Source organism: Cupressus sempervirens, chromosome 5, assembly GCF_028749045.1.
Source record: "Cupressus sempervirens isolate cs-2001-9-10 chromosome 5, ASM2874904v1, whole genome shotgun sequence".
Taxonomy (NCBI): domain Eukaryota; kingdom Viridiplantae; phylum Streptophyta; class Pinopsida; order Cupressales; family Cupressaceae; genus Cupressus; species Cupressus sempervirens.
The window spans coordinates 880,192,436-880,480,793 of NC_143122.1; the positions used below are offsets into that span (position 1 = coordinate 880,192,436).

The 288,358-nt window shown below is 34.9% G+C and overlaps 1 protein-coding gene and 1 pseudogene across 6 annotated transcripts; both read right to left on the reverse strand.

The window, feature by feature from the left end:
* Positions 1-40,370: 40,370 nt before the first annotated feature.
* On the reverse strand, positions 40,371-105,851 carry LOC149558746 (uncharacterized). 6 transcript variants are annotated; one of them, XM_089832839.1, is made up of 5 exons: positions 105,131-105,851; positions 92,515-92,644; positions 41,463-41,542; positions 41,284-41,357; positions 40,371-41,101 (listed from the first exon to the last, which is right to left on the reverse strand). In XM_089832839.1, exon 5 carries the CDS (start codon positions 41,052-41,054, stop codon positions 40,503-40,505), a length of 552 nt encoding a protein of 183 aa, XP_089688965.1. In that variant the 5' UTR covers positions 41,055-41,101; positions 41,284-41,357; positions 41,463-41,542; positions 92,515-92,644; positions 105,131-105,851; the 3' UTR covers positions 40,371-40,502. The 6 variants fall into 6 exon arrangements, with proteins under 6 accessions (XP_089688965.1, XP_089688964.1, XP_089688963.1 ...); XM_089832838.1 differs by lacking the exon at positions 92,515-92,644 and having other exon boundaries at positions 105,131-105,423; positions 105,630-105,709; XM_089832837.1 differs by lacking the exon at positions 92,515-92,644 and having other exon boundaries at positions 105,131-105,672.
* LOC149558747 (PH, RCC1 and FYVE domains-containing protein 1-like) lies at positions 89,259-172,265 on the reverse strand (annotated as a pseudogene).
* Between the last annotated feature and the right edge of the window lie 116,093 nt (positions 172,266-288,358).

Consider the following 288,358-nt stretch of genomic DNA (forward strand, 5'->3'; position numbering starts at 1 on the left):
TCTAGGAGTTTCGAGACATCAAGCTTCAGAAAATTTCTTTTTCTCACTTTTGGGCTGACTGTTTTGAATTTTAGAATGGTAGACTCTTAAATTACATTTATTCTAGGTCCATTTCTAGGGGTTAAGGTTAATTGGGATTTAATGCTCCCATGTTGGCCTTCTCTAGGAGTTTGTGCCCTAGATCTCTATACAAGGAAGCCTCCTCTCATTTTTCTCTAAGATGCATTATTATATCGAGAAAACTATTACCTTTCTACATCCATTATTCTATGAAGTGAAGATCTACTAGCATTCAAGCATTCAAGTGTTCAAGCATCCAAGTCATCAAGGAGGTCCATTGTTAGCCATTGAAGGAGTCAATCTCTATGGAGCCCTCTTGTTGAAAATTTCTCCATCCACATTCATCTAAGCCTCTTCCTATGCAAAGATCCATTCAAGATTGGTGTTGAAGATCTAATGTCATTGATTTGAGACATCCTACATACATTTCTACATTGATTTAGAGCATCCTTAATTGTGGATTCAAGGATTTGAATCCTCCACAAGGATTTCAGTATAAGCAAGGTGAATAGTTCCATTTACTTTGTTTATACATATTGCAATTTCAGTTGCATTTCAAGGTTTATTCCAAACTGGGGTTTGACCAAGGCAAACCACCTATCCAAACAAACAATTTTTTTTATTGCAGATACAGGTGTGGAACAATGAATTGAAGAGAAAATTTGGATATCCTTTTTGTTGAACTTGTGGGATTTACGAATAGAAAATTTTTCGGAGCAGTGTAGGTCAAGGTCAACTTTTTGGGGTACAATTATGCCCTAGGGTAAAGATTGTTGCTTGTTATCAAGGTCAAGGTCGACCTCCCTTCAAAAGAACAAAAGTTTTATGGGTTTTCTCTGTCTCAACATTTCTAGTCCAAAATAGGTTGCAAAGATCCCCAAAACTATATACAGAGACCAAAAATCAAAATTTTCCATATTTATCCTACTTCAAGGTTAGTATTTTTCTTTTATCTATTTCAAAATTTAAGCACATACTTTTCAAAATAGGAAGACCATAGGACCTCCTTTTTCCTTATTCTTCATTACATGATCCATTTGTGCATTGATCATTTTCTTGCACTTAATCAATTTGGATCATTCCTATTGGAAATTAGGGTTGAGGATAGGACCTATTTTCTTTATATTCATAAACAAGGAAGATAACATCTGGATTGTGAGGATAGTTGAAGAGATAGTGAATATCTAGATATTATTTGATTCTTTCCAACCTGAATTTGAAGAATTAAGGAAGATGGGAAAGAATATCATGACTAAGGAGAAACAAATCCTTAATTTTGATTGGCCAAATGATTCAATTTATAGTAAATGGATGACAAAATATGTCTCAATAGCATAATCTTCATAGGTAGCGGTAGAGGACAAGTCACAAGGCATGGACACAACTAATGAGAAGCAACAGTCAGTTGAGAAAAGAGTTTAGCAAGAAGAGAAAGATGTTCAGTTAACAAATGAGGAAATAGAAAGGGTGGTCCCACAACCTACAGAAGAAATGACAGAAGAAGAGAAACAAAAATTTTTTGCTAAACATGAAAAGAACAAAACTGAAGAAGCCCCTATCCCACTAGAGAACACTAGCAACTAGGATACACAGAAGCAAATGATTATCAAAAAGAAAAGAAAGTAATTATTAAAATAGGATACCTTACCTTTTTGGTTCATCCACTATGGGTATGCCTACATAACAAATCATGAAACTACTTTCAAAGCATGTAGATTATGCCACATGTACCTAAATCAGTTCTCCTGTGGGTTCTTGAAAATGACTTTTTGTCTCAAATGTAACCATGTTTGTTAAAGGACGAGTGTCCTTTTTCCTCTAAGTCTGAAGCTTGTTACAACTCACCCTATATAAGTGAGTTCCCAAGGCTAGAGAAGGGACGAGTTTTTATTTTTGAATGAATGTATACTTTCATATTTTGGAGTCAGTTCATAGTTGTATAGTTGTATTGTTTCATAAATTCCATGAATGGAAATTCAAAGTTATTGAATGAGTTTGTTTGAATTTTTTCTTACTATAAAAATTGATACCGAATTGTATATTTTCAAAGAAGATAATAAACAAGCATTTACTAGCTACTTACCGAATCTAGATCTTGTATCTTCTTGTGTTGCTTTTGATTTTTTGGAATTTGATGATAATGTCTACTAAATTTCAGTTATAATTCACTTTGAATTATATCTTAGTTCATATTTTGTTGATAATCTAATTGATTATGTAAATGCTTAATATGAATTTGTGATAATTAAAAGTTGTCTAAAGAAGATCATGATAAGAATGAGATTTTAGATTGAGTATTGTTCTCCTTTTCACACAGTGATAGGATAGATCTGGTTTTATGTGTCAAAGTTCTATAAGTAATAGCCCAATGGATAAGGCACTAGTCATATCTAGAATTGGTAGGATCTGAATTGATTATACAGTGCAAAATTAATCAATCAAATCTTTAAATTTTGTTCTTAAAAAATTGAGAAGTATAGTCTACACTTGATTTAAGGAGTTGTAGGGTTTTGAAGAATTAGCTATCTTGCATTCCTTTTTCAGCCCTTAAATTAGAAGAGTTATAGGCATTCATCTGTTATTATGGAATTCATCTCAAGAAAGGATAAATATGTAGAAGACTTATGAATTCCAAGGTACACCTGTCTGAATCCTACAGAATTTGAAGGGAAGAAAACTAAGAATAGTCTTAATAGTTGGCCCTTTTAATTTGCCTTTAGAATATGGTTTTTGCTATTTCCTAGGTACTTTGTGCAACTTCAAATGGTAGTTAAAATTGTAAGAATTTGGTATAGCTCTGATACCATGTAAGAATTTTCCTAAAGGAAAAATTCACCTAGGAACTAAGAACTCAAACACAAGCACAACTGTAGACCAAAAATGGATATGATCAATTAATCAGAGTATGTCCTAATACATTTCTCTATTCAGTATATGATGTGCAAACACACTAGGAGTGCCTATATATAAAAGCCTCTCAGGAAGTACCTAGAATGTCTCTAGAAAGAACTAGGAGATAAGATAAGCATCATGACAACTAAGCACATGCCTTATCCATCATTATTGATGAGTGGATAAGAATGACAAGGTTGTAGACACCATGTGCTTAATTAGTGTGCTAACTCCTATGTTGTAGACATGACAACTCACAAGAGTACACATACTCCTAGGTGGCTAATAAATAAATAATAAAAAATATGCATTAACCTAAGTAAACTTAAATAAGTGTAAATAGTGAATAATTATTTACACCAACACCCCCCCTTAAGTGCAACTTAGGGGAATGCCCTTAAGCTTATGAAAACTAGGATGAAGTGCATGATGGATCCCAGCTACAAGGCCATGTCAGGTACCCATGTACATAATGAAGATGAAATCTCTCATAAAGTAGAGAAAGAGAAAAAACCTCATGGGAAAAACCCTCTCCCAAAAAGAGAGATGAAAAGGGATGTATGGATGGATGAAGTAATCAAGATCCCCTATTATGACATACAGATCAAGTATATACAAGAGAAAAAGGGAGAAGGACAAAAGCCCCTAAGAGGAAAAAGTCTCCCCCAAAAGGAGAAGAAGAAAAGGTAGTGTGTCGATCAGTGAGAAATGCTTTGACATAGAAGTCGATCCATGACCTTTGAAAGGCAAGCGTACAAAGGAGATGTGTTCACTGTATGGAGAAGGAATCTCTATGATGAATGGTATCTCTAAAACTTGTTCAAGTGTCCTTGTGTCAATGTTGATGATGGCTTCCTCCAAAACTGTTGAGAAGAAGTGCAGATCGAACAACGAGTGATGTAGAACCTATTTCAAGGAATCAACAGTCTTCTCAAATGACAAAGAGACCTCCAACAATTTCTGTACATAACTATCCACAATCATGCCAACCTATGAAGATTGATAATGTAGAGAATGGACTTGAGGGTCAAAGTGGGCCCTCGCAATAGCTATAAAAGGATCATCCTCAGTAAAGAGAAGCATTAGATCATCAAAGAAGTCTTCCAAATCTATTGTGTGTGACTTCACGAATAGAGCTGAAATGTCTAAGAAGAAGTCATCACCTAGAAGACAAAGTGTACCCTATAGTGCTGAAGTACATGAATCTATCACTGCAACAAAAGAATTATTTGCCTCAAAGAGAAGAAAAATATCGTCAAGGATGTCTCCCACATCTTCAATGTGAGACTCCATGAATAGGCCTACAAGGGTAGAAAGGAAGTCATCACATGAAGGTAGAGTATCTAGAGGTGTAATCTCATCTGAGGAGGAGTCAGCTACAACTAGAGGTATGATATCTTCTAGGAATGAAGGAATGTTTAAATCTCCATACTTCTCCCAAAGATACATCTAAAGATCATATGGAGACAATATCTTGGCAACCAACTTATAATAATCAGAAGAAGAGAGACTGGTTGTTCTTCAGTGTTAGAGATCAAGTCATTGGAACATAAATAAGGAAATACTTCCTTATGCTCTCTTCTAAGATGATCAAGGAGTGTATCACTCCATGTGTGATAGTTTCTTTTTGTCAACCTAGGTCTAATGCCATGCTGACATGTAAAATAATACTCCTCTTCCATGATGGACTAATCAATGTAACCTCCAAAGAATCAAAGAACCCGCCTCCCTAATGTATGATTTAAGCACTTGATAGCCACTTGTCAATTTAGGGCCTATTTCTGAAAGTAGCATTTTTGTCTATAGAACCTATAATCTGATTGCAGATCTAGAAAGTAGACAAAATAATATGCACTTTCAAACAAAATGGAACCTGATTTGGAGTCCAAATGAGCCTGTACTAAGAATTTTAAGTGGCAAAAATTGAGAGTTGCGAGTTGCAAAAAAAATTAGGAACAGAGATCTCAAACCACCTGCATGAATGTGTATATCACGAAATCCTACCCCAAATCAAAAAGAATTGCTCACAAAAAGGAGTCGGTATGAGAGAGATATTGTTGTTTGAAAATTGTTGCTATTGTTATTTTTTCTAAATCGCCACCGCACCTCCAAAAATCAAATGGCTCTAGATTTTGCCTCAGATGTCCAATTTGTATGAAACAAAATTTGATTTGAGGGTTTTTGGACCTTCTAAATGTGATACAGATATATGATTTGCACTAGCAAGCTCCAATCTTCACCTGTAAAAAATCTCTCCTATGGCCCTATGGCCAAAAAATATCCAAAAAATAATGCAGATCCAAAAAAAATAGCAAAGATGCAGATGAAGAAAATGTACATCTAAAAATTAAATGTACAAATTTGGAATGATCATACCCAAATTGCAAATCAAGTCTTCAGGTGCTAGTTTGTTAAAAAAATTGCCTCACAATCAACTTTGGCCTAAGATAGGCAACTTTATAGTCAATCTTTATCGAATCAACATTCTGAACACAATGGCAAGGTCAAATCTAACTCTAGATGCTCCCAATTTCTATGATACTCCAAATTTGGGTCAAGGTGTTGAAGCAAGAAGATGGTCTTGAATGGCTATGTGAAGAGAAAATCTCCAAGCTTCGATACCATGTAAAAAATTGGTATAGCTCTGATACCATGTAAGAATTTGCCTAAGGGAAAAATTCACCCAAGAACTAAGAACTCAAACACAAGCATAATTGTAGACCAAAAATGGATATGATCAATTAATCAAAGTATGTCCTAATACATTTCTTTGTTCAGTATATGATGTGCAAACGCACTAGGAGTGCCTGTATGTAAAGGCCTCTCAGGAAGCACCTAGAATGTCTCTAGAAAGAACTAGGAGATAAGATAAGCTTCATGACAACTAAGCACATGCCTTATCCATCAATTTAGATGAGTGGATAAGAATGGCAAGGTTGTAGACACCATGTGCTTAATTAGTGAGCTAACTCATGTTGTAGACATGACAACTCACAAGAGTACGCATACTCCTAGGTGGCTAATAAATAAATAATAATAAATATTCATTAACCTAAGTAAACTTAAGTAAGTGTAAATAGTGAATAATTATTTACACCAACAAAAATGTTGTCAAATCAGGAGCCAACATAAACCATGGAGTTTTAGGTTGTGAGAGATTTTTGATAGGCAAAAAAGCTCAAATTGGTTCACTTGGCACCCATGTCCTCTTGTTCCAAGTTAAAACCTTGAGTATTTTAGAGGCTCTTTATTGCATTCACTTTTTTTCAATTTTGAATACCTTCAGACCAGGGTGCATAACACATATATCTGGCACCTTTTTTCCCTATATCAAATATAGGTTCTTCTCTCTATCTCTCTTATAAGATTGGCTTGCTATGCATTTTATAGGAGTGTAAATTATGTAGTTATTAAAATTTATATTTCAAGAGAACATAGTCTCAAGTGCTTAATTATCTCAGGACTATAGTTGAGTCTATTCATGCTCCAGTGTTATGCAAGCAAAAAATATGCATCTTAGTTTGCTTTCATAGGCCTAGGGTTGCATTTCCTTCCATGCCAATGATGTAAATAAATATATATAGCCATTTTAAATATAATCCTTTCATTTTAAGATGTATAAACTTCTTTTAAAATTGGTATTAATATATATATTTAAAATGTGTACCCATTTATATATAGAATGAGTAAGCATTTACTTTAAAATGGGCAATTTTCAACTAAGCATTTACTTTAAAATGGGCACTTTTCAACCATTTCAAATGGGTGGCATTTTAGATTCAAGACCATGATTTTAAACAACTATCAATTGTATATGAAATGGACACTCAAACCTATTGATGTTTTTCTACTCAAACACTTCCACTAGAAATAGATTCATGTGTAGCTTTTACCGCCTATAGAATATTAAATTATTTAAGATAGTCAATTTTTTTAAATCATGTAGTAGTTCTTTACTCCTAAATATAATGCAAAAAGATGAAACTTTAGTCTTAAAGATTTTGCTAGATTCTATGAAAGAAACAACAAAACTTTAGTCTTGACTTGAATAATTTATAAATTTTGTTTGGTAAGTTAGCATTCCAATTACTTTATTTGAACAACCAACTAGAGAAATTGATTCCTTTGAAATTGGGTGTTCGTGCTAGTGCTCAAAAATAGTATAGTCAAGAAACTCTCTACAACTTGTATACTACAAAATATGTAATAGGAGTGCCTCATTAGGATTATCATTGTCATATTTCTACATAAATATTAAACCATGTTCATCATCAATATAAGTTAGTTTTATTACCACCTTATGCATTGTGGACTTGTTTGAGGAATTCAAAAGCTAAGTGCATCTTATTTTAAATGTATTATTAGCTTATTTTGGATGTTTTTATAACTTCATTGACAAGTTTAAAGATCTTCAAAATGTTCTAGGGTGTTAATTCTTTATTGGGTCCTATAATTGATAGAGAATAAAATAAATAGAAATATAAATTAAGATATTTCTATAAAACACAATAGAATAGTGTGAAAGAGGAGAGAAAGAGTCACTATACAATTGAAGCACAAACCCTTCGTCGCCACTAAAACCCACACACTTCTTATAGAAAATTAATAATTGGAAAGTTTAATTCATAATTTTACATAAAGATGTTCAATTTATGTGAAATGGGGTAAAAGGGAAAATCCAATGTGAGCAAGCTTCTTAGAGCTACTATCCAAATCTAGACTTGCAAAGTGAATGTGATATTACATTAGGTTCCATGGTATACAACTCAAAGGAATTTGCAAATAAATCAATTTTTATGGACACTTTTAAACAATAACAATTCTTACAAAAAAATCTACTAACTCAAAATAATATGAAAAATTGTTAAGCTTCCACTACAACACATCCACACTATTAGTTTTATTTAGTTGATTGCCTATAGCACACTTCCAAGCGTAATTAGATCTTTCTGCCTTTAGCTTATTGTATTTTGATATGTGTTATAAATTTATTTGTTCACTTCTCTATGCTACCCATGTAAAACTAGTTTGATCTTAAATATATATTCTTTGGAAGCACTAGCAACTTTCTCAAATTTGACCAAGATTAAATGTGTGGACATAAATTATGCATCGATCATAAATTCTCAAATAATTTTGCATATGTAAAATGCCTTCCTAGGATTAGTTCATCAAAATAACAACACAATTACAAATATTTGCAATAAAATATATCAAATTGAATTGAAATGAAGACAATAAGCATCATATGGATCCCTATCTAAAAAGATAAAGTAATGCTCTCACATTTGCATTCAATGGTGGCACTTCTAGAATGAGAATATAAAGATCTATGATGCAATTATCCCTAGTCTAACTCAAATGTGAAAGAAGTCACTATTGAAATGTAATTTCCCCCTCAAATGAAATGTAAAGGTGTAATAGAGGATTTTAGAAATTGTTGGATTACCGAATAGGGTTAGGTTCTAGAAGGCGTTTATGTTTAGATAATTCTAGAAAAGACTATTTGTCTTATGTCGGCTAACTTAGATGTTTTTGGAAACAATCAAACACCTCTATAAAAGAGGCTCAATGTAATGTTTTTTTTTGGATCAGGCAATGAAATGAGTTTATAATTTCTATAAGTGTCTGTAGTGTGTATTTTGTATTTATTGTGGATCCAATCCATCCTCCCCCATCAATTTGGTATCAGAGCTGGTTGAGCAGAATTGTTGATTGTGATAAAAGAGGAAGTGATATTTTGGTGTAACTAGGTTGTGAAGTTCATATGGTGAAGATAATATCTACTGAAATAGAGAAGTGTTTGATTGTTGTCTAGCTAATGAGTTAGATCATGTGGAAGTTGTGAGTAGGAAAGTTTTCAATTCATATTTCATTGAAAAGAAAAAGGAATGTACTGTGTACCATTGATATTAGTTTTGAGCAAGGAATCAAGGCATCACAGCTGAAGAATTGGTGGTGCGAAGAAATTTGTTTAGAGAAGAGAAATGTTATTATAAAAATATAGAAGAAGTATTAAAAAAAATTGATTGCCCTCATGGAAAGAAAGAGAGAATTTTATTGGAGGCACCAGTTTGCAAAGGATTTTAATTGTTTCCATGAAAGAGACTATTGTTGTAAAGAAGGCATTGAAGTGTTTGCATAATGCATTGAGTCTATGAAAAGAGATCACAGTCACAGTGGTTGTCATAGAGGAGTGTCGATATGAATCATGATGAGGCAAAATTATCAGTGGATCCTATGAAAGGAGGATATTGCTGGCAGCCAATTGCTCACAAAATGTTTGTAGAAATTAAAGGCCGCAACCTTGGAAGACACTATTCATGCATTAACAGATATGAAGATTATTGGAAAATGACGTTTTGGAATCAAGCAAAAGAAAGGATTTGAATAGTCAATAATGATAAGAAAAAGGAAAAGAAATGCAAGAGAAAAGGGAATTCAAAAGCCCGAACATTATGATCAAAGGTTTCAAAGATTGCAGGCTTGGATGTGGACATGAGAAATAGGCAAAAGAAAATAATAATCATGGCACATTGGAATATGTATGTAACAATATTTGAGGTTGAAATTAGGGGGGAGTGTTGGAATGTAATTTCCCCCGCAAATGAATTGTAAAGGTGTAATAGAGGATTCTAGAAATTGTTGGATTACCGAATAGGATTAAGTTCTAGAAGGCATTTATGTTTAGATAATTCTAGAAAATTATATTTGTCTTATGTGAGCTAATTTAGATGTTTCCATAAACAATCAAAGACCTCTATAAAAGAGGCACAATGTAATGTTTTTTTGGATCAGGTAATAAAATGAGTTTATAATTTCTATAAATGCCTGTAGTGTGTATTTTCTATTTATTGTGGGTCCAATCCATCCTCCTCCATCAGTCACTCATGTGTGCTTTGTTATGGCCAAATTACTCAAATGGCTCAAAATGCTTATGAAATCTTAGAACAAATTCACTAGAGTAATGATGCACAAAGATAATGGATGGATTACTCTAGAAATTGTTACTATTTATAGATTGTTCCAATAGGTAGGGTTAGAGTAGGTTGGATTAAGTTAACCTTGTTGAGTAAATTCCATTTAAATGGTTTCAAATGGGGGAACAATGTGACAAATTAAGATATAAGGATTTAAAATGCTAATGTGTGATTGAGATTGAAAGCCTTAATGATCCATGTGAGTCCCTTTAACCCACTCTCATTGGTCCATTTAATTTTTTCCATGTGACATGTTCAAAGAATTTAGGGATTTGATTTAATTATTTTAATTGATTTAATTTAGCAAATGCACCAAGTGAATGTGTTAGAATGAGGATTAAATGTTTAAGTGAACTATATAGTTAATTAAAATCAGTTACAAAATTACTTAATTCTTCTGATTTGTTTTAATCATGTTTTCTTTGATAATCAATTAATCTAACTTTTGATCCCAATGATGTGTTTAATTTTATTTGATCAAGTTTTGATTCATACTTGCTAGTTTTATGGTGTCTATAAATGTCGCTCTTTGAACTGAGCATTGGTTCAGAGCATGTCTAATTGCCCGATTGATTGATACCTTATTTAGATTTGATGACTATTATTGGTGTCTGATTCTCGAATTCATTGATTTAATGATAAAATTCCCATATAACTCATGATTGATTCATTCATTCGATCAACATCCCTAGTGATGATTTTAAAATTTTACGCCTAATGTTCCTATTTCAAAAAAATGTCCTAATTAACTTGATTCTAATATTTTTTATTGTTGTATGGATGGTATGCCCCCTCATAAATGAAATTGCAATGATTAGTGATGACAGTCATTCAATTAAGTGGCCTTGGCCAAACTTTATTAGAATGAATGCCCAAACAATAACTATAATGGGGGGAAGGCCCCTAAATAGATTATTGGGCCATGTTAATAATAGTTGGGGGAATGGTGGGGTCTTGGGTCTAGTAGTTATCAGGTCGAGCTACCCAATAGGGCTGCCTTTCTTTCAAATAGAGAAAAAAATTATGTTTCAATTTTATTTATGATATGATGTTTGAAAACATTTTCAATTTCAATCACTTGTTTGATATGATGATAGAAAAATTGGTAGGTTAAAATGCCCCTATTTGATAAAGTTTGAATTAATGGGGGTCTAGGGTAAATAAATGTCATAAAAACACTCCTTTAGGGTAAAAAGGATGTTAAAGTAGGTCGAAACCCACTTTTACAATGTCATTTTCACACACATTCCTTCAAATTTTCATTTTTGAGATTTGATCCTCTAGCTACCTAATTTTTATTTCTGATAAAAAAAAAACTTATAGAGGAATTTTGATTGTGCTATTGATTATTGGAGTACCATATGTTGCGCAAATGGTATAGATAGTACCTTTCTCAAAAAATAGGCCCAAATAAATTTACTCGAGAATTCAATGTATCTAATTTGACATTTTGGATAGGCAATTGTAAGGTTCTTGGGCCTTCTTGACATAAGTGCCTAGATGTTTTAGTAACCCCAAATTTTGCCTCGTTTAGTGTGCCCTTAGTAAAATTGGTGCAAAATGTCTAGCCAAATTTGGACAAAACAACAATTGATCTTAGGATTTGGGCACATTGTGAACTCTTTGGCGATGTTTGTTTAACAAAATTGGCCCAAAATGTCTAGTCAAATTTTGACAAAATAACAATTGATCTTGGGATTTGGGCACATTATGAACTCTTTGGCAATGTTTTTTTTAGTGCAAAGTGCCCAAAAATATGTGCTTACCTCGAAATTCATACCACACAAGACCCTCAAATCCTCAACTTCTCAAAAAACTATAAAATGACAAGCAATCTTGGAGTTTCATAACATTGCGAATAGTACAATTGAGAGGTTCGTGAAACTCCAAAAATGCAAAATAAAAAATCAAACTCACACTTAAAAGTAAATCTGGAGAAAACATCATTGATAAAATAAACCTCAAATCTTGATAAGAGATTTACTAAATTGACACTCTAATATCATGTTGAATTATAGAGCTATGATACCATGTTGAACTTATGGAGTCATTTTAAAGTTTGCAACACAAACACCTCTATAATCAAATAGCAAAACAAAAATACCTTCCACAAGGAGGGAAATAAGAAAATAATTGTTATATTTTTCAAATGGAAAATATTAGAAAATTGCAAGATTGTGATTACAGAATGTTACAATAGATACAATGTACTACTTTATAAATAAATGTGTCTCTAAAAATAGAGAGAATAACTAAAAGGATATAAAATATGCAAAATAATACATAATATACAAAATAGAGCTGAAAATGCACATTAAATACCAAGTAAAGTGAACTAAATTAAATTAGGCTCAACTAAGTGATCTTAAACTAAACATGTATGTGCAAACATGTGGTCAAATAGCATGAAAAAAATTCTTTGAATATGTGCACAATTAATTAATGCAAATTTGATTATGTATTAATAAATTTGACCCTTGAATTGCTAATAATTAAAATCTAAATTTAGTCATCATTGCCACCCATTTCTCTATACAAATGTCACCTATCTAAGAATGCATTTGTGATTTATTACGAATTACTAGAATTTATCAAAAATTTATCATCTTAGATTATTTGAGCAATTAGAAAGTAACTATTATTAGAACACTGCAACATTTACTTAAACAACCTCTAAGACATTTGCATTACTTATCTTTGTCTATTAATCCTCTAAACAACCATTAAGCCAATTATTTGGGTGAGGGGAGGTGAGGAGGTGAGTTTTGACCTAAAACTTATACCGTAGTGATTTGGTAATCCTCTAAATGATTTTTTTGATATTTTTTAATCTCATATATTAAAAACATCTAATAACTTCAATGAGCCGTAGGGGCAAACTACACAAATTGCAACATTAGTCAAGTGACCCATAAGAAAATCTAGGTTCACAAGATGATCTCAAACTGAAAAACTCCACCTAGACAAAGACTAGGTAAAATTAGAAGAACTTGGGAAGAAAGTAGAGCTACTTCTACTCCCAAGAACAATAGATTTCCAACGTGACATCAATTTCAATCTTCTTCATTGTGTTTGGAGCTAAGTTCATCTATCCATTAAATGTATTCTCCAATTTTATTCTATTTTCACTACTTCAACTAAAAATTAATCTGCATTAATTTATATTTTTATATATTTGTGTGTACATCTCATTATGTTAGCCTAGATTGATAAAAGAACAATTTTATTTTTACACTTAAATTACCGGTTTTTTAAAACTCTTTTTGATACCCTTATTTATTTAAATCCATGTTTTATGCTTAGTTGAAAAGGGAACTAGAGATAATAAAAATGAAATGTATCACAAATATTTTTTTGCAATATTTAGCAACAACCTAATAGAAAAGATACTAACAATGAAATATATTACAAATGTTTTTTTAACAATATTTGATATCAATCTAATAGAAAATATGATTTGTTTAAAGAACTAATTGATATAAATGTGGGCTTATTTCTTACTTTCATGCTTGGCATTTTATCATAAACCCAAAAAAAAAACATAGTTGATGTGGATATAGGTTCCTTTCTTCCTTGCTTGCTTGTTTTCTTTCTTTCTTTCTTTACATTTTGTTAAAAAAATATACTTATGATGGGAAAAAAATTTTAAAAAATAATAAATAATTGTCACTGGTTAATTTGATATATAAGACCCATATTTGTGCCCACAAGGATATTCATTTCATATTCACGTTATCTATTGCTCTACATGATGTAGATGCCACTACCATTTTAAAATCACACACACAAAACCCTTAATTATTAGACTCATTTATGAATAATTAATTTGTTTACAAATTTTAAGTAAATAGCATTAACAACTATTATATAACAAAAGAAAATTAGTAAATGTAAATTTCAGCTTTTTACTCATCCAAATTCTCATTCCTAAGACCAAACTCCCACCCCCTTCCACCATCTTCCCTTATCCTAACAATACATATTTATGGAATGATATTACTTATCTAATAATGCCCCAAGGGATAATTCAGCGCTTGTTGGTGCAATTTCTTTCATCATATCCATCCTACCATAGTCTAAGCAACACTTCATCTCTCTTCAAACTTTTCTCAACATATAACTAAATGAGATAACTGTTTAAGAATGTCAACATCTCTATAATCATTTTGAATGATTCTCAAATTTACTAAATTTGAAAAAAGGGCATGTAGTGTAAGTGTATAATGGTGAAGCCATGGAATAGGCACCTAGATGGTGTCAAGTTTGATTCTTTGTTAAAAAATATGTTTACTAAAGATTCTGGCTTGGGCTAACTTCATATCTAGAATTAGTGCCTGGATGCTCATCATGAGTCATCACAATTTTTGGAAGAGTCACATAGTTCTTCCTTTCATATTATTGGTTTGTTGGTTTCTTATATTCTTTGATAGTTTGTGTTGTAAGGCTAGCTGTGATTCTGGTGTTTTTAGTAGTCACACTGACTTTTTACTTCTATACTTAAATAGACTATTTAGTTTCTATTGTTATTTTTTAATAAAAAATAATCAAGGCACAAGCTTTTAGATTAGACAAACCCTTATACCATGAGAGGTCTATTCCTTTTCGTGGAATGAATGGAGAAATCTACTTTTTGTAATGAACTAGTTTTAAAAAATAATGTGATTTTTTAGAAACTTTGATCCTTAATTATCAATTTAAGATCAAACATTGATCAGTTTCATGAAGAACATTAACAATTGATAAGTAGGAGATAGTTTGCACAGCAAGTCAAATTGTGATATTGTTATCAAGATTTAACTCTATAGTTAAATGAGTGCTTCACCTCTATGAGCATCACCTAGACCAATGAGTGCTAAATGTTACATTTATTCTCATGAGAGATGGATTCGTGTTGAATCTTACTAATGAAAATGGGTCAATGAGTTTGACTAAAAAACTACACGCAATTAAATCCTAATAGCAATATCACAATTTGACTTATTGTGGAAACTATCTCCTACTTATCAATTGATGAGCTTAAGGCACTTTCTAATGAATGCTTCATGAGGCACATATCTTGGTGAAGGTTTTGCAAATGGGGTTACAAGAAGAATGGATTTAACCATGGAGGAAACTTCATAGTTAAGTGTGCTTGAGCTAGAGTAGTACTGGGATGGGTGACCTCCCAAGAAGTCTCAGTGCTTCACCTTTGTGAGCATCACCTAGATCTAATATGTCTTAAGTGTTTCATTCATTTTCATGTGAAATGGGTTTGTGTAAACCAATACTCATGAAATATAGGTCAATGAGTTTGACTCAAAAACTACATAGTTGAATCTTGATAGCAATATCACAATTTGACTTACCTTGGAAAACATCGCATACTTATCAATTAATGAGCTTAAGGGGCTTCCTAATGAATGGTTCATAAGTCACAACATTTGGTGAAGGTTTTGCAACTGGAGTTGCAAGCAGAGTGGGTTTAACCATGGAGGGAACTTCATAGTTAAGCGCGCTCGAACTAGAGTAGTACTAGGATGGGTGACCTCCCAAGAAGTCTCAGTGCTTCAACTCTATGGGCATCACCTAGATCCAATGAGTGCTAGGTGTTCCATTTAGTCTCATGAGAGATATATTTGTGTTGAATCACTACTCATGAAGCATGGGTCAATGAGTTTGACTCAAAAACTACACAGTTAAATCCTGATAGCAATATCACAAGATTAACCATGTTGTTAAGTTTATAGGATCGCTACAAATGTATTAGTAGTGCATGTTCAGTATATATTTTTCAAAGGCAACAACCTCTCTAATATTTATATTTTGGATGAGGCATGATGAGACATGGAGAGACATGTCCCACCCTACATGGGACATGTCTCTTCATATATATTATCTCATAGGATTATCCAACTGAAGCTACCAAACATCAACACTCCCTTTGAGCTACGAAGGATGAACACAAGATATAATATTACCTCAATGTAAAATTGGGAATGGCAAGTTTTAAGGATATCTTTGATCAGAAGATATCCACAATTAAGATATCAAATCATGGTATTAAGAGTAATAGCCTCAAAATATCAAGTCAAATGATATTCACCAAATACACAAAAATGTCCATAGAGAATGCATCCTCAATAATACTTACAATAGAAACATTCAAGGTCTATTTAAGGAACTTAATCTATTAGAGTAAATAATTAATTAATTATTAATTATTTATTCTATTACTTAAGCTTACTTAGGTAAATGCATGTAGTTAATAGTTTTAGTGATGAGTTGTTGACAACACAGGAGTTTGTTCCCTTCTAGCATGTTCCACTTTTTTGTGGAAGAGTGTTTAGTTGTCAACCTTATCTTCTACCACCTTCCAGCTCATTCTACAAGCTTCCTTGAGGCCTTTATAAGTGGTCTTTCTCTCATTGTAAATTCATTCATTCACATAGCAATTTCATTTTCCTATTGTGAAATATTTTCTCTTGCCTTGTTTTGCTTCAAGCTCTTGCTCCTTCGATTTTTCTTCAGCAAGCTATTTGCATGCAGGTGATCTTGGCACACTGTGAAGTTGGATTTCATCAACTTCTACATGGTATCAGAGCCTCCCTGCTACTTCTTGGTTGAAGGATTTTTGAAGCCGTGATTTTTTCTTCAATCGGGAGGAAGAGCATTTTTTCAGTATTTGGAGGAAAATGAGAAAGGGGGTTTGACATAACAGATCTATCATTTTTTAGATTTTTTTCTTTATTTTTTTGGAGGTGCGACGGCGGCAGTTTAGAAAAACTAACTGCAGAGGTGATTTTTAAATAGCAATATCTCCCTCATATGGACTCATTTTTTCGAGCAATTTTTTTTTGTTTTGTGGTAGAATTTTGTGATTTACACATTGGTGCAGGTGGTTTGACATCTCTATTCTTGAATTTTTTTGCAACTCACAAATCTTGATTTTTTCCACTTTAAATGCTTTGTACGGGCTCATCTGGACACATAATCAGGTTCCATTTTTTCTGAAAGTGCATTTTTTTTTGTCTACTTTCCAAATCTGCAATTAGATTATAGGTTTTTTGGATAGAAATATTACTTTCAAAAATAGGCCCTAAATTGGCTATTGTAGTCACACTAATTATAGAGTGCCCAAATCATACATTAGGGGGGGTTAATTGATCTCTTTTGCATTTTGGGGGAGCATTTTCTTTTCTATAATTTACTTCAAAATAAGACCTTTATGCTTCTATCTTCTTCTCTCTCAATGGCGGATCCATCTACAACCCGTCTCATGCCACACAACTATCACACCTAGAAGGCACAAATGACTAGGCTTCTAATGTCAAGGGGCTTATGGTCATATCTGGATGAGAATCAACCTATTCTTACACGCCCTTTTGAGGTTCTTCGACATAGGAATAAAATGAATGAGGCCATGGGATTGATTGCACTAAATATTTTAGATAGTCTACTATTTCACTTGGATGGTTTGACCACTCCAAGGGCTTATTGGCTCAAATTTCAAACTTTTTTTGGCATAGTGAATGAGTTCTGGGCACTTCATCTTGATGCAAAGTTGACTTCTTTGACCCCTGACAACTTTCCCCCCATTGAGGACTTCTTGATGAAATTCAAATCTTTGTGTACACTTTTGCAGGGATGTGGGAAAAACAAGACAGATGATGAGTGTATCTTTTTGATACTCTCAAAGTTGAGAGGCCAATATAATATCTTCTATGGATGCCTTGGGTGACAGACATAGGATGCCTTCATTTGAGATATTTTGTGATCATTTAACTCGTGAACAATCCAAGATCAATCAGATGGATTCACTTTCAAGTTCACAGTCACAGGCATTGCTTGTCAAGGATACATAGGAGCAAAAGTCGAAGCAGATATCAAATCCCTTTTCTACTAGTTCATCATCTACTAAGAAGAAGGAGAAAAAGAAGACTGAGACTCCTACATGTTCCTATTGTTGGAAAGTATCTCATGATGAGTCACATTGTTTTCAGAAGAGATTTGATGGCAATAAGAAACAAATTGCAAATTTGCAAGCTCTTCTTCAGAAGAACATTGTTTCTTCTCCATCATCTTCTACCTCGCAAGGGTCTGCCTTTTAGTCTTCTTCCACATCTTTGACATCTACACTAGATCTTGGAAAGGGTCATGCATTATAGGATTCTATTTCATCTCCTTCACAGGTTCCTTGGATACTAGATTTAGGTGCTTCTCATCATATGACATCTTCTCAAGGTGTCTTCTCTACTCTTGAGGCTTCTCGTATTCCTCATATTCCCATGGGGAATAACACTTCCCTACCAGTCTACAGGAAAGGTTCAGTTCACATCCAGGATGGTATATTCAATGATGTATTCTATGTTCCATCTTTGTCTGCCAACCTTCTCTCGATTTCTTAGATTACACGCAATGGATCGAGGAAGATAGTTGAGTTCACAACAGATTCAGTCTTCATTCGAGATCATGCAATAAGAGGTCTTATTGCTATAGGGGTAGTTGATCCTTCCACCCATCTCTACACCTTCTCACACCTTGGTCCACCATCTCCATTATCGAAGAAAACTTCTTCTCTTTTGTAGGAGCATCATGTGGTGCAGTCAAGATACTTGAACCTTTGTATTGTTCTTGAGATTCCTATTTTGACTTCCACACCACATCTAGTTGAGGTCTTTTCTCTTCAGTAGGATTCTTCTTCTGCTCTGCCTGATCCTCCAACTCCATTCATGAAGCCTCCAAGTGCACCTGTTGCGGATTCTATAGAGGACATTCATGACAATGTCATCACACCTACCTTGGGGATTCCCTTTCAGGATCCTCATATTTTCTCCTTTGAGCATCGGCTAGGCCTTCCAATTTTCCCTCTCATTCAAGGGTTCCCTTGTTTTGTTCGCTTGTTTACTCCGCATTGGAGTTTCATTGGTTTGATTCTTTCTCTAGGGGCTCCATTATTTTGGGGGGGCTTTGGCGTCTTTTCTATCTCTCATGGGGGGCTTAGTTGTACTTATGGTTTTGAGAGAGTCTCTTAAAATATTTTTGGTGAAAATTCTCCTTGGGGGGTCTTGTTGAGGCCTTCCTTCCTTCCTTCCTTCATTTTTGTCTGCATGTTTGTACTTACCTCTTTTTGGAGGAGGGTTTTTCCCATAAGGTTTTCCCTCTTTCCCCATTTTCAGAGGTTGCATCTCTTGCATTGTACATGGGTACCTAACATGGCCTTGTTGTCGGGACCCATCCTGCATTTTCTCTTAGTTTTGTGAGCTTAATGCATTCCCCTAAGTTGTACTTAAGGGGGGGTGTTAGAGTAAATAATTATTTATTTATTTATTATTTATTCTATTACTTAAACTTACTTAGGTAAATGCATGTAGTTAATAGTTGTACTGATGAGTTGTTGACAACACGAGAGTTTGTTCCCTTCTAGCATGTTCCACCTTTTTGTGGAAGAGTGCTTTGTTGTCAACCTTATCTCCTACCACCTTCTAGCTCGTTCTACAAGCTTCCTTGAGGCCTTTATAAGTGGTCTCTCTCTCATTGTAAATTTATTCATTCACATAGAAATTTCATTTTCCTATTGTGAAATATTTTCTCTTGACTTGTTTTGCTTCAAGCTCTTGCTCCTTCAATTTTTGTTCAGCAAGTTATTTGCATGCAGGTGATCTCGACACACTGTGAAGTTGGCTTTCATCAACTTCTACATAATCCACCATGCAAGATATAATCTATCATGATCTATCTCAACATCATAAGATGTCCATCACAATAGAAAGCCCTAGTTTGAACTTAATACACCATGCAAGCTATCATCTATCATGATCTCTTTAGACATCATAAGATGTCCATCACAATAGAAGGTCATGGTCTATTTAAGGATCTTAATCCACCATGCAAGTTACCATCTATCATGATATGTTTAACATCATAAGATGTCCATCACAATAGAAGGCAATGGTTTGTTTGAGGAAATTAATCCAACATGCAAGTTATCATCTATCATGATTTTCTTAGACATCATAAGATGTACATCATAGTAGATGGTCATGATATATTTAAGGAATTTAATCCACCATGCAAGTTATAATCTATCATGATCTTCTTTGACAACATAAGATGTCCATCATAATAGAAGATTGAGTTATTGAATATCATCACCTTTCAATAACTTCTACATATACAAGTGATAATCATTTGGAAGTCACTTCCTCATGATGTACATAGGGGGTGGGCCCATAAAAATCATGTAGTCACACACATAGATTTTTGGATTCAAAGTATTGATCTTTTGAGCTCCTCATCAAATGTTTCCTATAAAGTGTTAGACTCCCTCTAAATCAATCCTCCTTTTCTAGCAAGAAAAATCTTGGAGAGAAAGAAAATATCAAGGCATAGCCCTTATAGTACGTATTGAAATAATAATAAAAATAAGAAAGACTAATATAATACTCAAGAATAATAAATTTATGCATAGTAATATTAGATAATTCCAATATAATATAGATAAATATCTAATTTAAATACATACTTTGAACATATATGCATATATTCAATCTATAAGATATACATACACACACTTTAATCTATATTTTTAACATATTATTTCTTTATTAATAACTACATTATATTTGCAAGAATAAATATCTAATTAACTAGTAACATCCTAATTAATATTATATCTATAAAAAGAAAATTATAATTCTATCTATGTCTAATGTGGTATACCTTCAAATGATGTGCCCACTTACCTTTACCCTATGGTGATGTGGGCCCTTTATTGATCTGTAAGTGTTGAATTCATTTTAATTACCCCTCCTTACACCTTGCTTGACATGTGGCTCAAAGTGGAGTATGGTGTTGGGGTTATTATCTCCATGTTGGCTAATTATGTGACCACTTGCAATACCCAATCTACAACTTACCCAATGTCATGGGCCCTTGGTGGTTGACTACCCGATTTCCAAACCTCTAACTCAGTGATATGGCCCTTCATTGGTATTTGTGTGCTTCCTTTTCAAATCCAATTCACAATCTTCTTAAGTGTCCCAGACACTTTAACATATGGAAACTAATGTATTATTCATGTTTTATAAACCCTACTATTCACAATAGCAATAAAATAACTAGTAAATCTTTGGTGTTATATGGATATGAATCAATTTAAATTCAAAAGACCAAAAGAAAGACATCCATATTTCTCATCAAAATTCACAAATCTTGGCAAAACTTCAGTGATGTTGACTAAAGCAAAAAAATACATAGCTCCATCCAGCTTCAAAGTGTTAGTCTAGTTTTTTATTTCCTAGTGGGTTATTTATTTTTCCCTATGTTGCTAGGTTTTTTCTACACTTTTAATAATCTTACTTAGGTTAATAAAGCATGTTTTATTTAGTAAGTGGTTGCGAGGTGTCACCTTCCTACATGTGAGCATCCATTAGCTATCTTAGGAAGATACTTTGTTATCTTTAGTTTGATAAATGGTTGCTCATTGTTCGGTGTTGCCACCTCCTCCCTCTTCCTGGTCTATATAAGCATGCTACCTAGCTTATATTTGTAATTGATTTCTTTTGCATCCTCTTAATGTTATTTTGCTTTTAGCATTTGCATTACTCTCTTGGATATGTTGCTATTTTGATTTTGTATCATTTGCATTCATAGTTTAGATATCTATTCTTTGCACTAGTTTTATGGGTTATCAATCTTTTCAAATTCTAACATGGTATCAGAGCTTTTCTATGTGCAAGAGTAGATTTTAGTTTCCTTTTTTGAGAGATTCGGGGGGGGGGGGCTAATAAATCTTATTGTGAGTTTCTGAAAAATTCAATATGCTCTTCTCTTGCATCTTTGGATGATCTTAAGAATCAGAAAAGATTGACAAAAATAATTTTAATCTCTGGGCTTTCAATCTCAAATCTGACAACCAACTTGTATATTTGGTGTTTTCAATCAATATTGCAGGTTCTAGCATGCCATTTATTGACTTAAGTAGTTGATTCAACCTTTGCATGTCATCTTTTGGTTGTTGAGGTCATTTCTTGGTTGTTGGAGCCATTTTTTGTTGTTAAAGGCATCTAATTTACACTATAGCTACATCTTATGTATATCAACAAGAAAAATGCTTTCTAGGTTTTGTTTGCAGCACTGAAAAAATATCTGGGTATCTTTTAATTTTTGCATGCAATCTGTATATTTTGTAGAATCAAGCACAGAAAGCTACAGTCATACCCCTCTCTATTGGCAGTCGTAGATTTGAACGCAGTTTTCAAATGCCTCGTTCTTGCTCATAGGGACTCTAATTTCAATGATTCTTGTTATGATCTTGGTTTTTTTTGTGCTCTATCCACTAGTGCAGTTATTTTTTAATTTTCATGCATAAACTTTTCAAAAATTGTAAATTCTTGGTCGTGATTTTGCATAGTTCTCATTTTGAAAACTTTAGAGGATCATAACTTTCTCATACAACCTCGAATCGAGGAAAATCTTTTTCTGAAAGTGCATGTTTTTTAGTAGATCGCAGTGGTATTATTTGTTTCCTTGAGTATTGTGCCTACCAAATCATTTTTCTTTTTTTCTTTTTTTTTGGGGGGGGGGGGGGGGGGGGGGCATTGTCGTGCCTGGGTTCTCTTCTTTTTAGCATTTCTTCATCATGGATCAAACAAATATGCCCATCCTAACTCCATACAATTACTTTGAGTGGAAATCATGCATGACAATTCACTTAAAGAAATTTGGATTAAATAGGATAACTATGGGACTTGAAACTGAACCTATTAATGATGAAGACAAGCCTAAGTGGTTTAACAAATGTGATGAGGCATATGGAACATTGTGTTTGTCTATTTCTCCTGACTTGCTATTTCACATTGAGTCTTTGGATACACCAAATAAAGTATGGACAAAGCTAGAGACACTATTTGGCACACAAGATTCAATGAGGGGTCATATGTTAGAAAATAAATTAATTAGTTTAAGTCCAGAAAATTTCAACACAATCCAAGATCTCTTCACCAAATTAAAATCACTAAGACTGCAATTAAAACAATGTGGAATTGAAAAGAAAGATGAACAACTGATTCTTAGTATTCTCTCTAAGCTAAGTTCAGAATATTTTGTGTTTGTCTCTACCTTCTATGCTACTAAGGGTGCACTTGGTACTCAATTCACCATGCCATCTTTAGATGGTTTTGTTGTCAATCTCACTCGAGAACAAGACAAGCTAATCCAGATGGGTACTCTTAGGTCCTCTAAGTCACATGCCTTGGCTACCAACCAAGACACAAAAAAACAAAAAGGACAAAGTAGTAATAACAATAGTAAGGATAAGAAACAAAAGAATAGCAAGGAAAAGAAGGATCAGATGTTGGTTGCTTCAAAAGCAACTATTGATACCCCATCTTCCAAGGTGATAAGCTTAAGAAAGAAAAGGTCCAATGTGCCTATTGTAAAAGACTCGGTCATGATGAACATAAATGTTTGAAGAAATAAATTGATCACTTTGACACACATTCTTGAGAAGAATAATATCAATGTTCCTAAGTCTATCAAACAAATTTCTGATGAAGGGTCTAACAAGGAAAAAGAAAATAGAAAGGGGAAAGGAAAGAGAAAGGCCCTTGTTGCAGTTGCTTCCTCACCATCCACTTGGGTTCTTGATTCAACTACTTTGCACCACATGGCTTCATATAAGGAAGAACTTGCATCCTTCGAGCCGTGTACTATGCCTTCTATTTTGATGGGTGATGACACTCCTATTGAGATGTGTGGGAGAGGCTATGTTGATGTGGGGGATGGTACATTCCATGATATTCTTTGTGTACCCTCATTATCAACTAATCTCCTATCGGTATACCAGATCACTCACACAAGTTCAGGAAAGCTGGTTGAGCTCACTCCTAATTCAATGGAGATACGTGAGTTGCATATTGATTCTACAGTTATAGTTGGGAGAGCAGATCATCAATCACGAGTCTATCTTTTTTCTCACTTTGTACCTGATCCTCCTTCGACTATTTTGCTCACTCACTCTAATGATGTAAGTAAATTATGGCATGAGCGGTTTGGCCATCTTAACTTTTGCTACTTGCATCATCTTAACTAGCAGAGAATGGTCATAGGGTTGCCTTCAATTCAGTTCTCGGGTAGTGTTTGCCAAGGTTGCATTCTTGGTAAGCATCCTAAAGAAAAGTTTGACAAAAGTAAGTCATAGAGAGCTTCACAGATACTAGAGTTAGTTCACAATGATTTGGCTGGTCCATTTCAGAATCCTTCTTTTAGTAGGGCCTAATATGTCCTCACATTCATTGATGACTTTCTCAATATACTTGTGTTTACTTCTCAAATAGAATTCAGAAGGACTTCAAAACTTTTGTAGAGAAACAATCTAGGAAAGCCATCAAAGTTTTGTGCACAGACAATCGTGGTGAGTATGTCAACCATCGGTTTGAAAGATTTTGTACTTTAGACGAGATTGATTTACAACATTCAATTCCATATGATCCTCAGCAGAACAGTGTTGCAAAACGGAAGAATAGATCCTTGAAGAAATAGAAAACTATATGATTCACTCTAGATCTCTTGCACCACAGTATTGGGCAGAGGCCATTAACTGTTCTTATTATATCAAGAATCGTGTTCCTCACTAAGCCTTGAAGGGAATTACTCCTTTTGAAGCTTGGAGCAGTTAGAAACCATCGGTTAAGCACTTTCAATTTTTTGGCTCTTTTGCATGGGCCCACATTCTTGCAGAGAAATGCAAGGCCTTAGATCTGCAGAGCAGACCTTGCATATTTGTAGGTTATCCTAAAGGTGTGAAGGGTTATCAGTTGTTTCACCCTACTACACATATGAGTTGTTCATGAGAGAAGTGTTCAGTTTGAGGAGGGATCTTCAAGCTCACTTTCTATCACTTCTCCAACTCCTTCTACCTTGACATTGGAGTCACTTGGAATACATGACAGATCTTCTGATGAGTCAGATTCACCTGAGCAGTCTTCTACCTCCATTTCCAATGCAGAGAGTGATTCAAAGAACTCACCTCCTTCCTATCCTAGTCATCATTCAAAGGTTAATGATTCACCTTCAGATTCTCCATCTTCTAGTCCACTTTGGGTTAGACAAACCTTGCAATCTACAGATGATTGGGTTGGGGATCCATCAGACACCAAGTGGACTCATTCACAATTCCAGGGTGCTCCATATGTCTTCATTGCTACTACCTCAGATCCACAGTCCTTTCATGAGGCTTTTGGTATTCTTGGGTGGGATACAGCTATGCAGGAAGAGTATAGTTCCTTGATGAGGAACCACACTTGGGATCTTGTCCCTCTTCCTAAGGGAAGAAAACTTGTTCAATGTAAGTGCATCTATTGGACCAAATTTGCAGTAGATGGGTCTGTTGAAAAGCACAAGGCTCGCTTGGTCGCTAAAAGATTATCCCAAGTTCTTGGGATTGACTACTATTGGTGTAAATAAGTATTCACTATTTACACTTACTTAAGTTTACTTAGGTTAATGCATTATTTTAATATTTATTTATTAGTCACCTAGGAGTATGTGCACTCTTGTGAGTTGTCATGTTGACAACACAAGAGTTTGCACCTCTTTTATGCACATGGTATCTACAACATAGGAGTTAGCACACTAATTAAGCACATGGTGTCTACAACATCTCCACTTGAGATACACCTTGTCATTCTTATCCTTTCATCTAGAATGATGGATAAGATGTGTGCTTAGTTTTCATGCTTATCTTATCTGATGGTTCTTTCTAGAGACATTCTAGGTGCTTCCTGAGAGGCCTTTATATACAGGCTCTCCTAGTGTGTACAATCATCACTTATAATATAGAGTAATGTATGCGAACATACTCTGATATATTGATCATAAGTATTCACTATTTATTTATTAGTCATACTACTATTGGTGTAAATAAGTATTCACTATTTACACTTACTTAAGTTTACTTAGGTTAATGCATTATTTTAATATTTATTTATTAGTCACCTAGGAGTATGTGCACTCTTGTGAGTTGTCATGTTGACAACACAAGAGTTTGCACCTCTTTTATGCACATGGTATCTACAACATAGGAGTTAGCACACTAATTAAGCACATGGTGTCTACAACATCTCCACTTGAGATACACCTTGTCATTCTTATCCTTTCATCTAGAATTATGGATAAGATGTGTGCTTAGTTTTCATGCTTATCTTATCTGATGGTTCTTTCTAGAGACATTCTAGGTGCTTCCTGAGAGGCCTTTATATACAGGCTCTCCTAGTGTGTACAATCATCACTTATAATATAGAGTAATGTATGCGAACATACTCTGATATATTGATCATACTCTTTTTGGTTTATAGTTGTGCTTGTGTTTGAGTTCTTCGATCTTGGGTGAATCTTTCCCTAAGAAAAATTCTTACATGGTATCAGAGATTGGAGAATTTCTCTTCACATAGCCATTTGAGAGCATCTTCTTGCTTCAGCACCTTGGCCTGAATCTAGAGTATCCTAATCATTGGGAGTGTCTAGAGTTAGAACAGACCTCACCATTGCGTCCAAAATGTCAATTTGGTGCAAATTGACTATAAAGTTGCCTACCCTATGCCAAAGTTGATCATGGAGTGGCCCAAAAAAAATTTGAAGATCGACACCTAGAGGCCCCAATCTGCAAGTTCGGGTATGGTCATTTTTAGATCTGCAATTTAATTTTTTAGATCTGATTTTAATTTCTCTGTATTTTCGTCACAACTTTATTGCAAATTTTTGGAAGTTTTTTTTTTTTCCCAGTCACACTAGTAGAGAAAAAAAAAATCATAGGTACCAGGTTGTCAAACCTCAGCCCTACGTAGAGGAATATTCTAATTGGCGGGCATATTCCTAATCGATGGGCATCATATTTTTGGTAGTGGCAATTACATCTGACGATATCGGCAATTAAATCTAGGCTACATAATCTCCGATGGTCGGATAACCTTTCCACTCCAACGTGCCCCTTCCAACCGTCGACCTTGTTTGTTTAAAAGTTGTGGGTATACTCTTTTATAAACTTCGGTAAGTGTATTTCCCATGAATGTGGTATTTTATTTGAAAAGTTCAATGCCTGAAAAATTAATCCAGCCCCCACAGATCGTGCATCTTGCCAGTAAAGTATATTCCCAGTGCCCGTTGTTTAATCCGACAATCACAAGAATAGTCTAGGGATGTAAAATTACCTATGGCATCAGCTGTTAAATGCAACAAGAAATCTAGGACCACAACCCTCCACTGTATAAATACTTCGGCGCACACATAACCATTTTGGTGTCATCTTCAATTTTTTTGCAATGTTTTGAGGTTTCCAATCATGACACTAGTCTACCACGTGGACCCCTTAATAGGTACCACATGGCACTCTGATCTCCTGCTCAACAGTGCAGTGAACCTCGGACATGCAACATTTTCTACAGTACTGAGGACCAATTTTTCAACAGCTAACATGGACTGAGGACCCTACCACGTCTGCACACCCATCCAATCAGCGCATATGTGGACTGCCTTACTATCAGGGCTCAGACATGTCATCATCTAACTCAGACCTAACATGTCATCTGCCACTTGGACCCTCCATATTGCCACGTGTCATTTGTACATATGGCTCCATATGCTTAGTCAGCATTTTTATACTGCCACGTCAGTAGAGGGGATTTTTTTGACTGATGTCAAGTAGACACGATGTTAAATTTGATGGTCATTTAACCATTATTTCTAGGGATTTTTGAACTGCTGTGATAGTTGTTTGACCATCAAATTTAATCTCGCAATTTTCCTTCCAGACCCCTCTCCAGATTTATTTTTTATTTGGTAGCCCGACTTTGAGAAGCCATAACTCGGACACCTAGACTCCAAATCAGGTGTGATTTTTTTTTTTGGGGTAAAATTTCTTGAACTTTTTAGTGGTGGTGTTCTTTTCTAGTTTTGGTGCAAGGATTTGTTAGAAATTATATCTTTTGGCAACTATATTTGTCCAATCTTGCATTTTGCAACTTGAAACGCTTTGTGCAGGCTTATCTGGACTCCTTTTCAGGTTTCTTTTTTTGAAAGTGCATTATTTTTCATCTACTTTCAAAATCTACATTCAGATAATAGGTTGTGTGGATAGAAATATCACTTTCAGCATTAGGACCTTTTTTGCATTACTTTCAGAATTGTTGTATATCTCAGCTACAGTGATTAGTTTCATATTTAGGCCTCAAAAGGTAGTTGTAACCAGCAAAATCAGAAGTCCATCTTGTACATTTTGACAAGTGGCCTATTGTGCATGCACCATCAATAAAGCATCGAATCATTCATTTGGGGGGGTCCTTTGATTCTTTAGGGGTTCATTGATTGATCTCACGGAGACTTGTCAAATATGTTAGTCTGGTATTAGACCACAATTGACAACAAGGAACTATCACAAATGGAGTGCTTTGATACTTGATCATCTAAGAGACTATCAAAAATTACTTCCTTATCTCTATTCATTGCCACCACATTTTAATTGGACACATCTTGTGCACCTTCGTTTCTTTCTATATAACAATATGAGTAAGGAATCTTTTGTTCCTCTTAGAATGGCAATTTTTCCTCATGATATTTGGATGTCTATTTGGGAAGCATATAGAGATCCATGTGTTCCTCCATCTCCAGAGGACATTCTACATCCAGTCACTCTAGCTATGGTTTTTTCAACTCCAGATGCAACCACACCTCTAGATGCTCCTATTGATCATGTTTCAGCCACAGATGCTTCAGATTTAGTGCAATGGGACACTTCACATCTTCCTACTTTACCTTCATTGGATGACTTCCTTCCTACCATCGCAAGACTATTCATGGACTCTCACATTGAAGATGTGAGAGACATCCTTGATGATATTCGTCTTCTCTTTGAGGCAATTTCTTTGTCCTTTATTGCAGTGACAGATTCATGTACTTCACAGTAGGGTACACTTTGTCTTCCAGGTGATGACTTCTTGCCAGACATTTCAAGTTTGTTCATGGAGTCACACATAGTAGATTTGGAGGACTTCTTTGATGATCTATTGCTTATCTTTGTTGAGGATGATCCTTCTACAGATCTTGTGATGGCCCACTCTGACCCTCATATCCATTCTCTACATGATCGATCTTTCTAGCTTGATGTGATTGTGGATCCTTATGTACAACAATTTTCGGAGGTCTCTTTATCATTTGAGGAGACTGTTGGTTCTTTGAAACAGGTTCTACAGCAATCCTTTCTAGATCTATACTTCTCAGAAGTTTTTGAAGGAGTCATCATCAATATCGACACAAGGACACTTGAGAAGGTTTGAGAGACACTATTCATCATAGAGATTCTTTCTACATATAGGGGAAGCATCTCACAGGTACCCTTGCCATTGGTTCTTCCAAAGGGGAGGAACATCATTCAACGGTCATGGATCAGCTTCTACATTGGAGCATTTCTCACTGGTTGACACCCTACTTTTAAAGGGGGGGACTACCTTGTCTCCTTCTTCTTCTTTTTGGGGGCGACTTTTTCCTCTTAAGGGATTTTATCCTTCTCATTCTCTCTTGTATATATTTGATGTATGTCATAATGGAGAGGGGGGAGGGGTCTTGATTACTCCATCCATCTATGTATCTTGTTTTCATCTCTCTTTTTGGAGGAGGGTTTTTCCTATGAGGTTTTTCGTCTTTCTCCACTTTATGAGAGATTACATATCATTATGTACATGGGTACCTAACATGGCCTAGTAGTCGGGACCCATTCTGCATTTCATCCTAGCTTCTCATAAGCTTAAGTGCATTCTCCTAAGTTTCACTTAAGGGGGGGTGTTGGTGTAAATAAGTATTCACTATTTACACTTACTTAAGTTTACTTAGGTTAATGCATTATTTTAATATTTATTTATTAGTCACTTAACAGTATGCACACTCTTGTGAGTTGTCATGTTGACAACATAGGAGTTCGCACCTCTTTTATGCACATGGTGTCTACAACACAAGAGTTAGCACACTAATTAAGCTCATGGTGTCTACAACATCTCTACTTGAGATACACCTTGTCATTCTTATCCTTTCATCTAGAATGATGGATTGTCATGCTTATCTTATCTCCTAGTTCTTTTTAGAGACATTATAGGTGCTTCTTGAGAGGCCTTTATATACAAACTCTTCTAGTGTGTACAATCATCACATACAATACAAAGCAATGTATGAGGACATACTCTGATATATTGGTCATACTCTTTTTGGTCTACAGTTGTGCTTGTGTTCGAGTTCTTTGATCTTGGGTGAATCTTTCTCTAAGGAAAATTCTTGCATGGTATTAGAGCAATACCAAATTCTTACTACTCTAAGACTTTTGCACCAATTGCCCGAATGAGTTCCATTCGACTTGTTCTTGCCATTGTTGCAGCTAATCATTAGGAAGTACATCAAACGGATGTGAAGAGTGATTTTCTTCACGGTGACCTTTATGAGGACATCTACATGGAGTACCCACAGGGTTTCCTTCAGGATTCTTCACTTGTGTGCCATCTTTAGAAGTCTCTTTATGGCCTCAAATAGGCTCCTCGGACTTAGTATGCCAAGATGGACTCCTTCCTTCTATCAGTTGGGTTCACTCGGTGCCATTCTAATTCTAATGTCTACATTCTACAACAAAGTGATTCACTCCTATTTTTGGTTTTGTATGTTAATGACTTGTTGACCACAGGAAGTTCTTCACCCACCATTAAGGCTATCAAAGTTGACATTCAGGACAATTTTTTGATGACTGACTTGGGCTTGTTGCATTACTTTCTCAGGATTGAGATCTTTCAGTCTCCTTATGGGATCACCATCACATAGTCCAAGTGTGCTCTAGATTTACTCTTGAGGTTTCATATGGCTGACTGTAAGCCTGCTCTAACTCCCTTCTTTTCTGGAGTCAAACTTGAGGCTCAGTGTTCTTCTCCACCTATTGATGGCACCTAGTATCACCAACTTGTTGGGAGTCTCATTTATCTGACTCATATGAGACCTGACATCTCATATGTTGTAGGCATGGTCTCTCGATTCATGCAAGAGTCTCATGAGCTACACTAGAAAGTAGCCAAGTGGATCCTTCACTACATTCAAGGTTCTCACAATTATGGGATTCACTATTCAGTAGGTATTGAGCTTGATTTGATGGGATACACAGATTTAGATTGGGCGGGTGATTCTCAAGATCGCAAGTCTACTTCAGGTTACAACTTCTCACTTGTTTCATGTCCTGTTTGTTGGTCGTGCAAAAAGCAATCTGATATTGCTCTATCTTCTACTAAGGTTGAGTATCGAGGGGCTGTGAATGCTGCCACTAAGGCCATTTGGCTTCAACATCTTCTCACTGAGTTTGGCATCTAGATCAGACTGCCACCAGTCATATTTTGTGACAACCAGAGTGTCATTCAAATCTCACGAAATTTGGTCCATCATCAACAGACCAAACACAGAGAGATCCACATGCACTACATATGGGAGCTCATCCATGGCCATGGCATCAACCTTCGCTATTGTCTGACTTCTGAGAAAGTTGTTGATATCTTCACCAAACCCTTCACGGAGAGCAAGTTCTTTCATTTGCAAGCTTTGTTGGGGGTGTGGGATGCTTCATCTTTTAAGGGGGCCTCTTCCTCTCACTCGAAGTCCTAACTTTTTGGGGAGTCTCTTTTCTCTCTCTTTTAGGGGACTTTTATATACATGGGTAGCTCATCAAGCCTGACTTGTCAGGACCCATTTCTACATCCACCTAAGCTTCGCTTATGGGTGGTGTTAATGGATTTTTTTTATTTGCTAGTGGGTTATTTATTTGTTTCCCTATATTGCTAAGTTTTTCCTACACTTTTAATAATATTTCTTAGATTAATAAAGCATGTCTTATTTAGTAAGTGGTTGTGAGGTGTCACCTTCCTACATGTGAGCATCCATTAGCTATGTTAGGAAGATACTTTGCTATTTTTAGTTCGATAGATAGTTGTTGCTCATTGGTCGGTGTTGCCACCTCCTCCCTCTTCCTAGTCTATATAAATATACTACCTAGCTTGTATTTGTAATCGATTTCTTTTGCATCCTCTTAATGTTATATTGCTTCTAGCATTTGCATTACTCTCTTGGAGATTAACTCTATATTACTATTCTGATTTTGTATCATTTGCATTCATAGTTTAGATATCTATTCTTTGCACTAGCTTTTTAGGTTATCAATCTTTTCAGATTCTAACACAAAGACACATTGGCAATGTGTATGTTTTTACTATAATAATACCATCATCCACATCTTCGCAAAAACTCAATTCAATCTATATTTCACCATTGCAACTTGATAATAGGCTTCGTGTTCAAATAAACAGATCATGTTTAGTAGTTAAATGATTTGGATTAAAGTATATAATCTACAACAACTTTGATTGTTTTTGCATCATTGGCATTCTCCTTTCAATGGAAGATGTTGTCTTGGACAATTACTCCCAAGCGAGTGGGCTCCTAAGCACCCAGAGCCATATCTATCTCCAATGAATCACATGCATGGAACTTGGTAAAATTCAATCGTTCATCTCAAACACATTAGCATGGCTACATAAAGATTCCTGATTCCTTATATATATGAAACCTCATAGGCAGACAAGAGAACCTACTCTACTACCATGTTAAGTTTATAGGATCATTGCAAATGTATTAGTAGCACCACCTATTTTATATGTGTTTTTCAAAGGCAGCAATCTCTCTAATATTTAAACTGTGGATGAGGCATGGAGAGACATGTCCTTATATGGAACATCTCTTCATTAACATGCACTCATTATATATAAGCTTATCTAACTAAAGCTACCAAACATCAACACATACAATAATTTCCATCACAAACAAGTGACACAAAATGAATCACACTCAAAAGTGTCCCCAATCAATAACAGAAACTATGATGAATAACTTGAGGTTACAACCAAATTCTTACAAAAGACAAGAAATGTCAAGAAGGTTCTAGAATAGAGTTTTTTGATGAGTAACAATTTAACAAAAATACACATGGTTATGATGGAAGCTTGCTTAGCATCATGGTACAAATTGAATTGGCTAGACCAATGACTTAAGATACTTTAACAGATTGTTACTTCATGTTTTTTTTTCAAAATTATGAAACAATCAATGAACAAGCTTTTGATTAGATAAATAGTAAACTATGATAACACAAGTTACATGATTTTCCTGGATTGAATAAAGATATTTTTCTAGTAATGAACTAACTCTAGCAAAGAGTGATTCTTTAGGAAACTTTGACACTTAACTATCAACCCACAATTCAATTATGATCAGTTCTTATGAAGAGATTAATCCAACTGTAACACCTCACTTGGAAACCCAAAAGAAATAAACCTAATATGTTACAAATTTTACTGAACTATTTTTTAAAAAAATTTTAAAATATCAAAGTAACAATAATGCAGAAGTAATATATACATACGCATCAAGAACACATAATCAATTACAAATACAGTTTCAATTCCTTACGAGTTCTTTCATGTTGAGTCACATTTAATAAAGTTTTATTAATAAGTTTAAATCTCAATTACAATGTCCATAGCCATAAAATGAGCAAACACATGCATAGTCATATAAGTGTATGCATAAGTACAACTAATAATATGAAAGCACATCTAATGAATAACATCCACTGCACATGTCACAGAGTGTGTGAAAATAGATACAAGTACATCAATATACAATAAAATATCTCGTAGGATCTCAAAAGACATGATACATAGATACATCAAATGAATAGAAATCTTCAAGATAAGAGGAAGAATGATAATGGTACCACTGCATCAAGGAGCATCCAACATCTGTCAATATGAGGGGGACCCAAATAGTAAGAATACACTACCTCCCAACCGCGTGGTCACCTAATCAAGATCCCACTCTCGTCATGCAAGAGAGATAATGTACGATCCACACATAGGTAATCAAATCATAAAATAATCCTAGGTAAGGAATCTTGATAGTCAAAACTACTTCAAGGGTAATACAAACTACTCAAGAAGAAGAGATAATTAAAATCGAAACGACACTCATTCCAACACTAACTTCTAATACCAAGTCAACATACAAATAACAAGACCAAAAATATACAACCACCTCGAAATCAATGTCAAGTGTCACAAGCACAATGACCAATAGATAACAATTGTCATCAATAAAAGTAAACTACCAATCACTAACTCCAACAATAAAAACACTACCAATGAATAACTAATCATTCATTAAAAAAAGTCAACTATCAACAATAAATGGCATTCAATCAATGAGTAACAACTCACAATAAATGCACCATCAAAAGTAATATCCAACCAGTACACTATTAGAGGCAAATATTTTTAAAAATCATGAAGGAGACTCAGGCTACATACTATGGAGTGTCATCATATGAGTCAACTCTAAGGTTACCCTGACAATCTTTTAAGACCTCGGCTCCCTAATGACTCTATGTGGAACCAAAATACCCTCTCGTGAAGATGAGAAAACTAGTCATATCTCTCAAGGTATCATCTTCATCTCATCCTTAGTCTATACAAGCACTCAAGGCATAGACGAAGAAAAATCTCTAACTTATCTTTTTAATGTATTTCAAGGAAAGGGCTAGGCAAGATATGTTAATTATTATGTTATTACTTGTTACACAACTTATGATGAGTTACCCTGGCAACTACTTTGGGCTCTCGCCCCCATTGCAAGCCACTCTCATAGACATGCACCTAGACTACCTTCCCAAAAATCACAAATCACAATAGTGTCTCATACCACAAGAGTAATAGTGATCGAATTCGGTTCCTTAACAGGCAACCCAAAAAATAGCATTAGTTCTCGAAACCCAAGTTCTCATAAATGGTCAATAGCATAAAGCTTATAAAATATAATTTTCAATTCAAATCATAAAGTTCATCATGACATCCGATTAAATAATCATAAAAAAAAAAATCTCATAAACACCTCTAGTGCACATCCTAACTTGGCCAACTAAACAACCCACAAAAAAAAATTATCAAGAAAATAAACATCACAAAACTATAAATAGAATATTAGAGAACATATAATTTTCAGCCACATGATTTAATTCCGCAAATTTCTCTTATTTAGTTTGGGTCATAAAGATGTGTTTAGAAATAAAGTAAGAATATACATGTTAATATAAATTGTTATGTTAATATACTTATTTAAAACAATACGTATTTAAATATCCAATCTTTTTGCGCATATAAAATATCATGCAATATTATTATATTATTAATTTAAATAATCTTAAATCATAAATGATTTAATTAATAACATAAATGTATATTATTAGATTACATACTAATATCAATTTCTTTTTTAAAATATTAATTTGACTTCTATTTAAGTCTAATATTAATATTTACTTTTCTTTAATTCATAATGCAATTAAAGATAAAATTATTAATTTCATTTAATTATTCATAATATCTCTCATAAAGTCAAATAGTTATTAACTAAATTATTACAAAGTGAATTCTAACACAACTCTTAAAATTTAATAAAATTATAAATATTTATTTACTAACTTGTCTCGTGCATTAATAATTATAAAATCATGTATATGCAACTAAGAGTTTAATTAGACTTAAATAATCACTAATACTAACATTCACTTTATAACTAAATGAATAATATTTATTTAATTTTAGAAATCAATAAATTATTATTATTAATAAATAAATAAATTTGAAAATTAAATTATATAAAATAAAAATGCACATGCAATTAGTATTTTCGCATGTCTTTGATCTCTCAAATCATGCAACCATACTATACTTAGTTTTTTTCTATTTTTAGCATATTTGTTTTCACATGCATTTAACCATAATACACTTAACTTTCTATTTTTAGCATATTTGTTTTCACATGCATGTAACCTTACTATATTTAACTTTCTATTTTTAAGATATTTATTTTCACATGCATGTATACGTTTAGTTACAATGTGTTTTCCTCTCAATTAATCTTTTCCTTTCCAAATAAATATTGCAATTAAATTATTTTAGATGCAAGAAGAATATTCATCTATATTTAGAAAATTCATGATAATCACATAGTTCTAATGACAAATTTAAAGTTGATACCATAACTATTCAATTTATTGTTTTTTTCCAATTTTCAATAATCAAAATTTTCATTATATTAGAAAAGGGTTTATAAAAATATAGTCACAATAATTTTCTACAATTTTTCTATAATTTTCCTTAAGTTTTTTTGATTAATAAGTTTTCATTTTTCAAAACCTACAACATAATTCTTTATTCAACAATCAATACAGTAAATTAATAAGCAATATGCAAACACCTAGGAAGACACGAAGTAAATAGATCTTTCAATCAAATTCTACAATGGATTTTTCAAATCCCTCAAAACCACAGCGAAAATCTGAGACAATCTGTGAATGCATACAAATCCAAACTCTCTGAAACTTTCAACAATTCTTTTAATCCAATTTTGAATTTTCACTCCCAAAATCACAGCTAAACTTTGAAACAATCTATGAATGCATGCAAATCCAAACTCTTTGAAACTCTCAGCAATTCTTTTAATTCAAATCTAAATTTTACTCTCCAAACCCTGTATAATTACAAAATGAGCTCTAGATCTCTAATAAAGAGTTCTCCCCTAAATTGGAGCTCTAATTGTGCAATCACGAGAGGGAACTCACTGATTAATTATTGTTTATTACTTTATTACCTTTTACCTTTTCATGCACAACTCTTTTAAATATTTAATTACAAAATATCTTAATTTAAATAATTAGTTCTCTCTTTAATTAATTTTCAAATCATTTTTAATAATATATTTATTAATTTAATTAATAACATTATTTAGAGTTTATTATTAAAATAAAACTCCTAAATAATTATCTTTAAATTAAATAAATATAACTAGGCCACAATTAGAACTATTCTTTATCTTTAAATTTCATTCTTTTATATTTTATTTTCCTCCAATTTATTAATTAGTGCAAACACTAATTAAAGCATAGTTTATTATTTAAATTAATAATAATAATCAAAGCTTGTCGTTTAAATGCAACTCTAATTTAATTATTATTAAATAAATAATTATAATAAAGTAATATTAAATCTTTAATATTTTAATTATCTTTTTATCCTTATTAAATTAAACTTTTAAATTAAATCTTTTAAACTAGAGTACATATTTAATTAATTTATAATTAATTAAATATCATCATATTCTAATTTATGTTTAACCAATTTTCTAAATTTAGACTTTTAAATTAAGACTTGAATTAAAGCACATATTTAATTAGTTTTTTGTATTAATTAAATATTATAATGCTTTAATATATATATTTTTAATCAAATAATATTTAATTATATGATTATCTCAAATATTATAATTAAATCATTTACCAAATAAATCACATAGTAAAATTCACATAAAAGCAACATTACCAAAATAGACCGAAACTCAAAATCAAACAACACAAATAGAGATAAACTCACATGATTTTAAAATGGTGCAAAGTCAAATCTCCCAATGTGGCGATGGTGGATGGAGGCGCCGCTCAGCTTCACCCCGTGGCGGCTCTGGCTGGTCCCCGACTCCTGCTGGTGCTTGACGAACGCTTTCTGAAAAATGGCCTCGCCTGGATCTAGTGATTTCTCCTTCGGGGCCATAGATAAAAGATTCGGAGGCTACCACTGATCCTCTTGTTGCTGCTACTGATGATGGTTGGACTGCTCTCAAACCGGCCCCCAATCCCAAAGATGATTTGGGGCTTTCATGATCGTGATGAACCACCACCCTCGACTGGCACTACTTTGGCCGCCTGAGATTGCTTTATATGTTTTTTCTTTATGAATTGTATCTAATTCCGCCTGCAGCCATGTGAACTTATTCGAGGGGTGATCTTGTATCTCTCGGCCTTTTTTTGTGAATTGTAATCTTAGTATATCATTTATTAATAGAAAATGACTATTCACCAAATAAAATAATGCATGTCCTTCTCAAGAAAAGTAATTAGGCTATGGTTGAGACTGGACCTGAACATCATTTCCCTATTCTTACCATTGAGTTATTGTGATAAGGCGTGCTCATCCTGGTAATTCAAGGAAGTCAATGTCCGGCACCAACATTATGCATAAAAGACGAGCATGTACATGTATATAAATATATTTAAACTAAACAAGCAATAACAGGGAGTGGTACATCGTGTAGATCCCAACTAGCAGGTGACTACGACTGCCCCCCTTATCCATATCAAACACGACAAATAGAAAGATAAAATAGACACACGCACTATACACATGCAAGTATAGGGTAAGTACTATAATAATTATAAGTCGAGCATCAAATGCTCTGATAAAATAATGCATCTTTACAAATATGAAGTAATCATCATTAAAGCATCATATGACTTTGCTATAAAAAAAAATTCACTACGAATCATTAAAGCATCATTAATGCACCAGTAACCATAATCATTAAATAACACATAAAATATAATCAACTAAGTAATCATCGTTGATATATCTCTAGTCCAAGTTATGAAATAATATCATTAAAACTAACACATCCATGAAATAGGCATAAAAGAGTTTAGTAAATATAATGAAAAAACAAACTATGGGTGGGCACTGCACCAACAATAAATTCCATCAAAAATCTTTGACCCAAACTTAACCTTTCTAAAAAAACACCAATCAACAAATGAAAGTATGATCAATAACTTGAGGTTAACATATTGTTATAAAAGACAAAAATATTTACGAAGTAAGAAAAAAGAAACTTCTGATGAACAATATGCAACAATTTACTAAAATGTACTAATATGCATCATGGTACAAACTAAATCAGTTAAGCCATTAATACTCAATCAAGATGAACAAATACAAATCTTAATAAAGACGAAAAGAGTATCCTTCTCATCACATAAAATATTAAAAAGGTATAAGACGTATCGAAGTACTGCATAAGTAAAAACTACTAAATATTTTATGATCAAGTAAAACAGAATTTCATTCATTGGGAATCACATCACTGGCAAGTGGATCTTAGGCACCCATTTTAACATTGTCAATATGATAGTATCTGTTCCTTGTGGCCAACAATAACAAGGCCACCACTTCCCAGTGTGAAGAATTTCTACCACTGACAACCTGAAGTCCTACTTGCAATTGAAAGATAAAACAAGAGTTGGTTTCCTGCTACCCCAAACTCCTCTTCCATTACTTAACTAGATCAATATCAAACTCTCCAATGCTCTAGCACTGCCTTGTCATCCAAGCATAATCCAGTGGCTGGCCTATATGCGATGTTTTTGTGAGCTATTAAAAATCAAGAGGTTTAGCTTTGTTGCTGTTTTTTTATCTAGTTTTCTTTACTTGCTAACAATTATTGCCAAACAGATGCTAATATTCCCAAGCATTTTTCTTCTTTTAACATCACATTAGTTCTTTTTATCAAAATCACAAGAACTCGTTCCCCAGTTGTGGAAAGCCCAAATATAACTTGGCATCTCAAAATGAGGCTTCTATGAAAGTGAAGTCAGTGATAATCCATCTACAACAGGTCATAGAGAAATGTCTGCACAATGCTTTATCCTAGCCCCCCAAAAAAAATGTCTTTGAATGTTCAGTAATGTGCTTGGGCTCAAACTGAATTAGAGTGGATCTAGAAGAGAACTATTAAATGATAGGAGACAAGATACTTTACAAGCTAAATAAAGGATACTTTGCAGGGGAAAATATAAGAAATGAAAGTGCTTACAGAAGTTGGCTGAGGTCTAAAAGATGGGATTTCAAAGAATATCAATCAAATTTAGAAAATGCTGATTCCTAATTCTGCATCTGATCACCATGTGTTTTCCCATATTTCTAAAACATGCTGTGATTGGGTCTGATCCTGAATATTTTCTAAGCAAGCATTTTCCAAATTAAGATTTAAATGCATCAGCATATGTTTCACAACCATGTCCTCTTCAGACATGCTTCAAAAGATTCACCAAGCCTGCACTGCGATAAAATTGAGAAACTAGAAGGACTTTTTTCAATACCCAAGCATACTAAACTCACATAAAGACTCAAGGGGTTAGATTGTTGAGAACAGACGCATCAAATTGTATACAAAGTCTGAAACTATTTTCTGACAAAATATTGACATGTACTCTCACACTAATAATGCCACTTTGATCTTTCCTTCTCATCAATGAAATCAATGGGAGGAAATCATTCCACTTCAAGAAACTTTGATTTCAGAATGCATGCAAGTATTAAAGGCACCAAAGAATTCTGTACCCCTAAACAGTTAAACATCCACAAACTGAAAAGAGATGAATTAATTCACAGAAAATGAAGGGATGTCTACAACACAAAAGAAGCAGAACCACAGGCTTCAAACTAAGTACAAACAATCTATGCAAACCATCAACTTGTTAACATTTCAAACCTGGAGGTATTTCCTGAAATTTCAATGTTTGAATACACAAGATGTCTGTCATTAAAAGGGAATCCCCTGGACCTTAAATAAGTTCATATATACATTTAGTTATAATTCGAAGTTGTTTCCTAAAGGAAAAGAGAAAAGTTCCCTTACAGGAGAGAACTCAACCAGACCAATATCAAAAATATGTCCACTTATGGGCAGTTTCAAATCACGTAGGACATTAAAAGCTTCAGCCATGCGATTCCTTGGGACATCTTGTGCAACAGTGCAATGAGGAACCCAGCTATCTGGCCTGTACATATCACTTACTTCAATCCCTTCTCTTTTCAACAGCTCACAGAGTTCACTGTGAAATGTAAGTATAGAGATTGATGGAGTCGGTGTCAAAAATAAGACATTCTCCTCTGTTGAGAAACTCCCCACTGCAGAAAGTGTCAATGCCAAAGGTTCTTGCTTGGCTGCAAAATTCTTTATGACATTCTGTAGTTTTGAAGGGTCTAAAATAGGGCTTGAAAACAGTGTGATGTGAGGACGAGCTTCAATTTCAATTAATTGAGTGCTGATTTGTCTTCTAGCCAAAACATTCCATGCTTTGAGCACCTGATTCTCAAGTGCTGGATCAAAATAAAGCTCAATTGCAAAGCCTTGAGACATTTTTTATCCCAGAACACGTGAAAGGTAATCGATAGCCCTCACCAAATCTGCATTTAGAAATTTGCACTCATTGCTCAGTAAACAAAACCAATTACATACCCAATTACTGAAACTGAAAGCAATATCCTCATTCCTTCCCTTGAGTAAACTCTCAACTTTCAGTAAGTTTACACCTTCAATTTACTACACAATTCAACAAACAAAGCAGACCCTAATCAAAACAACCAACCTCAAACATTGAAATGATGCCACGGAACTCAAATACTTCCAATTTTAGCTTTACAAAGACGGAAGATTTTGCAACTAGCAAGAAGAAAAATGTCAAGTGAGGATTTGAGCCAATACCGGAAGACATATTCATAACAAACTATACTGGAGTCTCAATTTGGGGAAAAATCATGTATTTACCTTGTCCAGATTCCAACTGCAAAGAAAGAATAGCCAAAAACCCTCTTCAATTCTATATTCTCCAATCCAAAATGTGAAATCTGTAAGTCAAATCAGGAAGTGAAATTCCACTATATGAGAATGTTGACACATAAAATTCAAATTGAAAGTGAATATACTTTAACAAAACCAACCAAATATGTCCGTTAAGAAAAACAAATTTCGTATAAGAATAGATTTTCATATCAGAAAAAAAATTAACAAACAGAAATACAAAATGTCCTCAGAAAACTGAAACGAGAGCATAAACTTCAAATTTCACTTAATTTTAAGAAAGGACACAGTTTAAAGCTGTCCCAGCTTTTTATATTTTAGCAAAAGAAAATTTGAAAAGAAGCATGGCTTGAACAACCAATGGTACACAGCACATAAGTAGTCTGATGACGGAGAAAATACCCAGTGGCCTGAGTCCCAGTAAAACAGATGAGTTTGGGTGCAAGTCCTGGGTGAACTTTTACAGAACAGTACTGATCAAAAGTGTAATAAAGACCAAAAAATATAAACATTTTTATACATACTCTCAGTACATAGCACTAATTTGTCTTAAACAAAATAGCACATCTTTTTTTGAAGGAGATAGTCAAGAAAATATTAGAGAAATGGTGTCTATCTCAATCAGACATAAGATTTGAAATTTGATTTAACATGTGCACCATGCCTATTTAGTGCAATGTAAGCACCAAAAAATAGTAGTAAAATACAGAACAGAAAAGTAGATAAAAGTCTGCCTGGATAAACAATGAATTAGAGATGGGTACAGAAAACATCTTCAAGGATTCAACAAACACCACCCACACTCCTAAGAATCGCATTCCTGCTCCTACTGATGCAGCCCCCTCTGGTCATGACAATCCTTCATTGACTGCTACTCCTCCTTTGCCGAACTTCAGCTAACAATACACAGCTTTTTCAGCACTCTAGCCCTTGTGCTGACAGCTGTCCAAATAGAGCCTCTTTAGCAGCTCCTTGTGGTGGGGATTCTAAGGACAGTATTGCCTGGACAGTTGTCCGATGGTGCAGAAAAAGTAGTTCCTCAAACTCACATTTCTCCACGTGGTGAGTGAGCTGCCCTCCCTCTCTTGAGGAGGGCTAATAGCCTTTCTGCTAGTGTGCTGTTTATGTTCTGCCAGCACCTTTACTGTTAGCGTGTTGTTTGTGTTCCGTAGATGGCCTCTACTTGTAAAAGCCAGTGCCCCTGCTAATGTGCTGTCATTTTCTCTAACACCTTCAAGCTGTGATTGTGTAAGGCTCAGCCCCCCTTGTTAGACTGCTGATTTTAATAAAAAACAAACAAAACCCCCACACACAGAAAGTAGGTTGCAGTTTTCATAAAACATGCGTTTGTAGTGGAGAACCCCCTTACCTAACAAATTAAAAAAAATCTTACTGCATACATTAAACTTACATGGCTTTCAATATAGGCCATCTAAGTTTACTTGGTTGACAGATTGTAACTATGACTAGTTTCATATAAATTACCAAAGCTAAAAGAGTCTTTCTAAAGGAAGAAACCTTGAGTAAGAGAGCTCTAGCTGAGGATGTTGAAGAGTCGGTCTCCACTACAGCCAACTCAACGTTCTCATAGATATGTGTGCTGAGTGTCTAGCTAAGTGCCATTAAATATAACATCGACCATTATTTTTGTCAACTTAAAACTTTCAAAGTGTGAAGTCTGGTTATACATGTTATTAAGTAGAAAGAGGAAGCAACATAAAAGAGCTCAAAGGGACTATAAAGAAATCCCCTGCAACTAATGCAGGGGGCAGATAGTTGAGACAGAAACCCCCAATAAACACCATGGGACAAGCCTACCAACCCCTTTATTCTTTTCCAAAATTCTGAAAAATAACAAGAAATTGAAATGGACATTCAAAGCCTAATCCAAATCTGCTATATGAAAACAAACTCTGCCATGAGAACCATGAAGATGATGACTGGTGCAAGAGATAAAGATTTGTAGCATGGATGACTATCAAGAGTATGAAATAAGTACCCCAGTGGACAAAGAAGCCATTCCCCACAAAACAATAAAGAATGGCAGAAAACCAGTAGGACTGAGAGGTCTTCAAAGTCGAGGAAAACAACTATAAGAAGTTTTGAAAACATGACAAAAAAAATCGAAGGAACAAGAGGCCTTTGATTCAAGGAAAGTAGCAAAGCGGCAAGGAATGCTGAGTAGCATGCTCAACCAGGTAGGGACCTGCTAGTGTCTGTCCCCTCTCCAAACCCTGCAATATTAAAAAATGTATATAGCACAAACCCCTCATACAAGATACCAATCCCAGCTCAGTTCCTATACTGAAACAGCACAGATACCTTTGATTTTCCATGCCATTACTGAGCACATACCAAATTCATCTGAGGTTTTCAATGCCCCACCTTGAGACATACCCAGGTTGGGCACCCGTTGAAACAGCACAGATACCTTTGATTTTCCATGCCCTTACTGAGCACATACTAAATTCATCTGAAGTTTTCAATACCCAACCTTGAGACATACCCAGGTTGGGCACCCCATTGAAACAGCACAGATACCTTTGATTTTCCATGTCCTTACTGAGCACATACCAAATTCATCTGAGGTTTTCAATGCCCCACCTTGAGACATACCCAGGTTGGGCACCCCGTTTCTTGTTCAAATGTGCGAAAGACTTAAGATGAATCCAGAAAACTAAATGAAGAAAAATAACATTCGATAAAAATAATTTTATAAAGAAAAAGTTAAAACAAACAAAAAAGTAAAAATAAAACCATTGAATCATCAATTTTATCAGTCGTGTTCTGTGGTTATTTTTGTTTGTTCTATGAATATTATCTTAAATACATTTAGAGGCACGAATTATTATATTTTTAGTATATACTGTATAGTATCCTATGTTTTTAGTATTTAACATGCTATGCTACATACTACAGACATACCAAATGCACTTAATCAAATAATTTGGTGAATCACCTTATCTGAGAACCATAACAAGACCAGCAACTTTACTTGAAAAGGAAGATGATTCCCTGAAAAGGAAATCATTTTCTTTAGTTTCCTAGTTGAAACCCCTGTGAAGAAATTCTGAATTTTGACTTAATACATGGATTAATAATGAGATTAAACATTACTCTCTGTAAGGTGATAATTGTGCAGTTATTTAAATTTGGTTATAAATTTGAATATAATGAGAATAGTGATAGAGGAGGCTTTTGGACCTTTGGTTTTAAGGGTAGTTTTCACTCAAAGCTATACTTGGAAATCTGGTACAGAGATTAACATGGTTGATGTTTACAGTCACCAAATGTGGGTAGATGTCACCATTGTCCCCCTATGATTTTGAAATGTTCTCCCAGAACTCTTCAGAACCCCAGGTTATGTCTTGAAAGTGGATTCTCCCACTACACCCTTTCCCTATATGAATTATTGACTCTCTTGGTATATCTTGAAGTCCGTGTCCCAGAAGCCATAAACATTGTGAAAATGAAAATATTTTGTGTACATGTTTTACTTAAGTTGGGAGAGTTGCCTAACTGTTGTATTCTTTGGTAAGCAAGCTGGCATGACTAAGCATGATAAGGAAATTTTGACAAAAAAAGGCAAATGCACTGCTGAATTTGAATAACTTCATAAATGGTTTTACGAAGCTATGGAACTTCCGTACATACCAATTGTGCATTGATAAGCTACAAAGTCTTGTAAATGAGAGCAGAAGCATTGTATCCAGGAAAGCTTAAGGCCAAATGCTCACAACACAACCAATCCCATATTGATGAGATGTCACCACTGAAGTAGGCACTTCTACATAGGACAAAAATGTGTTTTCTACCATTGAGCCCTATTCAGATATTAGATCATGAAGAGCAAAGCTGGTGTTTGAACTAAAGTTGGGAAAGGCTGATGCCTTGGAACCCAAAAAGATCAGAATAACACATGCTATAATCACAATAAGGGAACATCTGTCAGCTAAGATGACTTCTTGGATGACTTCTACAAAAGTCAACAAAGATAGGCTACTTTGAAAGCTACCAAATGTCACGACCCTTATTATGAACCGGCCTAAATTTTATAATAACATTATTGAATTTATGTTCATCTGATTGTGGAAACTCAATTGCCATGATGGTTGGCCCTAGATTTCTGTTATGACATTTTTGCATATTTGCTTTATCTAGTTAGTTAACTATCACAATGTTTTTGACGAATGTGATTATTAATGTAGTTATGGGTGGATTTTTGCATCTGCATATAAAGCTTATATGGTCTAATTTTATTAAAAATTATATGATGAGTGATTAACCTATTATAGATTTTATTTAAAAACAAACCAACTTTATTCTTGTCATTGGATTGTAATGGGACAAGCTCCCCCACTTTTGCTCAAAAAAGTATCACCAGAAAAAAGAGTCTAACCATTCGAGTACACTGTGAGTGAGAATTCTGCACACATGAAAATGGATTGTCATTATTGGAGTTTTCGTATTGCATTAAACAATGTAAATAATATTATCCCATTTACTAATTATTTATCAAAATTAAATAAGAAATCCAAATTAATATAATTATATAAGTTGATTTTTTTTAAATTATTGTACTACCAATAAAGAAATAAGCAATCAAAATTATTATTAAATAATATTATATTAATATTTATTCTCCATAAAAGAGAAATGGATTTAAAGTTCAAAAAAGGAAAAAGGATTATTTCTAGCACTATCTTAATTAAATGTCATGCATTAGAAAAGGCATTGCATTAAAAGGAATCAAGTGTTTTTCTTTTAAGGGGAAAAAAAGTAGTGGTGAAATTTGGAGGGATAGATATCACATTAGAAATAATATTCATCAAGGAAACCTTACTAAAGCCTCTTGATTACCGTGTGTCAAAAAAGGGGCGAAAAGAAAAAGAAACAGCAGCAGCTATAAACTTTGGGAAAACCCTCATTTCCCACATAGCAAAGTTAAGAGAGGGATGGTATTAAAAAAAAAAAAAGCGAAAGATATATAATTATCAAAACAACCAGAAAAAGAGCAGAAGAAAAAAAAATTGCTGCACATTCCATTTTCAGAGGTATGTGAGTCCAGTTTTAAGCCTCCAATTCATTTGATAAAGTAAAAAATCTGTGGAAGGGAAAGTCAAGTTATTGGCTGTTGTAAAGAAATATTTAATTACAACTGGAAACAATAATAGTAATCGTATGAGTTCTCCACTCTTAAAATACTAGTCACTCTCAAATTTCCATTTTATACAAATGCATATCTTTGATATGGTACCGATTTTTATACCAACCATACAAGTGTCTTAAAAAGTTTGAATGCTAGTATCATAAAACTTTTCTTGCCACTAATTATAAGCAGATAATAGTTGCTTTGAATTAAAATATATAGGCTGATACGTTGTATGTAGCTTTTAAATTGAATAAATAAGCTAAATATTCCAGCCTGAATTAAACACTATCTGAATACAAGATATGTACAGTGTGTTCAAAATGAGTGACCACATGATAAATTGTTACTTATAGCTGGACTCATTTAATACTTGAAAATTAAATAATGAACTTTACAAGAATATATAAATGATGGTCATGAGCTTTCACATAGCATTATACAGTAGCCATAGCAGAGTTCAGAAAATTCATGAATCATGACCAACATTATGTCCTGTAATTTATGCATTCACAGTAACACTATGTTCGGTAACTGATGCATTCATTAAAGGCACTATGTCCTGTAATTTATGAACATACAAGCACTATGTGCCGTCATTTACACATTCATTACCAGCATTATGTCTTGTAATTTATGCATTCATTACAAATTATGCACTCGTGACCAGTATCGTATCCTATAAAATGTGTAATCATGACCAGCAATCTATGCAAATCTTGACCGGCATTATAATCTATAACCTATAAAATGAAATTTATACGACAAATCGTTTATAAATATTATTGTTGGTCACCTTTAATTACACCAAAGTGTAACTTTTCTACCAATGGCTATGGATTCACCATTGTTGCTTAAATAAGAAGGATAACTTGTTTAGACTATTGAACAATAAAAATAAAAATCTGAGTAATAACAATAAAATGAGAAGGGTCTTAATTCCCTAGACTCTTGGGCTAATCCATAAGGTCTTGCATAATGATAGTCTTGGCTAACCATAATCTATATCCAGGGCATGTGTTAAAAAGTGCTATGTGACTACCAAGTTGGACTTAAGGGAACAAATAAAAAATACAAATGAATGCATTCTTCAAAACAGTTAATTCAAGAAATTAGAGAGAAGGTTGTTTGAATTAAATTGAGTCACTTAATGGTTGAAGGGGCATGTGCATAGATATTTGTGCTAGGAAGCATTAATAGGTTGCATGTGTCAGTTATTGCATGGTTGAATAAATTTCACACGTTGCCCACGAATTTCTAGAATCCTCTTGATGGGTCAGACTGCTCTGATGCAACAGCATTAAAAAGCCTGTGGCTTTGTGATAGGGTGGAATTCATTCTGATGACTCTCTCTCTCTCATGGAGAAAGAAAGGAAGAGGTTTGGTATACAATGTTAGGTTTGATTGATGTCTTACCGATTTAAAGAGTAGATGACTCTTATTTTGTAATCAAGTTCTTCTCAGTATTCAAGCTCTAATTTGGTATGAATAAAAACATGTAATTAAATTGTTTGGAATGTTGCCCATCTGATTATTTGAAGTTACGTAAATGCATATGTGAGGAAAAAAATTGACATGATGTATTACCTGTGTAACACAAGTACTAGGGTACATGGGGACAAGTTTCCAAGACGGGGAAAAAAGGGCTTCAACTTGGAGACTGCAGGGGATGGCGACTAGGGGGGGTCAGGTACTATAATATACTATACATATAGTACTTGAAATGCTAGTTATGAAACATTGAAGTCTGATTTTGAACATGGAATATCAAATTACCAATTACTACTAAAATTCAAATTATCGGCAAATAGGAGATTATAATTTATATTATATCAAAAATATCATAAAGATGATCACAATGAGCAGCATGATATCAAAACAAGGACAAAATCATGTCAATTGTAGTGAAGTGAGGCTTCTAATCATCCCCCAAGGCAAGCTCCTTACCACTGGAACTACCAGACTCCTCATGGTCAAGATACCCCAAAGGAACACTAACCAGCACCACATCTCTAGCTGCTGCAGTCTCATCCTCATAAATTTCTGGTGGCTCCTCTTGCTCTGCATCCCATCATGTTGTTTGGCTCTCCTTATATACACGTGTCTTACAGTCCATGATACGCAAAGCATTGTGTAGAGCCACTAGCTTCTCTGCCACCCTAGAGGAAAGTTTGTTCTTCTTAAGAGAGTGAACGAAGCTATAAGTAGACCTGTTCCTCTTTGCAGCTATAAAAACAGAAACATAAGATAGAAGACGAATGGCTAGTGTGGTAATATTTGACCTCTAAACCACGGCAATTCCACCCTAATATAAAAGTGGAAACTGAAAAAAAAAGTTAACTCGCTTTTTTGTCATTTTGATATTGTCTGGTGATGGGGGACTACAGAAGTCCCCGGGACAGTCGAGGGACAGTGAGAAGACAGGACAGGGACGTCCCCAGCCCAAGAACTGGGGGGTTGGGGCACACCCACATTACACTGCGTATTATTCCTGTTGAATAAGTGAACTACTGGCCGGATATTTTACTTATATGTTTTGTGGATAAAAAATTGATATGATGTTACAGCCAGTTTGACCTTAAAATAAATTTCAACAGAAGAATAATCATACTGATACCTAAGGCGGATCAGAAACATGTAATTAAGAATTTGAGGCAAGATGCACTTCTAGATGTTTCTTACAAAATGCTTGCCAATGCCGAAGACAATAAGATAAACACTTCCTTTCAAAATGCGAGCCTAAACTGGTTTTGTATAAAGCAGATATGCACTGGTTAATCTAATTACCAATTCAGACAGGATAGAAGCATATGTCAAGAGGTTTATATGGCATTAATTTATTTCAAAATAAGACAATTTTAGATGGAGATTCGTTAAAATTATACTCAATACTTTAGGGCTTGAGATGATAAAAGATACTTCTGCTCAAATTGAGACAAATGGGAGCATTTCCAAATCATGAGCAAAGAAGATCCAAAAGGGTAGGTTGTCTGATTTCCCCTTCACTCTGTCTTAGCTGCTGACTCTATCCATTCTCTTAGGAATGGATAGCAAGTTTGGGCCTTCAGTAAGGGGACTGGTGATACTAAATGAGGGCAGCCCTTGGATGTACAGTCTGTAGATGAAGTCTCATCATTTCCAATTTCCATAGGGGAAGGGGATTCACTACCTAATGGCTATATATTGCGTCTTCTATGAAAGGGGTTTAAAAATCACAGAAAAAATTAACATAAATCATTATACTGCTTGCTGACAAGGGACGGAGATATAATTACAAAATGAATGTGGTTAAAACTGGAGGAGGTTCCATGCAGCAGGTCAATGGAAGAGTGCAGTATAAACCCGAAAAACTTGTGGTTCACCCTTTTTCAATTGGATTTTCAGTAGAGGCATCAAATATTTAAACCAGTCTTCACTGTGCAATTTTTTTTCCATCCACCAGGTGTTAACCAATCGGTTCTTCAACCACCACTTCCACCTTGACCTGGCATTAACCTGATGGCATAACATAACAATGAACACAACCCCATGTCAACCAGAACAAGCACAAAGCAGTTATTTTATTTACTATAGCAGTAAGCAATCGCTTGATGTAGTAAAAATAGGAAATGACCAAACCCCAAGCTGGATGCAGGGCAGAGGTCTGCAATCAAAACAGGGATTGAAAAAACTGATAATTTCCTTTCTTACCTCTTCCAGATCCATGAATGTTTTTTTCCCTTGTCAATAACTCCATGGGGACTATGATACCGATAAGAGATGGACCCCTAATCCTCCAATATTTATTAAGTGCCACTCAGGGAAGGGCTTCTTAAAGGCCATCGAGCAGACAAACAAACAACTTTTATTAACAAGGTGTTCTATGCAATAGAATATTTTTAACTGAAGCAAACAGAATTTAAAAAATAGCGATCATTCAGGCCATAATCTTGATGGTAAGAAGGATTCAAGCATTCTCAAGACATGATCTTCATGGAAGTAGGAAATTCATTGGGGCAAACAATTTTTAGAAAAAGATATCATTCAGACATGATCTTTATGGTAGGCAGGATTCAGGGAGTCTCGGGGCATAATCTTGATGGGAGCATGATTCAAGGTTTCTCAAGGAGTGATTTTGATTGCAGGCAGGATTCGAGGATTCCAGGATTCTTCTCAAATTCATAAATACCACCCCACTTCACAATGTAGGCACACATTCTCCATCCTTCCAAGATTGTCACCTCAAGATTGCAAGATCCAAACTGATTCCTCAATTCATGGATAGGCATGACATAATGAGCATCCCTTCTAAAGTTCATAGATAATCCATTCTCTTTGTTTATTTCTGAACAAAAGTTATGTTTGGCTTTCAGTTCAAAGAAAATGACATTTTTATTTCCACCATTGGCAGCTACCCATGAAGTATATCATGAATGATGTTTGTCACTTCATATATCAGTTCTTTTACTTCCTTTATGAAGCTAATTTTTCTGCTTTATCTTGCAATGCAACAATTTTACAGTATTATCATGGAAAAATAACTACATTTTGTCCTTGCTAAGCTATCTGGACATTTTGACATTTTGCCAGTTGACGTCAGTTTTCTTTGTATTGGGTGCTAGTCTTTGAACTTATTCCAGTACTCATTCAAAAGAATGACTGAATCGTTCAACTTTCAACCCCTTTGCTCCTAGGGCCAAGTAAGTTTCTGATATATTGAAACCCTTGAACCTCCCTTTGCAAAACATCAATAGCTGAAATAATCCCACAGTAGACATGATATGGTTCATAATCTCATTTGCCACAATTTTCTTTTGAATTTGTACATAGAAATTGTTAACTATGGAAAAGAAACCAAAAATGCCGGTTTAAGTTCATATAGTAACAACAGGTAATTGGATGCAATAATGAATTCTGGAAGTATTTTGAGTTGATGTTTGTAGCTGTGGGAGATATCCAGATTACTTGCATGGTGCTCTTTCATATACACATGTTTGGAAATCTGAAGCAACATGCGACATGCAAAGAGACTCCCATTTGGTAAATGAAGAGACTTTAGGTTATGAAATGAAGGGTCTCTCAATTCAAGATATATATGATTGTGTGATGAGTGTAGTATTCAATTAGAAGCATTGTACTTAGACCTCTATTATTTGATAAAAGATATATTTTTGGCATGGCTGGGTTTTTTCCCTCAAGTTGGAGGGTTTTCCCAGGTTAAGTTGTTGCCTTTCCATGTCTTAGTGTTCTTTATTTTGTTTATCTTTATTTCTAGGCAAAAAATTAACATGGTACCAGAGCGGGTTAAATAACAGCAAATAAGGAAGTTCCTCTTGTTCATTAGTTCATGTATCTGTTGCAAATTGCATGAGTATTTCAGAGGCAATTTGTATACGTTGAAATTGTAGCTTCAATACAAATCATATTTACATGAAATGATTGCCGAGAGTTCTCTGAGATTCTTCTGCTTTGTTGGACTATAATAGTCAAGATGGGTTATTATTTCTTGTTCCTGTTTATTCACCTGATTGTGAGCTGCTTCTTCAGCAGTCAAGATATTCTCTGCACCGTTCTGATCGAGTCTCTGCATTTAACTCTTGTCATGTTTGGTTGGAGTTTCAGTTTGGCGTTGTGTTTTATTCAAGCTGCAGCTGTTCATTGTCCATCATAGACCTACTGTTAACCTTTATTATGGTCATTCTGTATTTATTGTCCTTGGACTATTTGTGTCTTGCTTTCTATGAGTGCTATGGTTGTGCGGTGGCATCTCCATATTTGCCTTTCTTTCATTGTCAAAGGCAGTTAGTGTTGTATCTTTATTTGTTCGGCCTTCTTTGATGAAGTTTCTTTGCTGCTATTGTGAGCACATACAAAGAGGCATGATCGACTATTGGCACTCTGTGGCTGCATGTATTATTGTAACAATGAACATCTTAGTTACATTGTGTGTGTGTGTGTGTGTATAGAGAGATTTATTGAAATAAAGATTTTGTATTGGCTTCTTCATCATTACCATGGGTCATTTTTGTGGCATTCACTATGGAGCTTGAGGCTCAAGTGACTCAATTGAAGGCTTTGTTGCTCAAGGGGTTCAAGTATCACCTGGAGGGTGTTATTCTTTGACACCAATAAAAAGTTAAGTATTTTATGATTATACCTTTGAATACTTATCATGAATTTATGTAGTCAATCCATGCAATAACATAGAGAATAGTGAATCGAGTATGCTTCTAGTATTTACTACTAAGTTGTGCGTACAGGCACAGGTACAGGAACGTTGGTACGATACATTGGTACGACATTTTTTGGGAAGAAGATTGGGTACAATTGGGTACGTCCATAAAGAAAACATAAAAAATTATAACTACATAAATATTTGCATGCTTGAAAGTAGAACGAGATTAAAATTTAGAATAGCACAAATCATCCATCCTAAACAAACTCAAAACTGCCATTAATATTAAAAATCCAAAATACAATAATACTAGTTTGCTATCAATTTGTCAAAACATGAATTTTTGATAGCTTATTCAATTCATTGTTCATTGGTTCAACATTAAAATAACACACTAATTACTAATCACGCATCAATGATATGGGCATCATATAAGATCATCAACATCATCAGTGACATTAGATGATGTAAGTAGATTAGAATCACATGCAACCCCACTGCTACTTGCATTAGGAGGATGGTGGCTACCAAACTACACATCCAATAAAGATTGTGTGGCAGCTGAAAAATCCAAATCAGTTAGCTCTAGATCTACATCCCAAAACTTTATGCCCCCTTGTACTCATTCTATCTATGAATAAGAAGGCACAAGTCGAAATGCACATAAACTAGTTCTTATGCCTTACTTGCAGCCAATCGATTGCATTTCACTAAGTGAATAAAGGAGTATGTACTCCAATTTTGCTCAGATGAGGAGGAACTAGCAACCTATTGAAACAAAGTGAGGGGCATAAAAAATGTCATTCAAATTTTGAAATTAATAATTTTTGTTATTTTTACAAATAGTAAACAATATAAATTTAGAGAGTGCAATAAAAATGGAAAAACCTACTTGTGATAAAAGTTTGATTGCAAGTGTTTGGAGGTGTGGTGAAGTTCAATAAAGTACCACCAAGCATGAGCATCCTTCATGATGTCACAGAGTGCATAAGCACTTTGACCATTGGAAGCTACAAAATCAGCAAACTCACTTGTAACTATATTCTCCATTTCACGATCGAGGAAGAGCTTTGTAAGTGTTTTCCTGTACTCTTCACTAACTTCTGCATCTCTGTATGGTGGTACCCTTGATCGCATGGCAAGAATTTCATCAGTACAAAATTTGGGAGTCAATGCAAATGCAAGAAGATGAAGTGGGGTGGTCATTTAATTCCATCACTCAACACAAATTGTTTGCACCTCTTTGAAGAAAGTTTATTCAGGGTCTTGCTCCTTTTCATTGATGACATGTTTCATTTTCTCAAGCATTGAGTCCATTCCATCGTATATCTCTCCCAAACATTGATGATCCATGTCGGTATAAAGGATCATACTCATGATGGGCTCAATGAAACTATGAAGATATTCCACTCGTTCCCACCAAGTGTCATCCAAGATCATTCGTTTTACATTTGTAGCCCTTTCAGTACTAAATTGCCTCCATAGTGACCAGCTTTGACTAATAACCATACTAGCAAGTGACTCTCGCACCTTCAAAAGTCTCCTCAGTACAATTGTGTTGGATGCAAATCGAGTCTCAACAACCTATTCAAAAATAAATAAATAAAATTGAAATACAAAGAAGTACTCAAGTTTAAAAACTAAATTCATAATTATTAAAGTGAAATACAAAATTCAAAACCTAAGAACTAAAGTATTTCAATTGCCTTTAGCAACTTCAATTGCGAAAATGATCTGAAAATGGCCTGTGACATGTGATGGTTTGTGATGAACATTTGGATCTCTTCAACTTAGATTTCTTTGATCCAATTTATTTTCCTACCCAACTTTTGTAGCATAAGATTGAGAGAGTGCACTGCACAAGGTGTCCAAACAATGTGTTCAAACCATGTCTCAATCAACATGCCTGCAGCTTTACAGTTCTTTGCTTTGTCTATTATTACTTGGACAGCATTTTAAGGGCCCACATCTTGAATGCATTGTATAAGGATGCTAGCAATAAATTGTGCATCCTTCACCTACACTTCACAATCCACAGCTTTAAGAAACAATGCCACTTTAGGGAACATTGCAATCACGTTGATTAATGGACGATTTTTGGCATCCTTCCACCCATCAGAAATAATTGACACCCTGTTTGTTTCCATGAATTCCTAATAGAAGCCAATGCAGTGTCTATGCTTTTTACCTCCTTTGCTAGTACGGTACTACACATCTTCTCATATCTTGGCCCCATGTACCCTTTAGGAGCCTCATTTACTTTTCTCAACATATCTTGCCAATATGGTGATCATACAACATTAAAAGACAAACCATTTGCATATAAACATCTTGCAAACTTGGATCTACAATCTCCCTAGCATCACTCTTAAATGCACTCTCTAATGGCCCCTTGCTTCTCTTCACATTAATAGGTTATTCTTCAGTTCTAGCCAAAAATGAGTGGCTCTCTACCACAACATCTAGAAAGTCACTATGAGATGGGGGAGGCTTACTTAATCTCTTCCCTTTCTTTAAAGAATGGTTTGTGCCACGAGAAGCTCTTGCATCTACTTCCTCTTGCTCTCTAATATAGTCTGCTATTTGTTGAGGTAGTAATCCATTACCATCCACTCCTGGACATGCTTTGATCTCCTGTTCGGGAATTGCACAAAGATGGGCTTTCACACCACCATATGAGCTTTTGTACCTCACATTACAAAAATTGCATATCCAAACAAATGATCCACCCCCTTTTACTTGTTCTATCATCTGGACATACTTCCATAAAGGTGAATTTGGATCGGTTTTGAAGGTGAGAGAGCTAACATTAGTTGTCATTGTCCTATTACCAACAAATTCAAAAATCAATTATTAAATAATAAAGGTCAAATATTTCATCAACTATAAAGAATTTAATTTAAAAAATTATAAATATAAATTTATATGTTATATCTAAATAGCAAATTTATATAATTATTATTTATTATTTATATAATACTTCTATTATTGATTATTTAATTAATACAATTATATACAATATACTAATTCAATTTATTTTTTTTTTAACTAGATATTAGAATTAATTTATATCTTTATATATTATAAATTTAACATTGTTAAATTCAAATATATGAATATAAATAAATTTTAGAATATTTTTAGTAATTTAATAATATGAATATTTTTAACTTAATTTTTCCTATATGAAAACATTTGAGTTTTAAAATACATTAATACTAAGTCTAACCTTAGAAGTTTAGAAATATTAAATATACAATAAATGTTTGTACACTTCTAAATAGAAATAATAAAAATAATATTAATCAATGTTTATATCCGTAAAGAAATATCAAATATACAGAAGTTTTATTAAATTTATTAATAAATAAATAATCTAAATTTTTAATAAACATTTTAATAAATAAATAATCTGAAGTTTTAATAAAAATATTAATAAATAAATAAACTCAAATTTTTAAATTAATAAACATATTAATAATAATAAATTAATGTCATTAGAAGCTACTAATCTAATATTTGAAGAAATATTCAAGCAACACAAATGCAAACGCAAATTTGGAAGAGTGAATTTCATGCCTCGTTAACCCTGCATCTGCAAAAATCTGGGTCGTTCATTCTCCAACCTCCACCGGTTGTTCTTCCTTTTGCTTACAAGGTTTGCCTTTGCCTATCCTCTATAGAAATGTCTCCTCCGCCTATTGTTTGCAAGGTATATTTTAGTGGCCAATATTCGCAAATTGGCTAATTTTAGAAATTTTTGGCTAGTAATTTGGCTAATAATTTAAGATTTGATACAACTTAAATTGCCATAGTTTTATAAAGTTCAATTCTAGAATATTTAAAATCGCTCAAAATTATATTTTATTGAAAAATTTAAACTTAAATATTCACCACAATATTTGATACATGATTAGATTTGAGTCACCTAAATATTATATATTATTGGAGAAATTAAATTGAATTGACCAATAATTATTATAATTATTAGTTACTTTAAGGATATATCGCCAATATTTAGTTTTCACTATTGATTTGAAGTATATGTAACGATCCTCATAATATTCCATGAGGTAAAAAAAAATGTTCAATTTTGATTTTTAATATTCCATGGTGATTAATGAACTTCCTATTATTATTGAGATTCGTCAATATTTTATACAGAAAATTTATTATTCGAAAATAATCACCAATATTAATCATATTTAGGATAAAAAATTGAGAGATTCGCCAATAGAAATAATTTTATTTTTTCAAAATAATGGAAAATTCGCCAATATTTTATATCTTTTTTTGGAGGCAGCTTTCTTAAAGTTTACCCTAGTTGTTTGTCCTGTGCGGAAACGTCTACAAATGCTCACAGTGTTGTGTCAAACAAGAACTTTAGCCTTTTTATTCTTGCAAATCGTGCATATGAAATAGAAGGTTTCCTTCTGGTTTTTCGCAGCAAACAAAATGGGGAAAAAATTCCTAAAATCACGCAATCCACAAAACTTAAAAATCATTCCCAAAAACGTGAAAAATCTCTCAAATACGTTTTAGGAATTTCCCATAAAGTTAGATTTGATCAAATTTGGCAGCAAATTATTAAAAACGTTTCAAAGAAGAGAAAAACGAATCAAGTGCGAATCAGAAGGGTATTTTAATCGTACCCGAATCCAGTACGTTTCATACCTGGAAACAATAGGGTATAGGTGCTGAATCTGCAACTTAGATTTACTAATCTATCTAAAATGCTTATAGGACATATCAAGAAGCATAAGGATGACAAGAGTTTGCATTCAAAGGGAGTTCAATTCTAAAATTCAAGGCAAATCAAAGGGATAATGCATTGAAGATGAAGTTGGGACTGAAAATATTTATTACATAAGGGAAAGCTTGATGAGCTAAAGAGGAAGGACTTCTTTAGGCTCAATAAGATTCAAAGGAAGCTTGTGTGGCAAATGAAGAGTGGAAAATCCTTTGTAGAGGATCAGCAAGCTTCTGTAGTAGTGTGACTGCAAAAGGTTCTTGTTTGGTTAAGCATTGAAGTCCTTTGAAATTTATTGTTAGAATTTAGCTGTGAGAATGCATCCCCTTGCTATGAGGGGGTCCAACATTCAGTTGTTCTTATTGTGTACTATAATGAGTTCTCTGTGAGGGAAAAGTTCAAGGTGCAATCACTTGTTAATGAGTTATTCTTTGTGAGGGAGAAGTTCAAGGTGCAATCCCTTGTTAATGATTTCTTAGAGAGAGAGAGGTTTGAGGTGCAATCCCTTGTTAATGAGTTCTTTTATGTGAGGGAGAATTTCAAGGTGCAATCCCTTGTTAATGAGTTCCTCTCCATGACGGCAAAGTTTGAGCTCCAACCCCTAGTTAATGCATTCTTCTCTACGAGAGAAGTTTGAGGTGAAAGACCTCATTCCACCCTCTACGAATAGGTATGGTGGATCTACCCTCGACGAGTAGTCCTGGTGGAGATGCATTCTTCTCTAGGAGGTCTGAGGTGAAAGCCCTCATTTCACCCTCTGCAAGTAGGCATGGTGAAAGTACTGTAAGACTCCATGACTTGGTTTTTTGTTTCTTCACCCCCTCGGAGTAGTCATGGTGAATATCATGTTGAGAAAATCTATGATAAAGCTTTGTTGTTGACACACATGGGTGTAGCCATTGTATTTGTCAAGATGTCATGAAATCTACAAATGTTATCTCCTCTGCTAAGGAGTATTGGTGTTTGTAGCTGCAGGAGATATCATAATTACTCGCATAGTGCTCTTTCATATACACACGTTTGGAAATATGACGAGACATGCGAAATGTGAAGAGACATGCATTTGAAAATATGAAGAGACTCCCATTTGGTAAATGAAGAGACTTTCGGCTATGATACCAAGAGTCTCTCAATTCAAGATATATATGATTGTTTTGTGCGAAGAGTATCACATTCAGTTAGAAGCATTCTTCTCATACCTCTATTATTTAATAAAAGATATATGTTTTTGATGTGGTTGAGTTTTTCCCCTCAAGTTGGAGGGTTTTCCCCACATAAACTATTGTGTCTTAGTGTTCTTTATTTTGTTTGTTGTTGTTTATCTTTTTTTTTGGGTAAAACATTAACATTTTGGCTAGTAAAGATGATAGCATGCAATGATGCCCTTCCTGTATGTAACAACCCAATTTTCTAAAGATTTAAAACCTTAATATAACCTTTCTTTTAACGAATAGAAATAAGCTAGCTACCCATTCACATAAAAGGATTATAACATAAATTAACTGATTAATTGTCATTTCATGAGAAGATCTTAACTACCAACTGAAAGATTTAACTATCTTGATATGCTAGAAAAAATGATCAAAATAAGTTAACTAATTATTTTATACATGATAAGTAAAATAAATCTAATTGCAAATTCCAACTATCATTTCATAAGAAAATAGGAAAGTAACTACATATGATATGTATATAGCTGAACTGAAATAAGATGCTACTGAAGGGAATAACAAAATACTATCAAGGTTTAAATCACACCATGTCAAGAAATACAAATTGATCTGCTCTGTGCAAGTTTAGGCATTTGGAGGAGAGGAAAAGCATTGACAGACGCTTAACCTACCAACCACAAACCTATTGTAATCCCCACTCATTCTCTACTGAGAATGGCCCAGCTCTGCACGAGATAGGCACATGTACACCATCTCGTCCTGCCCCCTGAGCATCATGGTGTTAGAGTTGTCAACTACATAGTCGGCTAGACTGCAAGTACCTCCCAACAAACTATCCATCCAATTATGAGTTATCCTGACCTCTAGTGATCATAGCAGCATTATTCACCACGAAACCTACCTTGGCCAAGGATTTTCAAAGGACAATATGTGACCGATCACCCACTCCACTTGATAAACCAATCTAATAACCATTTCCCACTATGAGCTGACTAGCTTTACTAAATTTGATTATTCAGAATTCTTCATATTTTTTATGCAACTTTCTAACTTGCAGGTTTATCAAGTTGTACATATCACATGGACCACACCACTCATTTCAGCCATTCATGGTTATCCTCGATGATCTCTGGTGTATCCTTCCTATGAACTTGCTTTATAAATATTCAGTTATGTAGGGTAAATTCTTGATGTAATCATATTTCATAGAAAGACAAAGAAAGAAAAGACTATTTACAGTCTTCCATAATCTTAGGGATGTATGCATTAACATCACTATATTTTGGAGTATAGATGGCATATTACACCAATTTCTTTGACATAGACAAATAAGTTATCAAAAATAAAACATTGTATAACAGGGGCCTTTATCAGCCTAAGGTGCTCTTGGCAGGATTGGTATAACATTCCCAATCCAATTCGTATGACATAACAAAAGAAATAAGCATGGTCCAATTGGACTGTTTGATGAAGTTATGACTATAATCTTTTGTCTGTTATCAAGGAAGTAACATAAATCAATTCAAGAATAAGAAACTACCTAATACAAGGGCTTTGGAATGTAGATCACCTGATTAAGTCGTTAATTGGCATTACAATTCTGCGTTTTTGCTAGCTGATAATGTATATTCCAAGGAATCATACTATTGCAGATTGGTAATAATAATTAATAAGTTGAGAAAGAACGAGCATGATCAACTGCGACAGAAAGATATATAGAAGGATGATCAGCCAACGTAGGTAAGAAATGGCAAAAAGTGGAGTGACATTTGCATGAAGAAAATAGAGTGGCGGAGACGTGTATGAAGGTCGCAATCTTGGTTGATGGCCATGTAATTTTTGGAAGAAATATGGAACGCCAAAAATAAAAAGATTTACAAAAGGCCGATGGACTTTTTCCTGAATAAGTATTAATTTTTTAACTCAGACCTTAAATTTTCCACCCATGCTATGATATAAATAATACTCATAATACTTACATGCATTTCTACGTAATACTTTGTCACTATATATAATAATATATGTGTGAGTACATGTATATATATGTTTGTGTGTGTGTGTGTACATTATATTAAGAATATATACTTGTACATATAACATATACATACATACATACATATATATATATGTGTGTGTGTGTGTGTGTGTGTGTGTGTGTGTGTGTGTGTGTGTTATATGTACAATATACATAAATACTATGAGTATTATCTATATAATACATCTGGCAACAAGCAATGCAAAACATCCAGATTCCAATTTAACATAATAATCTTATTTATTTTATTATTTATATCTTTATAATTTAGATGACCTAGTCAGCTCATAGTGAACACTAAGTAATATTTAGTCTACCCTAGTTTGTTTAGACGAATACCTGACAGAGTCAATGGCAAGTTGGTGCTTGCACCCTATTCCCTCTCAGTTAATGCTTTTCCCCCTTCGTCGTTGTTGCCCACATTTTACTTTGGCCTTTTATAAGGTTTTACTTAACACGAGACCTTCAAACAAGTCTTGAACTTTGAACTTGAACCGGTCAAGTTCATAGTTCAAAGTTCAAAAGTCATCTCTTAATTCATGTCGGGCCTTGCTGCCTTGTTTTATTTTGCTATGAACCTGAACCTTGAACTTGAACCACTGAACCGCTTGGTTCAAGGTTCAAACTTCAGTGGTTCATGGTCGCATGTTTTGTGTGTTCGGCATAAAGCCTTGTGGTAGCTAGCGGACCTCAGCACTCTTGACTTGAATGTGATCGAACTTTGTATCTTGTGTCTTACCAATTCAAGTTCAAGGTTGAAATAAAGTACGTTTCTATTAAAGTTGAGTCAGGTCTTTGAGCGCCATGTCCCAATATCAATGGCGAATAGAACTTGAACTCTGAACAAATTATTTCATGGTTCAAGAGTTCAAAATTCATAAGCTTACAGCTGGCTGCCCATAAACATGTGGCGTATGGGAACGCTTAATTACTCCTGATAAAGGCAAAATGACATGTATTAAATAATTATTGCAAAAGGTGGCGACGAAAGAAGATTCGGTACGTGCGAAGGTAAATTCCCTCGTTAAAGATTATGACACCCTGCCAAATAAGTACTTCCACTATCATTCATCGTGCATGTTGCGCAGACCCGAGCTGCCATAATATTATGAGAAAGTAAGCTTACTGTGTTTGCTAGAGTCGAAAGCGGGTAGCAAAGTAGTGTCCTTGTCAAGGGATTTTTGTAAGTTGAACATGGTGAGTCTGCATCTCTTACCCAAATCCTCTATTTTTATTTTTCTTACAGCAATTTAGGAACTTGTCTGGTTTCTTTTTTGTACCCTATTTAGTTACACAAAATTAAGACCTAAATATTTCCACGGCTACCCCGCATCCCAAGTTGCCAAAGGAAGAGAAACCAGGACCCTTGATGACTTTTTACCAGAATTGGGGAATATTACTCTAGTTGACAAAGAAATTGAAAGGATAGTGTCTAGATTGAAGAAATTCAACCAAGGTCCAAAGCTTTAAAAAAATTTGCAAGTGGCCTAGTTCAAGCTGGTGGGTTTCCTGAAGTCGCTCCTTGCCTTGAACTGGTTCTAGAATGTAGGGATAAGTATGATGCCACTGAGAGGTGTACCAAAGATCAATGCAATGAGGTTTTGGTATATCTAAACTGCATCACTGTAATGGGAACTTTAAGGATTCCGTCCAGAGAAGTGTATTAGGACTGGACAATAAGCCAATCATATTCCCAATTTACTACCAATTTTAAAGACTTTAACCGTACCATTGCTAAGAATTGGTTAATAAAGCCACAGTGGTTCCCATTTACCACGGCCCCTAACCAAAGAGCACATGATTCCAGAAATCAAAGAGATTATCATTTTCTTGAAGAGGACAAAAAGGAAAGAACATTCCTTTATGTAGGAAAATTGGGTGTATTTCTTCATCCAAACTATTCTTGACAAGAGTAAGTACACTGACTGGGCGAAGATTATTGCAGACAGGATGCATAAGGAACTCTCATAGGCATCTAGAACTGTCGGTTTTTACATGTCATCTTATTTGTTTTACATCCTAGCTTGTTGCAGACAGTGGGAAAGCTTACCCCACCAAGTTTGGGTTGATAACATGGCTATATATGATTATTATCCATTGCTGCAAAAAAAAAAAAAACCCTGAAGATTTCTGAAGGGTACGGGTTACATTTCTAGCTAGACTGGTGTTTGAATTGCAAGGGAAGGAGAACAAACGATTGTTTGAAGAAGTTGTTCACTTAATTACAATTTATGGCAGTTTCTTTGTGCAATTTCCTAAATTCACGTACCTGCGGGTTGGCGGATTTTAAAGGAAACCATTGAAGCTACCCAGGTACTGTGTCTAGACAAGTATGTGCTAATTGAGATATGTCACCAAGTTGCAAAGGTGGACAAAAATTGTGAAGTCAGGAGAGGCTTCAGGTTCATCTTCCCTATTGAGTTCGATCATTATTATTGCTGGAATATTCAAGATGCTTTCAAGCTGGATGATGAGCTAAACATATGAATCTGAAACCCCACTCTTCCTGGCCTAAATTTGATAGTAAGGGCTTCGCCCATTCTCAATTTGAACTTGGACCTTCGTTTGTCCACGAGCCCCATGTGAAAGATTACTAGGCAGATCACGAACATGATTTTGAGATAAGAAAGAGGTTGTTGTCCCGATTCACTGTGAAACAAATTATAGAGTTCAAACTTCTAATGAAAGTTTCTGGAATTGAGGAAGCTGAGAATGAGGAAGTGTTAGATCCAAAGTTTGTAGAACAAGTTGAAGCCTTTCCCATACCCAAGTTGGATTGGGATAAGCCAAAGGAAGATGATCTTCATACAAGAACTCTCTTTGTCATTGACAAAACCAAGGAATGGCTAAAAGGGAAAACACAATTGAAATCGAAAAGAACAGAACAACTCCCACAAATAGCTTCAACTAGTTCTAGTTCAGCATTGTCTCCCCCTCGTACTAATGAAACTACACCATTGGTAATCAAGAACCTGAACCCAAAGTCAAACCCCCTATGAACGAGCCAGTTCAGGTTTAGATTCAAACTTCGAAGCAGGTCACCCATTCGCAGAGCCATAAGAAGAAAGTTCATGAGGAGCTTATAGTAGATCTAGACGAAGAACAGGGTGAAGGTGCACTAGTAGCAGAATCCACTGCAGAAGGCCTTATGGAAACCATGGATTAGGGGAACAAGCAAGCAATTGATGGCACTAATGCCTAAACACACTAGTTGTAGGAAACCTTTCAGGGCCCCAAACGCCTCAAACTTAGGGAAACCCCTTTGCACCAAATTTGTTTGATCTATCTATCAGCAAAAAGAAGAGCATAGTGCCTGTGTCTATCCCAGTACAAGATATGGTCAGCAAGTGCCTAGGTAAGACACCAAAGAGCAAGATGCCGAAAGTAGAGGCCATGCTTAATTTAGATGAGAAAACTGGACATTAGGTGGCAAATATATATAAGCCAACAGCCAAGATGAAATTCTGCCACACGATTAAATAGGGAGTTAAGTGACTAATGGCCAGTAGGATGTTTTCTTGCTTTAGTTAGTTGTTTTTAAAAACTTATGTTAAGACTGATGGTAGTTTTCCGACTCCGTAAGGAGTTAGTTTTAAAAACTGAATTTTGGTTGCCCTTCGTAGCCATTTCGATATGTTTGTATGACTTTGAGAGGGTCAGCTCTCTGTTGATATGGAAAAACTTTCATTTAATGTTATTGCTTTGGATTTACTGAAGTTATATACATACGATGCAATAGATATATGGAATCTTAAGGTATTATATGTGAATCTTGGCTGCTAAATCTTGTGGTTTATTGATGCATGCTGTTCATTTTCTTGAGGAGATGGATGTTGTGTGAAGCTGGTTCTCTTTTTCATCATATGGTGTTCTTGCATCCAAAGTAACAAAGAGGCCTCATTTGAATTACTCAATCTTAATTGTTTCATTATAGTAATTAGTCATCTGGCTTCTTATTATCGTGAGATTCAAATTGATCTTTAATCTGCACATTCTTTTCATAGTTATGAGCTGAATGCTATCACCTTATACTTTCTGGTCAAAAGTATTCTCATTGATTATTCTTTTTAAATAAGAGTTAATTGCAAAATCTTTCGAGTTAGGAAGCTGCACCTGATAAATGCAGAGAGTTCGCTAACAGAGAAACTCATTTGTTGGTTTTCATAATTTTTCCTCATATCGGGAATAATGTCAAGAATTAATTGGAAATACTCAAAGGAAAAAACTGTTCACTAACAGTCGCGCACCTACAAGGAAAAATAACATGGTGAAAGTACACTACCAAAACATTCCAATGCAGTTAATATAATCATAACAAATAACCATATTAACCAACCATTTCCAATTTACATGAACTCGTAACGAGTAACCAATTTAACTAGCCATTTCCAATACACATGAAATCTCAACGGCTATATAGAACATTTTAGTTTCAAACAAAATATGGGATGTAACAGTTTGTGCCTGCAACTGCCGGATTACAGACCAACAGGAATCATTTCAACCACCATAAATTTGATTTCATCTATATATCTTCTCAATCTTAGGCTAAGTCACATATGAAGGTAGTAGAAGGTAGATAATTGGAATGCATAGGTACTTGCCATGGTAGAGAATTGCTTTTGCCCACTCTGTAACCAAGAAATTGAGAAACAAAGAGGCAATCATGCTATATCAGATGCTATATGCATGCAGTCACAACTTGTGACTCTTTCAAAGAGAGACAATTATGCAGGATTGTGGCTCTCTCAAAAGGTGGTAACTATGAAAGGTTGTGACCATTGCAAAGGTGCAAACATGATGAAGAGGTGTGACTCTCCCTCACATTGGAAGAAGATATAAAGGAGAGAAGGGGGAGATCAATGTGGCAATAATATATTTAATATTATTCTCAAAGACAATAATGAAAAATGGCGACTCAATCCTTATGAAAGGTGGTGACCCTTCCACCAATAAAGTATAAAGGAGGATTTATTCGAAGCATTGAAAATGATACATTGTGTTGTGACTCAAGGGACAAATTATTAGTACTCAATCAGCAGCCGGTACCCAATACAAGGCAGATCAAAATATTCAACACGCATTGGATGGCGAGAGGTTAGAGGGGATCAGCATGAACCAAAATCTCACTTAATCAATCAATTATCCTGAATATTTGCTGCATAACACATCCAGCATGTAATGAACAAAAATATAAACATATAATTACCCAGATTTTTATACATGGAAAACCCAAATTGGGAAAAACTATGGTTAGCACTTGCCCACAAAGATAAATCACCAATAAATATAGCCGGCTTTGTACTTGCAACCAGAGGTCCACTGCCCACAGAGTATAGATAGGAGCTCACTACGCTGGACTTGCAACAGAGGCTCACTGCCAAAGTAGTAGAATACAGAAAAGAACTAGTCTATCCAAGGCTCACGTCCTAGGGAAAGATACAACTCTCCACGAAAGGTAAAAAGAAATTATCATGATGATAAAGTTGTCCTGCACAACTCTCTCAACCTTAGCAACACATTGTTTTGCCATTTCTTCTCTACCACAGTCACAAAACAGCAGCAATCTCACAAACTGAACTCTGCTCTTTTGGAACTCTTCTTATAGATCTTCACCTGCTCTCACACAACTCACTCACATTTAGCCAAAGAGCATATTGTACTTATATACAAGGTAGATCATTGGAATTACAAGGTCATCCATGCCAAAAGAAAACTAAAAGCAGATTACAAATTGGCCATGTCAACAAAACATTACACAACTCACTCACATTTAGCCAAAGAGCATATTGTACTTATATACAAGGTAGATCATTGGAATTACAAGGTCATCCATGCCAAAAGAAAATTAAAAGCAGATTACAAATTGGCCATGTCAACAAAAAATTACAATAAAGTTCATGCCAAGAGCATCAGGACAAAAACATAGATCATACATAACATGATAACATTAAATAAAATAGAGGTCACACATAACATGAACCCATCTGGATAACAGATAAACATTAAATAAAATTTAGGTCACAAATAACATGAACCCATCTGATAAGAGATAATTTAATGCAATCTTCTAACCAAAACAATGAAGAACGATCCACTCCAGGAGAATTAGGGGACCAAGAACACATTACACATAACCCAAAACCAGATCCACAAAAATCAAAACAACTTGCATAGTCATTTCAAACATGTAGCATCACACTACCCAAAGAACCACATCATTTGCCAGCTATATTCAAACCTCCACACACTGTGGTGAGATCCAATCTCCATGTTAAATACCATAGCACTTATCAGTTGCCCATGTCAGAAACCATCACAATGCATTTCCAGACCAGAACACAAGTTGAACATAACTACACCCTTGGTAATACCGTTTCCAGATCAGTAGGAAACACCACAACCAAGACCAAAACCTGGATACAATACAAATCACATCTTCAACCTTGATTTCCAGAGTGGAAACCATTCGGAAAACACAACTGTCAACTTAAACTGTATATCTTTGTCACTGAACCACGACTTCTGAACCAGAGAATATAACACAGAAGAACCGACAATCATCATACTCACAATCTGCAGAATACATGCATGTCTTCCGCAGTTCTCTAGCAATAGCATGCTCACCACACAACCTTACTTCTTCCAAACCAACTTCCTTCTTTATGACCTACCTGGACCACCAGATATACCTGAACATGCCTTCAGCAGATGCCTCCACACAACAGTGTTTGAGAAAACAGAGCAAACACCTCCAGACCACAATGTTTGACATCAATGACAACCAGACAATAACAACCAAACAGACATATATTTCCAACATAAAGCATAAGCAGAACATCCAACAATAAATGCATGCAGCAGTCCCTTGAATCACAAAATATAACAATTAGAACCATAAAAGAATACATCTTAAAGAATCATTGAGGAAGAATCAGGCACAGCAATCAGCAACAAGAAGCAGTCTCAGAAATTAGGACCATCATACCCAATTACAGTCACCAGATCAAAAGAAATTACAAGAATTAAATAATAAGATAATATCCAAATTGGGCATAGGAAAACGACGACCCCTGGGTATTTAAAAATTGTTATTACCAGCATCTAGTAATCTAAAAATTCCTCTTATGGCATTAATATTGCCTATACAAAATTTGTGAATCAATTTGTTTTTATATATGTTTATGACTAGATATAAAATGCATATGACATGAGTCTATTTGTAAACTCTCGTCGTGTATAGAGCGAAGGAGGTGTAATGAAAGGGAGAATCATTTGCCATCTAGGCGGGATACCAGGAGTGGATGTCCATGTTGCCTACCACCAGGGCCAAGAGGACCAAAGCTCCGCTTTTGGGCTTAGATAGAAGAATCAAAGAACCTCCATTACAATTTCCTCTCTCACTCTATAATGATGGTTATTAATCTTAGGAGATGAAGCATGGATAGGGAAAGCAGTTTCAAGCACCCCACTAAGTAGGTACCTCGGGTGAGTGTCCATGTTGCCTGCCACACTCTTGAGCTTAGTGTGAGATGGCTTCAAGTAGACCTATCATGCTTCCTCTCCCACACCCTAAAGTGTTTCAAATGATGATATAGGCATTGTATGAATATCATGTGTTATGGACTAACCCTAAAAATATAAGTGTGTGTTTCTAATTTTAAGATTGCAGAATTCAAATCTAAGATTGCACTCTTTGAAGAGATATTTTACTTGGCACGATGTAACCCTAACCCTAACCCTAGTTTGTTACAATTGTGATGATAGGGAAAATTCTAAGGGGCTAATTAGGTAGGGGACATCACACTACTACGTTCTAGAAACAACAAAATGATAATTCTTCATTTTGTCCATATGTTTGCTCAGATTTACAGGCAGTACAAGAAAATCTTTCCTGGTTTTAACATCATTTTTCTTAAACAATGAAAAGAACATTATTTATAGAACTACTTCCCACTTCATCCCCTCCAAACAGCAATAAATGGTGCATATAAGTAGTACAATGGCTCAAGACTAAATCTGCAGCAAAAAGATACCATAACACACAATTTCGTTAAACTCATCTAAGGATGCACCTGCTAACATACTCTTTACCATTTCATTTTGTTATATCTAGTAGCAAAAACACAATATGATAAATGGAAGAGTCTGGAAAGATTTGTTCTATTCAATATTGATTTGCAATGTGTGTTATTATGAGATGTAAGATTTTGTTAAGAAATTGTAATCTGCAGGTTTGAGTCATTCAAATGTTACACTTTTTTCAGTATAATATTCTGTATGGTACCAAAATTTTCTGTTTTATCAAAACTATTAATAGAAACACAGAAATAGCTATTGATAAGGTATATTTGATACAACACTGAGACACACAAGTTATCCAAGTTATCCAAGTTATTAAGCTCCGTCCTCTTTTCTTGACAAGTGAAACCCAAGAGTCACTACCAGATGAAAGCACAGACACAGTGGGACCAGGGCATCACACCGAAGCATCACAGTGGGACCAGGGCAGCAGACACAATACCAGACAAGGTTCAGATCCTAGGTAGGCCCGTTTCCAAGGGTAAAACGAAGTCTGGGGCCCAGCCCACAGCAAGATAGTGGCAGGCCTTAAGCCAGGGGTTTCAAGGTGCACTGTCCGGTTTTGTTTTATATATTTGCTCTTGTTAGCTTTTGTTTCGCCCTTCTTTCTTTTGATCAATGGAAAAACAAATTGAGGATACACAAATGAGAAAACAAACGGTGGATATGCAAACCATGGAAAAACAAACCATCTCATTGGTAAAAAACGGTCAAGAAATTATGGTACACTTTGAAACTAACCATTTAGGGCAAATCAAAATGGCATCACTTGGCAAGACAGGAAAATATATCTGGGTCAATGTTAAACAGTTCAAGGGCATTTTAAAACGTAGACTTGCTCGTATGAAAGGGTCACATGAAAAGCAAAAACACGGGCAGAGATTGCATAAACAAGTCAAAATGTGCCCTCCTCCACACTTAAGTGGTGACAGTCATCTGTATGGTAGCAATAACTTCGGTGAGTCTGTCAGTTACAGCCCTACCTCCACACCTCTCGCTTGGTGCCCAGATCTTTATGTGCAAGAACTTTTGAGGGCCAAGAGGAGGTTGGAGCTCCTAGAGGCTAAGGAGCAAGAAAATTACCGCAATATACAAGTGCTAATCGCAGCAAATAAAACTCTTGCAGACAATAACAACACTTTAAAAGCTCAAATCTCAACGCTGCAAGAAACACTTTTAGCCGGGAAGCTTGAATGGCAGAATATGAAGGATGAATGGAAAAGCCTGAATGTGACATTGGAAACAAACAAGGTCACAGCAAATACCGAGTCATCTCATAATAAGGGGAAAACGATTCTTCACACTAGTTCGCCAGGAAAGGCAGATGGTGAAGAGAAGAGGAAGAGTTTTGCAAAAGTCACCAAAACTTGGGACAAAAACAGCAAACACCCTGATATGGCAAGAGAAGAGGCAAAGATTCGTGTAAACACGCAAGACAAAGAGGTCAAGGAAAGGCAGCTTAGGGCATCCAATATAATTATCAAGGGGATAAAAGACTATGGGGAAGGCGAACATACCATTGACCTAATGAGGGATTTCCTACAAGATGTGTTGTTGTGGCAAGGACAAATCTGCCAAGCTTGGAGGGTTGGCAAACCACACACTGAGAGAAATAGGCCAATCAAGGTAGTCATGCTCAGCATTAGCGACAAACAAAATCTACTTAACAAAAAACAGCTCTTGTGGGGTTCTCGCTTCGTTTTAGAGGAGGATTTAACTATGAGACAGCAAGTAGAAAGAAGGATGGAAATGGAAAAAATCAGAACAGCTAGAAATGAAGGCAAAAGAGCTTGGATGTTCAAGGGAAAAGCAGTTATTGCTCATTTTGGCCACCGCTACAATGAAGGGCAGCAAGAAGGCAACAAAGGTGCAACAACAAACACCTTAATAGGCAGCGATACAACAAGATCCATAATCACACCTAGCGATAATAACTCAACTTTGAGTCTTTTGCATCAAAATAAATAGCAATCAAGCTTAACCCAGGCGTCCTTAAGTTTAGTTTGTTGGAATTGCAGAGGTTATCCGTGGAGACGTGGGCCTGGGTTAGGGCCTATTGCGGAAGGCAAAGACATTATTTGTCTCATAGAGACACATGGGCATGAGGGATGTAAGACCCCATTGTTTGAAGGCTACTGGAAGATGGCAGTGTGGAATGAGGCAGCGGGAAATGGTAAAGGTCATGGAGGTATAATGGTTCTAGTAAAAGAAAGAGAAGGTCGTGTCATTCAGTTGGAAAAGACTGATTCTAATAAACAATTTATATGGCTCAAAATCGTGGAAAATAACACTCTTCTCAGGATTGCAGCTTGTTACTTTGCTCCACAAGTATCTAAAATTTATAAAAAGTGTGGTTCAGATCACAATGACTCTTATGCTACGTTAAAGAAAGATGTTGCTGTTTTTTCACAACGTGGGGATGTCCTTCTTTTTGGAGATTTCAATGCTAGGACAGCAAATTGGCAAGCAAGTATTTTCAGCTCTGAAGTAAATGATAACCCTATTTGGCTCACAGAAGAGAGAAATCATCAATGGGATAGAATATCCGAAGATGCTAAAGGCTGCAATCATTTTGGGGAAGAATTGATCACTTTGTGTGGCACATTTGATCTAATAATCTGTAATGGTTTGGCTAGATGGGCTAAGTCGGGCAATTTCACTTGCAACACATACAACGGGGCAAGTGTGGTAGATTATGTAATTTGTTCGCAGCATTTGTATAACAATATTGAAGAAGTTGAAATTGGAGAGCACATTTGGGATCTCAAATCAGATCATAGACCGCTGTACGTAAATTTGTATTGGGCAAAGGATAGGCGGATTGGGGCAAAAATCCAAGGCCCTCAACACCCACCTTCTCAGGGCAGAATTTTGTTAACTTCAGAAAATAGTAACACTTTCAGGGCTACTCTTGAGGAACTTTGTATGGGACACCCTATGTATAAGCATGGTGTTAACAGTCATGATTTATCAAATCTGATTCACGAGGCTCTTTCAAAATGCAAGAGCAAAAAATAGAAAATCTGAAACTAATTGTTTTCCAGCCAATGCATGGTTTGATAAGGAATGCAAGAGGGCTAGGAGAAATCTATGGGAGTCAAATAAAACTAACCTTGACATTAAGACCTACAAACAGATCCTAAAGAAGAAAAAAATCGAATTTATGTCCACAAGGAGAGAGGAGCTAATTTTCTTGGGCAGAAATAACCCCAAACGTTTTTGGAAAGAACTCCAACCAAGGAGGAAGCAAACTGAAAATAATATTACTGCCACCCAATGGTTTGATTATGCTAAGAAACTTTATGAACAAGAGGGTGGAGTGGGACAGCCACCTTTGGTCAATGATACCACAAATATTTTTACTATGCAAGAGATAGAGACAGGGATTAAGAAGTTGGGTGGAGGCAAAGCAAAAGACCTTGTTGCGCTTCAAGCTGAATATTTGAAGTGGGGTATGAAAACTCTTGCACCGCACAGCACTGAAATCTTCAACAAAATCTGCCAGGAAGGGTTTCCGAAAGATTGGACAATCAGCCTTGCAATACCACTTTTTAAGAGTGGTGATGTTAACAATCCCTCCAACTTGGCAGTATGATAGAAACTAGGATCAGCAAATGGGCAGAAGAAAATCATAAACGTGCTAAAGGGCAAGCTGGTTTTAGGCCAAAGCACTCGACAGTGGATCACTGTGTCACTCTGAGACACATTATTGAAAAAGAGTGGGAGAAAAAGGAAGAGGTTTTTTGTTGCTTTGTTGACTTCAAAAAGGCTTTTGATACCGTTCCGAGAGACAAGCTTTGGTTGAGGATGGAAGAATTGGGGATTCCTAGGCATCTCAGAGCTGCTGCTCATAGGATGTACGAAGAGGTGAAAGTCAAAATTAGAACTCCAGATGGCATTTCAGAATGTTTTAGGAGCGATATCGGGGTCAAACAGGGCTGCCCTTTATCCCCTACTTTATTTGGTTTATATATTGACAAACTGGAAGAGTGGTTAAACACGCAAGAGCGTGAAGGCATTCAGCTAGGGGAATTTGTTATAAAGCTACTCCTATATGCGGACGACCTCATTTTAATTGCCAAATCTGCTTGTGGTTTGCAAGACCATCTATCTTCTCTTGAGCGCTTTTGTAGAATGGTGGGGATGCAGGTCAATATCAGCAAAACCAAGGTTATGATTTTCTCTAATAATAAAAAACAGCATCAACATGAATTTTATTACAATGGAAGTGTTCTCGAAGAAGTTGCGGAATATAAATACCTTGGCATCGATTTCAACAAAAAACTAAGCTGGTCTAGCTACAGGTATAAAAGGACATTAGGTGGATGGAAGGCTTTCTACGCTCTTCAGAATAGGTGCCGTGAAGCGGAGTTGTGGGATTGGAAAACTATTCAAACCTTGTTTGGTCTTCTTGTGCTGCCAGTTGTTCTTTATGGGTGTGAATTATGGGCCAGCAGCACTACTATAGCACAATGGAAACAAATCGAAGGAATCCAAAAGCGCTTGATTACAAGCAAGTTTAAAATTAAAAGCATTGTTCCATATGACATCATGCTAAGTGAAATGGGGGCTGCGCCTATCGAGGCACTTGCTATGGTTCGCCTTTTAAGCTATCTAAAAAGAATCGAAAAAATGGAAGAGGATAGATGGCCGAAAGTTGTCTTTAGGGACACACTATGTAAGCGAAAAAGAACATGGATGCAACAAAACATCAAGTGGATGAGTAAATGGAATATTCATTTCAATATGTACCCCACAAATAATAAAGAAATAAAGGTCTTTGTTATGGAGAAATTCTACAAGAGAAATTGGGGAAGCGAGATTGGGAGAAAGAAACTATATTATATAAATGAGTTCAACCCCACTTGTGATCAACTCGAAAAAGCGTACATAGGAGCCAACATTTCTTGGAGAGCTAAAATTCTTATTGCTCAGCTGAGAACCAACTCTCACCAACTTCGTTGTGAGACCGGGCGTTGGAAGAGGCCAAAGGAGGCTTGGGAAGAGAGAATTTACAGATTTTGCAATTCTGGGAAAGTGGAAACTGAACAGCACTTTATTCTAGAATGTGAGGCCTACAAGGATAGCAGGGATAAGTTTGCGGATACTATATGTGACAGTTCTTGGCATAACCTGTTCAACGAAGAGTACATTGAGCAATTGGGGGGGCTCATCATTAGTCTACACAAGAGGCGAACAGCGCTACTTAAGTCTGCTTGAGTTGTCTTGCTGTCCCATAGGCTATTTTTAGCCTCGTGGACGTTAAAATTTTATCTATCTATCTATCTATGATCACAGGTCACTAGTGACTTCGTCAAAGTTCCAAAACAACCTAGTATCTTTCTAATTGAACACTGTTTCATTTGAAAAATATGTTGGAAAAAAAGGCTGTGGCCATGTGCAAAATATAAGATTTGAATTATTGATTTAGTGCAATCCAGAGCTCACAACAGCTTTTTGTCATATGATTTGTCTGCTTTCGAGCATTTTCCAAATATAAGCGCATCATGCAAAGATATGAATTCACTGTTCAGTCAACACAAATGGATCTCCCAAACCTTATCCAAACCACCAAAATTATTAGAAATTTGCAATGGTTTCAAAAAAATACTGCCACTAGCCAAAAGCTTTCAAGGCTTTACCAACAAACCTAGTTTGTATACCAACTTGGGTTAACAAGCGTATCAGAACAAATATTTACAAGCAATTCATCCACACTACTTGAGTTAACCTACACAGGGGTCTTCACCCAAAGATGGTGTTCTATGATGAGAAACTTTTTGGAGCTGATGGATGGACTCATTGTTCATCCTTCCTGCTTATCCCACCACTAGGCACATTCCCTCCAGATTCCCCTTGCTTCCTTCAGGGTGGGGTTCTCATCACCTAAGCATCAAGACTGATCATCAAATAGCCAGAGAGAGCAGGAAATGTCAGTTATACAGGATGGGAGAGACTGAGACTGAGGACAATTTCATTTTCCGCTGCCCTATATAATATAAAATCAGAGGGAGATTCTACTTGTCTTTTCAAAGGAGTTCGGTCCCTCTTCACATTTTTCACATTCACGGACCAGAGGTGCCTTGCTCTTTATATTCAAGAGGTCATTAGGCTTTGGGACTTCTCACTTCAGTATCAACACCACGACACTATACAGTCCTGTCAGCTCATCATCTCTTTCTTCTTCAAGATTCACTCAGCGCATGGCACCAATCACCATCTTGGTTCCCTCTCTAGCCATCATTGGCTTGTGGTTTCTAGGAGGAGTTCTCTTCAGCAGCAGATCTCGTCCACCTCCAGAAAGCGTAAGAAGCACTCTGAGCTTCCTGCTAGTTCTACAGATTAGCCTTCTAACTTGAGGTTCTTCAGTAGGGGTTGGTTCTCTCGATATGGGACCCCTCCCCTCTTCCTCTCTCTTTCTCTCGTTCATTTGTTTGTTTTTTTTACTCGTATAGTTTTGCTTCTTTTCTTCGGGCATCATTTGGTGTCCCTGCTGTGGGCTGGCCCCATCTTATTTTCAGCAGCCCCTTGGACCCACTTTGTGGTCTTTTGTTGGATATTAATAAAACTATTTTATCTTATCTTACCTAATAGCGATGGCAGTCAAATATTGATAATAATACAAAGAAAATGTTAAATCTGTAACTTGATTAGGCATACTCATCTGATATAGCATTATAAGTAGAGGACCAAGTCTAAGTTGCATTATTCCTTCTTCAAAGATCGGCGTCTATCTTTAGGAGGTTGTATTTGTATTAACTAACAACATTGTTTGTGTTTTAATTAATATGTAATTATCCTTAGAAAGTTGCCGACTTCTAGAGGATTAGGCAAATGACTTTTGGAAGAGACATGTCCTTTCTAAGGACATGTCCCTTGACTCCTATACCTATAGAGGGTAAGGATGAAATCTAAGAGCACACAAAATCAATACAAGTCTGTTCCTTAGTCATTACTACCTTCATACGAATTGCAGAAGTAAAAGACAGAGTTCTGATTTACATTTCTAATCCAGTTAAAGGAAATAATCTGAAGTTACTCACAGCAAGTTATACGAAGATAGAGAAGGAAGAAACAAATCTATCTTCAGTCCAAAGAATTTGAAGAAACTTTACATGGTATCAAAGCTCTGGTAGTTGAACCTAGGCTCTGTAAAATTCAGTAATCAGACTTCATATATATCTAGCAACTATCTCCTATCTTCAATGGCATACACAATCAAACCTGAGGACAGGTTTGATGGGAAAGAACACTTTGATGCCTAGAAAGTCAGAATCATGATGATTCTTGAAGAGAATGATGTAAAGCAATTTGTTGATAGAGCATCCAAACAACCTCCAGTTGAACCTCATAAATCTATCTGGAGTAAAGGAAATAGAAAAGCCATTGAAATCATATTAGATGGAGTAAAAAATGATATCGTACCCATGCTTACAAAACATCAAACTGTATTTGATGTGATGAAAGCATTACGAAATGCATATGAGGTCAACAATGCAACTAGGGTTCTCGTACTGAAAAGGCAACTAAATCACATTCAGATAAAGAAAAGAGAATCAATGAATTCTTACTTCCTAAGAGTTGTCAGCATTAGAGAGGGTTCTCGTACTGAAAAGGCAACTAAATCACATTCAGATAAAGAAAGGAGAATCAATGAATTCTTACTTCCTAAGAGTTGTCAGCATTAGAGATGAAGTGTCAAATATAGGAACCATTATTAGTGACACAGAATCAACACTAATAGCTATAGATGGATTACCAAATTCATGAGAGACTTTTGCAGAAGGAATAAGTGCCAGAGATAATCTTCCTGACTTCAACATACTTAAGAACGATTGTCTTCAAGAAGAATCCAGAAAACTAAAGAAAGGAGTGAAACTAAAAACAGAAGATGATGAACTTCATGTTCTTAATGCAAAATCCTATAAGGGCAAGAAGAAGCATTTCAAGAAGAAAAAGGGAAATCAAAAGAATGGAAAACCCAAGAAAGATTTATCCAAAATAAAATGTTTCAAATGTGAAAAGTTTGGACACTACAAATCTAACTGTCCTAAGAATTCTAAACAAGCAAATTGTACAAATGCTACTAGAGAAGAAGATACCTATGATCCTGAGAATCGTGTATTTTTGGACACTACAAATCTAACTGTCCTAAGAATTCTAAACAAGCAAATTGTACAAATGCTACTAGAGAAGAAGATACCTATGATCCTAAGAATCGTGTATTGTACTCATCACTATCAAATGAAATTTCATGTAAAGCATCGGTAATTGATAGTGGATCTTCTAGACATATAACGGGATACAAAGAAGCACTAAACTCTTTATCAGAAAAGGTTAATGGCAAAGTCACCATTGGTGATAATTCAGCACATTCTATCGAAGGAGTTGGAAATTGCACCTTGAAGCTAAAATCTAGGAATTATCTCGGAATTTTCTTCTTCTCAAAGGTGTACTCTACATACCAAGAATTAAAAGAAATTTAATCTCAGTTACAGCACTAGAAGATGATGGGCATAATGTTGCTTTCGTGGACGGCAAAGTAATAACTTGGGCAAAGAACTCCTCAATCAAGAAAGCGAAGTTGATTGGTCAGAGAAAAGGATATTTGTATGAATTGAATACAGAATCTAGTGGACCTATTCAAGCCTTAATTCATGAAGCTGTAGACATAAATGAAATATGGCACAAAAGATTAAGGCATCTAAATTTCAAAACCTTATCAACTATGGAAAAGATGGTTATTGGGTTACCTGAACTAAATAAAGACCACTCAAGCATATGCAAAAGGCGTGCTCTGGGTAAGAACAGCAGAAGTCCATTTCATGATAGCACTAAAAAAACAAATAATGTATTAGAATTAAGTTATTAACTCACTCAAATTTATGTGGACCTATGTTTGTTCCTTCTCTTGGAGGATTCTAGTATTATATTTTGTTCATAGATGACTCCTCTAGGAAAACATGGATTTACTTCTTAAAATACAAAAAATCAAAAGAAATCCTAAAGAGATTTAAAGAATTCAAAACATTAACTGAAAACTTTTCAGGACATAAAATTAGAACCCTTAGAACTGATAACGGAGGGGAATATACCTCAGACTTGTTTAAAAAGGTTTTGTAAAGAATCAAGGATTAAGAGGGAGTACACCGTTCCTTATAATCCAGAACAAAAGGGGGTAGCAGAAAGAAAGAATAGAACAATTATAGAAGCTACTAGAGCTATGGTTTTTGATCAAAATCTAGAATATTATCTTTGGGCAAAAGCCTCTTGTACTGTCATCTATATTCAAATAGAAGCCCACATTCTTACCTTAGAGATAAAACTCCTGAAGAAGTATTTACTAAGGTCAAACCTAATATAAGTCCTCTTAGGATTTTTGGGTCTCCTATATATTTCCATGTTCCAAAAGAAAAAAGAACCAAGTTAAAACCCTCTGGGAGGAAAGGCATTTTTGTAGGGTATAGCAAAACATCTAAGGCATATAGGATTTTCATATCTGGACAGAAAAGTATTGAACTTAGTAGGGATGTAATTTTTGAAGAAGATCTTGCATTCAAAAGAGTCATGAGTTCTGAAGAACCTTCTCCTTTATCTAGTTCTGAAAGAAATAGTGAATCTGGGTCCCAGAGGGAGAACTTAGAAATTGAAGATGAAATTCAAAATCTGAATCTTGAAGAAACTCAAAATTCAATGAAAAGACCACTATGGGCCATTAAAATAGTCGAGGCAACTCAAGACTTTGTTGCACCTTAAGAAACAGTCAGAGAGAGCAAAAGACCTAAACGATTCTCTAGTTATACAGCAAACATGAGTGATTTATCCAAAACAGAACCAACCAATCCTTCTGATGCTATTAAACATACAGCTTGGAAAGAAGCTATGACAGAAGAATACCAATCTATTATGAAAAATGATGTTTGGGAAATTGTTCCAAGACCTAAAGGGAAATTTGTTGTTTCTTCCAAGTGGATATTTAAAATAAAGCATGTTGTTGATGGTAGCATTGAGAAGTATAAAGCTAGATTTGTAGCCAAAGGATTTTCTCAGAAAGAAGGGATTGATTATGAAGAAACTTTTGCTCCTGTTGCCAAGTATACCTCCGTAAAAGCAGTCTTAACAATTGTCGCATCGAAGGGATGGAAAGTACATCAGATGGATGTAAAAACAGCATTTCTAAAAGGAAAGATTACAAAAGAAGTATATCTGGAGCAACTTGAAGGATTTGAAACTCATGATCCTAACATTTTTGTTTGCAGGCTCAAGAAAGTTCTATCGGCTTGAACAGGCTCCAAGGGCTTGGTATGAAAGAATTGATAAGTATCTCACCGGCTTAGGATTCTCAAAAAATGAAGCCAATCCAAATTTATATTATAAAAGAGATAAAGATGATATGGTAATTCGAATATTGTATGTTGATGATTTATTAATAATAGGTGATGATCATCTCTAATTAGAGAATTTGAGATAAAAGATTTGGGACTCCTCATTACTTTCTAGGATTGGAAGTACAGCAAAATTCTGACAGTATCATACTTAATCAAGGGAAGTATACATCAGACATTTTGAAGAGATTCGGAATGTGGAATTGCAAATCTATGTCTTCTCCAATGGAGACTAATCTACATAAACTTAAAGAAGCAACTGCAGAATCACCTTCCATAGATTCTACTCTACAAATGATTGGGGTCCCTTATGTACTTAGTAAATACAAGACTTGATATTTGCTATGTTGTTAATGCCTCAAGTCAGTTTATGTGTGAGCCAAAGGAGATTCATCTACTTGCAGTTAAACACATTATGAGATACAAGGCACTCTTAATTTTGGACTCAAATATGAGAAAGTTGGCTTAGACTTACATGGATTCATTGATTCAGGTTGGGGTGGAAGTGTTAAAGACAGGAAAAGTACTTCAGGATGTTGTTTCAGTTTAGGATCAGCAATGATATCTTGGATATGCAAAAACAGTCTTCAATAGCTCAAAGCTCCACAAAAGCCGAATACATTGCAGTTGCAATGGCCGCTCGAGAAGTAGTCTATCTAAGGAAGTTACTTATGGGATTATTTGGGCAAGCCATGAATCCTACGATTATTCATTGTGATAATCAGAGTTCCATCAAGCTTTCAATGAATCCAATTTTTCATGACAGTCCAAGCCTATTGAAATTCCTTACCATTATGTAAGAGATAGGTGGACAGGAATTCTGAAAAATTAGAATACATTTGCACTACAAATCAGACAGCAGACATACTAACCAAACCTCTATCTAGAGTGAAGATAGAACATTTTAGGAGAAGAATTGGTATGGTTGAGTTGTAATCCATTTGTACTCTTTAAAATTATTAATAAAATAATTTTATTTTGTCAGGCTATTGACTATTATGGGCTCTAGCATTTGTATGCATTATTTAAGAGGTGACGACCTCTGAGATAATGAACACTTGTATAAAAGACATTATGAGAGATGACGATCTCTTAGATAATGTGCTAAACAGTAGAGTTCTACTATAAGATCTAGATGAGTTTAAGATCATATTGTGATGTTGACATTGCTATGTCAATGAGTCACAATTTGGATAAAGGAAGAATTTTACTATTCTCTAGGTTTATCCTATATTCTAGTAGATCTTAAACTCAGGATCATGTTATGATATAGAAATACCAGTATCTATGAGTCACAACTTGGATAAATGAAGAAATTATATTACTCTTCAGATGTATCCTGTACATTGTATTCTTTGCAATACTGTTGTCACTAGTAGCAGTGATTTGTCATACAACAAGTTTAGTAATGACATTGTATCATGTGTATTGTATCATGTGTTCTATGATACCACGTGCTAAAAGGATTCAGATAGATATAGAGTATCAATTCTTGCTTGTTCATCTTTATTGATGTTGCTAGTTATGATATCTCTCAGTATGATTATCTAGTTAAGAGGGAGTGTTAAATCTGTAACTTGATTAAGCATACTGATCTGATAACAGATCGATCAGATCTGATATAGCATGATAAGTAGAGGACCAACTCTAAGTTGCATTATTCCTTCTTCAAAGATTGGCACCTATCTTTAGGAGGTTGTATTTGTATTAACTAACAACATTGTTTGTGTTATAATTAATATGTAATTACCCTTAGAAAGTCACCGACTTCTAGAGGATTAGGCAAATGACTTTTGGAAGAGAAGTGTCCTTTCTAAAGACATGTACCTTGACTCCTATACTTATAGAGGGTAAGGATGAAGTCTAAGAGCACATAAAATCAATACAAGTCTGCTACTTAGTCATTACTACCTTCATACGAATTGCAGGAGTAAATGACAGAGTTCTGATTTACATTTCTAATCTAGTTAAAGGAAATAATCTGAAGTTACTCATAGCAAGTTATAAGAAGATAGAGAAGGAAGAATCAAATCTATATTCAGTACAAAGAATTTGCAGAAACTTTATAAAAAGAACAAGAATATTTTATAAGAATGCATTTCACTGTTGATTTCTGTCAAATAGTCTGTGGGCCTTGCTGAGGCTTCCTTTTTGCTTATGTATCTCATAGGGCAGCCACAGAAGGTAAAAAATTCTAATAATGTTTACTGTACCAACAAAGGAAACGTAGTTATACTTAATAACTATAATTTGTATCAACCGCTGCCATGCATAAAACTTTTGTGAGCATATCCCCTTTACATAGTGTTAGTGAACAGATTTGTCTTCGTACTAATGATTCTTTATTGACCCTATCTCCCTCTTTATATTGAAGACAGAAAAGATCACAACAGTTGGGCAGGTTCAGTAACTACCTCCCCTCCGAGTTCTTATGAGGTACAGCTCCCCCGTTGGATATTCAATCAATCTTTAAACTAAACACAATCTTGTTTTTAACTTAATAACAATTAAAGGCAACATAACTCATTTTTAGGCAACATAACTCATTTTTAGACGAGCAGTCATTGAAAAAATGCCAAATAATCAAGAAAACACAAAGTTCTTCCTGTGTTTGAACATTCATAGATTTCTCAAAAGATAACAGTGATATTTGAATCAGATATTTATTGATTAACAAGTATCAGAATCAACCAAAGAGTTCAAAGAAACTTTCTTCAGTTAAATCTTAAACACACAGTTCCTAATTAATCTTATGATTCATTCATTTTTGCAATGATTCTCAGTTCAATCGCAAAAGATCTGTCACATAACAGATAATTGTTTCTATTATCACCGTCAAAAAGATAGCATTTGGCTATATACTAACAAAGAGCACAAAAAACCATCATGTTTTCTTTTCTTTATCTTCTAACCCCTTATCAGTCTTTCAGATTTACCTTAAATAGTTTATGTCAGAGAGGGTCTCCCTAAAAACCCAAACCTCTCGACAGTTAACAAAAGCTGTTATTAAAACAGAAAAGTTCAATATGGGACACATCCCCTGAGTAAAAAAGTATTTAAAACACATTATAAAGAGACCCATTAAGCCGGTGAACCATGAGCTTCATTCCCAACTTGTTCTTCGTCACCACCTGCATCTTGCACCAGCTTCCACCCACAGTAGACCCCCACGAACTCGTGAAGCACACTTGAATTGGCAGTCCTTAGGCTCAGAAATTGCGCCTTCCACATATCACAATCCCATTTCATTGTGTTGAGTTGTCCTATATATTCTGGCAAGTGATCCATACAAAGGGTCAACATAGACTCAATTTGCACTACCTTTGTAAAATCTGCAGGAGTGAGGTTGACTATTTCTTCGGTCATTTTTCGGTCTCAAAACATTTGACAAAGGTTCAATATCAGAATTCCCTACATCAAATTGGATCGCGTTGTTTGGGGCTTACTATTTGCATATCTTTAGTAAACTCGGTATACATGTGTTTGATTTCAATTACAATACTTTGAGCATTGGTGATAGCAAACCTACAGATTGAGCATTTCCAGGTCATGTTTCTCTTTATCACATACAGTATACCAGTCTACCATCTTGAAAGGATGCTTAGCCAAAAACATTTCTAGACCATATTGTTCCGCATTGGATATCTGTATTACTATGGCTCGGGCTGCCCATTACCTTCCTCTGTTTCCCAGGCGGGTATTTGTGCTCGTATCTCATTTAGTAAAGCATCGACCTCATTGAAGACAGCTGCACATTGCTGGAGAAATTCTTTAGCTTTTTAGATTATACCATCTATCCATTCATCTACAGCAGCCACCACAACTTTGCCTCGTTGAACTTGGTTCAACAACTTTTTACTGTCCGGTGAAGTTGGGTCAAAGCTTTGGGTGCTTGTGTGCCAGGGGTAAAACGCCAGAACTATCCAGGGAATCAATATACTCAGCCATCCTATCACTTACTTGCTTCAAGGCGTTCTTTCCCCTTGCATCTTTCTGGGATTGAATTAGCATATGCTGAGTGGACTCACTCAACCAGTGCTCCTTGGTTTCTCTGTTTAATACTCCAAGACCTACCCTTGTGATCTCAAAATCTCTGACATTCAAATCAGTAGAAGTACCTTTGGTCTTATACAAGGCAACTTCTACTGTTACCTCCCTTGTTTCGATATCTGTTATTAAGTAGGCAGAGTTTTTTATTCTTTTAGGTTTTGGGGCCTTATCAGTATATTTCTTTGCCATATCCCTTGCAGCTACAGAGAGCGGAACCAAACTTTTTCTTGTTAACAGAATTAGTCAACCAATTCAATATCGTTGACGAAGGTTCGGCCCTTGCTGGATCTTTTATGGGTGTACTCAATGAATCCAAAACCTATGAAATGTTATCCAAAGTGGCCTAAACTTGTTGTTCGTTATCCATTGAACATTAACTTTGCTCTTGATCTACATCAAGATCTATTTCAGTTTGTTCATGTGCCACCATATGACTTTGTTACTTGAACCTTGACTTGGACCTAGTCCTGTGAACCACAGGGTGGTTTTGAACCGGTTCAGCAACAACTACCTTCGAACCCTTTTTGTTACCTACAGAATCAATGGAAAAGATTGTATTACAATTGGAGGAAGGGGATTCTTGGATTGTATCTTGAGTTTGAGACTGAGATGTTCCTTCTTTCCTCTTATGTTGAACCCAAGCTTTGGTGTATTCAATAACAACATTGGTTCTTTGCATTATATCATCCATTTCAGATTCAGACCAATCAGTAGGAGGTATGGAGTGATCTTGCTACTGGAGGTATTCAGGTTCAACGACTTCTAAACCATCCTCTTGTACTCCCTTTAGATTTAGTTTCAACTTGAAGGCCAGATCATGTGACAACACCATCCTGGAACAACTTCTCCTTTGAACTTCTCTTTCGTTCAAGTAATCTTCCCAATAATCCTCTAAGTGGGGTATAGATGAGAAAAGATCTCCCACTTCTAAGACTCTCCTGGCAAATCATTTATTGTCAAACCCTTGTCTAGCTTGATAGAATTTGAAATCAAAAGCACCCAAATGAGTTCCAATATTTATAGCATCCTCTAGATTTTTGCATGAAAGATTGTCGATTCTCACTTGAAACAAACTATCCTTTTTATCTTCAAGTAAAAACTTTATTGTTACCACTGCCAGCTGATGACAGACCTCGGCTAGAATGAGACAATTCAAAGCAAATCTAGGCAACCTTAAAGGTTCTTCATCAAATCCTCCCACCGTAAGTATGTAAACTTGGGGAATAGACCACCATACACTTGTATGAATTGCAAAGCCTCTAGAGAGACCCTTTCTTCCCCTTTACCTGCAAGTTCAAAACACAGTTTACCTAGGACAACATCATGAACCTTTCTGTAATTAGTCAACACTTGGCTCTTCTGTAGGTAAGGACAATAGTTATATATGAAGACTTCATCATTCCAAGGTTCATGTGGGTGAGATTTTGAGTGCAAGCCAAACAATAGATGAGGTACGAAGACATAAAGAAATCTTTCTTTATGGTTTGTGTTAGCTTCAATTAATCCCTCATAGAACCTGCTATAATTTTAGCCCAATCCAAATATTGTTTTCCATCCATAATAATATCAATAAAGTGATACATCCAATCTTCAAAAAGGTATACTTCAAGTGAACCTTTGATTTTGTGCAAGTGAACCTTTGATTTTGTGCAACATGACCACTAAATCATAAATGCGAGTCTTCATATGATCTTTACTTTAACCCTTTAGAAGTCATGAACCTCCCTATAGAATTTTTCAGTCCAATGATGGGCTATGACAGAACGATTCATTTCAAAATTCTCATTGAACTTGGCATAGGATTGGGTAGGGGTAAAATCAGCAAAAGTTTCATGCAGTATCTTGAACACGGAGGTGATGGTGTCTCAATCTACCGAAAGAAAAATGCTTTCGTCGTTTCTCCTAATGCATCGAGACCTAATGTCATAGTGGTTAACACATTCTTGAACTAGTTGAAACTAGTTTAGGGCTGATAACGGCTTGAGGGAAAGCCATGACTTGTAATATCCCACAATCCATGATTTCCCTTATGAATTCAGCTTTCACATTTGACTGAATTTTATCACAAACCTCATCTATGTGGACCCCCCTTAAATCTGTATCAATTAACAAGGGAATCTTGCAATCCATACTACCATGGTTACCAAAGAAATGCAAGGAAGATTTCATTTTTCCCAATTCTTGAAGAAAATCACAATATCCAACTAAGCCCAAAGAATAATTTATTGAGAACTGAAAACTTGAAGAAACGTCAGAAAATTACCTTTGAACCTGCAGAAGTAATTATTCTGATCCTTGTGAATCCTCTATCTTGTGTATCTCCACAACTAATATTCAAAATGAAAATGAACTCACCATTAAGGACGAGTCCGTTTAAAGGATGTGAATAATTAATTAACACGGAGGATGATATTTTGATAATTTTTACATGTCTGGGAATCTTGTACAACAAGACTCTTCGCAGTAATTGCCATAAATGAGCATCCTTTCATCCCTACAACCTTTTACTTCATCATGATTAACTTGCCACGTGTTAGCCTCCTCATTTTCTTGAGCCTTGTTTTGCGGAAGCTTTCCATTTGATGATTTCAAATAAAATGAACTTCATCATAATCGCCCTTTTTATCGTTAATCCATGCACCATCTTTACTCTGCTTACATCATTTGGAGGTACGCAAGGTCCACTTTCACACTCACGATGTTCAGCCTCATTCAGCTTTAACACTTGTTTGTACTGAGTCTTACTTACTCGTCTTTCCAGAGAATGCTCTTGAAGTGCGAAACCAGTTTGAACCAGGTACAAAGTGGTTCAAAAGTTCAAAAGGTTTGATAGTTCAGAAAGTTCACAAGTTCAAAGCTTTAATTAAATGAACAAGTTCCGACTAACATCAAACAAAAAGAAAGATCTAGCTTTAAGACAACTTGCATGCTATGTACTTAGGTAAATTTTGGGCTAAAGGGAAAATCAAACCAAAGGTTCCAAAGGAAACGGAAACCAAAATAAAAGCGACTCTCTGAAAAATACATGAACTAACACATAGCTATAGCAAATGCAGCTAAACATGACTAGAAACATAGGAATTGCATCTGATTTGTTCTATGATCCATTTTTTATAAATATAATTATAATCATCTGATTATAATAGAACAAGAATACCGTCCAAATGCCAAGTGCAAGTAAATGGAAGAGCTTGGCCGAAATCAGACTTGGATTTAGTGTTTCTATGCATATTTGTAAATTATTTTCTTAAGTTTGACAATTTCATTACTCACTACATATTATACATTGTATTGTGCTTTCCATCTTCATTCATCATCTTATTCAAAATTTTAATCTTTCATTGCTTTCCCATCTTCATCTTCATCCAAGTGTTATTATGACTCAAGAAATATTGCAGAGAAGCTCAAAGCACTTTGTGCGGTTTGCTTCATGCAACTAGTTTTGGAAGATCATTGACCCTTTAGGTAAAAAGCTGTAGAATTGAAATACTACTCAAGTTCACAAAATCATATTAATGACATGTACATCGAGCAAAACATAGAATGTACCTTAATACCACAACACCAACTAGTCAGGAAATGATTTATTTTATTCATACCAAAATATTGTGTGTACATTGACAATATTCCAAGTACTTATAGAAGAGTTGGTTGGTTGGGAAAACCAACTGATGCATTCCTCACCTCCTAACTACGCAGCCCGCTTAAGCTTTAACAAGCGCTAAGTACAATAGTACTTTATTCTCTACTACATCTATCCCCCCCCCCCCCAAAAAAAAGTTGTCTGGTTGTTAAACACAATGAAACAAAAAAAATTGATTTTAGGAAGATGGTTGAGAAGACATCCCTGTACTCGGAGCTCCTCGGAGCCATTGCAGGTCATGTTCAGTTGTCTTTGTTTTGCCCGAACACCTTGTAGTACCCTTAAGGCATCCATCTTCTTTGCCTCTATTGTGGTGATCTTGTTTTCCAAGTCATTTTTCTCTATTCTCCAAGCCTCCTCCATGGCAACTTTCTCTGCCTTCCGTTGATCTTGAAGAGTTTGCCTTTCCAACTCCCATTCCTTAGCCAATCTTTTCCCATGCTGGAGTCCCAAGAATGTCCCCCGAAAGGCAACTTCCATAGCTACAAGGGATTTTATGAGAGGCGGCAAGTGTTCCTACCCACAGGGAATGATAGATCTTTTTGTCCATGTAGCGACCATGTCCTCTTGCGCATATCCACTCTGTTGTAACAGTTCCTCGTCTATATGGCAGCCCATCTACATAAATGCGGCCAATGCTTCTGTTGCTGTTATGACAACTTCTATATTCTGAGACCTAGCCTATTGCATGAGCTCCCTGGTAGAATGCTCCATGGCATGCAACTCAGTGGAAGAGACAGTATCAGGGACTCCCCTCGCTCGCTCTTCCTTGAGGTTTAAAGTCTAGAGTTTGGCCTCCTTGTATTCTACTTCTTTCTCAAAGATGTGTGCAGGTGTTTGTTAAGGGTTGTCGCACCTTCCTTGTACTCCATATACCCCTCCGAGTATCTTTCTTCTGACTCAGATTCTTGGATTTGCAACATATTACATTTTGTGTGGAAAACTTCATAGTCTGCCATCTGCCAGTGGAATAATCCATTAAGGGAACTTGTTTCGTTTTCTGAGTATTCCCCCAACCTAAGTACTCCTTCCTCGTCTAGTTTCATCCCTTCATAGTCTTCCCCTTCCAAGTCTGATGCCATGTCCTGACTTATTGACTGGTTTTTTAGGTCTATGATGTACTTTCTTCCTTCTGATTCAATAGATAGTGTTTTGTTTCCAATTATAGGTGGCTTTTGCTGTAACCAACCATCCTCTTCCTAATAAAGCATCGTACCCTTTCTTCTCTAAAGTAATAACCACAAAATTAAGGAAAAATTGTTGCGTACCGACTATGACTTTTTGTCCCATCAGGGTCCCTATAGTCTTGATTCCATGTTGGTCCGCTCCCACTAGTTGAAATGTAGGTGGCCAGAGTGTGGGTTTTCCTATTGCCTTCCATGTTTCTTCAGATAAGACATTTACGTCGAAACCTCCATCAACAATAGTATTTGAAAGCTTGCACCCTAATATCTCCATTTCTACTACGGCTAGTGTTCTCCCCGTTCCTATAATGAATTTTATGTTCGTGCTTCTCCTTCCTTCTCTTTCTTAGAAGTTGCCCCTCTTAGGCTTGCCCTCTATGTTAATGCTACCTACAACTGGGGTAACGTTTCAAATAAATCAATGATTTTCACAGGGATGGTTTCCAGCACTTGCCTCATAATATTCAGTATACCCCCATCCGAAGTAGGTTTATCTGGCCTTGTCTTCCCTTCCTCTCCCATGTTATCTTGAATATCCTTCTTTGCTTCCTGAAATCTTTCCTTCTCCGTAGCAGCATCTGGATAGGCTAGTTTTTTGGCTTGCATCCTCATGACAGCAAGGATTTCATTTTCTGGTTCTTCAATGTCTAACATATTTACCCCCTTCTATTTGGGGCAATTCACATCTTCATGATTGCCTAGCCCACACCATTTACACAACATTCCTCCATTCTATCCTCCTCCATTCTAGCAATCTCGTGCAAAATGTCCCCATTCATTGCACCTCCTACATTGGATCATAGGTCTCCCCTTAGAATCATACTGGATTGCTCGCTGAGGTGTGTTGTTGTTGCTGCTATTGTCATTGCTTCCTCTTTTATTGTTTCTATATCCTCCTGGTGAGGCTTTCATATTTGTATTCTTTGGAGGGGTGGAGGGTGGTGTAGATTGCTCTCCTTGGGTGAAGAATACTTGAGCGCTCTGTGTTTTTAAATTGTAGGGACAATCTTTAATTGCATGTCCCAATACCTGACAAATCTCGCAAAATGCTTTCTTTGGACATGCTCCTTTTGTATGGCCTCCTTTTTCACAGTTGGTGCACCAAAGCTCCCTTTCTACTTTTTTTATCTTCCTTACTCCCTATTACTTCCTTCATTAATCACCTCGGGTCTTTTCTCAAGGCTTGGATGGTTTTAAATTCATCTTCACTTTCTTCTGAACTTTCACTCGCACTTCCATGCCTTCTTGCCTTGGAAGTTTTGCTCTCACTTTCTATGTCCATTGCACTAGTGCATGCATCCCCAAAGGTTGATGGTGGGACTATTTTCATCTTTTTCCTGAGGGACAGTGTTAATCCTTCAATGAACCATCTTTTCTTTAGTCCAACCGCAAGCTTGTTGTCAAGTTTTCCTATCAGCTCTTTTAGCCTTCTACTGTAGGCTTTAACGGATTCACTCTTCCCTTGCCTTGTGTTATAAATCTTTGTTACTATTTCATCATCATCCCTTAGGAATCTAAATTCTTCCTCAAAGGCTATGCAGATACTATTCCATGTGTTTTTCTTCCCTGCCTCCAAATCGGTATACCAATCAATGGCTATACCCCTTAGTGTGGCAGGGAATGCTTTTAGCCACTTGCTTGCATCATTTTCCCCGTTAGCTTGCCATATGGTTAGGCATGTTTTACAATAGCAAGCAGGGTCCTCTGAACCGTCCCTTGTAAACCTAGGCAATTTTTGTTTATCTATTGCCATTATGTTGGCCTTTTTCTGTCGTAGTGGAATACCCCCTCCCGAAGGAACACTTCCTCCTGATGGAATACTCCTTCCCGATGGAACACTTCCTCCAGATGGAACACTCCCTCTTAATGGAACACTTCCTCCTGGCTGCAAATTCCCTCTCAACGAACTTGATTCTTGGTTACTGGAGGTATCCTCTTCTCCAAGACTTTGCTCCTGTCACAGTTCTCTCTGTGCAGGTGTCTCTAGGTTTCTGCACCCTAACTTCCTTCCTAGTGTCTCTGAGATGGTGAAATTGGCTATTCCTTCCCTCTTGGATTCTGGTGGGATCCCCTTGTCCTCCCCTTAAGTTAGAACGTCTCTCCTCCTGCTATTGGAGACGTAGTGTCCTCAAGGCGACGTCCTCCTCAGTTTTTTCCCCCTCGTAGCCGCCTCGAATATTTGTTTGGAATCAGGGGCATGAATCAGTTTAGTGTTTGTTTCCCTTTTTGGGATTCTCACGTTCCTTCAAGTCACATTCCCTTGTCCTCCTTTCAGCAAACTATTGATGTACTTATTGTCTCCTTCGTTCCCTTTCTGTCTCGGCTCTTTCTTCCTCCACACGTAACAAGTTGCGTGCCAACAGGTAAGGAATCTATCCCAATATATCGTACACCGCTAGTGGCACCGAAAGTTCGTTATATACCGTACTGTCAAGAATTGTTCTCTCACGGGGCTTCCCTTTGTACGTACTGATCAACCGCAACTTCACAGGCCGTCACCAAATCGCATGTCAACTGATCTTCCCTGGTTATTTCCTCCTCTTCTCCATCACTATTTGTTACTTGTATATGTGGTAGAAAGGGTCTTCCCATTACTCCATCTTGTCTTGCCAATGACCTCCAAGTTCGGACTTAGGCAACAGCACCAAAAATGTAGAATGGAAATACTACTCAAGTTCACAAAATCATACCAATGACATGTACATAGAGCAAAACATAGAATGTACTTTAATACCACAACCCCAACTCGCGAGGAAATGATGTATTTTATACATAACAAAACGTCATGAGTACATTGACAATATTCCAAGTACATATAGAAGGGTCGGTTGGTTGGGAAAACCAACCATCGCATTCCCTCACCTCCTAACTACCCAGCCCGCTTAAGCTTTAACAAGCGCTAAGTACAATAGTACATTATTCTCTACTACAAAAGCTCCAGCAAATCCATCTCCACTTGGAGTTGTCTCACTCTACTGGCACAGTTTTAACGTCTTTGATAAACTATTTTTGCTCCAGATTAAAGTTCACATTCCTAACTTTCTGTTGAAACATGAGGATTTTTCTGTAATGGGAAATCACAATGTCAGTAACATCATCTATAGTAACATTCAGATTTTCATGAATTATCTGTTGTCAATGTGTTGCACTTTCTGGTTCTCTTCTCTTCCTTCAAGGGCAGTCATGGCACTTGTTTTTGGCAGATTTGCCACCTCTTGGGAAATCTTCGTTCCACTCTTCTTAGACATGCCTTGCTCATGTTTGGATTCAGATTCTTCCAAATTTTAAGTCACTATCACTAAGAAGCATCGCTTCCTGTCTTCTCCCATTCACAGCTTTCTTCCTGTTCACAGCAATTTCTCATTTTGCACTTATTTATTTTCATTTCCTTCATCGGGAACAGTTTCCATTTAATCAACAGTGCTGTCTGACAAATCAATTTAAAAGTCTAATGATGAGCATGCTTTTGATCATTTTGAGGAGGTTCTCTCTCCATTGAGTTGAAACACCTTCGATGGTCAACTCTTCCTATGGTTATGATACTCAACAACTATGACTGGCAAAGAACCTTAGATTATTGAGCAATTTCTCAGAGAATTTTAAAAGAAAGATGTTCTGTCTGTCCTATGAACAAACCTAAATGTTCTGTTATAACCTAACATTGTACAATCTATCTTGCAGGCTAACATATAATGATTGTTTATTTTGTAGAGGTTACTTCAACTGATGAAGGTTAGGGAACTTGTAGAACTTGCCAATCGAAACTTGATGCTTATTTGAGGAAAAATAAAATTCAAAACATACATAATTTCGGGAAAAAAGCAAATTTGTAAATGCAAAAGATCAGGTCATGCTCATTTGTGTAACTATAGACAATCAAATTGTGAAGTACATCATAGCATTTAGTCCTTGAATCTTGCTAGTGTCTAGAATTTTATGTTTCTAAAATTAGAGTTATGAAGTTTGTTTCTTTTTAATAAAGTTGGTTTAATCTAGAAAAGAAAAAAACTTGAAAGAGCCAGTACAGCAATTGTCTCAAATTGATATCCAAAAGACAGTCCAAAAGTATTTTGGAATTAATTCCTTTATTCTTCAGACTTCCTGTTGGTTCAAAGATTGACAGTTTGCCTTGAATTAATGGAATTGATTTGCCTCTAATACATCAACTGAATATTTTGTGCACAGATCCAAAGCATGTATCTGTAAACCAAGTATTTATTTACACAAAATAATCCAATTGATTGTTGAAAGACATTTAATAAGAGACAAAGGATCTTGAGCAATTTATCCAAGAAGAGAAAAGTGAAAATTGGTTTGGTCTAAATATATAGCAATGGTTCAGGTAATAGCATCAACAAAAGAAATGAAAAGAATCAACGTCTCAAGCGCAAAATTATGTCATTTAGGTATAATACCTTGCTTGTTTATAAGCTGAACATCTCTCCTGAAGGGATGACCTTCAGCTTAGATGCCATGGCTGAATGGTAAATCTTCAATCAAATTCTCCCAAGCCTTTGCACACCTAGCCTCATTTATTGCAGTGCACTACACCCAAGATGACATTTGTTAGTTTTACCTAGTTCCACAATCATATTTGTAAATTTTCAAGTGCATAACATGCCTCGTGTCGATTTTAACACAACTCTCAACTATGAACATCTTGATGATATTGTTCAAAAAGGTTGCACACCTTGAACAATTTTGTTGTTATTGTTATATGGAACACCGTATTTTGGGGGTGCATTATTTTTCTTATTCTATAAAGTGATGGTTCCTATCAAAATGGACAACCATATTTTTAGGGTGTAATATTTTTCTTACCAGTAGTCGTGGTGGAAATTGAGAATACATTTAATGTGAGAACCACACTAGTGAAATACATTTAATATCGGTGGTCTTGGTTTAGTGAGCAAATAGCTTAATGGGCTCATGATTTAATGTGGGAGGAATAATGATCAAATGCATTTAATATGAGAGGCACGTTGGAGAAATGCATTTAATTATTAATTAGACATTCAGATGTCTTGTAAAAAATATTGAACACAAGATCACGAGGACAAGTAGTTTGCACTTGGATTGTAGAGAGCATTTAAGTTGCCTTGGGCATTGCAGTAACTCTTGATCCTAGAGTTAAACTGGGTATCCACCTTCAGAGTGTCACTTTGGTGCATTAATTGACTGTGGCTAGATAACTTATTTTCCATTATTATTGTATTTTGGCTGATAAATAGAAGGCTCAGGGTATGCTAATTGTGAGTGAAGCTTGTTATACACACCAAGAAGCTTTGAGGGTTAGATTATCCCAATCTGACCTATGTGGTTGTTCTGTTTCTTTCATTCTTTTCGTTACTATGTTAAAATGCTGCTAAATTTTGTATGGATCAGATAACTTGCAGCATTACTTCTCATAGGATTAATTATCTAACATTTGTGGTCATCTGATTTCACAAATTAGCTATATTTTTAATCTATTATAAATTTCTTTTTACTTCAATTTGCTTGCAAACATTTTCAAAGGATGTACAAAGCATTGAAGGTGTACGGAAGGAAAATTCTATCAAAGAAGATAGACATCAAACAAAGGATTAAAAAGATAACAATATCCCTTAATGATCAATGGGCAGTACATTTGACTATCTTGAGTAAATATATATCTCACCTAATTTCCAAAAGCCATATTTCTCCCATTCTTATGAACCATCACACTTGTTTCTGCTTAAAGCACAAAACTGTATACTTCATATTTTTTTCCAACTATCGGATGGTTAAGCTCACCAAATCAAAATTTCCTCAGATGATGGAGCAAAACAAAATAATATATAGCTACAACTACAAGGCTAATGGAATATCATAGTAAATCTTGTTCGATTAAGAAACTTAGCATATTAGTATTTGTTTTATGTAAGAAAATTGATAACAAGAGATTAGGGCTACATTAGAATTATATCATAATGTTATGAATAGATTTAAATTCCAAAAATTCAAGAATTAAAAATGCCTACTCCTCCAAGCGTAATGGAAAATAATCAATTCATATCCACCAAACCTAAACAGCAATTGTCTTGATGTTGAGACACCTCTGGTGTAGCAGCATTTTTTCTCACCAATGCACAGATCGATTAATTTTTGTCAAAGGGTCATGGGTTGCTTACATACGTGGAATGTCATGTCCCCTACTTAAAACCCTAATTATGGCATCCCCATTTTGAAAGAATGGTTTAATAATAAACAATAAAGACAAAAAAAATAAAAAATAGAATTACAACTACAATATAAATGAATCATAATATCTAAATAATAATCAATTGACAATAATAATATATGATAATAATAAAATTAAACTATTAACGTAAAATTATAAATTAAACAATTCTAATATAAATATTATATATAATCATATATTTCATATTATCATAATATAAATATAAATATACAAGTATTACACGCATTATCACAATATAAATTGATATATATTTATTTGATACATAATGTACACCACAATAATTAATATTTGAAATATATAATAATATGTATGTATGTACGTATGTACGTATGTGTATATATATATATATATATATATATATATATATATATATATATATATATATATATATATATATATATATATAACAGACAACATATATAATTATCATATTTTACAGTGACTAAATATGCAGTTGCGACCCTTGAGAGTTGCTTCTCTCCTTTCCCCCATGCAGGTATAAAGGGGATTCAATGTCAAGAAGAAAGGGACAAGCAATCAGATAGATCAAAGGAATGGAAATGAATATTCAGTAATAAATTAATAAACACGGAGAAGACTATTAACATCAATTCAGAGATAAAGGAAATATCCAGTGAGCAACAGTATAGGATACAGTCAGAAAATAGTACTATTAAACAGCAAAGTCAATAAGGTCAAAGAAACCAGTCAGCCTGCAAGAGGTGCCATATAACTCAGCAAAGGAAAAGCAATTAAAAAAATCCGATACAACCTAAAGCAAAGCCTGGTATTAGTCTGTATTGACTGGAAAGACAAACTGATCATATAAGATAAACTTTTGTCTTCTTCGAATGACACTAAAATAGTAGAATAAGACAAACTTAAATTGTCTTACTCAGAAGGCAAAGCTGCGATCGATATGACTAAAGAATTCAAGGAATGGTATAATTTATGTATTAAGTAATGGTTAATAAATGATGGGTCTTATATGAGTAAAAGAAGATAAGTTATCTACACTGAGAAAGAGAGTAATATACAAAGAAGACTATTTTGGTAGTGTATGAGAAATCTATAAGCAGATTATGAAGAAGAGATTGAGATCTCTTTGGAACAGATTAGGTTTGATAGATTGTAGGAGGAGATTGATATGCAGATTTTAAGAGGATCTAGTAATCAGATTTTGTCACTGTTGTGATCATCATGATAGCAGAAATTATTGGTGACAGTAGAGTCTCAGAAGGGGGCATTACATGGAATTATTCTAGAGTAACTCTGACATGTCTTGTGGGATTGTTTTTCAAACCTTCATTAATGAGACAGTTTTTTCAATTTCATATCCGCAACATTTTTTGACCATACCAATTGGCGGTGCTCCCCATGCCCAAAATGCAATATTTGGTGTTCAATGAGTTTTAGTCCCTGTTAGAAAGGCTATTTGCTAACCATCTGCGTGCCATTTATCAGTGACTATGTTTGAACTTGAAATTTATTCTAAACTAAGAAATTCCCTTGATTCATTGTTTTGTTTTTCTAACAACAATCTTAAGAGATTCCTGCCTCCTAGCTCAAGGTCAGATGGCTTCCCAAAATGAAAAATTCCTCATTAAGCCTTCCTCTTATTTGCTACTGGAAAAATAAAATATTTAACAATATTTAATATTAGCTTTGGTAAGCTAGTTGGGTCTTTGCCAGATGGCCTCTGAGAGATAGTTGGCCTGAACAATTGGATATTCTCACAACAAACTATATAGAACAATCATAGAGGGCCTTCATGAAGAACCTGGTACAGAAATCTTGCATTTACCTGCTATTTATTAATTTCAAAACTTCAATGGAACATACTTAACCACCCCTCTGTTTTAATGGATATATATTCCTTGGCACAAGAAAGTGTATCAGTGGTGGGCCTTCTTAGAGATCATTCACGTAATTTACTTCTATCATTTCCCTATCCACGGATAGCAACACTTCTAACTCATATAATCCGGTCAAGCCAGAACTATACCCACCTTCTCCTTCATTCCTGCCCCACCATCTATTGATGGACAGCGAAAGATTGAGGGAGAAACTAAAATAGGTATGCTGAAGGCTTGTGAATTTTAATCCTAGTGTGATTTTAAAAAGTTCAGATTTGAGTCCAAAACAAGAGGTAGAAAGAAAAAGGGGTATAAAGAATATCAGAAACAATAGATGAATCAACTTCAGATATACACTTTAAAAGGGGAATTTAACTTAAACTATTACTCAGAAAGGTGTCTTAAGGAGGGTATATTAAACTTAGAAAATTGATAGGTGGAAATTAGTATCCTGTGACTATCCCATACGTTTGAGTAGTCAATCCCCTGTACCAGTACTAGAGACTGAGAAATTGCAAATTTGACTAAAAGGCTTGAATTATGTAGTACTTCAGTTGAAGTTGTTACTTCAGAAGTTTCATATGTCATATTGGTACCAAAAGCTTCCATAATGGCTCGCTGATTCAGGGACGGCAGTGGCATGGTCCTCAGAAAACTGTAAAATATGTGGATACCTTTTGCTCTGAGCCCTTCATTTAAGGAGATGTGGAACTAGACTTGCAAAAACTAAATTGAATTTTAACAAAAATGGGCAAAAGCACATGATATCTTAAGCAGGAAAATTCCAAGTTTGTTAGTTAGTTATTTCTTCGTTTAGCATTTACCGTGCATCCTTTTGGTTATTTCTGGTGATCATTCTTATTAAATGTTCAAAATTTCCTTTAGTCTGTTGCCAGTAAGTAAAAAACCAGTTGAATGGAACTTCTGTAATAGGCCTGAATAGATAGGAGTTCAAAAGCTAAAAGACCTGAGGCTTCAAGCCTCAAGGAATTGCATTAAGCATTAGGGGAATTCTAACATTTTCTAAATTAATATTATTAATTTATTATCATAGGCCATGACATAATAATCAACACTATTGGAGGAACTAACCCTGACAGGAATCTGTGTTTCCATGTTTAGGTGGTAGTGAGCCATTAAAAATTCTTCTAAGAAATACTATACAAAGAGGATTACAAAAAAGAAACCAAACCTCAATGCAGTTGAGGGTAAGTTTTAAATATAAATTAATTAATTAATTATAATATAATTACAGATTGCTATGTATTAATGAGATATATGGGAGTTGTCAAGTCCTTTTGTACGCCACTCAGCTCTGAAAGAACCATGACTATCAAAGGAGAATGTTGTCTAACAATCAACTACAGATCAATTATAGAAAGTAGTGGGTTTACGTTAAGAGACCAATATGTGGATTAGTTATTATTGCCTCAAACAAAGATACAATTTTAGAGGATAAGTCAGCAAATTAGCATATGATGGTTGAAGAAATAGTCATACAGCATCAAGCTTAGGTACAATACTAATGTCAATTGAGGACGATTAGCACTGTGATAAAGTCTTGAAGATGCCATAATATAATTGCACAAAACACTCCATATACCTCATGGAGAATTAATATGGATGCTTCAAGTAATCATGAGGGGCCTGATCCTTCTCTTTATTACAGAGAGCAATAATGCATGGAAGCAGCACTCAAACGCATTCTCTAACGATTACCATTTCCACGGAATAAGTTAAAATCAATAAGTCCAAAAGGAACAAAACAAATCATCAGCAGTTATAATTATCAATTTCATAGGTGGATAATAATCAACCATCGATATCAATTTGCCAAGTCAGTAATGTTATTGAAAGGATAAGATATGAATTAACATTAGAGTTGAATAGAGGTAACTAATAATAACAAGGTTGCATGGAGACAGGGGTGCTAGGGTATTTAGGATACGGGTACAGGTACGAGTACAACTATTTATCAAAATGGGGGACGGATGAACTTGGGTACATCAATTTTTTTAATTTAATTTAATAGTTACAGAAAAATTGAAAAAATGAGTCATGGCAATGGTTTTTCAATCCAAGAATAGTGATAAAGTTTGCAGATATAATGTATTGATTTCAGTTTCAGGTTTGCAATATGCTTGTAATAATATTATATGCTAAATGTTTAGATGCATAACAAAGAAGGCAGACTTTTAACATGAACAAGGAGACCATAAATCATGACATATTGCAAATGATAAACTTCTGACTTGAACAGTGATAAAGTTTACTATTAATCAGTATTGTATCAAAGTTTGAAACTGATTACATATTGACTTAAGCTTGATTAACAACAAGCTGGTACACAAACAAAAATCAGAAACCTCAATCAAGGTCCTTAGCTATGATGCTCTCCACTGAGTAGCCAGTACTTGGGTACGTGTATCTAGAACTTGGGTACACATCCCAGGGGTGCAGGTATGCGTACCCATGCAACATAGAATAATAATGATTAATTATGAGGATACATGTTGAGTAATATGATGATCTATTGAAGAGATGTCCTTAGCTATGATGCTCTCCACTGAGTAGCCAGTACTTGGGTACGTGTATCTAGAACTTGGGTGCACATCCCAGGGGTGCAGGTATGCATACCCATGCAACATTAAATAATAATGATTAATTATGAGGATACATGTTGAGTAATATGACAATCTGTTGAAGAGGTGTCCTTAGCTACGATGCTCTCCACTGAGTACCCAGTACTTGGGTATGTGTATCTAGAACTTGGGTACACATCCCAGGAGTGCAGGTATGCGTACCCATGCAACATAGAATAATAATGATTAATTATGAGGATACATGTTGAGTAATATAACAATCTGTTGAAGAGATGTCCAATCACTCAGACACATAGTTGATTACCATATCCATGGAATAAGTTAATATCAGACACATACTCAATCAAATTTACATGCATAGTAATGTATGTAAATCATTGGAAATTTGCAGCCTCCTCCTAGTAGGGGATAAAACATTTGATATCAGAGCTTTTATCCTGCCATCCTGTGAAAGGTAAGTTAATGCAATATAGCCAAAGGGCAGAAAGAGCCTTAGAAAGGGAAAGAAAAAAACTAGGAGCAAATCCTAACCACACTCAAAATAATAACAAGGGTGAACCAGGGGAAAATGATTTCAGAACATTCCTGGAGATGACAAGCAAACAACTTGCGCATGGGTAATTTAATATTAATAATTTTAAGAACAATCCCTCAAATGGGAGAAGTTCATATAATTCATAAAATAACAATGGATCCTCTACATATAGGATACCAAAACCCTCTTCCCTACCAAGAGACGATATACCAAGGGAGAAAGCAGAAATAAACCCGCCCACCAACAGCACCGAGGAAATGGTTGTACTCTATAAAAATTAGACCCTGAGGTGAGAGGAGATGTGTTTTTCAGGGAATTTTGTGAAGTAAAGAGACATGAAGCACCCAGAAAAGATAGGAGTCATCCAAAAAAGATAGGAGTCATCCAAGTAATGATGTGAGACAAAGTAAAAGATAAGTCTTCCAAGCTTTGATGGGTCTCATAAAATAACAGCCCATGCATGGTTACAAAAGCTGAAAACTTATTTTACCCTCAACCCAATGTCAGAAGATCTGCAATTAGCTATCCTACATTTGAAGGGATTGGCTCACAAATGGTGGCACCGCAGAATCCACACTCAAGGGCATACAAATGTAATCTCCAATGAAGAATTCTCACAAACTGATCAAACACTTTGACCAGAAACACCCCCGAAAGGATTTTAAAGAACTAAGTCAGTTAAATGTTAAAACAGCAAGGGACTGTGAATTATTACATTACAGAATTGCGAAGAATTACAGGTTGATTATAGAAATAAGTGGCTTTACATTAAGAAACTAATATAAGGATTGGTTATCATTGACTCAGGCAAAGACACAATTTTAGAGGTAAGCAAATAATGGTCGAAGAAATAGTCAGCCAGCATCGAGCTAAGGCATACTACTAAATAATCGCGACTGAGAGTGATTAGCACCATGATAAAGTCTTGAAGATGTGATTATATAATTGAAAAAACAATTCCTGTACATTGTGGAGGATAAATATGGATGCTTGCAGTAATCATGACGTTCTTGGTCCTTCTCTAAATCACAGAAACAGCAATATAAAATGGAAGAAGCACTCAGACACATACTCAATCGATTACCAGATCCATGGAATAAGTTAAAATCAATAAATCCAAAAGGAACGAAACAAATCATAACTAATAATAATAATCAATATTGATAGAGGAATAATAATCAACCATTGATAGTGATTTGCCAAGTCAGCATTGTTATTTTGATATAAGTTAAAGAGATTAATTAGACTTGAACAGAGGTAATAATAATGATTAATCATGAGAGGACACAGGTTAAATAATATGACAATCTGTTGATGAGAAGTGTCCCTAACATCCAAAGGGTGTAACTATTCAACCAGCAAGGTATATGATGTCAATCACGATCATTCACTGAGGGGAGAAATCGGAAGCATCAAGCAAATTATGGAAAGGAATGAATATCAGCAGTGCTAAAAAAGGAAATTGAAATTTATTGAAATGCTTATGTAGTCTGTTGTATCTTATGCATCATTGTTAATTTGCAGAATATTATATATATTATATCAGGATGTTACTACTATAGCATTAATATCAAATCAGTCCCTCTGTGTGTGTATATTATATATTGATAGGTGAAAAGTTCTAGATTTTTATTGTAAAATTGGCATTGACCCTGGCTCGAACCAGAGGTGATTACATACAAGGAACTAATTCCCAAAGATACAAAGCACTACAGGAAGGAACCTATTCAAAGAACTAAAACCAAATAGCCCTGATCTCCGACCTATTAAAAGGTCAAAAGTTCTCATTTACTGAATGATCCTCCCTTAGTCTAAGACCAGAGGATCGTATCAAAGGACTTCTTCTCTGCTTTCTTTTCTCTTTTCCCCTTCACTATTTGCCATCCATCTTCTAACCGTGCAAGATCTTTCTGCAACTCCATTGAAATATCCTAGGGAGTCTTTGCATCTCCAGCCAAACTGCTCATTACTAGCCGGTCGTGACCATTCAAATACAGATGTTTCAACCCCCTTGTCTCAAGACCCCACAGGTCTTTTTTTTCTCCCTATCTTCTAGTGTTACAGCTCCAGTTTTAAGCTTAAACTCCATTACAGTACTAAGTTTTAACACCAATCAAAACTGACCGCTCAAATAGAACTGCAGAGCCTTACAATAACTCTTATGCCTCTCATCCCATTTCTCCACCGAATAATGAAAGGGAGACACTTTTTCCCCCAAGATGCTGATTTTAGCATTCTGTATTTGGCACATTGAGCAGCCATGTGCCCTGCTTGAAAGCGTCTTCTACATCTAAAGGGAACTCCCTCGTAATCGAGAGGCTGCACCCAGCGACATTTCAAAGTCTCAATCAAAATCTCTTGGGGGAGCCCTTTAGTCATATCCATCTCCAACAAAATCCAAGTAAAGGTCAAGTGCATAAGGTTCAAAGAGCCTTTGCCACCATCAGAAAGCTTCCTAAAGAGTTCCTCATTGCCTCAAAACAAGAAACAAACCAATATTGTAAAGGAAGGTTAGGAAGTCTCACCCAAAGAGGAACCTTATCAAAGACTTCAATAGCTGGGTTGAAAGTCAGATGCCACAGCTTCAATATCAATGCATATTTGTCCTCCTAGTTCCAATGATAGTCCCAACGAATCATATTCCTATCCTTCACATTTTCAAAAACAATAATAAAAACCCTCTAAGCTATTGGATAGATTTGAACACGCCCATCAAAAACAGGCTCCCAATTATCAGTAATCCACTTGGCCAAAGGCCCCTAAAACTCCCAATCAATCCAATTTTGAAAAAACTCCGACATTATAGACCAGTTTTTTCTCACCCTCATCAACTAAATCGACTATGAGGAATTTAGCCAGTTGCTTTATAACAATGCTCTCTGCCCCAATCTATGAAAGAAGCCCAAAAAAGGTTTTGGTTGGGCTCACAGACGCTCATGGAGGCCCATTACAGCTGCACCCCCGTGATCCAAATTTAGAATCATTTGACATCCACACAAAGCAGCCCACACTTATTGACAATGCCTTAGATTGCACCTTCACATAGGCACAATTTGAAAGGTCACCATCCTCATTGCCACCAAACCCTAAGCAGCTTGCTCCGCAATCCCCACCAGACTCTTCCTCTCTACACACAGGCTAAACTACACCTCATTGTTTGGCAGTTACCTTTCAAGAACTCCAGAGTCTTTTCCCTGCAGGCAACTGCGAAATGCCCCTACATAGGAGTGTAATGTCTGTGAAACCCTAGAAATAGCACTTGTTTGGAATGGCAATATATATATATATATATGTTATTCATGTTGATACACTTCAAGGCATTCCTTAATCACTCACTATAGTCCCTTAAAACGTTGGTGTTGTTAGGCAGAGGCAGAGTAATTTCCCAAGATGGGTAGGCACATGTATTTCCAATGCCTTGAAGGAAAAGTCCTGAGATGGGTATGACCATGCATTCCCAATGTGTTGAGGGAGCCTACTTGTAGATAATTCCAAAGTGCCCTATGACAAGTAATTTCCCATCCCCCTTAGGGTTGATGTTTAGAAGAGTTTCGGAGTGAAGTAAGCAATCAAGGCTTCATTATGTACTGTCACATGTATTATGAAACATTCATTGTTTCTTAATTTAATCCAATTTAAACACATGGTAATTCATGTTGATCATTAGAAATTGACAGCTTCCTAGTAGGGGAAATTACATAAACATGCAAATAGACTCGATTTCTTCAAATTGGCACAAAGGACCTCTATACTATACTACTTAGATAAACAGATTGAAAATCAAAATTGAACTAAATTTGGGAAATCTGAATGGGAAATGAAAATTGAATATTGAGATTCAAATTTATATGAGTGGACCTAAAACAATGTTTTAGATGGATGATATTGAAGCACAAGCTAGCTGTAATGAAGAACATGAAAAGTCTGGAATGCAGTGTAAAACCATCTAGGTAGTAAGAGTGAACAAGAGTGCCATGAATGAATGGCTAAAAAGATTGACAGTGTATATCTTGCTGGTCCTTATGAAAAATTACGATAGCATAAGCCACCTAGAACTAGAAACCTGTGATCTTTTTATGGAAATAAGAGTCCCATGTGTATTTGTAGAATACTTCTAAGTGGCAAAGAAATTCCCCAGAAGAAAATCTGTATTTGTGACAATAAAAAGCAGTGTAACCGGAAGAAGCGTCGCCCCCCTCTGAGATGCATCTCAGAAACGGAGACTTGTCTCCGAGATCTTGTGCATACCCAAAGACTTCAAATTTTGGTGGAGACTTTGTTTCAAAGTCTCACGAATCTTCAAGTCTCCTACCATGAATTTTGATGTCTCTTTATGTGCATCTCCAAAGTAAAAAGCATATTAAAAAGTAATAAAACAAAACATTTTATTTTTTTATACATTTGCAGTTTGAGTTTTGAACTATTTGACTCTATATGACACAATATTAAATGAGTAAATGACATTACAATTAGTAGTAGTATTACTATAAGTAATTTGAATTTCAGATTTAAAATTTTGATTCAATGGTTTTAATATTCATACTTAAAAATTTACATTCTTGTTTTCAAAGCTCTATGTTATGATATTTCTTGGAAATTATTAAACTATATTTAGTAATTGCTGTCTCCAAGTAACCCCATCTCCTGTTTTTGGAAAATAGTCTTAACAATACCAGTACCGGCCTCTGAGACATCCAAGTCTCCCCGTCGCCAGGTGACCTCGGTAAAAAGTTAGTCTATGAAAAGGAATCAATCAATGAAAAGGTATCAAATGGCATTAACGATAAATTACAAGAACCAGCTGCTGGCATCACTGACCAGGAAGATTACCTAGGAGAAACAGATCTGCTTAACTTAGTAGCTCTCAACTGAGCTGAACATAATGATATCAATGCTAATGCTAACCACCACCCTCCTGCTCCTCCACCCGAAGACTGCCTCCAAATAAGGAATACAAAGCCTTAAAAGTTCAAGCGAATTGAAAAGTGACTCTTTAAGAATGTGCCATTCAGCAGTCCAGACTAAAAACGTTTTATTGATTATTTGCTTCTATGTTGCCTTTTACAGCCTGATATTTTGGCCATCGATGTATCAATTTGTTCTGTGCCATTTTGAGCTGCTTGTGACTTATCAAGCTTTTGTAGATTTTGTAATGTTGTTATAAATTAATGAGTTCACGATCTGGCAGCCTAACAATTTGGGATTGCTGACTTCGAAAAACGTCTTCGCTATAAAATATATTATAAATTACCCAAGCTCAGTTTGGTTGTCTTGATTTAAAATGCAATTGCATCTATGTGGTTGTGCCCAATATCCTTAAATTCTGTTGCAGCTTCTACTTGATGTAAGGTCGTCACCTTCCAGATTTCTTGTTTCAAACAAGAACCCCGAATAAGATCCAAACAGCAAATGAGGGGTAAAAATCAGAAAAATGATAAAAATAAACCTGCAATTAGTACCGTGGGCCAAATCCAAACAGGTCATGGGTGCTCAAAAACGAACACCAAAAAGCATTGCATTTGGTACGGAAGGTCATGCAAGGTACCCCAGAAGCATCACTTCTGTCCAACTCTGAACTGTCAAAACAAACCCACTGCAAAATCTATGCAACTATGTATTTGTTCGATTTCTTCCAAGCAATTCAATTCAGCAACCATTGATTCATTATAATTTTATAAATCTAAGTATGGGTATTCAGAGTCACGTCTAGTCTCTCAACCATTGCCCTCAAACGAAAATTAATATAACCAGAATTTTTAAATAATATAGTAAAACTCAAAAATACAAATACAAATTAGGTATAATCAGGCTTACATATTATTTGTGATTGCCCAAATGCAAAGATAGGCTTGAGGGTGTCACTTCAATGCCTTTTCTGCCGAGATGTCGCTGCTCACATTCCACTATACACATAACCAAGCAGAATGTATAATCAAGACAGTACGAGGATCTGAACAGCCTTAAGCTTCGAGATTGGCTGTATGGTACCCGCCCAACTTGCTCTGCTACAAATTAAACTAAACCAGTCCAAATCTCTGCAGGACCTTTCCAACGTTCTCTGCTCTTGCTTTAACTTCAAATCCAGTACAAAACTATTTATACAACGCCTATAAGAAATCAAAAAAGGAAAATTAGATCGGAGGAGAAGTTGAAATCCAGTCCTTGTGAATGAAAGTAATAGGGGATTGGAGAAGAAGTTAGCCTAGTGGATATGTAAAACATGTGCCCCATGTTAGTCATCTCTGCTAATTATTGAGCAAATTGGCAATGAAAAAGATTGTTTATGTGCAAGGAAACAATTCTATATTTGGACCTCCACACCGGACTGATGAGAACCCACTTGCCTAAGATCCCTTGCGTGAGTAAGAATGTTTTTGTATCAGATTTTTTGGGGTATCGAAAGGTTAAGTCATTATTATTATTATTAACAAACCAAATTCCCTACAAACCGACCAAATATACACTTAAAACACCTCTGTTTTTTTTTTTCTCCTTTTTTTTTTTGGCATTGACGAGATCTCATATTAGTTAACTTCCCGTTACATGGTGTACACCTCTCTTGTTACACAATTCTTTTGTTCTTGTTTTGTTTTTTTGTTTTTATTTTATAGGTGGAAAAATATATATTAAAATTTATATGTATAATGGTTATGAGATTTTAAAATGGAAGTGTAATTTTTGAATCAAATTTATTGATCTAGAATAAGTCAGATTGTGATATTGCTATCACAATTCAAGTGTGTAGTTTTTTAAGCTAAACGCATTGACTTGCGGTTTATGAATGGTGGTTCACACAGATTCATCTCTCATGAGAATGAATGGAATATTGAGCACTCATTGTATCTAGGTGATGCTCACAAAGATGAAGCACCAAAATGTCTCAAGAGTTTACACATCCTAGCATTACTCTAGCTCGAGCACGCTTAACTATGGAGCTCCCTCCATGGTTACACTAACTCTACTTGCAACCCTAGTTGCAAACCCTTTAGCAAGTGGTGTGCCTTCTAAACCATTCATTAGAAAGCCTCTTAAACTCATCAATTGATAAGTAGGAGATGCTTTCTACACCAAGTCAATTTGTCATATTTGCTATCGAGATTCAATTGTGTAGCTTTTTGAGTTAAACTCATTATCTCCCATGAAAGTGAATAGTACACTTCACACATTAGCACTCAGTGTATTGTGGGATGAGAGATGGGCTCTTTTGAACCACTACTCATGAAACATGGGCCAATGTGTTTGACTTGAAGCTCACAAATGCAATAAGTAGTAAGTGTGTCATTTGTTCTCGTGAGAGATGGGTTCTTAAGGAATAATTATTCATGTAACATGGATTAATGAGTTTGGCAATCCTAATAGTAATGTTACAATTTAACTTGTATAAAATATAAAAATATCTCCTACTTATGAAGAAAAAAATTCAATAAGTTTATTATTAGCATGAATTTTATAGAATTGAAAATAATTCACATTAGCATATTCGTGAAAGAGTGACATCTCTAATTCTTTTTAACTTGGACATTATGAAAATATTGAAAAAGTTAAGAGAACTTATCAAAAAAATTCTAGTGACTCCAACTTAAAAACATAATAACAATGAGTTTCTTTTATAACATGCGTAACAATAAATTCTTGATAAGACCATTTGAGAGAAATATGAGCAAAAGAGAAAACATAAAAATTAAATGAAAGAGGATTTGTTATTGGCATTTGATGAAGATGATGGGACATTGGCATAACATGGTCTTGTTACTATTGACAATAAGGTTTGCAATATGTGTGAGATTACAACGAGGTCAAATGGAAGGATGTTGATCAAGGTAACTTGCATTCTTAATTGATTAAGTCCTTAGGACACTAAGTCATAATAAGACAAGATCTTTACATGCTCTAGAATGTGAATTGTAGAGTGCAGTCCTAGGAATGATGTCTAGACATGTCTTGTATTTTAAATGTATGATCACACATCTTATATACACTTTATGGATAATTTTGTGAACATGTGTAGATGGTTCATAGTGCACGAATAGGAGTAGAAATAGAGAAGATAATTGAACCAAGGTATACTCTACTTGGATATGATTGGGTTGTGTGATTGAAGATGTAAAATCATGAGGATATTTATGAGTCTTTTTTGGATCGATGCACTTCCAAGAAATCGATAAAAGAAGATATTGGATTCTAATGATTGATAAAGGAAGTGGTGAAGAACAATGAAGAACAATCAATTAGATTGTTAATCAGTGATATGAAGTTTATTTGTGGAATTAATCAATACTTAAAGGATACATGATGATGTGTCAATGCTGACATGGAAAGATAGGCATTACTTATTTTGGTCAAGTTGATCTAAGATTCAAGAAGAGGTCCATGAACTTAGGGAAATATAACATGTTTTGACTTTCTTGTCAAATCTATGCGCGATTGGATTATTTTGTCAATGGAAGTTAGAGATTATTTACAACTTGTTTGGAGAACTTGAAAGAACGAAATTTTAAATTTATTATGAACTGTTAAAGCAATAGAAAACTCTAATTAAGTGAATATTTTAATAATAGTTTGTACATGAAAAAAGAAGAGTGAAAAATAAGTGAAACTGAGAAATCGTGTGTGAGACAATGACAAATTGAGAATCAAGGAGTGTGACTGAGGATAAGAGTTAGTTTGTATGTGAAGAGAAAAGTGTTAGTCCAATTGGATTTGTTCAAGAAAAGTATCGGTATTATTAGTCAAATCACTCTATTTGTTGTCTCCTAACAATTGTAGCAAGCTAAATCCCTTAGCATGGTCATACTTAGTAATATGAGCAAGATCTTTAATAGGATCTAAAGATCAAATCCTTTAACAAGGTGATGTTAGATAACAGATAGGGGGGGATCCATTATGTCCAATTATCTCATAGTCCCTTCAAACATCTCAACACCATCAAAGCATCATAAACATCAACAAAAATAACTTCAATACATTCAATCACTCAGTAGACACATCCAACTGAATACTTAACGCATGCATCCACTTCTTTCCAAAGTATTATCAAATTGTTCCTTGCATTATCAACTGTCGATAAAAAATGTTTATTACATAGTTATCTTAGTTATTACCGAGTTGCAGTAAATTGTAAAAACATGTAAAATAACTTGCAACACAAATAACATTCATACAATTTTGACACCAAGATTTTTAACATGGAAACCCTATTAAGGGAAAAACCACTAGGGACTGGCAACCCAAAAATTTCACTCTTCTGAAGTGATCTCTATTAGGAAAAACCTTGTTAAAGGTTACATACACTTTGTTAAAGTGATCCTGTTAAAGGATTTCACCAAAAAATCATCTATACCTTATCACTCACTATCCTTGACTAAAATGAGTGGCCTAATTTAAAGGACTTACAAACACCACTAATCGATGTTACCATATAGGATTTCACAAACTTTTTGAGTCCACTTCATACTTCAAAAATTTTCTACTACAATGGTTAAACAGTAACATTGTAAAGTGATATGTTAAGAATAACAACTACATTTGCTTGTTTAGATATTTATTCTTGCTCTCTCTCTCTCTCTCTCTCTCTCTCTCTCTCTCTCTCTCTCTCTCTCTCTCTCTCTCTCTCTCTCTCTCTCTTTTACTCACTTGGTTGATTCTGCCTTTCATAAACTATTCTTCTTATCTTCTCATTGTTCTTCTCAACTCACTTGTCTCAACTCTTAGCCATTCTCCTTCAACAGATTCGACATTTCACACTCATTGCAACATTTCAACATAATCACCTTATAACTAGCAACACAGTGAAATCAGCTCAATAACATAACAAAATCAACAACCTAAGTTGTTGTATTCTCCTCCTTAAATTGATTTCTTAATGATTCCATATCCTTCCATCTTTTGTCTCTTAATCAAAACCATCTATCTTAGGTTTACAATTGAATTCCTTCGTACAATAAATTCAGACACATAGAAAATATAACTATACATAGAACTTTGTGTCCATCATTTTCCTTCTTCAATTCCCTTCATTAGATCCTTCTCAAATTTTCTCCATTGTTGATCTTGCAACAACCTTTGACTCACACTTTAGAGCTTCTTGAAATTTCCAAATTTCCATCAAAAGTCAGCCTCAAATTCTAATTTTCCAAAATTGTTCATCTGGTTGTCACTCAGTAAATATTATATTTAGTCCAGAACATATAACTCGGTTAATACTGACTTGCTCGGGCAACATTGTGTTCTTCCTTCTTTACCAATCACTAGGATGTTAACAATCTCTCCAATGCTTAGAATACTCCCCCAAAGGAATACTATCAGCATTCATGATAACAGAATCAGTTATGTCCAGTTATCTCACAGTCCCTTCAAACATTTCAACATAATCAAAGCATCATAAACATCAACAATAATAACTTCAATACGTCCAATCACTCAATAGACACATCCAACTTAATACTTAATTCACACATCCACTTCTTTCCAAGTTGTTATCAAATTGTTCCTTTTATTATCGACTGTTAGTAAATTTGTAGCTATTATCTAGTGATATCTCAGTTATTATTGAGTTGCACTAAATTATAAAAACATGTAAAACAACTTGCAACACAAATACCATTCACACAATTTTGACACCAAGATTTATAATGTCAAAACCCTGTTAATGGAAAAACCACTTGGGACCGATAACCCAAAATTTTCACTCTTTTGAAGTGATCTTTGTTAGGATAGAACCTTGTTAAATGTTGCATACACATTGTTAAAGTGACCTCGTTAGAGGATTTCACCAAAAGATCTTCTAGACTTTATCACTCACTATCCTTGACTAAAAAGTGTGGTATGATTTAAAGGACTTAAAAACACCACTAATCAATGTTACCATATAGTAGTTCACATATTTGTTAGGTCCACTTAGTACTTTCAATATTTTATGTTACAATGGTTAAATAGTAATAGTGTAAAGTGATATGTTAAGAACAAAAACTACCTTTTCTTATTCAAGTCTTTGTTCTTGCTCTCTCTTTGTCTTTTACTCACTCATCTAATTCTGTCTTTCACAAACTCTTCTTCTTTTCTTATCTCTGATTTGCTCAATTCACTTGGCTCAACTCTTAGCTCTTCTCTTTCAATAGCTTCAATAGTTCGCACTCACTACGAAATTTCATCATAATTGCCTTCTAACCAGCAAGACAATGAAATCATCTCAACATTATAATGAAATTAGCAACCTAAACTATCTTGTTATTCTTCTTAAATAGATTTCTCAATACTTCCAGATCCTTCCATCTTATTTTGCTTAATCAGAATCATTGATCTTAGGTTTACAACTGAATTCCTTTATACAATGAATTTAGACACATAGAAAATATAACTTTACATAGAATTGTGTCCATTCTTTTCCTTCTCCAATTTTCTTCATCAGATCCTTCTCAATTTTTCTGCATTGTTTTTCTTGCAACAAACTTTGATTCATGCTTTAGACCTTCTTGAACTTTTTAAATTTCCATCAAATGTCAGCCTCAGATTCCAATTTTCCAAACGTTTTCATTTGGTTGTCACTTAGAAATACATTTTATTTACTCAATCAATATATAACTCAGTTAATACTAACTCGCTCGGGAGACATTGCGTTCTTCCTTCTTTACTAATCACTTGAGCAATACTATAGTCACTCGGTGAATACAATCTCCCTTCATTAACCTTGTGATTTGGTTAAGCTTATGATATCCAATACTTGTAATACATGATTATAAAACAATCAAACCAATATTACATAATTGTTATCCAACTCATTCAAGTACCCATTGAATACCTTACATATCAACTTTGTCTTCATCATACTTTCTCCAAATCCTCTTCATCAATCGAATGATATGGTACTTTTTTGAATTAGCATAATGTCTAGCCAATTAAGACTTTGACATTAATGACAATATAACAATTGATATGACTCTTTTACATGCATCATAACATCATCACCTAACAATCTCCCACTAATAATTGCAATATTATTTGGGGCTAACATATGAGACATTTACTTGTGTTGTAAATCTCTTAGTAGAGTAGTCTTTAATAGGACTTTCCAACTCCCAACAAGGCTAAGATACTCCTAATAGGGTATGCATTTAATAAAGTGATTGTAATTAGTCCTAACTAGACCATATAATTTTATAGAGCTCAGTAAATATTATGGGTTCCCTCTCCACTGCAATTTTTTCCCCTCTAATCAAGGCTTTAACAATACCAAAATATTGGTGTCTCATGTCAAATTGTGTAGATGTCAAATGTTGTAGTGTTCTATATTATTTTCAATTTTACATGTTGGTTATTTTGGAAGTTTTTAAGTTCAGTTATAAGCTTTTATATAACACAAATTCCCCCGATGCCTATTCAACCTAACAATCAATATCAAAGACAAGTTCCCTTGAAGATGCCTAATAGCTCAGGTGAGATCCTTTGAATAGGCATGAAAATTTACAAGTACAAGAAGCAACTTGTAGAAGTAGAAGGGGTGACTAATGAGCTCAAGAATCAGTTGAAGATGTCCATCGTCAAAAGACAAGAGTTAAATGAACAAATAAATGATAGTTGAGACTACATTGAACAAATGTCATAACATAGTGGATTAGAAGAATTTAAGGAGACAATCATAGATTTGATGAAGGAAAATGAGAAACTAGTCAAAGACAAGGAGAACCTAAAAAAAAGGTTGGATGCCCTAGTTATCAGATTAAGTGAAGACTCTGAGGCTAGGAGATCTACAAAAGACTTTTAAAAAGAATAGAATATATTGTTGAAAGAAAAAGAGGAAAAGCTACTTATTGTGCAAAAGAACCTACATTAAAAGATTGAAGAGGTTGAAAGATTGAAGAGATAAAATGAACAATTGAATGATGATCTAAAAATTGTTGGTGAAGCAAGTGCCTTACTAAAGAATTATAATGAAAGTTCAGCTAAGATTGATGAACAACTCAAAGGCCAAAGGTTGAATAAGGAGACAAAAGGACTTGGGGTTTTTTGAAGACCTTGAAATTGGTGAATCAACTGAGAAAACCAAAAAGGAAGCCTCACTTATGGGAACACAATGGAAATATGGTAAGAAAGCGTTCAAACTTATTTTCTTTAATCATTGTAAAGTGGGTCACATTGAAAATATATGTAGAAGTAGGTTGGTTAGTAGGAGAAACACTTTCAAAGGGTATTGTTTCAGCTACAACAAGTTTGGACATTGTACAAAGGAATGTAGGTCTCAAAGTTTTAAGGGGCATTATTTTTCTTCCAACAAGTATGGTCATAAGGTTGAAGGATGCAAATCAAGGGATACTAATGCAAGGTTACCTATGAACCAGTTAAATCCTTATCACATGGTAAGAAGGTAAGCAACTATATTCTTTCTTTGTGGAAAACATGGTCACTTAGCTAATAATTGTAGATTGAGTATTACAAGGAACATAAGATGATCTTGGAGAACTATCGATATGACATGCTTGTTAGCATGAATGTTGATGGCATTTGTAGTGCCTCTCGTGTTTGCATGTGGTAACTTGTTATATTTTGATTCGAGATATATTTTGATACTCATGTTGGATGATATTCGAGATGACTTGATGGTCATATACTATATTTTTTTCCAATATCATAGATGATAGATACTATGTTGCTCAGTTTGATCATATATGCATGATGATGCTCATTGATTTGACATGATGCTTTATGATGATATCTGGTTATTTTGTATTCAGACATATACTCTATTTCTGATTATATGATGGACTTATTGGATTCTAGATACTATGATTTAGTGCTACATATATTTACTTCATTCTTGCCTTGAGATGTTTTATGATGCAATGAGTAATGTAAATAGATTATTTTAATGTAATTAATTAAATGGTTGATTACATGATTTAATGCATTTATCACTTCAACTATATTATTTTATGCAATTTCACTCGATCGTGTTGTTTAGTGTGCAGGATTTATATCCCCAGTAGTGGCACATGGAGTTAGTGATTTGGCTGGTTATACCTAGCAAATGTCATCCCTATATGAGCAACATATCTTGCTTAATTGTTAATTAAACCCTCTGATGATTTAATATATTCGAATTCATTTGCATTTTTTACTAGACCAGTATAATGTATGTGCATTTAGATGTTCGCATTTGTCATGGAAATTATTAAGGAATATTATGATTTAATGTTTTAAGGGTATTTTGGTATTTGGTCTTATTATTTTAATTGCTGACAACTTTGTCGTAGTTGAATTTCATTTAATTAGAATTACCCAATTTTGTGTGGGTTGAGAAGAGGGTTTAATGTAGTAAGCTAGTTATTTTCCTCATATTATATTACACTTTTAAAGTGAATATATATTCCAAAAAGTGAGTAATTTTCTCACTTATCACTTATAAATTGGAATTTGAGAGCAAAAATCCAAAAACCCTCTTAAGGAGGATTGTTGTTTTATTCGTTGTGGGAGTTATGCATGTGAGATCGACACAAGATTGATCTAGTTGGATCCAACTTGGGGAGACCTTGGTTTGCCTAGACTTTCGACAGTTTTAGTGAAGCATTTATTTTATCACGAGTGTTCCCATTTTTGTCCTTTTGGCTGCCAAGTAGGGCTCTTCCATTTTATGCCTTAGCTTCATTTCTACATCTTTTTTTGGTACTAGTTTGTTAGGAGGTAGAGAAGTAGTGTTCCCCTTCATTCCTATATGCTGGCTCTACTCGGTTGGGTGGTTACAAGCATTTGTTTTCCTTTTTGAGTGGGGTTTGGGGGTTTTGAACCATTATGTTAGCCATTTTAGCATGTAGGCTCTAAACCCAAATTTTATTTGATATCTGGGATTTTATACCCAATTGTAAAAAGGGTTTTAATTTCATTAATTTTCATCAACATTGGATTTTGGGTATTTTTGCCTTTGCCTTGATTTGTGTGCCACCCAATTTTCTTGGGTGTTTCTTGGTACTGATGTTGGTTGTGGACTTAGATTATCTACGAGGAATCTAATCTAACCATAGATGTATTCTTTTTGCATTGGGATTCATGTTGAATCTAGACTCCCAACTATATACTCAGTTGAGTGATTTTATACGTGGTAATTTTATTGTTTCTCATCTAGCCCTTGTTGTTTATGATCTTTGTGTAGTTGGTGTACCCACACATGATCATGTAAATGTGCACTTGTTAGGTTCTTGCAAGGCCCGAACTCCCAGTTGATATCGATAGAGCTATGCTCATTAGGGTTGGGTTGGGAAATTGCATTGCCTACGGGCACTCATCATGTGATGAGCATGGGTATATAGGGTAGACAAGTGAAGGGGCTTTTCGCGTGACCCTGAGTGATTTTTTTGACATGGTAAACGTGAAGAAGTTTCTAATAAGTGATAACTAAATAAATTAATGGGTAATAAATGTAATGTCCCCATCTTTTTAGCAACTTAGTGGAGTTCTTAGCCTTTATGTTCTCCAAAGGCTAAGTGGAGAAATAAGAAATTGATTAAATTAATTTAATATAAAGTCATTAAATAAATTAAAATTAAAATGTGACTTTATATTTAATTAATTTAATTTTCTAGAAGCACAATTAATTGTTGTATTGCAGGGAGAAGCTTCTAGACAATGCGTTAATTATTGGAAAAGAGGAAGCCTCTAGTAATTGCAATTAATTAATATTTTATTTCCTTCTAGAAGGTTGAAGGAACAATATAAATAGAGATGGGAGCTTCATTGTTTAGCATTGGATTATTGTGAATTTCATTTGATAAGAGCTTGGAGGTGTAAGTTATAGAATTGTTCTTGGCATTAGAGGACGTTTATCCTCTCTTGTGACATTCTAGACATCATTCCCTTAGGGTTTGGCCTTTGGAATTCATTGCTATGTATTTTATTTTATTAGTTTGAGAACTAAAATTATTTCAGGAGTGGTTCAATCTTTAGTTTGCATAAATTCCTTCTTGTTCATGTTATGTGGTTTCAAAATCTATGTAAAAATATTATAATCTCTTTCAACAGTTGGTTAAGTTCTTGGGCATTTCTAGGGTGCCCATTATAGTGGTATTAGAGCTATTAGTCTTGCCATCCTATGGAGGTCTTATAGGGCATTTGGGATAGCTAGATAAAGGAAAAAGTGTTTGACAAAATGTATATCGGTTCAGATTAGGACGTAATGTTTAGACAGTTACTGAGTACATTAGAGGAGGGACAACGTATGCAACAGGAGCAGAATAGGTGAATGGATATAATGTTACAACTTATGGCTAGATAAATGGGCATCAATATTGAAGATATGTATGTGAGATCTCATGGTGTTGCTCCAGTGTAGGAGGTAGTTGATACCTCAAGTGGGATCAAGACATGTATAGAGCCACCCAGCTATGATGTTGGTGATGTGGGTGTTTCAATGGAGCCAGTAGATGTGGGTTTATGCTCTAGTATTATTAATGCACAATCTAGCATTGAGTCATGTGTGTAGAGTTAGGAGTTCACATATGAGGCTTTGTCAAGGGATGGCAATGAAACAATAGTTGGATTAGGAGAATACGAGGAAACTATCATATCAGCAGCCACTTTTGTGTCAGTTGAACCTTCCAATGAGGAGTTTAGCAGTATGCATGCAGTTGTTGATGTGTGTTGTAATGATGGCACACATGTTGATGATTATGAGTTTACATCAACTACAGAATCAGTCCAATTTTCTTTTGTGTTAGTTAGTGTTGTTCCTATGTCCATATATTTTGATGTGCTACAATTGTTGTTGATATAATTGGCATGAGTGCATATGGTTCGCTTGTAGATACATCTTTTCCAATAAATGTTGGTGATGATCAGGATTCCTATCCAATATATATTATGTGGGTGGATACAAGGAAGAAGAGGTTTCACAGATCTTCTACGGAGTTTCCTTCTGGTGACATTTTGATTTCTACATCATCAACACAAGTTTTGGGAGCTAGGCTATAGGACATCTGGTTGGTCTTGATGATGCTGGTTTGTAGTTGGTTTAATGTCCATAGGAATGTCACATACTACTTCATTTGGGATTTGAGTGGAGGTTGGAGTTTATTGTGTTGTTGGATTTCTTGAGGACAAGCAATTTCAAGGAGGGTGGACTATAATGTCCCCATCTTTTTAGCAACTTAGTGGAGTTCTTAGCCTTTACGTTCTCCAAAGGCTAAGTGGAGAAATAAGAAATTGATTAAATTAATTTCTTATAAAGTCATTAAATAAATTAAAATTAAAAGGTGACTTTATAATTAATTAATTTAATCTAGAAGCACAATTAATTATTGTATTACAAGGAGAAGCTTCTAGACATTGCATTAATTATTGCAAAAGGGAAAGCCTCTAGTAATTGTAATTAATTAATATTTTATTTCCTTCTAGAAGGGTGAAAGAAAAGTATAAATAGAGGTGGGAGCTTCATTGTTTAGCATCGGATTATTGTGAATTGCATTTGACAAGAGCTTGGAGGTGTGAGTTATAGATTTGTTCTTGGCATTAGAGGATGTCTATCCTCTCTTGTGACATTCTAGACATCATTCCCTTGGGGTTTGGCCTTTGGAATTCATTGCTATGTATTTGATTTTATTAGTTTGAGAACTAATATTATTTTAGCAATGGTTCAATCTTCAGTTTGCATAAATTCCTTCTTGTTCATGTTATGTGGTTTCAAAATTTATGTAAAAATATTAGAATCTCTTTTAGCGGTTGGTTTAGTTCTTGGGCGTTTCTAGGGTGCCCATTTCAATAAAACTAAGATAATGAAATGTGAAATACATGTATAATTTATCTGAGGGTATGTGCCTATACGATCTAGCCAAGGGTAGATGTATGTATGGTTTATTCAAGGACATAGTGTGATGGTCTCCTGAGGGAGAGTTTATGCATAATGTTTAGCTTAGGCTCCACGATGCCAAGTGACCTACTCTCCACTAGAGTCCCTACATAGTAGACCCATAGAGCATCTAATCAGGACCTATTTTGTTGCATTGTTGCATGATCTTGGTTTCATTTCTTTGTACTGCTTGGCATGAGGGTTAGCCATGGATGACAGTATTGTGTGTGTTTGTGGTCAAATCACTATCTCCATACAACATGAGTGGGCCTACAGGTTCCATGTAGTTGGGAGGCATAGCTACCTATACCACTACTAGGCACCTATGTATAGAGTTGACCTTCCTTAATGTTTAGTTCCAGAGTTGGATGTTCACATGGTTCTCTGTGCCCTTTCAGAGTATGTTTCCCTTGAGATTTATGTTATTTTAGTTCATTGAGATAGTTGATTTATGCACATGTATGTTCACTACAATGTTGCTTTTTTGCATGATTACATTAGATGTTATGGATTAGATGGTTAGATGTTTGATTCTCCTTTATTAGCATGTCATTTATATTCCATGTTCTTGAGTGTTTGAGCTTCAACATATGTATTTATGGTACTCCCCAGCGTGGAGGATTCATTCTTACTGTACTTCTATTTATGTATTTTATCTATGTTGTCAGTGGATTTCATGTCAAAGATGTGTTTCTTGGAGTGAGGAAGGCATTCTCTCACATGAGGCATGGTAGATGCTCGCACGAGTGTGCGTACTCTCATGTGGATTGGCATTTACTCATGAGAACTAATACTAGCTTATGATTAAGGTATTCTCTCATATGGCTGAGCATTCTCTCGCACGATAGAGTATTCCTTCATGTGAGGTGTGATACTTGCTCGCATGAGCACGTGTTCACTCATGCAAGTCTAGAATGTTGTACTTCCTCACACGATAAACATGGAGCATTTTTGTGCACCTTTGAGTAATGAGATTTGGAGTCTTGGATACCTTATTGGGTTGCACACCTTCCTAGATCTTGACAGTTCAGATACAAAGTATATCATTGTATGTTTAACTTTCATATTTGGTTAATGAATGCATTGGTAAGTAGTGATACTTGGAGATCATTGGTTGCTTGGATTGTTGGGTTAAGTCTTCCATTGTGATCTTGTGATCACTTGCATGTTGATGTTGTTAGAATCCATGCTTAATACCTTTAAAAAATGTATTGGCTTTATTTATCCTTGTTCGAAGGATCTTCAGGCGAGGCATTACATCTGGTATCAGAGCCCATGTTGCAACATTGGGATATCTATGTTATGCTCCCACTATGAAATCATTTTGGTTATGCATAATATTATCTTATTTTGGCTTATGGTATGATACTTATGTTTGTTGTGTTTGACTTTGACTCTTATCATGTTACTCCTTTAGAGATGCCTACTACACGTAAACTTGGTGGTTGGAGGAATAACTGAAAAAATAGCGATGAAGAATAACACCATGAGAAGGAACGTCAGGAAGGTGGGGGAGGACAGGGTAATAACCATCAAGTTGTTATTGAGGCATTGGTGCCTTTATTACAAGACCTTATAGCTTGGTTGGGACCTCGAGTTGGGGAAAACCAATATGACCATGGCTGGGAAGAAGGATCTCACCATGAAGAATCCCACATGTCAGAGCATGAAGGCAAAGTGGAGCGTAGGCATGAACGTGAGTGTTCTCACACACCACCTAGTGGTGGAGATTATTATAGGAGAGGTAGTGGTCAGGACAATGGAGATTCCATTCAAGTGGATATGATAAGAGACCTTTACAGGTCTAAATCACTGTTGTTTGATGACCTAGGAGGTGGTCTTAAGGCTGAGACATGGTTACTGGATATGGGGCATTGCTTTTCCTTGCACCGTATGAAAGCAACTTGAAGGCCCATTATGTTGTTACACAGTTGAGAGACCATGGATATGTATGGTGGGATGTGGAGAGGGAGAAGCTCTAGATCATTATAACAGATCTCACATGGGAGATCTTTAAGGAGAGGTTTAGGGATTAATTTCTATCTCCACAGTATCGAGAGGCTTGTGCTGACGAGTTCCATGAGCTCAAACAGGGAAACATGTCAGTGGATTAGTATGAGAGGCGATTCTTTGGGTTGAGATGGTAATCTAGCTACCATTATGATGAGGTACTCCTCATGCAAAATTTTATCAGGGGTCTTAAAGACTCTATCATTGGGGATGTCCATCTTCACTAGCCTAGGACACTTGCATTTGCCATAGAGAATGCGAGATTTGGTGAGAGTAATGTGGCTAGGGGACTCAGTGTTAGATCATGATCTTAAGCCATAGTACATGATCTACAGGACATAGTATACCACCCCCTCAAACATAGTTCACAGGGAAGGTCCAAGCCCAATCAACACCCTCACAAGGTGGTCATGGTCGCCAGGGTCAACAACACCATCAATGTCAACCTCAGGGTGGATAGAGTTCAGGTACCATAGGAGGAAAGGGGTGTGACCAAAATCAAGGGAAATAGTCCCAACAGAATCATCCTTCTCAAAGTAGTCAGCAGGACTCTAGCAGAGGGAGTGCACTATATTCTAGTGCTTCCCAGGGTGGACATGCATATGGTTCCAATTTTAGAGAAGATGTTTTTCATGTGGTTAGCTCGGCCATAAATCAGTGAAGTGTCCTCAAAAGACATCTTTAGGACCTAATAAAGGTGTGACCATGTATGAGCCTACTGTGGGGGATGCAAGAAGTTCCCACATAGTTTTTGCGGTTGTTGAAAATCATCAAGCTAAGCACCAGGGTATAATAGTTGAGGCTATAGATACGTTGCATGGTATTTCTTCTATAGTATTATTTGATCCAGGTGCTTCGGATTCTATTATTTCACCATCCCTTGTTCAACAATGTGGGCTAGTGGTTGTGCGATAGGTTGATAGGTGGCATGTTGAGTTAGCCATGGGTTCCAAGGTGACTATGGACTTGATAGTTAGTGGTTGTATGTTGGACTTGGGCACCTTCACCAACATAGTTGATCTTTGTATCCTACCCTTAGGATCTTATGACATTGTTTTGGGTATGGATTGGTTAGTCACCCATTAGGAAAATATAGACTACTAACGTAAGTTGGTACAATGTGTTGATGACATAAGTGGCCAAGTGGAGCTCATAGGGGTCTAGAGGCTAGTCTTACTTCGGATGATCTCAGCTAAGTAGTTGGAGTAGAGTGTGTAACATGGATGTAAGATGTTTGTGGTCTCTGTTAGTGACCTTGAGGAGGTTGAGAGTCTTGAGGTGATGTTGGATTATTACCCACTCCATCACGAGTATGCAAATGTATTTCTTGATGAAATACTAGGTATGTCATCGAAACACGACATTAACTTTCATATTGATCTCATTCTAAGAGCGAAGCTTATTTCACAAGCTCCTTACTGTATGACTACTCAAAAGTTGAGTGAGCTCAAGTTGTAGTTAAAGGAATTGTTGGCCAAGGGCCATATTCATCCTAGTATATCCCCATGGGGTGCACCAATAATCTTTGTGAAGAATAAAGATGGGTCATTGTGTTTATGCATTGACTACCAGTAATTGAATAAGGTGACAATGAAGTACCAATATCTCTTATCGAGGATCAATGACTTGTTTGATCAGATGAAGGGAGCAAGAGTGTTCTCGAAGATTGATCTTAAGTTAAGATACCATTAGCTTTAGATTCATGAGGCTAACATTCATCAAACAACTTTTCGTACACGCTATAGGTATTATGAGCCTACGATTGCACCCTTTGGGTTAATCAATGCGCCATCAATTTTTATGAGTTTGATGAATGGATTTTTTATGAGTTTGATGAATGAAGTATTTCACACGTACCTTGATTAGTGTGTCCTTGTGATCCTGGTTCATTTAAAGATCGTTGAAGAGCACAAGGTCCATTTACACTAGGTGTTGCAGTGCTTACGAGATCATGAGTTGCATGACAACTTGGGTAAATGTGGATTCTTCCAGTTTGAGGTGAAGTATTTGGGGCACATCATCATAGGTGATGGTATTGTAGTAGATTTGGAGAAAATTTGAGCTATCATGGATTGGCCAACACTTGCTAGTGTTTCTGAGGTTTGTAGTTTCATGGGATTGGTAGGTTACTACCATTGATTTATAAAGGATTTCTCATGAGTGGCTCATTCCATTATTTCTATGAAGTAGAAAGGGAAGAAGTATGTTTGGTCATATTAGTGTAAGTTAATGATTGAGGCTCTGAAGGAGCGATTGACAAGTGCACTAGCCCTTGTTGTGCCTAATCCTATAGGTAGTTTTATGGTTTGCACAGATGCATCGTTGGAGGGTGTGGGTGCAATGTTGATGCATGATGGTTGTGTGATTGCATATGAGTCTAGAAAACTCAAAGACCACAAGCTTAACTACCACACTTATGATTTGGAGCTTGCAAAAGTTGTGTATGCGCTTGTGTGTTGGAGACATTTCCTTCTGGGGCATAGGTTTGAACTACATAGTGATCATTGTAGCTTGCAATGTATCTTTTCTCAGCCAAACTTGAATGCACGATAATGTCACTGGATAGAATTTTTGTGTCAGTATGATTTTGATGTCCATTACATCAAAGGGAATGAGAATGTTGTCACAAATGCCTTGAGTAGGAGATGGCATGAGATATTAGTTTTGTCATTGGGAGTGGATTTGTGAGGCTGTATCTTAGAGATCTTACCTAGTGACACATGGTATCAGGAGGTGAGGGTGGAGATTGAGTCTAGATGTACCCTTGAGGGGAGGTTTTCAGGTTATTCACTAGAGTCTGGTGGACTAATGCGATAGTTGGGCCACATTTATGTGCAAGTGTTTGGTGATCTTTGTACCCTTGTTTTATCAAAAGCACATTGTGCACCATATTCTCCACATCCTGGCATCAAGAAGATGCATGTCAACCTTAGACAATTGTACTTTTGGGTAGGGATGAGGCACAATGTTGTTGATTTTGTTGCTTGATGTCTTGAGTGCCAAAGAGTGAAGTCAAAGCATCAGCATCCGAACAGTCTTTTACAACCACATACCATTCTAAAGTGGAAGTGGGATACTATATCTATTGATTTTATCACATCATTTCCCATGTCATCACAATGACATGATTGTATCATAGTGATAGTGGATAAGTTGTCCAAGGTAGCACATTTTTCGCCCATGAAAGCATCCTACACAACTTCTGCAGTGCATGTTTTCTTGGAGGACATTGTTTGATTGTATGGAATCTCTCATCAGATTATATTGTATAGGGATCCAGTGTTTACTTCATCACTGTGGACATCTCTCCAACATGCCTTGGGCGTGTAGCCCAATTTTAGTTCATCATACCACCCAGAGATCAATGGTTAGATAGAGAGAGCAAACCAAGTTCTGGAAGACGTGCTCACATGTATGTGATGGATAGGGAGGTGAAGTGGGAGGACTACTTGCACCTTGTTGAGTTTACTTATAATAATGGGTATCATGTTCTCTTGGCATGTCACCTTTTTAGACCTTGTACGGTAGACCATGTCATACCCTTTTGAGTTGGGATCATTTAGAGGACTGGGTAATTTTGGGTCCATAAATGCTTCAGGATATGTAGTAGCAGATTTTTCGTATTAGAGAGCATTTGGTTACTACCTAGGACATGTAGAAGAAGTATGCAAATGCCCATAGGCTGGATCATCACTTTTTAATTGATGATTGAGTGTTTTTGAGAGTGTGTTCATAGAAGAGTTGCATCTGTTATGGGAGATGCTCTAAGTTGGTGCCACATTTTGTCAGACTGTTTGAGATCGTAGAGAGGATCAGTCATGTTTCTTATCGACTAGCATTGCCACCTAGCTTATCACACATCCATGATATTTTCCATGTTTCTATTTTGAGGCAGTATATTCCTAATGTGGCCCATGTACTTGATTGGGATGCTTTGCAGGTAGAGGACATGCAACTTTCTTTGGAGCCCATTTGTATCCTTCAACATCAAAGGCTAACCCTCAGAGGTTGGGATCTAGAGCAGGTAAGCTGTCTAGTGGGACTCGAAGGATGAGACTTCTACTACTTGGGAGGACGCTACATGGTTGAGATATTTGTACCCTTATCTTTTTCCAGGCTTCCACGAGTAAGACTATGCCTAGTTAAGGAGGATGTAGTGCCTCTCATGTTTGCACTCAGTACCTTGTTATATTTTGATTCAAGAGATATTTTGATACTCACTTTGGATGATATTTGAGATGACCTTATGGTTAGATACCATATTTTTGTTGCCAATATCAAAGATGATAGATATTATGTTGTTCAGTTTGGTCATATCTACATGATGATGCTTATTGATGTGACATGATGCTTTATAATGATATCTAGTTATTTTGTATTCGGACATATACTCTGTTTATGATTATATGATGGACTTATTGGATTTTGGATATTATGATTCGATGCTACATTTATTTACTTCATTCTTTCCTTGAGATTTTTTATGATGCAGTGAGTGATGTAAATAGATCATTTTAATGTAATCAAATAAATTGTTAATTATGTGGTTTAATGCATTTATTGCTTTGGCTATATTATTATATGCAAGTGCACTTGATCGTGTTGTTTAGTGTGCAAGATTTATATCCTCGATAGTGGCACATGGAGCTAGTGATTTGGCTAGTTATACCTAGCAAATGTCATCCCTTTATGGGCGACATATCTTGTTTACTTGCTAATTAAACCCTCTGGTGATTTAATAAATCTGGATTCATTTGCATTTGTGACAAGACCAGTATTTATGTCTGTGCATTTAGATGTGCGCCTTTGTCACAGAAATTATTAAGGAATATTGTGATTTAATGTTTTAAGGGTATTTTGGTATTTGATCTTATTATTTTAATTATTGGTAGCTTTGCTGTAGTTGAATTCAATTTAATTGGAATTACCCGATTTTGTCTGGGTTGAGCAAGGGTTTAATCTAGTAAGCTAGTTATTTTCCTAATTTTATATTGCACTTTTAAAGTGAATATATATTCCAAAAAGTGAGTTACTTTCTTAGTTCTCACTTTTAAATTGGAATTTGAGAGCAAAAATCCAAAAACTCTCTTAAGGAGGATTGTTATTTTATTCCTTGCGGGAGCTATAAGCATTGGATCGGTGTAGGATTGATTTTGTTGGATCTGGCTCAAGGAGACCTTGGTTTGCCGAGACTTTCAATAGTTTTAGTAGAGCATTTATTTTACCACGAGCATTCCCATTTTTGTCCTTTTGGCTACCAGGTAGGGCTTTTCCATTTGTATGCCTCAACTTTGTTTTTGAGTATGTTTTTTATACTAGTTTATTAGGAGGTAGAGAACTAGTGTTCCCCTACGTTCCTGTATGTTGGCTTTACTCGGGTGGGTGGGTACGAGCATTTTTTTCCTTTTTGAGTGGGGTTTGGGGGTTTTAGACCATTATGCTAGCCATTTTTTAATGCAAACTTCGAACCCAAATTTTATTTGATATATGAGGTTTTTATTCCCAATTGTAAAAATGGTTTTAATTTCATTGATTTTTGTCAACTTTGGATTTTGAGCATTTTTTACTTCACCTCAATTTGTGTGAAACCCAATTTTCTTCGATATTTCTTGGCACTAATTTTGGTCATAAACTTGGATTATCCATGAGGAATCCAATCTGACCATACATGTATTCTTCTTGCATTGGGATTTGTGTAAAATACATACTCCTAGCTATGTGCTCGGTTGAGTAATTTTATATTTGGTAATTTTATTGTTTCTTGTCTAGCCCTTTTTGTTTATGATCTTCATGTAGTTGGTGTGCCCACACACAAGCATGTGAATGTGCACTTGTCAGGTTCTTGCGAGGCCCTAACTCCTAGTTGATATTGGTAAAGCTATGTTCATTGGGGTTGGGTTGGGAAACTGCATTACCTACAAGCACTCATTGTGTGATGAGCATGGGTATATAGGGTAGACAAGTGGAGGGGCTTCTCTTGTGACCTCGAGTGATGTTTCTAACAAGGTAAATGTGGAGAAGTTTCTAATAAGTGATAACTAAATAAATTAATGGGTAATAAAACTAAGATAATAAAATGTGAAATACATGTACAATTTATCCAAGGGTATGTGCCTGTACAATCTATCCGAGGGCAGGTGTCTATATGGTTTATTCAAGGACATAGTGTGATGGCCTCTCAAGGGAGTCCTAAGGGAGAGTTTTCTTATGATGTTTACCTTTGGCTCCATAATGGCAAGCAACCTACTCTCCACTAGAGTCCCATAGAGAATATGACTGGGACCTATTGTGTTGCATTATTTTATGATCTTGGTTTCAATTCTCTACACTACTTGGAATGAGTGATAGCCATGGATGACTGTATTATGTGTGTGTTTGGTTGGATCACTATCTCCATTAGCACGTCGAGAGTGGGCCTACGAGGTCCACCTAGTTGGGAGGCATAGCTACTTATACCATTGCTAGGGACCAATCTACAGAGTTGGCTTTCCTCCATGTTCAATTTTAGAGCTGGATGTTCACATGGTTCTCTATGCCCTTCTGAGGTATGTTTCCCATGAGATTTATGTTATTTCAGTTTATTGAGATAGTTTATTTATGCACATGTATGTTCGTTGCGATGTTGCTTTTCCACATGATCACACTAGATGCTATAGATTAAATGGTTAGATGTTTGTTTCTCCTTTATTAGCATGTCTTTTCTATACCATGTTCTCAAGTGTTTAAGCCTCGACATATGTGTTTCCAATACTCCCTAGTGTGGAGGATTTATTCTTATTGTACTTCTATTTATGCATTTTATCTATATTGTCAGCCGATTTTGTGTCAGAGATGTGTTCCTTGCACAAGGAAAGCATTCTCTCATGTGAGGCATGGCATATACTCATGTGAGTGTGTGTACTCTCACATGACCTAGAATTTACTTGTGTGAGCTAATACTGTCTCGTGCTTAAGGTGTTCTCTTATACGACTAAGCATTCTCTCACATGGTGGAGCATTCCTTCATACGAGGCATGATACTTTCTCGTGCGAGCATGTGTTCACTCGCATGAGTCTAACATGTTGTACTTCTTCATATGATGAACATGGAGCATTTTTGTGCACCTTTAGGAAATGAGATTTGTAGTCTTGGATACCCTATTAGGTTGTGCACCTTCCTAGATCTTGACAATTCAGCTATAAAGTATATCATTGTATGTTAACTTTCATATTTGGTTAATGAATGTGTTGGTAAGTAGTGACTCTTGGAGATCATTGGTTGCTTGGAATGTTGGGTTAAGTCTTCTGTTGCAATCTTGTGATCAATTGCATGTTGATGTTGTTAGAATCCATGCTTAATACCTTTAAAAAAATGTATTGGATTTTATTTATCCTTGTTCTAAGGATCTCTGTGTGGGGCATTACAACATTCCTATGGGGGATTATCTTAGAATTGTTGGAGAGATGATACAATTATCATATGTTGCATTCATGGCATTATTTGTCATTGATGTCAACATACATGTTATTCTATAGAGATTGACAAAGCAAAAAATATAGATTGAGGTTGCACAGTTCAAGGATTGAAGATGAGGCTATGTGCAACTGGGGATGTGTTCTAGAGGGTGTCCTGATGATGTGGCTTAGTCTGCATGTCAAAATATGGAGACAATTGATAGTTATTTGAGATTTATTAAAGACAATGTTCAGAAAAAGTTCATGAGAAGTAGTTATTGATGTTTTGATTATATCTTCTAACAGAGATAGAATCTGATTAAATGTGGTTGTATAGAGGTAGAAGACATGAAAAAGATGCATTGGTCAAATGTGTACATTTCGATGAGCATCACGTGATGATTTGTGAAGACTATCAGCTGATAGTTTGGTTGTATTTTCGAAAAGTTATAATATTGTAATGTAACATAATATCTTAATGTGGTCCTATATTATAATTGTAAATTGGGAAAGCCTAAAGGCCAACTCAATAATTAGTCTGAGGAGTTGGCATAAAGGAAAGTTGTTTTCCTTGTGGTAATGTGTGATCTAAGTGGTTGTAAATGAGATCTTTGTAATGTGAGTATGTGAACTTGGATGTAAGATCTAGTGAACCTGATATTGAATATATATTGATGAGAGAAGTGTTTGCTTCTATTTAGGCACAACAAGCTAATAGAGAGACTATATTTTGCAAAGAGGTTATGGTGGATAGTTCTTCATGTATTATTCTAAAAAGGATATTATTAAGGCCAATTGGACAATGAGTTCGGTGGTATTTCCTGTGAAGCTATTTGGATAGTGGGTCCTTTTGGCTTCTGCAACTCCTAATAGGGTTGGCACAACTCCTAAAAAGGTTGGAATATACTTACAAGAATTCAAAGTCTCCTAATAGGGACTGATGTATTGGATGTATTTCATTGACTCCTAATAGGGTTCATCCTCTTACAAGGAACTTATACATTAGTACATCATTTTGTGTGTACCATCCCCACCAATGTTTTCCCTAGTTAACAAATATGGTCTTATTGTGTATGGTTATTGCACTTGTTGATTAGATGTTTTACATTTAATAAGGTTAATAAGAGTTATTTTGTTTTGATAACTCATTCAACCCCCCCCCCCAGTTATCTTGGTGGGCTTTACTTTCTAATAATTGGTATCAGAGCATTAGGTCCTTGAAGGAAAAGCTTAACAACTTAAGGACATGTATGATGAGTCATTTCAGAAAAGAAATTCTAAAGTTTGATGGAGTTAACTATGATAGTTGGAAGGAGAAGATGAAGACACATCTGCTATGCATGGACATGATATTGGTCGATGACTAAGAGAAAGAAAGAAGTGGTTGAAGAAGAAAATCTTGAAGAGTGTACTTAACCTTAGAGAGAATTATTTATGTGTATTATTCTTGCTCGAGAAGCACTTTTGATAGCTCTTCCTAAAAAATGACAACAGTCAGGTAAATTCTTTAAATTTGGCACATGAAATTTGGAATCTACTTTTGAAGGTGATAAGCATGCTAGAAAGGTTAGGTTGCAGAATTGGATATGTTTATTTCAATAAGCTAAAATGATGGAAGATGAATTTGTAAGAAGTTATTTTAGTAGAATATCAAAAATTGTTGTTGGAATTAAGGCTTGTATTTGAAAGAAAGATGAAGATGAAATTGTATGGAAGATCTTGAAAACTTTGACACCTACATACAAGCATATAGAAAAGATGATTGAATAGGTTATACCTTGCCCAAAGAATTTCACAAGAGAAACTCTTCTTAGAATATTGGAATTAGCTAAGATTAGTTTGAAACAAAGTGGAGATCTACCTAGAATTGAGACTACTTTCAGCACATTGAGTGTTCGACCTGCAAGTACTCATGGAGATTATGCTAGCAACAGGAGAGGAAAATCAAAAGAAGACAATAAGATTGAAGAAGGAATTGCCCCACTTTTGAGAAGAAAACCTGAAGGTAAGAAGATATTTAAATGTTGTACTTGTAATAAATATGGTCATTATGCTTCAAAGTGCCCTAAAAGAGTAAAAAAGTATAAAAGGAATTTCAAGACTAGGAAGACTAGAGAATGTCTTTATGTAAATGATGAAAATTTAGAAGCTAGTGTGGACATATTTTTGAGTGGAAGTGATCATGAGAGCGATGAAAGAGGATTTGTTGCTATTAAGGAGGAAAACCCTGAAAAAGAAGTTAGAGAAGAAAGAGCCTTAGTGTCACTAGTGGAAAAGAATAAATCTTATTGGACTATAGATAGTGGTTGCTTACATCATATGATTGTAGATATGAACAAATTCATTGAATTCAACACTTGTGATGGAGGAATTGTTAGAGTTGGAAACAATGTATCCTATTACATAAAAGGAATAGGATCTATTACTCTTGATGGGAAAACTAACACTGATGATGTCTATTTTGTTGATGGTCTAAAACATAATCTTTTTAGTGTTGGACAACTAGTTAACAAGGGATATTAGTCGCAATTCATAGAGAAGACATGTGTTATCAAGGATAAAGATGGTAAGATGATTGGTACTAGTACAAGGACAAGAGGTAATGTTTTTTAGTTGAATCCTTGTGAGATGACATGCTTAGTTGCTAAAGTTGATAACATTTAGCTATGGCACAAGAGGTTTTGTCACATAAACTTTGATAATATTGTGAAGTTCAATACTATAATTGCTATTAGAGATTTGTCTATAATTGTGAAGCCTACTAACATGGTATGCAAGTAAAAAGTAGAAGAAAAGTTCTTTTCTAAGCAAGAAGTTTACTACATCAATGAAGTTGGAGATAATTCATATATATTTGAGTGGTCCTACAAAAGCAAGAGCTTTCTATGGTGGAAGGTATTTCATGATTCTTGTTGATGATTTTACTAGAATGAAGTCAGTAGCATCTCTTAGAGAGAAATATGAAGTATTTGAGAAGTTTAAAGTTTTTAAGAATAGAGTTGAGAATGAATCTGGATTGAAGATTAAATGTTTGAGATCTGATAGAAGTGGAGAGTTTACTTTAAATGAGTTTAAGAGTTATTATGAAGTGAATGGCATTAGAAGATAGCTTTTACCCCCTAAGACACCTGAGCATAATGGTGTAGCAGAGAGGAGATACATATTAGTAATAGAGGCAGCAAGAGCTATGATGTTTGAGAATAATGTTTTAAAGCTATTCCAGAGAGAAGTAATTAATACAATAGTATAAACCATGAACAAAGTATAGATTAACCAAGGTACTAGTAAGACCCCTTATGAGCTTTGGTTTGGACATGCACCCTCAGTTAAGTATTTTAGAATCTTTGTAAGTAAGTGTTACATTAAGAGAGAATTTGATATTGGTAAGTTTGATGTAAGAAGTGATGAAGGTAAGTTTCATGGTTATTCATTAAAAATCAAAGCATACATATTTTTTAATTAGAGAACTAAGATTATTTTTGAGAGCATAAAAGTTAAAGTTTATGAGTAGTTTGGAATTCAAGAAAGAATGCTTGATTATAATTTTGATGAAGAGACTAATCAAAAGGCTAACCAAGAGAATATTGTGTTGTTTTATGAGATTGGCACAGATTTGCAAAATGGCATACAAATTATGGAGTAGAGAGAAGAACCAAGGAGTGAACCTATAGTTGAAGTCAGAGTTGAGATAGTGACACACAATAGGAATCTGATAAAAGGATCTTCTTGTTAGTCAGATTATCAGAAGAAAGGATAAAGGAGTGATGACAAAGAATAAGGTACAAAGAGAAGAATTATGTTTGATTTCACAAGTAGAACCTAAAAGTACATATGAATCTAGCAAAGATAATTTTGGGATTAAAGCTATGAGAGAAGAACTAGATTAGATTGACAAGAATGATACATGGGAATTAGTTCCTAGACCTAATGATAAGAATGTTATTGGAACTAAGTGGGTTTTCAAAAATAAGATGAATGAACAAGGAGATGTTGTGAGAAATAAAATAAGACTGGTATGCAAAGGTTATTCACAACAAGAAGGTATTGATTATTCATAAATATTTGCACGTATTGGTAGAACAAAGGCAGTTAGAATGTTTTTGGCATATGTGGCTAACAAGAAATTCAAAGTGTATCAGATGGATGCCAAATCAAGATTTCTGAATGGAGAACTTGAAGAAGAAGTTTACATTAAGTAGTTTGAAGGTTTTTCTTTGACAAAAGGAGACATGGTTTGTGAGTTGAAGAAAATATTGTATGGATTGAAACAAGCACCTAGAGCATGGTATACGAGGTTGGATAAGTATTTGGAAAAATTGGGATTCACTAAAGGTACTATAGACCATACTTTGTATCTGAAGGAGATTCAAAATGGTTTACTAATTATTGAAGTGTTTGTGGATGATATAACCTTTGGAGGTGATGATGAAGCAAGTGAAGATTTTGCTAGTGAAATGAAGAAGGAATTTGAGATGAGCATGATTGGTGAGATGAATTATTTCTTGGTATTGTAGATTGTGTAGAATAATAAAGGTAATTTCTTATCACAAACTAAGTATTTGAAAGACTTGGTGAAAAGTTTTGGTTTGGAAAGTTGTAAACCTATTGGTATACCCATGGTAACTGGTCATAAGTTATTTATCAAAGATGAGATACCTATTGTTGAAAAAAAGAAGTATAGATCTATGATTAGAGGCTTGCAATATTTTGTTGATCCCTAGGCCATGTTGTCTATTAGTGTCAAACACTTAGTTTTTCACAAGGTAGGATTATTTGGTCATCACTATGATTGAGGCATCCTATATAGGTTGAGCTAAGGAGTGAAGACTCGTACATGCTCCAAGTCATGTGCCAAGTGGTAGTTATTGCCAAGCAAGCTAATGGTTACCAAGCTTATCAGAGATAACAATGTTTATTAGTGGATGCTAAGTGATACAAAGGCCAAGTTATTTAAGTTCAAGCCTAGGCACAACATGAAGAAATAGTTTGTGTTGAGCATCAGTGTGATGTAAGTGATGACTAACATAATTTAACATTCTTGTTTGGAATGGCACTGAATTCTATGTTAATAATTTTTATTGAATGGGACGTGCATTTTGAAAATAGAGGAGATAATCAAGGAGGTGGTTACATGTTCAAAGGAAGATCATTAATCCCTAGGTAAGAGAATCCACTAATAAAAAAATGCAAGGTCTAAGTGGTAAAAGGATTGATTCTAGATCGTTGATTTGGATCTAGAATGTTCACCAAATTATATATTTAAGGAGGATCTATGACCAAATTCAATGTAATGAGTGTATGGGCATGCATATGTGAAAATTCTAATTGCATGTGAAGTTTTAGAGGTGAATCAGAGTGTAGAGACTGAGCAGTACAATGAAGAGTTTTGAGCAGAGATAGAGGAGATCTATCATAGTAAGGTCATACTCTATTGCATAGAGGAGATCTGTTATCAAGCATTGAAGTGCTAACTAAAGGATTAGTTACTAAACATTCTAACATGTGTTTCAAGCTTTAAATCTCTTAAATGAGTATCTTTAATAGTTTTATGTAAATCTCCACATAGAGTACTCACTTCATTGTGATGTAGCCTTAACAAACACAACTTTATTACTACAATAGTGAAGATTTTATGGGACTCATCCCCATCATAGCTTTACCTTTAACTTGGAGGGTTTCTGCATTAGCAAATCTATGTGTTAGTGTGTTATGTGTTTATGAGATCACATTTATGAAGTTAGAAGGTAGATCTGATATTATGTTAATGTGAATGATTGCATTGATATGAGATGAATGTTTAAATGAGAGTTTTTATGTGGTGATATCAATATGTTTCATGTATGAAGTGAGAAACATTTTATAGATCTTGATTCACCCCCCCTCTCAGTCTCACACTTTCCCTATTAGATTTACAACAATTGGTATCAGAGTTGTGTACTCTTGGTAGAAGTCTAATCACTTGAGAGTTAAAGATCCTGAAGATGGAAGCCTACAAACTAAGAAAGATCATTAAGAACCAGAAGATTGATGTTCAACATTCTTATGAATAAGTCAAGGTCATAGAGGAAACATTAAGGCAATCCTTGAAGAGAAGAAAGGAGATGACAAATCAACAAAATAACATCTAAAATAAAGAAGAAACTATTGAAGAACTATTTGATGAAAGTTTTCTAGTGAATTTGATGCAACAATAATAGATCTATTGGAGAGGAAAAATTCCCTAAATGAAGAAGTTAGAACACCGAAAAGAGAACATGAAATCTAAGCAATAAGACTACGTGAAGTGATCGAACAAAAGAAAAATATTGAAGAAGATTAAAAAAAGACTGAAGATGACAAGGCATTGGCTGATAAAGACAAGAGATGGTTAGAAGACTCGATGAAAGGATAAAAGAAGTATAGAAGCTAACACATAATTAGTTTGATATGCACTCAATCAATTACTAAGTGCAAATCATGAGATTGCAAGAAAAGAATTGGAGATTACAAATCTCTGAGAGAAATAAATTGGCAAATGAGTTGAAAGTTAAAAGGGAATTTTAGAAGTACATTTTGGAAAATATGTGACTATGTGACTAAAATTTTTAGTCATCTCACTAAAAATTTTAGTCACATGACTAAAATTGGTCACATTCTACTATTTCTTTAAAAATTTGTAACTATAGGTGACCCAATAAGTGACTAATTTAGTCATTGCATGAAATATCAAGATCAACCAAATAAAAGTAACTAAGCTACCAAATAAATTACTAAACACTTAGTCACTAATAATTAGTAACCCAAACATGTATCTGGTTAAGATTTGACATTGCATTGAGAATGACCCAACATTCTTGATAAATGCAATAGGAACTCAATTCTTAGTTGAGAAAGAACTAAGATACAATAAAATGCCCCTATTAACACACTATGACCTTCAATAAAAAATGAAATGATATTATAACATGAAGGAAACTTCTTGCAAAACTTTAAAAAATGTATTTCAAAATTTTGCACACAATATAATTTTCTCCCAAATTTCTTACATTTAAAACCATTATGATTCTATCAATCCATGTTCTCACCAAATTGTTCTCACTCAAAATTCAGAGTTCAAATCCATCTAAAATTAACTAAACTAAAGAGAGGAAAATATGAATGCTCGGGATAGAGGAAAAAATGTGCTTGATCTAAGAACACACTACATGTATAATACACTTGAAGGACATGGTGGCAGAGAATAAGGGGATTTCACGACCCCTCTTATAATGGAACCCAACAATTCTAAATGATTAAAAAAATTTAATACTAAATACACATATAATAATAATATAACACAAGAGATTAATGTGATTAATATTTAATTAAATAATATATAATCAATTATATTAGTATGATTAATATTTAATTAATTAAAATATAGTTAATTATCATTACTAACCTCTCTCTCTCTCTCACACACACACACACACTCACACACACACACATCAAAACCCTAATTGAAATTCAAATGAGAAATGAAAGCATTAAAAAATATTAATTCAATAAACTTACAATTGGTCATGGATTATAAATTATGATATGGCCATTGTAAACAACCTCCATAATTATAACACCTTAATTACAACGTTTTATGAAACAATTACATCTTCAATTATCACAACGATAGAAAAAATGTGTTGTAATACCTATGTGTTGATGCCAAAATATTTGACACAATTTAATCCAAACATTGCATCTTTTTGTAGTTTTTGAGTCAAATGTAGGTAGTAAAAACCTTTAAGAGTCAAATATATTAACTTAACTTTCCACCCATTTCCGAAACCTTTAGCAAGTATTGTGATTTAAGACCATTTGTTTTAACTTTTATTTTCCCTTATAATATCATTTTTCTAATATTAAATTTCATTCAATAGTTACAATATAAAAATTAAAAATATCTGTGCAGCTAAATCTCATTTTCAATTTGTCTAAATATCCTTAAAAAAACCTGCACAACTAATTCTTATTTTTAGTCACTTTTCTACTACCGGGGTTTCAAGGTTTCAATGGAGGTTTTAATAAAATTTTGTCTGGACTTCATCGAAGACTTTAGAAGCTCCTTGTGTTGACAATGACTTTACTGGTAAGGTTTTTGTGTTTTAACATCTATTTATTCCACATACTTAGAGATGCTTGAACTAAGCTTGAGTAGGAAAATGAATGAAAGTGACTTTTTTGTGTAATGTGGTTGCACACTCTACTTTCATTACAAAATCTAGTTTTGATTTTACCAACAGATCTATACACAAGGATACAACTCTTGACATATGATAATCAATTGAACTACATTTTCTAAAAGCTATGTCTCTTCATAGAGTTCAGGATTGAGGCACATCAACATGCATATGGTATATAGATGGCCCAAGGTAATTTCACTGGAGTCAGTTGTATGGCTTTCTCTACAACAAATCCTCTTCATGAAATTGATCAATAGGATCCTATCAATTTTTTCTCCTTCTGGGTAATGGAATGTTATATTAGGAGGATAAAATTCATAAATATCTTGGTTATAATTCTTGCTTTTTCTTAACTAGATGGATAGTAATTAGGGAACTGTATAGCTTTGTTTGGTGCAATTTTTTGATATGCCTACCTATAATCAATTGGAATTTGAATTTTTTTAAATATTTTAAAAAATGAATTCTTTAATTTGAATAACTTGTGACATTATAGTCTTTTAGCATGATTTGAATTGTTAGTTGTCGGAACTAGAGAGTTATGCTATATTCATTTGGGGTAAGCCACTTTTTTGGGCTCTCATCTGCCTAGCTAAGTTTATGCATACATGACCAATGTTAAGATCACTTGCAGATTTTGGATAATAATAATACTATAAGATATTCTTTGGGATTCACTTTGGAGTTTGGGCATAATTTTTATTAGAGCTACATTAGCCCCCTGATAGGTAATTTACCATAACATTACCAAAATTTACAGTACCCATGAAGGAGGATTAGATCCTTTTGAATTGTATGCCTTTATGATTTTTATAGTCATTTATTTAGAGCAACTTGGATTTGGTAAAGGTGATTTAAGCATGGAAAATTAAGAGTAGGAAATCATAGTAGAAGCTGTATCGAGATAATAAAATGTCTCTAGAAGCATATATTTTGGTTTGTAACTTTGTTTAACTCATTTTATAATGCCAATCTCAAACTTATACAATCACCATGAAAATTTTTGGTGACCATGCAGATTAGCTACTAATTCAACAAGATCATGGAATACATAGGGGAATAAAAAAAGACAAAATAGTTACATGTAATGGAATATACAACTATCAACTAGGCTTCAATAGATGTTAAGAAATTTCCTATGTATATGGGCTTTGGTGTATGTGGACAAGATGACACTAAGAGTCCAATCCATATGGTAGTGATTGTATTGTTGGTTCATGTAGACTAGATGCTATCATTTTGTTGGATATGTATGGTGTTAGATGTATTGTCACAACCATGGAACATAGGTCACTAGGTGTTGCACGCATATGATGGCATAACATGTGGATGTTGATGCCTCATATCATAGTTCAAAATATCATTATTAAAAATTGATTGCTGAGGGTAAATAAAATATTGAAAAAATATTGGAGATAAATCGATGACTTATAAGAAATTAAAAATTGTTTAAATTTAATTTTCTTGAGAAATCTCTTTGAATCTACTTCAAATCCACAACAAATCACTCTAAAACATTTCAAATAGGGTTTTTTTCCTCCTTCAAATCCCTTTTCCTCTCTCAAACACCAATTTTCATACAAGAGAATGTGAGATGACTTCTTTTTGGGCCATCAGTCCCTATAACCAGTTTGTTGCCGATATTTTGGCTAAATGTCACTCATATTTTGGGGATTAATTCATGTTTTTCCAATGATAAGTTTTAAACTTATCTATGAAATGTAATCTATAAGAATTTACATATATGATCATGGCTTACAACTTACCATGATAAGTTTACTTATCAAAAATATATTGGTATTATTCTAATCTATGCTCCATATGTTGCACATGCATGGTCTAACTTGGTCCAAGTTGTGCAACCATATCTAGGGCCATACTATTCACATATAAAGAGTTATGCCATTACATGAGTATTATGCATTAGGTGTTGCACATGGATGCATGGACATTGTCAAGTGTTCATTGAGCAATGCTAAGTGTGGTTATGTAAGTGCCAAGGATTGGATCACAAACTTCCTTTGCTTCTTTTCAAAGCAATGATTGCCTATACTATTATAGTTTAACGCACCTTTTAATGCTTAGCCTAAATAATTTTCTAGAATTCAAATTTAGAAGCCTTTTGTGTCATTTTTATATAAGTAGGTAATAGTATTGAAATAAATTGATAATGAGCCATTTAGTAGTAGTCCTAGTAGTAACTGCAATTTCTTTGTGAGCATTTTTAGTTAAGGAATGAAAGACATCCATCATTTTCAAGTGTACTAACTTTTGTTTTGTATTGTCTTTTGGGAATATGTTCAACCCTTTGATCATAACGGGGGTTATATGCTTAATGTGTCCTTGATTTGTTTCTAGAATCATAATTTGTCTCTTGTTAGTGAATATGAATTTAAGTTGCACTGTAATATTTATTTCTTACATCTATCAAGCTAATAAGTATAAATTAAAGTCCTAACTATATTGTGAACCAAATCATTTAGATTGAATGCAGTGCTTCAGTTACAATGTTAAGCTAAGTTGTGCACCATACTAACCATCTAGGGAATTATTTTTGAGCATTTTTCCATCTAATTACACAAGTGTAGTATCTAACCTTCTTTATAAAAATAATAATTTCATTAATAGGAATGACGTTTTCAATTGTGGACAGTAATCTATGAATAGAATTGTGACAGATATGAAGATCTCTTTACCTTATTATCATCATTCAGAAGTAGTTTCATTCTAGTTAGTGATAGGCCCTTACCAGTTTCCCCATTCCAAGGATTCTAAAATTGGAACACATTGCTGGATTGCATTTATCTAGTTACTGACATGACAAGAACATTATATTTTATCCACTTCTAGTATGAATTATTTTTAAGATATCAGGTAATTTTAGTATTAGAAAAAAGCTAAAATGACCCACAAGGTCCTAAACCATCATACTTTCAGCCATTAGATGTGATTTGAAGTCATTTGGCTCAAAACAATGTTAAGTTTGTAATATGTAAAAAATTGCCAATGTTAGAAAATGAGACCTAGAAGGGTCACTCTATAAGGGATTAATGGATTAGGCAGTTTTGGTGTGTTTTATAGGAATGAATTATTTTTCAAGGCCATAAATAAGGACCTCTTAATGTAATGGGGTAGTCCTCAGATATTATAAATCAATAAATTTTTGAAGTTAACAACTTAGTTGTCAACTCAACAACATAGTTAGTACGTTAAGTATGTTATGAAATGGTTCAAATTTAGTTGGAAGTTAGTTGGGTGTTGAGGAATCCTTGAATACATTATATTTGCATCTTTGAGTCTGGAATACAAATCCATAAATTTGCATTGAAGATTCACAGTTATGATTGTTATTTTACTGTTAAAGAGCATTTTTCATGCACAAATCTTATTGAAATTCTTTAAAAATTATATTGGTTGGAAATAGCTCTAGGTCACCTCCATTTTGGCATGGGTTACATGCATGTTCATTAAGTTTTAAGAAATTTATTGGGTTTTTTGTAAAAATTGCTCCAAACCCTCTTAGGGAAAATAATATATAGAAATAAATGTAAAACATAATGTTATCATGTGTAATAAAACCTCCAACAGAGGGAAATGTTAGGTGATAGATTCTTTTTAATATACCAAGAGGTTTTAATTTTTCATGAGGAGATTTGGACATTGATCCAATGAAAGGGAGTGAAGGATTGCTACCAAAAAAAAGGAATTTAAAGGTTGAAGGTACAAGCCATACAATGCCTTAGGTGGAGTGCCAAGGGCCTAAGAATGTGTGGATTACACAGAGTCATCATTTCCAAGAGGATTTGAGTATTTTGATGAAGGGAAAGCCCTTCAAAGGTGATTGTTCATAGTGGATAGAAAATTATCATTTTTTGTACAATAATTGTAGTGCTAAGTTTTATTGTGTTTTGAGTTAATATAATTGTGGATTGTGGCCAGAGGACAAGTAGGGTAATGTGTTTTGGAGTCCCCATGGTGTATAGAATAAAATATGTGCCTTTTGTAGAAGTTTGTTTGATATAATGATGAAAGGGTGATAGTGGTAGAAGTAGTAACATGCTCCTATTCTAGAAGAAATGTATGTTCAATCTATGTGTCAACTATCTGATTTATGTTTAGATAGTGTATGCTATTCAAGTTTAGGGAATGTAAATAAGTAGGCCTTGGCTTCTCATTCTCAAAGACATTGGCTAGAATCTTCTCTGCCATATAATTTAGATGGGTACTCAATTATTTGATTGCTTCCTTTGCATAATAGCATTTACGAAACTCTGTTCTAGAAAAATATATGGCTTTGTGTGCCTTCTTTGCTTCCTGTTCGAGATCTTTTTTTTTGCATCTCTATCTCAAGATATCAACTTGCTCTCAAAACTTGATGAATTCTTCACTCAACCATTTATTTGTCTTCTTAAGGTCTTCAACAGACCTCTAGAAGAAGCAAGGCCTCCCATTATTAGAGTTGGTGTTGCAAAATGAGGTGAACTAGATCTCATGAGTGGTGATTGATTGTAAGTTTTTTTGAATTATAGAATTGAAATAGCTACTTTTGATAATGTTTTCTATGAATCAAGTAAGTTTGAGATAGTAATGTCCTTCAACTACAGTAAAGAAGGTATGTGGGATGATGATTCAAGCCTTTTACCATGCTTGTTACCTTGGGTCTTTACTTCCATAGTAGGAATTTGTGTCTTTGAACCTTTTCTTTCTGATTTTTATGGTCTATCTCTTATATCATTCAAATTTCTAGAAATCATATTTTATTTGTTTTTGTAAGATACTATTTCTAGTTCTGATGCTCTCTTCAATTTGACAAAATAAGAATCACATACACAATGTTGTTTATTTATATTTGGTGTCATTGTAAACTTCATGGCCTTTCTAGAAATACATGAATGGTAGTGATCTAAACTACAATTATAACAATGGTGATTCTTTCTTTTAAATTCAAAAGATTGCTTGCATCTTGAATATATTGGTTGATATGCCTCTGAAGCCAACTTGTGAAGGCATATGGCTGTAGTGAAATTGGATCCATAAGAAATTTTCTTGACATGTTTATCTTCTAAAGCCTTAATTAGTGTGGGTATTTTTTTATCTTCTACATCACCATGGACTAATCTTCCATTATCTCCTTTCTCCCTATTAAAAGCCTCATTTTTTAATGTTAAAGTTACAACATGGTATGCTCCACAAGATATCTCCTCATCTATCTCATCTACTAATTTCCCTTGTATAGAACAAGGCAACTTGCCATCATCTTGGGGATTCCTGAGCTAACCATAAACAATAATTTCCATTATAAAGATGACCATTAGTTGTTAGGCCTACAGTTGGACTATGACCAAATGTAATTTGTTAAAATTTATAATCTAGGAGTGCTTGCACACATGTTGGGATGAGCTTTATCTTTTTATTCCCATGACCAAGTCAACCTTTATCTCCATCAACCCATGTGAAAAATTTTCTTAAGGAGCTTGTACTAGAATGTCCAACAATGACCTCTACCATTGTAGTAGTATGCCACACACCACTAGAAGCTCCAACAGTTCTTAAATTCTTTAGAGACTCCACTTCTCTTGGTTAAAACATACTCTTGTGATTGTCATATCCCAATATTCCATATGTTTTATCACCAAATGTAAACAACTTCCCTGTAGAGGTTAGTAATGTTCTATGCCAATAACCACAAGAAACATAAGAGACACAAATTCCATCTAGAGTATTAATAATATTCTCTGAAATGCACAAGAAACATAAGAGACATGAATGCCTTCTAGAGTACCAAAGATATTCTTTGAAATCCAATGAATTACATGATTACCATGTCCTAGAGGACCAACATTGTGACTACGATCACCCACGCAAACAGCTCACCCTTCACTGTAACTATATGGGTGATATCACCTCAAATTTGATTATCATTATTTATTTATTAAATAAAATATATCATTTATTATTAAATCCTATTTCAAGACAAGGATATCACACCAAGTAGATGATGGTGAAATAGAACAAGCCAAATATTCACTTGTGCTTCTTTATAAAGCCACTGGAACAATCTTCAAAATGTACATGTTATAGAGGTCCCTGAGCTAACCAAACATTCAATTTTTTTAGAAAATCATAGGTTTGAAGATGTTTGAAACTTTGACATTATCAATGTTTAGATTGTCCTTACTCTAAGTAATTCTTGAAGTGATGAGACTTAAGTTTTGGTTTTAGTGTGTAGATTAAGAGCAAAATTTGAGAACTACTAGTTTGTGATTAAGTAATATCTAGACCACAAAAACTAGATACAAGTGATAGTTAACATAATATTTGTAATGACAATTTCACTATTATCTAAGCCACTATGTATTTATTTATATCTTAGAGTATGTTGAATGTTGCTTGTTAACCTTTATGTTCAAGTTCTTTTATTCTATTTTTTTTCTTGATTATAATTGGTTATTTATGAGAGATTGCAACATATTTGTTGTTACAAGTCAACCAAAGAGACATCTTCTAACAACATGTTGGAGTGTATTTGTAACTCCAAAGAGACTTTTTACTGGTGATTCAGTGATTTTCATAAGGTGATTGTACAAATGCTATCTCGAACCATTAGAAAATAATTTTAATGAATTGATATGTTTTGAGGTTGATGATTTATCAGATTATCTTTATTTTATCTTTGTTATTTGTTTAGGCATGTTCTAGGTGTAAATTTCTCAAGGCTAGCTATTGTTTGTAATGCATGTTTACATATTCCCATTTCTTGTTATTGTATAATCATTTAATTTTTTTCCCCCAAAAGTAAGACCAAAAGAGAAAGCTATATTATAATTTTTTGTAGCTCTTCAATTTGAATATAATGGTCATATCCACAGAATCATAAGTTTCCTAGAGTTAAATGTATCATAACATGTAAAGGAATAGAATTTAAAAGATGAGATATCATTTTTTGTTAATGAAGATTTTCTTTAGCTACTCCAAATAGTAAAGGGTGCGAGTAAAAATGTCCTAAACAATAATTTTTCTAATCGCTAGTTACTGCCAAGGCTAAGGATGCAACATTTTTTTTGACACAGACAATTTTTAATGTCTTCCATGAGTTGAGAATAAATCTAAATGATATCTGGTATTTATACAATTGTTTTGGTTGTATAGGAAGGGGTTAAATGGGTCTAAACTACAAGCCACAAAGGCATCCTCAAGGTTGGTTGACACTATTTGATTTCTAGCTTATGATAATTTTGGTGGCATATTTTGTTGTTTTCTTAGATTAGTGAAAAATGAACCATCCTTGAAATTTGATGAGTTCTTAAATTACTTTTTCTTTCTATGACTGACCATGTGTCACATTCACACTTCCTAAATAATAGCGCTGAGAAATCACAATTTCTTATGGGTATAAGGTACACAAATAGGCAATAAGCAACTATAGCATCCTTTGTCCTATCCAGTGATAGCATTCACATTGGAGATTTGGCTGCAGCAACTCATGTTGCTTCTAACCAAAACCCATTTAAAATTTTCTACAATCCCATGTTATTTTGATTTTATTCTACCATTTGATTTCCCTGTTTGGATCAGGCATTGGTAGTATTTTATGTCATGAGGGAAATAAATTTTAGATTTTTTTTTAACTACTACTCTTAACATGGAAATCCCATCAGAGTTTTTCATTACTCTTGTCAAGTAAACAAAGCAATCTATAATATACACATGTTTCACTTGGTGTATGGTTTAGATTAATGTTTGAAACTAAAGAATCTAGTGTTCATAGGTAATTTGTTCCTACTATTTAAAAATGAAATAAAAGTAGTTAACTTGTTACAAAAAAAATCCTTTCTATCACAAAACATGCTGTGTTTGCAGGGAGGTAGTTGTTAGGAAGAGAAACATATCATTTAATAAACAAGGGTTGTAGGGTAGCTTAGTTCCTGTCCACGTGTGTTAGAGTAATTAGATATTACCTAATTAACTCTAGTCTACTTAAGCTAAAATTTAGGCATGCAATAATTAATTCTTTTATTAATTATTATGATGCAACCTAGGTTAGACCTTTTTAGGGTTTTGATCTCCTTTATAAGAACAATCTCTCTTTATAATTATCATTTAATTCATTTTTGAATATAAAAATTTCTCTTTTTTCTCATCAAGAATGTCTCATCTATGGATTTGGCAATTTCAACCCCCATAGCTTTTGCTTCTCTCTTTCTGTGGTAGGTGTTTGCATGCAGGTGATTCTTGGGAGTTGTGGAGCTGATCTTTCATCAACTTCAACATGGTATCAAAGCTTGAAGGGAAAATAGATTGATGATGCATTGTTGACATGATGATGAGCCTGATGCCAAGGACATGCATCAACCATGTGGAGGAGACAAGGGCCAATCCTCCAAAAAACATCATGCCAGTTAAAACTTTGTGCTCTCTTCTCTGGCAAAATGTTGCCGCACATTTTGCCACATCACAACCATTGGAGACCTCCAAAATATGGGCTCATTGATATGGGATTTGCGTGCCCCAATGATAATTAAGGAATTCTGAACTCTTTTATTGACAATGTCACTAGCCACATCATCGACCCCACCCAAGTCTGTCACGGGCCCTTCTGACATAGTAGTAGTGCCTTTTTTGCCTTTGGTAATGCGTATTTTGAGGAGATTATTTTTTGGTTCAGGTATGAATTTACCTTTATTCACTAGGATTGCTGATGGACCTAGCTAATGGAGTTTGTGCATAAATCAAGGACCCCTCTTTTCTCATTTTCTCCAAGCTAGGCTCGCTATTATATGTACTCAAGCAACCTTTCTCACTACTACATGTATTTGGGCCATCTTTTGGTGACAATTTCGGGCCACTCAAATTTTCCCCACTCTATTGGTGAGACAAGGGCCACATCATATTATTTTAGAAACCCTCTTTTTTTTGGAGGTATTTGCTACACCTATTTTAGCGGTTTAGCTTTAAACAATTGCGTGGGGTTTTCCACGCAGTTTTCTTGCATTGGGTTTGACAACATTAATGGTGGTTGTTTGCTATTTCCAAAGGCAATTTTATGCCCATTTAGTGCAGTTTTAGATCTTGTTTTGTATATTTTGGAATTAAATTTTTTTTTTTGGATCTCCAAACTTTTTTCCAAACACATTCGAGCGTTCTCTTGGCCACTGGATTAATCTGGCATCGACTCTTTTATCGACAACATTGTTTTTCATACATTGTCTTGTTTCTCGTGATCATATAATTTTTATTTGGTAGGAGTCATTTTTTGGCATTTTTTTGCCTCAATGGTTGTTTGACCATCAAATTTGGGCTCGTCACTTGCTGACATTAGTGCCATGTTAGCATTGCATCAACACTTATGTCACTCCTTCAAGCTCTATTTGGACCTACCTTCATTTTTTTGCTCATATCTTGGGCATATAGACTCCATTTTTTGAAAATGAGATATCACTAGACATTTGGTTCAGAGCCCGTCATAGTGGTACAAATGATTTTTAGTTTTGATGCCTTTTTGATGGCTTTTTCTGCTATCAAAGTTAGGGGTACAATTTTACATTCAAGGAGGCATATCTTGAGCATCCAATATTTGATTTGGGAATTCTTTATATTATTGAAAAGGTGTTTTAGATCTCTTTTTAGTGATGTTGGTTGTTTTTCTAGATTTAGCTCTAGGCACATTTTCTTTAGTCTTTTGCATTTTTGCATTCTGGTGGATATCTTAGTTGTTTCTGGTCCAAGGATCAATTTTGTTGCTTTAGATGATTTGTCATGACTTGTAATATCTTTTTTATTAGTCTTATGTCTCTTTTAGTCTATTTAGACATCATTTGTATGCATTCTTGCAAACACACTAAGTTAAAGTGCCATACCACATCTATTTTTTCATTTCATTTGTTCTGCCTTGTTTTGGCTTCTGATTGGAGTAGTGTCATCAGAGGACACTCATGCAGATTATTGTATTATTGGGGTTCACCATATATTGTGCCTTATTGTACATGTACTACTCTAATTAAAGTTCCATAGGGAGTTGATGTTTTCCCTTTGTTTGCCATCTTCCTTTGTCTAGTGAGTGTCCCTTCCGTGAATTAGCTTCCTGATGTGTCTAAAATTGATCACCTTAGTACACACCTGTGTACTCTTTTTGTGCATCTTGATTGTGGTTCCTTGACATGCAGTTCTTTTGGCCCACTTTTCTAGTAGCCTGTCTCACCTTTGTCTGCATTAGGGGGGGTTCTTCTATTATTTCTCATGCTTCCTTGGTTCAATTGATCAACTCTTTAGGCTTCTGTGTTTTATGCCATCTGTATCTTCTAGTTCAGTTGTTTTCCTTTTTGTGCCTCTTGTTTCGATGCAAATTACAATCTTCTCTACTTGTCCAGGTTCTATTTCAATGGAGGTTTTTCATATCAACAGTTACTTTTGACAGAACTTTACAACTTCTACATGCTTCACTGGTGTTCTTCATGACCATCTTTTGTTCCTATCTTTTGGGACATTCCCTAGTTTGGAGGCTTCTTCATTCCTTCACTTGTTTCCTTCAACATGTTTTCCATCTCTTTTTGGAGTAGGGTTTTCCCCATGTGGTTTTTTCTATTTCTCCTCTTTTTAGAGATTTAGTTGTGCTTGGGTACCTCATCAAACCTTGTTGCTGGGACCCACATCTACTTTTAGTAGAAGTTTCCAAATTTTTAGCTACTTTCTAAGTTTATCTTGGGGGGGGGGGGGGTGTGTGTGTTAGACTAATTAGATATTTCCTAATTAACTCAAGTCTACTTAAGCTAAACTTTAGGCATCTAATAATTAATTCTATTATTAATTATTGTGATGCAACCTAGGTTAGACCTTTTTAGGATTTTGATATCCTTTATAAGGATAATCTCTTTTTGTAATTATTATTTAATTCATTTTTTAATATAGCAATTTCTCTTTTTGTTCATCAAGAATGTCTCATCTATGGATCTAGCAATTTTAGCCTCCATAGCTTTTTCTTCTCTCTTTCTATGATAGGTGTTTGCATGCAAGTGATTCTTGGTAGCTGTGGGATTCATCTTTTGTCAACTTCAATAAAGTGGATGTAGGGTAGGTTTTGGCTTTAGGAAAGAGTAGTAAAAAGGTGGGAAAGATTTTACTAGCTAGGTTGAGTTTGATGCATATCCTATAACAAAGCCCGTTATAAGTAGCAACTAGAAGTCTCCAAAAGCAAGGCGACATGGTATCCAAGCAACTTTTTTCTGTTACTTTCTGTAGATGTAGCCATATTAGTGAACCATATAAAATCATGGTTTCTATGTTTTTGTACTAAAATCTATAATTCCTGTAGCTTACTTTGTTTATCTTCTCTTCATTTGTCATCAATAAAAGATCATTCCATAAGGGGTTTGGTTTGCATGACACAAATAGATAACAAAAAATATGAAACATCATACCATAATGTAAGTTCTTTTCTTTTGAAAAGATAATAAATTAATAATAATAATAATAGAAAAATTAGAATTAGTGCTTGGAAGGTTCGTTGGTTATCACTCTCAGGTAGAATTTTCCTTATGAAAATTGTTCTCTCTTCCATTCCAAATTATTTCTCCATTTTACAATCCCCCAAAGGTATCATCTCTCAAATTGAAACTTTAATACGTACCTTTCTTTGGTCAGAAAATATGAATGGACAGAAGAAAAATACCTCTAATTTCTATTCATGCCATGTCAACCCTTTTGAGATCAGGAGATGTCGGACTTCCCAATATTACTAATAGGAATAAGGATTTTGGTGCTGAGCTAGTTTAGCAAATGTATAAAAAATCCTCTACCAAATGGTGTTGCCTTTTACAAGAGAAATATTTAGATAACTTGGAACCTTAAAGGGTTTTTACTATCCTAGACCCTCAAACTTGGCAAACATCTTTCTCTAATTATGTCTTAGCTATACATAGATTCACAGGGTTAGTCATTAGGAAAGAGCTCCGAATTCTTCATATATCCCACAGTCAGGCTACTTCTTTCAAACAAATACTAGCTGAAAGGAATGTTTTTTTATGTCTAATCAACAAGATTGCCTCTTTTGGGTTCCAACTAAAGATGGTAAATACTCTGTTAAACAAGGATAATTAGCTCTCCAACACAATTAATTTAATCAAACCACATATCATTCTTTTAATTTTAGTTGGAACAATTCAATCTTGCCAAAAGCAATATGCTTTGCATGGCTTGCGTTAAAGAACCAAATTTTAACTAGAGACTGATTTCATAGATTGAACATTTATGATCCCTTTGTGTGCTCTGTCAAAAAGTTATGGAAACAACATATCACCTCCTCTTAAACTGCCCGTTTGCCCAAGATTGTTGGCATTTTTTCCTTAATAATTTGATTTCTATATTGCATTACCCAACTCTTTGTGGGATTTTTTTCAAGCATGGCCAATCTTACATACTAAATTAATGTTTTCATGTCTTTGGAAGTTCATCCATGCATCTATAGTATGGGCCATTTAGTGAGAGAGAAATAAGATAATTTTTAGACAAATGACATCTTGAACCCCTCAATTTCTAGAAGGATTAGAGAAATCAATTGTTGAGATTCTTAATGCTATAGTAAGTATAATTGAAAACATGTTTTCTCTCCTTGGGATGGCTATGTTATTCAATGGTGGAAGGGTCTACTTTTTTTAAGTCTTCTTGCTCCATTGTGTCCATCCAAGGGTCCTCTTATCTGAGCAGAAACCAAGTGGATTCCCCCAAGTGAGGGTTATTACAAAATTAATTTTGATGGGGCCTCTAGGGGAAATCTAGATAACTCTAGCTATGGCATAGTCATTAGAGACTTTAAAGGTCATGTGATAGCAGCAAAATCATCTCCTCTCCCTCCAGGTACTAATAACAAAGCCGAGCCCCTGACCTTGCTTTTTGGTTTGGAATTTGCAAAATCACTATCTATACCTAAGTTACATATTGAAGGGGATTAAACCATTATTATTAATGCATGTATTAAATGTCATATGTATAATTGGTCCATACAATATATATTGCATCAAGTCTGGTCTATTCTTAATTCAACCTCTGAATGTTACATTATGCATACTTATAGAGAAGACAACCTATTAACCGATTGTCTGGCTAATTTGGGCATTGATCGGGTTTATATCAACACTTTACTTTCTCCACTCATGTTATAAATTCTTTTAGAATAACTGAGAGGGTGGGGGGGGGGGGGGGGGGGGGGTGAATTAGTTATTCAAGGTCCAAATGTCTAATTAAAACTTTTTCACTAAGTGTAGTGAGCCCATTCAACCATTCATTCATCCAAGCTTAAAACATTCCTACTTAGCAAGTTACTATAAATCAACATGCAAGCATAACACATGCAAATATCAACACAAAACACAATTATTTACATGGAAACCTAATTTGGGAAAAACCACCAGTAATATGCTACTCAATTCTCACTCTTTTGAAGTGATGCCCTGTAAAAGGCCTTCCATGTTAAAGGCTACAACACACTGTTAAATGTGACTTGGTTAAAGGATTTAACCACCCTATTAGAAATGGGCCTAGTTAGAGGACTTTAGAATATTCACTTGGAATGTCACCCTGTTAAATGATTTACAAATGGCTGTTAAACCAGCCTAAGTCCATAGGATTTTCCTTTACCCTAACTAATACAATTGCTAGAAAGTAACAATAAGGGGTTTTGACCTGATTGCAACATACAACTTAACTTACAAATTTCATATCACTCTTTAGCTCTTTCACATTGCCTGGCTTTCAGTCTTTGCAACTTTGATAGCTTGCCCTCCTTTCAAGGTATGTCTCCTTGAGTCTCCATGCTCAATGTACCTGTGCAATCATCTCTTTCTAACCACTTATCAAAGTAGAGTCCCTATGCTCTGTTCTTCCTTCACTTAGATGTCTTCTCCTTGACACCCTTCAACCACTTCGCAATTTAGCACTCTAGCAGCTCTTGCTTCGTGGCCTATGACTCCTTAAATAGAAGTCTGGAATTTCTTTTTCCACTCGATTCTTCCATTCTTTAATTTTGGCTCGAACGGATTAGGTAGGATTCATTGAATCCAACCCACATCTTGTTTCTTCTAGAAACATCATGAAGAATCCTCTTGAATTTGCTAAAAAATGATTTACATAGAATTTTGTACCACTAGCTCATCATCCTTATCCTCTAACTAGTTCACAAAATTCTATGTAACAACTCTGTTGGCTCAGTTTTGGCGAATCGGTGACTTTTAAAATAATGCAGTAGCTCGACACTATTGAAATTTTGGTGCTCGACACATACTGTGTTACTCAACATCAACTACATTTTATTGATGCTTGACACCTACTATGGATTCACTTGGCATCCACTAAGCTTTCCTATTTTCTCGACTCCTTCTAGATCACTCAGCACCTGAAGTTCACTTGACACACACTAGGTTTTGCATTTGCTTGGCTCTAACTCAAAAATTGCTCAGCTTATACTAGCTTGCTTGACACTCACTCATGAACTTAGTTAAGCTTTCCTTCAACTTTATTCCAACTTATTCTTCCAATGTTTCTAAGTGTGGCCAACCTCTATATCTTTTAGTATGTTATCAATACATCATTTCACCATTGTCTTAGCCGATCCTTGTACTTCATTACAATATCATAACTCAACCTTTCCCTTAGGTGCTCTTTTTACATCTTGTTGATTAAATCCTCTTCATCAAACAACTAAGTGATAGTACTTGGATCTTGTAAGCAATTGTCATTTCAGCAAGTAGTAGGTTTGACATCAATGAAAAAATAATGATTGAAAACATTCTTTATCAACCAACTTCCTCTTTGCAACAATCTCCCTCTTTGATCTTCAACAATGATCTTTTCAATCATATTTCCAACAATCTCCCTCTTTGGCATTGATGGCAAACCAAATTGATCTACCATCAGACCAAACTATTCAACCAAGTTCTCAATATGCTAACTAGGTTAAAATAGTAAGTCAAGTGCCAAAAAGAAATATGTGTTACCATCAATTTTCACTTCTCCCTCTGTGATCTATATCTTGATTACTTTATTTCTACTTCTCTCTCTTAGCTGATGTACCCTTTCCTCTTTTTTCATACTTTGCTATTGATCGGTTCTACTAACTTCTCCATCTTTCTTTGGATCTGATTAGTTTGTGATTTTCACTTTCTCCCTCTTTAACAAAAATGCCAAAGACATATTGTTTGAGCATCTTATCATGCAAATACAGCTTTTTCTAGAACTTTCACTTTCTCCCTCTATCACCTTGCTTGTGACTGATTTGGAATTTCAGTACTTTGATTACTTTAGAAAAAATCTTAAAGTTAGTATCCTTTGCATCAATCTATAATATTTCAACAATCAACTCATTTGATGAAGGGCAGTCCTTGCTTTTGCTTCAAGTAGCCTTGGTTAGGGGTATCACCCCTAACTTACCTCTAAGATACTCAAAAGCATCTTTAGGTAGTGCTTTTGTGAAGATGTTAGCAATCTAATCCTTTGAGCTAACATATTCCATCTTCACTTGCTTGTCTTCCACCAATTCTCTTACATAGTGATACTTAATTGCAATATGCTTGGTTTTGGCATGCATTACAAGGTTCTTTGATATGTTGATGGCACTTGTATTATCACAATAAAGTATCACAAGCCCATTTACCTCTTCCTTCATACCTTGTAACAAATGTTTGATCCATACAATATTAGTGCAATTGATAGCAGTTGCAACATATTCAGCTTCTGCTCTGGACTGTGAGGTACAACTTTGCTTTTTACTGGTTCAAGTAGCCAATCTTCTACCTAAGAAAAGTGCTCCTCCACTAGTGCTTTTTCTATTATTAGTGTTATCTCCCCAATTTGCATCAGTGTAGGCTCTTAGCTCAAACTTTTCACTCCCCTTGTAGTACAAACCAAAGTCATCAGTTCCTTTTAGGTACTTCAGTATTCTCTTTACTGCCATTAGATGATTTTCTCTTGGATTTTCATAAAATCTTGCCACTATTCCAACTGCTAATGCGATGTCTGGTCTACTATGTACAACATACTGCAACTTTCCAATCATTGATCTATACATTGTCTAATTCACTTCTCCCGACTCATCATTCTTAGATAACTTATGTCCAGTTACCATTGGTGTGCTTACTGGTTTTGAGTCTTCTAATCCAAATGTCTTGAATTCTTCCTTGATGTATTTAGATTGAGTCACAAATATGCCATGCTTTAGTTGATGTACTTGCAATCCAACAAAGAATTTTATTTCTCCAAATTGACATCTCAAACTCATGTTTCATTTCATCAGCAAAATCTTTGCATAGAGTATCTTTTCCTCCAAATATTATATCATCAAGATTTCAGATATCAAGATATCTTTTCCTTTTTCTACCTTGATGTACAGGTTGTTTTCATTTGTTCTTTCAAATCTTATCTTCACAAGATATTTGTCCAGTCTCTCATACCATGCTCTAGGTGCTTGCTTTAAACCATAGAGTGCCTTGTGCAGTTTGCAGACTATATCCTTGTTGTTGTCATCAACAAATCCCTCAGGTTGTTCTATGTAGACTTCATCTTCTAGTATACCATTCAAAAAAGTAGACTTCACATCCATTTGGTAGACTTTGAAACCTTTGTAGGCAACATATGCAAGTAGTGTTCTTACTCCTTCCATTCTTACAACAGGGGCAAATGTTTCCCCACAATCCAGTCCTTCTTCTTGTGCATAACCTTTGCAAACTAGTCTAGCCTTGTTTCTTGTTATCTCACCATTCTCATCAAGTTTGTTTCTAAAAACCCATTTTGTACCAATTACATTCTTATCAGCTGGTCTATGAACTAGGGTCCAGGTTTTGTTTTTCTCAATTTGATCTATCTCTTCTTTCATAGCTTTATACCAGTCATCATCTTATAGTGCATCTTTCACTATTTTAGGGTCAACCTTGCTCAGTAGACATGATTCATTCCTTAGTCTATTCCTTGTCATAGGTCTAGCATCCTTGTCACCAATGATTTGATCTGTAGGGTGATGTCTCCTTACATACTTGGCTAGTCTTGGTTTTGTCCTTCTTTCCATGTTTGATCCTTTAGCTTCAGAGTCATTTTGTTCTTCTTCATCTGGTACTTCATTGTCTCTTTCATGTGAACTAATTTTAGAGTCAGAATGTGCATTTCCTTCATTCTACAACTTGACTTCTTAATGCGACTTGGTATTCACTAGTTGTGACTCGGCTGATATTGAGATTTTTTCCTGATTCCCAACTTGATTGGTAGCATTATCTTCAACAGTCATTCCTTCATAGAAGTATACAAAGGATCTATAATCTTCTGATTTCTTGGATTCATCAATTTGGACTTTTGCATGCTCATCAAACTTTACATTTGCACTCTCCACAATCTTGTTAGTGTTAGTATTCAAACACTTATATGCTTTGCTTCTAGTGGGGTATCCAAGAAATATGCCTTCATCACTTTTTGCATCAAACTTGCCATTTCTAGTATCTTTAAGAATATAGCATTTACAACCAAATAATTTGAAATGTTTTACATTAGGTGAGTGACCATACCATAATTCAAAAGGTGTTGCACTTGTACCTTTCTTGGCTTGGACTCTATTTAGGGTGTAAACGACAATACTTACAGCTTCTCTCCAATATTTTAGAGCAACATTTTTCTCCATCATCAAGATCCTAGCATAGTCTATCACTGATCTATTCATTCTTTCAGTAATACCATTTTGAGGTGGAGTTCTTGGTGTTGATGTTTGTCTTTTTATTCCTTTGTCATTATAGAATATTTCAAATTGTTTTGATGTAAACTCACATCCTCTGTCTGATCTTAGGCTCTTCAGATTCTTTCCTATTTCCTTCTCAACTTTGGCCAAATACCACTTAAACATTTGGAATGCATCAGATTTTTTCTTCAAAAACATGGCAGTCATCATCCTGGAGTAGTCATCTACAAATAACATTATGTATATGTCTCCTAGGTAGCTTTGTACTTCTATTGGACCACATAAGTCTGTGTGGACTAGCTCTAGTACTTCCTTGGAAGTGTAGATTTTTCTTTTGAGACTAGAATCAGTCATATTTCCCAGTTGACATTGTTTGCACATTGTGTTTTAAGGTTTCTTCAGTTTTAGCAAACCTTTGACTTTCTTCTTTTTGCTGATACAAATTAGATTGTCAAAGTTAACATGACACATCTTTTATGCCATAGCCACATATCATCAAGTCTAACAACAAGAAAAGTTGCATCTTCCATATCTAGGTAAAACAAGTTACTCCTAGTTTGTTCACCTTTTCCTATCAGATTTTGATCAGTGTCATAGATTTTGGCAGTTTTGTTTCCAAATTCTACTTTGCAGCCTACATTGCCTAACTATGATACACTCAATAAATTGTAGTTCAATCCTTCAACATAGTATGCATTATCACATGAAATTTTTTCAGTAAGTTTAATAGAACCTTTCCCTTTGATTTGACGTGGAGAATCATTTCCAAATCTAACACTATTTCCATCATACTGAGTAAAGGTAATAAACTTACTTTTATCTCCTGTCATGTGATGTGAGCATCCACTCTCTATAATCCACTTGTCATTATTGTTCACACAAGTCACCAGTGTTGTTGCTTCACCTTCATCTGATTCATCCTTCATGGCTACATAGACTACTTCATCACCATTCTCATCAGAATCTTCTTCAACAATGTAGCATCTTTTGCCTTTTTCCTTGTAATCTTTGCTATCATCTTCTTTTTTGTTTTTGTACTTGTTTCCTTCTTTGTAGTTTTTCTTTTGTGTACACCTTGCAGCAATATGTCGTACTTCATTGCAATTGAAATAAATAATAGGGAGCTTACCTTTGAATTTATCTTTGCCTCTATGGAATCTTCTATCTAGTAGCGCTTCCAATTATTCCACATCTTCCTCATCTGTGCTGTTGTCACTGGATGCATGCTTTTCTTTTCTACTCTTCTTCTTTGATGTCACCTCCTTAGTGTCTTTTCATGTCAACTTGGCCTTGAAAGCAGATTCAAGGTTCTCAAGTCTGTAGTTATCAAAGTTGGACAGTTCAAATGTAGTAAGTCTTCCCACTATACCTTCAAAGGTTAGTGTGTTTCCTTGTACACACCTTAGCTCTTGGATGGTTGAAACTATAATAGCATAAATAGGGAGTAGGGTTCTCAAGTATTTGCTATTGATAGTCTCTTCTTCCAATTGACCACCCAAGCTTCTTATTGCACTTACTACTTCTTTCATTCTGAAACCATATTGAGCAACGTTTTCACCTTCCTCCATTTTCATGTCATTAAACTTTCCTCTGAGGCTTTCTCTCTTTGCTCTTTAAACATTCTGATCTCCTCCATAGATATTTGTTAGGGCTTTCCATATTTTTAATGTAGTGTCACATCATTTGATGTCATCAAATTCATCATAACTAAGTGTATGGGCAATCTCCAACATTGCTTGACTGTGCTCCTTCCTTTTATTCAAATCATTTGTAGAGAGGGGTCTAGCTGGATCTACATGCTCCACTCTAATTGAGATTTTTGCATAATCACCTATTGATCCAAGGTGCAATTTCATCAGACTTTTCCATAAAACAAAGTTGTCTTTGTTGAGCTTGGGAACTTCTCTCTTGGATATCCTGATCTTCCTGCTTCTAGTACCTTGAAACTAAATCAGCAATTGGCTCTGATACCAATTGTTAGAAATTCTTTTAGAATAACTAAGAGTGGGGGGGAGGGGGGGTGTTGAATCAGTTATTCAAGGTCTAAATGTCCAATAAATTTATTTTCACTAAGTGTAGTGAGCCCATTCAACCATTCATTCATCCAAGCTTAAAACATTCCTATTTAGCAAGTTACTGTAAATCAACATGAAAACATAACACATGAAAAGATCAACACATAACATAGTGATTTATGTGGAAACCCAATTTGGAAAAAACCACTAGTAACATGCTACTCAATTCTCACTCTTCTGAAGTGATGCCCTATGAAAGGCCTGCCCTATTAAAGGCTACAACACACTATTAAATGTGACCTAGTTAAAGGATTTAACCACCCTATTAGAAGTGAGCCTAGTTAGAGGACTTTAGAACATTCACTTGGAATGTCACCCTGTTAAAGAATTTACAAATGGCTGTTAAATGAACCTAAGTCCATAGGATTTTCCTTTATCCTAATTGATACAATTGCTAGAAAGTAACAATAAGGGGTTTTGACCTGATCGTAGCATACAAGTTAACTTGCAAAATTTAGATCACCCTTTAGCTATTTTACATTGCCTGGCTTTCAGTCTCTACAGTTCTAACAACTTGCTCTCCTTTCAATGTATGTCTCCTTGAGTCTCCATGCTCAATGTACCAGTGCAATGATATCTTTCTTACCACTTATCGAAGCAGAGTCTCTGTGCTTTGTTCTTCCTTCACCTAAATGTCTTCTCCTTGACACCCTTCAACCACTTCATAATTTGGCACTCCAAAAGCTCTTGCTTCTTGGCTTGTGACTCCTTAAATAGAAGTTTAGAATTTCTTTTCCCACTCAATTCTTCCATCCTTTAATTTTTTGTTGAATAGATTAAGTAGGATTCATTGAATCCAACCCACATCTTGTTTCTTCTAGAAACATCATGAAGAATCCTCTTGAATTCACTCAAAAATGATTTACATAGAATTCTATGTCATCAGCTTATCATCCTTATCCTCCAACTAGTTCACAAAATTTTAGGTAACAACTCTATTGGCTCAAATTTGGCAAATTTTTGACTTTTAAAATAATGTAGCAGCTTGACACTATTGACATTCTGGTGCTCGACACATATTGTGTTACTCGACATCAACTATATATTACTAATGCTCGACACCTACTGTGGATTCACTTGACATCCACTAAGCTTTCTTGTTTGCTTGGCTCCTTCTAGATCACTTGGAACATGAACTTCACTTGACACCTGAAGTTCACTCGACACCTAAAGTTCACTCTGCACACACTAGGTTTTGCATTTTCTCGACTCCAACTAAAAAATTGCTCAACTTAAACTAGCTTGCTCAACACTCACTCATGAATTTAGTTAAGCTTTGCATTCAAATTTATTCCAACTTATTCTTCCAATGTTTCTAATTGTGGCCAACCTCTATATCTTTTAGTATATTATCAATACATCATTTCACCATTGTCTTAGCTAATCCTTGTACTTCATTACAATATCATAACTCAACCTTTCCCTTAGGTGCTCTTGTTACATCTTGTTAATTAAATCCTCTTCATCAATCAAATAAGTGATAGTACTTGGATCTTGTAAGCAATTATCATTTCAGCAAGTAGAAGGTTTGACATCAATGACAAAACAATGATTGAAAACATTCTTTATCAACCAACATCCTCTTTGCAACAATCTCCCTCTTTGATCTTCAACAATGATCTTTTCAATCAGATTTCCAACAACTTAATCTCCTTGATTTCTCCATCTTGGTTAATGTTATGACAAAAAAATATTCTTAGAATCCTATTGAGCCCTTCTCAAATATTATTTGATAGTAAATAATGGCTTCTCTATGATTTCAAATGTTTTACTTTTATGGATCTTACTTGTTCTTTTGAGATATTGTATCCAATTTAGGGTCCTAGCTTGCACCTGCACCGAATGGCTTTTTACTAATATCACAGTCTCAATTGGAATTTTGGATGAAGATCAATGATGGAAAGTTTTATTTTAGTTTTTGGCTTGTCTATTGGTATTTTCTCCGACACCAAGTAATGACTGGATTAATAATTGTCTTTATATGAGTTTTGTGCTCTTTTATAATCACAATGTTCTAGATTTGGGATTCACAATGTCAAGAATCATTAGTGTTGATAGATACTCTCTCTAGATGTAGTCTTTCTTCTTCTACATCCTTTTTGTATCATGCAATGACCAACGTTTTTCTTTTCTGGTTCTTTTCTCTAGGAGCCATTTTTGAACCAAATTATTAACATAAATATAAAGTTTTGCTGAAAAAATAAAAATAAAATAAATAAATATTATTGATAAGGAGCAACACATAAGACCCTGTTGCAACCACAAGACATAGCTTCTATCTTTACATAGCATACAACAAGTTTGATATACTTAGATGACGACGTGCATATTGCAACAAGAGAGTGCCTATTTTTGGCTACTTTCTCTTATCTACGTTATCCTCCATAAACATCGAATATTCTTCCATGAGAAAAAAGAAACATCAACATTGATTATAATGTCATTTGTAGGGTGATTAATCTTTTTTTAAAGTTTTACACCTTGTCTTATTAACATTAGGCTTCAAAAGATTCTCATTATTGTTTAGGAGCTATTTACTACTATTTTGGTTACTTTTTGGATTCTTTTATAAAATTATAGGAAACAAATATATCAACCCAACACATATTTTTAATAGTATATTATATTCTAATAATTTTGAAGAGAAGTGCAAGCCATCTAAACTCTCCTTTGGAAGAATGATTCAGGAGATTACTTAGAAGATTTGGACATCAGTAAACATTCAGAGGCCATTGAAAGCATGTTTTGAAGACTAATTCAGATAGAAGTATTACAATTTTATGCAAAACATATTGCAAAAATTAAGATGTAGGGAATTGGAGTTTATTCAAGAATGTCACCGTGCTTTAATTCATGTAAAGATTTTTGAGAAGCTAGACTAACAATCACATAAGTTATCTCCTTATAAAGACTCAAATCTACAAAGTTATCTCAAAAAAAATAAAGAAAAATTAATGTCAATTAGAACCCTACAACAATTAAAAACCAAGCTTATAGAAAACATTCATAGGTTGAAAACTGGCCTATGTACTCAGTTACCAGTCACTATGTCAACAGTCCAATAAGATTTTCTTTCCACCCAAAGTTTAGCAATAAATCATAGACAAAAAATAAAAATGGCTAAGGAAAAGCTATGGATAGAGAGAGCAACCCATCAAGTAGGAACAAAGGGCTTCAATCTAGTGAGAAAACCATTAGAGAAAGTAGTATGGGAAATCATGATTGAGTAGTCAGAGAGAATAATACAATGAAAGGCACCCATTTAATATAGGCAATGAACATTTTTGATAGGCGATTCATTGTATTGCTAAAACTATTGTTGGTCTAAGCGCAGTTGGATTCCATAAATAAGTAATCTTCTACATGAGTATAAATTCTCCCTATATTCAATCTTATGTTAACTCGCTGGAATACTAACAAAACAATGCAATTAAAAAATGAAGTAGTAGTTGCAACATCAACATATGTAAATAAGAATGCAGTTCAATCAACTTAAGAAGGCCAAGTGTAAGGTGGAATAAAAAGAATATGCAGAGCAAAAATAGAGCATGCACAAATCCATTGAATAATAAATTGATTGTTTGATTAATTAGACCACAATTCAAATAATAAAATAAATCTTATAACTAATTGCATTTAAAGAAACATGCCACAATGAGTTTTTAAAAAACTAAACATCAATTCTCCTGTTAGCGATATCGAGCAAAGCTGCTTTTGAAATGGAGGACATGGCTATTCGTCTCTGGTTGAGACTTGAATGCTTTACAACTATTTTCTTTTGATAGATAAAAATAATTACACAAATAAGCCTTCATGAGAATCACATATATAGAAATAAAATTTTTGGTAGCATGTGTTGGAAATGATTGAAATGATCATAAGAAAAGTTGTTGGAATAATATATGGAACTGGTAAAGAATGTCCTCAATCATTGTTTTGTCATTGATGTCAAACTTGCTACTTGCAGGAATGACAATTGCTTTAGTGATCCAAATACTATCAATTAGTTGATTGTCAAGGAGGAGGCAATCAATAAGATGTAACTAGAACACCTAGAGAAAGGTTGAAGTTATGATGTTGTAATGAAGTACAAGGATCAGCTAAGCCATTGATGAAAAAGTGTATTTGATGGAATACTATAAGATACAAAGAATGGGCACACTGAAACATATCAAAGATTTAAGGTTTTAGCTGAGTCTTTTGTAAAGCTCAAACTAAGATCATTAGAGAGAAGGAGCCAAGCAGAACCAAGTGCTGAGTAGGTATAGGTGCCGAGTAACACAGAGGTGCTAGGCACCTACTCAATAATGCCGAGTTGCTGAATTATTTTGGAAATCGAAGATTCACAAGATCTAAGCCGACAAGGTTGTTATCTAGAAATTTGTGAATTAAAAGGAAGATAAGAATGACGAGCTGGTGGCACAGAACACCATGTAGAACATTTTTCTTTTAAGGATACAACTGGCAAAGTTTCTAGAAGAGAACAAGATATGGGGTAGATGCATTGTATCCTACCTAATCCATTTTGAAGCCCTAAAATTGGAGAGGGAGAATTGAGCGGCAAAGAAAAATCAGACTTCTATAGAAGAAGACATAAGTTAATGAAGAATAAGGGACAGTGAAAGAGAGAGGTGGTCAAGCATAAAAGCATGAAGTGCTGTAGAATGTGCTAAGGAGAAGAAAGTATAGGAACTCTATTTGGATAGACGACCACAAGGATGATTGCATTGGTAGAATGAGTAAGAAGACTCAAGGAGATGAAGCTTGAGAGGGAGACAAGCAGTCAGAGCTGAAGTGATTGAAGCCAAGCGTAAGGATTGAATTGAAAGTGTGATCTAAAATCTGCAAAGTATGTTGTAAGTTATATCAGATCAAAAGACCATTATCATTATTTTCTAGCAATTGTAATAGTAAGTCTAAATCCTATGGACTTAGGTTGGTTTAATAGCCATTAGATAAATCCTTTAACAGGGTGACATTCCAAGTGAATGTTCTAAAGACCTTTAACCAAGCCCATTCCTAACAGTTTGGTGAAATCCTTTAATAGGGTCACATTTAACAGTGTGTTGTAAGCCTTTAACAGGGCATGCTCTTAACAGGGCATCACTTCAGAAGAGTGAAAATCAAGTAGCATGTTACTGGTGGTTTTTCCCAAATTGGGTTTCCACATAAATCATTGTGTCATGTGTTGATTTTGGATGTTTTGTCATTGCATATTGATTTAATGTAACTTGCTTATATGATTGATTTAAGTATTGGATGGATGAAAAGTATATGGATTCATTAAAAGTAGTAAAAGGTATTAATAGGGAATTTTGGACCCTGAATAACTGATTCACCCCCCCTCTCAGTTATTCTAAAGAATTCTAACAGCATGTAAGATGATTCTTTAATAGTGAAGAGGCATAGTTTTTGGATTGCAATATTGTAGATCTCTTCATCTTTCTTTAGTGGAAATACTAATTACATTGGTAGAGTGATGCAGAGGAAATCGCAATAATGACAATAAAATAATGGTAATATGAAATTGATTCTAAACACTACCATGTTCTTTTCATAAAGTACCGAACCAAAAGCATAGGGAACCTAACAAGAATCGATAAGAAAATTGAATTGCCATTAAAAACAACACATATTTTCACTACATATAACTATCTATAGATTACAAAATGGATGACTCTTTGGTTGCCACCAGAGAGCCATTTACATTTCCTTCTATTCACTCACTCTCTATTAAACTATTATCTTTTCACCCTTATCGATTCTCTATCTTGATCACATTAGGAGACGACTTATTTAAAGATCATTTTTAATGGTTACAATCTGTTCTTTAACTAACCGAGTCCATTTTTTTTCCTTTTGGAATTTTTGGAGGTGCCCCTACATCATAGAGATTACTTTTTAACTTAGTGACAATATGCTTACTAGCCTTGAAGAGTTTTCTCATAGTTTGTAGATGCATACACTTCCATGTGATTGACGCATAGTTTAAGGGGATTATGCACTATCAAAATAGGTATCATTTTTTATATCAAATTTTTACTTTCACTATCTTCTTTGAGAGAACAATATTCACTATGGCATCATGTTGGAGGATTAGTATTAGTTTCAATAGTAAGATGATTGTAGATGCTCTTAATTGTTATACAATAGATATGCATCATTGTCATATTGCAGAGAAAATTTCATTTAAAGAAATGGAGATAGGCATGTTCTAATTTAACCATGATTAAATGTGTTATATTCTCACTAGCAACCAATATCAAACTATCATCTGGTTGGTTCATGTAGGAACTCACTTAGTACTTGCAACAAGTTTACACTAGAGATGTGAAAATTCAATTGTACTTATTGAAATGTGATTTAGACATTAAATAAGAATAGTAATGGATCTTGCAAGAACTTTTTAAGTACTCAAGAGTTCTACAAGAATTCAAAAATTTCTAAATCTATAATTCTATATATTAGATTAGTAATATCAAGTATCAACCACCATCCCCACCATACCAAAATTTTTGTACATAGTTCCCCATTATTAGAAATTTGTCCTTGGATCATTTCATCCCCCATTTTAAATCTCCATGAAACATAGAGACACACACAAACACACCTTACTCAAACCTTTAATCCCAATATTTGAGAATCATCAATGACTTATTGATAAAGTTCATAGTTCAAAAAACATGACTGGTATATAATAGTGACATGGGCCCTTAATAAAAGTTTAGGTTTGATCTTTGTCTTGTTGAATCAATATTAGAATAGAATAGAGGTAAAGTTGTGACAAAGTAACAAGATCCACATGATTTCAATTTATGAAATTCTTATTTATTGTGTTGATGGATTAAACTTCAGCTATCAATAGTATTTGACATGCATGGGAACATTAACTCCATAAATAACCACATATTTCTCTGGAAGATAGATTCCATATTTCAAGTAATCTTGATTTTTTTAGTTAAAGATGTGGGATTACTGAATGTTGGTCATTCCATATAGTTCATCTTAGAAAAAAAAAAGGGTTAAAAGATTGGAAATGTTAAAATATTGAAGTGATCAACAAGTTTTAGAGGAGTTGTAGGAGCATGGTAAGAAATCCCATTCAAAGTGCATCATCATTTTCCATCAATCATTTCAAGTGGTTTTTTCTTTAACACATAGACTTGAGTGACATTTTTTTGTCCATTGATGCAGAGCATTAAGAATCAACTTCATTCTCCTAGAATCTTGATCATCCATTCCACGAAACATCCTTAGACTATTCATATTAGTGATAACAATGTCCTGATCCATCATCAATTTTATTCAAATAATCTATTTCCCAGTAAACATTCATCAACTTATTATGAACTTCAAGGTTCATTTAATAATGTCTTTCAACCATATTCTCATTAAATCCTTTGTCTATTTGGTTTCAATCAATATCTTAGTCAAAGTCCTATGTCTATTTGGTTTCAATCAATATGTTAATCAAAGATTTCAAGGTTTTGATTCAATGTAATACAACGAGTCCAAACAACACAAGAGCTCAATCTCACTTTCATACGTTCATGAGTAACAATCTTTCATCCTCAACAATAAGATCATCCAAGGCTTTGAATCACTATTCACAACATAAGGCATCCTTGATATTTTGAATGAATATAACTAATCAATACTTAATATATCTTTGAATAGATAAAAGAACAATAGCTAATCATAAGATAAATAATCCACTATTCACTACCAAAATCATTAGTCACAATAATGTTATACGGATCATAAATCATTAAAGAAAAATCAAATTTCTTCAACCACACCCATCATATCTGTAGGCCTTGAATCACAAACAACTATTATTGACAAACAATATTTAACTACCTCTTGTTGTAATAGTGTTATATCATGACAACTTTCTAGATACTAAATCACTTATAACTTTACCACCCGATTGAATTTGGACAATCGCTTCGGTCAAACTCTAGAAAAATGGAATATAAATGACATTAAAATTGTGGACAAATCCAATGGACTGTATTTTATTGTCACAAAATAAATGGAGTTTTCACACATTCCAAATCAAACTTTGATGCTTTGAAAGACTGAGCTGTAATTCACTTGGGAAGAATATCAAAATTATTTTAGACCTTAGTTGACAACCGTGGGAAGCTTTTTAGTGCACAAATATTTGAAAAGTATGAATTCTTCCTTTGTTGAGGATCGTAAAAAAGTCATTAGCAAACTAATAGGAATTACCTTTTTAGCTTATTTCAAAGAATTGGGTGCAAATCCGAATATATGAAAGAACAATTTAAGCCTTCTTTTTAGCTTATTTCAAAGAATTGGGTGCAAATCTGAATATATGAAAGAACAATTTAAGCCTTCTTCAATGCATGGCCAGTTTCAAATCTTCACAATGGTTTTTGATTCAATTTATAAACACAACAAAATCCCCCAATTTAGAACCTGAGGGTTCCATTCCTTTTCACATTCAATAGTTACTACATCTAGTCACATATCAAAATGGATTCAAAATAGATTTTAATCAAAATAGATTCAAGCATTCCTTTGTTATAAATGCAATTCTACAATTACAAATCTACTCCATACTTTAAATATTTGGAAGTCATTACATTTTATTCAACTTCTCTACCGAATGACTACTTTGTCCCTTATAATTGCACATTTACAATTTATTTCAGAAAATGACCATTTAACTATGTTAACTCTCTAAACACATTAATATGGACTTTTAGGACCTCTTACCATAGATACAACCATTTTATAGAATTTTACATCATTTGACCATTGGACTAACTTAAACCGTTTGAACTAAAAATACCATAATATTCCCTAAAAATCACTTGGTATGATAAGGTTGTCATGCACCATCCATATTTGAAAGAACTTAGTGGATTAGGCCTAGCAGCTCCAGTTGATACATTCCACCTAACACAAGGTACTTATCATGGAAATAATTTGGAGCATCAGGAAGAGATCCAACCCCTTTACCCTTTGAGTTGGAATATGTAGAATCACAACACCATATATATTGGACCAAATGTTGGTATTAACAAAGCATGTATTTGCCACCATATAGTAACCACTACTTGCATTTTGGTCTATTATTAACAAAAATGAATATGAATGACCGATGTGTACATCCAAGTCTGTGTAATTCTACTATATTCTATAAGGTCCTTTACAAGAAACATATTGTGATTATGAATTTTAACATTGAGTGAGGTTTAAATACCAACATTATGTATTTTGAAGTGTCTCGTATTCAATACCAACATGGATTGAATTATTGTATTGGTAAGGGCACTTTCCTTTAAAATATTGTTTCTATAAGGTGAAACCTTTTAATAATCCCTAGATCTATATATGTCTTGAACACAAAGATCTAAATTTTCTTTACAACTCATCTAAATACTTTCAAATTTTCCAATTCTTGTAAAACAAGGAGGAACATTGGAGTTTAAAATGTACCAATTCCAATGCTAAAAGGATAATAACTTATAAGATGTCAAAGTTATATTCATGAAAGAGTTTGTATATACTTGATCTCTCTAATAATTATATGGCAATTGGTAATGACATTGTCAAATTCCCAACAAGGTTAGATTAACACATAAAATAGGAAAATATAAATTTGACTCAACATTGTGCTATGGCGACAAATATAAACATGAATGTCCAAAATGTTTGTGGATCCTCAAGTTTCACGTGTTACAAATTTTTGTTTCTAGTGTAGATAAGATAAGAAAAGACAAGTGCCACATAGTGGCTTAGTACTTGCCTTTAATAGTATTAGTTTTAATTTTGATATAAATTTAGTTGCAATTTTATTATTTGTTTATTATATGTATCAAATATATTAATGTGTACTTTCATAATTTTTAATTATCATATTCAATATTTTTCAAATATATTTTATATATAATTGATTTTGTACAATCATGTAGTTGTGGCAAATTGTTCAAATTAAGAAGCATCAATTTTTGTAACCAACACATTAATTCACATAAGATTCACGCATTAAAATACATAAGAAGTAAGTTGAATAATAATTTTAATACTTTGACAATATATTATTAATTATAATAATTGAAACAATACTTTTGTGTACTATGCTATATAATTTGATAAAAAATATATTCAATTATATTATTATAATATATTATTTTTTAAATTTTATAATATAATATTAAAATTTAAATAATGATAATTGAAAGAATTACTTAATAAATATTAGTGGTGGATGAATGAAATAAATACAATATAATTTTTATTAATATAATAAAATATAATAAATCTTTCAAACAAAGGTTGAAGAATTGGAGGGAATAACACTCATCTTAGAATTATAATAGATAATTAAAGTAAATCATTAAAATATTAAAACAAATTATTTCAATGTATTTCTTTATAATCAAACAAACTATTTATAATAGTTCTAAAAAAATAAGAAATATAAATAATTGATTATATTATTATAATATATAGTTTTCTATTCTAAAATCCATATACAATAATTCAAGTGTTTAGAAAACACTTTGAACAAAATGGATAACAAATGCGCTAAAAATTAGGAATAAGAGAAACAATAAAAATATTCTTTAAAAAAAATACTTCCCACAAACTCACAAATCCTCATTTAAGACTCTAATCCATTCATCCAATTAAAATCTAGAAAATTAATATATATAAATTGTAAAGTTAAAAAATTAACATGTATTTCTTCGTAAACATAACATTTATAGAAAAATATGGAATGAAATGAATTTTTATTGGTAGAATAGAGGTAATTTAATAACAAGTTAACGCGAATAATCCAAAAAATGAAACAATAGTACTTAGCCTACCGGCAAGTACTAATAAGATCTTGGTATGCGATGCTAATCATTCATTCTGGGAACTATTGAAAATCTTTTGAAATCTTCTCTCTGCCTTTCAAAGCCTTTCTAATTGCCGTGGCACTACCATGGTGGATTTCTAACTACCATGGTGAATTTTCTCTTGAGCCCATGCCATGAGTAGATGCTATCATGGTTTTTCTTTACTAGATCACGGATTCTAAATGTAGGAGGTTGTAGCAAGGGTTTTCTCTGAGTGCATTGGAGAATATTTGAGCTAGAATAGAGCTATCAGATTGCCTTGATTTCTTCTCCTATCAGTTGATAAATTTGGGGATAAGCAAGGAGCCCATGCTGTGTGCAAGCAAGGAAAGGAGACCTTTATAGGTTGAAGCCACGGTTATTTCCAAGAGGGATTGTTTTCAAGCCAAGTAAGATGGGCTAGATTATCCAAGGTACCCAGATATCAAGACTAGATTGCATGTGAACTGTTTGATAGAATGTCTGGTATCGTATCTACTTTGGTTTATTCATATACTACTTAGTATTGTTTATTCATATACTACTTAGTATTATTTTGAATCATGGACCCCCCACCCAATCCAACAATATTATAGTACATAGTTGACTGCTTGTCATTATTAGAGAAGGATAATGTAGCTCTGAAAATCATAACTCTTTCTCTCTCTGCAGTTCCCCAAGGTCTCTTAGTGCAGTTGCAGAAGTTTGAATCAGTGAACCAAACTCTCCAGAACACTATTTACTCTCTATCTAAATCATTAAATGACTTCAACCAATAGGTTATGGCTAATTCTTCATGGATACAAGAACTCTTTGAAACTTTTACCACATAAACAATAGGCATTACAAAGGATATCAACTCCATTATTGAAGACTTCGGGGATATTAGAAACCTTAAGGACAAGCAGACCGAGCTCGTTAATAAAAAAACATCTCTCTTGACTAATAAAAAGCAACAAATTAAATCTTGGGCTTCCACTTGCAAAAACTCTTGCACTACACCTCTGCTAGAGGTTGAAAAAATTGTCCAATCAGAAGACTAGGTTAGGCACTTCCAAGAACTACAGAGAGGGATCCTACTAGTATGGGGCTTCAACAATTGTTTGAGGATCACAATGGGCCTCTAACTTGTTATGGTCACCCCCTTCTCTAGCTCCATGAGTCCTTTGACCTAGTGATTTTGAATGGCCTCTCTTGCTTCCTGAGTTCTGGGCTTTTTACATGTTGGCCTCATAGTGGGGGTGTGAGCGTGGTTGATTATATCCTCATTGTTGCTTCTCTCCTCCCCTCTATCCAAAATTTTTACCATATCTCATCTTCCCTTGGACAATCATGCCCTCCTTAGCCTTTCGGTTTGTGTTTCTTCCCACCCTCTTCCACCCATCTCTAGTAACCTTGCTTGAATCTGCCCGCATACCCATTTCTATTTTGAGGATAGTGATGAAGACCTCTTCATTTTTCATTTGAGAAGATTCCTCTATCCTGCTAGCTTCATAGCTCATAGTCAAGTGTCTACCATGTTTCACTCACTAGCCACCCCAATTTGGGAGTCGACTCTCCTCTTTATCCCCCATTGCTCCATCCCTAGTACTCCTAGATCTGTTTGACAAAATACTTGCCCCATGAACTAGTGGTTTGATGATACCTGTAAAAATTTCCATTGTTCCTTGCGCTTGGCTTTTGACACTCATTCCTCCACTCTCACCAATCTATGACTCTCTTACAAATGCTTTCTTTGCCATAAGAAGCAGTTATTTATTGCTTCATAGGGTAGACCCCTCTGTGACATGCTTATTCAGTATCCCAATTTGTTTTGGTGCATCATGTTCCCCTAAAGTTGCCAACCCCAGTCCACCCCCAACCTTTGCCTCCTTTCCTCCCATGTCTCCACATTGTATGACATCTTGGGTTAGCTCGCTCCCTTTCCTAGCCAACTCCCCCATTGTCACTTGTTCTCCACCTCCAGATTTATGAGGCCATTAGACTTATGAGATGTAGCAGGGCAATTGATGAGGAGGGTTTTCAGGCTGAGCTCTTCAAGCTCGGTACCATGATCTTGGATCCTTATCTCTCTACACTCTTTGATAGAATGGTTTGTTTTGGTTTTTTATACTCATGGTCAAGACACATTATTCACCCAATCCATAAGTTTGGGATGACCTCTGATCCCAGAAATTATAGGACCATCATGATTAGGCATACATTTGAATGCTACAACATTGAATACTATTTTATCTAGTGAGCTTGACAGAAAGAATTGCAGGGCTAAGGGTCAAGCACGATTCAGGGAAGACTACCAAACCATGGATCATATCTTTACTCTACGGGCTATTATTGAAGAGGCTTGACAACACTTGAAGAAAGTCTACTATTGTTTTGTGGATTTTTATAAGGATTTTGATTCCATCCTCGAAGCAACCCTTTTTTAGAGACATAGAGATATAAATATTTCTGAGATCTTACTGATGGCTATCATGAGGTTATATGAGATAGTGATCAGTAGACTCAAGACCACAGAGGGCCTCTCTGACCCTATCCAAAGCACCATTGGGTTGAAGTAGGGCCATCCTCTCTCACCCACCTTGTTGGGATCTATATTGATGAGCTAAAGGATTTTATTAGTGACTCCTCGCTTCTGGGTGATGGTTTTCATCTACACCAGGTATTGATCTCCATTCTTCTCTTTGTTGATGATATGGTTCTTCTTGCTTCTTCTCCTGAGGGTCTTTAGAGGCTTTTGGATAGACTTGCATCTTTTTGTGACATGTGACAACTGGTTGTGAACCTTGATAAGACTCGTGTTATGGTCTTCAATAGTTTGAAGACCTCACATCTCCATTTTCACTTCCAGGGTTAAGAAGTTGGGATTACATCACCTTACACATACCTTGGGGTTAAGTTTTCTGGATCACATTTCAGCTTGAGATCAGCCATTCAACCTCATATCTATAAAGGGTTGGGTTCCCTTGCCATGCTTGAGAGATAGTGCTTTAGACATCACTTTCAGAACACATTGTCTAAGCTATCCCTCTTGAATTCCTTAGTAAGACCCATAGTGCTCTATGGTTTGGTGGTTTAGGTCCTTCCCTTTTAGACTTGGATTGGGCCATGATTGAGTGCACTTGGACTCTACTCCTCTATCGGATTATCAAATGTCATATATCTACCCCCCACAATACTATTTTTGCTGAGTTTGGAGCTAACCCATTCAAGCTTGCAAACTTTTTTGACCTAATTTGGTTTCTCCACCATCTTTGTGTCTTTGCAGACTTGGCTGAAGGCAGACATAGATACCCTTACTTATCTTACTACTCCTCAATTATTATTGTAGACTTTGATCCATCCACTAGAGCTCACTATTGGTATGCTCAAGCTACTATCCTGCTGAGTTTAGTTGGGATTGACATTGACTGTCTCCCTCCCTACTAGTTTTCTTTGGATGCTCCTACTCATCTACTCCCCTCTCAGCCAGAGTTGAATGGGCATGCCAGACTCGACATCTATAGATAGTATATTATATGGACCTAGGTTGATCCTCTAGGGGGACTATGTTTGAGGATGACTTTCTACATTGAACACTTCTTAGATGTTTAGGATGAGATTATTATATGCCGTAAGTACTTACATAGATATTGGACACACACCCTATGTATCTCCCTTGGATCCTTTAGGGTGGGCTCACATAGACTTTAGATCTAGGTTGATCACCATATTGCTAGAGAGGATCAAGTGTGTAAACTTTATACCTTAGCAGAGGCAGAATCTGAGATCCATTTCCTTTTTAGATGCCCCATATACTACGAGATTAGAGGGAGATTTTATTGTCTGATTAGAGATTGTAGATCCCTCTCAAATTTTTTCAAGTACATAGATTAGCATTGCATTGCGCTCTATCTCCATGAGTTCTTAGAGCTTCACAACCATACTTTACATCTATCATCTCCAAGAGTCAGACCTAGGCACAACTTATTACGACCTTCTTCTCGCCCTTACCTCTGGCTCAGGGTGTGAAGCGATTGTACTATTTCCCTAACACGAGCCATTCTAGATCTGTGAGACCCCATAGGGGACCTCTTCACCAATGACACTCGTCTCATAGCACTCAACCTTATCATAGGGCCTCTGGTAGCTGTCCAAACTAGTCACTATTATAATTTTTCCTTGTAAGGATAGATACCTAATCATTTTCATGATGTCTCCTACTTTCTTCTTCATTTTTTGTACTTGTTATTTTGTGGACATTGTTTGGTGCTCTGTTTGCTTGCTATCTTCTTAGTGTAAGTTTCTAGTCCCATAGACCCACGTTGTGGTCTTTTGTTGGACATTAATAAAATTATCTTATCTTATCTTATCTTATGGTTGGTTTATCTTTTTTCTCTATTTTGTGTATTCTTGGTTGATTTCTCAAATTTCTAAATGTAGAGTGTTGAAGATGTTTATGGCTTTTATGTATTACAATCAGATTCCCATGTTTTATAATGCATAGGACTTTGAGTTAGTACTCATGATACCTAGGTCTAAAAGCAGGATAAATAGAGTTGTTTGGCCCCCCTAAACATAACAATAATCAATGCTAGAGAAGATTTCATTGTATGTCTTTGGGATTCAGAGGTGTGTGATGAATATTCATTGTTAATTCTTGTTTCTAAATTTTGAAATATAATATGTTATGTTTCGATTTTATATCTTTATGTATTTTAATAATAATAAGTGTTAGTAAATCACACTAATATTATAAGAAATCGATATCTAGTACATGATAGATTGATTTGACATCCCTGATAATAATTTTGAGTGACATCTTTACCCATGGAAGTCTATGAATAATATTGTCTAGAACATCTTTAGGTCCATTCTATGCAGCATCGCTGGAATAAAATTACTAAAATAGGACACAAATGCTACACAAGGCATGGAAACTAGGATTTTTATTTTGCATTGAGTTTCCTCTAGGGTCACATGATTTGAAAATGCTCTATATTTTGAATCCTAATAATTTTTAATTTAAGTGTATGCTAAAGTGGCTAGAAATGAAATCTCATTTAACATTTGATCCTATGAATGGTGCTCATTTAACCTTTAATTTAGAATCGGTCTCACAAATTTTCATGAAATATATTAGTGAGTTATGGAAATTTTAGTAACTGCAGCTCAGATTTTCTAGGTTTGTTCATTTAGCAATTTCACTATTCATTTGTTTAGTATGGTCATGTATGGCTTAAATATGGCACAAAATCATGTGCACTAAATAGGTTTATTATACTTTTATTTGGTTCAAGTCCTATTGTGTCTCACGTTGTATAATGAAAGTTATTGTAATTCTAGTTTGAAGTAATTGAAACCCTCAATAAGGGTATATAGTGAGATAGAAAAAAAGTTATAGATTGTGGGAAAGGATTTTGGGATAGATTTCAAAGAGCCTTGGATCTAATTTTGATGTAGGAGCATCCAATGGTGTCAGGGCAATCCTGTATCACCCAAAAATATGCTTAGCGTTAGTTTCTATTTAAAGTTTTTTCATTTTTGAATACCCATTTTGGTCAAATAAAGATTCCAACTCTCATAGTTCCACTATTGGATTTTTGGGTTAGAGTTTTTGAGCACCTTGGGATATGTGCCAATGCAAAAAATGGGCTATTTTGTAATTGAGCCATAATTATGATGATCTAGAGGGTGTAAGTTGGAGGGATGATTATATTTGTAATTTAAAATACCCTAAAAAAAGAATAAGGTCAAAAGGCTTTATGTTTGAAACTTATTGCAGTTTTAAGTTTTCTGGAGACCTCCTAAGAGCGCTTTCAAGTAAAATTTGAGGCACTAAACAACCTTGTACTTGCTTAAAAAATGGGGGACAAGCATAGTTTTTCCATAGGGCTATAGAGCACTTAGAGAGCTTTTCGAAAATGTAAATGGTTCGTTAATCGGAGTCCCGGATCAAAAGTTATGCCTCTTGAAAGTTGGACTACCATTTCTGTATTCTTCTAATTTTACACCGGCTTCTAACATGATTTCTAGAACCTTTTGTTTTGACAGTGGATGCCAAATGTCATATTCTAGAATGTATATCTAACCCTAAACCTAATTGGAGTTTATTTTAGAATATTTTGGCAATGTAAAGGCAGTTCTTGGTGGAGTTTGAGAGAAGGTATTGTGAAGAGGACCTTTCTCTAGGATCTAACCATTGTAAGCCCATAGGGCATGTCTTTGAGTCTATTTACATGTACTAAATGTAGAAGTAGATTTTACTGATAATAATATTCCCCTTTTTTCTATTGCTTTCATTTTGGTTGTGGCTTGTGCCTTCATCAAGTGGTATCTGTTGTGGTCTCCACAACACGCCCCATTCCTTACTAGAAATGGGGACACCCTACTTTTTTTGACTTTCAAACTCATAGTTCGGGAGTCGGGAGAAGAAAACTCGGTTAAATAAGTTAGAAAGTTGAGTCCAAAAATCACAAAAAAATCAAAAAATTGAAAAAAAATAAAAAAATAAAAAATTGTAAAAAAAAGAAAAAGAAAAAAAAGAAGTTAAAAAAAGCGCAGTGCGCTTGGGCGACCCGTGCGCCCACGACGCTCGCGCTGCATGCCCGTGCCCGCGTACTACATGATCGCGCCTGTGCTTCATGCCCACGCCCGTGTGCCGCATGCCTACACCCACGCAACGCATGATGAGCGCGTGCATGCGTGCTCGCGCATCACTCGCACTGCACGCTCGTACCCATGCGCTCTCGCATCGCTCGCGCCTTGCACTTGTGCCCGTGTGATCGCATGTCACTTGCGCTACATGCCCGCACCCACGAGCTCACGCGCTGCACACCCGCACCCATGAGCTCGCGCGCCATTCACCTGCGCTCGCGAGTCTACGCGCTTGTGTGCCACTTGTGTCACGTGCCCGCTCCCGCGAGTCTGCGCCCGAGAACTGGGAGCCGAGTGCCGAGCGTTGAGAGAGCCTATCCATGGCTCATATTCTCATTTGAGGACTTCACTTTGTCTCTCATGAAGTTATGTTAAATTAGTATGCAAATGCTTTTGATTGTTTTAATTTGGTGTTTCTAACATACTAAAGTAGCATATACACGGGTCATCTTCATTAGCTTTTTTAGTCAAGTTTTGTATGTCATTTGCTGATTTTGGCTAATTTTGCTTATTTTTGTGATTGGTAGGATTGTATAAATTGATTTTGTAGGTCCACATGAGCATGAAGAAGACAAAATAACTCATAGTCTATCTCATAGTGTTTGCAAATTTTTCAAGCTTATAGGTGGACGAAGCACTTGGAATTCTTCTTCCTCTTCTTGTCTATATTCTTCTTCTATTTCGTCTACTTCTTCTTCTTCTTGAGGGATCTTGGCCTTTTTTTTTTTTGGAAGCAAAATCATACACACTTTTTTTTAAGTTCTTAAAATGAACCCACAAATCATACTTAAATCCATTAAAAACTAAAAATTTGCAAAAAAAAAATAAAAATCTTTCAACAAGTGAAACTAAACCAATCCAATCATTTGCATCCTTACAACATCAAGGTTTTAGATGCATTCATGCAAAGTTAGGAACACTTCATTTTTGAGAATTTAAAAAGAACTTCAAGTTTCCATTTCAAAAGGTTCAAAATCAACACTAAGGGCACACTGAAATCTAAATCAAACTCAAAGCATCAATCAAGGATAGAATGAACCTCATTTGCAAATATTTTAAATTTTTTTAAAAAATTTCATGAAAACTAAGAGTCCTAAATGGTTGCCAAAATTGTCCTAAAAGCTTTATTATTTTTTCTAAACAAATGTCTTATTGCAAAATTTTGAATATTTCTTAGATTTTTCATGCATCAAAACAATCTAGGAATATCATTTTTGGGCTTAAAACATGCAAACTAGAATACAAAATCTTGAATGAAAACCAAAGTCCAAAGAGTTATTTTCACTTTTGAGTCCAAAACAATCTTGAATGATCTAAGGTTAAAACAAAGCACTTCAAAGTTCTTAAAACAACACGCAAAATCTCAATCTTGAATGCTCAAAGGAAAAAACTTGAATGTTTAATCACTTGTCTTTGAATGCATGTTGCTAAAATCACTCTTGAGTGCCATGGATTAAAATCAAGTTTTAAAATAAAATAAAATTTATGAATGCATGATTAAAACAACAAATCCAATTTTAATTCCATAGATCAAATAATCATCTTTTGGGGCATAAAAAGAATCCACATTTTAGAAAATTTCTAAGTTATAAAAATAAATAAAGACACTTTGAGTGAATTTATTGTTGGACTCACCCTCTTTAATCACCCATCATTCTAACCATTGGTTGCAATATCAGCACCATATATGGGGATGGGTCTACCTAAGAAGGTGTTAAGTGCTCCACAAAAATTAAATTCCACTCACTTGAGTTTTTATTGGTTTTTCTAAGATAGAAATTTTTTTGAATGCACATTAGTCTCGCTAACACTTCATTTGGGCATAAAAATTGAACAAATCTTGATGTGGAGGGCCTCTAGACGCACGCTTGAAATTGAGCTTTGCACACATCTTTGTATTAGGCTTAAAACAAACTGATACTCAATCTTGAATGCCTTAAAGAAAATCAATCGATACTTTACGTGGAGGGCCTTCAAGTGCGCGAGTTTACTTTTTGTTGACCCTAAATCTTCTTGGTGTATTCATTCTTCAATCACTTCTCTTTTGTTGGCGCATTTAAAATTGGAATTGAACCTTTGCATCTTAAATCACATGTGTTTTCAAAAGGTCTAGATCAAAAAACTTAAAGCATCAGTTGGAAAAGAACTCTATCTTTTAGCCCAAGATCATCCAAGTCTTCTCTCCCCTTGTCGTCTTTCGAGGCCATCTTGGGTGCATAAGATTAGGATCCAAAATCTTGTCTTAGCTTTTAGGAGGCCTACTTGGGAATTTCATCACCCCTTGGGATGACCTCAACTCCAACATTCCAGTGGAGTATAAAGATCGGGAGGTGAATCCAAAGACACCTCTCTTGGGATCAAAATTCTGTTACTCGGGCTAAGCCTCAAGGAACTTTATACCCTTGAGAAGTGAAAGAGGAGAAGTGGGTTACCGCTCCTCTTGGCTGTGTGACATCTTTTTGGTTTCATGTACGGATTTGGGCCTTACATACCTTGTGTATATCGAGGACTCCCTAGCTAAACCAAATTTCATCCTTTTAGAAAGCTTCCTAGGATGTTGGTGTATTTGACATGCTTGCTCCAAACTTTTTTCTACTTGTTTGTTCATAGCTTTTGAATGAATGTTTGCCAACTTTGGTCAAAATCTCAGAAAAGAAAAAATCTCCTAGCTCAAGGCATACTTAGCGTAGTCACTGCCTCATCAGAAAATCATCCAAGCTCCCCCGCCACAACTGAATCTATCTAGTTCTTTCCTTTAGAACAATCCCAAATCCAAAGTCCATCCAAATCATCCCCCCCAGCCAGCTAGCAACCCAATCCAAAATCACCCAAGCCTTTAAGGAATTTTTGTTACTCTGCCAGAGTTTGCTATCCAATCAATCTATCCAAATCCCTCAATCTCTCCAAGGTTATCCCTTTGACAGAGCTTTGTCTAGGGTGATCTAGCCTTGTCACTTGTCATCCCTCATCACCTTAAGCTAAAGGTTGGGATCCACAAGTGGTCAATCTCGTGTCATGCCCATAGGATCATTTGTCTATCCTCAAGTTGACACCAAAAGCCACCAATCCTGCACATAGGACAACAAAACTCTCACCTTTTGACAGCATACCCTTGAAGTCTTCCATCCATAGGAAAGCCAAAAATCTCTAGCCAATCCTCCTTAGGTCTGTCATGTAGCTTTGACTCTCCCTAGGAAATCTTTCATCAGCCAATCCAAAATTTGTGCTTAATCCAAATCCAACCATGAGCTTCCGTGTTCATCCATATGCAAGACCCCATCCCCATCCAACTCATCATCAAAACATGAAATCCCAACCCTATCATGATGAGTTTGGTAACATTGTCCTTTCTCCCACTACATCCTATTCCAATGATGATGAAAATCTTGTTGACTATGATGGGTATCTTGACAGCCTTAGATGCCTTCCACTTACTATCCCCCAAAATCCAAACATTCCTCCAAACTATCTAGTCATGCCATCTCATATCCCAGCTTCTCCTCCATCACCCAATCAACCAAGCTTCCAATATTCCATCCCCATCACACTAGCTATTCCTGTCAATCCACCACCTCCACCTCTGACACACGAGTCTCCTAGGAATCTCCTAGAGGAAATACAAGAAAATCCACCTCCAATAGTCGATAAGCCATGTCATCTAATCCAACCATGTGAAGTAGTCAGTGATGAAGCTTCCCCATCTATAATATCACCTCCATCTCCCATAGCTATCATCCCCATACCATCCATCAAATTGCTTAAAATCCTTCCACTTCTCGCAAGCATCAAAATCTCACCACCTATCAAATCCCTCCAAATCCTATCCACATCACCTCCAAGCATTTCCCAAATCTCCCGTAATGACCCTTATGCATCCATCTTCTACTCACCCATCTCCACTACCGAATCTCCCATCTATCCATCCACTGCCTTTGAAGAATCCATCCCTTCACCTCCTATCATACCATCCACTCCAATCCAATCCTATCAAGATCTTGCCCAAAAGCATGTTGACATCCCCCAAAGAATAAACAAAGATATCATCATACCATGTCTTCCATCCATAGTGCAGTCACCATCCCCTCCATCTCCAAAACCTCAAGCCATACCTCCTCTACTACAGGATATCTTTTTATCCCATCAACTAAATCAAGATCCTATCCTCCCATCTCCTCCACTCTATGCTTCCATCTTACCACCTATCCAAGCTATTCCACCATCTATAATCTACCCTCTTGGTTCACTTACATTCATCCATGGTGGCCCCCTCTCAGCAGAAGAATTAAGAACAATATCTCCCCATTGCAGTACATCTAATAAAGCACTTCTACCATTTTCTACAAGCAAAAAGTTTCCTCAGATCGTTCAAATGCTCAATCGATGGCATTATCAAGGTCAAGGTTTAGGACCACAAGAACAAGGAATCAAAAAACCTATTATTGCACAAAAGAATCCAGGATTTCATGGTCTTGGATATGTATCCAAAGGCTCACCATCTAAAAGTGTTGGTACACACCATCCCCAAACCAAGCCTATCTCCAGGCCCACCATGCCAGCCTCCCATCACTCCTTCAAGAAATCTTATGTCATCCCCCCTCCACCATCTTTGCAACCCAAAAAAACCTACTATATCCCCCCTTCATCCGCTAAATCCATTTTGGCTCCCCATGTCCCAAAATCTACCATCCTCCATCCTCCTATCAGCCATCATAAAAATCTTATTCGCTCCATTCCTATGCAAGATCAACAAAGGCACATATCAGGGCACATCATCCATCATCATCCCCCTACATGCTCTTCCATATCCTCTCGATCTCACAAAGCTTCTCTTAACCATCTTCCCAAAGCTTACCACAACAATGTGAATGCCAACTTCAAAATGCATAAAGCTAAAAATCTACATCCTAGGTAATCATATGTCTATTCTAAGAGACATACTCCAAAAAGGCAAAATCCAATCAAAGAATGCAAAACAATGCAAAAGCCTATGAAAAGAAAATCCAAAACCATGTGGATCCCAAAGAAAAAAGTTGAAACCCAATGCATAATGGCATCCACCATTGCTAATCCCCCATCCAGTGATTCATGTCCCCCATCTCCTAACTCCATCTTGGGTGCCTATATCCCCAAGCGTGCTTCCACAAATCCTCCATCAAGCCCACATCAGCCATCTATCCCCTATATGCTCTTTTCACACCCATCCCAACATTTGCTAATGTTGATCCTGCAAGCATCCCCATCTCATGCTCCTTTCCAGCCTTTTCATCCCTCCATCTCCTACCATCAATCCCATCTAATCCAATCTATTGTATAAATCACACATCTGGTGTACCAACAGCTAGCAACAAAATTGAACATTCCAACAGCTAGTGAAAAATTCCAAAAAAGTCAAAAATAGTTGAAGAAAGCCAAAATCATTCCAGCTAAGTCCAAAGTCAAAAAGTCAAAAAAATAAAGAAAAATAAAGTGTCCACTAGTGAAAACTTGGAAATTCAAGCACCTTGGACAAGTACCATGATAAAAACTTGGCAAACAAGCATCGTGCGTAATCCAGCCATCCCCAGCTTAGCCTATCATCCTCATGCTTTTGGTCACATCTTGCCATCTAGCTCCATCTTCCAATTCATCCACCTATTTTTCATCCTCCAACTTTTATCTATCACTATCCACTTATCTTCTACAACCTCACCCCATCATCCCAGCTATCATCCATCTCCCTAGCGCCTTCAGCTTTTCCATCCTAGCTTCAATCCTATCACATCCATCGTAAGACCTCCTTCCGCATGTCATCTTTTGACTGGGGGCACTGTATTCCTTGGAGATCTTGTCTTGTCCATCCTCCCTTGTCATTGGTATCTTGCTCTAGGCTATCCTCATGCAAATCCAACGTCATCCTCTCATTAGCCATTCACTCTAACACCATCTATCAGGTTAACTACCACCAACCTTAGCATTGTCCCCATCCTTGGTTGCACATCTATCATCATAATTGGATGCATCCTGCCAAATCCATATCTTCCACTATCACCTCATTCTTAGCTTTTGCATCTTGCACCAACTTGAGCCATCCCACTATCTTATCATTCAAAGCTCCTATAAAACTTGTAAATAATCTTGTATCATAGCTTGTATCATAGCTTGTATCATAGCTTGTATATCCAATCTTGTCCAAAACAACTTGTACATTTGTACCATATCTTGGTCCATCAGCTTGTACATCCTCTTTAGTTTAGTACCATTGTATCTATCCAACTTTCGTGTCAGTTCATCCTTGATCAACATCTTGCACACATCGCACAAATCTTGGTTAGATATTCCAATGCATCCTTTAGCTAGATCTCCTATCACCAAAGTGTTATCCTTCTTAGTTTAGCTTGCCAGACACATCACTAATCCAAATCCACTAGCTTAGGTGCTCTCTGATAGATCCTTGCAGGATATAGCTTTTCTCATGTCCGATCTTGGTCCGTTAGTACCTCCTCCTACCCATCTCATTAGCAAATGGTTCTCTTTTGGATTTTCACTTTCTTTTGATTTGGAATCTTCCCTTTTGGGTCTTGAAGTATCTTTTCCAAGAAATCTTTTTGTTCCCTCCTCACGGTTGCCACGATCTTCCATATCATGGTATGTTGTGAATGGGGCACTCTGAGCATACAATTTTGATCAAGTCTTTTGTTTGTTTTTTTTTTGCTTGTGGGTTACCCAGCGTCGATTCCATGCTATTTCCTCTGGATTTCATGTGTGATGCTGGGGCAATCCTTGTGTGTTTGTTTCGAGTCAGTCTGTCAGTCCTTTGGACGGTTGGTGACATGGCCTTGATGTTCTTAGTAACCTTGGAAATTAACTAACAGTCCTATAGAAAATTTAGTGCTCAACTACATGGTGGTAATTCTCTTTGAAGTATCCCCCTACTCAAAAAGCTTCAATGGATTCCCTTCATCTCCATTATTCCCCCATCCATATCCAGCATCTATCTCTCCTACCCCAGCTTATGCATCAATATCTCTTTGAATCAATCTTTACTTTTAGCTTTAGGGATCCACAATCCTAGTCTTAGGGATCCACCAATCGAATTAATCCACCAAGCATCATCTTTCGAGATCCACAATCCTAGTCCTAGGGATCTCTGAAACCCATCTCTCGCCAATCTAGCTCTTTGAAATCCTGTTGCATCAGCTTTATCATCCCATAATCCATCTCCCTATCTTGGATTCCTTTTTATAGTGCTCTGCTCCTTCATCCTCCCCCCAATCCTGAAAATCTTAAGCTTATTTACTCTTGCGCCTCTGATTTTTCCCTTTATCATTCTCCCATAGTGAGAGTTTGAGCTAACTAAACCTCTTCTCTTAAGTCACTCTTCGTCCTCCCACCACCAAGATTCTTGTACTTTACAAGAAGCCGTCGAGCCTTGCTTTCTCTCCCCGCCGCCTTCTTCAGGGGGCATCTCGCAATCCATTCTCTTCTCTTCTGCTCTAGCCTTGGGCATCTTATTTTCTTATCTTTGATGCTATGCCACTTGCAACATCACATCAAAGAGGGGCAAAATGTAGACACCTAAATCCTTAAAAAAATAAAGTATTTTTTATTTTTTGAAAAAGTCCCTAATGACATTATCATTTATTAATTAATTAATTTATTTTTATGCCATTAAATTCCTTTATGTTAATTAAAAATATTTAATTAATGAATCCCACCCAAAAATGTTTAAATCTTATTTAAACATTATTTTCTTATTTATTAATTATTTAATTAATAAATTGACTGAAAATTCCAAAATAAATAATTTATTTATTTTTTGCCCAAAACTTGGCCAATTTCCTTAAGACCACTAACCTCTTCCAAACTCTTCTAATCCTTCTTTAATTTTGATTAAAGGCTAATCCCATCATTTCTTACCCCTAATCCCAACTCAAAATATTTAATTAAGATTAAATATTAATCCTCACGTTTATTAAAAATACTTTAATAAATATCTCCTCAACCCAAACCCTTAAAATAAATAAAACTTTATTTATTTCTTAAAAATCTTATTTATCCTCATCCTAGGAAGTTCTAGACTCTTCTAGAAAGTCTTCATCCTCATCCAAAGCCTAGACTCTTCTAGAAGATGTCAATCCTTATCTTTGACCCTAATCCTAATCCCCCCCCAACCTTGTCACATTCCCTAAACATGGGTTAAGACTTGCTAACCCAAGCCAAAGTCAACAAATATCTCCTCCTTCACCCACCCTCATTAAATGCCATCCACTTGCCCATCTCTAACAAGCCTAATCTAATCTTAACCCAAGCCTTAATCATTTGCACATTCCTAAGTCAAGCTTAAGACTTTCTTAATTCAACCCAAGTCAAAATATCTCAACTTTCTCACAAATATCTCAACCATAAAACTTTATGAAGCCCACAAAGCCATAAATGACTCTTACAAGCCCATCCATTGCTCTTACAAGCCATTATGAGGGTCTTTATGAGCTTTGAGCCTCCTTTGTTGACCCCTCAACCCCTCTTTCTCTAACCAATGACCCAATGACATAATCCATGTGCTCTCCTCATCTAAACCTTCCCTAAGCTTTCTCCCATCCTTGCATCCTAGCCCTTGATCCCTCAAGCCCTTTTCCTATTTAAGGAATCCTCTCCCAAGCCATTTTAACACAATCTAGAAAGTAAAGCCATAATGCCATTTTGAGAAGCCATTTTTACATCAAATCCATTCACCAAAATCTATCAAAAATTCTCCATTGAAGCCCATTTGAGTATTTGAGCATACATACATAATCAAGTCATCTTAGCTATTAGACACACCTCTACATCAAGTGATCATCCTCATTGAGAGAGCCTATTCATGGTTCATATTCTCATTTGAGGATTTCACTTTGTCTCTCATGAAGTTATGTTAAATTAGTATGCAAATGCTTTTGATTGTTTTAATTTGGTGTTTCTAACATACTAAAGTAGCATATACATTAGTTTCATTATTTGCTTTGCTAACCCCCTTGTTAGAATAGGACCTCATAGTAGCTGCATTGTTAGAGTTGCATTCATTGAAAAATAGAAAATATAAAAATATTGTTCTTTTGGTGTGATATTTTGAGATAGCAAACATATTTTACTTGATTCCAAGGTAAAAGAATTTTTGGAACCAGAAAAGGCCTCCTCATGAACATTCACATTTATCTTCTACTGAGCGAATTTTGGTACGTTGCAAGACAAACACTGAACCTTGAAGTGAGTCCTTAAAAAGATTTTCTTTTCAAGAGAGGAATTACACTATGGACTCTTGCCATTGACCTCGTGCAAAATGAATGCCCAACAGTATCAAAGCTAGTTTTCCTGAGTGTGTAGATAAAGCGTCGGTTGTGAGGTAGTTTGCACGAAGAATGTGTGGTTGTGGGTTTGAGACAAGAAGATGCCTCCATGAAGGGAGCATGGTGGAAGGGCCAGAGTTGTTACTCCTGAGGTTAGAGCCCTCCAGAGACAAGTCCAAGCATTACAGGAGGAGATTTGTAGAGGGATGAATGTTGCCATAGGTAATGAAAGTGAGGAAGAAAATGAAGAAGGAAATATTGGGCTAGAAGGGGAAGGAGATAGAGAAGTCCTAAACTAGGTAGAGGTGAGGCTTGTTATGGCCATTGCTAAGCTTGGAAAAAGACCTAAAATTGACGTGGGTATATTTTCAGGAAGTTTAAACTTGGATGAGTTGATCAACTAGATCAATTAACTAGAGGAATATTTTGAGTATGACAATATCGAGGACCCAGATAGGGTTAAGTTAGTGAAGGCCAAAATGAAAGGCCATGCCTAAATCTGGTGGCAAGAGATTCAACTAGAAAGAAATAGAAGAGGAAAGGAGAAAATCACAAGATGGGATCACATGGTGGACAAACTAAAGAAGTAGTTCATTCTTGTTGATTACGAGCTTGATTTGTTCAAGAAAATGCAAGGGTTAAAGCAAGCATGAAAATCTGTCTAGGAATATACAGAGGAATTTTACCGAGTTCTTATTAGGGTAGAGCATGCAGAAGCAAACAAGAAGAAGGTTGCTCGTTATCTTAGTGGGTTAAGACCTAGCATTTAGGAGGAGTTTAGTTAGAATGACTAGCATTGAGGAGGCATACCAATTTGCCCTACAAGTTGAGGAGAAGCTAAAAAAAAGTATTGATGGAAGTCAAAGAGGGCATGGTCAAGGAGGAAGGGGAGGTGGCAGGTCATTTGGAGGCCGAAATGAGAACTAGAGGAAAAATGAAGATGTGGGTACTAGCTAAAACTAGAGGAATAAGGGTTTCAATTGCTCCCGTGATCAAAATGTTGGAGATCAAAGAGGAAGAGGTAGAGGATGTGGACAAGGTTCAGGAAGAGGAGGCTTCCATGATACCTATTTTCATTGCAATGAAGAAGGTCATCGTGCCTTTGAATGCCCTCAACACCAAGGAAGAATAGATAGAAGAGCTAATGGTCAAGCTAGGGTTGCTCATGTGGATGAGGATGCACAATCATCACATTCAAAGGATGTAGAAAGAGGAGAGGTTTTAGTAAATGAAAGGGTCTTACTAAGTGGTGAGACTAAACCTAGACAAAGAAGGAGTTTGTTTTGTACTAGGTGCAAGTGCGAAGGTAAATGTTGTGATGTGATTGTTTATGGTGGAAGCACTGACAACTTGGTGCTAGAAGAGATGGTCTCAAAGCTAAAGCCCAAAAAGGTGAAACACCCCCAACCCTATTAGATTGCTCGGGTGAAGGATGATCATAAGGTCTTAGTTAGTGGACAGTGTCTGGTGAAGTTCAAGATTGGGAGTTACCATGATGAGGTTCTCTGTGACATCATTCTAATGGATGCCTACCATTTATTATTGGGAAGGTCATGACAGTTTGATAGGAATGCTATATGTGATGGTCATGCAAATACATACTCTCTGACAAAGGATGGAGTTCACCACAAACTAAAGCCCTTGATAAAGGAATGTGAAAAGGTATGCAATAGTGCTAGGGTATGTCTTGTTGATGGAAGAATTTTTTTGGATGGCATGAAACATCAACTTACATGTTATGCTTTGATTCCTAGAAAAGATAAGGAAGGTAGTAGTGAAATTCCACTTGAAGTCTTAGGCCTATTAAGTGAGTATGGAGATGTCATCTCTGATAATGTTCCAGAAGGGTTGCCACCAATAAGGAAAATCAATCATGAAATAGATTTAATCCCTAGAGCTAGTTTGCCTAACAAGGCTTCTCATAGGATGACTCCTATTGAATTTGAGGAGCTAAACATACAAGTTTAGGAGCTATTGAGGAAATGTTTGATTTGAGAGAGCCTAAGTCCATATGTAGCACCTGTAGTGCTAGCACCAAAAAAGGATGGAGAGTGGAGAATGTGTATAGACTCACATGTTATAAATAGAATAACCATCAAGTAGTGGTTCCCTTTGCCAAGAATGGATAATCTTGTGGACTGTTTGAGTAGAGCTCAATACTTCACAAAGATAGATCTCAAGAGTGGCTATCACCAAATACAGATACAAGAGGGAGATGAGTAGAAGATTACATTCAAGATCAAGGAGGGTCTATATGAGTGGTTAGTCATGCCCTTTGGACTAACCAATGTGCTAAGCACCTTCATGTGGCTTATGAATGATGCACTAAATAAATTCTTGGGAAATTTTTTATTGTATATCTGAATGATATTTTAATATTTAGAAAGTCTTTGGATGAACATTTATTGCACATTTTTAGTGTCCTTGAAAGGTTGAGGGAAGATAAATTATTGATTAACTTGAAGAAGTGTAGCTTTGTCAAAAAGGAGTTAGTCTATTTGGGGTTTGTTGTATCAGCTAAGGGTCTTAAAATGGATCCAGAGAAGGTAAAGGCCATCTTGGAATGGCCTACTCCATGGTCTGCTACTGAGGTGAGGTCATTCCATGGCTTGATTAGTTTTTATAGGAGGTTCATTAGAAATTTTAGTGGCATATGTGCACCCCTGACTGAAACAATGAGGGGGGATAGAAAAGAGTTCAAGTGGACTACATGAGTTGCAAGGAGTTTTGAATTGTTGAAGAAGGTGACAAAGCAACCTATGTTGGCACTTGTTGATTTCAATAAAGAGTTCCATGTGGATTGTGATGCTAGTGGAAATACTATTGGGGGTGTATTGAACCAAGAAGGTAAGCCAATTGCCTACTTTAGTGAAAAATTGAATGTTGCAAAGAAGAAGTATTTTTTTTATGATCACGAGTTCTATGCAATAGTTCAAGACTTAAAGAAATGGAGGCATTATTTATTGCTAAAAGAATTTGTCTTATATACTGATTACTAGGCATTGTAGTACCTAAATAGTCAAGGTAAATTGAATCAGCAACATTTGAAATGTGTAGAGTTCATCCAAAGCTATACATTTGTGTTGAAACATAGAAGTGGAAGGTCTAATAGGGTAGCATATGCATTGAGTAGGAGAAAATTGTTGCTGACAATAATGCAGGTTGAAGTGGTTGGGTTTGATGAACTTAAGAATCTGTACCTTGAGGATCCTAATTTTGCTAAAGCATGCAAGGCACCAATAGGCCTAAAATGGAAAATACTTATTAGATTGATTATGAATCAACTTCTCTATTAGAAAATGGTTTCTATAGACTCAACTCAATAAGAAACTCCAAATTTGAACTTCTTCTCATACCCAACAACAAATTTGCAAAGATTTTTAGTAGCATTCTACTAGGACAAATTCTAGTTTCCATGGTCAAAATCCCAAACCATATAGAGGACCACCCAATATTTTTTCACCTTTAAAAAAATTTCAAACACTCCTAAGAGATTCCAAAAGATCAAGCACAAACTTTGCTTCAACATCAACTTATGCCCACTTTGTGTCACAGTCCTAATTGGCCAGATTAGGCTGGGTTACAAGGAAAACATAAACAAATGGGTTCAAAAACTTGGTTCAACCCATTGGATCTCTTCCAAAATTAAATTTTTCCTTATACACCCTTCACCTGGGTCAAATCAATCAACTTGGGAGCTTGATCCATCTTTTTCCTTCAAAACTAGACTAGACATAAGACTATGTTTAGTCTAGGGCTTGCTGGTAAAAATAGGTGCCCTACTCCTACAAGCTTGAAAATATTCCATCTCAAAGACCCCTCTCATAACTTGAATTAAACAAAGTGGAATTGAAATCCCACAGTGGATTTGCAAGTTAGGAGGCCATCTTGTTGAAACCCTCAGATTTAGGGTAAATCCAGGTAACCTTCACAAAAACTACTATAACTTTTGTTCTAAATAAGATAAAGCCTTCAAACCAATTGCAATAGAACCTCAACTCAATATATATCCAACCATATGAAACTTGTACCACTACCAATCTATACAGGCTATACAAAATTGAAAAAAATGAGAAAAAAGGTAGAAATTCTGAGTTTTATTCACTAAATGATGTTCACCTGTTCGTACAATGACCTCTCCACTTGTGCAGACCTTAAATAAATGACTTCCAATGGTTACAACTACTATTTGAATGGTTGGAAGACCATACAACCCCTTTTTCAGTTTGACAATCAAAATTGCAAAAATTGCTATTGAGCAACTTTTTACATTTTGCAACTTTCTTGCACTTTTTGCAATTTTTTACAAACCCTTAATCCAATGGTGTCTTAATGATTCAAAACCCTATAAACACACTTATACCCACCTAAAAAATCCTAAAAACATCAAAATACTCAAAATCACATAAATTAAGACTCTTTGGTTACATATGGTCACTTGGTTTATAACCACACCAATGTGCCAATGTACCTTACAAGTGAGTCTTTATTATAAGTATGGACCAAACCTCTTTCCTAATGATTCTAATCTATCAAACAACCTTGAGACCATGCCTTGGAGACTTAGGTGCCCTACACTAGGCTCAATCCACTGGAAACCCCCAAAATTCCAATTTATGACTTTCAAACTTTCAATCCAAGGGTTTCTCAAATCCACTGTATCAGAATAAAAGTTGCAAACTTAAGAGACTTAGATACTTGTGCCTATCAAAAACTTCAAATTATTCAAGGAATTAACTTGTTTAAGTCTATCACAATATTCCTAGATGTTGACTTGGTTTCTTAAACACCTAATTAACTAGCATAGATATATTTAAGACTCTAAGACAAAATTGAAAAAAAATGAGAAAAAAGTAGAAATTCTGACACAATAAAAGTTGCAAACTTAAGAGACTTAGATACTTGTGCCTATCAAAAACTTCAAATTCTTCAAGGAATTAACTTGTTTAAGTCTATCACAATATTCCTAGATGTTGACTTGATTTCTTAAACACCTAATTAACTGGCATAGGGATATTTAAGACTCTAAGACAATACCATACTTCTATAAATTTGGCTCAAATGCACAATACCCTACCTGTCAGTCCTGCTGCATGCTTCGAATGGGGACACCTTTGGTTTTCCTCAAAATGTTTGACAATCTAAAGACACTTCCTAATACCCTTTTTAAAGAGTTTTATAACATAGAAAAGGATTGTATATGGTTACCATAGACCAATAATATTGTATAAGGTTACCATAGACCAATATGTTTTCAATTTGTCTTTGTCTTTGAGCGAACTAGAACATTTATGTTAAAAAAAATACCAGATCTAAAGAATGCCAGTTATTTTGTCTTTGTCTTTGAGAAAACTAGAACATTAGAGACTCTCCTCTCTCTAGATCAACATTTACTCTTGCCCCTTGGTCACTTTGTGCATCCTCCTCTTGAGCCAAATGGACTCTCCTATTCCCTTCTTGGCTATTGCTGCCCATTTTCTCACGAAGTTCTTGTATGTAGCAAGTGCAATATGTAGAGGTAGAGTTATGGAAGGTCAACTAAGTATTTGTTTCTTTTCATTTTTAATATTTCTTTATCTCTTTATCAATCTATCTCTCTATCTATACCTCTTTCTATTTGTATCACTTTAGTATTCATTTCTATATGTGTCTTCCTCTTACTACTCCATTTGCAGGTTGTAAACAAATCATCCTTCTTCCACCAATGAGTCATTCCATTCAAGAAAGACCATGTCTAATGATATCAACACACAAAAAAATAGGGAGACAATTGCTAGATTGTGGTCTAACTTAAAAAGAAGAGGTGATGCAAAATGTTATCCTTTCAAAAATTGTAAGGGTTTAAAGACTCGAAGATATCTAATCAAAATAGCTGAGGAACATTGTAGGCAACATGGTCACATTGAAGGGGGAAACAAATATCATCCATTGGTATGTATTTTAATAATTTATAAATTACATAAGACATGATTTGATGATGACATCATGGTCATGACTAATATAAGTTCATCATTTTCATATAGCTCAATGTCCCTAAGTTTCATGTTATGGACCATGACAATTCAGAGAGTGCAAATTTCCAAATGAGGGAACATGGAGGTGTGAATATTGAAGTAGAAGGTAATGATACCATGGAAGAAGACCATGATGATGAAGATGATCATGATGATGATGATGATGATGATGTTGACGCAAAGCTTGATGTACCTATACTTGAGAAGGAACACGATTCCCTATATGAAGGCTCCAAAAAAAATCTTCTTGCTGCTGTATTGTTGTTGGTGAACTTGAAGGTTATGAATGCTTTATCCAACATAGAAATGACATGTATGTTAAGGTATGTCATCTTCTTTCATTATTTTACTCGTAGTTCCCTTACAATTAACATTGGGTTCATGTAGCAATTAATATTCTTGAAGTTAACAAATTATATTTTTGGTCGTATGTTGATAGGTGAGAGTTTGTTACCACCATCAAAAATTCTACCTCACTTGTACTGAGAATTATCTGCCATCATGAAAGATATTGGAATGGAGTATCAAACAATACATGCATGTCTGAACAATCATATTATATATCATAAACAACATGAATTTGCAACACAATGCCCTATTTGTCATACTAGTAGATATCAATCAGATCAATTAACAAAAAAGGTGCCTCACAAAGTTCTTTGGCATATTTCCATTATTCCACGTCTACAATGATTATTCAGGTACAATATCTTGGCACAATTTATGGATTATCATGCACACAATAGAAGTCAAGATGACATTATGCGAATGCCTGCAGATGGTTTGACATTTAAGGAAATAGAGGAAAAATGGCCAAACTTTAAAGAAGAACCTCATAATCTCAAGCTTTCATTGGCAGTAAATAGTGTCAATCCTTTTGGAGAGATGAGATCTACATACTTGGTGTGGCCTATTTTTGTTATCAACAATAACATACCTCCTTGGTTTTCCATAAAGAGAGAGCTCATAATGTTGACACTGATTGTTCCAGGTATTTTTTTGATTTAATGGTCATCTAAATTAATTAATTATTACTAATCCATTAAAATGGTCATAATAATTATGTAATATTTTTATTTATTCAACTAGGTAAGTACCAAGTTAAACATATCAATGTATATATTGGACCCCTTATTGACAGGTTGATGGTGTTATGGAATGGGGTTACTATGTATGACATCTGTAGACCAATAGGACAAAGACAATTTCAATTTCATGCAATGCTTGTATGGACAATATATGATGCCCCTTGGCCAACACATTTTTGTGGTATGTTCTCTTCTTAACACCTCTTTTTTGGTATGTTATAGTGACAACACAAAGTTAACACATTTTATCCAATTATAAACGATCTTGTAGGTCTTCAAACAAAGGGAAAATTTGCATGTCTAGTTTGTGGTCCAAAGATGAAATCTCATCATTCAAATTTTTTAAGAAAGTAGGTGTTCGATGAGAATAGACACTTTCTACACATAAATCATAAGTACTGAATTATCGAAAAATATCTTTTCAATGGGAAAGAAGAGACTATGTCAAAGCCACAAAGAATGACACCTTGCCTATGGAAGTTGACATACAATAAAATAAATCGTTGAGGTAATGTCATTCCATATGATGGTTTTTGTTTCAAATTTATATTTCAATATTGTGTTTTGTTTACTAATGATGTAATTGATGCTTGTGAAGGTTGTCAAGGCATCAATGACCAACTTCCAAAAGGACAAAAAATTTATCTTACGCAATTTACTAGGTTGCTGTACTATGAGCAACTCCCAATTGTGCATTTGTTTGATCCTATGCATATTGGAAAGAATTTAACAGAGACATTATGGAAAATCTTGGATGGAAGGCGTGACAAAGACCAAATTGTCAAAAATTGTAGTGACATTGAAGAATCCAACCATGTAATGAAAAATGACATTCGATCAAATAACAATAGAGACTAAATTGATACAAGTGCCCTTGGTTATTGTCAGAGCAATAGAGAAATGCTATAAAAGAAGTCATAAAAAAAGAAGATTTCCCACAGGATTTGCTACAAACATAAATAATCTCATATCAAAGAAAAGTGAATTTGGGCCAGGGTTCAAAACACATGATTGGAATACATTTATTAAGGTAATTCATGTTATTTTGTATTCACTATATATTTGTATACTATATGTAGTTTTAATTGCATTCTTTTATAAAATATTGACAAGATCATTTTACAAATACACCACTTTGCCAACAATGTCAAACAAGTTATATATGATCTTGGAAAATACATGAGGTGGTTGTCATCTAAAGAAATCAATAAAGAAGATATAAATTATTGGAAGAGAAAAATTCCTCTTCTTATGTGTGAAATGAAAAGTGTCTACCTCTAAGTTTTTTCAATGCACAAGAACACTACCTCATACATGAAGTTGAGGAGATTAAATTGTGTGGACCTATACCAACCAGGTCAATGTGGATGGTTGAGAGGAACTTAAATTTTTTAAAAGGCTTGGTTGAACAGAGAGCACATCCCGAGGGTTCTATAGTGGAGGGATATATGGTATACCAGACCATGGTGCACATTAGTGAATATCTTTTTAAGTTTGCAGAAAAGATCCATGTAGATCATATTTGAGATCCCAACTCAATTAACAAATTTGAAGGGGAGTACTTGATGGGAAAAGGTAGATTGAGGAAAGTGAGAGGTAAATTTAAGATTTTATTGTAGCTAATTAAATCTTATAAATCTTCAATATAAGTTATTTATAATTGGTGTATTTTTTTTGATACAGGTGGTCGAGAGTGGGATGCAATACATTTATATATTATGAACAATCTTGATTGGATGATGATATGGATTGAATGATGTTAACAAAATGGTTACTCATTAACATGGGAAGGTGTTGCTTCATTGGTTATAGAAGCTCATCCTAATGGAGATTCCAATGTTATGCCGATGGTAGTTGATCTAGTAAACGGTTTAAGAGGTGGAGAGGTATGTAGAAATTTATTAATGATCATAACTCGACATATGTTGTGTATCAACTCACGATGAAAATAATTTACACGTGCTTCAAAAATTGTAGGTCAAGCACCACAAAGCTATGTACTATCATGGCCACAAATTTTGTGTAAAAAAATTGGATGACAAAGAAAACTTGTGATTCTGGGATAATTGTAGTTTTTGAGGTCACCAATATATCATCTAGAAATGAAATACATCCTCAACAATCTCAAAATAAATACTATGGCATCTTGGATGATATAATTGAGTGCAACTTTAACTCCTTCAAAGTAGTTCTATTCATCGTTAAATAGCACAGGTTATGACTAAACCAAAATGATCCAGATAGAATAGTTATTCAACATGATAATGGATTTACAATGATTAATACAAAGTCATTTGAGCCAGTTGGGGATGAGCCTTATGTTCTTCCAAGCCAATGTGAGCAAGTGTTTTACTCAGAGGTTCCACATAAACAAGGTTGGTCATTTGTTGTTAGACATGATCCAAGAGGAAGGCCGATAAAGTATAATGTTATGAAAGAAGAAGATATTAAAGATGATGAAGAAACAGATGATGAAGATCAAGATGATGGTGATGACGATGATGGTGATGATGATGGTGATGGTGATGATGGTGATGATGATGGCAACGATGATGGCGATGATGATGGCGATGATGGCGATGATGATGATGATGATGATGATGAGGAGGAGGATTAAGAAGAAGAAGATAATCAATGACTATAGACATCATCACCCCTTTTGTTGATAAACTTGCATTCCATATATAAGGTAAATTTTTTCATGTTTACGATGTTGCATATTGTTCATGTTGTCTTCTAAGTTATTTGTAGCATACGCGTATCATGCAATTTTTAGCTAACTTAAGATAAATGATTAACATATGCAAGAAATATGATTACATATTTATTGTGTTCAATTCTAATGATTATAACATATGTTATTTATAATTACCATTGTTTATATTGTGTCTGATTATCACCCTTTTTGCAAACAGTCAATTGACTACAGACATCATCAACCCTTCTGTTGACGATCTTGCATTCCATATATAAGGTAAATTTGTTCATGTTTACGATGTTGCATATTTTTCATGTTGTCTTCTAAGTTATTTGTAGCATACGCATATCATGTAATTTTTAGCTAACTTAAGATAAATGATTAACATATGTAGGAAATATGATTACATATTTATTGTGTTCAATTCTAATGATTACAACATATGTTATTTATAATTGCCATTGTTTATATTGTGTTTGATTATCACCCTTTTTGCAAATAGTCAATTGACTATAGACATCATCGCCTCTTCTATTGACGATCTTGCATTCCATATATAAGGTAAATTTGTTCATGCTTACGATGTTGCATATTGTTCATGCTATCTTCTAAGTTATTTGTAGCATACATGTATCATGTAATTTTTAGCTAACTTAAGATAAATGATTAACATATGTAGGAAATATGATTACATATTTATTGTGTTCAATTATAATGATTACAACATATGTTATTTATAATTACCATTATTTATATTGTGTTTGATTATCACCCTTTTTGCAAATAGTCAATTGACTATAGACATCGTCACCCCTTTTGTTGGCGATCTTGCATTCCATATATAAGGTAAATTTGTTCATGTTTATGATGTTGTATATTGTTCATGTTTTCTTCTAAGTTATTTGTAACATACACATATCATGTAATTTTTAGCTAACTTAAGATAAATGATTAACATATGCTAGAAATTTGACCCCTTTGGCATGGATCGTGCACAGTGACATGGATCAACAGGTATAAGTCAATAAATAGACATAATTTTCTTATATTATTCTTGTTTATCATTGAACACATATGTTATAAATAGACATATTATATAATCATATAATGTATATATAGACAAAGAAGGTCCCTATAGAAATATAATTGTATAATCACTTTCAACTTACTACATTTTATATCTCTCATGTATAGACAAGGAAGAATTGCATGTATGAGTCACGACTTGATTATTCTATATATATTATTTAAATATTATCAAATTTTCATTTGATAGATTGCATGTGCCACCAAATAGGTACTTGTCAAATCTACCCACATAGAATGAGGGAAATGAGGAAATGGTAGATGAAAGCTCTACATATAGTATGACTAAAATAGGGAGATCAACTAGAGGTCAAAAGATTAGAAAAATTTTGATAAATGCATGAAATTTTTCCTTGCTAATGGAGGGTCATGTTCTTATGATGATGAGACCAAAGGGGACATCAAGGTGCCCTTTCAATACACACACATTGAGAAAGAATGGGTACCCAATGAGCTACCTCCAATTAACACAGTTTTTTGTGTTAATGAGAGGATATATTGCATTGCTCCATCCTCATTACATGGTTTGGGCCTATTTTCCATGGATGGGATAAAGGTATGTTACAAAAAAGTTGTCAAATTGTTCAAGTATGTCAGTACATGTTACAATTACAGTGATTGGATGTAGATTGTTCGATATAAAAAAAGTATGCATAGGTATGCACTATTAGCTAATTATATACAATGGAAAGAAATGATCAAAGTAAAAGATTTTCTATGTACATTGATGGGAGACCAAAAGCAATAGGTAATACTGCAAGTTTTATAAATAGTACGTGACCTTCCTCAACTAGTAAGCAACCCAATTGCATATTTGAGGCGCGTGAGGGGAATGAAGTTTTTGTTTGTGCAATAAAATCAATAAGTGCAAGGGAAGAACTGCTAATAGATTATCATTTAAATCACATAGATACAAACAAAGTTACTATCATGAGGGTTGTAAGTACTATATACCAGTTTGTTAATAATTTTTTTTTGCTTTCTATTGCTTTCAGTTAGATGAAGTTTTTATGTTTAATCTTTGTGACAGGACAATATGGATTCAATAGATGATAGAGGCCACAAGGATGCTACTCCCACCCATTCTTCAGCAAGGGTAAACCTTATTGAAATTGTACAAATTAGATAATTGAAAAATGTTATATTATTACGCTATTTTATTTATGGTTTTTGAGTTTTTATGATAGTTTTACTAATATCCCTCTCACAATCTGATGTTCAGGATAAGGAAAAAGCACTTGCAGTAAGTACAAAGCCACTAGCTACTCCTTTTAATTACGATATTGCAGAAACTCCCAATGTAACAATAATGTTGAAGAAAAAAATAAAAAAAATAAATTTAGAAATAATGATAATTTTGGATGAAGCAAATATTCTATCTGAGGAGATGATGAAGAGGCTATTTGATTTGAGAGCACAAGCTCATCGTTATGAAGTAAGCAATAATGAATCTTTAGTTATAACAAAAGTTCAATAAAGATTTATATTTTATAATCTTTTATGTTGTGAAGTAAAATATGTAATATGTGTTCTTGTTACAAAATTTTTTGGCAACTGATCTAGAACCTGGTCAAGGACAACATGGTGAGGCCAATAGTAGCAAAGCTCTGACTGCCATTGGTAAAATAATCTTTTAGTTGACAAGTTACAAGGAATTTTTTATTTCGAACATTCAATTTTTTTTTAAGTTAACTCTTATTTTTATTATTCAGAATGTCTTTGCTAGTTATGTATTGTTCAGGTCATCAAGTGTAGGAGACTCTTAGGAGGTCGATGGATGTCCATACGAGATTGCCGACTGCAATGTCAGCAACAAGGGGACGTCCAGTTGGTAAATCCTTATTTTTCTATATTTGGTTTTGTGTTAATTATGAGTTGATAATTTGTAATTTTATCTTGGGTGCATGACATAGTGGATTCTTTTTTTGTGGTAGGAGATGCATCGTCTGATATGCCAGATGCAGATCATAGTGCATGTATTGGTGATAATTCACCATCATTTCCTAGAGCTACTTGTGTTTCTAGCACGGGAACTATGCAGACATCGTTGTTGATTGACAATGATGAATCGATGCCTTTAAAATATCCTAAGCTTCTAGATACTTTAAATAATTATTTTTTATATTGTAATGTGCATTTACCTATTCATAAGAAGCTTTGGATTGATTATCCCATGACATTTCTTGTAGGAAACGATACATTTTATAGGAAGCTTTATGACTTCACACTGCAAATATTTGGGCCCACCATACGTACAAGGTGGAACATCATAAGTGAACTAATTTTATCCCACTATTTTTTTCATATCATTAATTCGTGCAACATTTTTCTTTTCATTTGAGTCTTTTCTTTTACTAGCTATATCTAACAATTTTGTGTTTTTTCTTAAAAGGTGGAACTTTCAAGATAAAAAATTAAAAGATCAGCTCATCAAAGATTTAGAGCATGAGTTTGGTAATAATATTTTTGATCATAAGAAAATGTTACAAAAAGCTTGCAAACATCTTAAGGTTGTGAGGGACTCATGTAGAAAGAGTCTCATCCTAAACCTAAAGTACGAGCATCCTCCTTTTATTATAGTGAGGGAATGGAATGAGTTCATTTTGGATGCAAAGGAGAAAGGGGATGATCGAAGAGAAATTACACCAACAAGTGTGAGAAGGTATGCAATAGTATTAACTACTAGTAAATTAATGTAATAATGCACTAATTAGTACTAATCTTTATATCTATATCATCTAACATATTTCAAACTTTTCATAGGTTGCGGGACACATCAAAGGCAACAAAGGCTAGGCTAGAAAAGGTTGGGCAACACAAACTTGGCTTTGGGGGATATTCTAAAATCAAAGCATGAGTTGTAAGTAGCAGTAAATGAATTGCAGAGAAAAAGTATTTATAAAATGCAAATAATTTTGTTAATTAATGAAAAAATATAGGGCGGTGATTTTAATCTGGAGGCCATGGAAGAACACAAAAGAATTTCCTTCAAGCAAGGCTATGGAGTTGTGACTGAATGCCTACATCAAGCTTTCATTGCCCCAATCGAACAATCTCCTACATCATGTGTACAGGTAAATATGCCAAAAAATATATTAGAAATTGAATACTTGAGCAACAATCTATTTGATAATAATGTGCATGACATTGCAATGCAGCCTATTAAGTGTGACACAGATCATACGCCGCATCATGAAGCCCCTGATGTGCATCATACTGTCCATGGAGGTTCTCATTTGCTATTTAAAACTAATTATGTAATTATTAATACAATTTAACATCTTTAATTGAACTTGGTGTAACCTTTTGTGTATATTTTAGAGGATATAGAATCATGTTGTTCTAAATGAGTGCTCAAGGATGTTCAAACTGATTAGTAGGTAGCTCATGTTGCACATTCAGGTAAAGAAAATGTATGTTTTGTTCTTTTAAATCATTTTTTTGATTTACAATTATTTTACTTAAATAAAAACTCATAATTCACTAATATAAAATGGTGTGATTTAACTCATGAAGTACTTATTATTGCAACGAACCCCCCTTTGGTGCAATGGCCTCATGATGTTCCTGAATAGATGAGGAGGAGACATGCATTAGAACCAGTAGAGGAGGGGGATGACGAGGACATTGATATTCCTCTTAGAAATTTCATGCAAAAAAAAAAAATAGCAAGAAAGCCAAAAAGAAATGATTGTTGTGTGTTAATGAGTTTTATGCATTAATGACTTATTCATGAATGTTGGGTGTTAATTAATATTGTGTTAATGAATTATTCATGAATGACTTACTCTTGAATGTTGCATGTTAATGAATTATTCATGAATGTTGCATGTTAATGAATTATATGTGTTAATGAATGTTATCATGTGATTATAATGATTGAATGTTATATTTCAAAAATGGATGAATGAATGAATGTTATTAAATGTTAATGGGGAATTTAGAGTGATGTTGGGGGTAGGGGGAGGGGCCAAATGAGCTTCCACCTTCACGTGGTTGGCCTTGTTTAGTAAAGAATATTAAACTATTCTCGAAACCAAGTGAAGCTCAAACTTTAAAGATAAGCTTATAGTTAATAGTGATAACCAATTAGCAAATCCAAATGAATTTCTTCGTTACAGGTATCTTTTTAGTTTTTAAAGCACGATGTCATGTTTTAATATCGTGTGATTTTTTTTCTTAAGTAAAAGTATTCTTTTACTATAAGAACATAATTTATGACCATTTTAGTAACTATTCTAACATTGGTTTATGACAAATCCCATTTAGAAAAGATGGCAATAAGTGGTGCTATCTATTCCTTGGGAGATTGGATTGCATAAGTCTGTATCTCAAAATCATTTGCATGTGGTAGAAATGCATACTTTCAACCATTTCATTCTACATTTAAAAACATTGATGACACTCTAGACACAAAATAATGCTAAGTATGGAGATAAGTATTCATAAACAAGATGGTGAGAAAGATAAGTATTCTTAAACAAGGTGGTGAGAAAGTGAGTCGTACTCTCTAATCACATGTTTTCTACTTCTTCAAAGATTGGGTTTTTATATTCTTATGGTCTAATTGGTACTTTTTTGTGTTTGTAAAATGAAGAAAGTAGACATTAAGTCTTCAAGTAGCCAGTTCAAAATTGTGGGTGCAGTGCTATGTGTGTCTGGAGCCATGGCCATGAGCTTCCTACGTGGTCTTGCTATAAACCAGCTCTAGCCTTCATCAGACCCTCCCTTGGAAAAAATCAATTCCCTAACTTTCTAAATGAGGGGAATCTAGACAAAATAGTCACTAGATGCATTTACCTCTTAACAACTGTGACAATCATGTCATCTGCCATGATTGTACAAGTGGAAGCTAAGATCAATTATTATTATGTTTCATGATTAATTGAGTTGAGAGGCTCACAATTCACAAATATGTTGTAGACTCTTTCCTTGGTTCTATTGGATGTTGTCATCCTCGTTTCCTAGTTTTTAGTCCTTTCTTACTATAATAGAAACATTGGTCTCATTCATGAAGCTCTTTGCTTATATAGTAGTTGTAACTTTGAAGTTTGGGGTATCTAAGGAGAGACGGTTTAAAAATCACATACTAAGACTTGTTTTCTAAACTAAAAATATTAAATAGTCAAATTTTTTTTATTTTCCACGCTCAATTTTCATATTAATGTAAGATGTTTTAAAATGACCATCTAAGATCTATACAATATCTAATTGAAAAAACCCTACATGTTTGAAATGTGGTGCTCTTTCTAATACATTTGCTGTCAATGCATTCCAGGCAAAGGCTGGTCATGATAAATATTTTAAAGAAGCATTACAAGCTCTTAGGGGAAGCCAATGTGATGTGTCATATGAAGCAACTGAAATCCTGGTGCGTATCTTTGTCTGTTCTAGAAATATATATATATTTCATTCACCAGTATCAACTAGGTCAGCTTCCAATTTCAATTTAAGCTAAAATTTGAGTAAAACTTTGGAGCTAATTAGTTCCAATGAAGATGTTAAAATAAATAGTTGATTGCTACTGATATTAGGTTATCAATCTATTGAACATATTATACAAGAATATATAGAGAAGTTGGAAAATTTTCCCAAACCAAAATACTTGATTTGTTTCATGGAAACTGTGCTCCTGCTATCATTGTAAGCAATATACTTAATGATTTGTTGGTTCTCCATAATTTATGTACTCATCCATAGTTCCTTCCAATTATCTATTCATCATTTAAAACTTCATAATATGTACTGTACTTGATGAAATTTTGTTTGTTGAATCTTAATTATTTATCCAATCATCCTTTACAACTTAGCAATTGTATTTTCTGTATTAGGTTGGTGTTGGCCTAGTAGTATGCCAACAAATTGGTGGAATCAATGGTGTTAAATTTTATGCCAGTGCAATCTTTGAGGCTACTGGTGAGAAGCTACGTTAGGATATTAGATGTTTCTCTTTCATTTCCACTGATATAAATGTGTTCTTTTATGTTTTAGATGTAATATAATTGTTTTGATTAGATAAAATGGGATAGGGTTCAAACCTATACAATAAAGAAACAATAACATCATAAAAAGTAATATCAAGTCGAAACTACAGGCAAAAGGAATTCATAAGAGGTCAAAAGACTTTTGGACTTTAATGTAATATAACTAATTTGGACTTCATTGTAGGCTATTCTTCGGGTCAGACAACATCAGTTGCAATTGCTATAGTTTAGGTGCCAATAATGGTCAATTCTAGATAAGAATATCTTATTTAGTTCCTCTCAATGATCAAACACATTTGTCTTACTTATTAATTAGAAAGTGGTGCTTGGTAGGTGCCAATGACAGCAGTAGGTGAATTCTTGATGGACAAATCTGGTAGGAGACCACATCTAATGGTATGAGTTAGGACCTAAATATAGACTATTATAAGGACATTTACTGTGTATTAATTTGAACAATAATGAAGAAAAATTTCTTCAAATTACTGCAGGAGGAATAAGTATCAGTTGCCTTATTGTTGGATTGTCATTCTACATACTGGTAATTACACTTTCCTGTCATTATAACACTTTATGTCCACTAACTCAATTTAATGGGATTTAATTTCATTTACCTAATGCTCATGCAAAAGAAAGTAGCCATTTCTCTTGTTAAATCATCTAAGACTATAAAGGGAATGCCATTATTGTGTCAATGTGTTTAAAAATGGAAGTATTATTGACAAGCATATATTTTCTATTTGATAATTGGGTTCTAATGTTACTTTAGTCCACAAGTTGACCACCAATTTTTCAACATAATTACCAAGTACATAAATTACAAAAAATGATAATTAGATAGAACATCAAAATTATGATGTTTATTTTGAATTATTTTGGTCTACCTTGTTCTATAGGAACACTCTACACAATCTGTTTTACAGTTGATTAGGAGTAGGCTAGCTCTGATTGATCTATTGGTGAGTATTACATAATTAACTAGGCAACATTTTATTCAGATCTCAATAATTTAGTATCCATTTTTGATAAAAATTATTGTTTATAACATCTTATTGTATTTATGTTGTACAGGCCTATATTGCAACATTTTCATTAGGGGTTGGCAGAATTCCATGGGTTATAATGTCTGAGGTTAGTTCTCATTAGAAAAGTGAGTTGACTAGGTTAAGAAGAAAATGCAAAGATGAAGTCAATCTATCAGTAAACACTAATGAATCAAAACTTCCTACCTTATCATTTCTTTTGAGTTTAGTACCCAACTCTTTTGATTACCAGAGGCTAGACATTATTCTTGAGAAGAATGGACCTCATGATCATTACAAAGAGACTTTTCTTTAATGAGAAGACCCAATATCTTACGAATTAGTTCCTCTGTAAACCCTCATCCTCACCCACCTTGAAAATATCTAGAGAGCTTTTCTTCTAAATCATTGTTTCATTTAGACTCTCCAGTCTCTAAGGCATTTAATGTTTATATCCCACTTCAATCATTCTCAACAACTTGGTGTAATCCTTGGATCATTAGGAATGCTTGCCCCTGGCTACAGATGCATGTATTGTACCACTATAGAATCTCTCTATCAATAGTTGAGCTTTGAAACATGGGTTATAACTTAATCCCTAGGCCACATTAATTTTAAAAAAATCCTTAACTATGAAATAGATAAAGCAATTTAGTAAACCAATTAGTTTTGGAGGTTACAAGTGTTCTCCAAAAGTTTTACAACACTAATATAGATTGAAAAGACAATTCTGCAATGAAATTCTAGTAATTGAACTTTTGTCTTTAGGTCACATTAGACAAAACTAAACCCAACCTTCCAAATATTAAAAGCAATTATATCAATAATCAATGGTTTATTTACATTGATAATCAATTTATATGAATTTCATAATCTATAGATTTATCTGTGTTTGGTTTGATGCAGATATTTCCTATAAATATAAAGGGCAACACTGGCAGCTTGGTGTCTTTTGTTGCTTGGTTGGGTGATTGGCTTGTTACAGTTACTTTTAATTCTCTCTTGTCTTGGAGTCCAACAGGTTAGATCAATGAAATAATTCGCTCAGATTTTCCTATTATGATACCATCTCTCATTAGCTATAAGAGTGCTTGAATGGAGAAATGTTAGATGTGTTTTGATTTATTTTTGGGAGGTTTCTAGATTTCGTTCTTGCAATCTATCAGTATAGCTTTCTTCCTTTGTGATTTATTATTTTGATGCATCATAGAGTATGCTATCAAAATTTTGTGATTTATGTATCAAACTTTTCTTAACTAGCTCAGTATCTTCAATATAGATATTAATTCAAATATTTAAGTCTTTAATGTAGATCTATAGAGTATGACTGCTGAATTTATTTCGAATTTGAATGCTCTTGAAATTGTTTGCATATATTTTATCTATGTCAACATTTTCTATGATCCATTATCACCTTGCCTTTTCTAGATCATTGTTTCAATAATGCATTATAGAGTATGATCCATGTTCTTCAATCCATCGTTAGGATTATTATTATTCTTTTAATTCATTATATTGATGGGTGTTTGAACTCTTTGAAAATCTTTACCAAGAAAGTAAGACTGTCTAATTTGTTTTCAGATTCAGTTATTTTTATCATTTTTTCCTATCAATATTTTAGATCATGTTCTATGATCTACCATCACAACTTTCGTGTTCTCTAACTTCCTATCTTGATCATGATAGATAATGGAGTATGCACCATTGTCATAGTGTCTTGTTAATAACTCATAAATATTGATGCAAAAGAGATTTATGAAGTCATATCAAAATCTTTGAAATTCATTAAATTCTGAGAAAAATAGTGTACACTAAGTAAACTACTTATAAACTGAATCTTTATTCGCTTTGAATTTTCATTTTTTGAGTTGATTGTGTATTTTTGCAAACTCATAATTAGAAATCATAGCTTTATCTATCATCATAACTTTTCTCTTTTCTAGCTCATTATCTTGTTCAATCCATAATAAACTTGACCACACTCATATGAAAAAGTCTTAATTTGTATCTTAAATTGGAAAGCTTGTAGACTTGATCGCAGGTATCTCCGAAATTATATTTATGATCTAGCATGACTTTTTGTTTCTGTTCAAGCTCACTATACTAAATGATACATCATGGAAGTTCTCTTTTTCACTAATTCACTATCTAGATTATAGATTCTAAAATATGAATTGCAAAGTTGATGCAAAAATGTTATACATGGTCAAGGTGAACTGTCCTCATTAGATTCATTTTGTTTTGGTGTTTATTTTATAGGAAGAGTATTTGGGATCATTCAATATGATGACATTGTTCAATATGATGACATTCTAACTTGTGTCTTTTCAAAACTTGTTTAAACTAAGCAAGTAAAAATGAAGCTTAAAGGCCACCAAAAGAAAATTACAGGCTTGGCATTTTCACACACTTTGAATGTATTGTTATCTTATGGGGCCAATGCCCAGGTTTGTCTTCATTTTGTATATCCATTGCCATCTCATTTTGTACGTTTACATGTTTATAGATTCAAATTACTAAATGTTTGGCCAATGTTTTGGCAGCTCTATTTCTGAAGCATTGATAGATGGGAGAAGCTAAAGTCAATTTTTTTACAAGTGCAGATAGGAAGATCATCACCATCAGTTGGGGATACAAGAGTACAGTTCCATAATGATCAAGTTCACTTGTTGGTTGTTCACGAGAGCCAGCTTGCTATTTATGATGCTTCTAAGTTTGACCATTTGCATTATGTAAGTCTTTGTTAGAAATTTAGAATTCAAATTTAGTAAGTGATAATGATATAAGCTACCTTCTCTATATGAGTGTAAACTGATGTCACATTTGTTTGTACTGTAGTGGACACCTCATGATTCTCTATCTGCTCCCATTTCAAGTGTGGTATATTCATGTGACAACCTTCTCATAGTTGCCAGCTAATGTGATGGTTTCATTGGAGTATTTGATGCAGAGAGCTTGAGGCTATGTTGTCATATTGCACCTTCTGCATATTTAGCTTCAGGCATGAATAGGTAAGTTGACCCAGGGAGGCAAAAGTTATGTTATGTATGGATAAATGGATCCCCAAGTATTTTATGATTTAACTCAAAATGGATCCTTTGATTATTCATGCAGTGTCTATCCTTTAGTAATTGCATCACATCCATTTGACTCAAATCAGTTTGCTCTTGGAATGATTGACGAAGGAGTTTATGTCATTGAGCCTTCAGAATCAGTAAGAAAGTGGGCTATGGGACCTCCTCCAGATAATGGTACCATTGGATCAAATCCAACATTAAGCAATCAAGGTTTAGAACTAGCTCACAGGTAATTCATCATATTAGAACATGGAAAATGGTGCCTTGTACTACCTTTTTATATTTATCACTTACCTATCTGCAACTCCACAATCGATATTGATGATAGTCTCTTGCCCTCACTATGCTCCTTTCGATATATCAGTCTTGTAACTTGTATATATATCTTCAAGGGCATGGTGCTTCTTTGCACAAAAGTTTGAGCTTTTAGAGACAATCATTCACTTATGAACATTCCATCAAAGATGATGTATACTGAGGATATGACTTTTCTAGCCATTAAGTGGAAGTTTCACATTTTTTGAACATTCAAATAACTTTACTTTTATTGATGCAATTGAACTACGAGTGTCTTTTGTGTTCTTGACAAATGGTAAGCTTTCAAATTTTGTGAAGCCATTACAGATGCAAATGAACTACAACTAGTGAGGTGTCAATTTTAAGGCAATTTTTGTTTCTATAGTATAGTTCAATTGCTAGAAATAGGCTCAATGATTGATTGCATTTTAATATTATGTCCTAGATTCTCTTGCTAATGAATTGATCAAAAAGCAGCCAAATAAGGGGTTATAGTTATATATGTGCTCTTATGATGATGTGATTGGGATTGTAAGTTTTTTTGTCATGTTTATCTATTTGAAAAAAGAGATTAGTTAGTGTTATTGGCTTTCATTCTTGATAAATAATTCTTTCCTAATTTTATTTTTTCTTGTAGTCTTCACAAGCAATGATGTCTCAAGAACCAAAATTTAGATGGGCTATGCCAATTATTACAAAGCACTTTTCTCTCATAGGAGCCCTTTAAAATGCACAAAATTTGATTTTAAAGCATAACTGCTCAGTGGAGACTCAGGATATCGTGCATATTTCTTCCTCCTTCCCATTGTTTTGTATGAAATAAATCATGTGATATGAATGAAACAATGATGTGGAGGTAGAAATGTGCACGATACCTTGAGTCTCATGCACTAAGCAATTATCCTTTAGAATCCAATTTTGTGTAGTTTAGAAGGCTCCTATGAGAGAAAAGCTTTTGCAATAATTGGCATAGCCCATCTAAATTTCTACCAAGTGTCGGTCTCAATTTTGACCAACATGTCTTCCCTTTTTCGTCGAATTTTTGGTACTACCATAGAAAATAAAGGGGTCTTGGTCACAATTTCGACGACGGTTGAAAGGATCTTGGTCATAATTTCGACGGCAGTTGGTCTTTTTTGCCATCGAATGTTTGGCTTTATCGTCAAAAAAGTCAAGGGGTGTACATCAAAATTTTGACCAACGATGGATGCAAATGAGGAAATAAGAGTTCAAGCTGGACTAAGGAAATCGACAAAACTCATGTTGGTAAGTTGACCTTTTTGAAGTCAAAATTTTGATGCATAATTACTGTGACAAAAAATTGACTAAAAAAGATCGAGGACAGGTTTAGTCATCTATTCGACCAACTCTAGTCACAATTTCAACCTTTTCTTGTCAAAATTTAGGGCTAAATTTACTAGTGTACTAGTAGTGAGATACCTAATGTCTTAGGACCTTTTATTGAGGGTGAAAAGGATACAATGCAACCAAGTTCAACTGGTGAACTCACAATGACTAAGGAGTAGAAGCAAAGTGCCAAGGGAACACATGCAATAGTTTAAAGACCCTATCTAGAGCTCCAAAGAAGAACTATACAAGTATCTATGCCAAGCTCCAACACTCCAAGAAAAAGGATTAAAAGGAAGAAAGTCTAGTCCCCTTGTTCATTTCAAGCTATGGCTATTATGCTTGATGAAGACATTGATATACCAGATTGAGACAAGGAAACCTTGGTTGAAGAACAAATGAAAATTTTGAGTGAATTATTTATGAGGAAGGAAAAACAAGTTGAGTTAATGAGAGAGAATGAACATAAGAAAGCACAAAAATATGAGCTATATGATTTCAAAGATATATTTGTTGATTCTTTTGTTATTGATAATTTGGATGGGAATGCTCCCATTGTTGAGCAATCAATTAAAACTGTCGAGAAAATAAATGACCCTGACATAGATGCAAATGAAAAATTGATGCAATGGTGAGAGAAAAGTTTGAAAATGAGGTAATGGGAAAGGTTGTAGCGTAGATTGGTGTAAGATAGGTTGAGTTGTCTAAACTTGTGACCAATTTGGAACAAGTTTCAAATAATGTAAATATCATGTTTAGAAAATTGTGTGATAGCTCTACCTATACAAAGGATATTAGAGAGAGGATGGATAAGATAGAAGATAACTTGTAGTATAGTCAAAATAAATTGACATCAAATGGGTAAGGCTTATAGAACTGACTACTAAATAAAGCAAAATAAGAGCCAAGTTGATTTATATCCAAGCCTACATGACACTTCATATTGAGGTTATGTAGTTGCATTTTCATTTGAATAATGCAAAAGAATTTGTCCATGTTGATCTAAATTTATCATTTATTAAAGCTTTGGTAGACCTTGCTGTAAAATTGAAGCTAGAGATTCAATCTATTGAATCTATTTAGACTACTTGGGATAATACTTTGAGTGGTATTTTACAATTTTGAAAACCATTTTTGGATAATTTTGGTTTGATATCCCTTCCCTAGCAGAAATAAATGACAAATAAAAGGGGGACTAATGAGAAGAAAACAAGGGGGAAATGTGAAGAACAAAGGGGGAATTAAGAAGGAAAACAAACTAGTTTTAAAATTTTGAAGTTTTGAAGTTTTGCATGTATGTATTGAGTGAAGAGTCAAACCATGTACAATGTATACCAAGTGACAGTATGGAGTATATCCTAAGAAGGAGTACTTGTATTTCAATTTTGTACTAGGAAACTTTAAAATTTCATAATGAAATGTTTTTGCCACTAATGAAAAAGGGGGATATTGTTGATCCCTAAGCCATGTTGTCTATTAGTGTCAAACACTTAGTCATTGACAAGGCAAGATTATTTGGTCATCACTGCGACCAAGTCATCCTATATAGGCTGAGCTAAGAAGTGAAGATATTGATGGAGACACAACCAAAGACAAGAATGAAAACATAGGAAGAGGGAAATATTATTATCAATGAAAAATGCCATATGGTCTTACAACAGTATGATTCTGGAGAAAGAAATCCTCTGCACATTACCTTTTCTCTAACTCCACTAAGAGCTGCCTTTACAATGCCAGAAATGTTCTTAAATAATCCCCAAATGGTTTAGGGTTAGGAATACATTCTAGAATATGCTAGTTGACATCCACCACCAAAACAAAAGGTTTTCAAAATCACATTAGAAGTCAGTGTAAAATTAGAAGAATCCAGAAATGGTAGTCCAACTTCCAGGAGGCATAACTTTTGAACTATAATCTGATTGACGAATCGTTTACATTTTCAAAAAGCTCTCGAAGGCTCTATAGCCCTATAGAAAACTTTGGTTGTCCCCCATTTTTTAGCCCCGTACAAGGTTGTTTAGTGCCCCATATCTGACTTTGAAGTTCTCTTAGGAGGTCTCCAGGAATATTAAAACTATAATAACTTTCTAACCGTGAAGCCTTTTGACCTAATTCTTTTTTTGGAGTGTTTTAAATTACAAGTACAATTATCCCTCCAAATTACACCCTCTAACTCATCATAATTTTGGCTCAATTACAAAATAACTCATTTTTTACATTTACATGTATCCCAAGGTGCTTAAAAACTAATAAAACTCTAACCTAGAAAACCAATAGTGGAAGTGTGAGAGTTGGAACATTTGTTTGACCCAAATGGGTATTTAGAAATGAAAAAACATTAAACAAAAACTATCTCTAAGAATATTTTTGTGTGATATAGGATTGCCCTTACACCACTAGATGCTCTTGCATCAAACACCCAAGGTAGATTGAAAAGTGACCATGTCACTTTATGGTAGAGGAAAACCCAAATGGGCAACCTCCACTACTAATATCCAAGTTGAGTCCTCTATTGGTTGTCATTTCCACTTCACCAGGTACTCTTCATACTGCCTATTTCTAGTACTCCTACCCACACAACTATTCATAATCTCTTTTATCTCATCTTTAGAAGTAGGAATTAGACATGGCTCTAGCACCAACCCCTCATCTACACCATCATCATGATATTTTGTTAAGTCTGTAATGTTGAAGATAAGAGAAATGTGAATCCCATCTAGTAACTTCACCTCATATGCATTTCTTGAGTCATGCTTCTTCAAATTTTTTTAGGGGCCAAGTTTCTTCATCTTCAGCTTGTTGTAAGTACCCACTAGAAATCGTTACATTTGTAAGTGTACCATAACCAGATCCTCTACTTGGAATTCCTTATCTCTCCTCCTTTGATTTGCCCTAGCTTTATACTATTGATTCATCTTGGTAATGCGTGCATGGACCTCCTCATGTAGGCTCTTGACATGTTCAGAAAATTCTTCTACCTCATCACTTGTCCTCTCCCCTTACTCCATCTTCCTTAATTTTGGTGCAGTCCTTGGGCTACTGCCATACACAATTTGAAATGGTGATCTACTAGTACTCTGATTTATAGAATTATTGTAAGCAAATTCTACTTGTGGTAGAATCAAATCCTATCCCTTAGGCTTATCTCCCATTAAACACCTCAACAAATTGCCCAGACTTCTATTTACCATTTCTGTCTATCCATCAGTTTGTAGATGATGTGTAGAACTAAACTTCAATTCCATCCTCAACTTCCTCCATAAAGTCCTCCAGAAACACCCCACAAATTTAGTATCTTTGTCAGAAACAATACTCTTTGGGAGACCATGTAGTCTCACCACCTCTCTAAAAAATAAATCTACAATATATACAACATCATGAGTCTTGTGGCATGGAATGAAATGTGCCATCTTGGAGATCCTATCAACCATCACAAATACTGAGTCATTACGCCTTTGTGTCCCTGGGAAATCCAAGAACAATATCCATACTTACGTCCTCCCATAGCTTCAATGGAACAAGAAATGGCTGATAGAGTCTAGTATTGTGACTAAATCCCTTGTGTCATGTCCCCTATTCAAATAATTTTTTTTTTAAAAAAAAACTTTGTTAAGGCAGGCAGGCTCCAAAAAGGTGAAATTTCGAAAAAAGAGGCTAATATTTGGAAACCAATGGACTAATAAATAAAAATTATTATTAAATTATATTTTATTAACCCCTCTTAGACGTGAGTTAGGGTTATGCCCTCTTTAAAAGGGGTTTGGAGGCATTTTGGGCTCATTCTACATCTTGATTCTTGCTAATTTTCTTGTTGTTCTTCAGAGGCTGCCAAACCTGTAGAGAAGGAGACCCAAGAACGGGAGTTTTCAGGTTTCCAGGAAGGCTAAGGATGGGAGTTTGAAGCCATTCCATGTGCATGCTCATACAGAGTTTGCCTTTGTGCTGAATAGTGCCGATTTGGGTGTTTTCGGGGTTGTTTTTGGTTTGAGTTTGAGTTTTCAGTTGAGTGTTTCATATCAGTTTGGTTTGCTGCTGTATTTCAGACTTTATGATGTTAAAATAGAGCTGAATATATGTATTGGGTCGTGATTAAACTTCTGAGATAGTTTATGAGTGTTTTGTGGTGTTTTCGGGCATTTTTTGTGTTAATTTTGGGAGCCCGATTGAGCATAGTTTTGCCCTACATTTGTGATCTGTTGTGTAAAGGCTATACAAATCTAGAAATGTCATTTTGTAGGATTTTATGCTGCTAAAATTTCTGTAAAAATGTCCATTTTCATATTTATTAATAATTTGTGAAGTTGTAAAGTTTTTGGCACTAATTTGGACATACCCGATTTGGGTTTTATTGGGAAATTGGCAGATCTTTGTAATATTGGTTGTTTGATTTTAAAGTTCTGATTTGAGGCTAGAAATATCATAAAAAATCAGTAAAGGGACATTTCAGTGGTATCAGAGCCGTGATCTTGCCAGCCTGAGGGTTTGTAGAAGTTGCATGTCAGTTTTAACAACTACCCAGATCTTGCATGTCAAGTTTTGATAACTACCCAGATCTTGCATGTCATATTTTATGATTGCATGCAACTAAGTGAAAGAGAAAAAAGATATTTGCAGCGAGAAAAGAATAAAGAAATTTTGATCAAAGCCCCAGTTGAAAGCAAAAGTACAAAATCCAAGGAAGAAAAAAGTATGGCTGATCCAGATGAGATGGCAAAGAAATTCTTCCAAGACATCCAAAATACTCAGAAGCAAACAGTAGATGGGTTGGCGGAAACTAGAGAGGCTTTGCGAATATTGACAAAAAAATTACAAGGAATTGCATCTATTAATGAGAAAGGGAGCACTTCAGAGGAGCCAAGAAATGGGAGATCCACACCATCTAAATCAACCAAATCTATTTTCTTGCCTGCAGATGAGCCACCAGTACCAAATCTAGCCATTAATCCAGTGGAAGAGGTTACAGGTAATTTGATTACATTAAGAGCTACTTACAATGGCTTAGATGATGACTTTCATAGTTCAATTTCTTTTAGAGAATATGTGGATATGATGAACGCTTTGATGCCCAAGAAAGAGAACAGGAGGGAGCATGACACAAGTGGAAGAGAGCTCAAAAATAAAATAAGCAAGTTTACAGCACCTACTTTTGATGGAACAAATAAAATTTCAGCTAGAGCATGGCTACAAAAATTAAAAACTTTCTTCACACTTAACCCCATGAAAGAGAGTGATGCTATTCAATTTGCAAGTCTACACTTGGAAGATGCAGCCTATGATTGGTGGTATCATGGAATGACTACTCAAGGTCACGATCAGGTAACTACATTTGAAGATTTCAGTCAAAGGGTGATAGATAGATTTGACCTCAAGGATGATGAAGAGTACTTTAAAGAATTGTCAAAGTTGAAGCAAACCAAATCAGTTAATGAGTATATAGAAGAATTTCAAAAAGTGGCTGTTATGGTACCTGATATGAGTGAAAAGAGGATCGTTTATCTTTTTCTTGATGGTTTAGAAGATTCTGTTAAGGGTTTGGTTAAGGCTTTCTCACCCTCAACCTTACAGGAAGCTATCAAAAGAAGCTTGCAACTTGAAACTTGCGTGCCTATGAAATCAATCACTAATCAAAAACTCCCAAATCTTTGGCAACATGAGGAAAATTTTCAGAAAAAGACTTTCCCAACACTACCACCAAAAGATGTGACAAATGTGGCAAAAAAGAAGGTAGATGAAGAGACTAGGAGTGAATTACGAAGGAAAAAGCTTTGTTTTACTAGTAGAGAACCATGGGTTCCAGGACACAGATGTTTGGGAAAAGGTCAAGTGCACTATATTGAAGTTGCTTCAGAATCTGATTCAGATGAGCATGAGGAATTTCATGATACTAGGGAGGAGGTAGAAGAAGAGAAAGTAAAAGAAATCAGCAAGGATGGCACTTTAGCAACATTATTAGGAGTCCCAAGATACCATCCCTTTCGAATTCGAGGGGTACTAGCAGGGCAAAGGTTGACTGTTCTTCTTGATAGTGGGGCAACTCACAATTTTATTGATGAGGGATTTGTCATGAAAAGAGGGCTTAAAGTAGAAGATTTTGAGGGATTCAATGTTACTGTAGCTGATGGATTCACTATGCCTTGCACACAGTTGGTGAAACAACTCAAGATGACCTTAGAAGATTATGAGTTATGTGATGAATTCTATGTGGTTGGTATTGGGGAGACAGATCTTGTATTGGGTGTTCAATGGTTGCACTCTATCGGAGGCTATTACATGAACCATCAAACTATGGAGTTTAAATTTCATTCCAATGGGAAAGAAGTCATATTGAGAGGGTTATCGAATGGAGCACCTAAGGCGGTCTCTGCAAAGAGGATGGAGAGGACTTTTCGAAGAGGACAAGTAACATGGGCAACAGGAGTCATAATCCAACCAAAAAGCTCTCCAAAGAATCAAGGTAATTTCCATTTTGAAATTCAAAATATTCTTGATAAGCATAGTATAGTTTTCAATGATTTGCCTCCAGGATTACCACCAGATAGAGGTTTTGAGCATGTTATAGAGTTAGAACAGGGTGCCAAACCAGTTATAACAACCCCATACCGCCATCCGAGAGGTTATAAGGAAGAAATTGAAAAAACTATTAAAGAACTCCTGGACATGGGATTCATAAGGCCTAGCTCTAGTCCATTTGCATCATCTGTGGTACTTGTCAAGAAAAAGGATGGTACAATGAGAATGTGTATAGACTACAAGGCTCTAAACAAGAAGACCATAAAAAATAGGTATCCCATACCACGCATAGATGAACTCATTGATGAGTTACATGGTGCTGTATACTTCTCAAAAATTGACTTAAGATCAGGCTACCATCAAATCTGAATGAGGAGTGAAGATGTGGAAAAGACTGCTTTCAGATGTCACTATGGGCACTTTGAATTTCTTGTTATGCCATTTGGACTCACTAATGCACCTGCAACATTCCAATCTTGTATGAATAAGGTATTCAGTCAGCATCTTCGAAAATTTGTTTTGGTATTTTTTGATGATATCTTGATATATAGTAAAACATGGGAAGAGCATCTAAAGCACATAGACATTGTTTTGGGAATCTTGGAGCAGCAATCCTTCTATGCTAAGCTATCTAAATGTGAGTTTGGTTTGACAGAGATCCTATATTTGGGACATATTATAAGCTCTAAAGGAGTACAGGTTGATCAACAAAAAATCCAGGCAATTTTGGATTGGCCTCCACCCACTAATCTTACACAGTTGAGAGGTTTCTTTGGGTTGTGTAGCTACTATAGGAGATTTTTCAAGGGATTTTCTCAGCTTGCTGCCCCCTTGACTGATTTGACAAAGAAAGGAGCTTTTTTTTGGACAGAAGAGGCACAAAAAACATTTGATAAGCTTAAGGAGGTAATGAGTTCATGCCATGTGCTTGCAATTCCAGATTTCTCTTTACCTTTTGTTGTTGAATGTGATGCTTCTGGAGAAGGTATAGGGGATGTCCTAACTCAAAGGGGACATCCAATAGCATTTGAGAGTCAAAAATTAAATCAATTAGAGAAAGGGTACTCCATCTATGATAAGGAAATGTTGGCAATCATGCATGCACTTCATAAGTTTAGACAATATTTGGTATGTGGGAGATTCATTGTAAAGACAGACCATAATAGCCTCAGGTTCTTCTTGAACCAAAGGGATTTGAATGATCGTCAACAAAAATGGGTAAGAAAATTGCAAGCTTATGATTTTGATATTGAATACATGAAAGGAAAGAATAATGTGGTTGTTGATGCTCTCTCAAGAAAGCCCACTTTGTGTTCCTTATCATCTATCTCTGCTGATTGGAAAGTCTCCATAATTTTAGAGTATGCTAAAGATTCATTTGCCACCAAGATTTTGGATAAGTTAGTGGATGATAACAGGTACAAGGTTGTTGATGAATTGATTTATTACAAGAACAGGATCTTCTTAGTGCCAGGGTCAAAAACTAAGGAGAGGATATTGAGGGCCTTTCATGACACACCTTTGGCTGGTCACCAGGGATACTTCAAGACATACAGGCAAATTCGAGAGTGGTTTTCATGGAAGGGTATGAAGGAGGATGTCCTTAAACACATTAAGGAATGTATGGTATGCCAACAAAGCAAGAGTGAGCAAAATTTTCCTGTAGGGTTGTTGCAGCCAATTCCTATTCCCGAACAAAAATGGGAAATTATTTCCATGGATTTCATCACTGGGTTGCCCAAGGTTCAAGGTAAGGATTGCATATATGTGGTGGTAGATAGACTAACTAAGTATGCACATTTCTTTCCTATCACATCTGATTTCAAGGCATCACAAGTGGCCGAATTGTTCTTCAAGGAAATTTTTAGATTACATGGTTTGCTTAGAAACATTGTTAGTGACCGGGACAGTAGATTCCTCAGCTCTTTTTGGAAGGAGCTCTTTCATTTGGCAAGAACTGAACTCACTCCCAGTACTAGCTATCACCCTCAAACAAATGGATAAACAGAGATAGTTAATAAATGGATAGAAGGATATTTGAGGAACTATGTTTCAAATCAACAACATGCTTGGGTGAAATGGTTACACCTAGGGGAGTATTGTTACAATACATCTCATCACATGTCTATTGGTATGCCTCCTTTTCGTGCTCTTTATGGTTATGATGCCCTTTCTTTTGTTGATCTAATACTTTCCGATAGCAGAGTACCCGCAGCAAGTGATTTCATCAAGCAAAGCCAAGACATAATAAGGTCCCTCAAGGATAATCTACAACATGCACAAAACCAACAAAAGATATATGCTGACAGAAAAAGGATTGAAAGATCTTTTGAGGTGGGAGATTTGGTATTTGTTAGGTTGCAGCCATATAAGAAAAGCACCTTGAAGAGAAGTGGGGCAGAGAAACTGAAACCAAGGTTTTATGGGCCTTATAAAATCATCAAGAAGGTAGGAGAGGTAGCTTATGAATTGGAGCTCCCACCAAACAGAAAAATACATAATATTTTTCATGTATCTTGCTTAAAGAAGGTTCTAGGCCAGCAAACCATAGTATCTACAGAATTACCACCTCTTGATGATGAAGGGAAATTAGTTTTGATACCAGAAGAGATTTTGGATACAAGAGAGAAAAGGTTGAGAAATAGGAGCATCATAGAGCATTTGGTCAAATGGAAAGGATTACCACTAGAGGATGCAACTTGGGAAGGAGCACATATTCTTGAGAATTCCAACCTTCATTGCTTGAGGACAAGCAATATTTGGGAGGGGAGGACTTGTCATGTCCCCTATTCAAATAATTAAAAAAAAAAAAAACTTTGTTCAGACAAGCAGGCTCCAAAAAGGTGAAATTTTGAAAAAAGAGGCTAATCTTTGGAAACAAATGGACTAATAAATAAAAATTATTATTAAATTATATTTTATTAACCCCTCTTAGACGTGAGTTAGGGTTATGCCCTCTTTAAAAGGGGTTTGGAGGCATTTTGGGCTCATTCTACATCTTGATTCTTGCTAATTTTCTTGTTGTTCTTCAGAGGCTGCCAAACCTGTAGAGAAGGAGACCCAAGAACGGGAGTTTGTAGGTTTCCAGGAAGGCTAAGGATGGGATTTTGAAGCCATTCCATGTGCACGCTCATACAGAGTTTGCCTTTGTGCCGAATAGTGCCGATTTGGGTGTTTTCGGGGTTGTTTTTGGTTTGAGTTTGGGTTTTCAGTTGAGTGTTTCATATCAGTTTGGTTTGCTGCTGTATTTCAGACTTTATGATGTTAAAATAGAGCTGAATATATGTATTGGGTTGTGATTAAACTTATGAGATAGTTTATGAGTGTTTTGTGGTGTTTCCGGGCATTTTTTGTGTTAATTTCGGGAGCCCGATTGAGCATAGTTTTGCCCTACATTTGTGATCTGCTGTGTAATGGCTATACAAATTTGGAAATGTCATTTTGTAGGCTGTTATGCTGCTGAAATTTCTGTAAAAATGTCCATTTTCAGATTTATTAATAATTTGTGAAGTTGTGAAGTTTTTGGCACTAATTTGGACATACCCGATTTGGGTTTTATTGGGAAATTGGCAGATCTTTGTAATATTGGTTGTTTGATTTTAAAGTTCTGATTTGAGGCTAGAAATATCATAAAAAATCAGTAAAGGGACATTTCACCTTGGCTGCTTGACATACTTGAAAACTTTGTACAAACTTCTTCACATCTTGTGACATTTGAGGCCAAAAATAATGTTCTCTAAGAATGGAAATGGTCTTATCTCGACCAAATTGTCTTGCCATCCCCCCACTATGCTTCTCCTTGATCAAATTTTCCCTCATGGAACTCTTTGGAATGCATAACTAACTACCCTTGAACAACATACCATCTTGAATCAGATAATCTAGCCACCTGGTCCTATCTACAGTAACAGGTTTTTTACAAGCCTTCCACGCTTCAGCAAAATCAAGATCCTTAGGGTACAGATTCTTGAGTTCATCAAACCCAACCACTTCAACCTACATTACTACCAGCAACAACTGTCTCCTACTTAATGCATCTGCAACCCTATTAGACTTTCCACTTCTATGTTTGAACACAAATGTATAGCTTTGCATAAACTCTACCCACTTCAAATGTCTCTGGTTCAATTTACCTTAGCTATTTAGGTACTGCAATGCTTGGTGATCAGTATACAAGATAAATTCTTTTGGAAATAAATAATGCCTCCATTTCTTTAAGGCCTAAATGATTACATAGAACTCCTGATCATAAATAGAATACTTCTTCTTGGCATCATTCAAATTTTCACTAAAATATGCAATAGGCTTACCTTCATGGCTCAATATGACCCCAATAGCACTGCCACTAGCATCAAAATCTACCTAGAACACTTTACTAAAATTAGGAAGTGCCAATACTGGTTGTCATGTCACCTTCTTCTTCAACAATTCAAAAATCATTGCAGCTATTGTAGTCCACTTGAACTCTTTCCTATCCCCCCTTATTGTTTCAGTCAGGGGTGCACATATGCCACTGAAATTCTTAATGGACTTTCTGTAAAAACTAACCAGACCATGAATGATCTCACCTCAGTAGTAGACCTTGGAGTAGTTCATTCCAAGATGGCTTTTACCTTTTTTGGATCCATTTTGAGACCCTCAGATGATACAACAAACCCCAAGTAGACTAACTCCTTTTTTACAAAGCTACACTTCTTCAAATTAATCAACATTTTCTCTTCCCTCAACCTTTCAAGGACTCTATGAATGTGCAATAAATATTCATCCAAAGTCTTGCTAAAAATTAAAATATCATCCAAATAGACAATAACATATTTTTCAAAGAGTTTCTTTAGTACCTCATTCATAAGCCACATGAAGGTGCTTGGTGCATTGGTTAGTCAAAAAGGCATGACTGACCACTCATATAGACCCTCCTTGGTCTTGAATGTAGTCTTCCACTCATCTCCCTCTTGTATCCATATCTAGTGATAGCCACTCTTGAGATCTATATTTGTGAAGTACTGAGCCCCACTCAAGCAGTCCATAAGATCATCCATTCTTGGCAAAGGGAAACGATACTTGATGGTTATTCTATTTATAACTTGAGAGTCTGTGCACATTCTCCACTCTCCATCCTTCTTCGGTGCTAGTACTATAGGTACTACACATGGACTTAGGCTCTCTCAAATCAATCCCTTCCTCAATAGCTCTTGAACTTGTCTATTTAGCTCCTTAGTTTCAGTAGGAGTCATCCTATGAGTAGCCTTGTTAGGTAAACTAGCTCCAGGGATTAAATCTATCTGATGACTAATTTTCCTTACTGGTGGTAACCCTTCTAGAACATTATCAAAGATGACATCTCCATACTCACTTAATAGGCTTGAAACTTCATGTGGAATTTCACTACCACCTTCCTTATCTTTTCTAGGAATCAAAGCATAACACATACGCTGATGTTTCATACCATCCAAAATTTTTCTTCCATCAACAAGACATATCCTAGCACTACTGCATACCTTTTCACCTTCCTTTACCAAGGGCTTTAGTTTGTGGCAAACTCCATCCTTTGTTAGAGAGTATGTATTTGCATGACCATTATGTACATCATGCCTATCAAATTTCTACAGTCTTCCCAACAATAAATGGCAAACATCCATTGGAATAATGTCAAAAAGAACTTCATCATGGTAACTCCTAATCTTGAACTTCACCAAACACTATTCACTGACCAGGACTTTATGATCATCCTTCACCCAAGAAATCCGATAGGATTGGGGGTGTTTCTCCCTCTTGAGATTTACTTAGTGACCATCTCCTCAGATACCAAGTTGTCAGTGCTGCCACCATCAACAATCACATCATAACACTTATCCTCGCACTTGCACCTGGTACGAAACAAACTCCTCCTTTGTCTAGGTTCAGTCTCACCACTTAATAAGACCCTTTAATTTATGAGAACCTCTCCTCTTTCTGCATCCTCAGAATGTGATGACTGTGCATCCTCATCCACATGAGCAACCCTTGCTTGACCCTCATCTCTCCTATCTATCCTTCCTTGTCATTGAGGGCATTCAAAGGCATGATGACCTTATTCATTGCAATGACAACAGGTACCATGGAAGCCTCCTCTTCCTGATCCTTGTCCACCTCCTCTACCTCTTCCTCTTTGATCTCCAAAGTTTTGGTCATGGGAGTGATTGAAACCCTCATTTCTTAGGTTTCTGCTAGTACCCACATCTTCATTTTTTTGGGTCTCATTTCGGTCTCCAGATGACCTATTGTCACCCCTTCCTCCTTGAACACACCCTCTTTTCCTTCCTTCAAACCTTTTATTTAGCTTTCCCTTGACTCATAGGGAAAACTGGTATGCCTCTTCAATGCTAGTCATTCTACCTAGACTTAACTCCTCCTGAATGCTAGGTTGTAACCCACTGAGGTAATGGGCAACCTTCTCCTTATTTGCTTCTGCATGCTCTGCCCTAATAAGAAGTTGGTAAAATTCCTCCATATATTCCTAGATAGATTTTCCTGCTTGCTTTAATCCTTGTATTTTCTTGAATAAATCAAGCTCGTAGTCAACAAGAATGAACTACTTCTTTAGTTTATCTGCCATGCGATCCCATCTTGTGATTTTCTCCTTTCCTCTTCTATTTCTTTCCAGCTGAATCTCTTGCCACTAGATTTTAGCATGGCCTTTCATTTTTTCCTTTGCAAACTTAACCCTATTTGGATCCGTAATATCCTCATACTCAAAATACTCCTCTAGTTCATTGATCTAGTCGATCAACTCATCCGGGTTTAGATTTCCTAAAAACATATCCACATCAATTTTAGGTCTTTTTCCAAGCTTAGAAATGGCCCTAAAAAGCCTCTCCTCTTCCTGATTTAGGACTTCCCCTTTGTCTTCCCCTTCCTATCCAATATTTTCTTCCTCACTTTCCTTGCCTATGACAACATTTAGTCCTCTACAGATCTCCTCCTATAATGCTTGAACTTGTCTCTGGAGGGCTCTAACCTCAAGAGTAACAACTCTGTCTATTCCACCGCGTTCCCTTCATGGAGGCATCTTCTTGTCTCAAACCCACAACCACACAGTCCTGGTGCAAACTACCTCATAGTCGACACTCTGTCTACACACTCAGAAAAACCTGCTTTGATACCAATTGATGGAGACACAACAAAAGATCAGAATGAACACACAAGAAGAGGGAAATATTATTATCAATGAAAAATAACCTATGGGCTTACAATCATATGATTTTAGAGAAATAAATCCTCCGCACAATACCTTCTCTCTAACTCCACTAAGAGCTACCTTTACAAAGCCAGAAATGTTCTTAAATAAGCCCCAATTGGTTTAGGGTTAGGAATACATTCTAGAATATGCCAGTTGGCATCCACCACCAAAATAGAAGGTTCAAAAAATCATGTTAGAAGTCGGTGTAAAGTTAGAAGAATCTAGAAATGGTAGTCCAAATTTCGGGAGGCATAACTTTTGAACCGTAACTCCAATTGACAAACTGTTTACATTTCTAGAAATCTCTCAAAGCACTCTATAGCCCTATAGATAACTTTGATCATCCCCCATTTTTTGGCCCAGTATGAGGCCATTTAGTTCTTGATATCTGACTTTGAAGTGCTCTTAGGAGGTCTTCAAGAATATTAAAACTGTAATAACTTTCTAACCGTAAAACCTTTTGACCTAATTCTTTTTTTGGAGTGTTTTAAATTACAAGTATGATCATCCCTCCAAATTACAACCTCTAAATCATCATAATTTTGGCTTAATTACAAAATAACTCATTATCTACATTTACATGTATCCCAAGGTGCTTAAAAACTAATAAAACTCTAACCCATAAAACTAATAGTGGAAGTGTGAGAGTTGGAACCTTTATTTGACCCAAATGGGTATCCAGAAATAAAAACACATTAAACATAAACTATCTCTAAGCATATTTTTGGGTGATACAGGATTGCCCTTACACCACTAGATGCTCTTGCATCAGATATGTACATATTCCAATTCATGTGCCGAGAAATACTTACTACCAAGTGAGATAATGGTCACCGAGTACTCCAATGATTATTGAGCTTATCAAAGATAAAAATGTTTGCTAAGTTAGTCAGAGATATTAGTGGTTGCCAAATGATACAAAGGATGCGTTATTTAAGTTCATGCCAAGCATAGTTCAAGCCGAGGGACAACATGAAGAAATAGTTTGTGCCGAGCATCAGTGTGATGTAAGTGCAGAGTAATAGAGTTTAACATGCTTGTTTAAAATGACACTAAGTTCTTTGCTAACCATTTTTATCAAGCTAGTCGCATGTTTTGAATATTGGGGAGGTAATCAAGGAGGTGATTATGCATTCAAAGGAAGATCATTAACCCCTAGGTAACTGAATCCACTAATCTAGAAAAAATGCAAGGTCTACACGACAAAAGGATTGATTCTATATCATTGATTTGGATCTAGAAGGTTTACCCAATCATCCATTTAAGGAGGGTGTATGACCTAATTTGATGTAATGAGTGTATGGGCACATGTGTGTGAAAATTCTAATTGCATGCAAAGTTTTGGAGGTGAATTAAAGTGTAGAGGCTGAGTAGTGTAGTGAAGAGTTTTGAGCAGAGAGAGATGGGATCTTTCATAGTAAGGTGATACTATCTTGTATAGAGGAGATTTGTTATCAAGCATTGAAGTGCTAACTAAAGGATTATGTACTAAATATTCTAACAAGCTTTTCAGGCTTTAAATCTCTTAACAAAGTAGCTTTAATAGGCTTGTGTAAATCCTCAAATAGAGTACTCACTTCATTGTGATGTTAATATTCTTTAACCAAGGTAGAACCTAACATTTCTTTTAGTCTTTGATAGGGGAGTATCCTAGCATTATTGGAGAGATGATATAGTGATCATATGTTGCATTCATGGTAATATTTATCATTGATGTCAACATACATGTTATTCTGTAGAAATTGAAAAAGCAACATAGAGAGATTAAGGTCATGTGGTTTGAGGATTGAAGATGGGGCTATGCACAGTTGAGGAGATGCTATACAGAGTGTCTTGATGACATGGCTAAGTGCACATGTCAAAATATGAAGACAATTGATAGTTATTCAAGATTTATTGAAGACAGTGTTCAGATAGAGTTTGTGAGAAGTAGTTACTGATGTTTTTATTATATCTCTAATAAAGACAAAATATGGTTACGTGCAATTGTAAAGAGGTAGATGACATGAAAAAGATGTAGTGGTCAAATGCACATGTTTTGATGAGCATCACGTGAAGTGTTTGAAGACTGTGAGCTGATAATTTGGTTGTATTTGTGAAAATTTATAATATTATAATGTAATGTAATATCTTAATGTGTTCCTATATTATAATTGTAAACTGGAAAGCCTCAAGGCTGACTCAATAATTTGTTTGAGGACTTGGTATTGTACTATCTTAAAATGGATACACTTGCATTTTAAGACCTTATAGCACCCTTTTCCATAATTCCTCTCTTAGATCATTGATAGACCTATGCTCAATGCCTCTTATTCTCTTCTCCTCTTCGATTTCACTCTTCTTTGTCATCTCTCACTTTCTAGCATGGTCTTATAGGTATTATTTTTTACCCTTTTGACCATATCAATATATTATCTTCCTACCATCTCTTGACACTTTTTATGGCCTATTTGAACTGTCCTCTAGGCCCAAGTCAACCTAAGCTGACCTAGTCCCTAGTGATTGTGGGGTTTGGGGCTCAAAAGTCCTTGAGTTTTCCAATAAGTTAATTCTACTCCTCCGTCAACCTGAGTTATTTTTCTACCTAAAAGAACATTTATAAGGAGGCTCGGGGGCTTCATTTTCATATTTCATCTCAATCTCATCTCATTCATGACATCGCATCCTTAGGATATTCAAGTAAGAAAGTAAAGGAGTTCAAGCATTCAAGCAAGCATGCAAGTTTTTTTTTATGCTTTCAAGGATTCTTTGTGGGCATTTCCTCTTCAAGATATAAAATTTTGCTGGTCATCAAGGGAGGAGATCTACATTAAGGCATTCATTATCTTCTTCATTGATGCACTTTTACATCCATGGCTCCATGATATGGTAATGGTACATCCATTACAATTTTGGAGATATCCTACATTCTTCATACCTAATTCAAGACCTACAACATACATCATGACAAATCCTTATTGATAAGGGTTTCAAGCAAGGTGAATCCTAAAATTTATGTTATCTTTTAGTTATTTACATTTACATTTCTCAATTACAGTTGATTCCTTAAGCTAGGGCTTGACCAAGGAAATCCCTCCCGTAAAAAAACCCCCAAAACCCTTCTTTTCTATGTTGATTTGCAGGTTGGGAGCAAAAAGAATTATAGATATATAACCTAGAGTTCAAAAGTTTTCTGGAGTCATCAGTTGCAAATTGCTGAACTACATCAACCTAGTTGTAGGACATCTTCCCAAGTTGACCTAGTCCGTCAGTCTCAGATTCCAGGGAGATTTCTAGGTTTTGTTCCTTTCGTCATTTCATTCTAAGATTCTCAGATGGATATTCCAATATATTTTAGATCTACAAGTTTTGGACTTTCTCTACACATTTCAAGGTGATTCCTTCATATTTAATTTCATTTTATATCTTTACCCTAGATTTACATCTTAATTGGGCTAATTGTGTTTATATAGCATCTAGGTTTACATTATTTAAGCAATTAGTTCAATTTCAATTCACATTATCCTATTAAGGGCCAAAGAGAGTACATTTCCTTAGATTTCATTCCTCTTTATAATTCAAATTTAGTATTAAATTTCCATTGGGTCCTAGATAATCTAATTTGGATCATAAGTGGAATCATACTTGGAAATTTCCCTCTTTCCCTCATTAATATTTGAATGTCTTAGTGACCTAGTAAAGTGGAAGTTTACATCCTATTTAAACTTCTTCCATTTTACCACTAATTTTTTTGGTAAATCTAACCTTCTTACCCTCTTTCTTGGAGTTAGACATACATCTTTTTGCAATCTCTCTTCTCTAGCCTCAGCTTTACTAAAACATTTTGGTGAACTTCACTGCTTACCCTCTTTTCTTTTTTGGAGTTATATTACTTACTTTGGGTGTTTATCTTCTTTTGGTGAACTCAAAATCTTTCCCCCTTCTTGTAGATTTTAGAGTTAGATCATTTAATCTCCTTTTAGTGCATCAAAATCCACTTTCTTTTCATTTGTGGTATTTAGATCTCCTTTTGCATTTCTTTTTGATGCGGTCATTATATTTCCTAGATGCATATGATGATGATTCTATATATTCCCTCATTGAGGCTCATCATTTTAAAGATGATCAACCTCTATTCATTTTTTATGACACTATTTGGGATAAGCCTCTTGATCATAATTTTAACTATGCTAGAGTTGACAAGATGATTGATACTTTTTCTTATTCTCCCAATCCTCCTCTTAGTGAGCAATATGACATTATAAATGCTTTCATCAATGTGACCTTGCCCTCATTTGATGCTCCTAGTGGAGATTACTCATTAATGGAAATCCATAATCCCTTTTCTAAGGATTCATTAGGAAAAGAGGATAATCATAATCTCCTTAATGCTCTCTCTTCTAGTCATGAAACTATGTAAAAATGAGAACTTTATGAAGTTAACATGGTTCATATTCTTCAACCTCTTACTAAACCTATCATTTTTTAGGATTAAACCACGAACAAAAATGACAATTACATGCAAATGTAACCAATATCAGAAAATAATAGATCACACAAAAAAGAACACAAGACACCAAGATTTAACATGGTTCACCAAAACCCTGGGCTACATCCACCAAATAGCAAGTCCAATATTTTATGGCCCAGTGATTACAACCTGATTACAATCTGTAATCCTTTATAGCTCAATACTACTGCAAGAACCAATTTTTGCATCACAACTATAAAGAAATCCCTAACTCTAAGCCCTTTTATAAAAGTATTTTTACCGCTTTAGGGTTATAATTAATTATTGCATGTCAGCCCAAAATTTCGATAAAATAGGGCCCAAATTTTTTATGAAGTATGTACAGTACTTTCTTGATCAGTCACCACAAACTAACAATCTCCCACTTGGGGACCAATTAGGCTCCACACTAAACAACAATCTCCCACTTGGAGACTGATCCTGTAGCTATGCCACTACTCCATGAGGCTCCCACTAGATCAAACCACCTTGGACCCTATTTTTCTTCTATTCATGTTTAGTATAGAAGACCAACCAAAGATGAAGAGGATTTTAGCTTCTCCCTTGTTACTACCTTTGTCAACATATCTGCTAGATTGTCATTTGTATGTATCATATCTAGCTTTAACTATCCATCCTCCAAAACTAACTAAATGAAATGGTACCACAACTATATGCATTTGGTCTTTGAATGTAGAGCTGAATTCTTTGCAAGATGAATGACACTTTGACTATCTGTAAACAAATAATTATCCTTTTGAGGATGTCCCAATTCTTCTAAGAAGAATTGAAGCCATATCATCTCCTTGGCTACCTCTGTAGCAACAATATACTCTGCCTCTATATTGGATAAAGCATTAACCTTTTGTAACCTAGAAACCCATTTCATAGCTACCCCAGCAATAGTAAAGACATAACCTAGAGCGCTTCACCTAGTATCAATATCCCCTACCAAATCTGAGTCAACATAGCCCTATAAATTAGTATTAGAGCCCCCAAAGTGTAAAAACTTATTGGATGTTCCTCTTAGATATCTAAGAATCCATTTAACTGCACTCCAATGCTCAATTCCTAGATGACTCATATACCTGCTAATGACTCCCACTACATGTGCAATATCTGGCCTTGTACATACCATAACATACATCATGCTTCTTATAGCTAAAGCATAAGGTACCTTGGAAATCTCATCCTCTTCTTCTTGTGTCTTGGGACACATCTCCTTAGTCAACTTCAAATGACCAAGTAAAGGTGTCCAAGGTATTATGAAGTATGTACAGTACTTTCCTAATCAGTCACCACAAACTAACATCATTAATCTAAGGGTTATCCTTCATCAAATGAGCCTCTCCTTACCCTTAAGGGTTGTCCTCAAATAACTCTTAAAGGGGAATCTAGTTATTCTTTTGATTATCATATGGTGTCTCATGCCTATTGTACAAGGAATAATCCTCAACCTACCACCTTCCTCCCACCTTCTCAACCTATTCTTCCTCTCCACCTCATCTTTCTCAAAATATTGGGTTGGATTATGATTTGGTATCACAGTTATGCAATACCCGTACTAGGATTTCTCTTTGGGAACTTCTTTCAACATCTCCTACATATTATGAAGCCTTAAAAAAAGTTTTATCCACTCTTCCAACACTTTCTCCTAATCAAGATAACATCAATGCCTTTTTACAGTGCACGAATGCTATACTTGGTCCATGTCCAATCATGTTTACTCATGATGATTTAACTCCTAAAGAGATTCAAGATCACTATGATGCTCTTATGCTAGCTACCCTAGTCAATGGTAACCTTATTCATCAAACTCTAGTTGATAATGGATCTAGGATTAATATTATTAGTATGGAGATGCTCAAACAAATTAATGATGATCTTTCACATATCAAACCTAATAGTACTTCTATTCATGGCTTTGATAATGTTGCTAAGAAAAATTTAGGCACCATCAGTTTACCTATCAAATTAGGTCTGGTTATTTTGGATACTCATTTTCATATTGTGTCCAGTCCTCTCAATTAAAACCTCCTTTTAGGTAGACCTTGGTTATATGCTATGCATATTGTTCCTTCAAATCTTCATCAAAAAGTCAAGTTTATCTCTAATAATGTAATGTACACTCTTTATGTAGAAACTAAGCTCAATAGTTTTCTAAATGTTAGGGAACAACAAAATCAAGAATCTAACGGTGATCCTCCTACAAGTACTCTTCTGTGATGATTGGGGATCCTTAGATTTGACACCAACATTTATTGGATAATATATAGTTAAGGGCTTGCCATTCATGAGAGATTGCACAACTCATTTCTTCACCAACTTTGTTTCTACTTCCACTCATGATTCTAGTGATAAAAATAATATACCCTTAGGCAATGGGGGGCATAGGGACTCTTTTAACACCATTGTCAATCATCATTTAAGATATGTGCAACAAAGTGTTGAATCTCATTCTTTCTCCACATGCTCTCACATATCTCCTCCTAATAATCAAGAGCTTATCTTACCTAAACTTCTTCATGCTAAGGTGATTACTAGGCCTAAACATAGAAATAAACATGGTAAAAAACTTATGGATCTTCCATTTTGTATGTATCATTGCTATCATGATCACTCTACTAATGATTGTCAATATTTACATTACAAGATCCAACAACTTATTAATAATGATGTTATTCACATATCTCCTTATAATGATCTCTTTATTACTTCTAATTTATTTAAATAATAATTTTTAAGTTCCTATTATGCTTCTCCATGACATGTAACATTATTAGCCTTATTTTTGGGGGCTCATTGTCATACATGGTTTTCTCTATGAGTAGCATAATAGGTTTGTGAATCTTCTCCTCATTGTGCCCTAATTACTCTACCTTTCACAAACTCCCTCTTCATTAGAAATATGGAAAAATTCTAGCTGAATCTCAAATAGTTTATGATACTAAGATATGCGATGCCCATGCTAATAATAATATCTAGATTTAATGTTTAGTAATAAAGCATGCATAAATTAGTATTAGAGCTTTCATGATCTTATCCTAATTGCAAATACTATTAAAGTCATGATTGTATTAAACTAATAATATTCCTAAGTTTGCAAGTTGTAATTATATTTAATCTATAATATTACTAAAAATTACAATCCATATTTATTAAAGAACATAATAAATATGTATTTTATATAATTATACATATTTTTATTATTATCACATTTATCATTTCAAGGATACATCAAATAATTCTTTACCTAGTTCCCTTTATGTGTTTGGATATTTAATATATAATTTAAAATACCTAGTTATTATTAAATAAATACTATTAATAGATGAAAAATATTGTACCTTCTCTGCTAGTTGTCATTACAACTCATCATCTAAAGTTTCCCTTATTTTATATTTAATTTTCCTCCTTCTTGTATGGGTTGTTTTTCTTACTTAACATTTCTAACAAATCATCCTTTTAGAGTTTTAGGTTTGTTATGTATATTGTACCAATTATTTATGATGTCAAAGAAATCCACATACCCTTCCACATCATACCTTTATGTACCACAATTATAATATACTCCCTCCTTTTATATTGGAATCCCAATTATAGAGGTATATGTGAGAGCCAACTAATCACTTAGTTCAAGTTCTTGAATGCTTCCATTCAAGGAAGGATCATGTCAAACTATTGACAATGCCAACAAAGGAAACCCTCTTATAATCTAGTGCTCTGTAACAAAGTCCTTAAAAAATAGTGGGATGATCCACACTCAATCTCATGCATTATCTTCCATTAATATAGCTAACATCCTTAGAATTGCTTTCAACATTATCATTCCACAATAGAGTACTCATAATCCTATATTACCTCTACTCTAGTATGTACACTTGATTCTAAATTCTAATACCAATATGATGTTCTAGAACTCTCAATGCGATGTTCCCAAACTCTCAACCACCTCTCTCAATTGTTTTTTTGATTTTTTCATTTCGATCTATATTTTGTCATGTCTCCTCAACATTAATAAATATATGAGGATCCTCACATATCCTTTTCTTTTCTTCAGTGAAACTTATGATATGTTTTCACTCATCCATCATGAATATTCATGATTTAATAAATAAATTTGATATTAATTATAATTTTTTTATGTACTATATTTATTTATTAATAGATTGTTCCTTTATTAAGATTTAATATTATATCACATCAAATAATAATAAACTTTGATTTGTTTTATATCTTATGTATTATTATTGTTTATTTTGGTTTATTATTTTTTAACCTTATTAGATTTATTATTATTTCTTATCTCAATAATATATTAGTATTTTAATGATTATTATATCATTACCATATATTAATGTAATTACAAGATAAATTGTTTACCTTGATAATTTAGTATGTAATAATAATAATTATATATAATCTATTTATAAATTCATTAAAATAATTAAAACAATTATTTTATTTATTTTATCTTTTATCTATATCATCATAATTAGGGGACATGACAAAGAAGTGCAATTGGCTTCAATGATTACTGATTGTAAGATTTTTCACTCTAGTAAAGATAACCATGTACTAATGGGAGTAGTTCATACTACTTAATGAGTGTAGAAGGTAGAAACTTTGATTTAACAAAAACATTGAGAATGCAATTCATGAAGAACATGGAAAAGATCAAGAGAAACAAGAGGAAAGCTTTTTATTTTTGGACAACTAATCATGTGTCTATTTTTCTATTTTGAAAATATGATTCTTGGTATAGACAATGTTGAATGGTCCAAGGTTGATCCTTTATATATTCAAATAAGGAATTTCATTAGTGAATTGGGAAGTATTTTTTCAAGTATCTTATAGGGACACTCAAATGAATTCCAAAAGAAAATGCAAACCAGATGAAGAATTCTAATTGATTTTGTACATAAATAATAGCATGAAATATGTTTCATGGTGGATACTAACAATTTGAAGCAAGAGCATCTTGGGTGTTAGAGCAATCTTGCATCACCCAAAAATATTTTCTTTTTAGTCTTTTTTATTTTAATAAGGACTAGTAGACAGGGTGGTTACTATTTATGAGAACTTGCTATTTTTAATAAGTTTTTCATATGAGCTTGGAATGTTCTCATTTTTTACATGAAGGTTCATTTTAGAGTTATAAGCCTACCATAAAAATCTCATTGCTCCAGCTTAAGTATCAAAGAAGTTATTAAGGATTTTTGGTGGAAATATTTGCAGATTAGGCTCACCGTTGGAGGCTTTAGAGTGCTCAAATGAGGTCCAAAAACTTGACAAAAGGGCACTTCCACAATTTTGAGCATGTAGATCAAGAGCCGATGTTTGTAAAAAAGTGGTTATAATAGCCAGTCAGAGCAACAATTCATTAGTTATGGCCTTTCAAAATTGGGCTACCTGAAATATTGAAAATAATTGTCAAAGATGTATTTGGCCAACTCTATATATATTGTTAGGGTCCGTCGGTCCTAGGTATTAAGTTTCAATGTCTAGAACCTTCTCGGGTGACATAAAATTGCCTATTTAGGAAAGGTCCAAACGTTGTCTAAAAGAGCTCTGGGTGATAGTTCATAGCTTGTCTTGCAAATTATTGTGATGAAGGCACCCATGTGGGTTAGCATATTGTACTTGTATTAATGGGAGCACCCTTCATCAAAATTGTATGAAAAAGGCAATAGGACCAAGGATCATACAGTTATAACCAATGAGTTATGAATTTGGGAGTGAGTAATTGATTCTTTCAAATTGAGTATATGTTTTGTATGCAAAAAGATACAAAACAACCTAGATTTGGGATATTTACCAAAAGTAGAATCATGCAAGAAACACATGATATAAAGGAGAATGAAAAAAGAAAAGTAGAAGGACCTCTAATCACTAAAGTGAAAGGAAAAGAGAAGGAAAAGATAAAGGTTGAATCTCAAGTGGAACAACTAGTGTTAGCAAAAAAAGCTAAGAGGAGTAGGATACTGTCTCTTATACTCAATTAGAAAATCTTCAGAAATTTGTCTAAGTAGAAGAAAGTTTTGGAAATGTAATGCAAACTACGTGATTGAGAGGGGTGCAGGGGGGTTAGTGGGAGGGGGAGGGGGTTGAATTAGGAACCACTTAAACTTCTTCACTTGAACCACTTTGTTATATTTTTCTAATCTACTTAAATGCATGAAATGTTAAAGCATTAAACTAACAACACCATAACACTGTTGGAAATATAAGAAGAGTAACTGAGAGGGGAGGGTGAATTGGTTACCACAAAAATAAATCCTAGATCCCTTAGATGTCAATACATATCAAAACCAAACTCTGCTAAAATTGAAAATATTGTTGTAACTTGGTTAGCACTGAATCACTCAAAAAACACTAAGAATCTCTATTATTCAAATGTTACTAAAATAAATGCTTCTTAAGATGTTTAATATTATTAACCATAATTAACTTAGTTGCAGAAATAAAAAAAAAATAACATGAACACATATAGCACCAGGATTTAACATGGAAACCCAATTTAGGAAAACCACCAATTGCAACTAGTTACTATTTTTCACTCTTCTAAAGTAAGCCCTGTTAGGAGCCAACCTTGTTAAAGGTTACAAAATACAGTGTTACGTGTGACCCTATTAAAAGATTTAATCACCCTGTTAGGAATGGCCTTGTTAGAGATCTTTAGACACTTTAATCTAGAAATGCCACCTTGTCAGAGGATTTGGCAAATAGTTGTTTAGCTAACTCTATTAAGAGATTTGATACACTGATACAATTATTAGAGAGTAATAATAATACAACATGATTATTGATGCAAATGTATTGCTGATTTTAGATCTCTATTCTGGCTTGAATACTTGATCCTCCTTGATCATATAAAACTTTGCAGCTTGGTTAACTTAGGATACTTTTCTATCCTTCCAATTTGCTTACTTGGCTTATCTTTTAATTCCCATGCTTCTCTCATTCAATCTAACAACTTGACCTTATAATTATATTTTTTTCCTTATCAAGCCAGCTTGAATATACTTACAAATATTCAATATTCATCCCTTAAGTCAGCTAGACTTAACAAATAAATTCATCAAAATAAATATGTTGATTCAACAAAATCTTTTATTAGCCGACCCAACTCAGTCAACACTAACTCAGAATTTTTTTTCTTTAGACTTCCTTTTTAACCATGTGAATTCAGCTAATATTGCATCTTGAATTGAATTTTCTTTGGTAATCAAGTGAGCTCAATAAACATTGGTTTTGTGCCAACTTCTCTTTGATGCCTAAGAGAACTTGATAGATACTATCTTCAAACATGATTATCTCTAGAATGCTTGGTAGACACTGAAAACTATCTCCATTTTATGACTAGGCTTGATAGACACTAACTGGTAAAGACTTGACATTTTGTGTAACATCGAAGAAAATATACAATTGAACAATTGTTTTCAACAATCTCCCTCTTTGGCATTGATGGAAACACATGTCATAATACAATAAAATTTTAGAGGAAAATAAAAGTAAGGATAATATCCTTAGTTTCATTCTGATTCTCATCCATGAGAGCTCCCTCTATCAGTGTGAACTCTCTCTGACATCAATATTTGATTGCAATGATTGCAATATCAAAATCTCCCTTAAGTTCATTCTTCCTCTTTGATATCTCTAACCTATTTAAATAATATCTATGATATATGACATCAAAATCTCTCTATTAGACATAAATTTTATTTGATGTATGAAAGAACTCTCCCTCTTTGACATCTGATGCCAAAGATATTATTCAATGAATTTCTATGTACTTGATATATTGATTCATATGCAATCTTTGCTTTACTATACTGCATCAACTTGATTGATCTTCAACATGCTTGGTTGACACATCACTAAAATATGATTAGTGAGCTTCAGATAGGGAAATGACCCCTAGCTTACCTCTTAGATACAAGAATGCATCCTTAGCTAATGGCTTGGTGAATATGTCTACAATTTGTTCTTTTGTATTCATATATTCCAATCTTACTTCCTTATCTTGTACCAATTCTCTTAAGAAATGATATTTAATTGCAATATGCTTGGTTTTGGTATGCATCACAAGATTCTTGGAAATGTTAATAGCACCAATGTTATCACAAAAAGCAAAAACTGGATCTTTGATCTCTTCCTGCATACCTTTCAATAGTTGTTTGAACCAAACAATATTTAAATTATTGACTGCTGAAAAAACATATTATGCTTCTGTTGTCGACTGAGAAATATAGTTCTACTTCTTGCTTGTCCAAGATACTAGCCTCTGTCCAAGAAAGAATGCTCCACCACTAGTGCTCTTTCTATCATCAATGCTTCCTGCACAATCAACATCAGTGAATGTTTTCAATTCAAAGTTGCCTCCTTTCTTATAACAAAAACCATAATCTTTAGCACCCTTTATATACCTCATGATTTTTTTGATTGCCATCATATAATTTTCTTTTGGATTAGTAGAGAATCTTGCACCATTCCAACTACTAATGCTTTATCAGGTCTTGTATGCACCACATACTAAAGTTTTCCAATCATTGATCTATATGTAGTTTGATCTACCTCTTTTGAATCATCATCTTTGGAAAGCTTATGTCCAGTAGACATAGGTGTTCCAATTGGTCTAGAATTCTCCATTCCAAACTTCTTCAGTATGTCCTTAATGTATTTTGATTGAGTAATATAGATACCATCCTTCTTCTATTAAATCTACAAACTAACAAAGATTTTGATTTCTCCAATCATTGACATCTCAAATTCCTTACTCATTTCCTCAGAAAAATATTTGCACAAATCATCATTTCTTGTAAGCAATATATCATTTACAAAGATTTCTGCCAACACAATCTTCTTATCTAGTCCTTCTTTAATGTATAGGCTGTAGTTGCCATTAGTTCTTTGAAAACCAATCTTTATGAGATACCTGTGAAATCTCTCATATCGGGCTCTAGGGGCTTGTGTAAGACCATACAAAGCTTTGTGTAGTTCGCAAATCATATCCATTTTGCTAGGATCAATGAAACCATTGTTAGCATGAATGCTGATGATACCACATTGGGGAAGTATATTGATCCTGAGCATTGGAGAGTATTGATATATTACATTTATGACTATATTTGTCATTGATGTCAACATAACATTATTTTTGTAAAGATTGGCAAAGCAGTAGGCAAAGATCTTGATGGTACAAACAATGGTTTGATTGTATGGTCATTCACAATTATGTATATGTACAACACAGTGTCTTAATGATGTGGTTAAGTGCATAGAGTCTAAGTCAAAGATGTACAAAAGTTGTTCCTAATTTATAGAGAGTAGTTTAGAGACAGAGTATTGGGAAACTAGTTCTTGGTGATTTGTTGTCTATCTTACATCCTAGATGTAATAAAGTGGTGCATAATTAGATAGTGATAAAGGATGGTCAAATGATGACATTATTGAGTGCGCAAGCCTTAGTATCACACATGCAAATTTTTGTATAGATTGTGAGTCGACAATGCTATTCCAATTGCAATTTAATTAATTATCTTATTTTAATTAATTAGGAAAGCCTCAATGCTGACTCAAGGAATTATTATGAAGACGTGGTTTAAAAGAAAGATGATTTCCTTAATTATAAGTGTGTATTAATGTATTGAGATTGTTATTGAAGTATGAATTGTGAAAAGGTGTAGAGTGCTTACTGAATGTGTGTAAGAAATCCAAGGGATTATTGGATGCGTAGTTCAAGATCTAGTTACAAGATCTAAAGGAGTAGAAGTTTGGTTGATAAGATGGAGATAGAGGAAGTATATTTCAATTCTATTATTCTGCAAGAAATAATACCAAGATCATTTGGACACTGGGTTCATTAGTCTTGCCCTTAAAGCTATTTGGGCAGTGGGTCTAGCTATCTTCCATAACTCCTAACAGGGTTGGCACAACTCCTAACAAGGTTGGAATCTCCTAACAGGGATTCAAAGTCCCCTAATAGGGACTCATATGCATTGAATGTTGTAATAGACTCCTAATAGGGTCTATCCTCTAATAAGGAGTATTTATATTAGTACATCATCTTATAGGTACCATCCCCACCAGTGTTCTCCCTCTGATCAAAGTTTTCCCTAGTTAACATATCTGGTGTTATTGTGTATGAGTATAATCTTGTTGTGCTTTTAGTTTACATTACTCATATGGTTAAGATTTTTTAAAGTTTTTATTTGTGATATTAGTTGGACAACTGATTTACCCCCCCTCTCAATTATATCAGTGGACTATATATTCTAACAATTGGTATTAGAACATCAAGTCCTTGAAGGAAAAGCTTAATAGCTTTGGGAGATCAATGCTGAATATGTTTAGGAATAATAGTCCTAGATATGATGGGGCCATCTATGATAGTTGGAAGGAGAAGATGAAGAATTATCTATTGTGCATGGGTCCAGGATATTGGATCTTGACAAAAAGTTTGAAGACAATCATTGAAGAAGAAAAGCTTGAAGCTTACAGTGAAGAAGAGAGAGATCTATTCATGTGTAACATGAGAGAAAGAGAAACCCTACTGACAACACTTCTAGAGAATGAGTATACTTAGGTAAAGTTACTTGTAACATCTCATGGAATTTTGAAAGATTTAGAATCTACTTTTGAAGGTGATGGTCATGCAAAATGAATGAGATTATAGAATTGGAGATGCACATTTCAAGATTCTAGAATGATGGAAGATTAATCTGTAAGAAGTTATAATGGTAGAATATAAAAAATGGTTGCAAGTATTTAGTCTCATGGTGGAACCAAGGAAGATGATGAAGTCATATGGAAGATCTTAAAAATTTTGACACCACCATTCAAGCCAATAGCGCAAATGATTTAGCTAGTGATGCCTTGCACTAAGGATTTCACTAAGGAAACATTACTTGGAAGATTAGAATCAGTAGAAGTAGATTTGAGATAGTCTGGTGAACTTGCAAGAGTCAAAACAATATTTAGTGCCCTAAATATTCAACATAATTTGACAAGGAGTTCAAGTACATATGGAGATTTTTCTAGCAGCAGTAGAGTTGATGAAGACAAGAAAATTGAGGAAGGGATAACCCTTGTGGTGAGAACAAAAAATGATGGTAAGAAAATCTTTATATGTTGGACTTGTAATGAATTTGGTCATTATGCATCTAAATATCCTAAAAGAGAGAAAAAGTATAAAGGGAAGTTTAACCCTAGAAGAGATAGAGATAGAAATTGTTTGTATGCAAATGAAGATGAAGAATCTGATAAGAAAGATCAAAGTGAGATTGATGATGAATTAGGATTTGTGGCTATCTAGGAAGATGATCTTAATAAAGAAATTAGAGAAGAAAGAGTTCTAGTTATCAAAGTGGAAAGGAAGTCTAATTGGATAATTGATAGTGGTTGTTCACATCACATGACTAGTGATATGAATAAGTTTGTTAAGTTCAAGAATCATGATGGAGGTATTGTTAGAGTTGGAAACAATACAAATTGTCATATAACATGAATTGGATCCATTACTCTTGATGGTAAAACTAGCACTAATGATGTCTATTTTGTTGATGGATTGAAGCATAACTTATTGAGTGTTGGATAGCTAGTGGACAAGGATTATCTGTTGTGGTTCACAGAGAAGACCTACACTATCAAAGATAAAGATGGTAAGATGATTGGAACTTGCACTAGATCTAGAGGTAATGTATGTTAGTTGAATCCTACTACGATGACATGTTTGGTAGCTAAAGTAGATAACAGTTGGTTGTGACATAGAAGATTTTGTCACATAAACTTTGATAATATTGTGAAGGTTAGTAACACTTTTGTTGTAAGAGATGTTGTGGTTTCACAATGCAAGCTCCATTTCTCCTAGAAATGGAGATCCCCTAGTAAATTTCTTATTTTCTCAGACCCCTAGTCTGAGGTCTAAGTCTTTTTTAGGGTTTTAGATAGCGTCTAAGTCTAGCTTGGTCATCTGCCTGAGAAACCTAGCTACCAAAAGCTAACAATTTTAGAAGAAAAAGTGATTTTTTTATAGAGAAAGGAGGTGCACTAGCACACCTAGTGCACCCTTCAAGGTGTACTAGTGCACTAAATGCTATAGTGTGGGAGCGCTTCCCTTTGGGAGTGCACACCTATGCATATGTGCAGGTGTGCACCCCCAAAGGGCACACTTCATCCCAAACCTATAAAAGGCTAGGACCCCTCTCTCTTCCTTATTCATTTTTCTCCTTTGGCTAGCCAGCAAGTGCACCTCCACACCCTTTGAGGTGTGCCATCTTCCTACCTACACACACACACACACACACACATACCAAATAATTCATTTTAAAGGTGTGCAAGGTACACACCTTTATTTATAAAAACTAAAGAAACTAAAACCAACACCTAAGTGTAAGGTGCGCATATGCACACCTTAAAAAAATTCAAGCTAAGGCAACATAACAACAATGGTGTGCAGTTGCACTCCTTCCCAAGGTGTGCAACTGTACACCCTTAGTTGGTAAAGTTTGCTTTGGTGAAAAAAGTTCACCTAGCACACTCTGATGGTGTGCTAAAAACTATGCATCAGAAGCATAAAATAAGGTTTTTGAGTGTTGTTGTTGGGTTTTACATTTTGGGTTAGGTTTTTTGGTAATTATGGTTTTTTTAGGGTTTACCTTTTAACCATTTGAACTAATTTACTTATGTTTTGTGTAGATAAAATGACTTCCTCCTTGTCCTCACTTGCAGTGAAGATTGCTCCCAAACTAGTTGTCTTTTAGTTTCAGGATGTGTAAATGAAATCACACTTCTAGGATGAGCATTCAAAGATTTGAGACATTGAATTAGGTCATATATATTGGAATGCATTCTTAGTACTCTGCAACCAACCAAATGAGAGATCCCCAATGATTTTGGCACTCATGATATCTAGGTTAGTTAATGTGGCCTCACATCCTACTTCAGTGCAATCTTCAAAACTTGTTATGGTCTTGGCAAAGAATTATGTATCAAGAGAGAGTGATGAAGAGCATAATAGGAGAGACCATCCTAGATCTGAGACCAAAGAACATTGAGAGAGTATTCCATCTCCCTAGGACAGATCAATACATTAGGTTGACTTATCATCAAGCAAAAAGGTGGTAAAGGGATACTAAGTACAAGGCTCTTGAAATTATTCAATCATCATATCTAATTGATAGAACCCCTATGGACAAAGAACGAGAAAATTTGACATGAAAAGAGGTTATATGAAGGATGATATTAGATACTCCATAGTGCTCCTAAGCAAGATCATGGGGTTACTAGCAACATGGCACTTATACATCTGGATTGTACATTTCATTGAGACCATCAGAATGGCTAAAATGCCAATTGATTAGGCCATAATTCTTAGATGAACAATTGGTGGTAGTAAAAACTAATCTAAGGTTTTATAGAAATCTTACTTGGTGTATTTGTTAGTGGCAAGAACCATGGATTATCTAGGATTGTTTAAGAGGGGAAGCATGTAAGATTCTAATGCATGACCTTATGTGGTATACCCTCAGCTAGTAAAGAAGAAGCTCTCAGATCACAATAAAGAATGTATAATAGTGAATGATGTTTTTAGTTTTGCAATCATCTGGTTCATTAAGGGAGATTATGCAAAAAGAATGTCAGAAGAGCCAACATCAAGAATTATAGAAATAGGCACCTACTACATCCAGTTTAAGAAATTCACCTACCTAAGGGTAGTAGGTACAACATGTAAATCCTAAGAAGCTCCCTAGGTATCCATGTGACAAACTCATTTTTTTGGAGATTGCACAATAACTCACATCTACATGTGACACAGTGAGAAAACAACATAAGAAGACTTGGTTATGGCCCATCACCATAGGTCCATTTGGAGTCAAGCAGAAGCAAGATATCATGACTTTTGATTTAGAATGTGATCAGTATCCCTTGCAGGACTATAACTCCCCTCATCCATATTTTGACAATATTTGCATAGTTTAATGCTTGGCAGGAAAGGAATTGAAATATGAAGATGCCATAGAGGATCATTGGATGACCGCAGTAGATGACTACAATATCCATATAAGGGATTATTCTAGGATGAATCTTTATTTGGTAGGTATTTCCTTGAAAATAAAGGTCCCGTTGAAGGTTGTTCAACAAGACACTTTAGATGTCTTGGATACCCTATATAATCGAGATACGATATGCGATCGATTGATCATGAATGTAGAAATTGATAGAGAAGAAAATGCAGATATCAATCATAGGGTGAGGCATATCATCCAGTTGATCAAGGAATGGATTAAGAGATCTTTCAAGTTGGACCTGGTTCCTCAAGCAATAGTCTTCCAAGCTAGAACCTATTTAGTAAAGGGAAGAGGGATGAAAGTTATAGTACCAACATTCATAGCCCCATCTCCAAGGCAAAAAATTGTGTATTAGCATGATAGGGAAGTTGGATACTTTAAAGAAAAAAAGAGAAAGAATAAAAGGAAAATAAATTCTCCTCAGCAAGCTGAGCTCAAAGTTAAAGGGACTCAAGCCCAATAAGTAACTCAAGCATTTGAGAACCAAGAGCCCGAAAATGTAGAAGCTACTCAAACTCAGGACAATCTGTAAGTGTCACCATTGGAATAGGGGCAAGGACCCAAAGAAGAAGCACAAGAGGTGTCCCTACAAGTTCAAGGGGAAGAAGCCTCTCAATCAGCTCCTAAGAGAGATAAGGCTAAAAATCCTATCAAAAGGACTAGAAGATAGAAAGTGCAAAGAAAGGTTATTCATATTTCTTTAGTCCCAGAAACCATTCTTGAAGAAGAGGATGAAGAAGATGAAGAGGATAACCTTCCGTTGAGTTAGAGGATTCATATGGCTAGGGCTAATGAGGCAAAATGGAGAAGGAGTTTCACTATAAGTATGAGTAGTAACAATAAATTGATGAACAAGGGGGTCAAGACACTGATGTGTTTAAAATGTTAGATTTTGATTTCATGCCTATGGGTACTAAACTCATAGGTGTCAAGATAAGGGATACACTAGAAAATTAGCCTTTATAAGAAGATGGGAGTCAATTTCCACTCTTTCCACAAGGACCTCTAAGTGCCCCACTATCACCAAGTCAAGATTTATCTTTCTTGGATAAAGGTTCGACCACTCCTCTCCCTCCTATTAATGAAGAGAAATTATAAGAGAGCCACAATAAAGACCTACCAATGAAGTCTTAGAAGAAGGGGAAATATATGAAGAACCTCAGTAGACTTCTCATGATATAGAGGTGAGGAGTTTGGACTCAATAGACATAGGAATTCTTGATGTAGATCTCTCACAAAAAGAGAAGACTTTGAAGAGGAGCGATAACAGAAAGGGTCTAGCAGTACAAACCCCCTCTTCAACTAAGTATATATCTTCGATGGGAACTACTCCAAGCTAGTTGAAGAAAGAGGTGATGGTTAGGCATAAAAGGCAATTGTATTGTAGTGAGGAGGAGAGAACGAAAGAATTGAAGCCCTCAAGAAACCCCGGCTACCTATGGGTGATGCGTGAATGTTTTCCTTTATTATGAAGAATTGAAATCAAAACTTGTTCACTCATATTTCCATCCCTCCTCTACATACAAATACTAAAGATCTAACCCCAAAAGATTATCAGATTAAAGAGGTCTTGTTGGGAAAGCCCAATATGGACATTGTTAAATTGATGGTCACCATAGGAATTAAAGAAGCATTTATCCACTTGAAACAAGATGATTCTGAATCACCGAGGCTCTAGAAATAGAATGAGCTTCTAAGAGGTTATTTGCATGAAGTGGTTGGTCCTTTGGAACTTGAGAATCCTAAGGAAAATCTAGGTGCGACACTTGATAGAAAGGAGAATGCAGGTATACAATTAGATCCATTTTTGAAGGCATATCAACTATGGTGGGAAAGTTTTGAGGAAAAAGGTGTGCAGATAATACAAGGAAACCTTAAAATATTGCACCATATGCAAACTAGTGCAGATAATCTAGTTGCTATATTGAAGCAAGATTTTGGATTAATGGATGAGGTACATACCTGGGGTAAAGACCTTCAAGTATTATAGTCAATAAAAGGTCAAAGGTATCATATGCTCATGGATGTATATATAGGGGATGAATTGGATAAGATAAACGGTTGGATCAAGAAGATTGCTATTGGTAATAAAGTAATGGAGACATTACATACAAATATTCATAAGCTCAATGATCAAACCCTAGAGCAGATTTTGGAAGATGAGAAGTATTACAATGATGCTTGTATTGACATTTTTAAAGATGAGTCAAGGGATAAACTCATGTCCATGCAAAAATCTATCGAACAATTTTAGAAAAGTTTTAAAAGAAGCTTCAACTGATGAAGACATTAGACAAGCATTTAAGACAAATTATGCATTATTGGAATTGGATGTAAAGCTGGAAGAATTTGCGGAGACTCACATAGAAGTGGGCAACTATTGACAAATAGTAAAGGATAAGTATGATGCTTTGGATTTTCTAGATGCAACCCAAGTGATGGAGATCATAGAGATATTCAAGAGTAAAAATCTAGACATACCTCTGGTATGAAGGGGAAGAAAACCCATAAGCTAGAATTTTAGTTTTGATACTTGGGAAAATTTTGCATTTTTTGGACTTGTCACTAAGGTGCACAAGGTGCACTTCTCCAAAGGTGTCCAAGACACAGTTCTCCAAAGGTGTGCTTCTCCAAAGGTGTGCTAGAAGTTTTTGAAGAAGTTAGAAATACACTAACATTTAACTACTACTTCCAAATTTGGAGCTTTCCATGCATCAATTTTGCATCCTAATGACTATATAACTCTTAGAAACATCTAGAGAAGGTTGGGCTTCTACTCTTGGCATCTCTAGAGACTCCTACATCATCTAAGAGCTTCTTTATTCTTATCTACTTCTTCTTTCATTGTTCTTAAGTCATGCAAAGGCTCATGTGCTCATTAATTAATATAGATAATGGTGGAGTCCTACTTAGCACCATTTAGAGAGTCATTTTGTACATAATTAGATTTGTTTTATTAGTTATAAGCATATATTTGCATGAAGGAATCTCTCACTCAAAAAAAAAATGAGGAGATGATTGCCTATAAATTGAGGAATTAAATACGTATTCTAGGCCATTATTTTGATGTAATAATATATGCTATTGGTGCTCTCATTTTGAGTGTAGTTATTCTTACCAGAGTGTTATTTTTGTGGATTATTGTTCATGATACTAATGGAGCCAATAGTTTTGTTGTGTTATTTTGATTGAGCAATATTTTAATTCTAGTGTTTGCCACATGTTTACAAATTTTGCTGACATACTTAGTTGGATAAGAGATTACCTACTGTTAATACATAGCTTTTTGTCTCGCATGAGTGCACTTTCTATGGCCTTTTGATCTAATGAGAAGTGAAACATCTTATGGTTACTAAATTCCCATCAATGATTTCATCAGTGGAATTAAGGAAGCATTGCTCCTATTTTCATTAGTTACCTCTTTTCAAAGGCTTAACTCGCAAATGTGTTGTTTTCATGGCTTATGTCTATTAGGGTTTACTTTTCTAGTCATTTGCTTAAACTTCTTGTTACCTTATCTTTGTTATTTTCTTTTATAAACACTTGGTTAATTTAGGAATTCATATAGTTGCATAGTAAAAACTACATTCATTATAAAAAAAAAAATACAAAAATATATTTCTTTTGTGTGGATACTTTTTTGAGATAGAAAGAAAATTGAACATCTCATCCAAAATTGGTTGAACTAGTAAAGGCCTCCTTGTGAACACTCACATTTATCTTCTCCTTAGTAGATTACAATAGGTTGCATGATTTCCCAGGACCTTGGAGTTGGCCCCAGATCATATTTTTAAGAGAGAAGTTTGAAAGTATTCCTACCGTTAAGCATCATGCAAAATGACAACACAAAAAGAGACTGACCTAAGATTGTTAAGCCCACTAATGTTGTGTGTAAGGAATTTATTTTGGCTAAGTAGGAGAAAGTAGCATTCCCTAGCAAGAAGTTCACTACCATAGAGAAGCTAGAGAACATTCACACAGATCTGAATGGACTTTCTAGAACAAGAGGATTATATGGTGAAAGGTATTTTATGATTTTTGTTGATGATTTCCCTAGAATGATGTGGGTAGCATTTCTTAAAGATAAATTTGAAGCTTTTGAGAAGTTTAAGATATTTAAGAATAGAGTTGAGAATGAATATGGTGTTAAGATCAAGTGTTTGATATCTGATAGAGGAGAATCCACCTTAAGAGAATTTAGCATATTTTCTGAAGAAAATGGAATCAAAAGACAACAATTTGCACCTACAACACCTGAGCAAAATGGGATTGTTGAGAGAAGAAATAAGTCTATAGTGGAAGCAACTTGTAGTGCCTCTCCCATTTGACTTCTGTAAGTCATCCTGATGGATGCAACCTTGTTGATCTTTTGTTGTGATGGGATCATGATTGTGACCCTGAGTGGTCTACACCATCGAGGTGTTTGGATTTATGTTTCTGTATTAGTTGCTTTGTTTATGCTTTTGACTGATCTATGAGATTATTTTGTGATTTTTGGTTCACTGAGGTTTGTGCCAGTGGTTACCAAGATCGATGTGGTATCATGAAGTTGTTCTGTGATTACCCTGAGATGTGTGCAAAGATTACACTATGTTCTATTACCATGCTACACTGGACTAGGTTCCTGTAGCAGTGGTTAGTCATGTTTATGACTATGTTTGCTTATGTGTTTTAAGTGTCTTTTTCTTGATTTTGTAATCAATCATTATTAAATGCTTAAGTAATTAGAAATGGATTGTTCATGTGGGATTATTTGGTTATGTGCTGCAGACATTTACCTTGTTATATTTTGATCTGAGAGATATCTGTTCTTACGTGATGCTTTATATTTCAGAGGACTTGAGGGTCAAATGTTACACCTTGATTCCAGTATCATAGATTTTAGACTACTATGCTATTCAGTTAATCATATTGCATGATGATGCCATTTTGAGATGACAATGTGTTTTATGATGATATCTGGTTATCTGATTTTTGGACATACCTTTGATTATGTTATGTGATGGATTTAATGCTATGGTTATTTACTTCATTCTTGCGCTGTTATGCTTTATGCGAACGTGAGTGATGTAAATAGATTATTTTAATATAATTAATTAAATGGTTAAATTAGGTGATTTAATGCATTTATTGCTTCAGCTATGTTATTATATGCAATTGCACTTGATCGTGTTGTTTAGTGTGCAGGATTTATATCCCTGGCAGTGACACATGGAGTTAGTGATTCAGTCATTCATATTTTACCAATGTTGTCCTTGTATGGTCGACATATCCTTAATTAAAATATTTAATTTAAACCTTTCGGTGATTATTAAACTGGAACTCATTTGCATTATGTGATTAGACCAGTAAGCATGTCTATGCATTTAGAGGTTCGCATTGTCGCGAAAGTTGTTAAGGAGATTTATGTGGTTTTGGGTTTTCGGGATTTTTAATTGATTTATTTTAATTTTTGGCAGCTTTGCCATAGATGAATAGCTATTTATAGGAATAGCCTATTTTTGTTTGGGTGGATTCGGGGTTTAACTAGATTGGCTGGTTAAATGCCTTAATCGATTATTCACCCGAAAAGTGAATAAGTATCCAAAAAGGAATTTAATTCCTTACTTCTCACTTTCAAATTGGAAAGTTGGAGAGTAAAATCCAAAATCCTCTTCATGAGGATTTACTGTTTTTTTCGTTGTGGGAGCTACAGGCGTGTGATCATCGTGAGGTTGAGCTCGTTGGATCCAGCTTAGAAAAACCTTGGATTTTCATGATTTTCAGCTACTTCTACGAGATATTTATTTTATGGTTCAAATTCTCGTTTTTCCATTTTGGCTATGAGGTAGGGCTTTCCCATTTTATTGTTTTAGCTCTATTTCTACTTCTATTTTTGGTAGCCATTTGTTTGGAGGTTGAGAACTAGTGTTCCCCTCCATTTTTGTATGCTAGTTCTACTCAGTTGGGCGGGTATGAACATTTCCCTATTTTGTGGGATGAAGGTTTGGATTTTTGGGTTGTTATGCTAGCCATTTTTGTATACCGTGTTCGATTCTTTTTATTTTTGAATTTTTGGGATTTTTGAACCCAAAGGCCAAATGGGTTTTAATTTAGGAATTTTTCTAAAATTTGGAGTTTTTACCTCGTTTTGCAGGCCACCCTATTTTCTTGAGTTTTCTTGGCACAATGTGGGTCGTGGACTTGGATGATCCATTTGGATATCAGTCAGACCACTTCTGCACTTTTATGTTGCATTAGGATGCATATTGCATCCATACTCCCAGCATTGTGTTCAGTTGAGTGATTTATACCTGTTGTTAGGGTTTCTTTTGGACCTTTGCTTTGTTTCATGGACACTAGGATTCATGTAGAATCCATACTCTCGGATTGAGGCCGGTTGAGTAAGTTCATGACTTTTGGTCTTTTTACATCATTGGGATTCATGTAGAATCCATACTCTCGAATTGAGGCTGGTTGAGTGATTTTATGATGTATGGTTTTATTGGCTTTGGGATTCATGTAGAATCCGTCCTCTTGAGTTGCTTTTGGTTGGGTGTTTTGTTTTGCATTGTGTTCTCATTCCTGTCCTTGTGTTATGATCTTCGTGATGGTGGTGCGCCACACACGAGTACATGCACGTACATTTTTTGGGTGACTTGTGAGACCCGATCTTCTGTGGAATTGCCAAAAGTTATGATCATTGGGGTTGGGATGGGAGTATGCATGCCCACGGGCACTTGTCGTAGGATGAGCATGGGTAGGGTAGGGTAGCATCTGGAGGGGGCTTCTATCTCGCAGCTCGACGTTCATGGCACCAGAGGTTGATGGAGGATAAGAAGTTTTAAGCAAGTGATAATTAAATAAAATGTGTGATTGTTAATAAAACTTAAGATAAGTAAAATGTGTGAGCACCTGATTAAGTTCGAGGACACAATGTGTGAGCACCCGATTAAGTTCAAGGACACAATGTGTGAGCACCCATTTAAGTTTGAGGACACACGATTCGAGCTTGGGCTTTTCGATGCCAAGTGACTCTCCAGGATGTCAGCCCCTACTTAGCAGCCTTTTGAGTGTCTGACTAGGACATATACTCCTTGCATTGTCTTAGGATCTTGATTCAGCCATCATACTGTCTAGCGTGAGTGTTAGCTTTGGATGTTGTGATTTTTGTGTGCTTGTGGTTGGATCATTATCTCCATCAGCACGGCGGGTGTGGACCTACAAGTGCCACATGGTTGGGAGGCATAGCTACCTTCACCACTGCTAGGGATAAGTGTACAGAGATGATCTTTATCCTAGTGTGACTGTTGTTGGATGTTTTCACTTGGTACTTCGAGTTTTGGAGTATGCTTCCTTGTGATTTATGTTTTCATTGGAATGCTTGTATATCATGTTTAGATGATGTTAGTTTACTTGATTCATTCCCTTATCATGATGTTTAGCATATGATTAGATGATGTTATTTGATTTAGTAGTATATCTATTGCTTATTGTTGTTTAGCATGTGATAGGTGATGTTATCTACTGTAGGATTATCTTATTCATTATCCCTAGCATGTTAGATTTCCTTATGCTGATATTGTGCATGTTTTAGTAGTGACGTCCTTATTACGACAGTACTGATGATCTCATCGGTGGCTTGGGATGTTACACGTGGGGGATGGCTAGGACCCACAATGGTCTTATGATGCTATTGATGGATGGGAGGATCCGTGTACATAGTTTGGTTGTTTTGTTGATGTGATGTTTATTTCAATATGTTCCTTACTATTATGGTTTAGATGGATAGATGTTCCTCTTTCCTTGCTATTAGTGCTTTCGAGTGTTCATTCCTCGATTTATGTGGATTCGATACTCCTCGGTGTGGAGGTTTTTCTCTGTGTTTTTTCCTTTTTTGAGTTTCTTTAAGTGTTTTCATGTTTCTATGGGTGACATTTTGTCAGCATTGTGTGACATAAAAATGTATCGCACGCCCATACAAACTGTGTCGTACGATACTATAAAGTATTGCACGCCTTCTTGAGAAATGTTGTACGACATTGAAAGAGTGTCGCACACCTTCTTGAGAAATGTCATACGACACTGATAAAGTGTCACACGCCTTAAGGAGAAGTGTCACCCTCCCTTAGTCAGAAGTGTTGCACAGTTTTTTGTAAAAACCTGCGTAGGTAGATAGCGGGCACTTTTCGTTGTGTTTCGAACTTTTTGAGGGTTGATTTGGCTACCCTTTTGGGTGTTCTTCGACCCTATGCTGTTGCATTTCAAATTCTATCAGTTTCTCTTGAAATCTAGTTTTCACTATTTTAGTCTCTTGGGGTTTTAAATATATCGTTTAAGTATAAGTTGACATATATTTAATTTCTTACTTAAGATATATTTTAATATATGCGACAAATCTTTTGAGATAGGTTTCAAACCTCTCGGAGATAAGTTAAGGATTCTAAGAAATTTTAGGGCTTCAGAAATCCAGACTTAGCCAATTTTCAAGGCTTCAGGATTTTAGGCTTAGCCAAATTTTAGGATTTTGCATTTTACCCCAGCTTGGTGTTTTTCTGATGAGTGGTCATTTCTTGAGCCCTCATCTTATTGTGGTGGTTTTTGGCTTTTGTTCATGTGTGTTAGTTGGTAGTGGCATTCGAAGATCTATTGGTTGCCGGGATTGTGGTGAAGTCTTCTGTTGTGATCCCTGTATGATGTTGTCATGTGCATTCATACTTGTAAAAAAAAAATTCTTGGCTTGTATTTCATCCTTGTTTCCAAGGATCTCCGGATGGGGCATTACACAACTAGAGTGATGTTATTTGAGAATGATGTTTCCAAGAAATTCTGGAGAGAAGCATTTAATACAATAGTATATACTCTGAATAGAGTACAAATTAGAAAAGGTATGGACAAGACACCTTATGAACTATGGTTTGGACATTCATCATCGGTCAAATATTTTAGGATATTTGGGAGAAAATGTTATATTAAGAGAGAAGATGACATTGGTAAGTTTGATCCAAGAAGTGATGCAAATATGTTTCTTGGATATTCATTGAAGAGTAAAGCTTATAGACGTTTCAACTATAAAACTAAGATAATAGTTGAATGCACAAATGTAAGGATTGGTGAGAAGTTTGGAACTAAAGAAAAGATGGTAGATTATAATTTAGATGAAGAAGATGATAAATCTGGAATTGTTAGATAGAATGCTAAAGTTTTGTTTAAGACTAACAATGAGTTGCAAAATGATTTGCTAACTTTTGAGCATACATGAGAATAGAGTTCTAAACCTAGAGAAGAGATAAGAGTTGAGATGTCAACTCCTACCCCTAATAGAAATATGACAAGGAATCACCCTTTTAAGCAAATAATTGGAAGTAAAGACAAACGGGTTATGACAAGGAACAAAGTAAATGAGAAGATATGCTTGATATATCAAGTTGAACCCAAGTACATAGATGAAGCAGTCAAAGATAATCATTGGATCCAAGAAATGAAGGAAGAATTGGATCAGATAGTAAAGAATGATACATGGGAGTTAGTTTCTAGACCAAAAGACAAGAATGTGATAGGAACAAAATGAGTTTTCAGGAGTAAGATGAATGAGCAAGGAGAAGTTGTGAGAAACAAGACCAAACTTGTTTTTAAAGGTCACTCACAATAGGAAGGCATTGATTATGAGGAAAAATATGCACCTATATCAAGAATAGAAGCTATAAGGATGTTCTTAGCTTATGCAACAAACAATAAATTCAAGGTTTATCAAATGGATGTTAAATCATCCTTTCTGAATGGAGAATTAGAAGAAGAGGTTTATAGTGAGCAGCCTGAAGGATTGCCTTTATCAGAAGATAATGACATGGTATGTAGATTGAAGGCAGATTGAAGAAAGATCTTTATGGTTTGAAGCAAGCACCAAGAACCTGGTATTCAAGATTGGATAGTTACTTGAAAAAGCTTGGATTTTCTAAAGGTACAACATACAATAAATTGTACCTGAATGAAATTGATGCAGAGGCTAGTGTTTACTAGAAAATATGCTCCTCCAATGGATCGATCTTTCGGACCCTACCCACACAATAGACCTCTCAATGGCCAATAATGGTTCTTGCCACTAGACTCTACACCTTGTATAAAACTCCCATCAGCCCTCTTATCAACATGATTGATCACGCTTCATCATAACCCCACTCACTTGAGACTACACTCATCAACAAACAAACCCTTTCACAATTCAATCCCATACATTAGATCAAATGCCCTTTAACAATGATTCCCATGAACCCACAAAATATGTTGTTGCATAAACATCATCATTAGAACATAAATATTAGACCATCTAAATCCTTTCCACAACCCATCATATCCATTTGCTTCAACAAATACAACTTCTTAATTAAACAAAACATATTTACCTCCTTGCTGTCCTCTTAGATATACCTATACATAGGAGTCTATATCTTTCAAACTAGACCAAAATTCCTCAATTGCTCTATTCAGACTTTGAATAAATTGACTGTAAAAAACATATTAAATTTTTGGAGAGATCCAATGGTTGAAGATTGAGATAATGCCCCCGCACTAAGACTGAACTTTTCAAGACAGTTATCTAACCAACTTGACTGTCAACAGTCACTTTCCTTCAATGGAGTGCATGCCAAAACTCTGCATAAATACCTGAATACATGGGGGAATCAATATAAAATATTTACGCCATCTTTCTCCCAAGGATGGAGACCTTATTCAATGTGTAGCAATGATTTTCACATCAAAAAACCCTAATATATCTTAAATGAGGGTTTATAGCAGTTTTTAGAAAAAGAACAATAACTTTCACTATACTCAATGAAAATTGCTCATTCCAAAGCCAAATCAAAGGTTATTAAATTTAGTTTCCAATTAATATAAGGAGGGAATACTAAAACATTAAAAAAATTCCACATAATCCACATTTTCATATGTTATACAGAGAAAATTATGAAAATTGTAGAATTTCAAGCTTGTATTGATTTAGAGCCGTTACATTTTTGGTTCCCTAACTCCCACACATCTCTACCTCTCTATACTCACATGGATCTCCATCAAATAGATCCTTCAAAACATAACAAAAACCAAAAAAACTACCCACAAACTGACTACAACTCCCTAACTAACTCCCCAATGCTCGGTTACATTAGTTTGTCCCTATATTTGTGTTACCAAGTTGACAATGGGATTGTCAACTTTGGTAACCTTTAAATATTTTAAACTTTATATTACACATTACATTCAATTGGTCAAATTATGATGTTTAAAAAACATATTTAATATTAAATCCCTCAAACTAACCATTTAACCCCATAACTAGCCCTTTAGGCCTTGTCTTGCCCATATGACAACTTTTTCAATTTTAGCATTTTGCTTGCATTTTACTATATTTGGTGGCTCTAATGACCACATTTATATCACATTAAGACCTTATAGACCATTTGGACTCATATTACCTATTATGCTCCTTTAGGATCATGAAGTGATCCTTGTAGCCATGGTGCTCTTGCACCAAAAATTGAAGATAATTTATTGATCACTGTAATATCTTTTGATGACATTATTTTTGGAGGTAATGATGAAGCTAGTGATAAATTTTCTGAGGAGATGAAAAATGAATTTTAAATGAGCATGATAGGAGAAATAATGTTTTCCCTAGGTTTGTAGATTGTTCAAAATAATGATGGGATATTCATTTCACAAGCTAAGTATCTAAAATATTTGTTGAAAAGGCTTGGTTTAGAAAGTTGCAAACTTGTTGGCACACCTATGATAACTAGTCACAAATTATCCAACAAAGATGAGACACCTGCAGTTGAGCAGAATAAGTATAGATCAATGATTGGAGGTATGTAGTATCTAACTTACAGTAGAATAGATATAGAAAATATAGTTGGGATTGTAGCTAGATTTCAAGATGATCCTAAGGAATATCATTTTGCAATATTTAAGAGAATATTTAGATATCTAAAAGGGACATTTGATTGTGGAATTTGGTATGAAAGATCAAGTGATTTCACTTTGTGCACGTATAGTAATGCACCAGTGGTGGAGCATTCTTTCTTGGAGGAAGATTGGTTTCTTGGTTAAAAAAGAAGCAAGATTACATTTCACAAAGATTGCTAAGGCAGAGTATGTTGCAGTAGAAAATAACTATAATCAAGTTATGTGGATGAAGTAGATGTTGAAGGATATTAGAATTAAGATAAAAAAGCATGTTATCATTTTTTGTGATAACACAAGTACAATGAGTATGTCTAAGAATCATGTATTGCATTCTAAGACAAAGCATATATCTATTAAGTATCATGCCCTAAGAGAAAAATCAACAAAAAAGGAGATCAGATTGGAATATGTAAGTACTAGGGATTGAATTACAGATATCTTTACAAAGTATTTTCCTAAAGATACATTTGAGCACTTAAGAGGCATGCCTAAGGTTCTGCCCTTGCCTACTTCTGAATAGTTGATGTAGAGAGTGTATCAGTCCAGTGGCATAGAACACTATTATTTGACTATACTAAATGATGATGCTTTATATATGGGGGAGTATCTAGTATGTATTGAGTCATTGAGGACTCTTAGTATTTGGTATTTGTTATTGAACAACATCTTTAGACATTCGAGCTGGTTAATGACTTGGAGCAGTTGACTAATAATTTGTATGTAACAATTGGTATTGAGTTTGACATCAATGGGGGAGAGAATATACATGAAAAAAATCTCCTAATGCATGGGGGAGAGTATGTATGGAAGAAATTATAAAGCAATGGGGGAGAGATATGATCAAGTAGCAACAATAGTAGTTTACTTGGTATTCTTGGAACTTAGATCATTTTTCATCTATGTTGCCATCAATGCCAAAGGGGGAGATTGTTAGCATGAATGCTAATGATACTACATTGGGGGAATATCCTAATTCTGATCATTGAAGAGTATTGATATGTTGCGTTCATGACTATGTTTGTCATTGATTTCAACATAGAATTTTTTTTTCTAAAGACTGGTAGAGAAACAAACATTGATCTTGATGGTATGGACAATGCTTTGATTGTCTAGTCATACACAATTATGGACATGTCTAACATAGTGTCTTGATGACATGGTTAAGCATGCAGAGTCTAAGTTGAAGATGCACATGAGTTGTACCTAATTTATAGAGAGCAGTTCAAAGACAAAGTATTGGGAAAGTAGTTCCTAATGATTTTTGTCTATCTTACATCCCAGATGTAATGAAGTGATGCACAATCAGGTAATGATAAAGGATAGTTAGGTTATGATGTTAGTGAGTGTGCAAGCCTTAGTATCACACGTGTGAAGTTTTATATAAATTGTGAGCTGACAATACTATTGTAATTGTAATTTACTAATGATGTTATTTTAATTAATTGGGAAAGCCTCAAGGTTGACTCAAGGAATTATTATGAAGATGTGGTATAAAGGAAAGGTGTTTTCATTAATTATAAGTGTGTATTAATGTATTGAGATAATTATCAAAGTATGAATTACAAAAAGGAGGAGAGTACTTACTAAATGCATGTAAGCAATCCAAGGGATTATTGGATACATAGTTCAAGATCTGTTTACATGATTTGAAGGAGCAAAAGTCCAGTTGATAGGATAGAGATAGAGGAAGGAAGTAAATTTTAGTTCCATTATTCTACATGGAATAATATAAAGATCATTTGGACAATGGGTTCATTGGTCTTGCCCTTGAAGCTATTTGGGCAGTGGGTCCAACTGTCTTCCACAATTCCTAATAGGGTTGGCACAACTCCTAATAGGGTTGGAATCTCCTAATAGGGATTCAAAGTCTCCTAACATGGACTAATTTGTACTAAATGTTGTAACAGACTCCTAATAGGGTCTATCCTCTAACAAGGAATATTTATATTAGTACATCATCTTGTGGGTACCATCCCCACCGAGGTTTTTTCTTTGATCAAGGATTTCCCTAGTTAACACATTTGGTGTTATTGTGTATGAGTATCTTGTTGTGGTTTCAGTTTACATTACTCATACGGTTAAGATTGTTTAAAGTTGTTATTTACTAATTCACCCTCCCTCCCTCTCAGTTATATTACTGGACTATATATCATAACAACCTTCTGGTTTCTCAATGTAGACTTCCTCTTCTAAGATTTTATTCATGAATTTTGATATCACATCCATTTGATAGACTTTGAAACCTTTGTGTGCTGCATACACAAGGAGTGTTCTAACACCTTCAAGTCTAGCAATAGGAGAAAATGTTTCTCCATAGTCAATACCTTCCTCTTGAGCATAGCCCTTGCAAACTAGCCTTGCCTTATTTCTTGAAACTTCTCCATCCTCATTCAACTTGACCTTATACTTATATCTTTTTCCTTATTAAGTTGGCTTGAATATACTTACAAATATTCAATATTCATCCCTTAAGCTGACTAGACTTAACAAATAAATTTATCAAACTAAATATACTGATTCAAGAAATCCTTCGTTAGCCAACCCAACTCGGTCAACACTAACTTAGAAAAGATTTTCTTTAGACTTCTTTTGTTAATCATGTGAACTCGGTTAATACTACATCCTAAACTAAGTTTCCTTTGGTAACTAAGTGAGCTCGGTTAACACTGGTTCTATGCCAACTTCTCTTTGGTGCCCAAGTGAACTCTACAAATATTGTCTTCAAACATGATTATCTCTAGAATGCTCAATAGACACTAGAAACTATCTTCATTTCCCAAGTGAGCTCGACAGACACTGACTAGTAAAGACTTGACATTTTGTGTAACATTAAAGACAATATACAATTAAAAAATTGTTTTCAACAAAAACAATATTTGGTAACCCATAAAATTTCCAAGTAGAGGGTAGAAATGGGGTGGGGATGACACCCACAATGCTTCACTAGTGTAGTAATAAATTTGGCTAGTTAAGGCTTAAAAATGATCACTTTTGATGATCTTACATTCTTAGGAGTAATAAGAACTATTAGGTCCACCTTGTAAAAGGATTTATACAGTACAATTAAGTATGTACTCTATTAGGAACTTTTTCAAAGGACTATAGGTCCACCCAGTTAAAGGATTTGGGACTGATGCACTTGTTAGGATCAGTTAGTGGTTTGATATCTAAAATGCAACTGTGATTGCTAATGAATATCCTTTGAAGTAAATTGATCACCTGATTATGATAGATGAGTCTCTTCCTTTCCTTGGAATTCTTGTGGCCTTCTAGAAAATCTTCACTTCCATATTCACTAATGCTTGAATGATGATACAATGAATAATACTACAGTTTGGATAAGAAAAATATCTCATACTTGTATCCATCCAAATAGTTGTTATATAGGTTAGCTATAATATGAATAGTTCCAAAAACAATTACCAAGTCAGCTCAGTGTAGTAACTCGGGTCAATGTCATACTTGGGTGATAATGGTGCGGTCACCACTTTCTCCTTGGCTAGCTCTGGCACTTGGTAGATGCTAGGTGCTCTGTTCATACTAATCACTCAATACACACTTCTAATGTAGCTTGCATTGTTTTTCCATCTTGATAATTACCTTGGAACAAAATTGCTTTGCCAACTTAGTTCACATTGGATCTTGCTAGACATAGTCAACTCAGTTGACACTAAAGCTCAGTGTGAACTGTCAAATTGGTTTCCATTGTAACTCGGTTGACACAAAAACATTCTACAAGGTTAACTTATTTCCTGTATTCTTTGTGAGGTCAGTTAACACTGCATACTAGTATCTTGATTGCAACTATCTTTTCATTATGACTAAGTGTTTTGACACTAATTAACAATATATCTTGCATGAGATTAACAATCTCCCCCTTTGGCATTAGTGAAAAAAACATTTATCATATGAAAGATCCAAAAAAATTCTTTTGTCAAATACCCCCTTGGAATGTACCTAATCTGGTAGCTTAGTTTGTACTGAAGATTCTGCAACTCGATTAGAACTAAAAACTCTATTTTTGGTTTTTCAAAAATTGCTTTTGTTTTTTTGTTTTTTACATCTTTCATGTTGTTGTACATATTTTCTACTTACATGTACACAAATATGTACATATACTTCCTCTATATGCATTCCCCTTTTGTAGCCTTTCTTTCCCTCTTGTTTTTGTTACAAATGCCAAAATATTTACAAGGTTGTGTTAAAATGAGAAAGAAAATCATGGTGTCCCTTCATAATTATGGACAAAGTCTTATTCCAGTTATCTTGCAAAACCTTCAAAATATGTAGATCAATCTAAATCTCTACTAATAACTCATACATATGATTTGCAACTGACAGATTTGTATCTTTGACTAATGTCCTTCCATGATTAATCCTTTTCTACATAATGTCCATATGGGGAAGTATCATACCTTGAATATCAATTAATGTTGCCCTTATTCTAGCCTCTTCCCTTAGCAATTCTACCTATAGATCTGTCGAGAATTTAGATTTGCAAAATGATTGGAACTAGAGCTTGGATTATGTTCCAACTGATTTGTACTATCTTTCAAATATTTATCAATCTTGGCCAATTTTTCCTTTATTTCCTTGGTAAAGTTAGTGGAATCACTCAAGTTTACAAATAAAGATACAACATTATTTACAACATTTTCTAATGAAGATATCAAAGTAGATAGTTCTACTTGACCAATTTCTATCTTTTGTGCTACATTTTCTAGTACTTTATTCTCAAACTATCTCTTAGCTTTCATGAGAATTTCATCTTGTCCATTAGTATCCTCATTGAACTTGTGCACAATATCAATTAATTGATCAATGATGGGAACTTTTGAATTTACCTCTATAGATAGAGCATCTATGATTATTTATTTGATATCTTCCAAGACTTGGCTCCTATCTCTTTCAACTCTTAGCATTCTTTGCTTTTGTCTTTTCTTCCATAGCTTTCCCAAGATGTTCATTTCCTCAACTGATAGATTTGATTAGTGCCAATTCATGATTACAATATCCTCATCAAGATCAATGCCATCAACTATGTTATTTTTGCCCTTGCTTTTGGCTACTGAAGAAGGAATGATAGTTTTTCCCTTGTCAATCAAATCCTTCTACTGTTCTTGATGCTCCACAGTAGAGATAGAGAGAACCTGATGCTCAATCGAGACTAATGGAGCCTATTGCTTGATCAAGACTAATGGGCCAGTTGCTCAGTTTCCTTTGTGATAGAACTTAGTGAAGGCGTGATAGTCTTTACTTCACTACTAGGTTGAACTGGGTTTGAAACTCAATTGATTACTACATAATTGCTTCCTTATGTGGAGTGGAGGGAAGTGATGTCATGAATTTTGCTGCAATCTTCTTAGCATCAAATTCCTTAATTGTCTAAATCTCTAGATGATCTCCTTCTTCCTTGATGTCAAAGATGTTCTTCCATGTCTTTTTTGTGGAATGCACAACAACTACTATTTTATTTGACAAAATCTAGAAAGCTTTAAATGTAGGAGTATGTTTATCTACATATTTAGACATTGCTTCCTTGATTTCTTTGTCAGAGCTATTAGGCATGATATTTCTTAAAGTCTACTCTCTAATATCCTTCTCTATTTTTTTCGCATTATCCCTATAGTGTGAAACAATCTTTATTATATTTTTCAGGGGCATCCCCTTTAAGCTCAGAAGGGTCATATTTCCACTTTTCCATTTTCACAACTAATGCATCTTCAATCTGTTTCTTCTCCTCTTTGTTTCTAGAGTCATACTTGAAGTATTTACATCCTGTCATACCCATTCCTTCCCTTATACTTTACAATTTTTTTTCAAAGGTAGGAGGTGCTTTCTTCAAGGATATGATTGGGGTATTGCCTTCATCTTCATCATCTTCATCCTCATTTTGAAGCTTTAGTTTCTTTCTTTCCTTCCTTGGCTTGGTAGCTGTAATCAAAAGTGTTGATCTTGTTCTTGATCTTGTTTCTCTCTTGAGTGGCTTGTATGGGGTCTTAGCTTTCATCTTGGGAGCTTCCTCTTCTTCCCCTTCTTCATCAATTTCCTCTACCTCTTCATCTTCTTCTTCCTCTTCTACATCATTACACTTGTCTTTAGTGATCATAAGAGATGTGTTTGACTTGGAAAGTTTCTTTCCAATTGTTTCCAGCCTCTTCTTCCCTCTCTTCAGAATATGAGGGATCTAAATCTTAAGAGATATTCTTGTATTTGATTCTTCATAAATTCCAAAGTAAGTAGCCTTGGGGTCCACAGGCTCATTTATGAGAGCCTCAATAATATCCTTTGTTTCATCAATATTCGCCTCATATGCTAGATGTTTAACCCATGATATCCTAGGCCAAAATACCTGAATGTGGACTCTATCATATTTAACTAGGAAGCATATATCATGTTAATAGTCTTTGACAAGTTGCTCAAGAATCTTAAGTCTGATTTGCATCCTTTCTTTGAAATTGTCAAAGTAAACATCCATGATGCCATCAAAGTTCTCACCCATTTCAATTATGAATTCATTGATTTGATATAGAGTAGGGGTGTCTTTCTTCCAAACAAAATTTCCTTTGGAAGGAAAGAATTTATGAACATAAAAGACTAAACATACTAAGAGTGAACCGAACTTACATGGACTATTCTTTGAGGCCTAAATGCTCTCCATGTTCTTGCTTAGCTGGGAGTACTAAAGCTCAAAAAGGTTGAATGCTAAATTCTTATTTACAATCTTGTATGCTAGGTCCACTTGCTTCACATGGCATATTATTGGCACAAATTGAGCTATAGATTTTATGAGCAATGACATAGATGCCAAACTTGATTTCCATGTCTATCACATTGTTTAGCTTCCTGCCTCTTCTATCCCATTCAACTAGGGTTATCTTTGTTAGTTCTGCATGACCTAGGGTTTTAGTAGTTTTTACTTTCTCTATCATAAGATACCATGTTATTCTATGAATCATCTTCTTAGTGATAGGGTAGGTTTATTCCAACCAAAATGACATATCATAAACTTGACTTAGTATGAGCTTGATCCACTTTATTTGAAAGTTCATAGGCATTTGGATGATGTGGGTCAACCCCTTGACCTCTAGATCTTTGTGATCTAGCTTAAGCACATTATTATCACACAAAGCTGCATAGGCTTCATCTAGCTCAATGTTTCCTAGCTCTTGGATAGAAAAATGATAAAATGATCTGATATCATGGATGAGTAATACCTTTGGAGGAATGGAAGAGTGAGCACCTTGAGGATCCTTTTTCCTCTACAATTTTTGGCTATAGCTAGAATGTTGGAAGAGTGCAATCTAAACTCTTTACCAACATCTCTGAACCTTTCTTGACCTTGGAATTGGAAGATGCTACCATAGTGCTTGGTGAAGGTAGAATTTCATAATGATGAATTTGCCTAAGAATCTCCTTCAAAAATTTGCACTAAAATTTCTCTCGGGGGGCTTAAGAAATGTTGAGCTCGAAGAGAATTATGAAAATGTGGTGAAAAAAAATCCTTGATCTTTACCTTTTATTAGATTTCTAAATTTAGGGCTTCATTTAATGCATCATACTTGGATAGGTACAACATACTTAGTTTGGTCTTGAAGCTTGGTTAGTATAATTTTTCCACTTGGTTGAGTTTGTGACTTGATTGAGTCTACCCATGCTCAATTAAGTCTTGTTGACACAAAAGTTTGTACCCTTGCCTAAAGTTTTTTTCTAAAGGTAAACTTGTGTAACGTGGAAACAATATTGAAAGTGTGGGACTTTGAAATTAGAGATTAAGTCTCCAAAGAATGCCAACTTCCTTACTATCAGGGTGCAACTAACTATTTCTTGAGAAGAAAAGGGAGAAGGAATGCATGAAAGCAAATTACCTACTCTAATATAGAGGGGGTGATACATAAAAATAGTATTGTTCAATCTTATTCCTGGCCAAGGAAGCATAGTTCATCAATATAATCCTTAGATACAAAATTTTTATCTTTACTTTGACTCAATAATCATACATAGATCAGAAATCAACGAAATGATATAAGGAAGGGACTTCACTCTATATCACTTAGAGATAGATAGACACATCATATCACTGAAGAATGAAAGTAATACATTGATACAAAGAAAGAAGGTGTTGCATAATATATTAATGAAAGAAGGAGATACAACTACGAATCATATTCATTCACATGCAAAGGGAAATTACAGTAGCAGAGCATAGTATACAATTGCTATAGAATCAAAGAAAAGGATGACCCTTGGAGGGTTTACAAAACTTGATTTTATAGCCCAAGCATAACTGAGAAACGTCTACCTTAAGCCAAAGCTCAACTACTGCCTTCAAGGAATAGAGAACAATTATTGCAAATCTCAGGGAGGATTTGATTAGGTGCGCATCCATATGCAAAAAATCTAGTCTTTACATACACATCTAACTTGGAATAGATAGGAGTGGCAACCAACATTATTCTAATTGAATAGATGGAAAGCCATAGCAGTGATTGCATGAACAATGCATTAAACAGGCATAGAGGACACTTGTAGAAGAAACTACAATAAATCAAGGACCTGCTTCCATTAAGGAATTACTTTGCTTTTTTCTCGATACGCCAAGTTAGCCATGTTAGATGGTCAAATGAAGTCAATCCATCTAACCTTCCACATGGACCAATATCCTCCAAGTATTTTTCCACCTCCCCAACTTTTTATCTTATGTTGACTATTGATTGCCCTTGTTTGTGGCTTCATATCTTAATTCTTTCTTTAGCTATTTAACCCTATGAAATTTGACTACCCATTATTCCATACTTAATCATTGTATTGTAGCCTACCTTTACCCTCTTAGCTGCAATGACCCAATGAATATCTTATTTCTTGTTGCTTGCTGCATCACAGTCTCGTTCTAAGGTTGGCATCAAATGCCTGCAACCCAATGAACAATGATAATTGGCCTTTCACACCATTGCCGTGGTTCAAAATTAACATCTTTCTAACCTTGTGATGACATGAAAGTAGTTATTTTGTCCCTTTTCAACCCTTCACAGCTTACCTTTGGCTAGTATAAAATGCCTACGATCTCATGATTTGTATTATCTTCACAGCATGTGCTACCCTTCGCATGGTCACGACTTAAACATGAATTGCATCTTGGACACCTGTGACATTGCAAGCTAATAAGGTTTTGTGTTTTGTTGGCCTCTCTTGGACTTCCCTACATTTAGTATTGGTATCCTTCTTGTTTGATATCTCCAACCAATAAAGGTTGTTGGAAAATATCAATGTATTGAGCAAGAGGCCAAGACAATAGACTACATAGAATATAATGTATATTGTACAAATAATAATAATAATAAAATTCTTTAGACGTTCTCATAAAGAGTAATAGAATAAGACTCAAACTAATAGTCTTGAGTATAAAATTTGAAATCATGTCTGAGTAGTGAGGTGTCAAAGGGGATCCCACTAGAAAAATCACAAAAAATAAAATCACTTATCTTTACCTAATACCATGAGACACAACTGGACAATGTACTCAACACTTTCAAACTTCGGTTGCAATTAGAAAGGTTAGATAAGAAACAAGAATATTATTAAAAATAATATTATCATATGAAGTTATTTATACCAAACTATGATGGAAAATTAGGTGGGAACCTCAATAGTTCATGTAAAATTTGGGTGAAGTAGTGTGTCTTTTTTTGGGCTTCCAAAAAATAAAATAGTTGGCTAAATGGGGCCCATTGGAAACACACATCCATAAAATGATAAGCGACACTCGACCCCATTAAAAATAATTCATAATGATAAGGGAAAAATAATGTTCTCCAATAAGATTCTTATTGGATGAAGTGGTGAATTTTTTAAATTTAACATGTCCTAAATTTATATTTTATTGGCAATTGGACTAGGATTCGGGACCAATCACGTGTAAACTAATGGGTGATTGGCCCTAGATTTGGGCCTAATTTATGTAATATTTTGCTGATGCAGTGACCCCATTTATACTTTTTATTCACCAAATCACAATTTCTCATTGAGGAAAAATTGCCAATTAGTGAAGATTTACCACTAAAAAATTAGTGGTAAAGTCCATACACAATTGGGGGGTCAAGCGGTTGTCACCAAATATAATTAAAGCCAAACTTACAAATCTGATCTCAAAAAATTAAAATAGTAATGTACCACAAAAAGAAACCATAAACCATAAAATATTTTTTTTAAACTAGGGAAAGCCTTGATCAAAGGGAAAATCCTAGTGGGAATGGAACCCAAAAATAATGTACTGATATATAAGTTACTTGTGAAAGGATGTGACCCTGTTAAGAGTCAAATACAAATAATTTGGTACAATAATCTTTGTTCAAGGATAGATCCATGTTAGGGGATATTTGAACCCTTTTTAGAAGGTTCTAACCAAGTTAAAGATTAGTAGGGAAAAAATAGTCCCATTCCCCAAATGCTCGAACAAATGTGAAAGCAATACATTTAGGGTAACATATCCAAAAACATATACTGAGTAATTTTCAACTTTCTTGCCAAAACAATTCCTTTGAAGTCCACCTCAATCAATCAAAAACATCTATGTTATTATTTGATCATCAAACATAATATATTACATCGTATGTATCAAGACATACCACCATACATGTACAATTGATACCCAACCAAGGAAAACATATTTCCTTTATATCCCTTACAAATAATTAATTAGGTCAGCCTATTAGAGTTTTCCCAATGTACAATTAATTACATAGATCCATGCAAAGAAATACAAACATTCATAAGCATTACTACAACCATTACTATAAGGTTCCCACATGTTACAATAAATATATTCTCTTTTTTAATAATGAGTTACATGTTTCCTCAACACAATTGGCTACTAGTAAAATACACCACACATTAAACATTATTAGCCTTTCAAAAATAAAAATGCTTCCCAATCACAAACACATACACATAAAAATATATTCTATCATCTTCTAAGATCACCATGGTTAATTCCTATTTTCCAATTACATATAACCAAAATGCCAACAACTATCTCTCTTACAATTTCTTGTACACTAGTCTACTACCATTCTTCACCAAATAAACTATAACTTAAGTAAATATTCACATAAATCATAGAGAACATAGATATTGTTGAACTTGATAAAAAATCAACCCCATAATACCTAAGAATCACTTGCATGCAAACACCTATCATAGAATAGAGAAGAAAAAGCTATGGAGGCTGGAATTCACAAATTCATAGATGAGACATTCTTGATGAGGAAAAAGAGAAATTGCTATTAATCAAAAGTGAATGAATGTAAATTACATTGATATCAATCCTTATAAGGAGATCAAAACCCTAAAAGGTAAAACCTAGATTACATTAAAATAATTAATAAAATAATTAATTATTAGATCCCTAAAGTTTAACTTACATAAAATAGAGTTAATTAGAAAATATCTAATTACTCTAACATCCCCCTTAAGATAAGCTTAGGGAGTAGCTAAAAACTTAGAAACTAAAAGTGAAAGTAGATTTGGGTCATGGTAAAAAATCCTAATGAGATACCCAAGCACAACCAAATCTCAATAAAGAGGAGAAATAACAAAAATCACATGGGAAAAACCACACTCTAAAAAGGGATGGAAATAATATTTCAGAAGATAGGAACAAAAGGGTGATTATGAAGAACACCACTGGAGCATAAGAAGCTGCAAAGCTTTATCAAAAAGTAACTATTGATCTTAAGAACCCCCACTAAAATAAAACCTGACTAGGTAGAGAAGACTATAATCTACATGACTATTCAAATCAAGAGGCAAACAAGACAAAAAAATGAACTCAAAGATACAAATGACATAAAATACAAAAGACTGAAGAGTCGATCAATCAAACATGGAAGGCTGTAATGGAGTAGGAACAAATAGAAGAGTGTCTATATGGCAAATGATCCATTTTATTGAAGTGCGTAGGTACCTAGCCAGTGCATAGGAAAAAATAATGAATATATATCTCACTCCATTGAACCAAGGAAACATAGGAAAAAAACATAAGAACCCCTTCTAATGCACACAAGGGTGAGGTGACAAGCAACTAAAAAGTGGGCCAAAAGAACTGCATGTCAAGGAACCAAGATCGAGATGCACAAAATAATACATATTTGTGTACTAAGGTAATCAATTTCAGACACATCATGAAACTAATGTCAAGAAGGAAAACTTATAGGACAAAGGAGATGGTAAACAAAGGCAAAACATCAACCTCCCATGACACTTAATTAGAGCAGTACATGTACAATAAGACACAAGATATGGTGAATCCCAAGAATATAGTAATCTGCACGAGTGTCCTCAGATGACACTACTCAAATCAAAAGGTAAAACAAGACAAAACAAGTTAAACAAAAATATAGATGCAACATGGCACTTTCTCTAAGTGCATTTGCAAGAATGCATACAAATGATGTCTACAAAGACCAAAAGAGACATAAGGCTATTATAATAAATAGTACAACCCATGAAAAATTATCTAAAGCAACAAAATCAATCCCTGGACCTGAAATAACTAAGATATCCACTCGAATGCAAAAAATGAAATAAATAAATAGAATGTGGCTAGAGCAAAATATGGAAAAATAATCAACATCATTAGAAAGATCTCTAAAAGACCTTTCCAATGATATAAAGAAATATTAAATCATAGATTGGATTCTCAAGATATGTCTTTCAAAGTAAAAAATAAAACTTCCAACTTTGATAGTAGAAAAATCCGTCAAAAATGAAAATTACCTATACCACTATGATGGGATCAAAACAAGCTTTCTGGTGATATCTCATTTGTAGAAAATGAAGTCTATATGCTCGAGATATCAGAAAAAATGTGAAGGTAGGTCCAAATAAAGCCAAAAGGGCTAGTAGGAGTTTTGATGTGGTGTTGACATGACACTGACATTGAACTGTAAACTAGGATTTACAAGTTTTATAACTTAATTTAAAATACATATTTAATCCTTGATCCAGGCAATAATTACATGGTTATGCTTTAAACACAATTAATCAACTATGTATTTAATAACAATAATAAAACTTAAATAATCGAGAGAATAAGAAAAGAGTAGAAATACACAAACTATTTGATATAGAGCTCTACTTGTTAGGACTACATCTCTATGTCCACCTCTCAATTTGGGGGACCACTTTATTAGTGTTGCTAGGCAGAGCACCTTATTACAACACCCAAGCTTTGAACTAGTTCGCAGTATCTCTCTTTACAATTTTTAGTGTAGAATAAGACCTTGTAAAACTCTCAAAAATTTCTCTCCCAAATCACTTAGAATTATTTTTCCATGAGTATTAAATTTTTTTCCTAAAATTCTACCAAGACTAATTCCTTCTTGTAGGCTAATTCCTTCCAAGATCTAATTATCCTCCCAAAGAAAATAAATCCCCTTTTATACATACAATATATGAATATGGGGAGAAAACCATATCTCCCAAATTTACACTATCTTCCTTATAAAATCAATAATCTCCACTAAAATTATTCAGAGTTTATTCATTTTGATAAATATGAAGGAGATTGATTGTTACCCATTCCCTATATTTGAGGCTTGAGCTCCTTTAACAATGGGCTTCCTTTCATTATTAACAAAACCAACTACTACTAATTTTAAATTAACAATCCACCATAAAACAACAAGATTAAATTAGTATGTTAGAGGTTGTGTGTCCAACTCACACAAACAACAAGAGAAAATCTTAGTTTAAATAAATTTTATGCCAAAAAAATCTTGAACTTGTCTTATATTGCATTAGTTGCATGCGATTATCAAGATCTAAAAAGTGGGAGTTCAAATCTCACTAAGTTCTTTGCTCCATTTTTATCCTATTTGCACAAAAAGGACAACATTAATACGTTGCCAACCATTTTTAAGGTTGCTTGAATAGTTTAATGGTGGATGAATAAAGTACAAAGAGGGAGGTTTGGTGTTTGACTCCCACAAATGCCATATTTTATCTGTCGGACCAGCTACATTTATGAAATCATCATGTTTTTATGTCATGCTAGCATCTAACATCATCATTATTCACTCGATTATCTTTTTGATCAGAAAACTTCGTTCGGCCATACCTTTTGTATACAGACTCAGACTTTGTTAGTTTAAAATGCATTAGAAAGATCTCAATGAGATCTTCAATTTGAAACCCATTGTTGGCCACTTTCAAGATGGTCAAGTTTCACCTTATTTTATTAAGTCAACCCTTGGTTCCCCACTTTGACCAAGCATAACTTTTTACCATGACCTCTTTTCGACATGATTCAAGTTTTGTCAGGATCATATCATCGAACTCTAGTTAATGATGTTGATTCTATTAGATTTTGAGGCTATAAATTTTTTAGATTCTCTAGATCCACCTGGATTAGACATCAACAAGTGAAGATCCCAAATAATATGTTGAAGTTGATGGAAAATAAACTCCACAACTCTCAAGAATCACCTGCATGCAAACACATGTCATAGAAAGAGAGAAGAAAAAGCTATGGAGGATGGAATTCACAGATCCATAGATGAGACATTCTTTATGACAAAAAAATAAATTTCTATTAATCAAAAGTGAATCAATGAAAATTACAAAGAGAGATCAATCCTTATAAGGAGATCAAAACCCTAAAAGGTAAAACCTAGGTTATATTATAATAATTAATAAAAGAATTAAATATTAGATGCCTAAAATTTAGCTTAAGTAAAATAGAGATAATTAGAAAATATCTAATTACTCTAATGGATATGATATCTATAGTCATTCTAATGTGTATGTGTAAGCATTCATAAATAATACTATCATCAATCAACCTCGTTGAACTAATAATCAAGTTGTAATATACAAAATATGTATCTATCACGGACATGCCAAAAAATGTTGTCATCAATGACAAAACTAGTTATCGATACAACATCTTAGCAAATTATCCAAGAACCAAAAAAGGTTTCAATTCCCAACATAAAATATTGTCTACACTTCCTTTCTTAGCTACCAAATGAAAAATGTGTTTATCTAACCTTGCACACCAAGATCTTGGAGCTTGCTTCAATCCATTAAGGGCTTTCTTGAGTTTAGATACCATATTTTCTTGTTATGTCAATGAAAATCCCTATAGCTTCTCAATTCATACTTCTTCTTCTAGCTCTTCATTCAAAAAATATGACTTAACATCCATCTGATACACTTTACATTTCTTGTTAGCCACATAAGCCAAAAATAGTCAACTACTTCTAATCTAGCTATAGGAGCAAAAGTTTCTTGAAAATCAATACCTTCCTATTGTGAATAACCTTTACATACCAATCTTACTCTGTTGCTTACCACTTCTCCTTTCTCATTCATCATTTTTTCAAATACCCACTTAGTTTCTATAACATTGTTGTCTTTAAGCCTAAGAACTAATTTCCATATAATATTATTTTTAGTCTAATCTAGTTCTTCCTTCATAGCATTAATCCACAAATCATATTTACATGCTTCACCAATATTCTTAGGTTCAAATTTTGAAATCATACATAGTTTATTTCTCATTTTACTTATACTCATTACTCCACTACTTGCATTTCTAATATTTTGTTCATCAAGATGGTTCAAAGATACATACCTTGGTGCTCTCTGTTCTTCAGTTGGATGTTCAATTTGAACATGAATCTCATTATCTATCTCAAAGATCTATTGTTATTTTGCATTCTAATTCTAAACTATACTTTGACTTGTGTTCACTTGATAAACATCCCCATCTAAATCATATTCAAAAATTATCTCTTACACATGAAATATTTCATCAATTCTTACATTTGAACTTTCAACAATCTTATTTATTCTTAGATTATAACATTTGTAAGCTTTATTTTAGTAAAATAAACAAGGAATATACTTTAATCACTTCTGGGATCAAATATTCTTATTTTCTTATCTCTTTTTATATAGCATTTTCTTCCAAAAATTCTAAAGTACTTTACTGTAGGTACATGACCAAACTGAAGTTCATAAGATGTTTTACTTGTTTCTTTCCTTATCTAAACTTTGTTTAAGGTGTATACTATAGTACTTATTTCTTCACTCCAATGTACATGTGCTACATGACCTTAAAGCAATATTGTTCTTGTTGTATCACAAATGGTTCTATTTATCCTTTTTGCTACTCCATTTTGTTATAGTATTCTAGGGCCTAAAGTTTATTTGCACATACCATGATCTTCACAATATGCATTGAACTTATTAGATATAAACTCTTTTCCTTTGTCAGACCTTAAACATTTTATCTTTAATCCATATTCAATTTCAAATTTACCTTTAAAGATCTTATACATATCAAATGGATTATATTTATCTCTTAGAAAAGAAACCCACACCATTCTAGTATAATCGTCATCATCATCAACAACAACAACAACACAAAATACTTCTCACCACAAAACGTTCTTTTCTTTGTAGGACCATATATGTTTGTGTGCACCAATTCCAACTTCCCCATAGTAGTAAATTCTTTGATTTGAATTTTTTTATTTGATTTATTTACCATCAAACATTCCTTAAACATCATTTTAGTAAGCTTTATAATCTTAAGAAGATCTCTAGCTACATTGGAATTATTAATCTTCACTATATTATCAAAGCTTATATAACAAAACCTTTTATGCCATAACAATTTTTCATCAAATTTTGCAACAAAACAATTTACTTTAGAAGGATTTAATTGAAATACATTACCCATGGTCTTAGCACCAAATGCAATTTTATCCTTTTATTTATGATGTGGGATCAAGGAAAATTGAACCAAAGGCATTTAAAATGGTTTGAGTTTTTGCAGAGTTATACATTTCTTTTGAAACATAGGAGTGGGAAGTCTAACAGAGTTGCATATGCTCTTATTCGAAGACAAGTTTTGTTGACAGAAATGCAGATTGAGATGGTTGGGTTCAAGGAATACAAGAATTTGTATCTAGAGGATCCTGATTTTGGCGAGGCTTGGAAAGCTTGTACATAATGTATTACACTTGACTTGAAAAAGTGGTTGGATTTTATAATCTTTGATAGTATGTTGGTCAAGGGAGGTTAGTTGTGCATTCTCAGAAGTTCCATGAGAGAGAATCTCATCAAGGAGAAGCATAGTAGAGGATTAGTTGGACACCTTGGTAGAGATAAAACCATTCCTTTCATTGCTGAGAATTATTATTGGCCACATTTGCAACAAGATGTGAAGAATTTTGTGTAGTGTTGTAGTATGTCAGATAGTAGAAGGAATAAAGAAAAATATGAGGTTGTATAAGCCATTACCTATACCTAAGAAGCCATGGAAATATGTCAACATGGATTTTTTTCTTGGATTACCAAGGACACAACATGGACATATTTCAATATTTGTGGTGGTTGATCAATTTTCAAAAATGACACATTCTGCAAGAAGACTAGTGATGATATTCATGTGGTAGAGTTGTTTTTTAGAGAAGTGGTGAGATTACATTATTTACCAAATAGTATAATTTTTGACCAAGATACCAAGTTAATTGGGTATTTCTAGCATACACTATGGAAGAAATTGAAGACATATTTGAAGTTTAGTTCATCTCATCATCCACATATTGATGGACAAACAAAATGTGTGAACCAGAGTTTGGGGAATTTGCTGAGATGCTTGGTTAGAGATAAGACAAAAGGTTGAGATATGATTTTACCACAGGCATAATTTTCATACAATAATTCTTTCAATAGGAGTACTAGTAAATCACCATTCTAGATTGTATATGGAGGTAGTCCCAGAAATGCTTTTGAATTGAGGTAGTTGGATAAAGTAGAGATAAGTAGTGTTGAAGAAGAAGATTTTGTTGAACATTTGGAGAACATCCATGAGGAGGTGAGGAAGTACATTACAAAGATGAATACATAGTATAAAGCTAAGGCATATGTGAAAAGGAGGTATAAGGAATTTTAGATTGGAGATGAAGTCATGGTTCATTTGAGGAAGGAGAGATTTCTAGTGGGTACATATACTAAGCTAAAAATGAAGAAGTTTGGACCATGCAAGATACTAAAAATACATGATTCTAGCTGAACTAAATATTTCACCAGTATTCACTATTTTAGATTTGACTGTGTTCTTTTACTGAGTGTTGTACTTCTCCACCTATATTAATGGGTAATAGTACACACATGAAGGTTTGTGGGAAAGGTTCTATTCCTATGGGAGAGGGTACATTTAATGATGTTCTTTGTGTACCATCCTTGACCACTAATATCCTTTCCATTTATTAAATTTGTGAGGCCTCGCCCTGACCCATCGTAGCATAGTGATACATTACCCTTATTTTGTTATTCACGACTCGAGATGTCGAGACATTATCTGATGCTTAGAACATATTTTATTATTTCATGTTGTGTGATGTTATTTTCAGATATATTTGATGATTGTCATTTAATGTTTCATGTATATGTATGTTGATGAAATTAGTAAATGTAGGATTGAGACTTTGATTTAAGAGATTTTAAATGATTAAGAATTAAGTAGGATAAAGAAACCCTTATTGATGTATGTTTTAATTTATGTGAATTTTTGAATACGTATACATTTATGTACATGTGATTTTACGAGACTACTAATGTGTGCAATGAGTGTACAGATATTTTAGCTGAGAAACCCTACGGAGGAACATAACTGATCTCTATGTGCTAAATTTGAAAACCTTGTTGTTCGTAATTCACATATTTGTATTGTGAGATGTATGTATGCATCTTCCTTGTTCAGTGAATGATAATGTTCGTAATTATGTTCTTTCAGTGTCGCTTGACACTCGTAAAATGTTTATGTGCTTCGGTGTGCTATTAGGGTTAATTGTTTAACCTTTGGACCAAGTTGGTTTAAGTTAGTGTCAGTTTTCTATTGGGCTCTTAATCAAGGTTAGTCATCCCTTAATCCGGATTAGTGCTTATTTGCAAGTTAGAGTAGTTAGATGGACCTATTTTATTCCTAGATTTTATTTGACTCTAAACCTCTTTCCTAAGGCTTTAAAACATGTTATTATTCTAACCAAAGGGTTTGGGTATGGGTTAGGGGTCTTTTCCAACCCCTAAGCCCCTTTTTTTGACTTTTGAGGTCACTCAAAAAGTCCCTTTTTGCCTTTGTGCGAAAATTGATTATGGTTATCTTGAGTTACCTCACCTCATCTCCACTTAGGCTTTAACCATGGGGTAGGTTGAGTTAGGAGTTTCTAGATTTGTTAGTAGGTGGAGATAGTTATTGCTCCTTTTGGGTGGTTGAGTTGGAGGCTTATTTAGAGGCCTTCCTTGGACTAGTTGGTTGTTACCCAATCTCTACTTTTAGAGAGGAATTCTTGAAGGTTGAAGAAAGGAAAGGGATACTCTACTCAAACTTGTTCATTGCCATTACCTCTTTGTGAAGGTAGGAAATTTTCATCTCCCTTATTTCAGTTTTTATGTTTTGTTTCTTGTTCATGTTACCTTGTTGTTGTTTCATTGTTGTATGGTTGTGGGTATGTTGGGAAGATTTGAAAACCATGTCATTTTGGTTGTTTTCCTTTCTTGTTTATGTTTGCAATTTTGAGTTTTCCTTGCATGGGTGTTTTGGTATTACTCACCCTTGGAGAGGGCAGAAGTGACCAATTTTGGAAAAGGTTTGTTTAGTTGGACTCCAACTAGTGTAGAGTCTCTTCTCAGGATGAGAAGAGGGAGAAAGGGTAGGGTGTTATGGGCCCCTACCCGTCAGCACAAACCTAGTATGAGTATGGCATGTTTAAATGATAGAACGGAAGTTCTTGGTTAATAGCCCCGATTGGGCATCTGATTAGGTGTTGTGCTTGACTTCTCCTGGTTGGAAGAATCCACCTTTCCCTAGTCTTGATTCATTGTGAGTCCTATTGTGTAAACCATGTATGATTATGCATGTTTGATTTTCTTTTGGTTCTGCTTGGTTGTCACTTGATCAGATATTGGTTTCCTCCATGGTTCTTGAAATGAGATTCAGAAAACATTACAAATTCCTTGACTTTGATCATGAGGAAAAATTTGATTTAATTGTTGAAATTTGGGATTGAGATCCTATTGTAAATTGTATTTTAAACCTTATTGTAAATGGCAACGAAGCCGAGTTTTCTTCCTGATTCTTTCCCGGCCGAGCCTTTGAATCAGGTTTGCCAATAAAATTGGCATTGGGCATATTTGGTTATCATGCGATTTAATTGTGTATTAAATTTAATATGGTTGCATATTAAAAAAAAAAAGAATAATGGATAATGTCATGAATTGTGATATTTTAAGTTTTTTAAATTGTTAAGGAAGAGCAATTTGATAGAATGAAATTTCCAAGTTGATGTATAAGTATTAGATGAATTAGGATTCCTACATTGAGAACTCAAATTATCTCTTCTTTGCTATATTTCCTTATGAACGAATCAATTGGACTAAAATATTATGTATCTCCTTAAATTTTTAAAGCATAAATCAGTTAGTTATCTTTAACCTTGCCATGGATTGCTTATCGGCTGCATTGAGTTTTATGTTGATTGTTATATGAATTATCACCCTAAACTATACTTAGTCCAATGAGTAACTCACATTATCATTGTAATATCTTATCATGAGTAACTTAGACTATTGGAGTAGGAAACCAAATAGGAAGGAATTGTTGATGTTAAATTTGACAGAATTCCAAGCTTTCATAAATGTTCAAAACAGAAACTATGATCATGCATGCAGATTCAGTTTTTATGATTGTTAGATCCAAATGATAAAGTATTGCACTATTGAATGAAACGAATAATTCAAACTCTTGATAGGTTATGGTTGTATCAAGTCATTATAGATTTGCCTAAAAAAAAAAGGAATTTAACAACGAATTTAGTCCTTGAATCAATCTATTTAGATGTGATAGAAATTGCATTGAATCCTACCTTAATCATCTAATAGATTTAAAAGAAGCACTATTAATTTTGTAAGCCATAAGAAACTTTAAAAATTAATACTTGGGATAACATTAGCAATATGTTAGTCTTTCAATTTTTGATCCAAAAAAAAAAGAGTAAAATAACTTTTCATACCATCCTTAAGAGAAAATTTCCAAAACATCCACCTACAGGATGCTGTAAATTGTATGGAGAAAGAATTTATCCTCTTGTTGAGACAGAGAATATTCCTTTTGATCTCTTTAAGAAAATAAAAATATAAAATATATTCTAATTTAAATAATATTTAAATTTGTTATGAGCAATTTTTGGATATCCTTAATATCCTATAACTACCTATAAAACTTTTTGCATTAATGTTTCCTTTTCAAATCCCCTAGTTGGGACGCCGCTTTTTGATTGGAGTTGAAAGGACTTATGCTTGCAATGGTTAACAAGTCAGTTTGCCATCATTTAAGATGACGTCACCCCCTGTCCCTCCTTCCTTATTCATTGGCCATGGCTTTTGGGGTAAAGCATTTTGAATTTTTTTAAAAAAAATTAATGTAATTCTTCATGGGCGGCCACCTTGGGCTGAAGTATTATTGACACAAGGTCAGTACTGGGCAGCACGCTTTACAAGCGCTTAGGGAAGCGCAGGGCTTGAGGGGAGATCAATGGGACATGTGGTAGGGTGTAGGGTTAGGGTAGAGTGTAGGTAGAGTTAGGTGTTAAAGGGGTGTGGTTAGTAAGTAGGTTAGGGGGTTAGTAGTTAGTGTTAATTAATTAATTAATTTATGTTATTTGAATTAGTTCAGGTTAACATGTAGTTATAATTTAGTGTAATTTATTAAATTGTTGTTAGTTAGTTTATTTTTTTGTTGTGTAAGTTGTTATTAGTTTAAGTTATTAATATTAGCATTATATTAAAGATGTTAGTTTAGTAATGTTAATGAAATAGGAGCTAGTTTTAATTTTATTTAAGTTTTAAAGTTTAAAGTTATATTGTTAAGTTTTATCTTTAGGATTAGTTGTGTTTAATTATGTTTGTTTAATTAGTTAAGTTGTAAATGTAAATTAAGTAAACTTTTAGTTGGTTATAACTCGTGTTATTTGTGTAAGCCATTGTTCAAAATTTAATATTTTTTTTGTAATGTTAGTTTTTATATTAATGTTACTTAGTTTTTGAATTATAGGTTACTAATTAATCATATTTAAGAATAATATATATAAGTGTACGGGTGGAAGTGATAATTCTTTTAATTAAATTTTAAGTGCATTTAGTTTTAGTATTGAAGTTAGTTTGAATTTTTTGCGAGTATTAATTGGTTTTAGATTTAAGGTTATTGTCTATTTGAAATAAGCATAAATGTAGATTATATTTGATTAAATTTTACAATAATTTTGAAACCCAAATTCATGTACATAGTTATCTAATAAATTTTTGCATATCGGTATAAGTTAATATAATAACATAACCTTGGTTGATGTCAACTTAATAATGTAAGTATTAGTTTAACATTGTACTGAACCCTTTTCTGTTACTTTGGTCGCAACTCATCAACTTAGAACATTCTAATTATTAATTATTATTCAAAAAAAAAAAAAATTTGTGTGTGTTTTTTTTGCCCTCGTAGTTTGGGCATGAAAAAATTACTCATGGGGCACAAGGTAAATTTTTTTAGTTCACTCCTAATTATGTCTATATCAGGGACATGGAGACTACATATGTCATAGCTATGGGAGTTGTTGATCATACATCACACTTGTATTCTTTTGCACATTTTGTTGATAATGATGATGATATTCATGATGTGCCTAACCCTTTATCAAGGGTGAATAATTCATGTGAGGAGAACATTCAACACTTGAATCATTTTGTTCTTGAGAGAAGTTTTGAACTTCCTACTCCTCCACATCCTACTTCTTCAGACATGAGTTCTACTATTCAGTAGGATGATCTTTATGCTTCAAATCTTGCAGTGTCGGATGAACTCCTAGATGCTCTTTAAGATGAGTCTCATAATGCAAATTTGGTTAATACATCTGAGAAGGTTTCTCTTCAAGATACTTCTTCACCTTCTTTGGAGATTAGATTTACCAACTCTTCATTTACTCTTTATTTTTCACATCTCATAGGTCAGCTTGATGGTGTGACAGAATCTTTGAGTTTGGAGACACCTATTCGATCTTCAGAGATGCATACATGGAGACCTTCTTCCTCCTTCCTCACTTTTTACATGGAGTGGCTTCTTCATCATTTGACGTATTTATCTCTTCCTAAGGGGAGACATGTTTCTTGTAGGCATTGGATTATATTTTGCTTGCAGCTACTCTTCATATATATTGGAGCTTCTTCATTATGGGGGGGATATCATGTCTCCGTATTTCCTTCCTATGGGGGATCATTCTTTGTATATACGTGATGTATGCAATTTTTGGGGGGTCTTGAGTACTCCATCCATCCATGCGTCTTGTTTTCATCTCTCTTTTTGGAGAAGGGTTTTTCCCATGAGGTTTTCTCTCTTTCTCCACTTTATGAGAGATTACATTTCATGTATTGCATTGCATATTGTACATGGGTACCTAAAATGGCCTAGTAACCGGGACCCATTTTGCATTGTGAGCTTAAGTGCATTCTGTGAGGCTTCACCCCGACCCATCCTAGCACCGATGATACATTGTTATTTTGATACTCATGATGACATGTCAGAACATTATTGGATACACTGAACAATGTTATGTTATTTTGCGATGTGTGATGCTTACTTTAGTTATTTGATTTTTTCCATTTAATGCTTATAAATACGTATAAGGATGAAAGAAAATGTATGCAACGCTAACACATTTGGTTATGCAAGTCGAAAGGTTAGAAATATGAGTAGAACTAGATAAACAATTATTTATTGGAAAAATGGATGCTTTAATTTATATAATTCCTCTAATATGTAATTCACATTATGCATGTGGTTTTGGACCTACTGATGTGTGTAACGAGTGTGAAGGAAAAGTTAGCCGAGATAACTCAACGGAAAAGCGGAGCTAAACTACTTGTTAATTTTGTGCTAACTTTATATTGTAATTCTCTAAAGGGTGTAAATTGATCTTACTATTCTCCTAACCTTTTTTTGTTCCAAATAGGCCTTTAAAGGCTTAGAAACATTAAATCTAAGTACCCTTATGGGTAAGGGTATGGGTGGGGGTACTTTCCAACCCTTTAGCCTCCTAGGTTGACTCTTAGGGTCTCTTAAAAACCCTATTATAGGCTGATTTCGAAAATGGGTTGCTCTCTACTTGGGTTAGTGAAACCAAACCTCCATCTTGAGTTACTTGAAGCTTAGTGGGGTCAGGGACCATACTTAGAGGCATTTTGGGGGGAGTTAGTTTTTTGTCACCCAATCCTCTAGTTTTGGAGGAAGCCTTGAAGATTGAAGAAAGAAAAAGGGAAGCTCTTCTCAAACCACCATTGCCATAACTCTTTTATGAAGGTAGGAGTTCTTCACTCCATGAATGGTTCTTGGTGTGTGTTCATGTTTTGAATCTTGTTTGAATCATGTTGGAGACATTGTGTAGATATGCATTCCTTGCTTGTGTGTTGAGGGTGGTTTTGGGAGGGATTTTATCTTGTTTTCCTTTGATGTTATTCATATGCCTTCTTGATGTTTTGTTTATTTTTGAGAGGTTTTCATGGGGATGTTCTTGGCAACACTCACCTTTGGATAGGGAAGAAGTGGACATGCTTGGAAAAAGGGCCTTAGTTGGACCTCAATAGTGTAGAGTCTCCTCTCATGGAGAGAGGAGGGAGAAAGGGTAGGGTGTATGGGCCCCTACTTGTCATCCCATACCTTGTTGTTATTTAGAATTCTTGAATGTGGTAAAGAATGAAAATCTTTGTGGATATAGCCCCGAAAGGGCCTTGAGAAAGAATGGAAATTCTTGAATTTTTAAGCCCCGAAAGGGCTAAGTGAAGGTATGGTGATTGACTTCTCCTATTGAGAAAATCCACCTTTCTCCTATATTGGTTCATTGTTGGACCTATTGTGCAACCGGGTGGGAATGTATGTTCATTTTGCTTATCTCCTTGTGTTGTTATCTCCATGTTGTTTCTTGTATCTCCCATGTTTACCCTTGAGGCAATGAAGACATTTGATAAAAGTCTCTTGTGAAAGCCTTGAAGAAAACTCAATGAATTGTAATATCATGTAAATTGTAATTGAATTTGATGTAGTGGCAAAGAAATTGGGTTTTCTTACTGGTTCTTTCCCGATGGAACCTTGAACCAGGATGATTAATAGAGGAAAGAAAAAGATTATGAAATTCTTCTTGCAATGCTCTCATGTGTTTCCAAACTTTGGCATATGTATGTGAGAAAATTAGAATGATAGTTAATGTCTTAAACTGGGAAATTCTGAGTTTCAATTATGATAATGAAAGGAAAATGGATGTGTTGAAGTTTCATTTCAATGTTTTGAACAATAGCATGTAATAATAATCCTACATTGTGACCACCAAGTTATCACATACATGGTTAACCTTCATTATTAATACAATTGAATTTGATAAGAATGATTCATCACCATTTTGAATTCTGAATATAGGATCATAATTCCTTGTTAAGTTTCATAAAGAACAAAATCAATATGATTAAGAGGATTATAATTCCTTTGCATGCTTTTGTATCAATTCGATTAAGAGGATTATAGCTCCATATTGCCTCTAGAAATGTTTAAATTCATCTTGCATATCAAAGAACTTTAGCAAGAAACATGCCAACTCTTAGCCAAAATTGGCTTTCAACAAAAAGTGCACCTCCAGGCCCAAAAAGGCTCTCTGGAAAATGTATGGAAGAAATTTTAATTTCCCTAGTCACAGAGAATATTCTCTGTATTATTCTCTTGGATCTCAAATAAACGCCATTATTAAATCCTTAAAAGAATATATATCAAATACTTTTGAAATTTAAAATATTCTATAGAAAATTTTGTTGACATCTTTTTTCACCAATAAAACTTTTGGCATTTAATTTCCATAAGACTTGTGATACAAGTCGAATTGCATAAAAGATTTTATTAATTTAAAAAGGAAACCCCACCTCCTGCCAGCAAGTACAGGGGTCGCATCATGCAGGAGGGTAGGAGAGTTTAAATCTTTTTAGCAAAGTATTTAAGAGAGGGGGGGATGGGAACTCACCAACTTACCCCCCCTACATCATGCACTGACCTGTCAGAGGTATTTGAGGTGAAAAAAAGGAAACATGGGGAAGCTTTCGTTCCTTTCCCCTGCCGCCACGAATTTGCAGGTCATCCTGTGTGATATGTCCCCCATGCAAGGACAAGGGACGGACCTACCACGCGCAGGCCTTGGGCAGTGCATGGGTAGGCCCTATAGGATGGGGCTTGGGGTAGGTTATAGTCTAGGGGGGGGTTGGGGTAGTAATTCAGTTTTTGTGATGTAATTTTTTTTTTGTATTTTAAAATATGTTATATATATATATATATATATATATTATCTAAGATTAGATTAAGTGGTTTAAATCTTAAGTTAGTTAGGATAGTTTAAATATAGTGAGGCTTATATTTTAGTAATGCATAGTTATGGGGTTTGAATATTAGTCATTTAGTATTCCAATGAATGGAAATTTTAATGGGTTAATTAGATTTTAATTTTCTTGTATTGTTAAAAATCTTAGAGTTAGTTAGATGTTGAGTATATGTCAATGATCTAAAAGTTAGAATGATAGTTACGTTCTTTTGTATTTAGTATTAGTCTTGTGCTAAATTAGAGTTAGTAGTTTAATGACATTTAGTTGTCTAGTAGATTTATTTGAATTAACCTTCGTCTTAGTTGTTAAATTGCTAAGATCGATTAATATAAGTTAGATTGTTATATTTTTTATTGAGGATTACTTTAAAACTTATATTTAGATTTTAGTTGTTAGTGTTAGAAAGTTTCCATGTGAAATTGAATATAGTAATTCAAACAAATTTGATGTCTCATTAATTAGTTTTATTCTGTTACGAGCTTCATGGATTAATTTTAATGTGGACTTAAAGGTACGATAATTCAGATAAAGTTTAGATTAAAAATATAGATTCTTTGAATTTGTTATAGTCAACAACTTTAATAGTGAACATTAAATTAATTAATTAGATCGTTATAAGAACGAAGGTGACAAATTTAAAAATTCAAAATGTAGTAAGAAAAATCGATAATGTTGTCATCTCTATGGTATGTACATTAAAGGTTAGTTGGATTCTGGTTTAAAATTTTAAAACGTAATTAGAATGAAGATGTAAGAAGTTAATTTATGACATTAAGCCTGGAGCAATTGATTAAAGATGTAACAATGATCAAGTTATTCATTTAGTAGTAAGGGCCTAGTTAGTTAGAACATCCTTAAGGTCGTAACAATTGATCACGATTAGTTCCATTATAGTTAAACCCTAAAACTTTTTCGACCATGTTGTCTTGCTTAATCTTAGTTAATCACAAGAACATTTGTCAACCCCATTATCTTAATTAGTCAAAAAAATAATAATAATAATAAAAATTTGTGTGTGTTTTTGTCCTTACTTTTTGGGCATGACACATTCCCCTAAGTTGCACTTAAGGTGGGGTATTGGTGTAATTAAACATTCACTAATTACACTTACTTAAGCTTACTTAGGTTAATGCATCTCATAGTAGTTTGTAATTCTACTCTAGGTGGTCATAGTTGTTATCTCATTCCACCTTTAGTGCACATATCAAATTATCATCTTCATCATCACACATACTTCATTGCATAATGCAGGATGATCCACCTTTTGTGGGCATGTGATTCCACCTTGTGTGGGTGATAGCTTATCTTCTCCTTATCTTTGTCTCTTATCACCTCTCCTATATAAGGAGGCCCATTATGTACATTTTAAATCAATCAATTGGATGTCAATAAAGTCTATTATAAAAAATAGTATTCTTGCATCTTCATGCAATTGTCTTGCCAATCTCTTGTGGAAGTTATCTTGGTCTTTCATTTGATCCTGGGGGTGTTGTATAGTCACCTAAAACTCTAACAAACTGAATATTATGAGGGAGGTGATGGAGATGAAGTTTTAGAAGCTTTGTGGAGTATTTTGGTATCTACTTTGGCTTCTCAGGAGATTGAGGAGGTATTAGGCAATCGTGCGGAAAGAAGCATAAGGAACAAAACAAATGAGTATCTAGTCAAATGGAAAGGGATGTCAGTGGAGGATTCATCATGGCTAGCATGGGAGGAGGTTGACCTTCTTCATTTTTCTCTAACTATTTAAGATGTGACAGGGTTAGTTCTCAAATTACCTTGACTATCTAATGCAAGAGTATCTTGGGTGTAAGGGAAATCTTGCATCACTCAAAAATATTTCTATTTTCAGATTTCCTTGTTTTTGTGTTTTTAATAAGGGCTATTCCTGTAAAGAGTTTCTATTTGAGGGAGCTTGTTAATTTTATTAAGTCGGTATTATGTTATTAGATTGTTCTAATCTCATATATGGAGGTTCATCTTTGACATATTAGCCTGCTGGCTAAGTTTTATTATCATATCATATGTACTAGTGCAATTATTGCATATTTTTGGTATGAATTTTGGCTATCCAAACTTCAAGTCCATCAATGAAGGCATAAATGACTCTAAAATAAGGTGAAACCTCAATTGATGGATGCATGATCAATCATCATAGATTGCTAGTTGAGGATTCTATAATGGGATTCTGATAGCCCATCAAATCAATGATTTGCTAGTTATATGGTCTCCAGAAGTGGACCCATCCAAAAATATAATTTGTAAATTTTCTTGAGTCAATCATATGTAATAAAGTGTAATAGAATATTATAATATGAAGGTCCATAGGATGTCTAAAGTAGTTTGGGGTGATAGTCGTAGCTCTGTCTTGCAGATTATTGTAATGAAGGTGGCCATGTGGGTTTGCATATTGTAATTCTGTAATTTCACATTTGTAGCAATAATAATAAGCTCATATTTTGTTCTCTAAATTTATGTTGTTCTCTGTTTCTTTTGTTTGTCATGATATTAAGGGGAGAACCCTTCATCACTTTATCTCTGGCTGAACATTTTCCATCTCTGAATTATAAATGATAAACCTTGTGAAAATTTGTCCAATATTTAGCAAATTATGTTTGAGTCCATCAACAAACAAGGCATCACTTGTGTTGGTCTTACCACCAAGTGCTATAGAACCTTTTCATTTTATCAACCAATGTGTATTGTCATTAAATTTGAGAACACCTCCATTATAACTTTTTCACCTCAATAAACATTTCTTTGTCACCTGTATTATAATATGAACATTCACTATCTATAATTCAATATGATTTATTCTCTACGTGTGAAGTTAATTACTTTTATTCCTTAATAGGAATATTATGTTTAATTGCAACAAATCCTATTTCATCTTCATTATCATTTTACTCAAAGTTGATTTCCTTAATTTCAATGTCATGATCACTAACATAAGGACATTACTTAGGAAATTTTGACTTGAAGGGTCTAGGATTAACCTTAGATTCTCTAGTAGGATATCTTGATGCAAAATGACCAAATTTCTTGCATGAATAACATATCAAAGGTAGCTTGCATTAAATGTTTACCCTACCTCTTTGCTCTGTCTCTGCTATCAAAGCTTCAAACCCATCCAACTTTCTTTCTTCTTCCTCTATTTCTATCCAATCATTGGCATAATATCCAAGGTTTCTTTTAATGCCTCATGTATTTTCATTCCATTCCATGGATTATTTTGACTTGAGAGATAATTTGATGGTTTCATTTATATTTTCCTAGTGAGATTCTTTGATGAATTTACATTATTTTGATTGCCAATATCATAGCTAATAGATGTTAGACATGTTACTATTTAGTTTGATCATATCTACATGATAATGGTAGTGATGTGACATGATGCTTATGATGATATTTGGTTATTTTGTATTTGGACATTGATTTAGGTTTATGATTACATAATGAATATTACTAGATTTATTGAAGATGTGGTTGTGTTATGGATATTATCTTGTCCTTTTAGTAGACTTGTGGAATGATGAAAATGAATTATTTAAATATATTATATTAATGAAGTTAATTAGATGATTTATTATACAATTATGTGTACTTGTTTCTTTGGCTATTAGATATTGTGCATCTACGATGTTGGTTTATTGCACAAGACATATCCCCGATAATGGCACATGGAGTTAGTTATTTTGTTGATCATATTGAGCCAATGTCATCCCTATATGGGTGAGATATTTGTCCAAATGATATTATTAATCCTCTGATAACTTACTAAATCCATATTCATTATGTGTTTTGTGTTTAGACCCATGAGTATGTCTGTGCATTCAAGATTCCATAGTTGTTGTGAAAAATATTATTTTAATGCAAGTTTAATTATTTAAGGGAAATTTTATATTGATTTAATTTATTTTAATTACCAGCTAATTTGTCATAGTTGGATTCCAAGAAATTAGAATCATCTAATTTATTTTGGAAAAGGGGCCAATTACTTATTAAGCTATTTTAATAACTTGATGAATAAGTTACTTTAGAAAAGTATTTGTATAGGAAAATTAAAACTTAATTGTTCACTTTTCACCTTTTCATTCATGTTTGGAGAGAGAAATTACATAAAACCCTCTTGTGACATTTTTTTCCTTTTGTTCATTTGGTGAGATTGGCTCAGTGGATCATTGTCAAGTGGCCTCATTGGATTTGTAGTGGGTAAATCTTACTTTGTTGAGGTTTTGTTTGCATTTAGTGGTCTTGTTATTTTTTAGTTGCTGTTTACTTTTCCCCCCTTTGGCTATGAGGTAGGGCCTTCTTGTTTTTATTGTTTTTCTCCATTTCATTTCATGTTTTTTATTGCTAAATACTTGGAGGATGTAAACTAGTGTTTCCCTTTGTTCCCATGCTTTAATCTAACCCAATTGGATGGCAACGAGAAACTGTGTTATTTTTTGATTTAATTTGTAAGTTTTAGTGATGTTATGCTGTTAAAATTTGTGTATGAGCTTGTAGCTTGAATTTTATTTCATATTTGGTTGTTCAATCCCACTTGGGAATTGGATATTTGATTTCATTGAATTCCAAGAACTTTGATTTTTGAGAAATTTATAAGTTGTGTTTTTTTTTCCGTGTCACCAAATTTTTATAGGTATTTTTGGCACATGTTTTGGTTACATATTTGAAATGTTTGGTAGGTTTCAAATCTAACCATTCTTTTACATTTTTTGAATTAGGATTCAAGTTGAATATGTCCTCTCGACAATATGTTGGGTTGAGTGTATTTTGTACTTGATGTTTTATTGGCATGCTCATCCAACCCTTTCTTTTGGTTTCTTATGTTTTTGTGAAGTTGGTCCTACCTACACAAAGCATTTGTACATGTGTATGTTAGGATCTTGCAAGACTCAAACTCTTGGATATAGTCCAATAGAGATATTGTTCATTTGTGGGTTGGGATAGGAATTTGCATTACCTATAGGCACTCATTGTGTGATGCACATGGATATGTAAGGTAGACATGTGAAATGGCTTATCTCATGCACCCCATCCCATAAGTGGCTAACAAGGTAACATGTAGAGGTTATAATAAGTTAAAACTAAATTAACTAGTATGCTAATAAAATGTAATATATGATATGAGATCTACCTATCTAAATGGTAGTCGAGCATCTTAATGGAGGTGGTGTGAGGGTGGTGTGTCTAGATGATAACCAATCTTCTAAGGAAGCTAGTGCGAGGGCATGGTGTGATGACTTCTTAAGGTAGTTGACTACTACACCAAGTGCGATGGCCTCCCAAGGGATTTTACTTCCATGCCAAATACAACTTGGACTTGTCAATGCCAAGAAATTGCACTCTAATAGAGTCTCTACATAGCTATCCCCTTGTATGTTTTTGTGAGATTCCTTTGTTCTTGTTGCCCCTATAAAGATACCTCCTACATTTAGGCATGTTGGAGTTCATGGTTGGAAGAATGCCAAGTAAAATGACTAAGAGGATGAACAACATGAGGAACACCATGAGGAATGGTGTCATGAAGAAGGGGAGAGACATGAGATAATTGAGGAAGAGTTGGGACATTGGTACCTTTATTGTAAGAGCCTATAGCTCGATTGGGACCTCAAATTGAGGGTTCTCAAAATGGTGGTTCATAGTTAGAGGGGTCACAACGTGGAGACTCATACTGATGGAGACACAACCCAACAACCAGAATAGACACAATAGAAAGGGGAAATTATATTAACTGATAAAATAAGCTGGTACAAACAGTGCAGAGAAAATAAACTCAAAACATGCCCTGCGGGCTTACAATAGCATAAATCTGGAGAATATTTCTCCTTTTAGCACCTCCTCTCAAGCTCCCATCCGAACTGCCTTTTACAATGCCAGAAATCTCCTTAAATAGACCCCAGAGGGTTAAGGACTGGGAGTACATTCTAGAAAGTGCTAGTAGGCATCCACCGACAAAATAGAAGGTTCCGAAAGCTGCGTTAGAAGTCGGTGCAATTCTAGAAGAATCCAGAAACGGTAGCCGAACTTCCGGGAGGCATAACTTTTGAACCGTAACTCCGATTGACGAACCGTTTACATTTTCGGAAAGCTCTCGAAGCGCTCTATAGCCCTATGGACAAGCTTTGCTCGTCCCCCATTTTTTGACCCTTTTCGAGGTCATTTAATGCCCCAAATCTGACTCTGAAGCATTCTTAGGGGGTCTCCAAAACCCAAAAAACTGCAATAACTTTCAAACCATGGGGCCTTTTGACCTGATTCTTTTTCTGGAATGCTCTAAATCTTGATTACATTCATCTGGCCAAGTCACACCTTCTAGGTCACCAAAATGATGGTCAAATTGCATGCTCCTATTTTTTCGGGATTTTTAAATGCACTGATAGTTGAACTATGAGAGTTGGAACCTTTATTTGAGCCAAATGGGTATCCAAAAATGCAAAGACATAAAATAGAAACTAAGTCTAAGTACATTTTTTTTGGGTGACACAGGATTGCCCTTATACCTCTGGATGCTCCTGCATCAGACACCCAGGGTAGATTGAAAAGTGACCCTGTCACTTTATGGATGGTAGAGGAAATCCCAAATGGGAAACCTCAGCTGCTGAAATCCAAGTTGAGTCTTCGATTGGTCGTCCTTTCCATTTGACCAAATACTCTTCATACTGCCTGTTTCTGGTACTCCTACCCACACGATGATCTAGAATGTCTTCTATCTCCTCCTTCTTAGAAGCAGGAATTGGACATGGCTCTAAAACCAGCTCCTCATCTGCACCATCATCATGATACTCTGTTAAATCTGCAATGTTGAAAATGGGAGAAATGTGAATACCATCTGGCAGCTCCACCTCATATGCATTTCCTGAGTTATGTTTCTTCAAAATTTTGCAGGGGCCAAATTTCTTCATTTTCAGCTTGTTGTAAGTACCAACTGGAAATCTTTCTTTTCGTAAGTGCACCATGACTAGATCCCCTACTTGGAATTCCTTATGTCTTCTCCTTGCATCAGCCCTAGCTTTATACTCTTGATTCATCTTGATAATGTGTGCCTGAACCTCCTCATGTAGACGCTTGATGTGTTCAGCAAATTCCTCAGCTTCAGCACTTGTTCTCTCCCCTTGTTCTATCTTCCTCAATTCTGGTGCAGTCCTTGGGCTATTTCCATATACAATTTGAAATGGTGATTTTCCAGTACTCCTATTTACAGAGTTATTATAAGCAAACTCTGCCTGTGGTAGAATCAAATCCCATCCCTTAGGCTTATCTCCAACTAAACATCTCAGCAAATTGCCCAGACTTCTATTTACCACTTCTGTTTGGCCATCAGTCTGTGGGTGATGCGTGGAACTGAATTTCAAGTCTGTTCTCAACTTCTTCCACAATGTCCTCCAGAAATACCCCACAAATTTAGTATCTCGGTCAGAAACTATACTCCTTGGAAGACCATGTAGTCTTACCACCTCTTTGAAGAACAAGTCTGCAATATGGACAGCATCATGAGTTTTGTGGCATGGAATGAAATGTGCCATTTTGGAGAACCTATCAACCACCACGAATACTGAGTCATTACCCCTTTGTGTCCTTGGCAATCCAAGAACAAAATCCATACTTATGTCCTCCCATGGCCTTGATGGAACAGGCAATGGCTGATATAGGCCAGTATTTTGACTAAACCCCTTGGCAACTTGACAAACCTGGCAACTCTGTACAAACTTCTTCACATCCTGTGTAATTCGAGGCCAAAAATAATGTTCTCTAAGAATGGCAATGGTCTTATCCCGACCAAAATGTCCTGCCATCCCTCCACTGTGTTTCTCCTTAATCAGATTTTCCCTCATGGAACTCCTTGGAATGCACAATTGACTCCCTTTGAACAACATGCCATCCTGAATCAAATAGTCTAACCACTTGGTTCTATCTACAGCCACAGGTTCTTTACAAGCTTTCCATGCTTCAGCAAAATCAGGATCCTCGGGGTACAAATTCTTGAGTTCATCAAACCCAACTACTTCAACCTGCATTGTTGTAAGCAACAACTGTCTCCTACTTAATGCATCTGCAACCTTGTTAGATTTTCCACTTCTATGCTTCAACACAAATGTATAACTCTGCAAGAATTCTACCCACTTCATATGTCTCTGATTCAACTTACCTTGGCTATTTAGGTACTGTAATGCCTGATGATCAGTATACAAAACAAATTCCTTTGGCAATAAATAATGCCTCCATTTCTTTAAGGCCTGAACTATCGCATAGAACTCTTGATCATAAACAGAATACTTCTTCTTTGCATCATTCAATTTTTCACTAAAATATGCAATAGGCTTACCTTCTTGGCTTAATACAGCCCCAATAGCGCTACCACTAGCATCACAGTCTACCTGGAATACTTTTCTGAAATCTGGAAGTGCCAACACAGGCTGTTCAGTCACCTTCTTCTTCAGCAATTCAAAACTTCTCACAGCTGCTGCAGTCCATTTGAACTCTTTTCTATCCCCTCTTATTGTATCAGTTAGGGGTGCACATATGCCACTGAAATTCTTAATAAACTTTCTGTAAAAACTAACCAGACCATGAAATGATCTTACCTCAGTAGCAGACCTTGGAGTAGGCCATTCCAAGATGGCTTTTACCTTCTCTGGATCCATTTTGAGACCTTCAGGTGATATAACAAATCCCAAATAGACTAACTCCCTTTTTGCAAAGACACACTTCTTTAGATTAATTAACAATTTCTCTTCCCTTAGCCTTTCAAAGACACTACGAATATGCAATAAATGTTCTTCCGAAGTCTTGCTGAAAATTAAAATATCATCCAAATAGACAATAACAAATTTTCCCAAGAACTTCTTAAGTACCTCATTCATGAGCCGCATGAAGGTGCTTGGGGCGTTCGTCAATCCAAAGGGCATGACTAACCACTCATAAAGACCCTCCTTGGTCTTGAAGGCTGTTTTCCACTCATCTCCTTCTCGAATCCGTATTTGATGATAGCCACTCTTCAGATCTATCTTTGTGAAGTACTGAGCTCCGCTCAAGCAGTCCATAAGATCATCCATCCTTGGTAAAGGAAACCGGTACTTGATGGTTATCCTATTTATAGCTCGAGAATCTGTACACATCCTCCACTCTCCATCCTTCTTTGGTGCAAGTACTGCAGGTACTGCACATGGACTCAGGCTCTCTCGAATCAAGCCCTTCCTCAACAGCTCCTGAACCTGTCTATTTAGCTCCTCTGTTTCAGTAGGAGTCATCCTGTGAGCAGCCTTGTTAGGCAAACTAGCTCCTGGAATCAGATCTATCTGATGACTGATTTGCCTTACTGGTGGCAATCCATCTGGAACATTATCAGAGATAATATCTCCAAATTCTCCTAGTAAATCTGAAACTTCAAATGGTATTTCACTACTACCTTCTTTATCTTTTCTAGGAATCAAAGCATAGCACATGCGCTGATGTTTCATGCCATCTAAAAACTTCCTTCCATCAACAAGACAAATCCTAGCACTGCTACATACCTTTTCACCTTCCTTTTTCATGGGCTTCAATTTGTGGCGAACTCCATCCTTTGTCAGAGAGTATGTGTTTGCATGTCCATCATGTATTGCATGTCTATCAAACTGCCATGGTCTACCCAACAATAGATGGCAAACATCCATCGAAATAACATCACAGAGAACTTCATCATGGTAACTCCCAATTTTGAATTTTACTAAACATTGTTCACTTACCAGGACCTTATGATCATCTTTTACCCAAGAAATCCAATAGGGCTGGGGATGTTTCTCTCTCTTGAGCTTCAACTTAGAGACCATCTCTTCTGATACCAGGTTATCAGTGCTACCACCATCAATGATCACATCACAACATTTATCCTCACACTTGCATCTGGTACGGAATAGACTCCTCCGTTGCCCTGGTTCATTCTCCCCACTTAGTAGGACTCTTTCATTTACCAAGGCCTCTCCTCTTTCTGCATCCTCTGAATGTGATGATTGTGCATCCTCATCCACATGAGCAACCCTAGCTTGGCCCTCAGCTCTCCTATCTGTCCTTCCTTGTCGTTGAGGGCATTCAAAGGCACGATGACCTTCTTCATTGCAATGGAAACAGGTACCACGGAAGCCTCCTCTTCCTTGCCCACGTCCTCTACCTCTTCCTCTTTGATTTCCAAAATCTTGATCACGGGAGCGGTTGAAACCCTCATTCCTCTGGTTCCTGCTAGTACCCTCATCTTCATTTTTCTTTTGAGTTTCATTGCGGCCTCCAGATGATCTACCGCTTCCCCTTCCTCCTTGACCGCGCCCTCTTTGTCTTCCTTCAAACCTTTTACTCAGCTTCTCTTCAACTCGTAGGGAAAACTGGTATGCTTCTTCAACGCTGGTCATTCTTACCAGACTTAATTCCTCCTGGATGCTAGGTCGTAACCCACTAATATAACGAGCAACCTTCTCCTTATTTGCTTCTGCATGCCCCGCTCTAATCAGGAGTCGGTAAAACTCCTCTGTATATTCTTGGACGGATCTTCCTGCTTGCTTTAACCCATGCATTTTCTTAAACAGATCAAGCTCGTAGTCCACAGGAATGAACTGCTTCTTCAATTTGTCCACCATGCGATCCCATCTTGTGATCTTCTCCTTTCCTCTTCTAAGTCTTTCCAGTTGAACCTCTTGCCACCAGATTTTGGCATGGCCTTTTAGTTTGGCCTTTGCAAACTTAACCCTATCTGGGTCCCTTATATCCTCATATTCAAAGTATTCGTCCAGTTCATTGATCCAATCGATCAACTCATCTGGTTTCAAATTTCCCGAAAATATACCCACTTCAATTGTAGGTCTTTTCCCAAACCTAGAAATTGCCCTAAAAAGCCTTTCCTCTACAGGATTCAGAACTTCCCCGTCAACTTCCATTACTTCCTCTTCATTGTCATCCTCACTATTGTCATCTGCGGCAATATTTGCTCCTCTACGAAGCTCCTCTTGCAATGCTTGTACCTGTCTCTGGAGGGCTCTAACCTCCTCAGGATCAACAGCTCTGGCCCTTCCACCACGCTCTCTTCGTGGAGGCATCTTCTAACTCGAACCCACAACCACACAGTCCTGGTGCAAACTGCCTCACAGTCGGCGCTCTGTCTACACACTCAGGAAAACCTGCTCTGATACCACTTGATGGAGACACAACCCAACAACCAGAATAGACACAATAGAAAGGGGAAATTATATTAACTGATAAAATAAGCTGGTACAAACAGTGCAGAGAAAATAAACTCAAAACATGCCCTGCGGGCTTACAATAGCATAAATCTGGAGAATATTTCTCCTTTTAGCACCTCCTCTCAAGCTCCCATCCGAACTGCCTTTTACAATGCCAAAAATCTCCTTAAATAGACCCCGGAGGGTTAAGGACTGGGAGTACATTCTAGAAAGTTCTAGTAGGCGTCCACCGACAAAATAGAAGGTTCCGGAAGCTGCGTTAGAAGTCGGTGCAATTCTAGAAGAATCCAGAAACGGTAGCCGAACTTTCGGGAGGCATAACTTTTGAACCGTAACTCCGATTGACGAACCGTTTACATTTTCGGAAAGCTCTCGAAGCGCTCTATAGCCCTATGGACAAGCTTTGCTCGTCCCCCATTTTTCGACCCTTTTTGAGGTCATTTAATGCCCCAAATCTGACTCTGAAGCATTCTTAGGGGGTCTCCAAAACTCGAAAAACTGCAATAACTTTCAAATCGTGGGGCCTTTTGACCTGATTCTTTTTCTGGAATGCTCTAAATCTTGATTACATTCATCTGGCCAAGTCACACCTTCTAGGTCACCAAAATGATGGTCAAATTGCATGCTCCTATTTTTTCGGGATTTTTAAATGCACTGATAGTTGAACTATGAGAGTTGGAACCTTTATTTGAGCCAAATGGGTATCCAAAAATGCAAAGACATAAAATAGAAACTAAGTCTAAGTACATTTTTTTTGGGTGACACAGGATTGCCCTTATACCTCTGGATGCTCCTGCATCACATACATTTTAGAGTGTAAGAAGGAGAGAGGAGAACATGTGTAAGAGAATGAGTGTTCTTGCACATCACCTAATGGAAGAGGGTACCACAAGAGAGGTAGAGACTAGGGTGATGAGGACACCTTGGTTGGATATGATGAGAGATGTTCACCAGTCTCAACAACCCTTCTTTGATGGAAAGGGAGCTAGTACTAGGGTGGGTACACCAAGATGGTGTACAATTTAGTGGACACCACAAAAAGAACTAAAAACATGAATAACTCAATTGGGTTATTCATAACCTAATTGAGTTATATAAAATTTCAAAAAGCAACTAGGCTTGGTTACCAAGCCTAGCAAAAATATGTTAAAAAAACACTTGATTGGGTTTCTAGGATGAAAAATCTATTCAAAACCCAATCAGGTTTTGAAGAAATAAAAATAGGCACCACTCTAGAAGACATAACTTTCACATCTAGACTCTGATTGACTCCTTTCAAAATGCATTCTAAAAGCTATTGAAGAGATCTACAACATAATGCAACTAAAATAATAGTAGGAAAAAATATTTTCTTTTCTATCCATTATAATCAATCATGGTCTAAAATAAGTAGTCATTATTTTCCAAACATGGAGCACATAGGTAGGTAATAGTGTTATCATAGTTTTTATCTTTCTATCACCTCTCTCATTCCCTTTATCTCTTTCTCACACAAAAAATCACTCACTCATTCACTCACTAAATCCTAATATCTCTCTTATTAACTCTTAATCACTCTCATTCTCACACCTCCTAACCTCTCTCTCTCTCTCTCTCAATGTCCAATCCTCTCTCACTCTCTCCATCCTATCCTCCTATCTCTCTCTCTCTCTCTCTCTCTCTCTCTCTCTCTCTCTCTCTCTCTCTCTCTCTCTCTCTCCATGTCCAATCCTCTCTCACTCTCTCCATCCTATCCTCCTATCTCTCTCTCTCTCTCCATATCTTTCTCACTCTATCTTATCCTATCCCGTCTCTCTTCTTATCCCATATTCTCTCTCTCTCTTTGACCCCTAATGCCTAACGCCCCTCTCTATCTCTCTCCCTGACCTTTTATCCTTGAAATGAGAACTTCACATAGAAAGAGAGAGAGTAGGGGATAGGATAAGAGAGATTGCGAGAGAGAGAGAGAGAGAGAGAGAGAGAGAGAGAGAGAGAGAGAGAGAGAGAGAGAGAGAGAGAGAAATGAAGTGATGGAGATAGAGGGAGGGAGGATTAGGGATTACTAGGAGAGAGACAACACTTAAGGGCAACAAGTTGGATAGAGAAAGAGAGAGAGAGAGAGGTTAGGAGTTAGTAAGAGATATATCTTAGAATTTATTTAGTTAGTTTTTGAGTGTGTTTATGTATGGTTGAGAGGGAGAGAATTAACAATATGTTAGCATTCATGTTTACCTATTGATTATGCATTTGGAAAGAAATGACTATCTCTTTTAGAATATACTTAATTCAAATTGATGAAACATGATGTTATATATCTCTTTAATATCTTTCCAACTCATTTTGAATAGAGTAAATTAGAATCCATATGCAAAAGTTATGGCCTTTAGAGTAAAGCCTACTTTTAGTTCTTCAAAACTCGATCAGGTTTTGAATGTAGTTTTTCATTTTCAAAACCCAATTAGGTTATTTGAATCCTAGAAATTTGATTGG

Bases quoted from the DNA above. Each gene is read 5' to 3' on its own strand.
- LOC149558746 (XM_089832839.1), bottom strand. From the start codon at position 41,054: ATGTCTCAAGGCTTTGCAATTGAGCTTTATTTTGATCCAGCACTTGAG.